This window comes from Enoplosus armatus, chromosome 5 (genome assembly GCF_043641665.1).
Source record: "Enoplosus armatus isolate fEnoArm2 chromosome 5, fEnoArm2.hap1, whole genome shotgun sequence".
Classification (NCBI taxonomy): domain Eukaryota; kingdom Metazoa; phylum Chordata; class Actinopteri; order Centrarchiformes; family Enoplosidae; genus Enoplosus; species Enoplosus armatus.
Window position 1 is genome coordinate 15,306,542 of NC_092184.1, and position 232,269 is coordinate 15,538,810.

Here is a 232,269-nt window from a genome sequence, read left to right on the forward strand (position 1 = left end):
GCTATTGTTCTCCTCATTCCTCTACAATCCAGTCTCTGCAGTGGGACTTTAAAGTTGTTGATTCTGATGCTCAGGAAGAATTATCACAGTGTTATATTGTCATGAGGTTTCTGTGCAATGTGTTAGTGTCATGAGGACTAAAAAATCTATAAATACTGCGGCAGAGGCCGGTCCAAATAGAGCATTTAACATTTATTTTTAAAGATTTGGTGCCATACAGACAGTGTATGAAGAACCAAACCTGCCTTCAACGAAATAGATAAAATGGTCAAGTAAATTGGTTGCGGGGATGTTTGGATTTCAGGCATGAGGGGAGGGAGGGAGTTTAAAGGCCGCTTGGGATAGAAAGAGTGAGAGAGAAGAGGAGATCTGGAGACTCCGATTAAGTTTCATGTCGACAAGTTAGAAGAAGAGTTGGTTTGCAACACACATAGATGGTGCGTTTAAGTTCTGTACCAGCACCGATTAGAAATTTATACATGTAATATTTATGCCTGAGGATACCAAGGTACTTCACAATTTATCTCCTCCTCCTCAATGCTCTCACTTCTCACTCCTTGCACCACTTGTTTACTCGTGTTTTTTCCTTCTTGGAATCACAGATTTTTACTAATTTGTCTCCCAAACATAACATAAGTTTTAAAGGGGTAGTATACATTTCAGGCAGTTCTGCTGCAGCACAGTAGCATACAGTAGTGCAGATCAATCTGTGTTTGTGTTTCTCAGATCAGAAACTGAACTCAAATTGATATCATAGATTCAGGAGGGCAATCATTCAACTCAATTTTCATTTTACCCCTGTATTGAGTGTATTGGAATTTGTATTCAACTCTGAAGAGCCATTAGTGTTACAGATTGCATTGACTACCAATCTAAAGTCTGCCAAGGCTTTTGTCTCTACTCAGTGGACTCACAGATTTAGCCTGTAAAGGCTGCTGCTACATATCTGAGCCACCATTGACATTGATTTGCCATGGTTGCTTTCAAGGGTATCGAATTGGATTTGTGTGTGTGTGTGTGGGGTTTTTTCTCTTCCACTTGCAGTAAAAGAAATGGTGTCCTGTTTGTAGAAGCTTTCAACTACAGTCTCAGAGATGTGCCAGCCGAGTCCATCAAACATGATGCAGTTCTGTGTGTTGGGAATCAAGCTAGTTTAAAGAAATCTCTTCTCGTTGAATCTTTCCTGTGCTGCTGTACAAAAACATGTACTCTGGGTTATCAGTTGTTTGTTCTATGAAAGCATTTTACGTGTTTAAAGGAGAGTTTTAAACAGAGTCAGGCTAATTGAACAATAAAGCACAGTAATCTCCCTGTGCGCATAACGATATAAGCTGCGAGGAATGTTCAGTACTCAATTAATTTCAGAACAGGCCTCTCATTTTATGCTGTTTTTCTGTTTTTCTCCTCTTCGCAGAACCTCGGGGGAAGACTTTTGACAGCTGTTATTTGCATAGCATTCCTAGGAATGATCTTGATGTGTTGACAGTCCTATCCAACTGTTCCCCAGGGCTCTCCAGAGCAATAACTCAGTAAGGTAGTCTTCGAACTCACAGGATCCGTCTTATTGCCCATCACAGGCAGTGAGCCGCTGCCTAAATACCAACAAAATAAACGATAGGCAGATGACATTGAAGTAGACCTGATGGAAGCTGGTTGGTTCTCAGGTGTTTCACATTGCAGAGGTTGGGGGAAACTGTCAAATATTTATCTGTAATACTGCTCTGCTATTAAAAAGGAATCTGCTTTATTTCATTCCTTTTAGTTAAAGAAGTTCAATAAAAACACCTGCAGTGGCAGCCTTAGTGAATCTTTTCAAGGTGTAAGGAGGGTTACAGACATCAAGACACACACCCACAGAGATTGTTTCACACTTACTTACAGACACTTTCCTGGGAGTTATTAAGAAAGAGAAGAGTGCTCTTCTTCACCTCGCCATCTAGATTTACGGATTTAAATTGGTAGTTGTTAACCAAAAGGTTAAGGTCTTGATGACGTTAACAAAATATACCATCCAAAGGAGCTATTCGTCATACACAGCTACAGTACACAGCAGACATTTTCTGGGTCTATCCGTCATGGGATGTTACTGTAGCTGTAGATCAGCATTTGGTCCATGTATTACATGGATTCTACCTTCAGTGGACTTGACTGACATTGAACATATTTTGCCCTGACAGACAAGTGATTCAAGAGACACAAAGAGATGCATGGTCATGTTGTTCATAGAGTAGTAACTTACATCAAAACAGAGATTCATCAGAATCAGAATCAGAATAAGAAATACTTTATTGATCCCCAGGGGGAAATTATACAATCATCAATCATGTAGAAAGAGAGAGAAAGACAGAGAGAGACCAAAAACAGTGTACATAGATCACACGCCAGCAGAAGTACCCAGTAAGACCTGTGAGGACATATAAGAATTAAATGAAACAAAACCATTTCTCACACAAAAAAATAGTGCAGATGGCCAGCTGAGACACTCCGGGTAAACACTTCCCCAACTCCAAAATCCACCTACCACCTCAAGAGACAAATGTGCCGAAATAACCAAACAGGTGCAAACACAAAAAACAGTGGACTTCCTCCTGATGAAAATGACATTGTGGCTACATTTGCACCTCTGCTGGCTTCGTGCCTGTACGAAAATAGAAGCCCTAGTTTATTCAGTCTGGCTGCGCTAATCTTGCTGTCTGCCATCTTCACAGGTGCACTGTCTGACATTTGGATGCTTTGTCCTCCATGCATCTAACAGATCAAAGGCACTCACTATATTTGAATGGATGAGTCTAAAGAGACTCTTTGTTTGTCCTGTCCAAAGTAAAATCCTTTATACAGTTCCAGTTTCATCCCAGTACAATATTGTCACTCTGGTTGCACTGACCTACAGTCACTGATCCCTGGCAATGTCTTTAAGAAACTGTCAATTCTCTGCAACATAAAGAGAAGACACTGCCCTCTGTCTCTGCATACCAGGACCAGTCACCCCTTCACTACCTTAATGGCAGATTAAATAACTAAGCCTAACCTTGATGAAAACAGATAACAGGACTTTCTTTTATCAAGCATCTAAGAATAATCTCAAGGAATCATGATGAGTTAAAATTGGACTAAAAATACCCTGAATGAGATCACTGTTTAACAATCGTGTTGTGACATTAACGATGATGTCCTGCGGTTTTTCTCAATGTTTCTGTTGTGCAATTCAATTTATTCAAAATACTGCCAGACTAAACCACACATAATTTGATGCAGTAAAAATGAAACAAAATACAGAAAGGTGTATCGGGCATTGTACTGTAATTACACACAGGTAAAAAGAGAATGTCTTTAATTAAACTCGTACACATGACAGTTTCTTAAATGTGCAATAATTGATTTTTTTTTTTTGCCACTTGGGGGGCAGCGTAGACAAATGGGGACCATGACATGGACATATCTTCAACTTTTAAGTTGATATGGCAATATATGTTGAGCCTTTTTTTCTTTTGTGTAATTCTTAATCAACCTTATTTTAGTGGTGGAAGAGCTATTGAACATGCATCTTAAAGGAGCTGCAATAAAAGCAATCAAGGCTGCTATGAAATCAGCGCTTTTTAACTCTATTTCCATGTTTTCAATTAAGCATGAAATTAAACTCAAAATAAGTTTCAGTCCAATCATTGTGTTTGGAGAAGCTAGTTCTTTTAAATGAAACGTTCATCATATTTCCACACCTGGAATGTGTGTGCATGTTTGTCCTATCATTGTCCACCTGCTGGGAACTCATAATAGCTCTGCGGGACTTCTAAATCCTGGAGGAGATGAGAGTATTTTCTCTCTTTGGTTCGGAGAGATGATAAAATACTTTTACTCCTAAACCTAAAAGTAAGATGGAATATATCCATCGCGGGTTGAATTGTGGGTCAATTAGGACTGATTTGCCACTCAGAAATCTTAGATAAATAGAGGCCCAGATTCTCTTGCATTCAAACTATTCCCATGACTAAGAACATAATGTACCCCCTCCAAAGGCCCTAGTATGTACCTCATTATCCTCACCGCTTTGGGTCTGTTGAAAGAGAACTATAACCAACTTCTCTCTGATTCATTATCTCTGAAACTACAGCTCTTTTTAGTTTTCCCCTCCCACTATTAATGTTTAAACACTGTTCTTAAACTCTGCACAGTATGACTGAAATGAATAAACAGAAGAAGAATCACTGACAGCAGACACAGGACGTATTATCAAGTGAATACTTTTTACATATTGTGCTTTTTGTGCATATTCCCGCATTTTAGGCCTTGGATACCTTCTTGAAAGAAGTGGGTTTTTTATGCTAACCCTCTTTGTTTTGTTCAGAGGAGCAAAGCAGCACATGATCTGATATGATTGTTAAATTTGGAAACAGAGCTCAACTGTAACAGTTGCCCTGGGCCTGCTGCCTTGGGCAACCAGGTTTGGACCGCTATCAAGCATCTGTGCAGTTTGTTTCTCCCTATTGGTCAACCGCTTAAAAAAAAAGATGGAAACAATGAAACAGGTGAAATGTGTGGAATAAAAAAACAAGCCAAACAATGACCCATCAACATCACTGAATAACCTGCAACAGACGAGCAGATACTAAGGCAGCCAGAGGAGGAGTATGTGCAGACACAGAGGGCACAGAGGACACCATGTTTTAGAGTATGAACTCAGTAAATCGAGCCAACTACAGCCTTTTTCATACATGACACATATGACAGGTCTTTAAAGGTCTTTTAAGCTGCAAGGTCCTTACAGCTTAAAAGCTTGCGAGAAGTGCATGTGCAACATGCATGGAAAGATTTTATTTTTCGACCTTGATACACACACTAAGGCAATGGAGGCCTTAAGGCTGGAGAAGCAGCTTGAGACTGGAAAGTTACCAATTTGATCCCTGTACTGCCAGCATAAATCTGGGTAGAGGAAGTGAAAGAGCAATGCTTGCCACTCCCAAAATTACCACCGCTGAGGTGCCCTAAAGCAAGGTGCCCGTCTTTCCATCTCTGACTCAAACAACAAAAGCCCAAGAAGCAAACTCACTCTTACCCAACAATACAGAAAAACCAGCAATGAGGGAAGAAAAGTCGTCAAAACTCCCTGTGGGCCTCAGAGTCACTTAGCAGCAGTTTCACACTCTCACTAACAGATTCCCAGCATGCAACAAGAGAGATAGAGAGAGAGAGCAAAAGAGAGAGAGAGAGAGTGAGAGAGTACTGTCTGTAGGTTTAACAGTATGCTGCACAGCTTTGGCTTGTATGTGTCCCTCTTGATGCTGGTTGATGTATTAATGGTGTGCGCTCCTCTGTATATTTTTCAGGTGGCTGTGACAGGGGCACCCCCGGGGCAGGACCCATGAGGAGTCATAGAAGATGCTCACAGCCTGGGCGCTTCTGCTCTTCTTAGCCATGTGGGTGAGAAGCACCTCTGGTGGCCCGCTCTCCTTCAGAATAGGTAAATTGTATGACAAAATTGCAATATTGTACGGCCTTGGAAAAACTGCTACCCACACATGGTGAGACTGGAAGTCTTTTTTTTATTGGTTTAGAGACATTACAAGTCACACTTGCAGAATATTCATATATTGCATGCATAAAAGGATTTTCTTTTTCATATTAATTGAAAAATCTGACTGAATTTCAATTTTTAATTATCGCATTTCAATGAAATTACTGTTACAATGTATGCTCAAATTGATAGTACAGTCTAACTTCACAGTCTCTAATGGGAATATTGGCTGAAGAAATTCAATCAAAAGTGTTGAGAAATACTCATGTTTCCCCAGTCACGCATGACTTCAGGTATCAACAGGCTAAAAACAATCATATGTGGATATTACACAGTCCAAATTGGCTCTGAAATACACAAGACCCAGCCTGGACATAAAAACGATCCACATTTGTTCTATGCAGTGTTGTAGAGAGAAATTCATCTGTGGAGTGAGTGGAAGAGTTTATTTTAAGCCACACCTCAATGCACCATAGACATCCATAACAACCGGCCAGTTTGGGTATTTTAAACAGTTACCTGTTTATTATAACTGAGAATATCTGGATAGAGAAGATCACTAATGTATATACGTTTTACTGTGTGTTTTATCATATACAACGGTACAGCTTTGACTGAAAATAAAAACATGATTAGCTGAAATTAGCTGTTATCTTATAAACAGTTACTGAACATAGAACTACAATCAAAATATATTAAAAAAGGCAAGTTTTATAACAACACTTCCTTTCCCAAAAGTCTAGTCTAAAGGTTTTTTACTAGTAGTGCAATCCAAGTGTATTGTAACTAGTCTGTTTGCTGCAATTCTATGGAATTTGTAACCGTTGCTAACCCTAACCGGTCCCTTTTTAAACCCTAATCTTATTCTTAATATTAACTTGATGTTAACATTGACTACAATGTTAAACCTGAACCTCAGGGCGACATTTCACTGACACAATAAAGCATATGTCACAATTGTAAGTCATCACCACTGGACCATTTTAATTTCTGGCAAAATCAATCATATTGTCACACCAGTAGCTTGAACAGTTTAAGACAATAGCACAAAAGGTCCAGCAGAAATCACTGTGATATTCTGCTTCTGGAAATAATGGCAGGTCGGTGGACCAAGGTTGAAACTGACTGGACTTTGCATCTGGCACCAGGGCATGGTTCAAAAGTCTCATAACCTGCCAGAGTCTGGCAACCAATGGGAGTTGTTCCTCCTTGTTATTATTCTCCGACAGTCAGCAGGTCTCTGACACCCTGTCACTAGCTCCCCATCTACCCAAAGTTTGACTGACCATCTCTTTATTTATGTATAGACTCCTTGTATTAGGTGGGGAACTGTGTGTGTGTGTGTGTGTATATAGAAACAGATGGGAAGTATAGATAAAGATAAATATAGAGAATGAGATTGATTCTACAGCTCACAGACTGAGCTCTCTCAGTGGCTGTTTTTAAATTTATAGCACGGTTGTCAACTTTCAGGAACAGCAGAGAGTGAGATCTGTTGTCAGGGGAGAAGGGTGGAAGTTAATAACACAAAATCAGTCTACAAATCCCCATGTGGTTATTGTAAGTCTATTAAAACATCAAGTCAACACAAACGGTGCATTAAAAATGTGAATGTTTCTTGAGACGGGGCAGAAATGCAGTTTTAGAACAATGAAGGGTAAAACTAATGAAAACCAACAGTTTGCCATTGTGAAAACTAGTCTCTTCTGGTGTCATGGATTTAGTTCCCAACACGATAAAACTACAGTGGATCTTTTTCAGTAAAGGTGAAAACATTGTTTAGTTTAACTGAAAGAAAGTCCCAGTCTCTCAGGCTCATAAATGCATATTGGAACTTTAATGCAGCCTCTTTCTGATCTTTCCCTCCTCCCTTCACTTCACTATTGTGTGAGAGAAATAAGTCTTTTTATCCTTCCAGTATTTTGAGCCTTGACAAAATGGAGTCAGTTCGACTGTCATCTTTGAACAGAACCAACATTTCTTATTTTTGAACAAGACATTTTTTGTATCACTCACTAGTTTTCTTTCCTGTCTTCTCCCTGTCTCACAGCTCTGCCACAGCACAGCTAAGGTTTGGCATATGATGCCCCAAACCTTCCTCTGCATTTTGAAAATAACACGGCTTCAAAGTTTAATGTATCAACAAGACCAAGAACAAATCGTTCCTTGTACGTGAATATTGTTGGATAAATGACTAGCAGCCCCATGCCTCTGCGTTCCCTCTGCATTCTCTTCCACCCTCCACCTAATTGTACAAAAGCACCTCTGCAGCGATGGTGGTTTGTGTTTATCTCAGTCATGTTGCATCGTTGATGGATAATTAGGCAGTTGGCCTGTTTTTCTTTTTCTTCTAATGTCATCTCTGCACTGCACCAGTCTCTTTGCCAGTGTACTGTCAGTATGTGTTTGTGTGTGCTCTGCCTGTGTGTCTATGCACAAGGCAATACAAGGCATAGATATGCACAAGCACAGACACACACAGCCATACACACATTTCAAAGCACACCAAGGCACACAAACAAACACATACCCCCAAACACCACCACAAACTCCCTGCCATTTGCGCTCCAGGAGATGGTATTTAACATGGCTGTCCCTCGAGTCCTGCCTGGCTGGCATAATGTCACTGTCTGGCCTTCTCTGAATGTATCAGGGCCAAAAACAACCTCCCGCCCCTGCCACATTCCCCACCAGGACCATCCAGCAGCCAGCAGCAAGCTGAGTGCAGGTGAACTGAGGAACTTATCTTTGTCTCTGCTGTGTAGTTAGAAAATCTGGGGATAAAATGGACTTTTGTTTGTAAATTAGTTGGTGTGTATGGTAGGTCTATATGAAAAGTCTTTCATAGCATTTTTTACTGCAGTAACTTGCAGGAAATTGTCGTAGAGTAAAGAAAGATTAATTACACCGATATTGACCTGAGAATGTATAAATAATTAAATTTGCTTTGGCATTACTGCTAATCAGAAACAAATCATGATTAGCATCATTTAATAGACAGTATACTGGGTAAAATCAATTCACCAAATGCTGTCATGAAAGAACATTCTGTTGAGAAGATCTCTTAATTCAGACATGGGACGACACAAGTTTAACCAGAACAGATACTGCATAATATTACATGAAACATGGAAAATCCCTGTTCACTACCATATGGTGCAGCTTGTTGTTGTGGGTGGTCTTCCCTCATTAGCTAAGTGAACGAGCGCCTGCCGTTTAATTTCATCCAGCCAATAAGCCGCTGCTTTCGCTAACTTGGAGAAATCATCTCCTACACACACATAATCACCGCTATGAGCTGATTATTACTGGGAGTGAAAATCTAGAAATATAGTCATGAGAACCACATGATCCTTCATTAGAGCTACATTCATCAACGCTGCCAACTTTGTCTTACACTGCAGAGCCCACACTCCACACACACACACACACACACACTGACCAGTTCGATGTCAGAATATGAAAGCCAATTATCTGCTATTCGTAAATCAAAGGCAGTTGTAGGTTTCATAGGAGATGGATAGCTTTTCCATCTTAAAGCCCCTATTGAAATTATTATTAAAAATAATTAATAAGAAAAGTAGTAGGAGCAAAGCAAAATGGTGTCACTAAGGTTTTTAAAATGTTTTTTATTTCACTATTGTTACATTTCAGTGCCTCCTCAGCATGATCATCTACTTAATCTTAAGAGTTTCCAAATACATGAATCTCAATAAACTGTATTAATCATTTTTGCTTTTGACAAACAGGTAAAAGATGTGACTGTTTATTAAAACACCCAGACAAGTGCTGACATCTCACACCAGGTTCTCTTATCTCTCTGAAGCCCACAGAATATTTCCTAGCACTGGGCTTCACCACAGGGAAGGCTTCCCCCCTCTGAGACCAATACTAAATTTAGCTGTTGACACCCACTGGGTGTCGGCTCACTCAAATGCTGTGAAATTCCAATCAGCAGATATCCCTTCGCTCACCTTAAATGTGCTGTCTGTGAGCAAGAGAGCAGGCCTTGGATTTCATTTTTCAGAGCATATTCAGTCTCTCTTTAACCAGAGTAAGGATTAATATTGATTGTTATGGAAAATCTGTTTTAAGCTACACACAGTATCTTCCCAGACCGACAATTTTTATTGTTCATAATGGATTTGTGGAGCCAAAATCCTACAAGGTCTTGTTTTGTATTGCGTTACAATGTCCTTAAATTGACAAATCAAACATGCTTTAAATGTTTTTCAGGTGGCTTCAAAATGTACAATCAGGTAGATAAGCCACTGCTGTATGGGTTGTTCCACAGCAAGAATAAAATTAAGGATTTCACACGGTCTGTCACTTGCCACATGAACATTAAAAATAGATATTCCTTCATCTATAAAACCTTTGAAGTTGCTAAACATTTATATATTGATCAATCAGTGTCTGTCTTAACTGTTGCTAGCTGTTGTTCCACTACTAAATCTATCAATATGTACTTTGTTTCATTGATTATCATTGAATCTAATTTCAAGGCGTGAATACATTGTCAATAAACTACTGTTTACTTGGAATGAGTTATGAGTAGGGTGGCAGGGGAATGTATAAAAAAAACAGATATTTTCCTGCCACTGACATTTCACGAATAATCACTTTTCTTATTATTTGGCCCTCGAGGATAGCTCACGCGCCAGGCTGTCTATGTTGTTTCTTTAGCCTCTCACTCTAGTCAGGGTCACAGTGGCAACAGGATGGGCAGAGAAACCCATGCATAATTTCCCCCAGCGACTTCCTCCAGCTCTCTGTCTGAACCCCGTGTGCTCACAGGCCAGCTGGGAGGTGTAATCCCTCCAGCATGTCCTGTGTCTGCCCCATCGTCTCCTCCTAGTTGTACGCCACCAGAGGGAGAGGCCTAGGGGTGTCCTTACCAGATGCCTGAAAGTCATCAACTTGCTTCTCTCTATGTAAAGAAGTTTCATATTGCGGTCGTCCCACATTGCTGAACTTCACACTGTACCACATAGAGTGAATTATATATTGGATTACTCTACTTTGGCCTTCTGTATCCATAATCTCTTTCTTGCAGTCACTCCCCAAACTTGTGGCCATAGTTACAGTGGAGTAGATCTTGCTTTACTACATGTGGTCCCATTTCTCAAGTGTATGCTCCATCAACTTTAAGCACCCTTCAGTAAAACAAAACAACAACTGACCATCCAGTTTCTTGTGTTGACTGTTAAGGTTGTTAAATCTCCTCTGACACAATGATACAGTATTGTTACCTTTACTGCTATATGCCGTTGTTAAACCATGGCCATAGCAACCTGAGCCATATGCTTTTGTTTTTGTGTGACATTATTTGTAAGGGCCCATGTGCAATATTAAACATAAATGTTACCTTTTGATGTATTGTACCAGAGTTAGTTTTTACATCTGCAGTCCCTTGAAAGGTCACAATTTAAACATACACACAGTGACAGAACACTACTGAACAAACCAAACAAACTAGACTAACAGGACACATGATACAAAATGACACACAGCAGTACATCCCACACAAACAATGTCAACAACTAGTGTATGTTAGATTAAAAGCAAGGATATTTGTACAAAGCAAAACCAATAAAATGCAGAGTCAGTGGTTAGTTGAATAGTTTTTTGTAGATTTTTCAATTTAGCTTAAAAAGTCTTGAAATGTTGCTCCAGTAATCACGTGACCTTGTGATTTTGTATGCAGATAAATAGTAAACATAAAAATGCCCTGCACCATCCTGACATTTAACGTTCATCAAATTTCCCGAACCTTTAAGTATACATGAAAATGTCAGCAGGCATTGCTCGATTTTTGATTGAGGTGTTTATAGTCTTTATTATCCGTCAATACGATACACAGCAGAGAAAAATACAGAAATACAGTTTTTTTTAAATCTTAGTGTCACCATTTCATTCACATCCATTGTTGTATATAATTTCTGTTTGTACAAAAGTGTAAAGTACATTGATTTCTTTCACATTTAATGTCAAATTAGGACACTTTCAACATTAGAATATAGTGTATGATTTATGATAATAGTATATTGTTTGGAATAAGTACATGGCTCAGCTCTAGTTTGCCATATCCAGATAAGAGGTAGTAGTAATTTTTTTTAATTTAGCATAATTTATAAATCAACATATGATTGTTTCTAAAGTTGTTAAATTATATTTAGTGGTTCTAACAACACAGTATTATCACAGCACTTCTGAGAAAACAGCTGGATCTTTTACGGTCAACATTGTTTCAGATGCTGCAACATCTGACAAATACCAGTGTGTTAATCAATTATGTACTTAATGAAGTTTGCATTAGTTCAGGCAGGACACGTAAGTTAGACGACAATCAAATGATTTATGTAAATAATGATTTATGTAATAAGTTTGACACCTTATTAAAACAACTCATAGTGACGTTCTAGCTTAAAATAAGACTTGTATTACAGCTAAATACTGGGACATGTAGCTGCTGCTGTACTGACAAACACACCGCAACAGATCCAGCCTGAGGCTTGTTAAACACAAAATTTTCATATTTCTTTACATTACTAAAAAAAAAAAAAAACACTTACAGAGCATCGCTGTGTACTGAGGGAGCAGCAACCAGACTGGCTCCACAGGAAAAAGTCAGACAAATCTTTCTTTGCCTCTTTGCTCCCTTTTCCACACTCAGTGGGAGAACATGATAGAGGATTCTCGGTGGGCTAAATTCAATTGGCTCCGCTTTTTGCAGCGGCAGAGGCTGAGCCTGCACCGTCTTTACCCAGCCTCCCAAGACTGGCATCACTGGAACTGTTAGTCAGGGTGGGATGCAGTTTGTCTTTAGATAGATGCAAAGAAGGCAAAACGTACCGAGTATGATGTAGTGATTCTCACTGGAGAGACCCCTTTGTTAAGTAGAACAGCTTAAACTAGCTCTCTGTCTTGAAGTTGTAGCCTCAGGAGAGGTCCTGATAAATATGCATTTGTGTGCTACCTAGAAACACAAAAACCTGTAACTGTATGTAACACACACAAATACCAAATTGGACTTGGTGGTTATGTGATTTTGTTATTTTACTTAGACTTGACACTCAATTTCACATTTAATGGCATTTTTTTATTATTATTTCCTACAATATTTGTGCATGTCAACTACATTATGGTTAAGGTAAACTCAGAAACATAGTGGTTATGGTTTTAAAAATAGTTTTATTGCTTCAAATTTTGGTTTTGGGCACGACATGCTACATGTTCTATTAGACTTCTTTCGTTTTACTTTGCTACATGAAGGGCACACTACTGCCTGCACTGGTACTGAATGTCGGCTGTGGACATTCATCATGTGCTCAAGTGTTTGTTCATGTATGTGCACACACACGCATGTACTGTATGTGTGTCCAGTCACTAAGGGTGACCAGTGAAACTTAAGCCCCCTGTGAAAATTAAGCCCACAGGTGGAGTCTAATAGCGTAATTAGTCCTGCTGAGCTAATACCCACAATTCAGCAGCACCACGCTGTCCATTTCCTCGGTTCAACCCCATGCACACTCACAGTGACTTATTAAGGCTGGCTAGAGCCACCGTGGCTGAGTCATTGTGCCCTTGCCTCCAGTCAGGTTCATTTTGCCCTCATACACTCTTGACTTCAGTTGGCATCTATGGACTCATTTAACTCACTGTCACTGAAGAGCAGGGAAGATGGCATGTTGGGAGGGAAGGAGAGTAAATAACTGTGAGAGAAGTATCCTGCGTCGCTTTGAAATATCCTCTGAATTGTAGCCTCAGATCCTCAGATGAAGTGAAACTTTCACTCGTTTCTTATGAACGGAGGCTAAAGCAGAGACTGATGTCCAGCGGAGGAGCCATGTGAGGAAACATCATGATTAATCTCCCTGCTTTTAATTACCCAGCCATGTGCTGTGCGAGTCATTAGGTTAATGACACTCCGACATGTGTACTCAGACCTGAAGCTACAGGGCACATCTGAGCTAAAACCCTTTCTAGGGTGACCACCTGTTGCAAGAGCCAACTGCCCAGTTGTCGCTGTTTCACTCAGATGCCAGTAAAGCTAATGAGCACATATCAGAAAGAAAAGGGAGCTTAATTACAGAACAGTGTGTGTGGGCCTGGAGGCAACAATGTTCTTTGTTACCAGATATGTTTCCTCAAAAGTCAGTCACCCGATTTGAAATTGTTTGTTCAGGAATTTTTGGGAGGAAATAATGTGAGTAGAACGCCGTCCATGTACATGCAGAGACAAATCTCAACCTCAGGTGTCGACTGAAAGAGGGAGAGTTTATGATTAATCTCTGAGGTTTTAATTACCAGGCCAGGTGCTGGGACCAATCGTTAAGTTAATGGCACAAATGGCAGACAGGAGTGATGTTATGCAATTATGCACACTACTTTGCTCCTGAGCTTACCACATAAATTATTCAATAAATCTGATAAAGTCAGATTTACTTTGCACAGGCATGTGTGTGTACACAGTGTTTCAATCACACACCCCAACACACACACACAAAAAACACACCCTCCTGAATTAATGTATCCTCACTGGGATTGATAAAGACAAATTCAAATGAATGTTTGCTCATTTGCCTATGCACATGTGCACATCCTCTATATGCACTCATAGAAAATGCTTCTCTATCCTCAGCTACACACAAACATGAAAATATTGGTACTTAAATTATTAACAAACTAATTACAAGCTGCAGGGTGGTGTTTGTGGATGTGTAATGGAGTTTGTCACATGCTGAGATGGAAGGCATGAGCTTAGTTCATATAAAATAGTGTGAGTGCTTGAACAGTATTAGTGTATGCTTTACAACCCTGTAGTGGTATAGAAAGAAGGCCATGACCAGGGCACTGTTACAGCAGAATCATAGAATGAGGTAAATGCTCTTATGGAGATATCACAATATTTATATCAGCCTATAGCCTATGGATCATCCTTTAAATATTACATTTGGCTGCGGATCAATTATTTACGCTGAATGGTTGGAGTAATGTGAAATGGAATGTACAAAAGAGCATTAACTCCCATTGCACAATGAAATTGTTTTATCAAATGTTACCATAATCAAATTTTAACATTTGTTTGCGTCTACAATATACTTAACCCGTGTGCAGTATTTTGAAGCTGCCACACCAGTTTGTAATAGGATCAGTGATACAAGCACAGTAGATATGATGGGATATGTGCATACTTAAATGCCATCATGGCACAATTAATACCACCTTTGTGAACGTTGGGATATGGTGAAGTCTGTGTCATTGATTTGCTGAATGTATGGCGTTGTCTACACTTGATTTGTCTAACTCACACTGCTGAGGCCTCAAGTTAACTTCAGATAAAATTTGGAATGTATTTTTGCACAGACCGAGAGCTGTGGATATTGTCCCCCATCCCTACATTGAAAGCCCATAAGGAGGAGATCTTCGAGGGTGAATGATTACAGTATTTTTGGACTTTAACTTTCCTTAACATCACGTTCCTGGATCGCTTACAAGTAGCTCTGTTCTGCTGCATGCTGGGTGTGTAATCTACAATACCTAGCACTTGATACTTTGCCCTGCATTTTCTACAGGAAGAAGCAGGGAAGGTTTACTACTGTTTATTTTTATTCATCCCACATTTGCACCTGACGACGCTGCATCTCCCAGACAAGGACATCAATTTTCTCTTAGCAGTAGCTGTTTTTGTGCAGCGAATCTTGACTCTCCTCATCCATTACAGTCAGTGCATTGTGGAGAGAGCACTGCTTTTAAAGGGAATTAGAGGAGATGATTTGATTAGCCACGATTGATGCCAACCAAACACTTATTGTAATTTATTCCCCCTCTTCTAAACCATTTTACACCTGCAGCACGTGTGCACCACTGCTGTGCTAATGCCTTTGGTCTCAAAATGAGCGAATATGTGTTGCCACGGCCAACCGTGCGCGCTCCGTGAACTTGTGCCAGTGCTTGCGCTTATGCCTGGATTCATGAAAGCATAGCTATAAATGCTGAAAATGCTCTGCTTTTCCTCATGTAGAGAGCTATTATCTCCTGGCAGCCAGCGGGGGGGAAACAGCTTTTGTTGACTGGTTTTTGATTAGGGCAGAGCAACAAAACATCAATGGTACACACGCTTGCATATACTTGCTCATGCATATACAGTACTTAAGCATAGGCACAGGCATTTCTCTTTCTCTCTCTCTCTGGCCCTCTCTATTGGGATTTTTTTAACTGACCCTTAACTTTCCTGATGTCCTCTCATTTCGCTGCTTGTTACTCTGTTGCAGATCTTTATACTCTACTACAGCTACAGCAGTGGTGGCTGTTATGTTCTGTGTCTACATCTCTTGAGCACAATGTTGCTTATCAAAAATATCTTATTATTGTCACTGCCTTAAAAAATCATCCTTCCTACAATAATATATAGTGTAGGTAGCAAGACAACATTTGTGAGTGAAATAGACGGTGAATACATGGATCCTACAGTGTGTTCTTATTTTCTATTTAGAAACCAGTGACCAGTGGAGAGTAGCTTTTACTACTTTTTTTAATGGAGAAAAGAGACATTTTTAAATGTTTTCCCCACATTAAATTTACCTTAAAATGTCAATGCCAGGTTTTTTCCTGGCCACCTACGATAAATAACCAAGTTGAAAGCAAAGAGTTTTGTTTTTTTACTGTACCTTTGCATCTAAGTAAGGACATCTATAAAATGGGAAGTAATGATTCTGGTGGTAATTTTGGAAAGATGAAAGTGTTGGAATTGGTCAAATCGGTCATAATTAAAGCACGAAAGGGCTTGGACTTCTTTAAATCTGTCATGACGACCCATCATGCATGTTAGTTGGCAGGTTTTGAAGGTTCAGTAGCTGGCAGGTTCATACATCAGTGCAGGCACACAAACAGCCAAGTCCATATATTATCTTTGTCCATTTTCTAGCAGTGGTTAGTAGGTGGTAAAGAAGATCACAAAAGGCTGCCATTACAGGGAACTGTCCCCAGCCAATTCATTCCTGATGAGAAGCTTCGCTCACATACACACTTGCAGCTCATTGTACTCATTGTCCTTGCAAGAGGGAAGCAAGTCCTTCTTACAGGCAGAGATGCATGTATGGCTCTATAGCTCAAATTGATGGCTGCCATGTTGAAGCTAACGGGCGTGGGCTTGGATCATCACAGGGATTTGCTCTATCACTGCAGAAAAACATTGCAGAAATGGCTGAGATTAGAACACTGATAAGATATAGCCCGGTGCTTTGACCAGGCAGCTTCATTGACTTATATCATAGCAGTTGTTTTTTCTCTCCTGTCTCACTTCAGCCTCTGAGGGCTGTGATATGTTGCAGCAGGGAATTTGTATTCCATATTTCCATGTGAAGTTAAATGCCTCCCCCCCCCCCTTTTTATACATTATTTTTTCTAATTTTCCCTTTTATCTCCCAAATTCGTATTTGCCAATTCCTCTTGTACTGTGCTTGTGATTGCAGAGGGTAAAGACAATCAAGTGTCTCCTCCAATACACTTGGAGTCACCAGCTGCTGCGTTTTATCTGACAGGAAGTGCCTTCTATACTGGCACCTTGACCAGCTAGTAGGAGTAGTAGGAACAGGGACATAATCCCTCTCTGGGTCTTGTGAAGGTGGGCGAGTGCTTTAATCCATGGGCCACCTGGGTGTCTGGGGTAGTGTAAAACCAATGCACAGTACTTACTGGCAGTGTTTCATTTCATTTCTAACTTAAATACCATGCTTTGATTAATCCTTAACATCATTTTGAATTCCACATCAGATGGTGAGACGAGATGACAAACACAAAATTGGGGGTCACATTTTTTATTGTTTTAAAAAGATAAACACAACAATGTAGAGAGAACTTCTTGCAGTATTACACTTGTTCAAAAACCTAAAATACAGAACTATTTCCGTCAACAGCTTTAATAAGCTATGGCTTCATATTTAAGAAATACAGGGTGCATTCAATTATTTAAATGCCAAGGCCAATTTGTAAATGTTTTACAGTAGCTGCAGGCTAGCTTGGAGCTTCAGAGATGGGTGTTGGCCCAACAACATGACACAAAGTAGCAAAACAGTCTTCTGTGCATTCTTTTTAATGCATTAGTGATGTTGAAAAGTCCCCATAAGTAACCTCTCAAGTAAGCCTGCCATTCCTTTGAGTGGTTTACTAAATTTGTTTATTAAGCTTGTAAATCTGATATGGATACAATCAATAGTGCAGTAGTTGATTATTGGAAGCAGTTATTTTTAAAAAAAAAAATCTAGAAACAGAAAATCTATATTTATATTTTTTATATTATTTTAACATTAGCTATTAGCTAGCTAAAGATATACACCTTACAGTGAATCAGTCCGAGTAGTCTGTTAATGTAGCAACCTCCCGTATAACCAGCTGGTGAATTTTGCACACTGATTTGGTGCCTGAGCCCTGGTGTCAAACGCCTTTCTTATCTCATCCATCCATTTTATACCTGCATGAGCAAATTATCCACACACACTCACACACGTGCACATATGGAGTCCCCTCTCCCACAGCAGATATACACACTCCTCCCTTGACACCCCATTCTGCCAGTCCCTCTCCATTATGCCACGTCTTTGATCATGGCTCACAGTGAAGAGTTTGGCGAGTCCTCAGAGCCCCCCCCCCCAGCTGTTGCCAGGCCCTCTGCCATTACAATCGGTTGGCACAGCCATCGGCAGCTGCCACCCTTGCCTTGAGCACCACCTCTGGCTATGCCAGATGCCTGATATGTTTATGTGTGCTTGTGCACCCACCTGTGACTGTGTGCTAACACGTATGTGTGCACTCACCTGCACACATGCCTCCATCCATCTTATCTTTGTGTACATCTGTGGCATTGCCTGCTGTCTTATTTGAAATTCATTGCCATGTGTTAATGGTTAATTTACCAGGCCCTTCTCCAGGAGGCAAGGGACGGCTGCTTGCTTAATGGCTAACTAACCCTGGGAGGGACTTGTAGTTGGCTTGTGCCCAGCTCCAGGTAGGCTTTTCACCAGATGTGTATCTGGCAGGCAACAGCAGAGCTCACCAGTTATGATGTGGCCACATTGCATTTCATTGTGATTCCACTCACGCAGGTCAGACTGATCAATGAGATGAAGGGACAGAATTCAGTCATTAGGGATGGTGGTAGTGAGATTTGAGAAACAAACTATGGTTGCTGTAAGGTAGCAATGTTTGTTTTTCTCAAACAAACCAAATCTTTAGCTACCATGTTGTACATGTCGTGTCAATGGACCTCAGTTAACAACGCCTCTGTGAATGTTGCCTAGATACAATATTCAGGTCTCTTCGAGTCTGTTTAGTGTTTATATTGTGCATTAACATGAAAAAGGTCAAATTTAAAACAGACTAACAAAAAAGACTGAATAAGGATGAAAGAACACGTTGAAGTTGAAATGAGAGTTGAAGGTTAAGGGAAAGGAAAGATGGAGATATGGATTATAAAAAAGGACTCACAAAAAGGAGTGGGAGCTGGTTTTACTTAAATCAGCCGTAACATTAAAATATAGCAAGAGCAAACACGAATTAGGGCATAGATGGTTTGATAGAAGCCAGAAAAAAAGAAAAACAATGTTTCTTTTAAGCAGAACTAGAAAGTGAGGATACATGAGGCAAAACAGTGTGTTGACAATATTTTCTTATTGTCTGAGAGACAAGTGCAATGGATTAAAAAACAGGAAAGGAAAAGGAAAGAAAAAAGAGTCAGACTAAAAAAAGACAGGCGGATAAATTGCAATGAAAATTGTTGGATGTGGACCATGGAGGGCAATATTCAAGTTGTGTGATTGTGTTTTCGGTTTCAGTGCTGTAATTGTTGATATTTTCAGCTAACGCACAGAAGTGCTTTCATGGGCACTGAAAAACAGTTCAAAGTCAATTTGCAATATCATCACATCTGATTATTTGGACTCAAAGCTGTAGCAACACCAAAGCGCACATTGCAACCATAGATTATGCAATGCCATATTAAAAGAATACATCTGAGGTCTTGTTACCATGGCAGCAAATCAAGTTAAGGTGACAATGAACATGAAAATAAAGATGAATTTTTTGATGACATTTTGTCTCTGCATTTTATTTTGCCATCTTTTAAGCCGAGCATTTCACAACAAAACCATATGAACACTGAAAATAGGACAGAGGCATAGTAGCAATGGTGTATATGTTGGTGTAACAGTACAGAGGAACACATTTATTCATGTCAATTTAGTTTTTGCTAAATCTGCAGATTTTAAATGGGCCATTGCATGGCACTTAAAGTGATAACATATTCCAGTCATCATACACCCAATTAGGAAAAAAGTGCAAGAGTTGGACCAGTAAACAGCAGAGAATCTGATGGATTAACAGGGTACAGAGAAATGACAAACTTCATGGCGGGACATCATGGACAACATTGATGCAAGATAAACACAAGCACTATTAAACACACACACGACTTGTACTCTAGGGCAGTGTGGCGGTCTATTAACTGTGTACAGACAGGTAGGCTATTTTCACTGTGCAGCCAGCTATGTTATTAACTCGCTTTGCACTGAATCAATTGACAGGTCTCCAGGTGTCAGTGTGTCTTAGCGTGTGCGTTTGTGTGGTTTTTCCCTTTTCTGTTTGTCCTCTCCATCACCGGCTCCCTGACTGTTCGGGGTCAGTGTATGATTGTCCCTCTTGTATTTCTCCTATCTCCTTACCTCAGATTACACAGAGTGCAGTCCTGTAGGGAAGCGCCGTGGATTACCGTCCACTCCCCCTCACCTGTATCCCGTCCTGTCCTGTCCCCGAATCCCTCACCTTATCAGCTGCATACACACTCCAGTAGGGACTCCCACAAAGACACTCCATCCACTGGTCCTGTTACAACCCCAAAGACAAAAGCATATTGCCCTCTTTGTTTCGTATTCACATACACTGAAGCAAAGGTACACGTAGATACATATACACACCCACTCACAAACAGAGGGTGTTTTCAGCACCAGGCTTATAAGCACAGTGTTTACCCTGGCAGATTCCTCGGGGTCTACCAGTTACATTGTTAACCCTCCTGTTCTGTTCACTGGGGAAACCTCTATAGTCCATGATAACATCCCACACCTATTCAACATTCAGGCCTCATTTATAGAGCCATGTGTGTGTGTTTGTGTGTGAGAACAATCGAAAGGTGCCGTAGTGGCGTTGGGTGGCCTCCAGGACCCCAACTAGCTATCTGGGTCCCATGCGCTGTTTAGGTGCTGGTATAATGAGGCAGAAGTGGCCATCAGTTGAAGCACTAGATAGTAGAAACAGCAAGGGAGGACAGAAACATAGCCTATGGGGTACTGTGGCTGTAGAAGCAAAGGGCATGAGTTCCCTGGAGGTACAGTGGTGGCTGTGAGAGGATGATGATGACACACATGTATGCAGGCACCAACAGACACACTGTACTTGTCACCGAGTTCATGTTTGTTTTCCCTTGAGTTTTATTAGGCTAGGCTATGGGAACTTTGGAAGCCCTCAGATACACCCTGCCCCTGCTCAGCTCCCCAACACTCACAAATGACTTGTCTTGCTCTTCCTCCCTCTGGACATCTCTCCATGCCTTTTCTCTATACATCTCCGTGTTCCCTTCCTCCTTCTTAAATTTGTAGTCTTTTCAAAAGTGTTTTAAGTCTCTCGAGGAGAGCCTCATTTCCCCGAAGCTCAGTTTGAATGTCTCACACCATCAACGTAGAGATAAACGCGGCCTCACTAGTATCTGTCTTTCAGACCACGCTTAATCCAATCTAACTGATACTTCTTAATGCTGAGTATAGATTTATAGTCAAACCTTAAATTATGCTGCAGTTCCCTCTACTTTTCGTCAATGCGACCCTGGCTTCTTCCAAATCTTTCATTTGAAGGTCTTAAAATATTGTGAACATCTGTCCCTTTTTCATCCAAGAACTTTCACTGTATACATGTTGGTTGGATCAGAGTAGGAGCTCCGAATGGCCATGAAGTATAGTTTTCTTTTCTTTTTTTGTCTCCTTGAACGTGTAAAAGGCAAAGGACAGCAAGAGAGAGGGAGAGGAGAAGATAAATTTGACCGTGAGCTTGTATCAGGGGGTATCCAGCACATATCAGTGCTGATACTGTTGAAGGTCCTAAGGAGCTTTTGGTTTTGTCCCTGCGGGTGATGGATACTCGCCGAGTCCACGACTTTAGCAGTGTCCCTGCCTGCCCTGTTGAAATGATGATAAAAAGTCGATACTTCATGTGCAGTGGTCATCACTCAGAGTGTGAGCATATGACTACATGCCAGTGTGCAAGAGACAAAGAAAGAAATAAAAATGAAGAGAATGAGGCAGAGCAAGAGGGAGAGAGAGATGAGTGATTGAGAGCAAGGTTACTAATGTCCTTTTCACGTGGTGGATTATACTGTAGCATTGCCCTGAAGCGACAGGATGAGCATTGACCCCCTCGGGTGCTCTCAACCCATTTGAGTGGCTGAATGTCTGGCCTTTTCCCCAGACTGTCACATCAAAGGCTGTCACAGATACAGGCAACAGCTATATGGTAATAACGGATAACAGGAGAACGGTCCAGTATAGCCATCTTCTTTCCCTTTGAAAGTTTTGATTCACCAGAGGTTGTGTGTGGCTGTATGCTTCAAATCTCTCCACTTTATAGAGAAGCACCGTTCTCCTCTCACAAGCCATTGTTGGCATGTTAGATATGGAGTGAATCTACAGCTTTGCAAACCCTTTTTTTCTTTTTTATAGCATCATTGTTGCCCATTTTCTCTTGAGTGTCCAAGTATCAGCAGTGGCATCCTTTGCTTGTGGATCTGTCTGCCACTGGGGACACTTCTGTCTGTCAGAACGTCTTCTGATCTCTGTCAAACTAGCTGAGCATGAGGATATGAATGCAGTGCAGCTCAACTATATGGCCCTATTGTTGTGCCCTCGTATAACTATAGCGCCATGCATACAGCAAGTTTCCAGTTGGAGAAATTTTGCCTCCCAATTACAATCCCCAGGCCAATTAGTGAATGTGTTTAATGAGACAAGGCTGAAATTTACCTTCAGTATTAGTTTATTGATCCAGCCAATCAGTAGGAAGGAAAATGCAACAAAGGGCAAAGATGTTTCATCCATTCATGGTGTCGAAAGTGGCATCAAGTACAAAACAGATGGACAGACGATGGGCGAAGTGTAGACTGTATAACATAATATATCGCAGATGATTGTCTTTAATCACTCACTCACTTTCAACAGTGAATAGTCTACTATCAAATTGTTCAATTTGAACAGCTGTTTACCTTCATGAATAGGAATAACAGCTGTTGACGTAGTGTGAAGGAAATGTAATCTTTTTGTCATTTAGCGTCCTCAAGCTCACTAACACATGCACAGGACTGCCATCTGCATTGACCTTTGCATGAGTGAGGTTTGTCTGAGGTCTGTCCATCAGACTGTTATGAAAGAAGTGCTCCTGTCATCCACTGTAAGGCATTGTCTTGAATAATAAAGGTAAGTTTACTGCAGGTTAAACCACCATGTCAAAATGCCAAAGGCTCTTCTCAGCCTGCACATGGCTCTTTTTGGTCAGCAGCCTGTTTGTTTTAGTGTGTCTCTGAGATTGCATCAGGTATTAAGCACCATTACAGAACGTATACTATAGGATACTACCTTACAGTGTATATACAGTCTCCATCGGTAGTTTCACAGGAGGTGACAAGCATTTACTTCCTCTCCCTCTCACTAGCTGGTGTCTGTTAAAAAAAGCTTTCTTCTTTCTTTCTTTCTTCTTTCTTCCTTTCTGTCATCAACATCGCTCTGTTCTGTCTTTCCTCCCTCTTAACCTTTCCTCCCTTTCCTCTCATCAAACCGTCTGCTGGTCTCCCTTGACCTTCCAGACAATTACATGCCAGTGGATCTATCTGTAGGCCAGGCCTGTTGAGGGAGATATGCTGACTGACAGGTAATGACACCCACTGAGAGCTGGAATTCCCCCAGGACTCTCTGTCTGCTTGCCTGCCAGCCTGCCTGCCTGTCTCCGGTCCCTTGGGTCCAGAAGTCAAACTACAACCGCCCCATAGTTGCTGTTTTCATCATAATAACCACCATCCTCCTCCTCATAATCATCATCATCGAGATTATCCTTGTGCAACAGACATCACACTCCAACAGCGTGTTAACCATCTTACTGTCTCTCTCTGTCACAGTCTTGTCAGTCTATTGCTCGTCGCAAGAGGTCTGCCCAGGGTTTCCCTCCCTCACCATCTCTTCCTGTCACTTTCTCTCTCTTTTTTTATTTCTTTCAGTCTGTAACTATCCCTTTAACTATCTTTCCTCCTCCCGCATCTGTCACTCTGACTCTCTCTGGCTCAGTCCAAACTATCATTCATTTTCACTCATTTACGCTGAAAGTCTGAGTGTATATGAACTTTTGGCATTTATTTCCAGTTATCCTCCTCCCATCCCTTTCATTTTAGTTTAAAGGGCCTATTACTTTGACTTTAATTCCTCCTTTGGCACCAAGACTGAGGAGGTGTTGGGGGTGTAAAGGAATAGAAAGTAAATGTCTGTGTGGATGTATGAGCATGTGTGTATGAGAGACGGGGAGGGAGGCTCTGTCATAATTCATTGAAGTTGTCCTGAGAATTGATGGGAAGTTGAACCACAGGCTGTGCACCAGGTGCGGCCATTTTCTCTCAAGTGATGGAGTTTAAGTTTTTCTCGACCACCTTCAGAGAGCCATACAGACACATAGCTATTCTGTTGTATGATACAAGCTGAAGCCGTGAAGGGACTAAGTATACGTCCAGATAAGGCTGATTAACACCCATGGGCACAAATACATACCCTTTTACAACTTTTGCTTCTTGTTTCACAAACAATGATTTCATTTTCTATCGTCTATCAAATGTAACCAGCACTGTCAGGGTTTTTGCCTGTGGCCCTATCGGTCCGTGACTTAAAATACTACTGCCCCCTTGACATTTTTTAATGGTTCCATTAAATTTTAATACCATATAATGAAAAGAAAACAAAAAATGCATTCATTTTTATTTATTGTCACATTTATTACTTTGATTTAAGTATCCAAACAGTACAAGAATTCATAAAGTGGTGATCAGTCTGTGCTGTCTGTCTGTCTGTGTTACCGACTCTTGTCATGGCCCTCCAGAGGCTTCACAGCCTTTAAAGAGTGATCTCTTCCGTCGTGTCCAGCTTTGACAGGAGCTGGCAACACACCACGCAATGCATATTTCTGTTTATGTCGTCATGTTTGACCCAGGGGGATTCATCCCTCCATGAAGGAATGAATGTTCTTTTCCCCTTTTTCTCATGGCTTTTTTTTTGCTGCTACCACTTCCATTTTGTCAAATCCCAAAATTTCCAGCTGTCAACCAGCTCTGTCGGGGGGACTCAGGTGTTGCGGGCAGGCTGGAGGCAGTAAAGGCTAACTACAGTATGTTTGTTTTCAGGACTGACCCAATCAAGATGGTGAGCTCTTAAATTTACTATCACAATGTGATTTTCTGGCAGCGCTTGGCCATCAGGCAGCTGTTACTGTTAATGTTCACAATCCTCTCACATCATCCCCAGTGAGTGATTGGCCATCATCTTGTCAATTAAAACTCTGCTGTGAATGTCACACTTACAGTTATCAGGACAGACACTAATTGTCATGAAGCAGAATAACTTTTAAGTGATTTTAGTGCACTTTTAAGGTTACCAACCGTACGTACTGAACTGCAATACCATGTTCAAACTGATATCAGCACTGCGTGAAAACACAGCCGTCTCATTCATTTCAATGAGACCACTGTGTTGGCACAGCGGGGGTTTTTGTCGTAACACAATGCTATGTCATTCGGCAAGGAACTGCGTTGGCCAGTCAAATATGGTGCAGCAGAAGATAAAACAATTGCCACTGTGAGAACTTTCCAGAGTTCAGTAAAAATTTCACCCATGAACTGCAGTGTTTTGGCATCTGATAAACTGTCAAACTCATTTATTTATTACTAAAATCTGCCTTGTATTTCATTGTCTCACTGGTACTTACATCACCAATCCCCCACCAACTCAGCCCCTTGTATATTTTTAACGCAGTGCTGTTTTCAGTCTAAATGCCTGGTTAGTTACTATCGTAAATTTTAACAGTGCACTGTCCCGTGGCATTCTGTAAACATGTAGTGCTATGTGGACCCAGTAGCTTAAATTTGTTCTGAATGACATGAAAGATATAGAGTGGCCTTTGTTTTCAATTAACACAAAAGGATGTACATAAGTTACAATTCTCCTCTTCTCTGCCAATCTTAAAACACTTGTGCAAATACCAAGAGTATGGCTGTGAGGCAGCAGCCACCCCTCACTGCAAAGCAAGCTTCATCCTGTGAACTTGAGGATTTGGGGCGAGGAATAGACACCCAGTAAGCCTACGTTGCTGGAGACAAGCCCACGCCAGTGTGGCCTGCGTACCATGAATCATACTCCCTGCTGTCTTTCCATGACAACCATTGCTCATTCTCTATCACCATGCTGTCAGAAATACCCCATTCTTTCTAAAGTTGAAATGTTTGCCAACAGCTACTGAGAATGGATGGCCATTAGTCGGCATGAAGACATCAGGATTTGAAGCGTTGGCTCAGCTGATTCAAGAGAAACACAAGTAGGCGGGTTACTTTGCACTGATGAATTGCTTTCAGACGTTTCCAACCCAGTGGGAGTGGAATTGAACAAATAGCAGCATCAGTCTGTCAGTGGATGAAATAAAAGATGAGACTGCACTGTACACACACAGGAGGATGAACTTATGGCCCAACATGTTAATGCAAAGCCAGCCATTCACACTGCTGGTTTTGTTGTTATCCAACATAATTTTTCTAATTTGGCAGGCACCACTCCCTAACCCACCTAGCCATGTCCGTTTTCATCAATCTGAGTGCTTCTGTGACAGGTTCTCCACTGACTCTATTTTATGCTTTGTGGTTGTCCTGTAATCATGCTGACATTGGCAGGGTCCCATAGGTGGAACCCATCTGTAAACAACTTCTGTGCTTTCTATTTATCTGATGTCGTTGTGCAGCCACTGCCAACAGTCTGGTGGTGCTAATGTATTAACAATAGCAGTCAGGAAATTATGTGGTGCATCCATTGGATCTTTATTACTTCATGTCAACATCTGCAGCATTTTGACCATCTGCAGTCCCCATGTGATTGTGCCAAAAACAATGTTTGCCAAATATTCTGATTTTCTTCTTCCACCTGTTAGTATACAAGCTCAAGCCTGTCACACGTGGCATCTTTGCATCTTTTTGCCAGTGAAATTAATTACTCTTACTACTTTTACAGCTGTTTTTGTGTTTTGACTTATATTGTGTCGGTAAAAGAGGCTGTTAAAAGTTACAGCTGCCATTCCTGAGTGTTTCTGCATAAACCTCAGCAGATTCTGCAGCTCCTAAAGCCTCTGTGGTACTGCATCAGCTAGTTGTGTATTTGCACTTGGCTAGCTGTTGTTTCAAAGCTACGTGGCTCTGCAGTGGTGCCAGGTAATAAGCTGAAGTGGAGCAGAAATTAAATAGAGAGTGGCACTACAGAATATAAACAATTATTCCCAAGACACAAATGCATACAATGCACACACACACACACACACACACACACACACACACACTTGAACACTAACGCACATGCACACACCTTCCCAAAAGTCCTGTCTCATAGACTTGCTGGATAAGACCTTCTGCTTATTGTTCCCCTGAGTGAAATGAGCCTCCAGTCATAACTCAGATCATAAATGTCTCCTGTATATAGATACATTTGATATACAAACACACAATGTGTGCACATGCAAGACGACATGCAAAGTGCACACAAGAGAATACATGATGCGGTAACACTTGCATATTAGACTTTCAAGCAGCGATTATTACCTGAGACAGCTGTCATCACCCTGTCTCTCTCATCCACAACCTCAGTGCAGTGTATTCTGGGACACAGACTTAAAGTACATGCTCTCGCTTTCCTTCCCTCTTTCATTTTCACTAACATAACCCTGTGTTTTGAGAAATTGTAAATACAGTAAAGGTTATAAGAGGCTACATTCCACAATGGAATATTTATGCTTTATTTTGCAGGTCATTTTACAGCCTCATTGATCAGTTCATAGGATGACATTGGAGCATAGGTATTTAAAAATCCATCTACTGTGATGTTTTATTAACCAAAACATTACCATGTTACTCATATTAGTGTAATTGTGTGAGTATGTGATAATTACTTGACCTGGCTGCTGTGAGAGCAGAACATCAGACGCTTTATTCTCTGATGTCCCAGTTGTCTCAGCCAATATGGCAGAGGGTGGTCTGCGGATGAAGTGCTGTCAGAAACCATCAACAAGAACTGTAAGATTACGGCTTTCTAATTATCGTCTCTTTATCTCAATGTCGCCATTCACTCTTTGTCATCAGCCCTCGCAGGTTCTTTGTACAAGGAGGTTGGAAGACAAAGGCAGTGCTCCCTCATGTGCTTCTCTGACGATGGCTTTCACGTTCACAGGCCCAGAGGGACTCTGTTAAAGACTTCCTTTTAATTACAAAAATGGTGATTTCAACGCCAATTATCATAGTTATTGACTGCGTCCCATTGAGATCTATGCTTATGGTTCCAACTTTTTCCCATTGACCACCGGTGACAACAGAAGAAGTATAAACTGCAGACTAAATATGCATTAACTGAAATGACTGTCAGAAGTTTTACAGGCCAGCGGAGTCAGCGTTAGCATTCAGCCTCAGATTAATGAGACTTAACACATCAGTCCACTCGCACACATTATGATATGTGTGTGTGGGCTATAATTACATTATGTGACACCAGGAAATCAGTTTCTTGTCGCCAGGTCTTCCGTGAGCGAGGTTTTCTAATTATGTAAGATAGCACCTCCGCTTCCTTCGGTAGTGCACACCACAGGGCTTGCGGATGAGATTGATTAAAGTGTGGAACTAGCAATTCCATTTGCCATGCAGTCAGACAAGCAGACAGATTGGCTGTGGTATAGTTCGCAGTCATGGTGCTCCAAGTGAATAAAACAGCTATTAGACAAGCATGACGCACAGCGTTTTCATCTGCTGACATACACAAGTGCATGGGCGTTTAGGCGCAGGTACATGCACACACACATTCACACACTCACAAATACGCAGAGAATATCCGACACTGACAAGGCCGTGATAGCTGTCTAGTGTCTGCTAATTAATACCAAAGCAACCATCAAATAAAGGAGAAATGTTGTTTATAAAACATTGAAAATGTCAAATGAGTTGAGTTTTGGATTTACAAGTGTTATTTACAGGGATAAAGTCAAAGAAAACCTCAATAGGAATCAAGTCCCACTAATGATGTCTTTGAAATGAAAGGAAGAAATAATGTGTGTTCGTATGCGCTTCTCTAACCCGCTTTGATGAAAGCGAGGACTGACCTTTTAGTTGAAAATAAAATGGACAATATGAAGTACAATTTACTGACATAACCTTGACATTACTTGCATGTCACTGCTGGAAGACAAAAAAAAAACAAGACTATCATTTGAATCGCCTTCCTCAGTCCCTCAGTGGAAAGAGGGGGTGAAATGTACAAACCCATTACACTAAAAGGCAGCTGAATGAGGTGCTGGGAGAGGACAACCCTTTGCATTTTCCAATTGCGAGGTCCTTGACCTTCACATTTACTGTGACTCTACGTCGCATATAAATTGAGCTCTTTATTTGAATTGCAGCCTTTGTTTGAGAGTAATGGTTTCAGTTCAAAATCAGACACAAGTATTATCTGTAAGATTTAGGTTTGAATTATCCAGCGGTTGATACATGAGCCTGTGAATCAAATCTGGCATATTAAAGCATAAAAAAAGAGAATTGATGGCGGTGACAATGATAAGGGGAGAGCAAACGTTATGAGTCAATGTCCCACAGGAGAGTTTGATTAGCTAATGAGCTGCTTTGTTATTTTGTGTTTTTTAAAGTCATCCAAGTGCACGGCCTGGTCCACAGTGGCTTCTTCGTTGATGCTGTCATTAAGCCCTCTACAAACCTGCATTAGTGCACAGCTCTGTTTCTGTGTGTTGGCATGTTTTCAGGAAAAACAAATGTGATCCCTCCTGAACACGATAGGGTGGACTAATCAGCCAGCTACAACAAAACAAGCAGACCTCTAATGAAGTTGCTGAAGTAGAAGTCGATGCCAGAATATGGGGAAAGGAGCGTTTGCAGTGATTAATCTAAAGGCCTGATATGGTAAAAAAAAAAAAAAGGAGTACTTGAGTACTTGAGGTGATCAATTTGTAAAGCGGACTGTGTCAGTCTTCACATCACTATTTCCAGATTCAAATTTGTTTGTCTACCCCCTTGTCCAGTGTTCCCTGCATTCCAGACAGATTCCAGACAAAACCAAACAACACCACATTAATTATACAGTGTCACTCCAAATAGAATACGTTTTTCATGGAAAGATGCTTTTAAACAGACTTAACTGTTTAGTCTCCTCATCACATGCTCGTTCACATTGGTGCATATTTTCACATCACACAAGGTGGGTTTATTTTTAAGGGATAAACAACAAAGAAGATACTAACAGGGTGTGAGAACCTTACCAAGAGATCTTAAAAATGTCTGACAAGCCACTTTTTTTTTTACTGCATCTTGGGCTTACATGTATATTGGGCGTCGGTAACAGAGTTGTACCATCTTTGAACATTGAAATATTTCCCTGAGTAATTCAAGGGTAAGGTACTTGATGTAATTTGAAAAAGAAAAAGTTGTGTGATCTGAACTTTGTGATTCCTCATTTTCCACTGCAGTTTTTGCTTGCAAGATATTATCTGAGCAAAATGACGCAACAAGTGAAAAATGGGAGTCTTGATTTTTCCACCATATAAAACAGAAAAACAAAGAGGCTAGTGTCTTGAATACAACATATGCTGAGTTTAGGGCAGGGCAGAAACCCTCAATGTATACTCTAAGTAGATAGCTGGATGAGTTATTTTACCAGAGGAAGTCGGAATAGAAGCAGGTGAAACATGCAGATGTCTGTCCCTGTAATGCCTTGCTATAAATGCCATAAGATAGCAGAAGTTTAACTCCATCAATTTCTTGACGTGCTTTTTTTATGTCAATACTTTCACATTTGGTTCTTCGAAAAGTGGTATGTTTTGCATCAGTGCGCTCATTCCTCACTCTGGATTGATTCTAGCTTCTCATTTACCTGAGGCGAGAGGATCAGTCACTCAAGGCAATAATGACTACTGAGAGCACATATATGCAAAGTGTATGATTTTGAATAGAAACCATTGAATTCCAGTTCAAATGACAGCCATGTTAAATCACTTTACAGCGTCCATATTCTTTAAAATCGTTTATTTGATCAAAGGCCAAGTCCCTCTGAACTCTTTCCTCCCTCTCCCTGTCAGGTAATGGCTTTTCCCCCAATCAAAGCCCAAGAGCTGGAGAGCACATTACCATTAATTACCTCGTACAGTTGGTGAAGAGCCAGTTCATTTGATCTGCATTTAGCACTTGGCCTGATGGAAAGAGAGATGCAGCCATTGAGTTAATAGAGAAGCCAGCAGATCCCTCAAAAGGATAATGAGTTTTTTACCCTTGACTGCCACTTTCCAGAGACACTTCGAGCTTCTGTATGCTTATATCACAAAAAATCTTAGGCAGTGCAAGCCTGTGTTCGGACCTTCCTTTTATGCACTACAATAGGGCCTTGTTACTAATTTCCACTTGAGGTCAAAAGGCCTTAATTCTGACTGCAGTTCTTCAGTTCTCTCCCATAACACACTTTTTACAGAACAACCTGTCTCCTGTGGTTTGACTTGTCAGAAGGAATACAGAGAAGAAAGAAAAGCAAACTGCAGGAAGTGAAGTTTTAAACTTTTAGTGTTGCTGCTTTGTTGTAAATATCATGTTCAGGATGGATACAGTCCCGGTTGTAAATACAGGACTCAAAGTGACAGAAACTTTAATGGCAGTGTGTGCACATGTGTGTTCAGTATAAGTGTATATGTGCATCTGAAAGAAGAGGTGTGTAATTGTGTTTCTTGTGTTTCTAACACAATCTTTTACCATTGTTGTGGTTAGCAGAGTTTATACAGTTTGTGCATAATGGTTTGGTGCTGTTTGTCTTTAGTGTTACGATTAAAATCACCCAGAGTTTGACATGTTACAAAAGCATCACATCTGTGAGAGATGCTAAAAGACCTCATGAGATCATTTTCTTGTGCTCCGCGCCTTTATCTCGGAGGAATTCTCATTTCATACCCACTTTTCACTGAGCCTCTCTTCCTCGCTACGCCTCAGTGTACCTCCGGGCTGCTCATTGATTGGTTTCGATGGATCAAGGGCCAGCTCGTGTTTTCCCTGTGTGAAAACAGCCCTGCTTGTTTGCCAGCCGTCATGCATTGACCACTCACAAATGTCAACTCTTGTGAGACCAAGACATGTCAGGATTATAAGTTTCATTCAGTGGGCGTACACTTACTGATGTGGATAGATTTGGATGACGGCATTTCACTTGATTCACTACATTTTATTGATATTTGTGTTTTTGATGCAGCCTTGGGAAGGGAGGTGATATTACACCATTTTCATGTCAAGGAAAACTGTCTCAAATGAAATGAATGAGAGAAACAGAAGATACATGACATGGCAGCACAAAAGTGAAAGACATTTGAAAGACAAAATGAAATTTTAAGAAAGAACTACTGCAGCATCGCTTGATAAATCTCTGCGGGTTTGTCACTACAAGCAACCCCTTTCGTATACACTACATGTAGTCATTTGATCCATATTAATGTAAAGATATCGATTATAGCAGGTTTATAGTCCAAGGATGTAACGCTGCTACATCTGGATGTAATGTCAATAGTCTAATTACACATCAGAGAAGCCCAATATTTTTAGTCATGATCTTGACAAGAAATCGTGTTGAAACCATTAATTTTAAACTGTGTCGACGTAAATCACAGGGTTTTTCCTCAGGATTTGAAGTGTTGATCCTTGGACAGCGAGAAGTCCAGGGAGCTGAGTGATGAATATTGATGACGCTGGCTTTTATATTTGAGTTTCTAAAGCGCCTTACATTTCCAGATGTAAGGCTGTGCCTTCTTTGAGGGATTTGAAAACTGTGGGAACCATGCTTAATGATGATTGTATTGAATGCTGAAGCCATTTATGGTATACGTTTGGTCAGATAGGATGACGAAGACATTTTTCCCACCCAACAAAGCCATTAAGAGCAGACTTCTATAATCTAAAAATGTCAGCCTGTAATGAATGATCATGCCTACCTTACCTTGAACATGCCTGCTTGTCCTCAAAAGGTTGTTTTACACTCTTAACAAATCACACTCTTTGCACAACACATTCACTTCAAGTTGATTGCTTAGTGCAGAGAAATATCCTTTGCCTCCCTACACATAAAAGTTTAATTGAATGTGCGCCTTAGATTTTATTAAACTATCTAAATAATATACCAGTGATTATATTAAGCTGTTGTCAGTTGTACGTGATCGAGAGGGAGTCATTTAAGTGCATGAAGAATTAAATATATTTGTCCACAGCTTTTCAATCAGACAGAGATAAGTACAACCTCGGATGACCTTTTCACTGCTACTCTCTGCATCTTAGCAAAGCATTTTAATTGGTCATAGATATTGGTTTGCGTTATGATATCTCATGACTGGATATGTCTCATCTTTGCACGCCAGAGTTCGTTGTTGTTTGTTCAACTGTGTGATCAGCAGGGAAAAGGTCACTTCAAACACGCTCCAGTTCTGTATGCAGTTCTGCACGTCTAATTCTGTTATGATTAGGCTTGAAGTTACAACACTCAACCTGCAGTTCTTTTCTCTTTAATGGCTAGTCTACAGTACATTTACCTTTCAGCAAAGTTGGGCTTAATTGTTTGGGGTTTTTTGTGCCTTATTAATTTCACACTTTTCCGGGTAGGTTACTTTTATCTCCCGCCTCTGCTTTAACTGTAAATGTAATCTATTTAACTTGAGAACCTTTACGCTAACCCGGTATAATTACATTAATTAAAAAGCCTGCTTTCAGACATCCGCTGCTCATTTTATTGTGTTTTCCTTTCTACCCTGAGCTCAGACCTTTCGAGGTATATTACAGTTCCTATAAATATTGGCTGTTCATGTGGCTGCTGATGTTGTTGGGCTGATGTGAAATGTTGAAACTGACGTCTTGAGACCAGGATGAGTATTGAGTTGTTGGGGTTAAGCGTCACACCTTCATGGAAAAAGGGAATTCGTGGTTAGACTGATAAACAAAAATGTAAGATAGGCCATTTATTCAGGACATATAAAAGCATATATGTCATTCCATTTCTTTCCTCTTTGATAACACAGTGAACAGACGATGTTTACTGTCCCCGCTTCATTGCCCACGATGGCAATTTGACATCTGTGCTGTTAAAGGTCACAGAATACATTTAGGATATCAAACTTAAATCCTTCAAAACAGAATACAATTACAGTGTACAATCCTCGAAAAACAAGCCGAATCTACTGTCTAAATGTCTTTTATTATTGCTACAGTGTATTCACAAAATGCATACAAATGTACCACTCCTTAGTTATCATGTAGTATGGATTGATTAAAATCCCTTTTAATCATCTCTACAGTCTTATTGTGGTGGAATCACATATTTTGTTTCTGCATAAAATATGAGAAGAGTGCATTATCTACATACAGTCCCTTTATAATTGGCTTAGCTAAGCCATATACAAGACAGGCATCACTTTTTCTGATAATTATACAACAAATACATTATCGCATACAGAATGCGTATAAATCAGATCTCAGTGTAACATGTTGTCTCATTATTCCTTGATGCCCCTGTGGCAAACTGATTTAATTTAATGTAATGTAGCATCTCTGAAAAGCTACTGCAGTGACGTCTCTGCTCTGCCTCTATGAAAGCTAAACAACCAACAGATGTTTTGAATGCTCTGCTGCAGTAATCGGTGTGTTATGAATTTATATTTTTGCAGTGTACTTGAAAACATCTTTGAACAGGTGCAAGACTTTAAAGCTTTTAAGCTTTCAAGCTTTTATCATACAGAGCAGATATTTACATTAAATAGCACTCACCCTTTTAGAGCGAAAGTAGATTCCACACACACTAAAAGCTGCTGCTCCCAAAAGTGTATGGATTTATTAAGAACAATGCTGTGCCACTGAAGGCACTCTAGATTAATGGAGAGCAGTGTGCACAAAATGTCACCTAAGTATTGGTCCTAATAAATCCATACACCTTGGGAGCAGCTTTCAGTGGATTGAACTTTTTATTGTAGATCTAAAAGGGAAAAAAGGCTTTAAATACATGATCTGTCTTCACAGGTTCTCAGATTGAATGATCACAGGCCGTATGAGCCGACTTGGTTCTCATTCAATATGGAAAAACAGCAATTACCAGTTGGGGGTAATTATTCCTTATCTTTTTTCTTCTCTCACCCTCACCACCCATCTCTCTCTTCCCTTCTTTTCTTCTCAGCTGCCATCCTTGATGACCCTATGGAGTGCAGCAGAGGAGAGCGTTTGGCCATCACGCTGGCCAAAGACAGCATCAACAGGAACAGTAACCGCTCAACCACTGGCAAGCTGGAAGTGGACATCTTCGAACTGCTGAGAGACAGTGAATATGAGATGGGGGAAACAAGTAGGTAACAGGGAAGAAATGCCAGTTAAGTGGTGAGCAAAAGGAAGCGTTGATGTGTGTGTTTGTTCATGTGTGTGTGAGTCTGTTGGTCCATATATGTGTATGTACGTGTTGAGTCAGACAAAAATAGGGAGAAAGTAATGAATGTGAGGCGCTGCTGGGTCCAGTCAGCAATCACACCATCACATGGTCTCTCATTTTGAAATCAGCAAGCCTGTCATTTCAATTCAGGCCTACCGTCTTCTTTTCACTCTGTCTCTCGCACTCTTCCCCCAAGTGCACAGAGATAAGTCTGTCTGGTTTAACAATATTTTGGTCAAACAGAAGCAAACAAATAATTGAAAATAGATGACAGACTGGTGTGATACAGGAAGGTAAAAATGAGCTGTCACATTTTGATCGCTGCAGGAGTCAAACGGTGTGTTTATGTCTGTCTGTTGTGTATTTTGTTCTCTTATATATTGGCAACCTTCATTCTGCAGTGGCAGCAGAGCAATGCAGCATTTTCTGTAAAAAGGAATAAGCAGTGTAATGTAAAAATAACTTCATCTGCAGTATGCCAAAACATGATGACCTTCAACACAAATGCTTATAGATCTTTGTAAATGGGCCATTATGAGATTTCCAGTAATTTGTCACACAGATGTGACAAATGCATCACTGAGGGTGACTCCATTAACACAAGCTGGAGTACCTATTTGTTATCAATTGTATCATTGTTTTTACTTCACAGCTACCCAGACCATCAGTGGTACTGCACGGTGACTTGTTGCCCCACACCTCAGTGTTCATTGGTTAGATTTTTTTAATTTTTAATGAAAACTATCCAAAATCAATGCGGCACAGTTTGTGTCTGCAGAAAACGACCAATATAAACAGCTATGACAAGAAGTGTGGGGATTGATTTTCAATAGGACACATTCCCACTTACACAAACCCAAGAGCTTCAGTGGCGCCGCTTAATCCATGGAAACACCGCTTCACTCACCACAACAAGAAGAAACTGTATTACTTTCTCTGCCTGGTTTACTACAGACCCTTCTTGTGTGTTTCTGTGTGTGTGTGTGTGTGTGTGTGTGTGTGTGTGTGTGTGAAGTAGCGTGTGTTGGTGTGTGCATGCTGGACTGTGTGTATATTGTGCAAATGTTTTGTCTGTGAAAGTGTGGGTGTGTGTGTGTGTGTGTGTGTGTGTGTGTGTGTGTGTGTGTGTGTGTAATTAGAGGCAGGAATTGGATTAGGGACGGATCAGTGGCCACAGTTAGATGGAAATATCACAGAGGGAGCGCTACCTGCCCAGAAAAGACCCACCCCCACCTTTCAAGCACCCACTCCTGCATGTGTCGCATGCAGCTCCTAAACGAATGCCTCCTTGGATTCGTTGCTGCTTTTAAAGGCAGAAAACACCACATGACAAGACTCCAGTTCACAAACAGCCATTCTTTCACAGATATATATTGCGTATAAAGCCACATAACACATATAAATGGTTTGCTTTAGTGCTGCCATGTGTGCACCTGAGGAAACTGAATGCCATATGAGGATGTTTTAATCCCACTACATTCGAATCTATTAAGATCTGAAAGGAAACTAAAACTATTTTTCAACATGCGAGCACCATCCCTGCAGCTGGATGGTCGTGGTGGTGGCATTTGGTGTGTGTTTGAGTGTACACATGGATGTTTTGTGGCTGTATTTTGGTGTTTCTGGTTCTTCTGTATCTATTTTCCCCCCTATATGTCTTTCCATCCGCTCTTCCTCTTGTAACCAGCAAAACTTGTCAATCATTTCTCCAGTCAAACTCATTACAGCCCTCTAATCATTCTTGGGGTCCAATAGCTTGTATTGATCAGTGAAAATCAATGTTAAGCGGGGAAAATTGACTTCAGCTGACCTAGTGACCTTCTGACCATAATTTGACCACCAGTGAGCGGCACAGTGCTATTCTGACAATTCACAGCAGTTATGGACACCTTGACACTGACGTCAATGTCCAGGGGGTGACGAATAAACTGTGGTGAGGAGGTAGAGTTTTGACACAGACTTTTCATGCACATTCTCTGTTTCTCTCTCTATCTCTCTCTCTCTCTCTCTCACACACACACACACACACACACACACACACACACACACACACACACGCACCACAATGCTAGCTGTGCAGAGAGGGAGCAAATCAAAGTGTCACAGGAGCCAGGAGCATGTTCACTGGCAGTCAAATCATTCAACTTTATAATTTGGTGAAGCCATGCAGACAGGTGCAAAAGTGTGTGTGTGTGTGTGTGTGTGTGTACTGTAAAAGTGTGCATACATGTGTATGTGGGTGTTTGTGTAAGGTGTCAGTGTGTTCATGTCTTACAGGCCCCGTGGGTGACCAAGGGATTACTTATTAATCATTCGATTCACTGCCTCTGGATTCACCACACAGCACCCAAAACGGTTCCCCCTTTGCCTCTTTCACACACGTTGCTGGTTAATGCCCTGCATTTGCCCCAATAACCGACACAAATTACCATCACACACACTTACTTTGTGCACACATGAACATACATAGTGTCTGCGCGTGTGTCGGCCTCACATCATTGACTGTAGTGGTTTGATTAGAAGCCAGGGATTATAAACTCACAAGAAATGGCGTTTTGTGTTCCAGTATGGGAGATTAAAGCATATGGCCTGTGTACCTGTGTATCAGAGAGGAGTAAAATTCCCATTCACTAAAATGTTTCTGTCTGAAGACATGTTTTCATCCCCAAAGGTAAAACCTTTAAATCAGTCCTTGTAAAATGTAGAATGTGAAAAACAAGATGAGATGTGTGTGTCACGTTTGGGGATATTATTGCATTCATGTGCAAATGTTCAAATACCAGATTTTATGTTTTAAGCCTCCAGATATCGCTGCCTGTCACTATTTCTGTCTCTCTGCCTTTCCTGCTGTCTGTCACTCTGTTTATCTGTCTGTGTCTCTTCCCATTTCTATATCTTTCTGTCTCCATGTTATATGAATATCAGTTTCTCCCACAAGCTAAACTGCCCATGAGAGTTTAGGGTCTGTAGGATTTTTCTGTATATGCACCACGTTAGGCATGTTAAGTGCATGTTTCACTAATACATGTAGGTTCAGATTCCCTTGAGACAGCAGAGGCGCTGGCTCAGGCCGCGATCTAGTTTAGAGGTTGAGATCGTCAGCATGTGCGTCCATTAACATCTGGCTGAAGACGGCCTTTTTTAAATGCCTTGACTCTGATTCTTCAAGAAAGCCTGTACTTTACTCTCCTGGTTTGCTCTGGCTGACTTACTTTCTCTCTCGCTGTCTCTGTCGCTTCTCCTCCCTCCCTCACCCCTTCCCTCCCTTTTTACTCAGTGTGCCAGATCATGTCTAAAGGGGTGGTGGCAGTCCTCGGTCCCTCTGCCAGTCCGGCCTCCAACTCCATCATCAGCAATATCTGTGGAGAGAAGGAGGTGAGTTAAAATGCACCCCACTGTAGCCGCAGAAGCATGTCAGGCAGCGTGCTCAAAGTACGACCAGAAATACAGAGTTTGAAACAATGATGCTCATTAGTGGCTGTGTGGTTTTTGTAGGAGATTGAGGGGGAATGAAATCCAACTTGTTAGTGAAAATGATGAATACCTCAACAGTGTCACAACTCTCCCTTCCAGTCCCACTCAAATCAAGGCACCGCTGGGCATGTTATTTCCTCCATTCTCCTCATTAGCTTCGAGCAGTTTGGCCCGCTGAGGCTTGCTAGCCACTGTTTTGAGATTTTTATAGAAAACACATATAAACAAAAGCACAAGTGTTGTTGTTTTGATCAGATTGACGTCAACCAACTTGTGCTGTCCCTACATCTGGTGTTTGAAAGTAGGATATTTACCTAGTAGACGATGTAACAAATGATAGTATCATTGATATTATTTTGACAAAACAAGTCAACAGACATATTTTCTTATCTGAACAGTGAAGAAAACATGTTTTCCACAGTTTAAACATGACTGAGTGGATTTGGCTACAGAGCCTGACTGCATGCAAACACATCCCAGTTGGATGCTAATTGGCTTGTCTGAACTCTGACATGGTGTGTTTTGCTGCTTGATGTCAAGAGACAGAGCTCCTTTGAAATTATACAAAACCATAAACTAGATCAAAGTCCATTATAAATAAGAAAAGACATGTATATGCAGAGCTTTATCTGTGATTTATCTGAGTTTTACTGACATGCTATCGCACGTTTGCTAAATTTGATACACTTTGTTTTACATTATTTGTAGAAGACAGTTTAGATTATGAAAGTGAATTCACCCATACTGATTGCATCTATACAGATTTTAAAAACTACGTGTCAGCTTTCTTTCAGTTCTTCAATCATTCGGTTTTCACTCATGTGTCCTGGCGTGCCCCCCACCATAATTGGTCCACAGAGAAGCCACCCTTTTTTACTGCATGAATTTGATCAGCGTGCCTGTTAAAAGACACCCCATTACCATCCCAGTCTCTATAATGTCCTCTGGTACAGTACAGCCTGTCTTTCTAATGAGACATCGGCCTGTTGTAGTGGCAGACAGACCAGGACTCCCTGCCGGTAAAAATCTCCGGTGGCATTGACTTGCGGGGCTGTCTGCTTTGAAACACTGGCTGTGATAATACCACTGTATGAATATTAAAGAGCCCATAAAGGAAAGAAATTACATTTTTGAGTTGTTAAGTGACACACACAGTATAGTCAAAGAAAAAGGTTTCCCCACACTGGCTCAAATCATTATTTATCCCTCCTTATTGCACATGTGTACAGGTAGTGTATTTATTGCGATGACCAGAATACTTTGAAGCTCTGCCAAACGTCCATGCTTGTTACAAAAAGTAGGATTATAAGATTTGCTGTCATCCTGTTGAATCAATCTTTGTCCTCGTAAGGGCGGCATGGTGGAAGTGTCCTTGAGCAAGACACTGAACCGTAAGTTGCTCCTGATGGAGACCAGCACCTTGCAGGGCAGCTCGGTCACTATTGGTGTGTGAATGGGTGAGTGAGACTTAGCTGTAAAGCGCTGTAGGAACCGTGAAGGTTGAGACGCGCTATATAAGTGAGATCATTTACCATTTCATTTCCATCAAGCCTTGGCCAGTACTGTCACCAATGCTGTAGTCTGAATTCTGTATAGTTGTTTAGCTTAACTCTTAATAATTCAGTGCTGCTACAGTGCCTGGGGACAAAATATGCAATGTGTTACAACATATAACTTGACAGCTTCATAAAACATTTGCACTGAGCTTTTGATATGCCAGTTGGGCGTCCATCTTCATCTGCCTTGTAAATGAAATGCTACATCCATATATCACTCTTGGCAACTCTTCTTCCAGTCGTTCTAGGTGGACTTGAGTTCAACACGTGGACTATTATTTATTCAGGGGTATTACACTTGAGTTTTGTGCTGAGAGCTGCACTCCATTGTCAAGTGTGGCAATGCTACTCTATCCCTGTACTTATTCTTATTCACTATTTTAATCCATGTTTTGTTAAACACTGAATTCAGTCTTTTTCAATGGTATTAAAGTATTATTTTGATTTTGAATAAGAATGTTATTGTGGTAGTAGTGCGTACCACAGTGGTGTACACCTCAAGGTCAAGTTTTCTTATAATTCCCTTTTTTTCAGAGCCACATAAAGTGTTGCAACTAGCTGACAGAATATTAGTTTTATTCCTGGTACCAGTGGTAGAAATATTCAGATCAAGTAGTTAAGTGAAAGTAGCCATATGCTACTCTTAACCCTAACCCTAACTACATAGTTTCATGTGCTTCTTATTTTTTTTTAGGATTGTTTTTTTATTCCAAGGGAGGGTTGGGTAGTGTACAATGTGTCTCAATAGTGACAGTATGCTTTGCAGATTTTCCAGAATTACAGAGTTTTGTGCAAAAACAAAATAGAGATAACAAAAATTGTAACATTAATATCAAAAATAATATTTAAGTATAATTTCGGGTACAAATATAGAGTGCAAAATAGATGAATAAATAAATGAATAAAAAATATCTAAACTAAATAAAATAAAAATAAAACAAGAGTAACTTAACACAATAACATTACTAACTCCCACATGTTAACACCCCCCCACCCCCCGGCACACACACGGACATCTTCTCCTAACTCCCCACTGTGGCTGACTGTGGCTGGGGTTTGATCACACACCTAAAATACAAACCGACTCAACAAGAGAAGAGAAGGAAAAACCGAACAGGAACACTTGCTTCTGCTTTCACCTCCAGTTAAACAAAAGGAGGAGAACATACTGAGCGTCTGAGCCTTTGGAAGTGGAGAGAACATGTAGTTCTGTTGGCACTGTTGTTTAAAATCTGACAACCAAATCCTCTCCAACGTACGTTGATGCTGCTAGTGTTATTTCACTAGATCTGCAGCTTTTATATATACTGAGAGTTGGTGGTGTTGCCCAACAAATGTATAATCACGTTATTAGATATAATTTTATGTCCACCCCCGGTGCAGGATGAGTCATGAAACATATTCTGTCAGTTTACAGGAAGAGATGAAGGATTTTGATATAAAAATACACACAATTGCATTTTGGACGCGTAGTTGTCATGACAATAGACAACAGATTAATACACCCGGGGATAACCTGTTTCCTCGGGAATACTTTGATCCTCTTATCTCATTCTGTGTTATATAAAATGCATTAATAAGTATTTTTAGGTTGTCGGGTAATTAATGGGATAATCAAGTCCAACGGTTCTCAGTTGTGGTCATGAGTGGTCCTCACCCGGATGCTATCAAGAGCCAAGAGCGTGCAGAATTTCATTCCAACCAAACACTACACCAGCTGATTTCACTGATTAGGTCCTCCATCTCAGGCTTGAGGTGTGCAAAGTGTGTGTGTGTGTGTGTGTGTGTGTTCTTTGTCTAGCAGAAAGGAGGTCGCATTTCTCTTGTCATGATCACTCTGACGGGGATGCCTTGCCTTATATCAGTGGTATGGTGTTACTAATAATACAGTACGCATTACCCACAATGACTGTGGTATTAAGATATGGGAGCTCCTGTCATACAGAAAACACAGTTAAGATGAAACACAATTATCTATGAAAACCTCTGTGAAGTGCTTGTAGCTGATCTAAACATGGTGGGTTATTAGCAGAGGAATTCCTACTTCACTGATTATGGACATGTCAAATTCTCACAAGATTAAGAACAAAGACAACCTCTGCTATTATGACCAATCACAGAAGACCCCGGGTAATACTACTATGACTGTATGAAGAGTTACTAAAGTAACTCAAATCCTTTCAGTTCTGAGCACATGAAAGGTCCATCACGGTGGGACATTATACTGCAAGAAAATGCTTCATGAGTCAGACTCACCCAGTGGCACAGCAGAGAAACCAGCAGTCCTTTGGGAAATAATATAAACCCCTATACTACACTTACTATACCAAATAGTCTGCAGCACAGCTCAGCAGGAGATGAGTAGATTGGCTACTGGATGCAGGTGCTCCTGCCTAATGTTACCTTTCATGTGTTATACAGAAATTTTGTCACATCCATAACTAATATCAGCAGGTCGTCTTACTTTTTGCGTGTGTGTTTTGCGATACTATATCTGTCTATATACAGTGAAAACAGGTCACCCTGAACCGCAGGAACTCAGAGGGAAGGATGTGTGTGTGTGTGTGTGTGTGTGTGTGTGTGTGTGTGTCTATGCCTGCCACTGTGCACACATTGCTGGGACCACCTAATCCCTCACTGTGACCGTAAGGCCACAGATGCTGGCACTGCGGCGGCAGGTTGCCTGGGACACTGGCAGCAATATTGCAGCTGACAGACCCCACTAGGTGATCAGCACGTCATCCACCCGTCCCTATCAATCACTCCCCGGGTTCCACTGCTGCTGCGGAGGTTACTTCCACCGGGCCGACAGAGGAGTGGGACTGAGCCCATCTGGGTTTCACGCTAATAATGACTAATAGAAAAACAGCTACTGCAGAGAAAGGGTTGACTGTGTGCGTCATGTCGCTAGTTTGTTTCCATTTTGTGCGGCGGGGCAAGCAGACCTCGGGGTCAGGATTTGGAGGAAGGGCAGATTAATATCGACTAATGAGAAACATTAACTGGGGCTTTCGATGAGGGTCTCCTGCTGCTTTGCAGGTGCTTATCTGCTGTAGCCAACCAGAATAGCATGAGTTCTTGTTGTTGCTTTGTTTTTCGTGTGAATCTCAAGGATACGAAATCTGATTCTTATTAAGTGGTGACTTGAGTATGAAGGACTTTCCACCCCCCATTCAGCCCTCCATTTGTAATCACCATCTTATTTCCATACAAATCCTTGGCCTAAGGTCATTTTGCCAATAGACATAGGAAGCTTTCAAACTAAATTAAGTTAATGTCAGTTATTTAATTTCCATGTGCCAAATATTGCATCTGAATTCAGTTTTTATCCCACTGCTCGTGGCCACCCCACAGCTCAGTTTAAATGCTCTTACTCCCCGTTTTTACCCCTAACTTCCTCTCCTCTACTACAAAGGATGAAATGTGCAATATCCCTGTGTCCACTAAAGAGATGAAACATATTCCTATATGATTCAAACATGTGTGAGAAGTAGTCATGAATATTAATGTCCAGTCTGATGTCCAGGGGTTGCTTTGGGCTTGCAAAGCCATCTGGTTGCAAGAGTACAGAGAGATTACACTACTGCATTTTGGTAGGGTGGTGCTCAGGTTGGATTCAGAGGTGAACCTGAGGTCCGCTGGGCAAACAAAGCACGCTGGATTGAGGTTAGGGGTCAGTGGTATAGCTCAAGCCCTGGAGATGGCAATAATGAGAGATTTGTGCTTTCATACACACGCAGACTCACACACACAGACACCCACAAACTTATTTCTGACTCACTTTTATGGAGCCACTGCAGAAAATGCTTTAAATAATCTGAAAATTGCTTGCAACTTGACTGTCATTTATGTGCAGATGTTCAAGAACTAGATTATTTTTGCTTTTAAGGCTCTCTGTGTCTTTCTCTCTCCTGCACGCTCTCCTTGTCTCATTTTCTGCCTCTTTCTCTCCTGTCTACTGTGATACAGTGTTTTGCTTCATTGTGAGCGCTGGTGGCAGCCCTGAAGAAACCCTTTCAGTCCCAGCAAAAAGGAATCTGTTGCTTTCTGAGTCTCATTTTAATTCCAGGATAGTTTGGAGTCAAACGTATTTCTTGAGATGACTTTATTAGTAGGCAAATGAGCTCTGTAGGATTCCTCCACATGACCAGATGGAGCAATTGTCGAACAGGACCATCAGACAAAGCTGAAGGCACAGTTGATTGCGTGTGAATGGATATTGAACGAATTTGAAAACCTTTCTGCATGCTTTTGGAGAGGGGGATTTTGCAGGTCCAGTGCTTCATTTGTGTCATTATTGTGAGGCATTCATAAGAAACTAAGTGAATATTTTCCACAGATCTGAATGTGTGTGTGTGTGTGTGTGTGTGTGTGTGTGTCTGTGTGTCTGTGTGTCTGTGTGTGTGTGTTCATTAACGTGTCCATTCTCATGTCCAGATACTCATCCTGCTGTGTTTGTGCTCAGTGTGTGCAGAGCTGTCCAAACTGATTTAAATGGGTGAGTTGTCCAGCTGCTCAGTGCTGCACACGGTGTGGAATTGCTTTTTGTGACTTGAAAAGCCAGCTAGCCAACCCAGCAAATCCTGTCTGGCCAGAGACCATTTACACGGTGGCTGTGCTCACTTTAGACCGTCTCTGTGCCAGACACTGCACCACGGTTGGTCATAGCAAAGCCAGCACACCACATCCTCCTGTTCGTGCACAGCCAGCTTCTGCTCGGCTTTGCTCTCACACATGTGGATACCAGAATCATCCAAATATTGTACCTGTTTTGTAATACCCAGCAGAGGGAGAGTACACAAAGCGTTTATTTTTACCTCAATGCTTTGCTCTCATTGTGATTTGCATTGTAGAAACTCCCCCTGCCTGGTTAGATCGAGTGAACTAATTTGATAGTCAAGATAGCGAAAAGATATTCTGGTTCACAGTTTTAAAGAAAACCAGTAAATTTAAACCTGTGATGCATTAATATGTAGTTTTCATGGTTATATAAATATATAAAGGTAAAACAAAACACTGCATCTTTATATTGTGATGAAAATAATTAAATAATAAAATCTGTGATCAGATAAATCCTTTAGAGTTTAGATCTGTTGATAATGTAATTAACTACAAATTTCATGCACTGTTACACATCATTGCATAATATAGTTTTATTTTAACCATAACAATGGTTGTGTTTAAAGATTTATCAGTTTTAGAGTTTTAGAGCAGCATTATTTTAGCTGGAGGCACTGCACTCTCCAACAGTTAGAGATAAAGTGACTGTGTTTAAAACAATCAGAATTATCCTTTAACACTGCCTGGTGCTGTGTCTACATGTATGAATCAGACAGATTGCTACACGGATTAGCAGGACTGCATCTTTTAAACCCACAGCCCAACTATTAGCTTTTTCTGCAGCATTTAACCTCATCTCACAGTCTTCATCAGCTGATTCAGTTTGCTCAGTTGTCATGGGTATAGCTCACCTGACCAAAGTACGGGTCTTAGGTCAACAGTGCAACCATGAGAAGTTTTTTTTCCCAAACTGTGTAGTGTTGTTTCTGCAAATGTCAGTATTGTTTTTGAAAAAACAATGAAGATTAAGCACCATTGTCTTTGTCTTTCTTTACATTCTACATGTTTTTAATTTGACATCATGTAAACACTTCACTTTGCCACAACGTGTAGCTGCACCACTTAGCTAGCTAGCTTGCCGCGTCAGAACGTGCACTAACTTTTTCCACCTGATTACATTGTCAGAAAGTCGTGTGGATTGGATTTGGTTCGACGGCTCTTGATGGGAGAGTTGAGAAGTCTTCCTGCAATTCAGCCAAGACCTGCCAGCACCGGCAAGATGGGCCTGTTGCCTGATTGCTTTGAATGCTGAAAATGCTACTTAGCCCATTTTTATTTCATAAAGCAACGGACACCGATTCAATGAGCGACCTTCATTCTTCTGTCCATATTACAAGCACTTCTGTCCTTTGCTGCTTTGATTTACACTATTCTCCTCTCACTCATTGCCCCATTTCACATTTATTTTTCTTCTTTCTTTTCATGCTACCATACTTTTACCCAATTTTCACCTCTCTACCTTTGTTCCTCCTCTATTATCTGCTATTACTGCCCTTACACAAGCCTCAACTTTCATCACTCTTGATGATGTGATGTGTCCTTATTCTCACCTCCTTTCTTTCTTTTTCTCTCCTGTCTCCTCTTGTTTCTTGTGTCTTTCATGCCATTTCCCTCCTATCTAACTGCCTCTCAGACACCAGCTATGACTACCAGGTCAAGCCACTCTTAAGAAAACTAATAGAAATAGGGGGGGATTGTATTCAAAAGCCTGCTCCCTCTCTCTCTGCCTCTCCCTAATCACCCTCCATCAGTCTCACACTGTATGTCTGAGTGCGTAGTGGTATTAGTTCTGCTGTGTCAGTCTTGTTCTGCTCGGGGGGTCAGCTTATGGTTCAGCTCTCCACTGTAATTGGGCTTTAAAACCACTATATGTAAAATCAAACGCTCTCCAAGCTAAAAGCAATGTTGTTTTGGCAGCAAGAGACACGTTTATGGTCACAAGCAGTAATCAGAACTGATTAGGCAGAGCTGCATCTGCATGTTTCTCAGTGCAGTATGACTCATGAGCTTTAGTAGGAGCCACATCGCTGTGATGTATGTCGTATGAATTGAAAAATTTAAGTTGCAGCTTGCTTATTCATAGCAGTGCAGGAGTAGTAAGGTGCCTGTTGAATCTCAATAGGATTTCTGCATTTCTTAGACCTTTACAGCTTTGTATTCTTTCACATTCCCCTCTCAAAAGAGACAAAATACATTGAAATGTAATGCAAATTAGCTTTCCATTTCTACTTTCAATACAATATGACAGCTGAAGTTTTCCTCCATTTTGTTTTGTTTTCTTTTTTTTTGGCTCTCCACTTGACATTCGTTATCATCAGTAGGATTCATAAGGATCCAAAGAAAGAAACTATCAAATTTGTTCTCCAGTGTTTTATAAAAGGTACTTTGAGAAGTGGAATATGAGAAATCCTACAAAGAGTTCCTCTGTTTAGATTAAATTGCTATTTTGTCTGTGTCTGTGTGTTGGAAAGTCTTAGGAATTCAAACTTAGACTCAGCAGTGAAAGGAAAAAAAAGGTTTAATGGCAGGTGCTCAGCTGAAGAAGGCTCAGAAGTGGAGCTGCATCATCCCTCACACATTTATTTCCCTTTTTGGAAGAGCTTTACTGTTTGCCTAGAGTTTGTAAACTTCTAGTGCTACTTAATAGCAGGTCAGTAGATGAAATACTGTAGGTGATTTTATTACTTTAATCATCCCAGAGCACCATCTGAGAATGAAACATATGGAGTGCAGAGTGAAGGTGTTGAGGACGCTTTGGATGATAAACTGATTCATGTTCATAGCAGTCGCTGCTTAGTGTGAAAAGAGTGGAGGACAGGGCTAGGTCATTTTATTTTTATTTTATATTCCGGCATATTTGTATTCATGGTCATAGTGAGAGACAATGACCACACCCTCCTACTTAGTTTATTCTGTACCCAAATATTTTGTTCATAGCATGCTTTGTGTACATGAACAGATGCTTTTGGATACATCGTCCATACGTTTCGCACTCTGCAAAGTGCTATTTCTGCACTCACTGGCTAACGTTAAACTTGTTAGTAGGTGTTCCGCATTCATTCAGAACTAGCCAAGAGGATCAAGCTAGCCTCAGCATTACTGTGTATGTTGTAGATGGTTTATGTATTGCATCCCATTGGTCACATTCTGTTTGTGCGTGCCTGTGTACACAAGTGCACAAATCTGTCAGTACCTTTGATTAAAAGATTGGGTTAATGTTACGCTGGGTGTCACTCTGTAGAGGATTCCTCTATTCAGTCTCCTTGCAAACAAAACGCAGGTGCTTCTTCTGTCTCTGCCTGATCATAATTAGAGGAGCACAGCTGTCGTCTGCACCTCCGCTGACCCTTTTCTCACAACACTATTGATCTGTCTTGTCAAGGCCGCACCAGCATAACCTGCCATGTGCATATCCAAATCCACTATCTTGTCATCAGGAAGCAGTCTCTTGATTTGATCCCTGAGATGAAAGCGAGGAAAAACAGAGTGACTCCCAGGTGAGCAGCAAGCAAAATGTATTTCAATTTAGCTGATTGTCGTCATCAAGGCTATGAAATGGGACTGCAGTCCATATTACAATGTTGCTTTTGTTTCATCTTAGTCAGCTGTGTCAAGTAGCAGAGTTTTGCCTTGTTCGGAAGGAGGCAATACTCAGCTGATATTGCTCAGCTTTCCGCCAGCTGCTCACTGAATTAATGCATTGCCGTTTTCACTCCGCGAACTGAAACTCATCAAGAACATTCAAGTCTTTTGTCTCTCCATCAATATGTTTGTGTTCTACTCAAAGGCCAGGTTCTCTAAGATTTGTTGGCTAACTGTTTGGAAATTCTGTTGTGAAAAGTTGAGTTTTGCTTTGTTTGGGTGGTGTAAGTCAAACATTTGGCCAGATTCCCAGAACTGGATTAAGCCCACTGTTAGATTAAAAAAAAAAACAGATTTTTTAATGCAACAATACAAACATGTTTTTTTCCATGCTTGATAAATACAGATAGAATTGCAGTGGGCATTTAAGACAATATTTACTGGTAAATGTTACTTAATTCAATCAGGTAGGAGGCTTGTGACAGCTCACCAAATCAAATTAGTGGTTTCATTTTTAACCTCACTCCTTACAGTAACACCACCAGGGGAGGTGTTTTTTCACAAAGACATTTGCTCTGAAATAGAGCAGTGGAGTGGGGAACAAGCCTCTCTGGAGGAAAGGAACTTTTTCTCTGAACTGGCTGATCAATGAGATAGAGATCTCGTGGTCAATGTTCCACTCTCCTAAAAGGCACCATGGGAACCGCAGCCCACTTCATCTTTATCACTGGTCTGCTGCTGCTCTGACCGCAGGGACCTGATGCAGGATCATTACTACCACAAATAGAGATCTGACTGAGACTGGGATGAGCTGCCGGTCGAGGATGGAGATTGGCGGTAGGGTGGCGTTGACACTCGGCCTCTCCTATCTCCAGTGTCTCATCTCCCTTTCTCACCCACGAGAGATAAAGGGCCTTTTCTGAATGCCAACAGCTGGTGTCCCAAATCCCCCATAAACCTTTTGGTTCGAAAGGGGATCAGGTAGACATAATAGACTACCACCTGCCCTCCTCCATCTCCTGCCACCCTGCAACACCATTGTTGCCAACTCCACTCTGGCAGTCCAGTCTTGGCATTACGCTTGCTGACTGATGGACAATGTCTCCAACAGCATCTGTTCTCTAATGCTCAGTGGCCAACATAATTCTCTGGCTTGCAGTAGGCTACATCCAGCCAGGCTTCATACTCTGTGTTCTGCTATTGGTTGGTTTTCTACAACTGATGATCTCCAAACTGATTAGCTACGTCCACTTTTTGACGGTAAATGAAGTGTTTCTCTGTCTGGCTTCAGCGAACCTTGTATTCAGCTCACTGAGACTGAATGGCTGCTGTCCACTTGGCTGCCGTGCTAAGTGTTTTCAAGGACAGTTCAGTCTTTCTGCCAAGCATGTGTTGTATGCTAATTGATAGCCAGGTCAACATGCGGTATTGTAAATGAGTCACTTCAAACACTGATGCACAGCGCTAATGCTAACCTTCCTACAGCCATGCCTGACACGTTCCAAGACCCGTAAAAGTGCGGTGATACTTTATTAAGCAGAGTTTTGTTCTGTTGCCCCTCTGAGTCCAAGCCAACAGATGTAGTTGCTCATTATGTCTCTGCTCTCCATATGGCACTACTGCACATCCACCTCCTCTTCACCTCCCCTCACTCGGACCCCCTCCTGGCAGGCTCCTGTTAGGTTCACAGCAGACAGGTAGCCGAACGACTTGGGCACTTGTCAGCTCAACAACTGAGGCAACCCACAGCTTGTTGGACTGGACGGAAGGGAAATTAGCTTTCACCTTCACTCCAGCTCAGAGCATCGGTCTCCTCACTAATGCCTGGTCAGATTTGAAACTACCCTTCTCGAATGTAACCTCCAATTTTCCATTGAAGAAGGGTTATCAGAGGTTATTGGTAAGCTTATACAAAGCAATGAAAAACCCCTCGCTGTTTCCAACAAGCGTTCAACAGCGCATCACTGGCTTGGCTGTGTGAAAATGTGCTGCTTCATTTTATTCCTTGTTCTAATAGCTAATCTGAGCAGATCAGAGTGCAATCTCAGTGTAATTAAGGGAAGTATATTGTAAGCACAGTGTAATTGGGTTGAGGTATTTTTGCTGCCAAACAAAGGTGCCTCCTTTTCCCCACTGCTCACTGTGTGTGCAAGAGTGTACGTGTGTGTGTGTTTGTGTGTGTTACTTGTGCAAAGTCTGTGTCCTGTGAGAGCTTCCTCATTAAACGCCTGTCAAACCTCTGTCTGCAGACCTGTCAGCCTTTCTGTCACACTGCAGGAAACACACACATACATACACATATATACAGACAAGAGCACACATTCAAGCCAGAGTGAGCAGGACTCAGTTCCTGTGTCATGCACACACTCTGAGGAATCAAGGGACACAGTTGTACCTTTTGTGGTTGGGCTGTGCGAAAAGGTACAACTCTGTCCCATGGCTCGTCATTACTAGGACTGGGTATCGTTTGAAAGACTAGCTTCCTGGGCTTCAATCGAGTGTTGTGGGGATGACGTATTTTTGTAGGCAAACCCAGAAGTTAGCATCGCCGTGGTTCCCTCGACAAAAAGCCAATGGGATTTTTCTATGGGATTTTGGATTATTGCAGAAAATAAGCTCTGTGGCAAACAAAAGTTTATGATACTCACACATTCAAATGAACACCACTTTTATGATTTTTGAAGCACAAATGGAATTGCCAGGAGTAAAAAGCTAATGTTACACCACGGTCGCATAACTTCAACGTCACCACCATTAACCTCAACTTTTAAGAGAATATAGATTAAGGTTGCAAGGGCGGACTAGTGAGTAGATGACTTTCCGTGTTCGGCATGAAGACATTAATGTCCGCGACAACCACTGTAGTCTCATTTAGTAACCGTCTTATTTAGGACATTTCCGGGTGTCAGGACTCATTCCTGCAGCACTCTATTCCAATACTAAAACAAACTTATTTTTCAATACCTGCCAATGAGGAATATTTGTACGACAAATACAAAAACAAATAAATACAACAAAATAACTTTGTCTTAACACAAAGCAACCTTACATTTGCCAAAGATGATTATTTAAATGAGGAAATATCATAATGACAAAATATCTAATCTAACCGAGTCAAATGCATGTTAGCACACATTCCTGATTATTATTTTGCAAAGTTAATGCCGGATTCCTACTCTTTGCCTCATGATCGTAGTGACAAAAGGTGAAATGATTGCTGCCTCGATAACTCTCCAGCTGTGAAGTGTTTTGGTAAGCTTTCAAACTCAAGCATCTTTTACTCAAACTGGACTTCCTGGATTATATTTCATTGTCTAACTGGTACCTGAAACAGTTTAACGCACGGCTGTTTTCCATTTGAACACCCACTAAGAATCTGACCAGGTATTCAATGGAAACTTTGCGTACTTCACAGATTTTGATACTTGACATATAATCCAAAAAAGTATTTTTGGAGTAGTTAAGTCCAATACTCAGCTCTAGTCATTACATAATGAACACAGCACTTTATGACTTCATGTTCTAATAGCAAATAAGTACTGCGTCTTCTAAATAATAAATGAGAGCCACAACACTCAGCTTCTTGAAATGTATTTGTAGCCCACAGAGACCAAACAATAACAAAGCTAAATGCTGATGTTGTTATTGAATCCCCTGAAACTGTATGTCTTGAGAAATGAACCAATAAAGGGGAGAACATGAGACAGATTGCCTTTGACAACAGAATCAAATTTTACACAGCTAAATTCAATGAGACCATTTAATGGCCGCTGATTGCAACCCCTTCGCCATTACTCACTCTCTGTTTATGCCTATTATGTGTGTTTACGTTTTCCTCTTTTCCTGTCCTGTACACCGTTTCCCCCGTCTCAGCCTCTACTGTATGTCGCTCACTTCATTGGTCTCTTCTTCTGTCAGTCGGACTGTCAGTTTCTTCCTATCCCTCTCTCCGTTCTCTCCCTTTTTCTGTCTCTGTGTCCCTCCCTTCACCCACCCTTCATTCCCCCCTGACACACGCTTGTCTTTCTCCACAGCCGTCACCATGGCATTTAGTTCTATTTACAGTGGAGCCACCAGATTATTAAAAGCAGAGCGGTTACCTTGGGCTTTATTGTTTGCCTGAGCTTTTCTTCCCCTCACAAAATTCAGATATAATTAGTTTCACTCCTACACCAATAGCGCCACAGCCCTGAGCAGATGCTTTTAAAAGACATATCCATCCAATTTTGAGTTACAGCTTGTATCTACAAGTTGTTTACTGCCTCTAATCATTTTCTGTGCCTTTAGATTAAGTGTAATAGATTAAAATTGGTAAAAACCTACTTGAATTTAATTGCTGTACTAATAATAAATTAATAATAATTTGTGTGTAGAATGTTTATAAACCACAGAATGAGGGAATATTTTCCACCAGATAATTAAATTTCTCTTTTTTAAAGTAACAAAACACAACCATGAACCACTGTGTTCCCACGAAAGATGACTGTAGTCAGAAAACTCAGTCACTTGCATGTAGAATAACACGCTTAATGTGTGAGATTGCCTTTTCATTATGTTGAAGATGAATGGCTTTAATCAGTCACTACAGATGGTAGAGAAATAAAGTGTGTAGTGCGCTGTGAGAATGCAAATTATATACAGACAGAACCTTGGAGCAGCATTAACTGTTCGTTTTTTTGGCCACTTGGGGGCAGTTAAAACAAGGCGTGAACACAACATTGACATATTATCACCGGAGTAGACACGGAGCAACATTCATTTGGAGTTGTGTGTCTGGCTTGATGAATATATTCACTCTCCTTTCAGCTGTTTTCTGTCACCAACTCTTGAGAAAAACATCTGTCTCGTTATCTACTAAATACGCTGTTATGTTCATCAGCAAGCCGCTAACATTGTCTGCCATTTTGTGCTGGACAGGCAACGTATGGTGGGTTTATCAGAGCATTTTTACTTATAACAGACGCCTGCTGTGGTTGGTCAGTTTGCAGGTTGTAAAACCAAAGCAATGAGCTGAAAGACACTGAGGTTTATCACTACAAGCAACCCATTCACATTACACACAGCATTTGATCCATTGTTAAAAAATTAAAAAATATTGATTAGCGCAGCTTTAACAATTAACACAAACAAAGAGTGGCATTGTCCATTACAGTAAATCAACAAGTCATAATTTGTGATGAGATGTGCCAGTTTGGCATTAAATTGACTCCAAGTAGATTAGTATTGCTGGCAGGGCAAACTTGTTTCCCGCAGAGCTACACTGAAAGTGATGCAGCTGTGAGGTTCAAGGAGTCTTTGAAGCTGTGCCCTGCAAAGACACATGTAGGAAAGATTTTTCTGTTTTTATTTTTGGGATTAATCGACCAGCAGAGTGAGTGATACTAGCTGTTGGTTGCAGATAAGAAGTCTGGCATGAGACTTTGATGTGGCTGACAACTTGCTGTTAGTAATGTGGAGATTGATTTTCTTTGCTTGGAGAACCCCTGTTTTAACTCAAGTCTTGAGTCAAAACACTTTGTCTCTCCACCACATGAGGAGGATAGTGACTGCCACTGCTTAACAACCAATTAATCATATTACTCCAACCAGGGGGAAATGTGTTAAGGCATGATGTATAGATACGGTCCTCTCTTGCCAGACCTTGCTGTAAACTACATTTAGCCTTCAGCTCCCTTGTGAACACTAAATTCAAAAAGAAGAAGGTGATAAATATCGCAGATTAAGAGAATTTTGACTAGAAAAAAATGCATGTAAGAAACAAATAAGTGGGAAAATGAACAGGATACCTATTTAGATATTTTCAGTGTGAATCAAGGCTGCATGCTGTGTAATTTGATGATGAATCGAGACTCCGAGCCAAGAAATTCCCCAGAGATGCCAGCGTTTCTAGCAATAGGGTCCAACGGGCCGATGGAATGGAGAAGGACAAAGTTTGTATCTGTGTGTGCTTGCGTGTGTGCATGTGAATATGTGTGTGTTTGTGTAAGCTGATAAGCCCCCTGCTGCCTCAGATACAGCCTATCGAAGCGTGTCAGGTTTCTAAGTGAAAGGGGTCGAGTAGCACCAGTCCGCAGTGCCGAAAAGGAAGGAGAGAACACATGGGAAAAGGGGACAAGTGGAAAAAAAAGAGCAAATAATCTGAGAAATGAGGAAAGGGTAGTGAGAAATTGTACAAATGCAACAGGGAAGATGAAAGACACACCTGAAGACGGGCGCATTTCCCCAGTGTGGTGTACGGCTATTACCCAGGTTTTAGGACTCTTTGAGGAATGAATGGCGTTCCAGCAGTGGCTGTCAGTAGCGGCCACACCTCCATCCATCCAGTCACCCAGGGACTCCATTACACCCTGATGGGCAGGAATGGAAAACCAATCGAGAGGATATGGGGACGAGGGGGAAAGCAATGTGTGGGGCACTGGGAACCACACAGACAGGCAATCTGCCATGATGAAGAGGCTCCCTTCCCTGTTCCTCCTCTCGGACCCAGCATGTCCTCCTCCTGCATCCCCTTCAAGCCCCACTGCGCTCTACTGCAATGCCTTGCCAGCTGACCGACCCAACACCTGCCACACTGTTTCGCACTCTCCCTCGCCCCACTTTTTTCCTCCCAGGCTTCACTGTAAGGCCTGGCAGCATGTATCCGTTCACATCATCACATGGAGAACTGAAGCAGAGATGGATGGATTTAATTGGAGAGAAATAGAAGGGAGACGTGTTGAAATTGAGGTGGCATTTAATTTATGATTTGCCTCAAGTTCAGCAGATATGTAGGTAGCTCCAGTCCGAATTTGTTGCTGTGCTGAGGGAACGTTGAAGGCTGTAGTGTACTTAACCTCCGTTCTGACAGCGGAGATGAGCCTGTGTTAGACATACCTGTTAGTACAGTGGGGGTGGTATGATAAATTCATTAGGGGCGGCTAAGGAATACAGATATTTATACAGCTACAACAAATCAACGCTGTGAAAACACGGCAATCAATCTCACTGAAGATTGTACGCCACACAATGGGGCTGGGATACAATAGTGTTTTTATTGATTCTCACTGAAGGTTTGGCTCGCTTTCTTTTACTTTGGGTTTGATCTTTGCTCTCACTACTGGCAAAACACACACACCTTATTACATATGTTTATACTCTTGAATGCGTTATTTTTCCCAGTAGATAATAGATACATTTTCTCTTGTTTTGACTAGTTAGCAGCACAGTACATTTGAACAGTGACTATGAGGTTAAGATGCTCACTTACAGCATCCATCTTGGATGAATGGTGCAGAAACAATTGGCATATTCTATACCCAGTTCCCAAATTTTAGGACAATGCAGCAGGACAGCAATCCTCCACATACGTACATTTTTATGGCCAAACAAAAGGAGTCTTGTTGACTGGTCAGGTTAGACACATGACCTCAGTCCAACTGAGCACATGCTTCAGTTGCTGATGGCTATTGGTTGAAGAGTTCAGTCTGTTAACAGAAATTATTAGATATGATACCTTTAATCTACTTATTTAAGTATATGTTTTATTACTTTTGTTCTTCTAAAATTTTGGGACTTTGTGTAAAAAGGACCACAACCCCTACACTGTTCATCTGATGTGGATGTAACTACCTTCAATTAACTTCAACCTCATTGTCCCCATTTTATTTCATGTGCTGGAGTACAAAGCCAATTCTCCCAACTAGCAGTCAAATACGGTGCTTAAGAAGGTATAGCTAACAGTTTTAGATGGTTTTGACTTTTCTAGCAGAGTGGAATGAACAGTTTTTGTTCATCATATTAACATCACCAATGATGACGTCTCCGATTTTTCTTGTGTTATAATCAGAAGATTATTAATAATAATACTCCTCTAACAGCACCAAAATGTCATTTCATTTCTCCAGATGTTTTGTGAAAAAGCATATTTTGTTTGTGTGCGTGTGTGCATGTGTGTGCTTTATAAAAGTGTCACCTGAAACACACCGTTGAGCTGCTCCACAGTGAGCCGGGTAAACAAATGTTTTGTAACAGACGTTGAGGGGGTGTTATACTGAAGATTTCTCTAACAAGGGCTTGTTCATGTTGGTGCAACAAAAACAAGTTTTTAGATCCCTACTTGTACCTTACATGAGCTTCAGTGCCTCAGTCATTGAAAGATGTGTATCGTGAATATGCACATTACCACAGACCCCTGAGTTACCCTTGTTCACAATTAATCATAACTGATTAAACTTATTTCTACAGAGCTAATCTTATGTCTGGCTGTCTGCTGGCATCATACTATTTTTACTCTGCAGTTCACACACACATTTTCACTTGTTTTTATCCCTTTTATGGTTGTCCTGTCTGCAGTCATCTGCTGCATCTTTGAACATAAACATGAATGCGAAATGTCAAAATCAACTGCAAATGATTCAAATGCAACAGATAGCCTGACATCAGCATCTCTGCGCAGGTGCCCTATGTCAAGGTGGCTCCAGAGGACATTCTGAAGGTCCAGTTCCCCCGGTTCACCACTCTGGACCTGAGGCCAACCAACACCGACATCAGCCTGGCTGTGGCCGGACTTCTCACCTTCTTTAACAGCACCACCTCCTGCCTCATCTGTGCACAGGCTGACTGTGAGTACAGCATTCACACCCTCACGACAAAACACACAATCATACACACCTGGGGAGGATGTTCACACGCCTTCCCTACATCTGTCAACAAAGTGCAAACATTTTTGTTTAATGTCTGGTATCCTTTAACACGTGTTAGCGCACACAAGCGTCTCGCACGCACACCGACTGTGTTCCGACAACAGATGCGGTGTTTATCAACATCTCACCCTGTGACACGCTCCCCTCTGAAGCAGCTGCTGCACTCTACAGCTAAAACTCCCTCACTGTAGCATGCCCGCTGTCTGCATCCCAAAATGAATTACATTTACTGCAGAGTCCTTTCTCTTTTTCAAAGTCATCATCATCCTTAAATTAAAATAATGACATAGCACGTTACACTGTGTCGCGTATAATCTGTCCTCAGCCTTCAATCTTGGTGTGATGTCTGCAACACTGCCTGCTGATGATCAAAACACATCTTTAAGACAGACAAAAGAGAATGAGGATGGAGTTTGCGGCTGTATCCACCAGTGATCTGACCGCCTCCTTGTCAAAGGCACTCGTTAGATTCTACAGATATAAACTGAATGACCTTAAAAAAGCTTGAAAATCTCCTCGAGGGAAGTTATTTTCGTAAATAGAGAGGAAGATTAAATCATGGCCTGTTCCCACCCTCTCGTAGTCCAGCAAGCAGTAATTACAACTCCCTAGACAAAGGCACCATGACCCTGAGTGGCACCCGCTAACCTTTTTCCTAATCAACGCAAGGCTTTGAAGAAAGGAAATAGGCTTGAGACATCAACCATGTGTCAGACAGCCCAGAGATGGCAATGAGCCGCTGTGAACTGCCCACCCCGCCTATACCAATTCTCAGTTCTTCTGCCTTTCAACTTCCTCTTTGGCTGTCTCTTGGTCTTTACTTTGGAGACTCCTTTCATTCATGACCTTTAAGACCTTAAAGCACCACATATTATGTATTAAACCAAAACTTGTGTATGCAAATTTAGTTTCAGTAAATAATAATAATAGATGCAAATGTGAGGGTACCTTTTTAAAACAAGGTTTCTTTTAAACAATTTGCCAAAGATGGAAATTGATTATGCAGAAATTGGAAAATGTTGCTGGGAAGAATTAATTAAACTTACTAAAAGTAAGAAATACTGTATATCTCATCAAAGTTTAACCCAACCCCACTACATAACACACTATACCTGCAAGGTTCAGAAACATATCAGTATTTGTTTTTTCCTTTTAGGTGTTCCCGTACCTGTCAGTCATTCTTCCAATTTGGGGCTCAGATACTGTTTCTGTGACATTTATTCCTCAGAGAGTTGATTAATACAGCTCTGGCGAGAAAATTGATAACAGGTGAACCTTTTAGGCACCCTCTGACTTTAATATTGGCAAGTTTAAAGAAAAGAAACTCATTTTAACATTACTTTTCTTCTTCCTTCTGGTTGTGTGTGGGTGTGCGGGTCGGTGGGGGGGTTCTTATTCTGTGTCAGTTTGCTAAGAGAGGACTGGAAAGGAAATTAAATGAAATGAAAAGAAATGAAATAAGGAGAGATGAGAGGTAGATAGAAGATACCAAAGGGAGTCCGAAAGGAGAGAAGAGAGGACAGGAGAGGACAGGAGGGGAGAGGATTATATTCAGCAGATGTGGGAGAGGTGAAATGTAGTGATTGGAGTGAGGGAAGGGGAGGAGGTAACCACACTGGAATTATACATTTGCTACAAGAGGGAGACAGTCCAGGAAATGACGTAGCTGTATTGATTGCACCCTCTCATGTGACCCTCATTCATTCAATAGAAAATGCATAAAATGGCAGCATGCCTGGATTTGTGTGTGTGTGTGTGTGTGAGTGTGTGTGTAAGGGTCTGTGTTCAGCAATAGCATCAGCTGAAACCCATTCGACTTGCCCAGCCTCATCCCTCCCCGTCAGTTGGTCGGTTGGCAGCCTGCTGTCGGTTGCTCGTCCACATGTGCCGGCCTCATTAATCACCCAAGCCAGTGACAGCCTAATAGAGCGTGGCCAATTCATGAATATTTTCCAGCCATGGCTGAAGAGGCAGGAGTGGAGGTGGAGCTGTGCCCAAATGCGTGGTGCACACCACGACGGACATTAATCTAGCTAACCTCCATGTCCATGTGGTCGAGTTTTTAGACCTGCTGTGTGGCCCTGCATGTGTCGCTGTGGCCTTTGGTAAATGAAAAGAGACACACGCATAAAAATGCATGCACAGAATTTGCCACACATACACATGCATGTTGTTCCCGCAGGCCCTGGCACTGTGCTACAGCGGTGCACTTTCATTAGTGAGGTGATTGGTGCAGCTGTCAGTAAACTGAAAGGGAACATCCAATAAGCTCTGAAATTTAACTGGAGCTGCACTGCAGGTACAGGATTTCTAAGTTCAACAAAACAGTGGGCCTCAAATGCTTGCAGAGCATTTTTCTCCACCTTTGATAGTCACAGCGGGAGAGCATGGTTTACCATTTTAGCTCACTGCATTGTTCCACTGTAGCTTCAGTAGAAAACAACACTTCCAGTACTTGTTGTATCAGGTTTCCACTGTAATATGCTCTTTTATTCAGTGTGATTTAAGCTACGTAATTTGTATTTTTTTTCTGGTGATGATTGCTCGCCTATGTCATCTAATAAATTGCAATTCTCCATTACACACGTTTCTGGGGCTGACCTGCTGTCTCTCCATGTTTTACACTCTTTGTGATGTTGCCATCACTAACCTGTAATCAGCGTTAGTCAGGTGAAAAGAGACGCCTCAATGACTTGTGAGCAGGAATGTATACAAAGGTGTAAGAATGACGGGAACATAGTAATTGCAGGGGATGGCCTAATTATACTGTGGCTACTAATGATCCTGAATTGGAAGGCAGTGATGATAGTAGTGAAGGTGATGGTGATGGTGGTGCCAGTAGTAGTTTTAAAAGCTTCTCAGTGAATAGATGGAAAGCAGTTGGCTTTGAACTCTCCTGCTGCTTTTTTGAAAAATAATTTGACTCTGAGTATAATGAGATTTTGGATTTGTGGAGAGTGGGTGGAGTTTGTGTGCATAGGTGCAAACATGCAGTATTTGACTTTGCTAAAGTAAAATGCAAAGACTTGGTCTTTCTACCTAATTTGGAAAAAGGTAAATGGGATTTAGGCTGATGTCTCACCATCAAACCATCAAAAAACACATCAAGAGACATCTTCTGATGGTGGTCTAGAGGGGTTTGTCATGTGACTGTGACATTCTCAGTTTAAATCCAGCTGGGTGGAACCTTTTGTGAATTTTATTCCTTCCTTTCTCCTCCCATAATTTATTTCACTGTTACCTGTCCTTTAAAGACAAAGTAAAAAGCCAGAGACCTTTCAAATAGAAGTATCCCTTGTGAATCACTCCATAGAGAGCATTTTTTCCAACAAAACTATGCAGTAATATCACACTCAAGCTGAGAAACTACAAATGACGGTTTCTGCAGGATGCGTCATGTGCGGCTTCCAGTGTGCCGTATGAAGAACAAATGTAAATGCTGTTTGCAGAGAGACAGGAATGATCAGCACCACCGCCATGTGACAGGTGGATTATAGTCGGTATTGATGGTTCTACTTTTATGGTTATTTGGGTTAATGGGAAGGGGAATATGCTCAGACATTGAATGTTTTGACACATGATCTTGTCTACAACATTTTAAAGTGATAGCCCCCAATGGTGGCAAAGTCATAAAACTAGGCCTTACTCTCTGCTCAAGGCTAAATGATGAGTCATCATTATGTGCAGCTGTCATCAGGGCTTTTGGCTCTGTGTGTCAAGCTTCGTCTGTGACCGAAGGTTTCATTATATATTATTCTCCTACACCTGTCAACGAGTTTATATTCAGCTGCTGTGTTATATTAACAGGTTAATGTTTTTACACTGCCGGTGCCTCCGTTTAGTGGCAGTATTTGCTTTGGGATCATTTGTGTCCGCAAATGGAGTGTGTGCATGTGTCTCTGTGTGCCCTCACCTTTATCAGTGTGCCTGAGAGAGAGTCGGAGCCATGTGCCATGTATGCCAATGGAGGAGCAAGTGTGTACTTGTGGGGACCCTCTTTAATATAATGCATGACCAAGATTCAAACCAGAACTTCAATTATTTCAACTACAACGCTAACAGCTGGCCTGATGGGTGTGGTCAGAAGTGTGCTTTGTTGCACCTGTAACTGCACCCAACAGTGATGTGACAGGGTCCTGGAGTACACCTGCAGCAAGGTGAGGAGTTAAATCACTGGAGATCAGCAGAAGCAAGATGGTGTTAAAGGTACCCTGTGGAGTTTTTGACTGCCAATAGTGCTGGTGATGGATGTGATGGAGCAGTTCTGTTGGAGTAGTCCACTTGTCTCATGCACTTGCCACTGCCAGCAAAGGTAGGGAGGAAGAAGACTCCAAGATAGTGAACATGAATGTAAACAATGCAGGATTTAAAATACTTTGCTAATAAAATTGGCTTTGCATGTTTTATGAGGAAGGAAGTGTATTCAACGTGTTTTTAGACCACAAGGATACACAATTCAATTTGGTGGATAACACTGAATGCAAATGTAGCGAGAGGGGGCAGAATAAGGGGTGAATGGAGTGAGGACAGACAACGCCACCTGGGGAATTGCACACCAGGAAATACTAACAAAACCCTTGAATCTTGCTTGGAAAGTTATAGTAAGGCACACAGGTTAGTTACCGACCAGGCAGAGACGTGTTTGTCAAAGTAAACCAAATGTTTTGATAAACATAGTCAAATAGGCAGGGACTGGAGGTGCTGAGGAGAAGAGAATATACAAAGAAAAATGTATTAAACCAATAAGGGTGATAAAATGAATACTTAATACTAAATTTAGCCAAAAAGGCCTTCATACAAAATCTAAAACAAGTGCAATCTAACTGCCAGTCCAACATAAACTAAGCAAACTGGGGAAAGTGAGCTGAGGCCACTTGTGGAGAGACAGACTACACTGAGGAGTGCCCAGGGGTGCTAACACTAATTCACCTCGGGTGCAACACAATCCTCACTGCAAAAATGATGAAATATACATATGTGTCCCAGTGCTTTGACTCACATGTATAAAGTGTCGGGACCTCACCCTGAGTGCCTATCCTCCCACAATATGGCGCTCTGCTTCACTGAAAGAAAGAAGTAAATACAAAAAGAATCAAACAACCCAGTTGGTTCTGACAGTAAATTCAGAAAGAAATCACTCAAAGGCAAAACTAAACAAACCAAAAGCAAGACCAAAACAGCAGCAGGTAAACCTGCAAAAAGGGAGAACAGAAATTAACCAGATTCACCATGCTGCATACTAAAGTTAACTAATAAAAGTAAAAACACTTGCGTCATGGCCCTACTCACCACCTCTGGCATGGAACATTAACACAGGACAACAATGGGGTTCCAACACAGAATAGCTCAGCCAACACGTCAGATGGGGCTAAAAACAGAAGGCAGTCAAATAAATGTGCATTTTAACTCTAAAATCACTTAACGTATCTGCGACACCAAACACCACCAGCCACAACAAGGCCAAGAGGTGCTTTAAATAATCTGGTCCTGAATAGGGGAGGAGTCAGGCCTGGGGCTGCATTCAAACACTACACGAGATGCTCAGTCATTTGTAATAGGGAAGCATTCCCCACCACATAAACATAACTACACAGAGCACCTGTAAGATGCTCTTTAAGATTTCAGTCCAGGTTGATTGTTGATGCCTGTGGTTACTGGTGGTTACAGCCACAGCTTTCACAGTAAAAGCCGTCCTGTGGTTCCACACGCTTTTAATATGAAGCAGCAGCAGTAAAAAAATTTTGGTTTGCATTTATCACGGCTCTGATGCAGCTATAGAGCAGTCATCAGTTTACACTGAGGCTGATATCAAGTAGATAAGATGACAAACAGTAATGCCAGAGTACATGCATGGATTGTTTCCTGTCAATCTGTTGTGTGTGTGAAGTAAATTGTAATCCTGCATAGGAATGGTGGACTACATTCGTAACAATGAAAAGTACTATATAAAGAGGTAAATACAGAATGTAAATACATTAAATGGGTATTGCTGAAAAATGCAGACCATAAATAAACAAAAAAACTGTGTTTGATTCAATTAATCTTAAGAATTACAACTTTAACCTAAATCTATGAAGTGAGGACTAGCCAAAATGTTCTCACTCTCAAGGTCTTGAACTTGGTCCTCATAAAGACACATTTTCAAGCGCACACACACATACTATTCCACAGAACTTGTTTTCTCTATACAAGTCTAACTAAAGGAGAGCAAATCTTTCATTCAGCTGAGTTTTTTTTTCATTTGATTGAAACTGGTTCACCAGAGCAAACAGTGCGGGACCAACATGCCTGCTGACACCCCAGTGAAAAAAATATTCTGACTCCCCTTTGAATCCTGTTCAGCCAGAACACTAAAGAGAATATGAGCGTTTCTTCTGTGTGTCACTCTATTTGTGTGTGAATGTGTGTTTGCTCTTTAGCCAGCCATATCTAGTACAGTGCACCGTCTAACGGCATGAACTTGACGTGAAATTGTATTTGATGCCCTGCGAGAAGCCACAGAGAGTGGATGCAGGAGGGCGGTTTAGCAGAAGCTATTTCAAGCTCATCAAATTTATTCTGCGTTATACTACAGAGGAAGCTGATCTGACAGGTTCGAGACACAGGCAGGTGAGTAAGCGGCAGCCAGGAGTGATGTCTCATGAGTGCACAGACACAGGTAGCGAGGTACAGGAAGACAAACACACACGGTGATATACTGCCGTACAGACAGGCTGAAAGACAGGCAGACACTGAGACATAATTGCAGAAGCTATTAGACATGATGCTGGTGACTGGGACTGTGAGTCTGAAGCTTTTGTTAATGTGCTGTGGAGAAGCTAAAGGACTCGGCTTGATAACTTAAAATTGCCACACCAAAATTGGTCTCCATGGGACAGATGAACTGCTCTGCTGTCGCCATGGCAAAAATCACATAAAATATCTGTTGAAGTCTGGAGTGCCATTTTATTATTACTTTGTAATGGAAATAGCAGGTGGAGGCTCAGCTAATGCAAGTCCTTCTCCACAAAGTTACGTCCTTCTCACATGACTCTCCTTGTCAATATCAAGAAATGTTATATGAGCATGATGGGATCTGCCAAATTGCCAAGGTGATACCAACATAACTGTCACATGAGGTTGTATTTTTCCCACTGTAACTCACCTCACAAATTAGTTTAAACTCATATATGGAGAATTAGCTCAGTAACCTCTCCAGGTCTGCTAATATATGGATGCAAAGTGACTGGTAAAATGCTGCCGAGAGCGTTTTGATTAAGTCGGCTATGCTTTAATTAGGGCAAATCCCACTTACCTCACTGGAGTCAAACGGTCTATTACCATGGGATAGAGTACAGGAGAAGTAGCTGAAACGTTCCTTTGTGTTTGATGGCTTCACAATAGTTCTAATTAAAGGTAATAGTCCACTTGTTCTGCATGGAAAGGTTTTGTTGTCAAATGTGGCAGAAAAACAAACAATAGGCACATTTGTTTGTACTTGAGGGCAGTGTATGCTTATTTGAGTTCATACTGCATTACAATTTCAACCATCGCTCTCTGAATGCTCTTGACTTTCCTTAACTTTGGTTATGTATTTTCTCAACTTTAAAAATAGACTATTACTGTAAAGCTCCATCTCCCAAGGAGAGTCTTCCCTTCATTACAAGTAACCCTCTCATGTGTTTTGTGTGTGTGTCTTACCGGCAGGCTTATTGAACCTGGAGCAGCTCCTCAGGCAGTTCCTCATCTCCAAGGAGACTCTGTCAGTGCGCATGCTTGATGACAGCCAGGACCCGACCCCGCTACTGAAGGAGATACGAGATGACAAGACTGCCACTATTATAGTCGATGCCAACGCCACCATGTCACACATCATTTTAGAGCGGGTTAGTATGGTTCACATGATAGCTGTGTTATTTATGCACTGATAACTTGTCTTTGTTCCATGTTGGCCACCTTAGCTTTACACTGATATACTGAATTCCCAAGATCCACATTTATATAATTCTCATACATCTCAAAAAGGAAAAGTAAGTGAAAAATGCCAGTGGCAAAAAGTGTTCCAGGCTAAAAGTAATTGTATGTGTGGTGAATGATTTACTTAAGAAGAAGAAGTTGGGTAGTCTAGTTTTGACCTGCAGAGATAAAGATGGAATTTCCTATACGGCACAACGAATAGTGTGCAGAACATATAAAAAGGGAAATATCTTTCTCACCGCTATGCTACATTTGCCATCTTGAATTACAAGTCAGATTGCGTGGATTTATGCACTTTTGGCAGTGGGCACAGCTTTTAAAAGACAGGGTTACAGAGCCTTGAGTCAAAAACATAATCTCAAAATAAAACTGAATTGAGGCAATCTTGTTTAACAAACCTGTTACATCAAATGATATGGATGAGAGCATTAAATCAGACACTTCAAACATGACAGTTACGACGGCATCACCTGAACGTGTCGATTAGCAGAACGAGACAAAACCAGACTGGAAGGTGAGTCCTTCTCCCCACAGCGTTCAGACAGCCTCTCACTGCACATTCAGACCGTGCCAAAGTAATAACTATTGCTACAGGAGTGTTCATCGCTGCAGATATGTGACCGTACTCCGTCGTAGAGAATACAGAATTTAAACATATGGTCAAAGTACTTGAGCCCCGCTAGAATGTTGTTGAGAGCATTAACTGTTAGGGTTACAGTAAGAGTTATGGCTAATGGGCCACTGTTGTTTTCAAATTAAAAGACAAATATGTTTTTTTCTCCCTGCTGTACCGAAAACGTACCAAACCGTGACCCCAAAACCGAGGTACATACCAAACCGTGAATTTTGTGTGCCGTTACACCACTAGTTATTAGATGCCTAAAAAAGAATGTCTTGTCATATTTAAAGTGTCAACGTTAACGTTACACATCTTTATCTTAACTCACGAGGGTAGTTGGACTGGCCAGGCTCGAGACCAAACTGTACACTCAGTACAAAGTGACATATCAATTAGCTAGCTAGCTAACTAACACCAGGAGTTGTTCATAAACCTTTGTTTGACTAGTAAATTCTCAACCTGTGGGAAACTTTGTATTCCTATGATTCATCTATGATTCATCTTCCATAAGCACAGTTAAGTGGAGTAGTTGTCTACTTCTAATACAGTGCATGTTATGTATTAAAACAAACTGTTCTGTAAGTCAGTGACGCAAACTAAGTGGACTGATTCTTTAATGTCCTTCTCATCTATTATCTCTCTGTTGCTTCCTTCTCTGAAAAACACCTTTTACATGACAATTTAACTAAAAATGTGGTATGAAAAGCCATAAAGTTCATCATGTGAGAAAAACTACCTTCTGACAACGTTAGCGAGCACTATTGCTATCAGTAGCACAACAGTACGATCTTTATGTGTTTTCTCAGCTAATGGCGCATACCAATAATTAACGTCTCAGAACATTATTTTAAGCCCTTGGACACTATGACCCCAACATAACGCTGAAGCTTCTCCTGATTGGGGACTTGTGTTTGTAAAGAGCCTTGATGGCATCAATAAAGGGGATTGTGGGAGCCGAGGAAGCAAGGGTGTTTGGCAGCAGCATATGGCCTCTTAGTAATTAATACACACCTCATTATTTCTAGAAGACGATGGATGGATGGCTAGAGTGGAGGTGACAATAACTGGAGACAGAAGGGGGTGGGGAGGAGAGGGATGCTTCTCTTGCTTTCCATCTCTTCCTCCCTCATTCTGCCCATTATAGTCTCTCTCTCTATCTCACAGTAGTCTTCAATCTCAATCTCTCACCTCAATCAAGTGTTCAAGCTGCCATCAGTGGTCATCCAGTCACCATGGCAACCCTGGCAACCCTGGGCCACAGAGCAGCGGGAGCCCACAGTGGGATGTCTCTCTTTCTCTCTCTTTCTATTTCTCGCCCTCGGTTCTGTGCGCAAATGCAGAGACGACAAATTCACTTTGTTTCTTCACACCTCCCTCCCCGTGTGGTCTTGTACACCCGTCCCTCTGTGTCTCACTCTTTTGTCTCATTCTTGTGTCACGCTGTCTGTCTCTCTGTCTGTCAAGAGACACTCCTGCAGCAGGGTGGTGGAAAGTTGGCAGTCCCGCCTCTCATGTGGAGTGCCTAGTTGCCAAACATATCAAAGCTGTGCGCCGGCATATTTGCCAGTCTCAGATGATGATAAGAGAGCCCAGCTTGTCTAAAGGGACAGAATTGTCCTTTGTTATGGACGACATTCCCCCTTATTTGTCTGTTTACATCTTACATCAAACCCTCGTCAGACAAAGGTCTCACTCTCTGAGGTTTTAGCATTCAGAGGGTTTTAGGTCAGCTGTGTTAGCATTCTGAATGTAATCTTGTTCAGTCAGGCCTCCACTGTTGTGCACAGCTGTACAGAACCAGAGTGGGATAGATAGTGAGCCCAGTATAGGGGGCAGTGCAAACCGTGTGCACTCTTACCAAAAGCTGCGTTAGAACAACAAAGAGATCAAAAAGTGTGGGAAAAAATGGCAGATAAGCTTATTTGAAATGCAGTGAAAGGAGACCAAAAGGATATTTTTTATCAGCTGCTTGTTTTGGTTGTGTTGTGTCTTCTGAATGGGACGTGGGCAGCAACCAAAGGCGATTTAGGTTATAATGTCAGTTTCTGTTTGGTATGGTGTTAAAGGCACGGGTCACCCAATGAAAAGATGCAGAGTTTTGAAATATTACTTGCCACATGAAGGTACTGTCAAAGGCCAATAGCTAGCTTTACTTACTGTGTAACTACAGGGCAGGTGCTCACAAACACCTTCCTTGAAGCATAATGATTACTGTACATAGTCATCATGCTTATAGTAGTTTCAGAGTAATAGCGCGCTAAATATACTCAAAGATTTATAAGCTTATAAAGACATCCTGTGAGGTCATTCAGAGTTTAATAATAAAAGTCGTATTTGGATGTTTTTGCTTAAATAATTGGAGCCTTTCTACTCTCACTCTTTTATTATTTATGCTCCTGCAGAACACTGAAGTTGAATATTCAACAACTGAGTGACATACACTCCAAATAGCACACAAACACCCACACAGAGGTTGCACTTTTTGCAGATGTGACAGCTAAATATCTGTTATTAAACTCTTTCTGATGATACACCACCTTTAGAATAAAGCTGTTTGGAAGCTATAAATTATGGAAATATGATAATTTCAGTACAGCCAGGTGTGGAAAAGCTACTCTGTGAGTAGCTTCTCAGAAGGGATACAAGGGTTATTTCATGCTCAGGAAGAATTTCAGTCACGCTTAAACAATGATTTTATAAAGTTCTTGAAAAAAGAGGATGTTCTTTGAAACTCTTTGGTTTGATATATATATCTACTTGATATTTATTGATTTTAATCATAATGTGCATTGCAGCGTGATTAAACAGAAGCCTATAGCTCGATGATTTTCTTTTTTGCTAACGACTTTAATGAAATGAAACTATGGAAAGTTCACCCTGTCCTTCACAACTGCTTGTCACTGTGACTTTGATTTAATCAAATTGTACGACAGAGTGTGGAGCAGCATACTAATGCACCTCAGGAATTAATTGCTCCATTGAGAGCCATCGTCAGATAAGAATGTGTCTGGTCTTATCAAGATGTGGATTTGATCTGTCTGCTGCAGAGTGGAGCTTGAGTTACACTGAATCACTGACCTCTTAACTTCTCTCCCCAACCTTTTATTCCTGACTCTCTCTGCTTCCTGTTTTGTTCTCCCCCTCTCTCCTGTTTCTCTGACCTCCATCTTAACATGTTTTTGTTCAAACTCCAATCCTCGAATCTCTGTTCTTTACCTTCCTTCTCTTACGTTTTTCTTTATCTTTCCCCTCCTGCCCCTCTTGTCTTTTGATCTGCAGGCATCAGAGCTGGGAATGCTGTCAGTCTACTACACGTACATCTTCACCTCTCTGGTAAGGAAATGGGAGATGGTGTGGGCATTTCGTGGCAATGTAGATTTCACACCTACAGGAGCACATCACTTCTCTAATGCTGTGCTCCTGTAGTGTGTTAAAGTAGTAAACTTTAACTTGAATGAATGATTGGATGGAAGGAGTTAAGCAGACAGGAGCTAAGACAGAGGAATTATATCACAGCTTCATTATAGCATAGTGCATTTTCTCTCTCACTGTATGTGACTGCAGATCACAGACGAGTGTAGTGGCTTTAGTGGCTCCAGTCGCTGCTCATTTGCCCTCGTTGGTTGAAGTGCACTTCTGGACCAAACAAATAAATTATAATGATTATTATAATTGCTACTAGTACTGTTGTTGTTGTTGTTGTTGTTGTTGTTGCTGCTGTTGTGGCTGCTGCAGTTTCTCTCATAATTATGATTGTGGAAAGCCTGCCAAGCTCCCGTCAAATGAGCAATGAAGTCATCGTCTTCAGAGTCAACATTCATTTCTGTCAGTGAATGAGTTGAGGGGGAGCTCCACACATCCTCCCTCTTTCTTTCTCTCTTTCTTTCTGTCCGTCTGTCTCTTTCTGTTTGAATGAACTCAGAGTACATCTTTTATTTTGCAGGTGTTTTACTCATCTTATACTGTAAAACGTTTCGTTCTTAATGACTTCTGAGTTGCTCAGTTAATCAGCATAGACTGCAGCACATGGTGTTTAGATGTGTGATCATGTCTTTTCAACTATTTATGCCCATAAACTGTTTGATACTGATTTCAACACATTGCATTACATATTGTGGAGTGCACAGTTGCTCAAAGCTACTTGTTAACTGCAGTTAGTCACACTTCATGTGGCTTTGTAAATGGTGCTTCATGCTGGATGTTGCATATTGTTTACAATGACAATGTCCTCAAAAGAGGTGGCAGAGGCAGATAGAGAAAGAGCTGACAGATGCAGCTAAAGGAAGTGATGCTTTGCGAAGTTGCTTTCAAAGCAATAGCAGGCCAACAGCTGAATCATTATGACATTATGAAATATCTAACAGCCACTTCTTAAAGGCTTTATCTCCAGTAGGTGTACACAAAGGTTACCTCTCAACTTTTGTTGAAAGTTTTTTATGGGCAGTAAAGCTATCATTTGATTTAATAAATGCTACATTAATAGTATATTTTAACAGCTCGCGAGGGGCTGTTCCCTTTATATGAAATTAGTCACTGCCCCTCAAAATGTCCGTGCACATCCCTGCTGGAAATTAAAATGATTGACCCCAAACTTGAGCATAATGGTGTTTAGGCACATAGAGGCTGAGGGATCTGTGAGAGTTATTGTAAGATCATAAAGATAGCAGCTTGGAGAAAATCTGATGCCATAGTAAACTTACCAGATAGCTGCTCCCTAATGGAAATTAATGAGGTTCGAAACACTTTGCTCTAATAGTGCTGTAGAGATGATTCATATCAAGCTGATTTATGACTCATTAAGAGTTGGCTGCTGCCATCTTCATGTTTTCTTCAGCAGCCCTTGACATAGTCACGTCTCCTATTGTAGCTATCTTCTCCCGTCCTTTAACCTGCTTGTCTTTGCTTTCCTGTGTGTCTACACCTAAATAAGCTCCCTCATCACTCTCCTCTGGTGTTGCTCAGCAGGTCTGCTGGAGGGCGCAGCATAGCAGACAGATTCATGGTAGATACTGGATGATGACCCCACATCCCCCCTCCCGCTACCATCACCACCATTTTCTTAAAATCCAGCCATTGCTCAGTGACGGCATCGTTAATAGCTTCAGCTACCATCATTAAAATAGTCAGCAGTGTGCCCCCGGCAGCCTGGGACATAATGCAGAAGCTGTGAGTGGAAAAATAGAAGCACTGTTGCCTCCTTAGTTGTCGTAATAAGTGATTCATCCTATTTATTGTGTTTTTAAATGGCTCTGCTGCTTGTGCATCACGCTCACCACACACACACATGCATGAATAAACCCTGACACAAAATAGGATAGGAACAAGTTTCATTATGTTCTCTCACAGTTCATTGTTCGCCCATTTTCTAAACTCACTGTGGTAGTCTCTGAAAATGGCAATAATACATTGAGTGCTTGGGTCACTTTTTGATCCTCTCCTTAAAGTACACTATGTCATTTCATAAGACTGTCCTGACCAGAAAAATGACAGCCTCTGTCATTTGTTCAAAGAGCTTAAAACAAGGTAGAACATTCGGTGCCGAAGCAAGACGTAATGTGACGGTCTCATAGCGCAGTTTCAGGGTCAGGATGGTGAGTGGGCGTGCAGAGAGAAGAGAAAAGGCTTTAAGGGATGAGGACTAACCAATGTTCAATGAATGTAACACCATCTCAGCTCTAATTCAGAGCCGGACACAGCCACTAACATTAGTCTATACTCTGATATAGTAGCATCTAGGACTGGCTTCCAGACAGTGGGGAAATACCACACAGTGGATGTGCTTTCATGAAGAGGGCTTTTTCTTTTACTTTTTCAACCTGTAACTCCACAAAATAATGTCGTATGAAATGCTCCATTGGCATTGGCGGTATCACTTTGGTACTTCTGTAGGTAGTAAGCTAGTTAGCCGGACATGCTGTGGTTTCCACGCTGTAAAGATGATGGTACGGTCACTAATCTTTCTATGCGTGTGTGTTGGTTCATGTGTGTGTGCATATGTGTGCACTCTTAATGGTAGCAGGTGTTCCAGTCCAGATATTTCCTTTATCTCAGGGAGCAAATAACATTTCTGAAGTCTATTTAAAGGTTACGCTTATCACTTACTCCCTCACCTTTCGCCCTGAAAAAGCTTTTACATTAAACGACCTGCGACTGGATACATTTTCTTCTTTCTAACAGTGTTTTTAATGAACACGATTACTTGAACTTGAAAGGAAAAATACTGTGAGGGGAAAAAGAATTCTGCACCATTTAAAGAAATGAGATTTAAATATTTCCGTGATGTTCAGAAGAAAGCAGATGAGCAACTAACTGCATGTGTTTGTCTGACTCTAAAAATACGACAAGGTTATATAGATTAAAGAAAGGCAGCAATAATTTAATGTAATTGTCTGATGTGTTTTATCAGCGTGGTGTCTGTTGGTACCAGTGCTGAAGGATCTTCTGGAAGATGATTGTTGGTGCCTTGACATCAGTTTGACTTTATTAAACCTCACAGAGTTTCTGTACGGAGGCAGCTTCTCATTGCCATGGAGAATTAAAGTGGTTTGCAGGCAGCAAATTTACTATTTACTAAACTAACTATTTTCACGATAGTAATCATTAGGTTTCCTCCCACAAACTTACCTAAGTTCTTTGTTCTTTTTCTAAGGCAGTTTAACTAGATTTGGTTTGGTTATAGGCAGTATTCATAATTCCTATGTTATTATATTATATTATATATATATATTGACATTGTGAAAATTGAGGGGGAGCACATAAAGGTCAGAGTTGTGAGTCTTTTCTCTGCTCTCTCATGGAACATTTTTCAGAGATTTATTTCCCAGTGCCACAAAGTTCATGGCTTATGATGTTTTCTTGTTAGCTTACATAAATTTGAATTCTGCTGTCTGTAATTTATACTTGTTTTTGTGGAAGTTTGCCTACCGCAGCTTCTCATTACCTAGAATAGATACAGAATTGGTACTTACTTACACTTACACTTCTCCTTATGTCTGTTATCATTAAAAAACTGTTAATAGTACCAATTTAACTATGTCTGTGTGAGCAGGAGGTTTGACTTTCTGATGGCACGTAATTAAACTTAATAAAAACCACATTTTGAGGTTCATATTAGACTCGCTGACCATCTAAAACTATGTATCTTTGACGGGAACATTCACAGTGTATTCTGATCAAAAGAGCATCTAACCCAACTAAATTGGTGTCAAGAATTTTTTAATTTGGCTATGGTTGTAATTATATGATGGCACAAATGAGCGTTAACCAGAGGGTTTGCAGTTTTGTGTTAATTTAGGGAAAAGTAGAAAGTGTGGTTGATGGTGATTTGGGATCAGCTTCTACTAGCATACATGAAAGTGGCTAAACTGACCTCACAACCTTGTTCGTGAGTTTTTTTGAGAGGGACTGAATTATGTTAAATAGATTCAAAATGTCAAATGTTCTACCAGAAGAAGCAAAATATAAGTTACTGAGATTAGTCACCTCCCACTAGCTGAAAATAACGCTGCCAAAAATGGTTTGATCAATTACTTTACATTCAAGTGTTGCTTCATGTATTTATAAAACAGGCAGTGGTGAAACTATATGCCAACAACTCACACGATTCAGCTCAGACAGTCAAGATTAGTCTCAAGATGAGACATTAGCTGGCTAATTCAACCAGGCTGACCATTGAGTTGGACGCTTTGTGAATAGTTTGACCTCCAGCTCCACTCATATTGTCACTTTTGTTTTTTGTTGCAAAGCAGGCTGTGTGTCTCTCACTTTCCATTATTGGGATGTACTCTTTGAGTGTGGCATTAATAAAATATCTGAAGAAAACACATTATTGTCACTGTTTTGAAACAACTGTACTGATTGAAACAACTAAAGTACCATCTTCCGAGAAGGATTTTGTTTTTTAAATTACAGTATATACAATATAAACACAATGACATGCCATCCCTCTCTCTCAGTGTCTTTCCCAGCTCTCCTGGCCAATGAAGGAAAGAAATGTCTAACTATAATTACAGCACTTTTACAAAAGATTAGAAATGCTTCTGACAGGGGAAAACATGTCAGACCCCTGTTTGACACACAGTTGTACTAAATACACATTTTCTGTTCCCACCGAAACCCTTCAGAAACACTTTAGAAATTCAAACAGACTTTCTGTTGTGTTTATAACACATCTAAATGACATACTTTGTACCTTTTTAGATAATTTCTGAAGAATTTAAGCTGCAACTGGTAATAATCAATAATGCAGTTTTATTAAAATTGATGATAAGTATATGGGTTTCTTAAGAGGGGCATGTAAAGATGAATTATGCATGTGTTAACATTAGATAACGTACTTGTGACTTATGAATCAAAAAGAAACTTGTAGCTAATGTGATTGGTAGTAATGTACAACTCCATTGCAATTCGTAATGTGAATGTATTGCTATGAAATTCCACAAAAACCTTACAATCCTTTAAGGCTTATAAACATTAATTTATGGATTATATAAGTTATTCCATACTTTCTGCATCTGCTCTCTCCTCCCTCACTGTCACTTTCTTGTCTCCCCTTATTTTTCCCAACCAATCCCTCCTTCTGTCTCCCTCCTCTGCTGACACTTCATTTATCTCTGGTCCTGACATCCCTGACTAACGATCTGCCAGACTGCTCCCCTGCCTAATCTGTTTCCCCTGAATCATCTCAAGACGCTCATCAACGTCCTCACGCAGCTACCCGTCCCGAGTCAGGGTTTTTTGTCATGGCCACTTATGGATTTGACTGCTTTCAGTCTTCATTTTGGTTCTGTTTGTTTATTCTGTTATTTGTTTGGTGTTATTAATCTGGTGTAGTAATTAGGGGGAGACTAAGAGATGAAGATGCCCCTTTTTTCCTATCGTATCCAAGCAGAATTACTGCATTCTACTGAATAAACTGTGTAAAATGAGATTTGTGTACATCAGTTGTTTGCATCCTCTAATGCTCCCCCTCATTTATACACGTTGTGTGCGTGTGTGTGTCCTCGTCAGTTTGTTACTTATATATGGCAACAGTCCATTTATTATTAAGGTCTCTTTGGAGAAGATAGATGTGAAAGAACGGCCATTCATTTACCATCATTAGAGCTAATGATCTTCAGTGGACGCTGCCTGGGGGTGAAGAGAGACGATTTTGTTTGCCTGTCCCTTCGTTAAATGTCTCACGATTCAGATAGTTGCTCCTCGCAACGGTCTCTGAAATCTGCTATGTGTTCCCCGCTTCATTAAATCTGCTCTGTGATTTCCGAGGCACTGGTCCTGGGTAATGTGACACTTAATCTAGAAACAAGTGTTCCCTTTAGTTGATGGTGCTGATCAGAATAAGACAGGCTGGTGATGGGAAGGAAAAGTAGCACACAGGCATCGCTCAGATTGTATCAAACATTCTTTTATTACATGTGATAAAGCTCCCAGCGCTGGTTTATTTTCCTCTCTCCCCATTAAGTCCACTTAATACCAGCCGTTAATATCCTGGGCTTTAATTGTAAGATCTAATAGAAATCTTGGCCCTTGGGTCACAGCGAACAGAGAGATTAAAACAAAAACATGGAAGAGCAGAGAAACTGAACAGCTCCACGGGGCTTTTACAGCTTCTCTCTGTAAACTTTGTTTGTGGGAACGTGAGTAGCTGACATCATGCGGCTTCCTCAGCTTTAACTTAATGCAACACTCGCACGAGAGCCATGCACACACGCACGCCTGTCTGATGGATGCACACAAACAATCAAAACAAACAGGGCACACACACACACACACGCACTCGGTCCCTGCACCATGGCTGCCATCTAAGTGATTTGTATCCCGCGATCCGAGCTACTCGGCAGGATTGAATAAATCACATCAGGTTGGCAGTGACTCATCATATGTTGACGGGATGCCTAATGTCATTTGAAGGTTAGGTGAGCACGGGATTGGGCCTAGCAGCGCCTCGCTTTGTGATGTCATTTTGAGTCTTGATGAAAGCGTGTAGACTCTCTCTTTCTCGCTTTCACACACACACACACACACACACACACACACACACTCGTATCCACACAAAACAGCCAAAAACACGCTTTGACACACAGAGCTGGCTGACATATTATCCCTCTCTGCAAAGCGGGGGCCATCAGTTCAAACCCCCCACACACCCCTCCGCCTGTTTGTTTTGTTCTTCATGTTCCATTTCCCCTCCACACACCCGTGATCCCTCTTGTCACTGCAGTCATTGTCATGCATCCATGCCTGTAGAGCTGCCAGCACTTCCTGACTGTCCCACATACACACACACACACACACACACACACGAATGATAAAATTCAAATAAATAACATCATGTACATGTTCACCCACACAACATCCCGCCCCTCCCACCCACGCATACATACAGTTGTAACATCTTGGCCTGCTTATCTACCTGCCTGTCTGTCTGCTTCCTGGAAATAAGCTGTGTAATTTTTGTCTTCTGGTGTCATAAACCAGTAACGTTGATACAGAAACAGGCTGCACACTGTATTTCAATACAACTCCTCATGCAAACACACACAAAACACATTCATTCAAACTCTTCTTTCTTTTTCTCTGTTCATATTAGTTAGAGCTGATTGGCAGGTTTGTATAAAAGGGTGATGAGGGGAGTTAAGTTTTACTTCTGAAGCATGGCTGATGCTGTTATTCACTAGTTAATCCCTATTCTCTCCCAGACACTGCCGTGCTCCCCGCCATTTGTTCTTGGCCAGTTGGGGTTCTGGGCTCGACATGCTCCATGCTTCTAATTATTCCTCCCAACACTGTCAAATGATAAAATGCTTTATAATTGAATGTGCCACTGAAGAACAGATGAAATGTACGCCTGTTTCCTCAACCTGCACAAGCATCATTTTCAAATTTTCTGTCTCTTATTATATATTATATATTTTTTTCTTCTTTCACACATTTCGTGGAGGTTGCTTCGCCCTCTGTCACTCTGTGCTAGTAAAGAATGGATAATAGTTGAGGTCTGCCCTTGTCCTTGTCATTTCACCTCTTCCTTCCTTACTGCTACTTCTTTCTTTACTCCACAAACCTGCATCCCGCCTCTCTCTCTCTCTCTCTCTCTATGTCCCTCTCTCACGCTGTATTTCTCTCTGGGTGTGTCTGGCATTGATAACAATATTGTCTAGGTGATACAGAATTCAATTTCACAAGTTTATTGTTCTGGTAAAATTTCTTGTCCCATATCTGTGAATGTGAATGAATGGAAGGAACATCCCTTTAAAAAAAAAAAAAACTTTACATCAACCTCCATCTCCGGTGTGCACTGTGGTACAGAAGATTTATGAATCCCCCCCAAAAAAGTCTTGTCAGTCAAACTGCTTTAGAGGGCAGCCACTGTGACTGTGAAAATGATTGGGATTTAATTAATTCCCCTCCACGGCTTATGTAAAGTTCATATTTCCCTGTTTAGACACAGAGTTTGAGAATCAATCAACTGAGTAATAGAAAAGGTAATAAGCTACGTGGACGGTGACAACAGAGAGCTGCATCCAGCCAGAATATAAACTATGTCATTTTTATGTCACAACAAGTGTGTTTCGCCTAATAATGTCTGCTTGCTGCTCATTTGTAATGCAAAGATGCCAACTTAGTTCGCTAGGAATTACATTTATTGTGTTGGTGCTGGAGAGAGCAGTTTAAATACTTGTTGCCATAAACACAGCTAGTCTCTAGATAGAAGGACAAATCCTTTTGAGGCTGTAAATTGATGAATTGCCACTATACACCAAAGTATTTTTGAGACCAAAATTCGGCTACTGCAGGTTGAAAGAAACTTTGGCATTGTTGTCATTTGATTTATCGCAAATGTGGATTCATACTTACCAGGAGTTTGAGTTGATTTTTCATGTGACTATTCAGTAATGTTGCAGTTTCCATGTGTGAAAAGAAAACTGATGGGGGGGAATATGCATACTTCTCTGACATGGAGGCTGAGTAAAATGCTTCATTGACACTTCAAATCAGTTCATTATGCTCCATATCAGATTGCACAGACGATTAATAATCTGAGTCTCATTCATGTCTTAATCATTTATTTATTGCCTTATTTTGACGACAGTCTAGTTTATTAAAACATCATCTCTCTGTTGTGGGCTCACATGTGTCCCAGTTTATTACTGCAAATAAGCAACTATTGAATGTGAAAAGCTTATGTAAGGGCTTGCAATTATGATGCATGATGATGCATTATCGTTGGTTTTGTAATGTGCAGAGGGGCCAGCCACGCAGACATCTGCTTCAGCCACCTTTTCATCACTGACTGACAATATTGTCTTTTATTCCAGGTCAGAAAAAAGCATTAGAGTCTCTACAACTCAATTCTAAGCCTGTAGTTCCCTGCATGTGTTTCTCCTTAAAGCAAACTTAAATGAAAATAAATTCTTTCAAAAAGGCACATGCAGAATACTTTGGTCACCTACCTGGTCATCAATCTCACAAAAAGGGAAATGTCTCTTTTAAGTCTTCCACTCTGACTTTCCCATTTTCTCACACAAAGAGAGAAGAGTGACAAACGCATTGACATGCATATCAGTATTCACGAAGGGCATTCATTAATCATTTATGGCTAATTTTGAGGGTTAATAGGTTGGGACGTGAGGTCTGGTCATGTTCAAAAAATTATATATTGATCGGGATTCATAAAGAGAACGTGTGTGTGATAGGAAAAATTCTGATTTTTAACGAGCTCTGACATTAATGGAAACCAAAGCCAGCATACAAAGAAGGAAAATGCCTTTTAAAAAAGGGTGTGCAATGAAATTGTTTTTGAGTGCCTTATGATAGCGGAGATAGTGGAGTCTGTGTGAGAGACTTATCACCCTAAACATAACTTTCCAATGAAATGAAAAAACACTCTGAGAAGGCTTGTTTACCATAAAATTATAAGACTTGAAGTTCCCCAGTCTCTTTTTATCTTTACAGATTAGCCAGATGGCGGCTGAATGTTTGTGTAAATGAAGGTAAACCATTTAGTGTAGTGTTCCACCTCTCAGACTCACACCGTTGTATGTGTGAGGAGTTCTGGCGTATTGATTACTCTGTGTCAGCCCTATTACCACCAGCTCTCTCCCTCTGAGCCCCATGTCTGGATGACTCAGTGTTGACAATTGTATTACAGCCTATTATCTTCCAAATCCCAGGGCTTGAGTCACAGCTTACTGTAGGGTCTTCTTTGGAAAGTTGAAATTGCTTGCTGACTTCATACCTGACTTCCTTTCTACGCTCTGTAACTTTCTTCCCGCCATCATCCCACAATCCCACATCCACCCAGCTACCATTCCTTTACTTCTTCCCTTCCATTTCTTAATTTCCCCTTTCCTTTCCTCAATCTCTGGTCGGTGACCCCATTTGTCACGCCTCTGTAACTAACCGTCAAACTGAGCTCAATTCAAGTGTTTATGTTCATGTGTTTTTAAATTATCACGCGACTTTGGTTGTGCCAGTGCTTTTGTATTCTAACACATTTAGCAACTACCAGAAAGTGATTAGTGATATTTGGAGCAAATATCATGTCCAGCTCTTTGCTGTTTTAATCAGCCTGATGGAGCTTTCATTTTGATGAAGGGCATAACTGTTATTGTATTTTGATTATCACTCGGCCCGACAAAGAAATCCAGACAGGAGGTTCAATACAATACTAAGCTTGATCTTGATCGTGTCCAATCAGGATTAGCGAGGGACTGCGAAACAAGTTATTTGCCTCTATGCAATTTCTTTTTGATGTTGTCATACAGGCAGGTGAGGTCTGTTATAAAGTCATAATAGTTTAATTAGATCATTAAGAATCCTTTGACACTGAGACCTCCATTAACTTTGCATTAGGTTAATGAAGATGCACCTAAACGTGACTCTTCTGAGGTGAAGTTCTTCTTCTTAAGGTTCTGTGCCACAGTTGATTTGGGAATTTAACTTAATTTATCTGTATTTCTATCACAATATAAATGAAACCAGATGGCTTTAATTTCAGTTTTTAGAGCTGTTTACTCTGCCTGTGTATACTGTATGTTTAACAGCATTCATTCCCATCACAATGCAGAACACCCTGCTGATCCAATTAAATTGGTTGGAGAATTGGCCACATTTTTGACTTAGCTGAGGGGAGCACAAAGAATTTACAGGAAAACACTCACACTGACATTCCCTCCAAAACAAAATGGGGTAAATGGAGATAAAGAGGAAAGCTGAATCAAAAGTATTTGAGGATACCCTGAATTAAAGCCTGGGAATGCTATGTAATATGACGAAGCAGAAAACAGAAACAAAAAGCTTATTCAAAACAAAATCTCCCAAATCTCCCCTTTCTGGTACAAAAGACCACAGTGAGCCCCTGTCACCATCAATTCACCAACTACAGAGCTGAGCCAGCAAGGCTCAAATCACCTTAGCTAGTCAGCATAGATTAAATTTAGTTTGTTTCAATCAGGGAACACGAAGTCTGCTTTCCCTTTGCATCCATCTCACACCAAACTCGCACTGCCTCAAAAATAAAAGCAAAGGAAATGTGTGATATTAGATAATCGCAAATAATGTTAAACAAATCTCAGCAAGGCCGTAAGAAGCCATACATGACCATTAAGCCATACAGACATTTCCTGTATATAGTGTATATTTTTCCTAGAGAACGTCTGGTCTCAAGGCTGAGGGGTTACTTGGTCTTGATGAGAAACACTCAGGTGATCGATGTTAAACCCTCGGGGCTTGACTGAGATGAGCAGAGTTTAGATGGAGTCTCCTCTCCATTATCTGCTGCTGCTCCTTCAGTATTTCAGCCACCCACTCCTCCACCCCACTGCCGACTCTGCAGCCTTAGAGGTCCACGTTTTCTGTTTCCCGACAAAAGAATCTGCTCTGTGGATGCAAAGCATTTCAATTAAAAGAGGCATTCCCAAGTAATTTGACTTTGAAGGCATTTCTCCTTCAAAATTTCATTTGCTTTTTGTGCCTTCAGCCGTTTGAGAGATTCTGCTGGGATTTGAATGAATGGCTTACTGGAAAAGATAGACTGTTTCAGATTCCAAACATATGCTAGTGTCTGCAATATTCATGGTGTTTCTGGCCTCCACCAGACTAAGCATTATTCTGGGCATAAGGTCTCTGGCTCACAAATAGGCTGTTACTGTTGCAGGTCAGACGTAATTCTATGAATAATGGAATAAAATTGGTCATTTGTTTCCAACACTCAGCAGGAATGCTGCCAGATTGTTTTGATGTATGCAGCTATTAAATTCTTTCAAACAAAGCTAATGGATCAACCCCAGCATGCTTTGCTAAGATATATGGGATGTTAATTTCATGGTCACCTCGCAGTGAATGAAACTAGCTGGCGACTGGTAATGATGTAAGTGACAAGTTAGTGACCTACACAAGAGGGATGACTTGGGAACAATCCATGCAAATGGAGTACGGTGACGTGTCCAGACAGCAACTGTATGACCACTGCCAGGGCGAAATTAGAGGGGCTGCAATTACTGTTTTCAAGTCCAGCTGCAGTAGACTATTGTGTTGAATTTCATGAACAGAAAATTTAGTAAATCATTTATCCAATTTTGCTATTACATCCCAGGTTCATAATAAGTCTGTAGGCATGACATTTGGTAATGCTCCCGCTCTCCTCCTCCTCTCCTCCCGTCCCACGCTCGCTGAGAACATCGTAATTAAGAGGCTGCAGGAGGCTTTAGAGCTCAGCCTGAATTTACGTGGCAATTGATACGAGCATGAAATGACTTATTGCCAAAAACACTGCATGAGTATTCCAGCTATTAGAGATACATCAGTGTGCCACTAGAAGTGGATTTCATTACAGAGGGAAGACCGGACTGAGGCCTGAAGGTTTTAGCCTGTTCCCTTTCCCCAGTATAACAGGAGGGACGTTAAAATTAGTACTTTCTCATTAGGAAAATCAATATGCAATTTACAGATATGTTACTCAATCATAGGCTAGTGGAGTCTGTCCGTTCTTTCACATGGCTACCACACAAGGTAAAGAGTGGAGATGATTTTTCTTTCTTTTTTCAAATTGTCAATTATGATTATCACCAATGACAGCTCTGTCTTTATCTGGAGCACGTTTTACAGAACCGAAAATAATGATGTTACCACTTGAGGATACAGCAACCCGAGGAAATGCCACAACCACATCTCTTTAAAGCTTCACTAATCAACATTTTTATATTAACAATGATAGAACTGGGTGCTACCTGCTCAGCACCAAACAGCCAACCGGCAAAGTTAGCTACTAGCTGGTGAACATCGTGGAAGATTTAGAAGCTAAAGAGCCAGATGTATCCCTCAGGAGTTAGTGGGGACCAAAACAAAGCTAGAAGTAGTGGGAAAAATTTGACTTACATCAGGTGGACACAAACATGTCTTTAAATGAATACTAATTCTGCTCCTCATCTGTGTAAAAGGTAATTGTTTGCTCACACTTTTGGCACAACAACTTTGGAAGGTAATAATATGTTAAGAGTAGTGGGTACAGCCTGTTGCGCTGACCCCAAGTGGCCAAAAATTAATTATTGCTGCTTAAACTGTACTTCTACTTATGATACTTATTACCAGAAAACACAAAACATTACATTTACTTGTGAGACAGACTTTAATTCTACTTTAAAATGATGCCCATGAGTCATTGAATTGTGCAACTTCAATTCATTGTTCTGACTCATTTGACAACTCCAAACTCCATTGATTTTAATGCCACTGTAACAAAGTTCTTCAAACAGACAAAATGTTCAGATGACTCAAACTCATTGTTATACAGAGACTTTCCATATTCGCATTATGAAAAAAGTGACAGTACGAAGCAGCGCTCTCACATTCCCTGCACAGCATGCATACATATTATAGAACTCCCTATACAGTCTAACTTGTGTTTGAAAGGCTTATCTATCACCAGAACATTTCGGGTGAAGATATCAGAGTTTCAGTCGCAGGATGTTGTACCATGCATGCAGCCGAGGTGCAGCCTGATTCGGTGGATGTTCTTGGAGCCTAGAGAATCACTATAATCTCAGCATTTCTATCCTATTTAGGGAGATGAGATCAATGGACAAAGAGAAGAGCTGAAAGAGGCTGGTTGATCTAAAGAGGTTTTTGCTTCATTTTGGATATCCTGTTTAGGATGGTAGATTTATAGAGGTTTTCACAATGCCAAAGAAATGTGTGTGTGTGTGTGTGTGTGTGTGTGTGTGTGTGTGTGTGTGTGTGTGTGTGTGTGTGAATGGGTAAGGGGTGTGTAGGGGGTGGTGGGTTGGGTTCATGACCGGGTATCCCACTATCAGCAGCATCAGTCCTCCTGGGATCTCATTATTCACCGCTCGAGCTGACTACATCATAACAAACACCAAGTGGTCACACATTTGGACATTTCTGTTGGTGAGTGTACATGTGTGCATGTGTGAAAGGGCCATTATGTGAAAAGTAAGAGACACCACTGAAAGCTAACGGATATAAGAATCCATACAAAATGATAAAAGAAATGCTGAGAGAATGAAAAAGGGGACAGAAATAAGGAATAGATAAGACAGGGATGTCCAGATTGTGAGGCTTTCAGAGGGAAAAGGGCGAGAATTGAGGAGGTGAAGCAACAGTTTTTGGTTGGTTGGCTTGAGTTCGGGCTGCTGATTGATCTCCAGGTGACAGCCGGTGTCGGGGGCCCTCGGCCAGGCTGTCATTCCCTCGCGCTCTCCCACCCTCCCGCCCCCCCTCATCTTCGCTCTGTCACTCTCTCTCTTTCTCCCCCACTGCTTTTTACGCTCTCAGTTGTGCCAACTAATCTCTCACCTTCTTCTCTCTTCTCATTGATTCAACTTCTTCCTCTCTCTCTCTCTCTCTCTCTCTCTCTCTCTCTCTCTCTGTACTCCTCATCATCATTCTGCCCTACCACCCTTTTCACCCCTTCACTAGTGACAGTTGGTCCTCCACTGCTCTGTTCTACCCTCCAACTCTGCCTTTTTGTTCCCCTACTGCTGGGAACCAACTGTCCTCTGCTGAGCACTGTCCGTTTCACACCACCTATTTAGTATGCAAGAGAGCATAATTGCTCATGTGGAGGGTTTTGGTCTGTGTTTCTGTCTGACCGTGTGTGTGTGTGCGTGTTTATTTGAATTTGAATGTGCATGTGTGTCAGTGTCTGTGCCCTGGAAGCCTACGAATGCTGCACATTAGTTTTCTTCAGACATAGCCTAAGGATATTTTGGTGACCTTGGTCTTCAGTGAGTATGTGCATGTGTTGCTCAATTATAGTGATTTCATTTTCCTGTGTGGGTGTGTGTATATGCACTCTCCAGCTTGTGTTTGTGCACGTGCTCTCGTGCATGTGCACATGCATACATACAGGCACCCTTGAGGGGCATGCTTAATGATAGGCTCGTTTGCAGAGCTCTGCCTCTAATGATCTATTAAAGTACACTTAGCCAGTAATTATATGGCCAGTCCCAAAAGGCTTAAGAGGCCCCACAAGGAATAGCTAAAGATACAAGAAGACTATAGAAAAACCAATGTGTTTTATGTAATGCACAGGAATCAGTAATATTATGGCCTTCAACTTTGCTCTAGGTTAATGATAAAAAATAAACAAATAAAGGATATTGTTAAGATATACTTTGAAGTGTTCTTCAAGCTTTGCTGAGAGAGGTGTAATCTCTGTTTTAGTTCTCTTCTTCTTCTAAACTTCTTCGTCTTTAAATTGTCTAAATTCAAAAGTAAAACACAAAATCAAGAGAGCCAGGCTCTCAATTTCACCCAATCAAATTCAGAAGAATAGTTACAAAGATCAGACGGCCTCATCTCAGACAAGACCATTAGACCTTTAGACCATTTATCCTTGTCAGGATTGTCTCCTGAAGTGCAAGAGCAGCAGGAGCTAGCATGGCTAGCCTGGTAACAACAGCAGTCCACAAACGTATGCATTTTTATAAAACACTCAGCTGTCATTAACTTGTCACACTACAGCCAAGCAGTATCCCTCCGTCTCTGCTGCTTGTAATAACTCACCATCCAGTTATATAAACAAGGATTTAAATAATCAGTATTTCTTGAACGAGAAGTCAGAGTATGTCTGTTGTGGAGCCTTGCTGTTCGATTCCTTTTGAATAACCTGATGGGGTTAGGGTTAGGGTTGGGGTCATCTAGTGTTTTTTGTTGCTCCTCTGAAATGGCGGGAAGATTCAGATTTGCTGAAAAGGAGTTAATTTCCTAATTTCCAACCTCAAGCTCATATGAGAATAAATCCATATAAAAAGATTTAAACGTATTGTTAATAGCCAAGGTGTCAAAGTGAAGCTGACCGGAGTCCCTGATAGCTGGGATGACACATGCAAGCCCCTTGATTTTAATGTATCTGGGCAGCATCTTTCCAGCCTTATCCCTTTCTTCAAATTGTTTTTGACAGGCTCTAAAAAGTGCAAATTCTCCTTAGATTCAATCTAATTGTATTCATATTTATTAAGTTAGAAGAGGACATATTCAACTCAAAGTGTTCCTTTGAATCTTTCCTCAAGGGCATCAAGCTCATTTCTTCAGGGATGTGTGTTGTATGATGTGACCCCCCCCAGGAAATGCTTTAAGAGCCTTCCACAGTATTCCTGCTAATGGGAAGCTTGAGGAGTTATTTTCTATAAAGTGATTAATCTCATCCCTGAGTGACTTCTTAAAGCTGGACTCTAATAAACTAGTAAACTGGAATTAAGTCTCCATCTCAGAGCTCTGTGTGTTCTGGTGAAAGGCGTTAAGGCAATGTGAGCATGGTCAGATATTAAGATGCTCCCTATAGTACATGAAACAGTAGATGAGACAAGGCTGTGTGATACAAAGAAATAATAAATTCTGGAAAATACGTATACCAAATTTATATAATTTATTCTCAATACTGGACAGAAGTCTTGGTCACTGACACAAGGTGCATACAGTACATACCTGTACACACAGGCGAGAATCACTGTTTGTCCCTGAATTGCAGCTTATCAGTTATTTAATTCACTGACCTATTTACTCATTATCTGATTTGTTCCCCCCTCGTCCATTTTCCTCTTACAGATGAAAAAGGCAATTTTTCAGTTTTTCATTTTTCTGTTGCTGCATGACGGTGCCTTAGACTCTGTAAGCTAAAAAATACGAATTTGACCTAATCTTCAAAGCTAGTACCACACATGAAGTGGGTTCACCTCTGCTACATGGCAGGGGGTCGAAAGGAAGTTAGCAGCTTTGGTCATTGTTTTGAATTGAAAGATAAGCATGATCAATCTGCTGACCGTTGTAACCAGTATGCATGCACATATGTAGGGTTCTCGTTTGTTCTCCCTATGCTCTCTGCTCTGCGTACTGGCCTTACAACAACCCAGTGTCACCTGCCGCCTCTTTCCTCCCACACCACGCCTTTTTATTTTCTACCTCAGTCTCCCCTCTACCACTCACCACCCCCTCCAGCCCCCCTTATCTTCTGAGTCCCTGGCCTTGGTGACAGACAGACAGGTAGACTGGGCTTGGTCAGGCTGTCATAAGCTAGATGGCATGGCGGACTGCTAGGCGAAGGCTGCCACCTGAGGGGGGACTAGGTTCTGACACCTCTATTAACCTTCAGGAGACGTCCATCCCCCGTCCCACCCTGCCTCCTCTCCTCCCTGCTCTTCCTCACCTCTATCGCCGTCTGTCCCTAGTCTGCTGCTCCCCAGGCGGAGGCAAACCTGCTTGTCCCTCGGGCAAAAGAGCCAAATAACAAATACCTTTATTTTCCTCTCCTTCCAACCTGGAGCATTTCAATATGCCATGGATTTCTATCTTACTTTCTCAATTACCCATCGGTCTCAGTGCCCTCATTTTTTTCCCTGTCTCCAGTCTGTCTAAGGCTCTTTTTGTTGGCCTCTCTCTAATTCTAGCCCCTTAGCATTGCAATCCAGGACTCATACAATGACCTGTATGTCAGGAAATGCATATGGCCGGTGCAAAATGCATGGTTTTGTGCAGTGATGCATGGCTAAATGATGGGAATGAACAAATTGCTGCAGCTTTCTCATGTCAATCAACCAGAATAATGGGAGTTAATGAATACTAAGTGAGACAGATTAAATCGGATGTAAACATGATTTGATTAACACATGCCCTTTTCACCTTGGCAATAATTCAATATATCATTTGGTGTTATTTAAAATAGATTATGGTACATCGTGGCAGAAAATGACAGTTCCCATCTCAGTCAGCTGCGTTCAACCAATAATCTCTTTGTACCTTTCTGCCTGTGTCTCTCTCATTTTGCCCTGCAGGAATTCTCTTTGCTCCGACTGGACGATGTGGTGGACCAACGAGTCAACATAGTCGGTTTTTCTGTCTTCAACAAAACTCATCCCTTTTTCCAGGATTTCGTTCTAAGCCTCAACCGCTCCTGGCAAGAGAACTGTGACCATGCACCCTTCGCTGGCACCCCAGTTAGTACACACAACACACACAATCTCACATACATGATCTCACACACAGTGAAGACCAAGGTTACTCATGTAAGACTAATGGATTAACCCTTTGTATTTATTGCCTAACCAAGTCCAAACAGGGCCTTCCAAGGCATTACCCTTCCAGTATCCTGCTGTATCTCTAACTCACCAACTAAAACACTGAAGTCACTTAGACATAAAAATGGCTCTGAAATATACAGGGATGACATTTATCCAGTTAGCTGTTGTAATTGCAGGTGTTGCTCTAAGCAGTTGTTGTTTCCCAGACAGCTCATTAGCAGCGTTTGGCACCCTCCTTATTACATTTATAATGGCGTCTTCCTTGTTAATTTTGCTTCAGAGGAAATGCAAAGCAAAAGAGCGGCTTACGTTAACAGCATCACCCCCCCCCCCAAATCATCTACTGTTCTCATCTAAACATTATCTGCAGCTCCAAATTTAACATACTGTGTGCTGCATATCTGAATGAATGACTTCAAAACAGCCTCAAATCACCAAGCTGCTGTTTATACATGAGGTTTGTTGTTAAGAAACTTAAATAAGGAGAAAGATCATTTGTTTCATGGTGACTCAACAGTTTGTTTGTTTTTTACGTATGAGCCAACCACACTAGACAGAAAAAATGTCCCTCATGCTTGAACATTTTGTATTCACAGCACAACACTCATATTTATTTTATGAGATCGGCTTATCTGAGTTTTCAACGTCAGATTCAGCAAATAAAGTGTCGTAAATGACCTGCATAAACATGATGAGTGCCACCTATTTGTAAATGACCGCTTGTTTATGAGACCAAAATTTATGAGTATTATCTGACTCACATAATCCCTCTCAAGGCTAAGCTCTCCCACCCATTTGTCCAGAAGTGTCACTCATAAAAAGAGCATCCGAGAGCAACAAGAAGAACTTCGCCTGCTATTGGATTGAATCCCTGATCTCAGACACCCATAAAGAAAAGCTTGCTGTATTATTTGTGTTTATTAGTATTTATGTGTCAATAGTTAAATTAACTTTCTCTTCACACATACCATATTAAAATGTTGTTTTTCACCATTTATTAGTTGAAACTGACCAGGCTCAGTTAAATGTATATATCTGAGCTCAACTTCTTCAAAGTAATTAAAATAGAAATTTCCTTTATTTTTCTTTATTTTTTCAAAACATGTTGTGAATAATTAAAAATAGCTGCTAACAAATACAACAAGGACAACACATCTGGGTGCAAGAAAATAAATAAAACACAGTGTTCTCAAATCTTCATTATCTTAAGGGCTTCATTAGGAAGCAGAAATGCAGTAGTCAGTTAATGAATGAATCCCTCTCTCTGTTTGAAGTTAAGAGAAAGTACAAAAATGAAACAAATGCGCTCGTTCACGCGCCCATCACCCCCCTTCTGTTTCACACAAACTGGGTGGTGAAGCAGGTTAAGAATAGTTTGAACACAGCATGAAAAAATGTTGTGTTCTGTGCACAGCAGGTCACTTGGATACTTCAGAGCCTGCGGCAATTAGGACTTGTGACTAATTAGCTAATAACTAGAGAGAATAAAGGCTGATGAAGGCAGAGCAAGAAAGTGATTAACTCATTTAGACATGCACATAGATAATATGCTGTCTTTTCATTAACAGTAATTAGGTCTGGAGGAAATGTAACTGTGGCACTCGTACATTAAAAAAATGCATACAAGTGACCTCTTTACATGTGTAGATCTGAGACATTTAATGCTTTTAAGGATGAAGACTTGTACCATGCCAACTGGTCATAAAAGTTCATCTGAGAAAATGCAGGCAGCTGCATTTTAGGAGGATTTTACAGGACACACATTAATGTAAAATTATGCTGCCTTTGAATATCCTCCAATTGTGTATATATATATATTCTCAAATTAGCATCAAGCAAAGTAACCTGAGACTAAAGGATTAGTAGGTACACAAGACTTGCCTGTATTTGTGTTAGAGAGCATCAAACAAAACCAAAGGATGGAAATTTTTAGATACAATATCATTTTTTATAACACAGGCCTGAAATAGTGAAAGTAGCTCATGTTGGCACACAAATGGAGTGACGGAGGAGCAGCTATGCCGAGTCACTTACAGTATGTACAGTATGTAAAAATAGCATCTGTGAGGTAGACTTTAAGACCACAAAAAGCTTATGAGAACTGACACAGTAGCTTGTCGCTTTTTAGTCTGGAATTGCCATTTGCTCATGTACAATGGCTTCAGAAGCATACAAATCTTAGTGGTGTTTTTTTGTTTTCAGGATATATTCAACTGTAACTGTATTTCTACATATCATCAGCTGAGACAACGGGTCTCATGCAAAAACCACTGATTTCTGCAACAAAGTTTCCTCCTATCCAGAATCGTCTCCTTATTATACTGAGAGACACGAACATTTACATTTATGAAAGGTCCAGACCTGTAATATTATTTTTCTGAGCCTAGCTACTCTATATGCTGCACAGAAAGAGAGCAAAGAAAGAGATAGCAAGAAAGACAGACTTCCAGAGTGAAACGAAGATGAGTAAATGCCACAAAGTTGTTAGCTTCACGTTGGCAATAATATTATGTGTGTAATTTCCCCTCCGGTAAAGTATTTCTGATTCTGATTCTGATTAGATACAAGTGAAAATAATCAGAAGTAGTGTTGCAACATCGTGCCAGTCACTTTTTATTGCTGACCTAACGATTTGACTTTATCTGTTCCCACCACCGCAAGACATTATTCCTATATGTCAAACCTAAAGTGCATCAACTCGTGGTTGAAATGTTTTCACGGGCTGTTTGTGTACACTATATTGCTCTTAATGTGCAATCCGCCAATTATGTTAGCCAATTCAAGGTTGTAATACATCACAGTTTTGCAGTTTAACGGCCTATTGTAGTTCTCTTTGGTCTCCAAAATTTATTATGCATCACAATATCTCTCAGCCCTGTATCAATATCCACCAAACATCAGGGCCATTTCATCTCTACTTCCATTACACAGATGTACAGCAGTGAAGCCCAGACTCTCCCCAAGCTTCTAATGCAGGGCAGCATGCATTTTAATCAAATGTACATAGCAGGATGCAGTGGTAGTGACGATGAGGTTGTTTGTACAGGGGAGATGAGAGGAAAAGCTGCCTCTCCCACTGTTTTCTGGCCCTCGCTGAGAGAGGCAGGCGGTAATTGGAATGGTCAGGGTGTGCCAGCTTCATTGGGGATAAGAGTAGGAAGGACAGAGTCTCTCTGAGAGACTGAGAGAGAGAGAGAGAGAGAGAGAGAGAGAGAGAGATGGTTTCAACGCTGTCAGCAGATCAGAGTCTTTCTAATGATCTAATGGAATAATCTCACTACCACTCCAGGGATGGGTTAACCCCTCACTGACCGCTAACCACTGACATGTTACACTTGCAGTTTGTGTGCTTCGGGTTTTTGCAGCTGTGTGTGTGTGAGAGAGTGTGTGAATGCATAATGTATTCACCTTCTTCCCTCCTTCTCCCTCTGCAGCTCTCCTCAGCTCTGCTCTTTGATGCGGTATATGCGGTAGTGGCGGCGGTCCAGGAGTTGAACCGTAGCCAGAATGTTGGCGCCACTCAGCTCTCCTGCAAGTCCTCCAAGATCTGGGAGCACGGCACCAGCCTCATGAATTACCTGAGGATGGTAAGATTGCCTCTGCTGGACGTGATGAAAATGGACGACACTGACCACTGCTTACCTTGAAAGAATAGTTTGACATTTTGGGAAACATGGTTATTTGCTTTCTTGAGTTAGATGAGAACATCGATACCACTCTTATGTCTGTACAGTAAATATGAAGCTGCAGCCAGCAGTCATTTAGCTTAGCTTAGCATAAAGGCTAGGAAAAGGGGGAAACGGCTAGCCTGGCTCTGTCTAAAGGGAACAAAATCCACCTACCAGCACCTGTGAAAATATCTAGACTCTAAAATATACAATTAACTTGTAGAAAGTAAAGCAGTAATGAACATCTCCATGAGCTTGAGGGTCTAAGGGTGTTGTATGCTAAAGCCCCTTGAGGCAAATTTGTGATTTGTGATATTGGGCTGTATAAATAATATTGACTTGGCTTGACTGTCTGACATCACCTAATTAATCTTGCCTTCCTGCCCTTCTTGTTGTTGTACATTGGAGAGTCAGAAACAGAATAAACAAAAAACACATAAAAACGTGGAAATACTGGGAATCAGCTAGTTAAGTAATTATAAAGCTATGAAGCCCACACATTAACTGTACTGTTAAATTATCTGTACAAGACACTATTTCTTGGCTGGGTGCAGTAACCTCCTGGTCTCCAGGAAGTCACTGCATCCTGCCAAAATAATAGTCTGGCACATAACCCCCAGTAAGACCACAGATTGTCATTTTTACACTTTGTTTTTTGTACAGATTAAACAAACATGATATAACGTGAGCTTTGGAGGAGCTGGTAGGCAGATTGTATGACCTTTGGACAGAGCCACGCTAGCTGTTTCACCTGTTCCCAGCTTTTAAGCTAATATAACCAGTTGCTTCATATGTACCGCACATAAATTACAGTGGTAATGATCTTTATATCTAATTTGTGTATATCCCATTATGTCGAACTTGATCTTTTGACTGTTCTTGCAATTTTTTTTTTTATTCTGTCTCTCTCACTTGCAACAACAAGAAGGGCAGGAAGTAGCATTAATTGGATAATGCCAGATAACCAAGCTTGTTGAGATCTTCATTATTTCTCCACTTTCTAAGTGTTAATTGGTTATTTTAGAGCCTATATATTTTCACTGACAGCAGATGATAATGTGTAGTCTGTGCTCTCATGTTCTTTAAAGATATACTCCCTGACCACTAGGTCAGTTTATCTCGTCTCTCTTATGATACTGAGAGACAACAGAGGAGGAGAGATAAAGATGAACTGTCAATCAATAAAATATGTTTTCCTATTAGGGAGACATGGCTGTGGAAGTGATTGGGCTATCGAAATACTTAAATGTGACGTGTGTTCGATATCAGACTATTTGTCTTTCTTTCCGGGAAAGAAGACGTGACTAATGGCTCTTCTATTTTGCTGTAAATTGGAGATATTACAGCCTCGTCTTCATATTATTATTCTAAATTTGATATTGTTCAAAAGTCTGATACTGAGCCAGTAGTGCTAATGTAGCCTCCAGTCATATCCATAATGTGCTCAGGTGCTGCTGAGAGGGAAGTAGGTAGGATTTCTTGGTGAGGTCTTTAATGTGTTGCTGTCTCTGTGTTGGATAGGTAGAATTGGATGGTCTAACAGGCCACATTGAATTCAACAGCAAAGGCCAGCGGTCTAACTACGCTCTGAGGATCATGCAGAACAGCAAGGATGGCCTAAGGCAGGTAAAGTGACTCCCAGTCTTACAAATCTGATCCTAGTGTTATCTGTCTTCAAAGTAATCACATGCTATTCACTCAGACAACATAAGCGCAACCTTGCTATAGCATAAAGTTAATGTGATATGTGTTATTGCTGAACACTGAGCTCTTCAGCACAGTCCTGGTCTCAGTAAAGCACTACTTCTGGCAAATGTTACAGTTGTCTCGATGGCAGTGATGTAACTCAAGCTGGATCGTACAGCAGGGAGCCATGAAAACACTTGCTCAACTGACATTTTTTGGTGCAAGCAATCCCCATTACCCCGCTACTGTAGCAGAAGTGTCAAGGTGCCAGAGGACAAAATTAAATATTAGCGCTGCCTCTTTGAAGGTGCAAAAAACATAAACATTTTGGTTAAAACAGAAGTCAATATGTGTTGGCTTTACTCCTATTATTGGTTTTACGGATATGTCTGTAACTTATAGATATTAGATACATATTTGAGGTTGTGATTCTTCATGGAGTAAAAGAACAAATAGTGATATTTTACTGTCTTGCCTCACAAAATGACAATAAGATATCAGTAGGGATTTGTGGGTGGTGTTGATCAACACCAGTCACTTCAGTATTGCCTCAGTGGATGCTGGGATTTTAAGCTTCCTACACAAGCCGTCTCGTTGTGCTCTTTAGTTTAGTGAAAACATTTTAGTCTATGCCCTGAACCACCCTGCACAATCTCTGAAACTGGTCTCCCCTGACATCTCTTTGCCTCAGTTAGTTTCACACTCGGGAACACTTTTTCAAATACTTTACAATTTCTTCTAGATTGAACACATTTACCAGGATTACAAAGGCTGAAAGTAGTCTGTAATGAAATGTAAGTGACGAGAGGCTTTGAGCAGCTTCAAGTACTGTCTGTTAATGAATGGATGGCAGAACTGCTGGTGCTCTTGTGCGATGTACTATATCGATTGCTCCGGGGTTGATAATTTATAACAGGGGTTTCCAATGCTTCATGTCAAGGACCATAGATTGTATATAAAGATGGACGACACATCTCCACTTCCTCCCACTTAACAAAAATGAAGCCAAAATACTCCGGATACGGCCGCTGCCATCTTGCGTTGGTGATGTCATTCGGAGCCAGAGTCTGCGCAGTGGTGATCGGCAAGTGGAGCCGCGCTGCGAGGTCCCGTCCGAGCCAATCGTTAGCACACCACAGTCCATCACAGCTGTCAATCATGATGTTTCACCCTGTTTTTATAGCATAAAATAACGAATTAACACCAAACTTATCAGAAAAATTAACACTTGAACAAACATCAGCGTGATAAGAGCTACCTAGAAACCATCTTTGGGCACCAGGAGTTTAGCAAGTCACGTAGAGACAAGGACATTGCTTCAAGTCCAAGAGGCTGAGGAAAATGTGTATGTGCAAAGTGATTGCCCAATACTCTCCCATCCATCAACAGCATCTCCAAATGCTCCAGTGGAGCTGAGCCGTCACCAGCAGTAAAAATCTGTGGTCGATCTCTCAGGTAAAAAATATAGGTTGTATGTGAGTAATGGATGGGGAAAAAGGGATCAAAGGTAAACGTCAGCACAAAAGCAGCTGCAGCCTTGAATAGCTCAGTGATAGAAGTGTGGATCAAGATGAAGAATCTGGCTGTGATCGTGTTTGCTTTTATGGTAAAAAGCCGGGTAACCCTAGGTTTCAGAATATTTATAAAGATAGCCTCTTTCATATGAGTCACAAAACAGCTTAAGTTTCCATTTTGTACGTTTATGTGTTCTGACAGATATTGCAGTGTGCGGGGATAAATAAGGCTATATTTGTCAACCAAGTCATGGGACAAATACACAAAATAAAGTAAAAAAGGAGGGAATGTATATGGATGAGTTACAGTGTATAAGTAATAATATATTTTCAATTTCTTCTGCCAGCCCTGTTTACAGAAGTAGCAGTTTTTCCATGCCAACAAAGTATCCAGTCACACCGTGCAACCGTACTTGATATTGTCTGTGGCATTAGGAAATCCTACATGTACGTAACAGTGACAGTTGTGCCCCACAACATGTTTTTCAAAACAAAATGGCTCATTTTTGCCAAAAGACAACTGTTGACAGTCTTGAAAATGATGGCATTCAGAATAGTTTGTGTTATTCACTCATAATAGGACACAGATAACAAGTAAAGGTGCAAGCCGATAGTCAGGTGTAATCCTTTTAATTGTGTGGACTGAATGGGAGAGGGGGGAGGCAGAGATAATGGGAGGGACTGAGAAACAGAGGACAGAGACCAAGCATAAGTTAAGCTTTAGTGGGGCCTTGAGCCTTAGACAAGAAACATCCAGAACCATGTGCCAGTGCAGACATACGTATTAATTTCAAATACAGACCATGAATGTATAGTATATACTCTATGTATATGCTTTAATTTGTAATGGGTAGCCTGTAAAGTTCACCCAGGTTTACCCAGTTTAATGAAAAATCACCACTTTTATTTTGCAAAAAGCAAGTGATGACCAAAAACCAGAACATCCTTTAGTTTCCTGTAGCATTTCATGACAAATGCACAATTTGTCACTCCAGTTATGGACGTCAAAGTGAAGGGAGACACATGAAGCAAGCTCTCTGCACCTGGGATTTGTGGCCAGTAGATGCTCGTCTGGAAACACACACATAGACACTCAACCAAGCAAACATCTGCTCCTTTGCTTTTGTCCAACTAAACTGAATACAGTAGTTCTCTGTCCTCTTTTTCTCAGCCCCTCTCATTGTCTCTGCCTCTAGCTCTCTCCCATTCAGTCCGCACAATGAAAGGATTACACCTGACTATCGTCTTGCATCTTTACTTGTTATGTGTGTCCTATTATGAGTGAATAGCACAAACTATTCTGAATGCCATCATTTTTACATGCCGTAGCTGATAGCGTGTGCTAGTTTTATACAGCTTGCTCTTAAAACCCCGTTTTCTATAAATGTCAGGACTCAGTATTTCACATTTCATCTTAAGGCCTGATGCTTGATGCAAAGCGATAACTGTAATCCCTTAAATTTATGCTTTTCCATGGTGCTGTACCAAACTATGCATAGTATTTCCCCTGGAAATACCTGTCTCTCACCCTGACAGATATAGTGTGCTTTTCTTTCCTGCCCAGACTATTGTGTTTTTCTGTCAATGCTGCATTGTGTATGATGGTTATTAACTTAACCATAATCTAACAAACTGTCACCACTCTGCTGCAGCAGATAGCTGTATTTGGGCTTTCTTATCTACAGCATTTTAAGTAGTTGTTGTTGTCCTATTGTGACACAAACAAGACAGATAGTTTGACAGCACAGAGAGGAATAACTGAGTTTCACACTTCTGTTTTAAAACATTTGACCCGTTTAGTCAGGATGATCTCCATGAAAGAGAGGAGTGAGTTCCTGCCCGAGTGTGAGAACAATCTTACCTAAGCAACCTGTAAAAGAGTCAGACAGCGGCCCATCTGCCTTTATTAACCTTGTCTGTGTCTTCCCATGTCCCCTCTTTATACTGGCACTGGGCCAGTCAAGCAGAAGGATAATGCTATCAGGCCTAATGTGATGATTTCAACCAGAAGTATTATAAAGCAGCCCTGCCAGTTATGTTAATGGGGAGAGGCAAGGTGTTATAGACGGGGGACAGGGTGGGGGTGTTGTTTGTTTTGTTGACCAACACCTCCTGTTGTGTTGGGGCTGCTTCAGCCAGGCAGACACTGGAAGTGCAAGGGCCTTGGCAGAGATAAGGAAGGTGGCTCACTGCCACACACACACACACACACACACACACACACACACACACACACACACACAGTTTAAGCATAATATTTGCAAATGACAAAAATTGACACATGACAAGTTGATATTTCAGGTCTTTTGTTCAGTTAAAATAAAGTAGTAGCATCATCGTCAACAAGGCCCACAACCTGTCTAGCCAGTAAATACACAAAACAAGAAGGTTTTTATTCAAAATCCAACCTGAAAAGAGAAAAGAACACCTTCCATCAACTTCCATCCCACACTTTCTTGAGATAGAGAGCAATGAGACGTGTCGTACACAGCCACCGACCTCCATTTCTCTACCTCACTTCCTCTGCCCCCCCCTTATCCCCTCTTCCAGAGCCCTGTGGTTGCGCTATATATCGCCTCACATGTGTGACCATCAGCTCCTCGGGGGTTCAACACTCTACAGCCAATCACCATCACAAATTGAATTTCTCTGGCAGGCATTTTCACACATTAGAACAGTTTCCTGCTGCTCTGTCTGCTCCGCCTTTCTCTGTTTTATCTATCTGTCTATCGGCCTGTTTGTCTGCCCGTCTGTCCGTCTGTTTATTCACCATCACGCGTCGTTTCCTGCATTACTTTATAACCTAATGAAAAATGAGCACCAGTCATTAGATGTGCTATGCAACCATCAGCTCTGACTAGGGCATTAATCATTGGTTGTGCTTGAATGTTAAAGATTTGGAGAAAGTCATTCATGCTTTATTTTCGCAACAGACCTCCACATAACAATGAGTCTGGACTGGTTCTGTTTCTGCTACTTCAGGACTCTGCAAACAAAACAAAGGACCCATATCACACATGTTCTAGATCAACTTTAGGATTGATTAAGTGTAAAATTTCACTTTTGACACAGAAGGTGTTAACCTGGTAATTTTGCCATTGTGGCTTCTCAAATTTATTATTAATGCTTCTCATTCCGAACTAAACCAGAAAACTAGATAATGGTCTTTTATTTCTTCTGTTTGAATTATTCATTATTGAATTATTGAAAAGTTCGTTTTGACCAAGTGTGGTCTGATGCAAAATTCATCACAGCTTTAATATCATCTAAAAAATGACCCATCTAGAGCACCAAAACCACATGAGCATAATATAAAAGCAAGATTCCAGTAATCACTTTAAGCTTGAAAACAACCATTTCAGATGACAGTTCAGTTAGTCTACCTTATTTCCAGAATATGATGTGGCTACTTCACATAATATTCTTTATTTGTACAGTTTTGGCAGGCGAAGTAAACTTCCCAGCTGCTCCTCTCCTGGCAGCAAGGTAGGCCAATGATGATGGTGTAAGAAGCTGGCATGGCATCGTCCGTGCTCTGGCCGAGGCACCACTGGCACCTGTAACCAACAACAATCCACAGAGGAGGCAAGAGAGGCAGGTGGAGGTAGAGAGAGAGGGAGAGAGGGAAAAGAGAGATGAGGGAAGAGGACAAGAGGATGACAGGCGGAAAGTAAATGAGACAGAAAGGGCGAGCGAGAGAAAAATAGGACAGAAAGAGAAGGGGCAAAGACGAAGCTATAAAACTAGAAACAGAAACGATATTTCTGCATGTCAAATAACAGCTAGGGCTTTATTTTCTTACTGCACATGCATTAGCTGTCACCTCACCTAATACTAAAGGCAACAACAGTGACCTTGTTGGAAGGACTAATCGTATTATATTAAAGGAATAGGCTGTAATCCTCTATATCCTTTTGCTACGTCTATTCACAAACCAGTGTAATGAGCTAGATAAAGGAGTCTAATACGAAGAACTGTCTTGGCTTGAGTATGCGAGGGTGACCGTGTGACGAGTGTATATTCTCCAGATGGTGTGAACACCAGGGGTACGCTGTAAAACCGTATCATTCTGGATATATACAAATGGCTAATATAACTCAACCTGTTCCTCTGAACGCACAGACTGCTTTCTCCTCTCCAGGAACATCAAAAGATGGAGCAGTTTCCTAACTCACACTCTTGTTGCTAGAATGGATTACAGAATTTTCTATTTGGGGGATCAGAAGTATGAAAGTAGTTGTCACTTTATTGTGATACTGGGCTGTGGCAGCTGTAGGACAGCTGACTGATCTATCTGACATCAGCTCACAGAGTGTATGTGATGTTGTGCGCCTTTTTATGTGTATACTTGTGTGTGTCAGCGCTTATGTGTGAGCACTGATGGGGTTGGTGCCAGCCCCCGCTGCCTGCTTCTTGGCTCTGCACACAGTCACACACACACACACCGCCATCTATGCATGTTTAGGAGAGGCACAAATCTTTTTCCAAAACAAACACTCTGTTTGCTGCCAGCCAGCCACACCACAGCACACACCATACTGACAGAGCGGCCCAGCCTCTCTGCAGCCCCCTGGCCCCCGTAGACTGGTCCTCATTTTCTGCATGGAGCTCATTGACAGCAGCACGCCTGTTAATTGGAGGAAGCTGTAAAATTAGTAATTATTGCAGTTTGTGGTAGGCAAGCTGTTGCCTGTTACAGCACAAGGCTCTGTTGTGTGAGAGTGCCGAGGAGAGGGTGCTGTACAAGCTGCATCAGTGTGTTTCTATGTTTATGTATATTTGTTTGTGTGTGTTTGCACCTAGTACATGCACACGTGTGCATCTCTGTGCATTGTAGGGGGTTGGTGAGCTGCAAACACTCCTCGTGGCCTATTCCTGGAGAGGAAAGCATCACTAATTAAGTTTTATAATGGAGGCACTTAATCACAGGTTCGGTATAGAAGCTACCTGACAGAGAGACAAGAAAGAGAAACCACAGGGAGAGAGAGAAGTATTTTGAGTCAGAGTCAGTTGGAGAGACTGGAAGAGGCTCCAGAGCAGGGAGGAGGTTGTGAGAGTGTTACAGCAGGACATGCTGTCCAGAAGTGGAAAAGGCCAAAGGCCGACTTCAGCATGACTCAAAGCAAATTGTTCTCATTATCGAGTTCACAGGTGCGTGCGCAATATTCAATGCTCAAGAATAGATTTGGCTCTGACATTCTAGCACAGGCATAATGTGTTTTGATGAAGCTTGCGAGGTTGATGGCTCACAGCCTTCAAACTGAGCTGGGCTGAGCTTAGGAACTTACCGTGGTTTGTACCAGTTGTCCCTGAAGCTGCACATTTTTTCTCACTTTATTTTATGGCATCTTCAAATTGTGCTTACCTGATTTGAAAATTGTAAACCCATTAGCATAACTCCAGTTTTTCCATTACTTTCACTGAAGTAATGGAAATCCCTCCCTGGGCGAATGCACAAGCTGCCCAAACAACCCCTGACAGATTTACTGAAATAGAAAGCAAGTGTCCTAACTCATTCCTTTTCATCAGGGTAGATTACATTTGCCGCAGCATTACGAGTGAATTGCCTAAATACAAAGAACTGATTAAGTTTCTAGCTCAAGTAGAGAATACTCTGGCCATCTTCGACACCATAATCAAATTCATTTAGATTATTTTGCCTACTGAATAGATTTTACATCTGTTCAGCAGCAGCAGCAACCAAAGCTCAAACCATTTGTTCATCTGATATAAGTAAACAGGATCCTAGGTTGCAGTACACTCTCTTTAACCTTGGATATTGATTTTTTGATGGTGTCCTCCTCCCACACATTTTAGTCCCGTGTTCTCATTTCTGTGCATTTGTTTGTCCCCATAGTGAGTCGTTGTGAAGAGATCATCAATAAACTGTTAAATCATCCAGACCTGCACTTTTACATCCTTTCCAGTTTCCTGAATTATCATTTTAGCATTTACAGCCAGATTGCTTTTTTTAATAAACTTCAGTCCCCAGGTGTCCTTGTGTCAAGGTCTTTAGAGGTGGAGCCAAGGAACGGAGGTGGTGAAGTTAGAGGAGACCCTTTTTATCCGCATCTGCTTCCCTGTGTCTGAGGGAACGCTGAGTGCCTGGAATATCTTAGACACACACACACATTCATACTCGCACATTCTCGGACACACACACACACACACACACACACACACTGCATGGGCACCACTTCAATTTGCAAGAAATGATTTGAGCTGTGTTATTTACACAAGACTTCCTCCAGTTAAAGGGTGAATGTGCTCGTTCAATTTCTTTCTCTTTTCTATTGGATTTATTTATTTCCTGTCAGCGCTGCTCCTATGTTTATTACAGCAATCTGCTTTTTTCCTCCCCTCCCCTTTTCTTTGCTTCCACCCCATCTCTGAGAACACTATTACTCTAGCTGCCCCCGCTGCTGCGGATGCAGATGCACTCAATTCAATTTCTCTGCGCTGCTGCAACGTGAGGGAAGGAGGGAGTGGGCAGGGACAGGTGCAGCGAGGTAGAGGGGGGAGAGGGGGGGGGGGGGGTGTAAGGCGATGAGAGGTGTGGGTGGTGCACAGCAGGTTGACAGATTCAAGACTGCCTCCACCCATTTTCTTTCCTTGAAGGACATTATCATAGGAGCCCGGTGTAGCTCAGCACACCACGACATGGCTTGGATCTCTTTCTCTGCCTCAGGCTCCAGCAGAGATGAGTACATCTTAACCAGGTCTGATAGACATAGAGGCTCTAATACGGAAGCGCTGGTGCTTGAGCTATTGCCACTAAGGTTAGAGACTGAGGTGACCCTCTGATCTCCTCCAGCAGTGCAGTTTAAACATATTTCAATCTTTGTCTCTTGTCTGTGTGTGTGTGTGTGTGTGTGAGCGAGAGAGCCAAACAGAAAGAGAGTCTGTGTTAGAGAGAGCGAGTAAGTCTGCGTCTGTGTTACAGCTGTGTAATTGGAAACAATAGTTATAGCAAGTTTTACATCGCAAGATGTGGCAGTTTTAATCAGATGAGAAAGCGCTCCAGATGGCCTCCTAAAACAAGGTGTTCTGGTGTTACACATAAATTCCTGGTCTGCAAATTAAGTTTTGCCATGAATCATTTTATTTGTGTTTTTATCAGGGTCAGGATTTAATAGAGGCTTGTGGCAAAATTGTCCTGGACGATTCATAAAATGCCAGTGAAATTTTAAATCTGTGAGGAAAACTCCCCTGATGAAGTCAACAAAAGAAGTATACAATATTGACAATTTGAGGACAAAGAATAGAATGGAGAACTGCTGTTTGCCAGCAGGAGGAAATAAATAGTAGTGATATAAATTCAGTGTTTTTTTGCCAGGATGCAATGCAGCTGTATTGTTTCACTGTTTAATAACATTGTCTCTGAAAAGCAAAGTTGCACAGCATCTCTGAGGATCAAATCAAGCGACTGTAAAGCTGCTGCTTCTCTTGCCTGGGTCTTCATATAGCATTTTATTTTATTCAGTGCTGTATGTATTGCTAGCCATATCCCGACAACAATAATTAAAAGCTCGTCAGGACAGAGCACTATAGTGTGGTTTTGTTGTCATGATCATACTACTGGAGTGTATTTGAGTGTTTATGTTCATTTGTGTGTGTAGTTCATGTTTCCAGCCACTGGAACTGCAGCATGTTGCTGCAGCGTGTCAGACCGCATTAACTTCTGAGGCTCATCCATTAAACACGGTTTCTCTTTCACCTTGTTTATGTGCCGTCTTTTCCCCCTATTTCTGATCATTTCATTGAGGAGACTGAAGGTGCTCTGTGCTTTTCCAGCAGGGAATTTAGACTTTGGAATCATTTGCCTGGAAGCTCAAATTAAAAGTGTGAATTCAGTATCGTCTTCCTCAAACAACCTTTTGCATGCTTGCTTCATTTTTTTTATGTTCAGTCCTCCCTCGGGTAGCTCCTTCTTTTATGTTGCTTTAATCTCTCTGGTGTTAGTGGTGCTCTCTGTTCGGTGTACACTGATTTTACTTTTTATCACATCACCATGTAAACCTTGCTTAGAAAAAGTCTTCTGATGTAGAAAACTGTTATATAAAGTTTAGTTACGTTGTAAAAAAAGCCACATGCCCTCTTGCTAATGTCAGTTATTCTCAGTCACAAAGCCGTGCATCAGTTTATGAGCGGCTTTGTCTCCTCCAGTTTATTGCACACAAAGCTGTCTCTGTTATGAGTTAAATGTCCTGAGTGCTGCAGACAGACCTGGAGGTCAGAGAAGCTAGGAATTTTGAAAAGAAACAACTTTGTCTGCGAGCAAAAGACTAACTTTTATTAGATTTCCTCTCATTTCATTTTCATGCGGATTAACTCTAATCACAAGTCATACATGTAATTTAAGGTATTGCTTTTGAAGATTAATTAAACTGCACGACATCGACATGAATGGATGAATTGATTCTGATTGTAAGACCTTGTACAACATGTGCACACATATACTGTATGAGCTAATGGTGGTTTTATCCCTCAGACTTACACTCACAGTCATTTTCAGCAGGTATATAACAGTGGTGGAGACTGTGTCAGCTGCACGATACGGCTGTTGATTTAAATGTATGGGACTGGGGGAAAGCTGTCGTTTACAAGTCATATTAGTCGTCTTTTCTTCCCTCAAGACCTCTCCATGTTTCACTTTTTTTGTTGCGTCTTGAACAAGATTCAATCAAAACCTTGTAGGAAATCTTAAGCTGGCCGAAGACAAGGTGCTGCCTTCTCCTGAGTGTAAACATAAAACCATCAGTGTTACACGTATTAGAGGCAGTATGGATATGTCACACACATTTCTGGTACCAGTCAAAGCAAAGCATATTGAATTGTAACTAATAACAATCTTATACAATAATGTATGAGATCAAATAAGAAATTAATGCACTGAATCATCAATCTGCCCAAAGTTGTCTGAGACTACGTATCGAAATTCATATTGAATTTGTCGAAGCAGAGACTCACATCACTAGTCTACACACACCGGCATCCTCTGTGTGTCTCTAGTTCTCTCCTTTGTTTGGTCTCTCAGAGACATACAGCAGTCCCCTTTCCTCTTTTGTTTTTCTCAGTTTGCACATTGCAGGCTGGAGATGGGGAATAGATCAAAAGCAGAATGGATGAGCTGTTTTGCAAGATCCCCCAGTCTTAACGGATTTCAAGGCTGGGTGAGACTGTGTATGTGTTGCTTGGCTGGGTGTGTGTGCGAGTGTTTGAGCGTGTGTATGTGTGTAATATGCATGTACATGCAAATTTGTGTGTATGTGCCTGAGTGCCTGCAAGTTTTCCTCTGTGTCTCTGTTTTTATGTGCACCCTTGAATCCCTACCAAGACTCCCGATATAATGTAGCTACAGAACAAGATGCATTGTAACCCTATAGATATTTTTTCGTTTGTTCTCTCTTCTGGGTTCAGACAGGTTCGTACTCACACTCTGTTCTCCCAGTAGTCTTGTTAGATGCCTTAAAGGATTCCCATTTGATATCACATTCATTGTTATTTCATAACTTAACAAGGGTCAACAAAACACTTCTATTTTATCTGCCATACACACTGTGCAGTAGCATTAGCTTGCCTCAAACCTATGCAGGGGAGTAATGTAACAAAAAACATATGTATAAACAAATGACAAAAGATATAAAAGATAAAGAAGCAGAATTTCAACAAATAAGCACATGCAACTTGATTAATGCAGCCTTGCAGGATGCAGGATCACTTGAGGTCACTCATCTTCATACTACACTTTCAGAAGAGTGAAGAGCTGGAATACAGTAGGATTGGTTGGGGTTGGAACACACCCCTAAAAGTGTTGCTGTGGCTCCACCAAAGTGGTTGCTAGTGATGAGGACATTTGGACAGTCATTAGTGTCGTGGTGCACAGGCTGATTAGGGACTGTGGCTGCGAGGGCACCCATTGTTCACTGTCTGCTCTACACGGGATGCAGCACTTGGAGAACATGCAGCGCTGCTTTGAAGATCTGCTCTGACAGCTGAAAGACCTTCCCTTCAACCCCCAGCTTGTGTCTCATTACGGCGATTGAACAAGCAATGCCATTATTCACCATAATGCCAAATAATGTGTGAGTGTGCTGACTAGCCTTGGAATGAATTGCCAGATCTAAAATAACATCATGCGTTTGTGTGTGTTCGGAAGTAAGAAACACAGTTGAGACTGTTATGAAACAACAGATTTTCAAAGTGTAACCAGGTCAACTTTTTCTGCGCTTGCTTTTCTCCACTGGGCGGGATTCGAGGCTTCTTGACCAGCTGGGAATAATAGAAAGAATATTGCAAGAATACCAGTCTGCTCCTTTTCTTCAATCAGCTCCAGAGTCACGATTGTGTGCTTTGCCCAATCCTCTCTTCACTGTATGGCAGTGCCAACCTCCTACACCACCACCTGTGTCTGTCTAGCCCCTGAAGTTTGCCTACGGCGTCACCCCGATTAGTCTCATTCCTGTTGATGATGAGTCATACCAGAGAGAGCTTTCTGTGAAAAGATTGCCCATTTTTCCCACTCACTATCCCATAGAGAAAACATGCACAACAGTTTCACACAAACACACACTAACACAGTGCCTTTGCTTGTCATTTGAACAATGTGATCATTGTGAGGCAGAGTGTGTGCGCTCTAAATATAACTGTCCTCTGTTTTGTTTTAACCGGGCGCGATAGCTGCTGATTCAACCGGTGGTAATGTCCGCCAATGGGTAGAAACTGCATCTACTTCAGCATGTTTTCATCACGCTGAGATAGCATAATGTTGCTATAAGAGCAATAAAAGTCCCATGTGGATGTTATGCTTCTGCAATACACACAGCCACAAACAGGCATGCACACATGCAAGCAGACAGCAGAAAAACACACACACACACACATTTCCGTCCTCGACTCAGACTCATTTGCTCCGCCGTGACACCTGAATGCTTTAGCCTCGGTGTAAGTGGGCTGTATGACATTATGCTTGATAATGGTAGCTATTGCTTCTCTCATATATGATGGATGCGTCTGTCACAGCGCAGTTTCGCCACACCCTATTGGATACGGCATTTTTCTGACAGGAAAATCAGCCAATCCTGACGCTTCAGCGAGTAGCCACCCTAATCTTTTCCTCGTGCTGTAATTCCAGGTTGCAGAATGAACCCTGGGTAATCCCTCGCAGCATGCGTCGTTCCACTTGTTGTCACTTTCTCCGTCTCGCTCTCTCTCTCTCTCTCTCTCTCTCTCTCTCTCTCTCTCTCTCTCTCTCTCTCTTTTCCATGCTCTCTCGCTCTTCCTCTTTATTTTGCACTCGCATAAACTCTCTCTCTCTGTGTGTCTCTCTTTTTCTGTCTCTCAGTCGCTGTCTCTTTCTCTTGTTCTCTCCACCTTATGTTCTGGCTCCCTGGCTGGCTGCTCCTCATACTTTCTCATTGATTTTCTTTCCATTCGCCAGCCTCACCGCACCTATTCAGTAAGTGATTGACATTCCCCTGCATCTTTCTATTTCTCTCTGTCTTTTCCTTTTGCTCCTCTCCTATTCCCCTATCTCTTATTATAACCTATTCTTCCTCCTGCCTCCCTGGTTCTCAGGAAAATAAATAGTGCACAGTGTTCGTCAACAGCCTGAACTTTGTCTGAATTTGTTTCCTAGATTCACTGGTTGTACCGCACAGTAGTTATTTGGTGTAAATACCAAATTAATGACACTGCAAATGAGAAACATCAAGTTACAGCTATTTATATAGTTGTACACAAACACAGTCTAGTATATGGCAATATGCAGCTTCCTCTCTCTATGATAAAAGCTTGAGTCTAATAGATTCTCGGGTTGTGCTGCGTGTATAATGAGGTTTTATGCAATGGTTCAGCGCCGTTGCTTCACCAGGATTAATACGATGCTTAGAGTTCCCCTCCCTTTAGAGTTTACACAACCTAAAAAATTACATGTGAGATAGCTGATGTTCTTTCCTGGCCGTCAGATTAATGGCAACTGTTGCACTCTGATTAATATTTCATCAATTTAATTAGTTGGTGTATTGGTGTCTCTCCAACTTTTTGACACTCTGTTGTCATCTTTTCATCCTATTTGTGCTATATAATGAGTAGCCTCCCATTTTTATTGTGCAAATCAATAATAAAAAGTGTAATGGATTGCTTAAAGTCGTAGAAAGAATAATTAGAACATTAAAGGTTTTCAGTCTATTTGATAAATGTCACGGTGTGTTTTGCTCCCCAGCTTGCATTCCTGCCTACATTAGCTGATGTATACATCTTCCTTCCTGTTAGTCGAAGTGACTCACAGACAGTGCAGCTCTATTTTCTCCCCCATCCAGCTCAAAAAGAGTTGACGGCAGGGCCACCAAAGGGCCAGTTCCTCCCCCGCCAGCATATGCTTCTTCTCCCTTCCTGCTCACAGCTCCCTCAGCTCCCTCTCCCTCCACCTCCTCTTCCTGGGTAGAAGTCACGGTGCCACCCCATCCCATTACCCTCTCAGTCACCCCCATGCTCAGACCTTTGGTGACACCTGCTGAGCCCAGCCAAGCCACAGACTGCCACCTCCCACCAACTCCACAGGCTCTGACAGCTGATTGTATACGCTGATTGCTGGACACCGTATTTCACAGGTCCCTCTTTGGTCATGCTACAGTGTGTTCACATTTTCTCCCTCTCTGTTTCTTGAGGCCATCATCAGCAGAGTGTGTTGTGCAGGGGGGTTGGTGGAACGCTAGTCTATTTGTGTGAGCAAGGTGCTGTTTCTCCAAACAAGTACACCAGAGGAAATAGAAGGAAAGATCTTTTTGATCATAAACTCTCAAAGGAAATCTTTGATTCCGGGAGCTCTCTCTCCCTCTTTTTTTTTATCTCACATCAGGATTCATCATCAGTGTTAGGAGGCTTCCAAATGCAGGCACTGATCAACATGAATGGGTTGAAATCTCTTGAGAATTTTGGCAATTTAGCCTTGAAACACACTATGACCAAGCTTAGAGAGCTTTGTTTACTGTAGCTTTTTTTTTAATCAGACTTCAATCACCGATCCTCTAACAGTTCATCCTCTCCGGTCTGACTCCAACCAACAAGAATATTCCCAAAGGTTTTCTAACATGTAATCAGAGAACTCATTCGAGTGACATGGATTGAATCGTACCAACGATGTATCATGGCTAAATTAGATGCCATATTTTCTCATTTACTCCTCCTATATAATATTCATAATGGAAGAAGGTTGATTATTGTGATAAGAGGTATTATTTCTCAGTCTGGCAATTTTTACATAATGAGTTACAGAGTTTGAATGTAAATGAGTAAAAACAGTGTTTTGAATTGTCATCATTTTATTTCTCAATGAGCCTCACAGGTTGTTTTTAGGAATGTTTAATGAAATGCTGAAATTGCTGCCTTTGTTTCAATAACAATAAGACACACTGTAGTCTTAGTATGAACACAGTGGACAAGGTGCCCTCATAAGTCCTTAAAATACTGCTCATATATTAAACCTAAACAGGAGATAAGTCACATCAATGAAGGTTACACAAACTAATAAAAAGACATATTTTGCATGTTATCTTGATCTTGATTCATCTTGAGGTTATCTTCTGTGCCGACACTTACAGCAACTGCTCCTTTTGTTATTGACACTGAGAGAGCGGGTTTCTGCGTCAGCCACATAAATGAAACTAGAGACCATCTTGCGATGGGATCACACCAGCCGCGACGCCCGTCAACATGCTGGCTTTCCGACCCATGAGTAGTCATTACTACATTATTACATGCATACTGATGAGTCGGACCACACACACATACTAACATATTGGGATGCAGTTATCCATGACTTCAAATTAATGTGGGCCAGAGGCGTAAAATGGCTCCTACACTACTAAGTTTTGTGACTGCATCTTGCACAGTTGTGATGCTATCGCGTTGACACAGTCTTTCCACGGACAGACAGGCATATAAACACCACACGCAGACTCACAAGGTGAAAACATACACGACACACGCTGTCGCAGCTGGTAATGATAGCTTGTGAAGCTGCCATGATGAGGAAAGGAAAATTGTTTTGCTGATAGTTCTGCCCTTGATGTGTCCACAGTGTCACGTAACTCTTCCCATATAATGTATGATGTATTGCAATTTTGAATGTGAATAATAAAGATCTCTTACCGCACACCGCAGCATAGGTAGAAAGTAAATTGTTGCTGGAAAAGTCAAAACTGTGTTGTCATGTCAAAACTAAGGAAAACACTCTTCACTGGACAACTTAGCATTTTTCACTTTATCCAGTATTGGGACAGCTTTTAATAAGCTCCAGGGTTGCAGAATTTTCCCAACCATTAGACGAGCCATGTAAATCTTTCAAGGTCTGAGCGTACAAATAACAGAGGTTTTCTCCTGTCAATGCCACTATGGTAAAATGGAGGTGAGTAAGAAGAATGTGCACCTGAAGGCAACAAAAGGCAAAGTAGATTTACAAAATGCTCATTTTGGCAGAGTCTGTCATCGTGGTGTTGGGGATTGACAAACTTGGGTCGAGCAAATAAATGGACAGAACAGGAGGAGATGTCAGAGACAGACTGAAAAGAGATGGGAGGAAAGGCACCATGTGAGGTGGAGGTATGAATCCCTACTCGAGCTGTAATGAAAATGAGAGTGTGGCTCTGCGCCACAGGGTTTGCCGGTAATTGGTTTAATGAATGCATTCTGTTGCCTCTGATTGAACACATGCCCTGTGTTCGCTCCTCAAGGAGCTACACACATGTTGTCTTTGTTTCCTCCTGCAGTTTCACTAACTTTGGCCATCACCTTGTCTCACGACATGGTGATCTGTCCACTGCTCCCTCTCTGTCCTCTGTCCTTTTGTGAAGGCCATACGGATTCACCTTTAGAGAAGAGGGAGGCAATTAAGCTCATATTGTTTCTATTGGCCTTTTCCAGCTGATGGGCTTAGTGACTGATCTGTGTGTGTGTGTGTGTGTGTGTGTGTGTGTGTGTGTGTGTGTGTGTGTGTGTGTGTGCGTGCTCTCTTTGCAGATTGGCCTGTGGCACTCTGAAGATGGACTGTCCATGGAAAGAAAGCTTCCATCAATCAATGTGACAGACACCCTCTTCAACACTACTCTTACCATCACGACAATATTAGTGAGTACCACTGTATGCACACTGATTCGTCACCCATGTCATTTTATTAGCTCCACTCCTGGGCTGATCTACATGTGGCTGACATTCTGTGGTTGACAGACAATTACCATATCAAAAGCCCATTTTGTATTTTCAGATCCAAACTCAGTCCTCTTGGGATCAGAGGAACTGATGCTGCGCGATTGTTTTGCCCTGAGTACTTCAGACGAAGCTACATCACAGTGCATCAGCAGGCGCTAATAATTCACCATGTCAGCCATTCTCAGCCTCTGTTGTAAATATAGATCCTGAGAGTTCCCACTACCTCACTGCGCTACCTGTTACAAGGGATGCAGTTTTTAAGCAATTTCCTTAATCGCCTGCCATGTTAATCTGTGAATCCTTAAAAGCTTATGAAATACAAAATGCTTTTCCTAAATGAAGGCTTTATATAAATAGTTGACAGACATTGGCTATTTTTTTTCAACACAACCCAAGTAAATTGGGTATTTGAGCCATAAATTAAATAAACACAAGTAAATTATTTAGATAAGCTCCTGCTCTGCTTGTCATTATTGTGTTATAAGTGTCAAAACTAAATTCAAATGAGTAAGCATAATAACTCAGCTCAGTTCGTAGCCTTACTGGAGGAAACATTGGATGTCACTAAACACACAGGCCACCTAAAATATCTAAAACTTGTATTAATAAAAAGGGCTATAGAATTTCAATGTGGCTGCCTCCTGCTGCCTCGCGTCTCTCTCTAAGAGTTCTGTTCCTTTTGCAGATTTTTCATAGTCTTGACGCTTTGGATTGTCAATACAGTATGGAGATAACAAGGTGAACACTTTTGGACAGTCTCTCCTCAAACTTTATGACGTTGCACCATCTTTTTTTGGTGCAAGATGGTGGTAGTTGTGTAAAGAATCAAAGAGAGCTTGAGAGTGAAGTTCAGATATTGCATGTTGTCTCACCTGCAGGCACCAAGCTAATCGCTGCATGAAGTAGGCGTGCTTGACGGATTGTCGCTTCCAGAAAACGCATCGTATGCAGACGACCAAATTTCGACATCGGACAGGGGTGCTGGGAGGTGGCTTCAGATGCTGTTTTATAATCTGGTTTCAAGCATATTGACCCTTATAGCCTAGAAATGCCTACAGATATATCAACTAGAACTCCTGAACTCCTCCTATAAACATAGTCAGTGGTGAGTCCTTCTTAATACAAACTGTATAGAAATTCAGCACAAGTCCAGCCACTGAAATACATATTGAACTAATGTCTAAGCGATGCACAAATGTCGCTGCAACTTTGCACAGTTAATGTATTCTTGACTGATCCCAAACAATGATTAATTGCTCTATGAATCACCTACCTGGTTTAATGAGGAGAGCAGATGTGTTAGGAATTTCCAAACCTTGTGGGAGGAAATCCTTTGTCTGTTTTACAGTAGCTTCGATATGCCCTCTGTATGTTGATGTGCTGCTGTAAAAACATCAAAGGTGACAAATGGACTCATGTTAGAACTGCATAAACACGTAGACAGTCGCACACACAAACCCGTCACTCGCCCAGCTCCTCCTCCTCCTCGCTGATGAGTCAGACGATAAGACACAAAGTAGCTTGTAAGCAGAGGCAATTGGCCCGATGTGTTATTCTGAGTGGCTGGCTTATCAGCTGCGGAGCCGAGGGAATGAGGCAAGGACATATTGCCATATTTCGCCACTGAACAACTCAGTGGTCTCATTGAGACTGATTGGGATTCAGATGGAATGGTTCATTTCACACAGGAGGGGAAGGGCTTAGGGGGAGGATGAGGGTGTGTGTGTGTGTGTGTGTGTGTGTGTGTTTGAGTTGAGGGGGAGTACAAATGAGACAATGTTTTCACAACAGAAAGAGGGTGTGAAAGAAAGAATTGGCCGAGCACAGAGCTTTGATTTCACTTTGGAGATATAGAGTCCCTGGACCAAACTTCAGAAGCCACCAAGGAGCAATTTTCAGTGCCTATCACAGCTCATTCATCATGGTGTGATTGCTGTGTCGCTGTTATCTCGCTTGTGGGCGGCAGACGAGCCACAGCTGAAAGCCTCCGTAAGAATTACTTACCTGTATTACTGGCCTGGGAGACAGTGTGTGTTTGTGTGCCCCAGCACTTACAGTATTTATGAACGCTCTCTTCCAAGCGTTTCTGTGCGTATGTTCAGTATTTGTTTGCACTCTTGACATGTCCACCTGGCCTTTACAGGGCATTTTCATTACACCTACACATTGCCGTCACCCTCCCACTTCAATTTCACAAAAAAAAAAAAACACAGTCACAGAATTGATTATCACTTCACTGCTGAGCCACAAGCCATGTTTTTGTAATCATTGATTGAGTTTGTTACTGTTGCACTGTTCACACATGTAATAGAAAAAGCCCATTTTATCCTTGAGATAAAAGTTTCTTGGTTGTGTTGTTCTAAATCGTGTGTGGTGTTGTGGTTTTTCTTTATGTTCGGAAATACAGTCCTTTCTGAAGCAGAAGAAAGTCTAATCTGTTTTCATTTCTTTATTTTCAGTATTTTCTAAACTCAGGTGATTTTGCATTGCGATTTGGGTTTTCATATCTACAAGTTATCGTCTTTTCAAGTGGAGCTGCTGGATTTTTCTCCCATTACTTTTTGAGGAGACCTCTCAGACAATTCCCAAGGTTATACTGGAAACATGATGCATCAATGATAATAGCTAGACTTTCATGCAAGTATACCGCCATCCATGCAACCCAGAACCGAAGGCTCTGAAGCACAAAGCATCACGGAGCGGGCCTCAATCAGGCGGTGTAACCTGTCCATTTTGAAATCAACATTAAAGTTTGAAAAATTATTTTAACATTAGTCAAATATTTGTTTTCTAAAGCTACAACAGCACAGAGGTGGATAGTGATGAAACACTCATCTGAGTGTAAAGCCATTGATATGTGTAGAGCATCTTTCAAACCCCCCACACCCCCACCCATTCCACACACACTCACAGCCTATGTCACACATACAAATGAGAGATTTTTCATTTCACTTTTTTCACTGGCTTCATGTAAACACGTGGTTATTATGCCACCAGCTAATTATTAAACTGCCTTGGGTGTGAAGATATCACTCATTTAATTAGGTTCTTCAACACTACTCATGCTCAGTGCTCACAGAATTCAGGACTCCGTGTTATTCCTCGTTTCTAGAAGAAATCAAATGGAGCAGAGCTTTACCTGTAGGGACATCTCTCTTTGGTGCCAGCTTGCTGCCGTTGTTAGGGAATCACACCGTCTTAATATTTAAATCCCAACGTCTTGTTAATGCCTGAAACCTACTTGATGTCCCTCCTGTAAGAGCCATTTTCTGCCTTTGTCAACTACAGCACTCTCGGTCATTCTCTCAGTTTTCCTGCAGACTATTCTTGTGTCACTGAGTGCTCTTATATCTACTCACATACATATTGGTAAGAATTCAACAGTGCACATACTGCCAGCTGATAAAGGCAGACACAGATTGTTGGCGCTCAGCGGCACTGAGGCATGTGCACATGAATTTGTACACGCTAGATTTGTCCCCATTTCTTGAGGTTTGTGTTGCCCTGCGTGTGTCCCGTCCCACTCAGACAAAAATGACTCCCGTCCCATCCCGTTCCTGTGTTTTTTTTATTTAGGGGGGGTAGTCTTTAGACAATGCAATGATTTTGATTTGATGTTCACGTCTTACAAACAGCGTACAGAGTTTTAACACCGTCACTCTCGACTCTTAGAAACTTGTTTAAAACGTCAGACTTGCCCGAGAGCCCTGTCAGTGTGAAACACGCATCATTGTCCTTTACTCTGCGTTGCAACGCTGTCTTCCCCGAATCTGACTCCCGACTCCATTGTTGGCATTTTAATTTGGTGGCGCATGGTGCATGTGTCATCAATCCATAGTCCGCACGCGTCATACACTGGTCAGATGGCTGCAACCAACCAGCCACCAGAGCTGACAGGAGAGTATATAAAGAATAAAAAAAGACAACAGAAGGACTAGCATTATGTTCCAAATAAAGAAAATATATATAAAAACTGACCTATTGTTATTATGATCACATGATGAATAGTGAAATTGACTCCCATCCCGTGGGAATCCCACAGGAATCCCAAAAAATGTCAGCCTCTAGTTTGTGTGTCCTTGTTCTCTCTCCTCCTCTCATTTGTATTTTCTGCCATTTATTTACTGTCGAGCACGAAACTGTTTGTTGAAGTTTGCTTCATAAAAAATTAACATGACCTGGCCCTTTTTCTAATGCCCTAGTATTTTTCCAGTATAGTTGGAGCTTCTGTGGCTCTTCTTCAAACAGGACTATAGAATCCTGTGAGAGAATTATATCTCAGCTGCCAGTCTGCTGGGCTCTGGAGAGCAAGTTTTTAAGGATAAGAAAACAGTTGGGGAAAGCGACGAGGGTTGTGTGAAGACATCTTGAACACCCTGAGGTTTTAAAAGGGGAAACTCCACTGTGGTGTGTGAAGTTGAATGTGAACAACACCCACCGGTGCACCTGGCGCTCTGCGTCTCTATGTGTGTGTGTGTGTGTGTGTGTGTGTGTGTGTACTTGCTTGTGCATATATAAGAGTGTTCTTCCTCCAAAGTTATCAGCCCGCAACCAGACTCCTCATGGCCTGGGAATAAGAGGCTGCTTTAAAAGTCTGCATTTCTTTATAGCTTTAAACTCATAGCTTTATTGCTGTTTTGCTGTGGTGTGCAAAAGAAGGTAGATGGAATTTCCTTGTGATTTGCCTTCTTAGAAGACAACACTTTCATACGTTTTTATATAGTTATTTTTATATGATTTTGTTCTCAACTTCACAGAGGCTTCTAGTGGAAGTGGTTCTTTCAGTCATTTCTTTGTCAGTGTTCCGTGGAAGTTTTTGGATGAGTGTGAACTTCAGCAGATATATCAACTTTTAATAGCAGTTATGTTTCCATTTCTGCAACCCAGCACGGATCTGGTTAAAATCATTTTTGTAGAGCCACTGGAGCTCAGAGAAAGAGAGACCAATTGAAACTAAGGAGAAATGACAAAGAAAAAAGCAGAGGAGTAAAAGGGGGAAAGAAAACATTTTGGCTTGATAACAGTCAGACAGCCCTTGTGTTATTGATTGCTGTTGGGTTTTTACTGTTGTGATTGATGGATGTTTGCCAGGTCTGGTTTTATTAGTCTGTACTTAACCAGGTCAACACACAAGGATGGAGGGAACACAAAATACAAAGGCAATATTTTCTAGCCTTACTACAAGAGATTGAGCTTCCTAATTAGTTGTAAATATAGAGTGGTTTTACTGTTTTTCACACACACAAATCAACAAGAAGCTGGAAAGGGGATTACAGTTTTTGCTTAATTAAGTGTTGTGGTAGTACACAAACATGCATTCATCCAGGCACATTATTGGCCCTCAGTTCTGCTGGTGTGAAGAGGTGTTAAGTGACTGTAGCAGGTTTGTGTGTTTCTTCATTTCTTCCCTGTCCCCGCAGTCCGCCTCGCGTTGTGTACAAAATGTCATGAAAACCTCTGTAATAATGTTGCGGAAATTGGAAGGAGAGTGAAAAACGTCTGACTCGGTTTGAAGGCTGCTTGAAAAGCTTCAACAGTCTGTGAGCTGTGAAATTAGCATTTACATGTATATTGTGCCTCATGCATGCTGAAACATGAGCATGCATACAAGTGAGGTGACGTGTTAAGGAGTTAATGAACAGACGGACAGATTTACTTTTATAGTTTGGAACATACTCGCTAAAAAGGTGACTGACTTTTTGTTTTCTCTTTTACTTCTTAAAGGTCAAGCCTGATTATATGCTGTTATTTTGTTATTGTCAATAAATCCCATGAAAAGACTAAAACTTTGACTCCATATTTCAGTGTTTTTTCTGGCTTCTCCAGCGTTTCTGTGGCCCTCAACTCTAAGTCCAGTCGTTCCTACTGAAGAAATAAATATTTTTAAAGCCCTTCCCACTGTAGTTTTTAGCACAAACAGGGGTAAACAGTGAATTATGTGCTAGTGAGTATTTACAGCAGCAGGACTCTGTATGTGCCCTCAACTCAAAATAAACTACAGTGCCTATGTTCATGGTGAAGAGGGAGCATGTCCTCCAGTGCATTGTGTGGCTCATTGATGGGGTTTTAATGTTTTTTACACAACAATGGAGGTGTATGGCACAGAGGAATGAGCTATATCGGGCTTTGGCTACACAGTTTTGATTTTTTCATGGGATTTGTTGACAATTAACATACACATGTGCAGCTCACTTACTTCACTCTCACGTTACTATATGTTGTATAGAGTCTTTGACAGCGCAGGTTATTGTTGCCGTACGGCATGTCTGTTAAATCAAGCTATGAGCCTGGTTGGATAAATTGAATCCATACGCAGATTCTAGGTTACGCAGACAGAGAGAGTCGATCATTTCATTCTCATTCTTATCACAGCAGAACAGGAGGCTGCAGGTTCTACTGTCCAGTGATGCAGCGAGAAAGAGGCAAAGCCGCCCAATCCAGTGTCAGAGTGATCTGAACCCCCCTCTGTACGCAGCTACAGGTGGAACCCAGTGGTTGCTATGACAACAGGGCACGTCACAGTAACAGTTGTGCCACCTGATGTGCACAAAGTTCTCAAATGTTCCAATTTCAGTAACTACTATTTTTGTGGCTTTCACTGTGAGGCAAATCAATCACCAGTCAACCAGCTACAGCACAAATAAGTATTTCCAGCTGGGGCGATGACAAAACAATTTCATTTCTATTCCACTTCTCAAAATACAGCACCACAACACCACTGCTCATGCTTTACCCTCCCAAAAGCTGTCACAGTGGCTTTGAATGGCTGTGGTGAAATACACACAAAATTACTAAATGAAACTTCTATCCGCAACAATAAAGAAAACAGAACTTTGTATTCCCTTTGTTTTGTTTTGATTACTTTAAAACAGAGAGTGTCAACACGAGAAAATGCTTAGACTTGTTAATCATTGTTATTTGATGTCATGTTGCCAAAGTAAGTTAGTTTTAGCTGGATTCACGAGCTGAGTGCAGGGATAGAGCAACAGCAAAGTGGTACATAACACTGTCTTTTTTATGATGTAGTGGAGCCTGAGCACACCAGTTTGACAGTTGCATTATTTGAAAAATAGCACAATAAGGGTGGCTCCAAAATACATCACTGCGGGGCTCTTTAAATCTTCCTACAACATCAACTAAATGACAAAACAAGACATAAATAAACAGACAGCCGAACAGAGGGTTGGTTCTCTAAAAGACAGGTTGTAAATAGGTGTGTGTTTGGGCGTGTGAGTGTGTGTGTGTGGTGAGAGGAAAACTGCTTTTGTTTCTTATCCACTTTTTGCAGGGTATAACAGATTAGCATTCGCCTGTCTTCCCCTGATTTTAGTGCCTGGCTCTGCTTCAAATCCACAAATCTCTGTTTTCATTGAAGGTAGTAAACTTGATGTGAACTATGACCTCCAGAAGGACATATGGGATGCTTCCACCATTCTTCCTGACTGTAAAACCTTTAGTTAGGTTCTGTAAAGCAATCACATTAAACATTAAAGAGGCACTCCAGCCATTTAGTAGTACATTTACATAAAGTGGTGGGGCCTTTCAAGAGATAGAAATTGAGGCAACAGATTCCAAGATTCCCTGACTTTTAGTCTCAAGTTTAGGTCAAACCCCCAAAAACACAGTGTCCCACATTTCCCATAATGCAACTCAATAGTGTATTTAGTTCTCTCCCTGTCTAGTAAACGTCCACGTCTTTCAAACTCCACACCCTCAGTTGGTAATGCAAACTTTCTGCTAAAACGAGAGATTTGATTTTCAGACTTTGAAAGCTTCCTCCGCAGCCACAGAAGACATTTATTTTATTTTCTCAGACTGAAAAGGTCTCCCTGTGACAAGTAAACTGAATTTGGTGTGTAAAAATAGTATGGTTTGCCTTTAACATGCAGTACAAAGTAGAGTATTGATCCAGTATGAATGGTGTTCCCTGTGCAGTATGTCAGCATCTTGTCTATGCTCCGTCAGTTGGAGATGTATTGTCTACAATGCAAACCATGTTTGGTTTTTGCAGGAAAATCCATATGTGATGCTGCGGCCGAACCACCAAGAACTGGAGGGAAATGACCGCTACGAAGGATTCTGTGTGGACATGCTGAAGGAGCTGGCAGATATTCTCAAGTTCAAGTATCGCATCCGTCTGGTGGGGGACAGACTGTACGGGGTGCCTGGTGCCAATGGAACGTGGACCGGCATGGTCGGGGAGCTCATCTCAAGGGTATGTAGATATATACACATGCACAGAGGCTGAGGTGTAGCCTGCAAACAAGCCCTACACCCATAGATTAGGATATTTATCACATTGCAAGCACACCAATGTCCAAGGCCTGTCCTAGAGGCACTCATGCACAAACATAAAAGTGTATCGCTCAGCTTTCATACAGTTCACAGCTAGCAGCTCTCCTTCATGTCATACACTCATACATATACATTTTTCATTCGGCAGTTGGCCTTTTCAGCCTAAGCATTGTATTTTCCGGAACAGTCACGGCTTGTTGGTGGCTCATTCCCTGTCAGCTCCTTTCCGTAAGCCTTCTGAACTGACCTTAACAGACTTTCCTCCTGAATCAGTCCATGTTGTTGATGTTAAATCTCTAAGTGAGGCCTTACACTCTTCCAGCCACGCTGTATGTCACTGTTATCGGGCAGATAAGGTTATATAAGGGAGCTGAGGGGGGAAGAGGGGGAGGAAAAAAAGTGAAACAGGGTAAAAAAAAAAAAAAAGTGAGGAGGAAGGCTGGGGTGAGAAAGAGAAAAAGAGGAATGAAGTAGAGAGCGACTGAGCTGATCCTAAGAAGTGATCTGTCTTAATTCTGTGGGCTAATGGAGGGCAAAGCCATTAAGTATGTAAAGCAAGGAGTGCCTGCTCTTGTTATTGTCACAGCCTGCCACTGCCTTCATCCCCTGTAAATTGCCTGTGGAAGGCTGACCTTCAGAAGGGCCGTGGTTGAAGTTAACATGTGTCTCTGACAGCAGCTTGAGTTGTGGAGTGGCATGGCGGGGGGGGGACAAAAAGTCGAGACGTGCTTGAGAGGGATTTGTGATGGGATGGGGGACATCTGGAGGGATGTTCCACAGTGGACAGAAAGGCTTGAGCTTGTTTGGTTAAAGGCTTAGAAAGGAATGGGAAAGATGGTCGAGTAAAAAGATGATGTGAAAGAAAACAAAGGAACAGCCACGGTTGCAAGTTTAACGGATAAGTTGAAAGGATATGAAATATACACTCGGTAGCAGCAGAGGAGGACAGCCTGAGGTTATTCCGGACAACAGATACCTGTGTCCCTGCCTGTACCATTCAGACTGAACAATATTTCACTGTGTGAGGGTGATTAGTTTGACGGGTGTCAGACAGCCTGAGCTAACAATGAGACATGCCAGGAGGAATCCAGACCAAAGTCTAAGTACAGTATGTCCTGGTTCCTTAATCCACAGTGCTGCAGTTAGAAAACACAGGCATACAGCATCTCCAAAGACTAAACTCTTGAAGTCAAATGCTATATCCTAGAGGGTAATGTTTTATTCATCCCTCACATTCACAAGTTTTATTTTGTCCTTTTTCATCAGGTTAGGACAAAATGATTAAATGCAAGTTGAAACAGGTATGATGCAATATGGAACAGCCAACATTACATTGTTTTTCTTTTTCAGTTATACTAGAAGGCATATCAGCAGGCAGGCAGAGGAAACCAGTAATCAATATTAATATTCTATCTTCACATAAATATTTCAGTGGCTTTTACGACATACGTGTGTGTTCATTTTTCAAAGGATCAGTGACTTTCTTTGTTGAAATTGCCTGGATGGTCGTTCCCTGCGTGTGGCTTCCTTCCGGCAAGGCGGGCAGACTTTCAAACGGCGGAGAGAGAGAGAGAGAGAGAAAAGACGAGGCGGAGGCTAGACTCGGCCGATGATGGAGGGTCAAAGCCTGTGGGCTGAGGATAGGGCAGCAGGAGACATTAGGCTTCATTGTGGAGAGCAGGCTGGGGCGAGGTTAAAGAGGTGGAAATTTTTTGTGTAATGCACTAATTGAAGCACAGACAGAGCGGAACTGGGCTTTTAGCTCTGAATGTCTTCTGGCAGCGTTTTAAACCTGTTCTAAAGGTTAGAATAATTATGGAAAGAAAACAGATTCCATTTTCACATCACGTCCAAATGGCATTTTGTGGCAAAAATGCTCTTTCGTGTATGTCAGATGCCCCTCTCCCTGTCTCTCTTCCCTGAGTGTTGAGGATTTTGAGTGGTGTCTGCAGTGCTGCAGCAGAGCTCCTTCCTCCTCACTCTCATCCTCCCATTCCTCTCCCGTCTCCCCAATCCTCTTAGTTCTCCTGCAGCGGACAAAGAGCAATGCGTTGCTGCTTTCACTCTTTGCTCCTCAGGGAGATGAAAAATCCCTTGCAGTTGCACTTTGCTGGCCTGTATTATTAGTAGGGAGCCATCCAGTATTCAGCGTACGTTGACCGTTTCTATATGTGCGTGTGTGTCTGTGTGTTGCTAAGTGTGTGTTTTACCAGCCGCTGCTTTGTCAAGTGATTTGTCTTGACAGTGTTCCCGTGGCCGGCCACAATGGTTATCCTGAGCTCTCTTGTGCCCTACACACACACACACACACACACACACAGTGCCAATGCTGGATTATCCTCACCACAGATAGCACTATTGGCCGACAAAGAGGCTATGGGATACAAAAGGGCATTATTAGGGAATTAGCATCTAGCAGCCCACTTCTTATGTCATCCTCGTCTTCTTTTCAAGCGCTTAAATCTTTGGTTATGTCATAAACTTATGCTACGTCCTCACGGCTGTGTTCAGTGTGTTTGGCTGTGTGTTTACATGATGTGATTCTGCTCGCCCTCTGTGTTTCAGAAAGCTGACCTGGCAGTTGCGGGCCTCACTATCACAGCAGAGCGTGAAAAGGTCATCGACTTCTCCAAGCCCTTCATGACCCTCGGCATCAGCATCATGTACCGTGTCCACCTGGTGAGTTACCTCCCACCAGCCCCCCACACACACCCACTCTAACCGATCGAACTGGCTCTAGTACAGCTTGCGGACGTACCACAGCAGGCTGTCAGCCTTTTCTAATGGCTGGAGAAGAACCACTGTCCCTTTTGACCTGTCGAGTCTCTCTTAGTTTGTCTAAATCCTTCCACAAACTCTCCTCTTTTGCACTGTATCGCCTCTTTTGCCTCTCTGCTTCTCCGTTTCTCCTTTATCTGTGTGTTTTCACCTTCTTTCCTCTCTCTTCCAACCCTTAGTCTCGCTTTCTTGCTTCTCCTTTATCTTCCTAACATCCTTTCCCTTCTGTCCCTGCAGTCTCAACTTTTTTAATAGCGTCCACTTCGCCCATTTCCTCCATCTGTTGCTGTGGCCCCCCATCCTGTCAGCACCAGATGGCCTGTTTAACTGTGTGAACTTCCTGATGAACGTAGCACTTTCACAGTTGTTTTCTGCTTGCCCTCTGATTGGGTTTGGCCATCTTCTTCACACAAGCAACGCCCTCCATGCTCCGCAGAGAGCAAGAAACAGTGAAGCAACAGCAGCGCAGGTGGAAATGAGCCAGTGTGTGCAGAGTCAGTGGTCCATTAATCATCGGTCCCCCCCCAAAACCCAAGGTGACACAGCGGGGCCCAGTATGGCACTGGCCACAGTCCTCACTGAGGTGCTCTGGCACGTGCGCTAGCTAACATTAGTGTGGTATCCCAGGGGGGCGTTTACTCACATTCCGTCTCGCTCCTGTCTCCCCTTCTTGGAAACCTCCCTCCTTCTCACCTTCCCGTAGTCACAGCACTAATAGGTGTAGCAGTGAGGGACTCAATTGAGCGCCAACAGTTGGGGAGAATCAATCGATGTTCGCAGCAGGTGCAGTGTTAAATGGGCTGCTGGGTCGCGTATCACCTCTGAAGTGGGAGACAGGCAGGCGGGTGGCAACATGAGGAGTTGATATGGAGCTAATGTCCCTCAGGGCTGGCACACACACACACACACAGCCACAGACTTGAATTAGCACAGACTTGACCCAGTTGACGCCAGAGTCCTGAGTAAGAGGTCAATAAGAGAGAAATAAAGAAAGCAGTTATTATTAAGATAAAATGCTGGTGTATGGAGTTTTTGGAAAGATAAAGAGAGAAAAGAGAAAGGTACAAGATAAGAGGGTAAGTGAAGACAGGTGTCCCTTGTCTTTGTCTCTCTCTCTCTCTCCCACCATCATTTCCTCATGCCCTCTTTACTCTCCCCATTGCCCCTTGGCACTTTCTCAGATCTGATTCAGGGCGTCCCTCAGCATGGCTCTAAAATTCGATATTTGAATTTCTGTGACTGCACTTGTTTAGTTCTAATCCGCTGACTATTGATCTGAGGCACAGTGATTTCTACAAGGGGGTTGCTGCTTATTTCAAACTTTAAATGAAAATTTCAGTCTGATCAATAAGAATGGCGAATGCAATAAAATAAAGGCGCCAGTTGGGTATTAATTACCCTCAGACTATCAGCCATTTAATCTCCATCTCTCCTCTTTGTCAGTATGTATGTATTGTCTGTCTCACACACACACACACACACACACACACACACAGTTTTTTCTCATTTATTGTGCGTCTTTGTGTCTTTATTATTAAGGCTGCAGCACTTATTCACGTTCAGAATCAATCAATATGGACAATATTTTTCTCAACAACAATATAGTAAAAGGCACAATCCATAAAAGGTTTTGGGAAAATTAATCAAGTGTATTACAAAGCTATCTCATGCTGTTTCCCGAAAATCACTGCCTTTAAGCACAATTCAGACTAAATGCAGCAAAACTAAATCAATTCATTTCCTGTATGAGACAGCAGAAAGCAGCAACAAACCTGGACTGAAACTCCACCGGCTCCTCCACTCTAAAAACTGTCAACTGTCCGTGGAGCATTCAGAACAGCGACAAATCACAACGCTTGATTACCTGTCACATGATTTTGTGTTTTACGTTACACAAAAAGACAGGGGATCTGATTCTCTGCAGCCGGCTGCTTGTCTGCAGAAGACAAGCTCTACCTGTCCAGGTTCTCCAGCTGTCTTGCCTGACTATTTTGTGGCCTGTTGGGGATTTGTAGTTGGTCTATATACAGTCATGTAGTACTGTATATTACATGGTGTGTGTCCTTGGAGACATGCAAGTGGTTTGAGGCTGTATAAATAAATCTGATTTGCTTCCACACACAAATCAAAGACCACACCGTCACCTCAGAAGCCAGTACAATGTGTGAATCGGACGTCAGAGTTATGAACCCAGACGTAACCTAGAGCTACTGTCAGCCTCTTCTCATAAAAACCATCCCTCCCATTACATTCATCATCTGTACAACAAAAAGCCATGTGCTGTAACCCCAAGATCCCAACACTCCTTTATATCGGTGCCAGTTCCACCACTTAAACATTTCCTTCATTTTGGGAACTGTGCAACAAAGTAAGTGTGTGTGTGTGTGTGTGTGTGTGTGTGTGTGTGTGTGTGTGTGTGTGTGTGTGTGTGTGTGTGTAAGAGCGGTGCTTAATTAGACATAGGAGTTAATTAGGGGTGTGTGAAGCTGTGTCAGAATCAACAGCTGCCCCGAGGGTAGAGCGCAGCTTACAGAGATTTATTGACTCTCTGGCCACACACAGCCTCAGACAAAATTACACTGTCATAAACACATGTAGCCCTGCGCATATAAACACACACATATAGTTTCACACATGTGCATACACACATGAGAGTACAAAGACATGCACAGTCACACGCCTGTACAAAACAAACAGACATGAGGTGAGCCCAGGAGGCAGCAGGATGTTGTTGTGAATATGACCCTGTGACCTCTCTGCCAAATCAACTGCTCTCCGCAGATTGCCCCTGTGGCTATCTCAACAACCATAACAGCTGACAGGGTCTGCTCTGACACAATTAGAAATGCACACACTATCAAAGAGCCCAGAAAGAAGACAGAAGGTGGGTGAGTGGGAGGAGGGGGCACAGGGAGGGAGAGGAAGAAAGACAACATAAAAGAGAATGAGCAGAAAGAGATGCAGAAGGGGTGGTGAGAAGACGAAGAAATGAGAGCAGAGAAGCGAGCAGGAGGGAGTGAGAGTTGAAATGACAATAGGAAGTCTCCTTCAGTAAGTCGGTATTCAGGCAGGCAACCTCAGGGGGCAACACTGTGGTATGAATACCAAGAGGCAGGATGACTAGGTGAAATCCTTGACTGGATAACCTCACCAGCTCCTTCAGCCACCCTGGCATGCAGGCAATCCCTCGAGAGAGACAGAAGAGGGAGGGGGGTTGAAGGAGGGACAGTGGGAAGTTGAGAGAAAACAAGGACAGTGCAAGGTAAAATGAATGAGCTCTTCATCTGCGTGTTAAGAGGAAGAAGGGACATACACATACTGTAATAGGCAGCAATTCCTCGCTATTCTATTTGCTGAGATGTACTCATAAAAACAGGTCGTAAAGGATGTTTCGCCCTCTGTACCTGGTTCTGCTTTCTCTTCCGTCCTTTGATTTGCCTTATGCCCTCTTATCATCTTAACGTGACGATAAACCTCTATAAAATGATTCCCCTGCCTCTAATAAAAATAATTTAAACACGGCAGCAAATGTTTATGTGTGGAGAGCTAGGGCAACTTGTGGCTTTAGCGTTTACTCATATACTCACATTTGGTGCTCGTTCTATTTTGAGTTTATTGCAGCTATTTACTATAAATATCTAACTCATGCACCAAGGTAACTACTACTAGTTTGTTAGGTCATTCTGTCAAAGTTTTGGAGTCTTCTGTGTCCTTCAAGTGTATGTCCCCCATTAGACAGTAACTACCAGATTAGCCATGGTTGCTGTGTTTTCCCCAGCCGGAAGTCAGCTACCTGCTGCCTCTGTGTGCAGCACCGGTGCTCCCTGTGCACTGGGTTGCCCAAGCACGTACTGTATCTGCCCGGCTGCGGATGACTGACAGCATAGACAGCTGCTGACAAGCTTTGAAACACAAGCGCACACACACACAAACACACAGCTGCTGACGGTCTGTCTTGCACACACAGACTAACCTTCCAAAACGAAGAGAGAGCAGACCACCTATATGAGCTCGCTGTTTAAACAATAATTCTAGGCCTTTTTGGATGGACTGGGAGGTACTTGTGGTTTATTTAATTGCTCTCTCAAGTCAATGTATCACTGATAATTTATGAATTCCTAAATACACTCAATATTTGCACACATAAGTTATACACCGAGCCCTCAATTGCAGAGATGAATCAGAGGCAAGCCGCTGTGAAGGACAGATGCAGTGTTTCATAATTTCCTTACATCAAAGGAAACAGGAGTCAGCCAGCCTGTCCTGTGGGCCACCTCCGCTCAAACAAGGATTCAGTAGTGAATTTACTGTTCTGTGAACTTAGAAAGCTGTGGCAAAGTGAAGTGAAACCTGCATTAACAGATTTTTTGGGCGCATCACAAGCTGTAAACACAACGTTGGCACATTATCACCTTTTATAAAGCTATTATTATTAAAAGTGGCTTACAGTATTTACACATTCAGCAGACAAGGAGCAGTGTTAGCATTCATTTGGACTTGTGTTTCCAGCAAGTCCACACATAGTCATGTGATCCATTGTTAACATGAAATTATTGAGCACATACATTATGGCAGACATCATAGTAACTACGATCACGTTCTTTGTTGTCACAAGATGATCATTAAAGGGAGATTAATTAAGCCTGTTCTTTGCAGACCTAAAATGTTTGTAAAATGTAAAACAAATTCCAGAGAAAACACATTTTGGAAACATACACAAAGATTTTGAATACGCTCCTCTTAAGCCTATCTGAATCTCTGTGTGCTCATTAGTGTGTCTCACCATGGGTAATTTCCCCTCCAACTCCTGAAAACATTACTGAGTCTGAGTCTTAAAGCACACATATTACAGCACCAGAGTCAAGACTTCTCAGCAGCGCGCAACTCCTACTGTTTTCCTGTTGTCCCTGTGATCTCTGTCTCTTCCCACCTTTCTCTCTGTCTCTATTTCTGAGCTGCTCCTCTGCACCTTCACTTCCCCACCATCTGTTAGCATGGGAGTCCCGTGTCTCCGCAGCTCGCTTCATCTTAATAATAGCACCTTGGTGGGAGCTTAAGATGTGGACAAGCGGGGCAAGCAGTTAACTAAATGCTGGTTCAGCATGCACCAAACTGGGACAGCAAACAGGAGGACTCATGTCAGCATATACTGCTGTTACCCCAATAATGCCAGTGCCAACAACAGGCAGCTTGGCAGAGATACTCACTTTACAACAGTAGTATCTCAATACGTCAGTGATGGCCATTGTGTGTTTCACTACTCCACTGTTCTATTTCCAGACAGCCATCATCATCATCATCTTGAGCATTGCACTCTATAGATAGACAGACATTAAGACTGGCAGGCTGATTTGAATCATGCTAAAAATGATACTGAATCTCACTCTCTTCTCCTGCTTTCTGCACCACTCCTATTTTACTCGCTCAGGCTGATATGCAAGTGATTACACACGCATTAATGAGTTTTCATCTCTGCGCAAGTCTAAATGGGGGTTCGTTTATCATAACAAATGCCCACCAAAATAATTTTACTCTCTTGCTGCAAATTTAATTTTGGAAGGCCTCAGAAATGTATTACTGCGTTGTTTTGGCCGGCATGATGTCCCCTAGGAGGACCTAATTGAGTATTTTTTGTTTAAAAGTGATGTGGGCTTGTTCAGGCGGGCTCCAGGCGCTGCCTGCTGACACAGTAATGGAAGATAAGGAACTTCTACATGATTGAGTGCGTCACTCTCACAACAACACTTGGACAGTTGGTTGTTTGATCACCTCCACTATTTAACAGTCTCGCTGGCCCTGACAACCACCTCCATTTCATACTCATTAACAGATGGTGGACGTGTGATCTGTGTGTAAATGGCTAATATTCCCTCGCTGATGTTCGGCCAGCCAGGCTATACGCTGAACACGCACATGAGAAATATGAGCACGCACATAAATAAGCACACACAATCATTCTGATATTTGGCGCTGGTTCACCAGTAATTGGTTTCATTTAGAGGACAATAGCTGCTGGTGTTGGATAATAAAGCATAGGAATTAGCCCCTGTATTCCCATCGGTGTACACGCTGCCAACCCTATTTTCAGCCAGTTTATCTCCTCTACCATTGGTTACCAGTACAAACCAATACCTACAGTAAGAGCCCATAGTTGCTTTGGCACAGCTAGCCTTTCTGTCCAAGCCAAAGCTATTAATGTCTTTTCCTTTTTTCCCCTCCAAGCTGGGACACTGCGCTCCCAGTCATACAGAAAGTCAACTATAGGTCACAGAAATTTGTTTCTGTTTAATGTAGCTGTAATGGTTCAGTTGATTATTTGACCTTTCTCTATCTACTGCATGCAACCTTGTGGAGAGCACTAATAGTGGCTGTTGTCTTTGTCTCTGTTAATAATTATGACGTCTAATTGTTCTTTATGATTGGACATAGTACTTTATGTAATGTAATTCCGTGTGAAAGCATACTATATACGAGTCAACAGAAAGTAGTCAGTTAATTTAGTCAGTTGTTTCTATTTTTTCTGTGCCAGAATCCGGGAAATAAAACCTCTTATCTGTGATGTTGTATCAATATACAGCCCTGTGCCACTCTGTTGACAATTCATGGGAGACTGAGTTTGTGCTTTCATACAATGTTGATCTGAATGTTTACATGCAAATGAGATTCATATAATTATAGTGCTATCAGTTTAGGACAGGAAAATCTAGGCTTATCACATCAAAATCCCTTTATTTACTGTCCCAGTCACCTTTTTCATCTTTTCCAAATTACACAGGCTGCACTAAATGTTGTTTAACACTGACCAAATTGGGCCTGGGGCAAAAGAATCAACAGTGAAATTCAGCAACATTTCTTTTTAATTAATCCCCGGCACTCACTGTATGGAGGTGATGTTAGAGACTTAGATGTTTTCTCACACACTAATTGGTTAATCTTCACCTTTACAAGTAAGTATTTAACCTCTCACCTCCTCGTTCAACAAAAGCCCTCGTTGGGTTGGCTTGTGTGATTTGAACATGGGATCACAGTGTTACATGATCTGTGCAGGCTTTAATGATTTTAACCCTGTACTGTGTGTGTGTGTGTGTGTGTGTGTGCTTCAGGGACGTAGGCCAGGCTACTTCTCCTTCCTGGATCCCTTCTCCCCTGGAGTCTGGCTCTTCATGCTTCTGGCCTACTTGGCTGTCAGCTGCGTCCTCTTTCTGGTGGCCAGGTAAGGAGCTCACCAGTGAAATACACTCTGTACAGATGAGAGAGAGAGAGAGAGAGAACAATGTGAGACAAACAAAGGGGTAAGAGTACAGAGAGTGAAAACACAAACAGGTTTGTTTGGGGGTTATACGGAGGAGGAAACGGGGGTCTCTTCCTCATCTCTGCGAGAGAGACGTTCTCCTCCCAGTGGTGGGTCTCCAGCGTCACACTGACACCTGTTGGTCAGGGAGGGAACTGGCACAACTGCAGCTGCAAGTTATTATTGCTTATACAACAATTAAATTGCACTGTCTTAAGAAGAAACTCTATCAAAAGTGCAAATGTTATGTCTTATGTAATGCCATCTGGAATCAAATTATCAGGTAGATGTATTACTTCTCTAAAGAGAGTTCTGCAGGTGGTGTAGTGTAATTGCTATATATATATATATATTTGATCATGACAATTTAGTGAATAATGTGCACTCTGACGTTTGTCAAGAACAATATTTCCTCTACAATCATACTGGGCATTAGATGCGCGTTAAAGGATAGGTTCATGTTTCTTCAGGTCAATACTCACACGTACTTAGACAAATTTAGCAGTAGCTGTAATTGTTTCTTCTGCCCTTACTGGCCACAAAGAGATCCCTTCCTAATGCAATTCCAATCTAAGTGACAGGGGACAAATTCCAGTCCTCTTTCTGTGCAAACACAGAGAAGCTAATGTGAGGCTTCAGCAGTCTGAATTAGACAAATCGAGTGGGTACCTCCCAAAGTTACAGTCTTTGTTGTATGACATTCCTTCTTTGTGTTACTATCCCTTCACCACAGCTCAGCAAGCAAACACAGTCAGGGGAAACATAAAGAGGGAATTTATCCACTTGATTTACGAATGGATGCTTTTCACAGACAGTATGAACAGTAGGAATGATTACAGGGACCAATTACTCTTTCAATTTACATTTAGGTACATGTGGGTATTATATTAAGGTAGACTTAAAAAATGTGAAATTCCTTTAAATGTCTTTGCCTTTATGACCCTTAAATGCTTTCTCTTCTTCTTTGTAACTATTTTGTTAATTTCGGCAGAGCAGGAGGAGTTTAAACACTGTAGTCTCAATCTATCACATACCAGAGTTGTCACATAACTTTGGCTTCATGCAGCACCATTTGAACATACCAATTACATTTCCTTCACCCCCACTGCTTAAGTAGGCAGCACGTGGGGAATGAAAAGCAGGTTGGTTCACTCTCTAGAGAGCCAAGGTGGCTTTGTGCTCAGTTGACTGTTTGAGTTGTTTTGCTCCTTGTCTATCTCTCCCTTTCTTTCTCCATTTCGCTCGCTCCCCGTCTCTTGAGTTTTGCTCTCGTCAGAATACTTAATCCAGCTTCCAGTCCCACTCTTGTTGGCTGTATTCCTTCGCTGACTCTCTCCGTTGTCTTATCTCATTGTCTCGTTCCCCCCAGACTGACACCTTATGAGTGGTACAACCCCCACCCGTGTCTGAAAGGTCGCTGTAACCTGCTGATCAACCAGTACTCACTTGGCAACAGTTTCTGGTTCCCTGTTGGTGGCTTCATGCAGCAAGGATCCACCATTGCTCCCAGAGCTCTGTCCACACGTTGTGTCAGCGGAGTGTGGTTAGTATTGGCTACAGAGACACACAAACATGAGTGCATTTGCATGTTTTCAGCTTTTCAAATCCACATTCAATTCTGTTTTAATTTTGTGCGTATTGCTTCATCACGGAATACATTTCATCTTTGATGTGATCTTGAAGCTTCGTTCCAGATTTCCGGGACATCAGGGTCCGAGATGAGGTAGTGATGGCAGTTGTGCATGCGCATACGTGAGAGATTGTCTGTGTATGTCTGCCTTTGCTGCTAAAACGTCACTTCCTTTCATCCAAATCGAGCATTGTCACCTTTATCTATACACCACCCATCCATTTATACATCCACCCCGTCATCCACTGAAAATCCTGCAGTGTCTTCTGCTCTCAGGTGCGCAGTTATTTCAATCCTCCTACACTTTCACCCAGACAATCTATCTTCATAAACCAGCGTGCCCATGTACATAATTTTATTGTTGAATACATATGTTCGTGTCCCCTGCCTTTCCTCCACAGGTGGGCCTTCACATTAATCATCATCTCATCCTACACCGCCAACCTGGCTGCCTTCCTAACGGTCCAGAGGATGGAGGTGCCGATAGAGTCAGTAGATGACCTGGCAGATCAGACGGCGATAGAGTACGGCACCATGCACGGAGGATCCACAATGACCTTCTTCCAGGTCAGAGGTTACACACATCATTACATATGATAGATTATTTAGACTCTGAAATCACAGCCTCACAGCCACACATATACACACAGACTCACCTAAGAGCCTGCAGTGATCAATGGGCCATCAGTGATGTTATCCTTCTCATCACCTACCTGTCCGTCCTGTCCTCCTCCTCTAGCCAAAGGTTTTATCTGTTTCCTGTCTGCTCCTCACCACAACCATTCAATATCCTTCTCCTCTGGGAGATGGGGCACTGTCCAGGGCCGTAAGAGAGGCACACACTATCCTCCTTCATCCTCTCAAGATTTGACCTCAGAGAGAGAGAAAAAGAATGAGAGTTTGAGAAACAGAGTGTGTTACAGGGAGAGAGACAGTGAAGTATGATATGGAGGGAAGGAATGGGAGACATTAGCCTTGTCTTTCTTTGCACTTTCATGTCCGCTGGACCTTGAATAACTCAGGGAGGACAGGCCAAGAGAAAGCAGAGGACAGGTGAGGATGTTAAGTGAAGCTTCTGTTATAAACTCTGAAGCTACTCAAGTGGAAAGAGATCTGCTGAAGAAAAAAAGATTCACATTTAACTGCAGCACACCTTTTGGAGAATCAGAGAGTTTGAATAAATCCAACAGTCAAGAAAATGAAAAAGAAAAACAAATGAAAACCAATCTCGACCTCTGTGAAACTGAAGAAATATGTATCTGCGACTGATAAACTTTAGTTTACTGTCACCCACATCTGACAGTGTCTGTTTCTCCTGCTCCTCTCGCCTCTCTGCAGAACTCTCGCTACCAGACCTACCAGCGTATGTGGAACTTCATGCACTCAAAACAGCCCAGTGTGTTCGTGAAGAGCACGGAGGAGGGCATCGCCCGTGTCCTCAACTCCAACTATGCTTACTTGTTAGAGAGCACCATGAACGAGTACTACCGCCAGAGGAACTGCAACCTGACTCAGATTGGAGGACTGCTGGATACCAAGGGCTACGGCATCGGCATGCCACTGGGTGAGTGGAGACGATGGGGTGGAGATGAGGGGGATGGGGGAAGAAGAATTAAACGTAAGGGAAAGAAAAGGAGAACTTAACAGTTAACTCACACAGGTGGGAGACCTGATGGAGATCAGCGGCTGAGACAGAAGACGGTCTGTTGGTGAAGTGGAGGGGATTGGAAGTTCAGTGTGAAATGAAGGCTGCAGGGTTTTGCTTAAATACACTGTATAATTCATATAGAAGCTAAGAAGAGGGAATGAAGAGCAGGGGCATTAGTTGGAGGATACACCATAAACGTCAAACTGGAGAGTGTAATTGAAAGTAAAGCCTCAGAAAAGCCAAACCATTAGCTGCTATCATGGGGGAAAATGATGCAAAAAGTGAGAAACTAAAAGAGACTTACTGCTAGACTTTAATGGAGCGGCTGTTTCCACGCTGTGATGGGAGAAGTGAGGGGGAGAGAAAGGGAATTTGCTCCTGTTGCATGTGGAACTGTTGCTGTATGCCTCGCTTGCTGCTCTGAGAGTATAAACACAGGGTTTACTTACACTTTGATCTCAGGTTTCAAACTGCAGACAGCGAGTGGGGGGGGAAACACACCTTAAAGTAAACAAGATTAATTTAAATTCCTTTGATCTTTAAAGGAAAAATAAACCCACTCTTTAGTGGATGATGTTCTATACCGCATACTGCGATGTGACCTGTAGAACACTGCAAAATCATAGTCAGCCCTTTTATCTTGTAAAAATTATTTTTAGTTTAGTTTTCTAATGGAATCACATAATTTCCCATTTACCTCGGCGAATCAGAAGAAAAAGTGATTAAAATGTAATTTGATTTAACAAAATGGATGCGGTTTTTAGTTGGACTACTTTCTTGGGATATGTTTTGCCGTGTGCAGTTGTGAGTTTTGCCCCTCTCTTCCCTGCAGGGTCGGTGTACCGTGATGAGTTCGACCTGGCCATCCTCAAAATGCAGGAGGACAATCGTCTGGAGATCCTCAAGAGGAAGTGGTGGGATGGTGGCAAGTGTCCAAAGGAGGAGGACCACCGTGCCAAAGGTTTGTCTCCGGTTAATCCTCATCTGCTTGTTCTTCAGCTCTAATTCAAGCTGGTCAGGCTGTGTGTTTGGAACAACACTTTGTCCATCTCTGTTTTTGTTTTTCCTTTTTCTCCTTCTACAAATCCCTCATTATCTCTCTCCGTCTCACTCTCACTTCTCCCACCGCATCCTGTCGTCTCCAGGTCTGGGCATGGAGAACATTGGCGGCATCTTCGTGGTGCTGGTGTGTGGCCTGCTGGTGGCTATCTTCATGGCAGTGCTGGAGTTTGTCTGGATGTTAAGGCAGACGCCAGGAAATGAGGTGAGAGAGGGCTATCTAACCTGCATCTGCTTTGTCTCCCTCTCCCCTCCCTGGTACCCTCCCCCCCGCGGAGCTGCTAGGCTTTCCAGCTTCCAACTTTGACAGGAAGTGTAGCAGGCGTTCTTCTTCTTCCTCTGGGTTCCACTTGACACCCAGCCTCCCTTCATCCAGCCTATGAGACATAAGCAGCACAAAACCAAAGATATACCTCACTTATACCTCACTCAGAGTACATGCATATATGTATTATTTTCTATTTATAGCAATAGAAGATTCATACATATATATATATATATTACATAGAATATCGTACATAACATAGAATATTGAATGTAATTGGAGCTTATTGGTGGTGAATACATGCTTACAAGGTGCTGCCATTGAGAGTTTACTCAAGATAACTGTGGCTGTTTTATCTTAGCCTTAATCCAACCATCTTATTACTTAAGACGCCTGGCATTGTGTGCACATCTTCACTCAAAATCCAATTGTGAGAGACCAGAAAGAAGTCATTCATTCCATTTGGTGAATGACGGACAATAATGGACTAGTTGTGGCCGTCAACCAGAACTTTGCTTTAATATATGTTGTTGTCAGTACAACCAGATGTGGATAGAAGAAGAAGGGAGGATCGTTTTTTAAATGACAGATTTCTACCTTACATAGAGAAAAAAGCAACTATAAGTATTTTTCATTGTGAAAAGTTTAAAGTGGTTTGCACAGATAGCGTGTGATTATTATAATCCCCAAAACGTAATATATATCCATCAAAATAATATATTTATAATCATGTAAATTTTAATGTAGCTTCGTCTGGAGTGAGGACTAGAAAGCAATATGAGGAGTGTGTCCAGTCTTGTGAACGTCCTGCTGTTTGGAGAGGCTTTTTCATCAAGACAAAGACCAGTTTAAATTGTCTGTTCTGTTAGCGAAGGAGCTCTGCTGCGCTATTCTTGGCAGGGACGCCATGAACAATGACAAAATGGTCGAGCAATACATCAGAGAAAGATGTGCACGCAGTGATATAATTATTTCTGATGTGATTCCTTTAAAAGGTACTTGACAATTGTCTTTTCAAATGGACTCCGCACTGTGATTTTAATTCAATAAACATTCAGAATGTGAAAGTCAAAAACCACCTCATGTGATTTCTTCTTTTTGAGCAGCACAGATCGATGTTTCACTCTAACTCGTAAACTGTGTGTGTGTGTGTGTGTGTGTGTGTGGGTTTATACCTGTGTGCATCTGTTGTTACTGTGCTCATGTGCAGCATGTGTGGATTGATAAGAAGCCTCTCCTGTCTTGCACTTGAGCTGCAGTATCATGTCTGTCATTGTTTGAGTTTACATACTGTCGATTCCCAGTGGATCACTCGATCATCAGTCCAGGAGATAAAATGTGTGTTACGTGTCTGTATTTGTCTAAAAAGTAAGTTTAACATTTCATATGTACTATATGTGTTTTTAAAGCTATACCAGCCACCTATACACTGACTATAACGATAACCATGAAATGTATGTGTTATGTGTCTGTGATGTCCGTCAGTCTGTCCTGATCAAGTCAGTCAGTCAGTGAGTTGTCTGGCCTCTCTCCCTCTCTCTCCCTCTCTTATCCCCCTCTCCCCTATCTTTTTCTCCCTGTGTGTGTGCTTGCAGCAGTCAGTGTGTGAGGAGATGCTGCGGGAGCTCCAGGGGATCGTCCTGTGTCGCGACAGCCTGCAGGTGAGGCGCCGGCGGACGGCTTCAATAATGCGGCCACGGCCTTTACCCCTGGAGGAGCGTCGGGCGCGAGCTGCCGCCGTTAGCCTCAGCAACGGCAAGCTGTGCGGGGGCACCGGGCTGCCCGAACCCCTCTCCCACAGACTGGCACAGGAGGCTGCCCTGGTTGCGAGAGGGTGTAGCCACATCCGCATTTGCCCCGAGTGCCGGCGTTTCCAGGGACTGAGGATGCGTCCTGCAGGGGCCACTGGGGCCCTCCCATCTCCCACGCACAGTGAGGAGAGCATAGAGTGGGACAAGACCACAAATAGCAGTGAACCTGAATAACGTCCGCCGATTCCAACAGGACTGACTTTCCCAGCAGCCACCTCTCCACCTTCCAGGGATCAAAGATCACGTGGTATTTTGAACCAGCCATTCGGAGTTTGATCTTAAAGGGCAGGACAATGCTGTGAACTTTGTTTTGCCCTAGAGGCAACAGCCAGTAGGCAGTTTTTGAATCTCCTTGGGTGAATTTTTTCCTTGGTCATAGGAGAAACTGATGAGTCTGTCTCGTTGTGGTCTGTCCCTGTTGGCCCTTTGTACCGTGTGAAACAGGACGGACAAAAACAGCTACGGGGCATTTGTACTATGCAGTATTTTCAGTCATTTATCATTGTGCTGTTTCTTTTTCTTTCCTTTTTAAATTATTTCTGTCCTCTGTTGGATTATCAGTACTGAATATTGTTATTCTATTCTTAAAAACAAAAAAAACTTTAAACAAGTTCCTTTTTTTTATCTGACAATTTACTGTATGAACGTATATTGCCTCTGAAGAGCTGCGAAGATGAACAGACTAATGCAAGGTCATCCTTCAAATCCTTTTATTTTGAAAGTGCCAAAAACCATAAGTATTATCTTGTGGCTGAAGAAAGCACCACAGCCTTGAGAAGACAACAGACTCGACTGAACCTAGAAAACAAACAGAGACACGCAGACACACAGACTTCTTTTATAGTAGTGATATTCTATTAAAAAATGTTTTAACTGTTGGTATCTCTGAAAGACAGCGATGCATGTCCAGAGGTGTTGGCAGGTGCTCATTGAACGATTAATTGCTGAAAGTGGTGGCTGAGTAGCTGAAAGAATGATTTCCTGTTTTGAATACCTACTTAAAAACATGATGGCCACACACACAAACACACATACACCAAGACATCCGTTTATTTCCTTCTTCCTCTGTGTGTTGACGGGACTTTCTCCTCCATCTGTCCTCCATCTTTGACACCATGACAGATTTATTGTCTCATCACCTGTCCTCTTTATGATCGCTCACTTTAAAATATTTACACCGTCTCCTGCACAGTATACACTCTCAGTTAGAGATTAAGAGGTCATTTTCTTCCATTTCTTCGTTTCATGAGGACAAGAAACCCGGCATATATCAGAACCAACCAAAAACATGATAAGAGGGGTTTTATATCAGCAGTTGAGTTGAGTTCTTTTAAATGTCAAGGCAGTTAAACTTTTATTGAATGTGATGTTTTACACACTGCTTTTGATGAGTATTTCAGTTCAGATCAGCCCAGACACTCTCTGACATTTTCATACTTTTTTGCAAAAACCCAAACCAAACTTAGAATATATTAATCGGGTCTTTGAGAGCCTGATTTTCATTGCAAACTGATAAAGAAGATAACTGAAAGATGATTCAGTCAACTGTAATATCAAATTGATTGAAGTCAAACCAAAATGATTCAATTATTCTAATTTTCAGTCACTTTTTGAAATGTATCAATTCAGTTTTAGTTGACAACCATACCTCCAGACGTGAAACAATGAGAACAAACCACCAGCAACAGGATTCTTAGGATTCTTAGGTTACTTTCTGCGTACTCTACTGTGACACACATGACTGAACCGACCGGTTTGAAGGTGTTACTGTATGATAGCCAGACTGTTGCACAGTGGGAATCAGCGGTCATCCACCTGTCTTCACCACTTCTTGCTTATCTCTGATGTGTCCATCATTTTTAAATCTGCCCATCAGATTCTGTCAATCATCATCCCTAAAAACTAGGCCACCAACTCAACACAGCTTCAAGGTACCGCTGCAGTATCTCTCTTGTACTTTTATTAGCCACGTTCACTTTCTATCTCCGTCATGTTTCACCTGCAGGTTGTCATGGTTAGAAACTCTCTGTATATGCTCTTTTAAAGTAGCAACCGGGAAAAGGAGTGAATGAGGTGTCATTTACCATGTTTTGGGGATGTGGGTTGTTTTTTTTGTTTTTTGTTTTTTATTGTCAGTAGGTGACACCTCATTCTTCACGTCACAAAATCAAAATAGATCACAGTACAGATCAAAACCTCCATTCCAATCCAAACCCGCCCCCACCCTCCACCCACATACAAAACAAGGCTCTCTCTTTCACACATAAGGAGGCCAACATAAATCTTGCCAAGTTCCTGAATGACCCAGCAACACTCAGAATCTAATCATACAAAGTTCCTTCAAAAGACAAAAGGAAGAAGAAACTAGTAACAATAACAATAATAAGGGAAAACAAACGAGAACTGAGACAGTAGGTTGTCACTTTAAGAGTAAAACCCCTTAAAAGAAAAAACATAAAGTAGTTATCTCAGTTTCAGCTTCCCCTCCGCATCGTCAAGTCCTCATAAATGAAGATTTTCCAAATATGAAAGACAAAATACTTTTTTAATCATAATTACTTTCCTTTTTTGAGTCCATTCACCATGTTTGAATGTGTTTATGTTCACGTAGAATCATGATAAGAACACGTAGTGTGGATCTGAGACACACACATGTGAGTGGTCACCCTGTTCATCTACACAGTAACAGCTCCCAGATATGAGTTCACCCAAACTGCCTCTATATTTTTATTGCATTAATGGCCATGATTGGTAAGCTGTTTCAGAAGCTGGTGAACATGTGATGCTGTGGCGGATCGACCACTGACAGACCTGGAGTGAACTGCAGTATTAGCACAATTGTACTAATACAGAGTTTTCAGTGAATTGATGGTTCTGAACATTTGTGTGACTGGAATCACAAATGAGTGGAATTTCTATTTGAGGGGGCTTCCCCCCCCCACTTTTTCAATGTCAGTTCAATCAGTGGCTGAAAAGTGTTTCAGGGCTTCAGATGGCATTTCGACTCAGGTCTGCAGTGTGTCTGAACTCCCACAACAGCACATCAGCGTTGCATCTGCTTGATTCGGCACCCCATAGAAATGAATGGGAATCGCAGAGGCATCATATCATCTGCTCAAGCGCCAACAGTGCCAATGCACCTAATCCTCAAGTAATTAACTATTATTGTCCCACAGACAGTGTGTAAATACAGCATGATCAACAGGGTTCCCCAGTAATGGTCCAAAGTGTTTTCACCAGTCATTTGAAGTTGGTCATATTAATAGAATAGAGCGTTACAGACATACATGTGTGTAATGTTTATATGGACACATTATGCCATTTAGACACACATATGGACACACACACACAGATTGTGAGTATAATGGTTAGATAAAAACTCTTCACCTATAATTAATGTTAACTTTCTATATTTCTTTATATAATAACTTGTTAAAGCAAACAGCGAAGAAGAAAAAAGACCCACATTTCATTACCAGTTTTATAAAAGAAGTTTCTATCCATTTGCCGAATGTCACTAAGAAACTCATGAGAGTAAGAAGGCTCTCGCTGCACCCGATGCTAACTTCTTAAGCACTAAAAACATTTACAGGGGTGCTAAATCAAGCGTAGTTGGAATGAGATTGCCAATTACCTTGAAGGCACGAGGAGCAGTGGCGTAAGAATTAAAACAAATCCCACTGAAACACTGGGCGACCTTCGCTGGGAGACCACTGAGAGAGATGGCAGGGTTTGGCTGCTATATTTTATATGCTTTATTTTCTTATGTTGACATTTTTATTCCATTATAAATACATTTCTTAAAACAACCTCCATTCTGCGGGGTTCTGGTTTTGTCTCTTCTTGACTCTGATGTATTTGACCTTCTGAGCTGTTTAGATCTGTCATGCTAAATAGCATCTGAGTGCACTTTTGTTTTTCCAAGTTTTATTATTCAACCGGGAGAAATATTCAGACAGTGCACCTGTTTCTGCTGTGACATATCCGCATGCAGAGAAGCAGTACGAGGATGTTTGGGTTTCTAGCTGAGTAAACATGATGATTGTTGAGTGAACCAGAAGGAGCCGATGCATCTACCTCTCGCTTCCCTCCCATAACTGAATTAACGTCTGCACACGTGTGAATCAGTGGAACAGCTGAGAATGTGTGTGGGTGGGAAGTCTTAACGGAGGCTAATGAGTTTAACAACTCACTCGTGTGCTATATACGCATCCACTCACCCGTAGTCCATCTATCACTGTGATTTTCAGTGGATATTTCTCTCTCAGGATAGTGAGTGAACGCCACGCAACACCCTGCATCTGATTTACTGTTTAATTCAGACTGCCTCTCTCTCTCTCCTCTCTTGAGTGCCTGTCTCACAATCTTCCCACCGCAGCTTTAGAGATGACAAGTTTTTTCAGTACATCACCAACCTGCATGTCACACACACATAACTCTTACAAGAGTGACACACACACTCTCACCGCCACCTGTATGTCACTGCTGTGTCAAGTTTATTTCATCGCGCTCATGCTTCTCCTTCTGCCTCTGGTGCTCCAGGTCCATAAATTCAGCGCATCTCTACCCACCACTGCCTAGCTGCTGTTTGGATTTATGGAGCCCATGATGAGCAATGAGTGCCTGCAGAAATGTTAGGAAATCCACTTCACTCCTCAAGTTTACCCAGTTGTACCACATAGAAATATCAATTTCCCTGTAGTTGATTATTATTCTGCAAGGATTTGGGAGTTATAGTGCACTGAATCTGATGCATTTTGCCTCGCTAACAGCTCACATCCCATATACTTGAAGAGTGACTTCCTTATCAGCCCATTCCTTGAAAATAAATGTGTGCTTTTTTTTGGCATTTCGCTCACATAAAATTCAGATTTTCTAAGCCTCACTAGCTCTGTGTCCAGAAACCAAAACATGAAACCTGAGGTATTTAGAGGTGTTTAGAATACTGTGGGTCTATAACTCTGCATTCAGTAAAATCTATTCTTCCCATTTCTACTGCCAAGTTTGCATCCTTTTTTAAACAATTGCTTTCTCTTCTCTGACAGCAGATTTCCCAAGGTTAACAGCATGCATGCATACATCCGCCCATAACAGCCACTAATGAGCACTGGATCCGAAGATACCTATTGAAAGGCATAACAGACTATAAGTGGAGACCACCCAATTCACAGAGAGACTGGGGCACATTTTTTAAGTGAGAGCTTTCCTATTGATTTGCTGGCAATTGATTGCAAAAGGCTTGCTGTTGTTGTTGTCGTTGTGTGTTCAAAGAAAAGGTATTCAGAGTGCAAGAATTCTCCAAGGTGAGATGCCTGTCAAGGCTGTTATACAGCCTTTTGTTCACTGACAGTTGTTGTTGAACATATTGACCAAAACATCTCTTGGCATTGTTTGTCTTTCAGAGAAATAAAATGGAGCTTCATTTACTTTGTGTTTTGTTCACTCACTATTCATTCCTGCCGTCATCGGTGGCTCACAGATGGGGGAGCATTGATTACCTAGTTGTGTGTGTGTGTGGGTGTGGGTGTGGGTGTATTTGTATGTGATTTCTCTTGCCTCCACGGGAAATCAGTGCAGGCATCCAGATTGATCAGCTGGAGGCCACCTTGTTGCATCATTACCCAAAAGCTGAACAGTAGACAGCCAAGTCACATTCCAGCGGAAGTACAGCAGCCAGCAGTCGTTGTCAGGTATTCATCAGAAACATGAAACATGACCGCAGGCAGCTTTTGTTGTGGAAACCGGTCAGTTGAGTACCGCACAACAAAACTTCTTCAGTTTTGTTACAGATACAACTCACAAAACTCGGTTGTGTTGAATGAAATGTGTTGAAAAGTCTTTGTTGACCTTGGATGAAAGGTGGATTGAAGTACACATCAGTCACTTCCCATAATGACTCCGCTCTTTCACAGAGCGTCATTTATCTGAGCAAATGCATTGATGACAGCAGACAAACGTTAGCAGGGCTCAAATTAGAATCAGTTCATTAATCATGTGCAGCATGGACAAAACCTGTAGAAAAAGTGTAGGTATACCTCAATTATATACTTACTAGGTATTCAAGTATTGTGTTTAAGTACCATTTCATGCTACTTTATACTTCTACTGCACTGCATTTCAAAGGGAAATACTGGGCATTTTACAACATTACATTTATTTGACAGCTATACAGGTACTAGTCACTTTTAAGATTCATATTTTACATAAAAACATATGACCAGTGGTTCCTTTTGGCTTGTTACCCGTTACAAAAAAAGCAGTATTTAGTTGTTCGTAACGCCACCTAAGTGACATTTCTCCTCTAAACCCACCAGATGGGTTCATTTAGACAACAGTTGGAGCCCCAAACAGGTAAGATTGTCCAATATTTCACAAAAAGTAAAGATTAGAGAAAAAATAATGACAGTGGCTGTAGTTCCTGTCTTTTCTCTCCCTAATCATCTCACAACCCCTCAGATTTGTATACATTTGGCTGATAATACCTCTGTACTTTTAGTTAATCTTTAACTTTAACTTGTAAAGGAGTATTTTTACATTGCTGTATTGTTACTTTTACTTTCTGAGTACTTCTTTTATATGGTATTTTTATAGTTACATTTCCAAGGGGGAATATTACAATAAGGCACACTGCAAATACGCAATTATTTTTCCCCCATTAACAGGTGCACTGTGCTGATCTCATATTGTGCACTGGGATGACAGCAGTCGCCCCTATTAAACCCTAAACAAACAGAAACACATACCCTCTGAAGGCAACAACTCCTTGTGGTTTGAGGAAAAAATATTGGTTTTCAGATAAAGGCCTCTTGAGCTCCTGTGTTAATTGGTCGTTAGAGCACAGAATTATCTTAATCCCCGAGTAAATGATTCATTACCTCACAGATGAGAGGCTAAAAACATTGCACTGGGCCATGAAAAAGATGCACAAATGACAGCCTTGGAAGTAAAATCTGTTTATCTGGCTCCCTGCAGGGGAAGTCGGGTTTTATCGATGCTGGGCAGCTAAATCATATTTCCTGCATCATTAACTGTTATTTTGCCTTTCTCTTGTTATTGTCTGTTGTTAGTCTATTTCATATTGAACATTACTTTTTGTTGACTTTTTATATATTTTCTGTTTTGTCATAGTTGTGGGTAGAATAAAAACACTGCAGAGTAGTAGCACAATATTACAGTTCAGCAGTGGTGGTAATGTAATCTCTTATGTGTCTGTGGTTCATCTGGCCAGTTTCACCTTACGCTCTCTTGCCCGTTACCATATTTGCCCTCCGGTCCACTGACTCAGCATAAAACACAGCCTCTACATTGCAGTCTTTGCTAACAGGCCTACCTGTTGTAAGATCATGATCATCTTTACTGTTGATTATGCACAGTACAGTATACTAACACCCAGTATCATTCATTTCATACCATGGTAGTGTAGTCCTCACAAACTTTCATTTGACTTGTCTCAAAAAAGAACAAAGTAGACCATGTATTTATTCATATAAAACACAGAATACATATTATAATACATAATACATAGAAATGTCTGGGTGTCTAAGATATTCTGGTCACCATCTCCCCCGACCATAAACAGTCATTTGCTACATCTAGTGGGCATTACACAACATTACAGACGCTGCATGCTGAACTACTGAATACTTGCATAGATAACACTTTTGTACTCGGATGGTAAAATATTATATAATAGCAACATCAATCCGTGTGTTAGGCATACTAAACTGCGAGTTGCAAATTGATGCTGTCGCGGACGTCACTTTCATTTGAACCAAACACAGACGCAGCAGTCTGATCAAACAGAAGCAAGTTGAAGATTCAACATTAAACAAATGTGTCTCGCTGAGAGGAGCAGCTGCTTTCATTTGTCAGGAGCCTGTCTCTTAGATGTCCAGTGCTTTCAGGCCAAATTCAGAGAGCAGTTCCTTGTAATTTTGATGAAGGCTTGTGCTCTTGTCCTCCCATCCCTGTCGAGTCACAGACAGCTGGGAAGTCAGGCTGTCTAGAGTCTCCTGCGGATAAACATCAGTGAAAATGAGAGATGCAAGCTAAAATTTTCCCTTTAAATCACCCACTTGTATAACCTGAAATACCCCCCTTTAACCACCTTTGACTCTGATGAGTTTCAGGAGCGAGCTGATGGAGAAGAGGCATAATTAGATTCTGTGTCATACTGGGAGAGAGAGAAATAATGATAATTACATATTAAAATCCCTCTAACAGGGCTTCAGGCTGGACCACTTGTCTTCGAAGATCTGCATACTGAAAATGTGCATTGCCTCTCTGTGTACCTATAAAAGGTCAATACTGGCCCCATTCCTCATCCATTACGTCTTAATGGAAAAGTCTTACTGTCCTGGTTGGAATTAATATACTGTACCTACAGGTTAGCATAACATTGTTCATCATTATAGTGTATAGTGTAAACTTGAGCACTTGTGCGCACCACTTGAAACTGAGTCCAGTAGGACCACAGAAATATGATCCTGAAACCAACAACAAAAGACCTTCCTGTGCTTCATTTTGAGCTCAGTTGTGCTGGCCGGATAAACAAAACAGAGCTGTACATCCAGATCAACCTGCAGATTGATTGATGTCCTGCGGCACTGTAACGCCAGAAAGTCCTAACAATATTGCGGAGCACTAACTTTTAATGTTCACCTTTGCTTAGGTGTCCAAATATCTGCTTTTGACAGCTGAGTGAAGGCTGAACTGTTTGTTAACTGTCTGTAAAGCTTTTTCCAGCAGAGTGTTGTCTGTCATCTGTAAAGTGATGGTGGTGAGTGCAATGTTATGTTAAACTACGATGACACTGAGACCCAGGTTGTAAAACAATACAAAAGATTCCCCTTCGTGTGAGTAGTGGAGCAGCAGGAAAGCTGATTACAGCGCTTCACCAGTGTTTGTTATGACAGTTACAATACGTAGTTATTTTTCTGTTTGACACGAGCTTTGCCTTCTAAAGGAGCTTAAGAGCAAAACCTGATTACCCCCTGCTGTGCCCTTAAAGACCCTGTATGTAGGATTGGTCGTGGTGTCAAAAAATACTTAGACAGCAACACACTTTCATCAGGATTGTCCCATTAGTCTACAAACTAAAGGTCTTGCCTTCACAATAATTTGAAAGTCGATACAATCAGAAACAATTCTACACATAGTGGCTTTAACTTAACATCTTTAAGTCCCATTGTGTAATTGGTCCTCCATTTTAGACCAAGTCATCTGCTCAGCATGGTGCTACAGAGCAGACACAAGCCTGACACTGTCACTGAAGAGAAACCTCACCCCACCTGACCTGCCATTCAGATATGTCCGCAGAGCGCCACACACACACCCAGACACAGTCCTGACCTCTATGGAGAAGTGCTACTCCCTGCCCATCATTTCTGCTGAGCAAACACAAAGATTTCACACAAGGCTGATCTTACTGCACAGACAAGGGGAAACACCAAACCACAGTAAGACACTATAGAAAAGTGGATGAGAAATGGGACAATGCTGCCTTTTAACAGGGACAGCTCCACAGACTCCACAGCCAACAGAGGCCTGTTAGTGGCTCCCTCTTCTGCGCTTTATTTAAATCAATTTGTATCAGCTTTAATGTTGCAACTCACATGCAGGATCTTCTCATAGTCTGTTTCCATGTTGTCCAGCTTGTGTTGGAGGTCAGCTATGGTGGCGTCCTTCTCCTGTTCCACCTGCTCACGCTCTCTTTTCTCCTTCCTCAGTTCCTCCTGACACAGGACTAGACAGACAAATGCATACTGGCATGCTGTCACTTTTAATTTGTGAACTAGCAGGCACTCCTATGTCTTTATTCATTTAAGTATAGACGTTAAAATTAGATGTGTTCATACCAAGTTCTCCCGTCAGCTGGCTGACCTCCTTCTCCAGCCTCTTTAACTTGTTGGTCACCTCGTGCTGCATGGTTTTGTACTGGCGACTGAGGTCTAGAATGACATTTGTGTCAACAATGTCAGACTTAGCCTTCATTGCTGATTCACTTTGAAAGTCTAATGCAGCAATCAGCTTAGGCACCCAGCTAATTAGAGTTTTTGTTCCTCAAAAATTACCCTAACCTTGGCAAACACGCCCCTTGTCCTCACTCCCAAAGGGACCCGCGCTTTATCTCAGGCTATTAAAAGAGAGACTAATTGTTGATTCATGCCCCGTCTGTACCGTACCAGCGTTGACGTCCCTGTGGTCTTGTCTCTCGTGCTGCAGCTTCTGCTCCATGTCTCTCATGCGTCTCCTCAGGTCAGCTCTATCAGACTGGACCCTTATTACAGACTCACACTGTAAAGCTGCAGTAATCACACAAACACATGCATGAATGTACAGACCAGAGGTAGAATGAGATGGCAATATCCCTCCAATTACAGTTCTGTTGTCAATATTTTAATAAGGTAAACTAAAGCCTTATTAGTAAAACATGCTCAAGTATCCAATTATGCTTGTAATGCATGTAAGCTGTAATTTCCTGCTGTAGGTGGTACAGATGGTGCAAGTCTAGCTGAAGTAGGATCTGAAGTGTTCTTCAGTAAAAGTGAAACTACAACAATGTAAAATACTCCATTCAAAGTAAACATGAAGAAACATGGCCGCTTTCTGCATTACTGGATTATTATCACTGAATCAATACATGTGTGAGTAGCTGGGCAAGGTGGAGCTGATTTTAACTGTTTAATACCGTTCCATAAAAATACTCTGTTACAAGTAAAAGTCCTGCATTCAAGATTTCACTCAAGTGAAAGTGCACAAGTATTAACAACAGAATGTACTTAACGTATTAAAGTAAAAGTACTTCTTGAGCAGAATGATTCCTTTAAGAGAGTTATATTATATATATTATTGGAATATTATTACTGATGCTTTAACATGTAAACAACACTTTACTGTTACAGTTGGTGGAGGTGGAGCTCATTTTAACTGCTTTATATACTGCTGGATAGCGGATCTATAGCACAGTGTCGTATTTTATAAATCACATGTTCGTAACTCCAGTGGTCAGATTAATGAAGTGGAGTAAATATCTAATATTTCCCTTTGAAATGTATTGGATTAGAAGTATAAAACTGCATAAAATTGATCTACTCTAGTAAAATGAAAGAACCTCAAAATTGTACTTCAGTACAGTACTTGACTAAATGTACTTAGTTACTTAGAGTAGTATAACAAGCAAAAAGGCCAAAAGTATCAAATTCAATTTTGGGTTTTGGACTGGGCTCTGAGAAATTGTAATGGGCCTTTTCCACCATTTTCTGACATTGAATAGACTAAGTAATTCATCAATTAACTGAAAAAAGAATCAACTAATTAATCAGTAATGGAAATAATAATTTGTCGCAGCCCTAAAACATGGTATCAGACATTAGCAGGGCACAATGTAAGACCTAATAGAGTATAGATTTGTGCTGCTGAAACTTTTAATAGAAGTGTTATTTATTGCCCCTGGATGTAGTACAGTTAGTACTTTAATTAATCTGTGACAAATATATTGGTAGTTTGGCCTAAACACAGCCTACATTACATATAGCAACTTAAATTTGCTGCTCACCGATGTGATCCTGTAGGACGGCTATATCCAGAATACTGCGCTTATACTTCACTTCCAAGTCATTTTCACCTGCAACAAGACAAGAATATGGATAATTCAGCATCACAAAAGAAAAGCAAAGGATAATCATCTCATACACAAAGTTACTTTTTTCTGGATTCTTCTTTGTGGTCTTTTTTGTTTTTTTCTTTGGAGGCATGTTTGCTTGCAGTGAGGCCGCCTGCTCAGACCTAAACACTCACTGGGCATACACTCACTACATACAGGGATGAGCCTTTTGTTGCTGGGCACTGGTTGCTGAGTGAGTTGCCATGGCCACCAACTGTCCAGCTTGATTGATAGTTGATTGACTTTAATAAAAGCCAATCACAACTTGACTGGGGCACCGTTGCCTTTTTAGCTCATGCACACAGGCCATGTAATTGGATCCTTTCTTTTATTGAGACATGTCAAAGCGTCCTTTGTTGTCATGGGTGACCAAGGCCAGCGCTGCGAGAATTCAAGGCTGCATTCAGCATCCCTTCAACGTTTTATGAATGCTGTACAGACAGAGGCGCGCACCCGACTACATTCATGGCTCGTGAACGCGCACAGGGAAGGCGTGGAGTTAAGGTTTTGGGGGGGGGGGGTGAACGGAAGGGGACGTACAGGAAAGGAAAGGGCCGCACATACACGTCACGGGGGGGGGGGCGAAAAATAATGAGCAATGTTTAATTCCCACAATTATTTATTCACCCATATTATCGCGTATGTCCGTGAAGCTTTCGCACTTGTAAGTGCAAATTCCTCTCCTCAGTCATCGCTGAGTGCGCTCCGTCGTCAGCCTCCCAGCCCGCAGAGGAGGGCTGACACTGTCACACAGACACTGAACTTCCCGTCAAGACACGGCTCAGGCGAAAAGAGCTGCTGCTGCTGCTGCTGCTGCTGCCAAAAAAAGGAGAACGACATCGGGGGTTGTCAAGAGGAGAGGACGCACTCCAGTCCGCAAGGCTTCTGGGCAGAGAAACGGTGCCATTGTCCTCCAGCTGAGGGCGAGCAGGGACAGGTCTGGTGCTCTGCTAATTAGCTTGCTTGGGTCCCTGCAGAGAGAGACAGAGAGCAGCGCAGCTAGCTGCAGCACAGAGCGGCTTGCACAGGGTGTGAGTGACTGAGGGACTTGTTTTAGCCGTAACTGGGACATTTATCTGACAAACAGATGTTAGGTTTACTGATGGGAGCCTTTATCCGATAGTCATCCCTCCCTCCCTCTACCCCCAGTCGGACCCTGGCTCGGATTCGCCACTCGGGCGCTGTCCTCGCCGGGGGGTGCGGATCACCATCTCCCGGTCCAGCTAACTCCAGGCGGCGGTTCGGTCCCCCTGACCCCTGCCCTGCCTCGTCTGTCTGCCGCTCTGGCCGACCCTAGCCGAGCCCAAACATGGCAGGGAACCTGAAGAAAGGCGGGGGGCTCATCGGAATGATGAAGGATGCCTTCCAGCCACACCATCACCACCTCCACTCCCATCACCAGCCCGGGGCCGTGGACAAAAAGACGGTGGAGAAATGCTGGAAACTGATGGACAAGGTTCGTGAGTTAATGATCAACGTTAACTAGCCGTTAACGTTAGCTAGCGCGTTGAATGCCTAGGGCGACTGCTAGCTAACCGCAGCTAACTAGCGATAAGCTAGCTAATCTTCGCCTGCTGCAGGTCTAGCGTCGCTAACGCTAAGTTAGCTAGTCAGCTGGGAGAAGACATGGTTAGCTAACGTTAGCTAATTTGATAAACTAAACTGTAATGTTTTGTACCTATATGTGCCAGGCTCCCTCGCACCACTTTAAAAAACAGACTTTTAAAGCAGCCTTACATTAATGTTAGTCCACGGACACAGCAAGGGTTTCTCTAACACATCTGTTGTTAGTGTTGTGCCACTCTCTGAATAACGTTAACTAGTTGTCATACCATGATACACGTAGTTTATATTACCACGTTTACATACTAAGGTGTATCGTAAACATTAGCATTAACAAAGAAGGCAGAGTGGGCCTAAAGACATGCCAAACAGGAATTGAATTTAAGTTATGGCAGTTTACTGAAATTACAGGGGCTGCTAGCACAGTAACAGTTTCCCCTGTACATTGTTTCTGAAATGTCTTCAGTCAACTGTCTGTCAGCCCTTGGAAACTGTAACAAAGCATTTAACTAGGCCAATTATGCTCTTTCACAGGGGAGACTCATTTCACAGCTTCACTTCTCGGAAAAGTCTGTAGCAGTTTGACCCCCAGTTTCCTGTGAGATTCACATAGCAACATTAGAGTGAATAGGAAGACAAGACACTCTTTTGTGTCTCCTCTTCCTCTTTGAGGCTTTAGTTTAGAGCTCTGATGTTAAGAGACCTAGTCCTTTTACAAAGCTATTATTAAAAAAACACATTCCAGTTGATTTTGCTCCATTAACATCTGTGGTAGATTGTCTGGCTGGACTGTTCTCCACATTTGAGAGGGTACTGTTGCTACCTCAAATAAGGAAACAGAAGCAACACTGCAATGTCACTCTTTCATTTAGTTTTTGTTCTCAGTGAATGTTCAACACTCTTCTAGATTTTTTTGTGCGTCTTTCTGAACATTCTGAAGTGCAAACCATACAAGATGACTGGACAGCTGACCACTAAAACCAGGCCAGTTAGCTTTTGCAGTTTACAGTGTGAGAATAATTTACCATATTCATCTGTTCATCTGATCATTCATCAACAGTTGAGGGGCTGCACCAGCAAGGTGAAGGAAAGAGCATCTTACCTTTTGAAAAGGCTATAAGACCTGAAGTATTTTTACTCCACCAGATTGTTTAAAATAGCAGCGGAAATATACGGTCAGCGCTGTCAAAGGGAAAACCACAGCCCAACAGATACGATAGACCAACACCTGCAGAAACATTTCAGTTTCTCTGAAAATACCTCCTGCGTAGGACCAAGTTAAATTTTATCAAAAGCTTGAGGCTAATTTCCCTCTTCAGAGATGCCCACATTACCTGTTCTTAAAGTGTACACCATAAAACACCATTATTATCAAATCCTTGTGTTTAAGCTTTTGAGTTGAGCGCTACTTTTCTGAAGGTGTGTTCTTGGTGTAGCTACCTGCATCAAGTTTAAACTTAAAATGAAAGTTTAAAGCGTTAGGTGTTGCATTACTGTCTCTGCTGCTGCAATGCTACGTGCGTCAGGAAAATTAGCGATTCATTACCTGAAGTTATACGTGGAAAATCATCCAATCCACCAGCCATACTAGCAATGATTAGTTTGCTTATTTAATCACACACTTTGGCAGTTAACCACCAGTGAGTTTCAGGTCATATGCTACTCAAAGATGATACGGGTATCATGATATCAATTCTGTTCTGTAGTACAGGCTAGTGACAGACATTTCTGAGCTTGTCTGACCGTTCATATTAACATTTTATTAATCTCACCAATAGTCTTAATGTCACATTGTTTTCATGTAAATATGGAGGTGTATGGTTGTATGTGCAATATAGTTTATTCTGTCACTATTGCTTCTAGCAGCTAGTTAAAGTTTCCATTTAATTTTGTGTTTTTCAGTGTGTTGTAGACAAAAAGGATATTTTGCCCTTTTGTGTAGCACATTTATTTCTGTGTAGTAAGACGATACTGATGTGTCCACTGAGTTGGGCTTTTTTTGAGAGTACACACCAAATACAACTTTGATGGTCTCAAACAGTTATGAAGTTGCGGGAAGATAAATATATAATTCAGTTGCACAACATAGTTTGTCATCAGACTTTCTTGCAAAATCATTATCCATATTGTGAAATTGAAAACTTTCAGGGAATTAACAAATAGTCCTTTTGCTTGGATTTGCTTGACCGGGGGCAAAATATGTTTTCCAGGAACGGGTCTCTGAGCTCTGCAGAACAAAAATTCAACCACGGCCAACTTTCCTTCAAGCTGGTTAAAGTTTAAACTGCGTGAAATTGATATACAAAAACTACCAGGTCTGTGCCAGGTGTAGAATCAGCCAGGAGAGACTGAGACAGAGAGAAACAGCTGAGTGGAATGCAGTTTAGCTTGGAGGCAGTCAACATTTTACTTCAAGACAGTAGCCTTGATTGACGTTGACGTCAGTCAGATGTTGTGGCCTTGTACGTGTGCATGCATGCACATGTGTTTGGCTGAGTTTTCGGGTACATGTGTTAGCATGGTAGATGATAACATTAGTGGTGTAACCTTGTCTTATCTGGTCTCAGACATGACCTGTGTCGAGAAGGGTTAAGGAATGAGGGCACAGTGTTGGTAATGATACTGAAGGCATATTAGCTTTCAGTTCAGTTGCCCATGTAGTCAAATGAAAAATTGGCTCTTGTCCAGATACCAACCACAAGCAAATTATCCAAAATACACACAGCATCCAAAAACTGTAGAATAACTATTCTTATAGTGTGCTACATACCATTCTGCAGAAGTTGATTGAAGAACTTCTTTCTTCGCCAGTTGCGTCTCAGTTTGGAAATTGAAATTATTTAAATAGATGAAATCATCAGGGCATTTATCTGGTCGGTCTAATGCTGAATATAGATAATCTTCATGACTAATCTTAATAAAAACTATTGTGCTAGCTGCATTTCCTAGTGCTTAAAACATCATATACACATATAGATCTTGTAGTAACAAACCTATCAACACTTAATGCACCCTGGTGATCCTTGATGTCTGTTGAAAACCACTTTGTATTTTTAATTAAAAATAGTTGATATGCACATGATGTTACTGCACTGAAATATTTCACCTGTGGTCTATTTACACTCCACATCTGTAGGAAGCTAACCTTAACAGGTCACACGGTGTCTGAACATGTTCAGGTGTTCAAAATGTTCAGATAACATTTTGTACTTTGTGAAATCAGTACTGCTTAAAATATCCTACCGGTCAAGTGCAACCTCATTCTTTTTGAGAGGCATTTGATACAGTGATGATGAACCGACTGGTCTGACCGCAGTGGCCCATTTACAAACTGAGATCAAATATTCCTAATGTGTTCTCAATATATGAAGCATGGCTCATTTGGGCTGTGGATTTATTAGATGTACCATTTTTAAGTGAGATACCTCAGATGTGGAAGGGAAGAGAATGCGCTGAATGATAGTAATGACCAATAATTAGATATTAATCCATGGCTGGCCAAGAAGAAATTTAGAGGAACTGATTAATCGTATCAAATAAATACAATCGAATGCAGAATCTGTTTTACCAAAGGGTTAAACAAAAAGCTCTGTTTTTGTTTTGGCATCGAAACACATCTTAATATCTTAAAACATACACCATGGCACGGATTCGGCGGAATATTTATTCATGCCTTAAAAAGCAAGTTGTTGTACTACTGATTATAACTGATAAATGTATGTAGTTCCAGGCTGACTTCGATTATAAGCTGATTAATTGTAAGATGTCCAGCTGTCCTCCTTTTCCCATAATGACAAACCAATGGCTTCCAAAAAGAAGAAGCAAAGAAATTCAAACCGACATTCTTGTAATGCTATTCCTGCCATATTTCTTTCGAACACTCACTCATGATTAGTAGACAATAATTTGGCCTGGTCTACAAAAGAATGAGCCATGTCCTGTTGTTGACGTGCAATTGTTCGGCCACGGTTGAAGCTGACAGCCCGGCTCTACATCAGCCCAGGTTCAAATCAGGACATGAGACCCTGCATTTTTGAATGCAAGTAGTTTTAGTTTTGTGCCTCTGTGCAGCACACAAGTAAGTTAGACCTGAACGCAGGGGTAAATATGACCACAACCATGTCCATGCAGAGATTAATGTCAGTGTGAATGTTCTAGGCTGTCCGCCAGTGTCTTTTGTAATGGTCAACGAAGTGACTCAGACACAGTGCGGCAGCAGTACAGTGAGATGGGTGAGGAGGTTGAACATTACTGAGGATGTAGTTGATTCCCTAAATTTCCATGTTTTATGAAACAATCTAATAGAAGATTATCTCCCTGCTCACTCATTACAAAATTCACCCTCTGTTGTGTCGATGATTTATGTTAGTAAAGCCGTTTGACTTGTGTCAGTAAAAACAGGCTCTTTTTGTATTTTAGCCTTTTGTACTAGAAAAGTTTATTTCATGACGTGTCACTGTAGTTGAAGCTCGTCAGGACCACAGTTGTTGCTTCAGCTGTTCAAATTTGCAAGGAAACCATGCTCAAACGTTGTGCAAAGAGAAATTGTCTTTTTGAGGCAGAAGTCGTATAGGGTGTACAAATGGAAATGAGGAAGTGTAAATATCAACAGCTTCTCTAAACAAGCTGAAGAAGTGGAGAATCAGACTGTGGTGACTTATGATTATTGACATGGTAGTCATAATAATGAGGCACGAGCATTGCTGTGCATGTCTACAAAAAGACGTCTGTATGGTAAACGAATAAGAAATGGGGATAATTATCTTCACAGTGAGACTGACACTGAATGCAGATATGCCTTTGTCCTGTTCCACCTTCATCTCTTTTTGTGTAGACACAAGAGGAAGTGGTGTGACAGTGGTGAAATAACTCATGGTGGCATAAGGGATTAAATCGGTGATACCCGGTGTATTCCATCATATAATATGTGGACTTGCCACACTCTGAAAGCTCAAAGCTTGACTCTGACACGGCTTTTAAGGGCCTTTTGACTTTGTTGGCAATTTCCATTCTGCATGTCTTCTATCTGGGCTCACTGACAATATTCTGCACTAAAGATAAGTGCTCAAATACAGAAAAGAGCTATATTATGCAAGACTCTGTCTATATGATATAAATAATTTCTTACTGATGTACAGAATGAAAATGCATTGTGGAACTTTAGACAACTCTTCAGATTTTCCTTCTCACTCTCCTTTAACCTCTTTCTCGCCACACTCTTTCTAACGCATCTTCTGTCTTGCTTTTTTGTCATCTACCTTCGTTCATGCACCCACTTCTTGTCTCTAACTGTATCTTATCTTCCCCCTCACATCCTCCCTTTATGCAGGTGGTGCGCCTGTGCCAAAACCCCAAATTGGCTCTGAAGAACAGCCCCCCTTACATCCTGGACCTGCTGCCAGACACCTACCAGCACCTGCGCACCATCTTGTCTCGCTACGAGGGTAAAATGGAGACTCTGGGGGACAACGAGTACTTCCGGGTCTTCATGGAGAACCTAACCAAGAAGACCAAGCAGACCATCAGCTTGTTTAAGGAGGGCAAGGAGCGCATGTACGAGGAGAACTCACAACCCAGGTGAGTAAAGTGGATAAAAATATGTCACCTAGCTTAATATTAATTGAGTGGATATGATTCTAAAAGTGAATGGTGTGAAAATGTCTGTTTGGTGTCTCCGTTCTCTTCTCAAACCGTATTGCTGAGCCATTGTGTTGATTTTATTTAATGAACCCGCCTGAAACTGGTGATTTTGAGGTGTGAAGGCTTCGTGATACAGCAGCTATCACCAAGACTTCACACCTCCAAATTCATTCACTCTTTCTGAATAATTACGACTGCGCAGGCACAGAGTGAATAATTGCACCCATCCCCAGGCCCCAGGGTGGTTGTAGCTCAAGATATATCAAAACAACAGGAGAGAGGTGTTGTGGTTTGAGCATGTGAGCATCTGTGGTCACAATGGCGCTTAATCTACAGCTGCCTGCCTGCCTGTCACTTTGTTTTTGTGCCTCTTTATCTCTACCATCTACTTGAACATTTTCTCTTCATGTAGCTGTCTTACTGTAATGCTTTCTTTTTTTTTTGAGATCACACAGTGCCTGCCGTCTCTTTCTTTCCTCTTAGATTCAGTAATCTTTCTCTGTCCCTCTGAAAACAGACACAAAAGTGTACAGTACAGAAATAAGCAGTTGTCCTGTTTTTATGTGCGGAGGGACTTGTAGAAGTGAGATATTCCTCTTGTGTCCCTTGTTTAAAAAAAACAAAAAACAAATGAGAGAGGGCATTCTTTTGAAGACAAAAAATACCACAGAAGACCTCAAGACAAAATGGAGCTTCTTATAAGCACACAGTTATTGTGGTAATGAGTAGGCTCAGTAGGGAGGTGCAGACTAGCTGCTGGATGGAGCCGTTCTTACCTCTTTGCGTGTATCTGATACCTTTTGGTTCACTGCATGCTTTGGGAAAATGCTGTCAGCATTTAACAGGCTAGTTGTAACAGGCATCATGTATAGTATGCAATGAAATAGTAAGATAGCCTTCGTTAGGTTTCACTAGGGAGTCTGTCTTACTAGATGTGAGCAAGTATCAAATATCCCAGTAAAGGCTCTCTCCAGAACTGCCTCTGGGCAGGTTGCTTCTCTTGCTGGAATTGAAAAAGATGACAAGATTTTTTAAAAACCCTTTGTGTTGTCCAGGCGTCTTTTTATGTTGGCTTGCTGTCGTGAGCAGCTTTTGGATTGGTCTGTCGAACAATGACACTAAGTAGATGTGGAAATGGTTGGACATAAACCATTGCCTGAGGGGAGTACTTACTAGCAAAATACGGACCTGAAATTGGGTTAATTCGTGTGCCAACTGTAGTTTATTTATTTATTTTACATAGCCTCTATTCTAAATAGCCTGGGAAAACAAAAATGAAGTTTCATTTCAATTTTCAGCATATTAAAATAACTTTTATTTAACTTTATTTAACTTTTAATAATTTGTTACTGTTGTTTGAGCTGCCATGTGGTCTTTTGAAAGGGACAGTCGATGTCCTTCATGGATAAATCAGTGTTGTTGCATAATGAGTTGGGAGTTGATAAATGTTTATTGCATTTAATGTTAGGATTTAACAGGTGATCCACTTGAGAGTTGATGCATTGCAGTGAAGGTACAGACTAGCAGCAGCCTTTTCCTGCCTCCTCTGTCTCTTCAGTGTATTCTAGATATTTCCATGTAATCACCAGAAACTTTAGTCATCTTAAGGCCTGTATGTCTTGTGTGCCTCAGTAAATAGTAATAATTAGATATCTTTGTTGAGACAGAAAAGGGTAGCTGTTACAGCACCAGTAAGAGTGAAGACGCTATTAATTATGACCAGGGAGACCTGTGAGAGCAAATCATTTAAGGAGACAAAAGTGGACATGTAGTTTAGAAAGCTCGCTGTGTGCAATGTGCAGCAGATTGGCCCACAGAACAGCCCTCAGTGGATCACTTTGTGTCCTGACTTGGAGATGTATCTTAATTCTTTGCAAGAAAACATCTAAATGCCTGCAGACTTGAGGGGGTTATACAGATGTCTGCAAAGTATCGTTTGAGAGTTTTTTGGTTTGACCTGAAGGACAGTGAGGGGAAAGGTGACCTTGAAATGAGAAGATAGATAGGTCATCACTGTACACACCATTGTACAAAGCTTTGAGATTGTTAAGTGAATGTCCTGTGAGGCAGTGACCCCTTTTTAAATCATATTGCACCTTACCTTTTATAGTTATATATAACTATAAAAGGTATATATAATATTTATAATATAGTATATATAATATTTGAATGTCACATAATCTTTTTTAAAGGCCACTAACAACTTGTTGCCACTAAAAACCTGTTGCTTTCTCTAAGTTTCTCCTGGATGTCGCCTGACTTGGCTTGAATCAGAAATATGTATATGTTAACCCAACTTGCAGTCTCTTGTTCAAACTGTTTCTTGTTTTGACAAAATTAGGTAATAGTTTTATCTAACCAGTGATACATCCTCATATTGTTGCTCAGTTCCTCAGTGAGACTGTTCTTTCTGAAAGATTACCGTCATGGTAGACGGTAATCTTTCAGACAGAAAAACCCCACGAAGGCAACCAGAGAGAAGAGGAAGCCTGTATCACAACCACCCCTGTATTTAACATGAGCTGATAGAGTTAGCCTTTTGAACCATTTCTCTGTGAAATTCATTTTCATCATCATTTCATTGCACTGCGAGAGGCCGCTTAAAAATAAATTCCTGGTTAAAGCAGAGGAAACACACACACACACACACACACACACACTCACACACACACAGTAGCCAGGCATTATACACAAAGACTGCTATTGTCTGTGTGCACAAGGCAGTGGCAGTGACACTAACCAATGGATATCAGCCCACTTAAGAATGCTATAGAATCAACCAATGACGTCGAGCCGCTAGAGAGACTCGTATGTGGTTAGGCTGCAGCTGAGCTCTGCACATGGCTTAGACTTAAAAGTGGTACTGTGAGGATAAAGATAAGCTCACTGCCTGAATGCAGAAAGAATAGTTTGATAATAATGCTTTCACTGTGTTCAGCCATAATTAAAAATATGAGAACATTGGCACTTATTATTTCCACCACCGTGACTTCAGTCAGCATCAGAACTTGATAGCTATTGACTTAAATGAGGATGAACGGGACTCTACCATGGCTTAAAAGCTTTTTTCAAGACGGAGTGAAGGACCCGAGCGTTTCGTGAGAGCCCTGAATGCAGCGTGGGTGGACATGCTACGTTCGTATGTCTTCCCCAGAGATTTAGACCCTCTATTTATCTACCCCCCCACACCCCATATGTCCCACACAGATTGTTTAGCTTTAGAGATGAAGTAGAGTTGAGGTAGCGCCGTAAAACCTTGGTTTCGTTTTTTTGTTGAGCTAAGCTAAGTGTGGTTTTGACCTGCGTAGAAATGAGTTGCGTGAGTAAAAGGTGACGTGTATTTACAGTGTTTTTATATAATCTCCATGTTGTACACAGTAGAAGAATGAGGATGAAAGTGAGTATACTGTGGGAGAGACTTAATTATTAACACTGACAGCCCATATTCAGTCCGAATCGACACAACACAGTCAACACTTCCTCCTTGTTTGCCTCACTTACTTCCTCTTCTGGCTTTACACCGTACAGTCGAGACACTTTCTGGTCTCAGAGTTGACACAAGACCCATGCAGACATTAGTTGCTTTTAATCATCTAAAAGGATAGTGACTAGAAGAATAGAATGCTATAAACACAACCAGATTACACTGTAAAATGTCTAATTTTTGTTGGGCCAGAACTAGAGCTGAAAAAGTCGATTAGTTGATCAACATAAAATTTATCTTTAACTATTTTGGTAATCAGTTAACCATTGAGAGCAAAAATGCCAAACATTTTATGGTGCCAGCTTCTTGAATGGGAGTATTTTCTGCTCTTCTGTTTCATATCATTGTGATATGAATATCTTTAGGTTTTGAACTGTTGGTTGGACAAAAAGTGCAATTTGATGACCTTAGCTTGGACTCTGGACATTTGTAAGGCTTCAGCGAACAATTATTTTCATTATTGCATAATCTTCCAATTATTTGTCTAGATTCATCGATTAATTGTTACAGGCCCAACCGAATTATGTTTCATAGACTATTATTAATGTGGTCTATAAAATGTCATAAAATACTGGCGATTGCCCACTACAATTTTCCAGAGTCCAAGGTGACATCATCACTTCCCTTGTTTTTATACAACTAGCAGTGTAAATCCAAAGATGCAATGATTTTTCCAAGCATTCGAAAAATGACTGAAATGACTGTTTATCAAAGTTGTTGCAAAATTAATTTTCTATAAACTAATCATTTCAGCTCTAGACAAACCAAAAGCGACTAGTGAGGTGTAACTGTGGTCTCTTGATAAAAAGGTTTGCTAATTGAGTTTGGTTAAGTGTCCTGTGTTGTCCTGTTCTGAGTGTCTTCTTGGTTTTAACACTGCTGCTTTGTCTGTAGCCAGCGTGTCCCTTCAATTATGGTCAGATATTAAACCTATATGATAAATATGACGCATTCTACAGTCCCTGAACTGAGTAATACAGTAAGAAGGGTTGATCAAAAGCCCTTTAACCCCCCTCCTCCATGGGTCTGACCGGATACTGCTTTGACCTCTCTCTGTGAGTCTGTTAGATCTTCTTCCTGGGCTAAGCTGCCATTGCATCCTGACCACTGTTGATAGGTCCAGCTGGTCACAGGAAGTGGTGGGCTTATAGGCTGCAGGGTGATGCAACTGTCCTGTGAGACAGTCTACACTGCAGAAAGTGACAGACCTGGAGCCTAATAATGTGTCGTTTATTTGTAGTATGAGTGTATGTCTTATGGTCTTATCTTTACACACCTAATCTGTTGCTGGTGAAAGGCATTATGGCTGTTGGCTTTGTTTTAAAGCCCTGTAATCACTCCCCACTAGAGCTGAATGGTGTCAACATTTTCACATCCTGAATTTGTTCTATGCTAATTTAAAACCATTTTTAACATTTAATATTGCCGTTACTGCCAAACAAGTCTAAAAAAAAAAAACAAAGAAGCCTGTTTTTTTCATTTCTTTCCCCAAAAAAGTCTGTATTTTGACTTTGCAGCAGCCATTATTAATGTGGTTTTAAAAAAAGGTCAGCAAATATATTGATAACCAATTAGTCCTTTATTCATTTTTCTAATTATTGCCTCTCAACTGTGAATATTTACAGATTTTCTGTGTTTTATATCATTGCAAACTGAATATCTTTGGCTTTTGGGCCTTGTATCATTGTGATACATTGTGTTGGAAATTGTCATTATTTTCTGGCATTTTAAAGCCTAAACAATTGTTTAATCGATTAATCAAGATAATGAGAATAATTGTTAATTGTAGTTATGACACACACGGTTAATTCACAGTGTAATCCACACATTTTTTAGCCCTACACTTCACTGCTACCTCTCTTTCTTTACTTGCTTCAATCATCCCTACCTTCCTTTACTGACAGAACATTGCTCCAATCCTTTGCACAATAGAAAAATGCATTCCACACATGCTTCAGTGATATCTTTACAATGGTCGGTAGGAACAACTTCCTCAACCCTCTACTCATTTAGCCTTCCATGCAGCTGAACTTCTGTTCAGGCTTCAGTGGCAGGTGCCATGAAGAGACTTTCACTTGGCAATGATTTGGATCCATTTTCTTTTACTCATCATGAACATTTACTTGTTTTATAAATGTTTCAGTAGTTACTGCTGTATAAAATGTGCATACATGTAAAGTTAAGAGATTTTAGTGCACAACAAAAATACTAACTACTAAAATGATCATTAGGTGTTTTACTTTATTTCCTGCACAAATTAATTATTAGAGGAAACATTCCGAAATACTTTTGGAATATGATACTCATCAAACATCATTATTGATAATTGCTTTCTTTACACACCACTTTTCATTTTATTCCTGTTTTAGAAATTACCAAAGAAATGTGTTAGTGGTTTTATCTGAAACATAGCGGTGGTAGTAGTGAAACGTGCACGCTTTTAGTGGGTCGGGACAGGTGCTTGGCGCTGTTGTGGCTAATGCCACTACACAGATACTGGCTGCTGTTGCTACTTGTCACAGCACCTGGCTGTCTGTACATTTGTGTTTTGGATATAATTCTCAGTTTTAAAGTTTATTTTATTTGTTGCTCGGGTCCCTTGCTAATGCTATCAAACCTAGACAGAAAGAGCAGAGCATGGAATTCACTCTGCAGCTGTTTACAGTAAAGTGCTTCTGTGCCATCAATGATTGATGTAGTTGAGCCTTTGTGGACAGAGAAAAACATGTCATTGTATGGTACAGTACCTCTGGTATTTGCAAATGTCATTTGCACCCATTCCTATTTTGGTTCACCAAGAGAGCCCTGTCCTAAAATATGACTTCCTATTTTCTCTAAACGTACTTGACATCCATGTGAAACAAAGGTCTGTCTCTGAGAGCACAGCTCTTGACTTTGCCTATCTGAAAACCCATCTTATCACTGCAGCTTTATTACTGTAGGAAAGGTCTTTGTTTGTACTATTGAATGGAGCCATGAGGAAATGCAGCACTGCATAACATGATGTCAGAACAAATTGATTGCAGGAGAAAGTTTGCATGAATATCATTCATTCCTGTTTTATCAGTAAAACTGCTGGGCTAAGTTTAGGTTAATGATTTAGCTACTCCCACTCATGTTTTAAAAACAGAAAAATTAAGTCATCAGTTGTTTGATATTAAAGATTAAACTTCAATTAGTTAAAATAGAAACACGCTGCACTGAACTGAGTCCTGTATTGTTGAGGTTTTAAGATTGTGCCCAGAGAGTGAGTGGTCTGCTGTATGTGTTTCCCTGCTGGTGTAGGATTGGATTTTACCAGAACTAGATTGTTCTTGTTTCCCTACAGATTTTTTCCCCTGCTATTAAACTGTCTAAATAAAGAATGTTGAAAGTGATAATAGAAGAAACTTTTAATGTGTTTCCCACAGAAGTGAAACACTCTGTTTTGCTAGATAACTCTTTGTTGGTAAGTCACTTATCTGTTGTTTTTTGGTGAACTTTACTAGTAAGGAAATGAGTAAGAATCAAACCCAAGTCGACTTGAACGAGGTTTAGACGTTGTGCATTCATGTACCTGAACTGAATTTTTGCTGCAGTGTCTCATTCTCAAGGTGATTTACTGTCACCTCTCATACTGAAGACAGCCACCGTGCTGTTTCACACCATGGCTGTTCTCTGCTTTATTCACTCTTCGATATGAATCAAACTGAATGTGGTGCCCTTTTGGCTCATCTCTCTGCACAAACCCAGACGAATTAAAAAAAAGAGTTGCCTCTCTCTGCGTTGCCACAGCAGGGAGTCTTAGCAGTTAGCTAGTTGGTTGTGATGGAGTTGGGCGTGAAGTAAGGGAAGCTTTTAGTGGTTAGCCCAGCAGCCAAAGGGCTATCAGCACTGGGAATGGAAAACACAGTTCACACTCCAGAGGCTGCGGGTGTATCAGCCTCAATTACATTTGCCTGCACTTGTAGCTTGGGGCTCCTTGAGCAGATATATGCATACACACAAATAGCAGAGCATCATGGTTATTTATGTCACTGCGGTATCAGTGAGCAGCCGACTCATGTAGTCCTCACACTATTAGATTATGGTGATTAGCATGACGCAACCCACTAGCTTCTCTGCCCTGCAGGGTACAACAAGCACTTGCTGTTTATGCACATAGAGATAAATGAGCTCAGATATGCACTTTGATATGGCTATTCAACTGTGTAGAGAGGATTGACCTAAAACACTGCTGTTTTCTTTATTTTCTTCTCCACAATGAGGTTTGAAAGAGAGATTGCATTAAAATAAAAATGCACATTTGGAGAAGTTGGTCTGGATGTTGCACAGATGCACAACTGTGTTTTTATTTTATTTAAGGTGTTATTATTCAGGAGTTTGAGTAAGGAAGCAGTTAAGTGTGTTTGCATCATTGCTTAAGTGCAGTATATGCAGTGTGTGTTGTGTGCTGTCATGGCTGTTTCCTGATGGAGATCTGGAATGAAGCCAGTTCCGGAGAGTTAAATTTATAAAGTGATGACTAGAGGAAAGTGGTGAGCCAGTATTTCAAGCACATAATCCCCTGTGTTTCCCAGCCCAACAACTACATTTATTTTGAATTCTTGAGGATATTCTTTTGTGTTTTTGTGTTCACATTAAATTCAGCGTCCAGCGGGTATAGTATTTACCCTGACCCTACAAAGCAGGTGCGTCCTTTCCCCTTTGCATATGTGTCGCGATATAAACAGATGCATCCAACTGCAACTCCATTTCACATGTTTCCATATCAACGGATTATCAAGAATGTGCCTAAATGTGATCTGACAGACACTGAAAAGGACATGATCTTGGGAGCCAGGAGGATTGGTTTGAGGCTCACAAAGTATGGGTGTGACAGTGTTTTTCTTTTCTTCACACTGTAGTGATAGGACAGTTCATCGTGGTTAACCACTATTTTAGTGTTCTATGTGTTTGTTTTTTAAACAATTCCCACCACTGAATAATTTCTGGAACTGAACAAGAACTTTGGGAATTAATTTGCTTTGGGGTGAAATACTGGTAGTTAATTATTTCTCTTTGTAATGTGAATCCGTATAGCCCACCATGAGCAATTGTGATCAGAGCCTATGATCAGAGTGCGGGCACATTGTGAGTGCTTTGCATATGACCGGAACAGCACAGTAAAAAGTGACTTGCTGTGTGTGAAGTGTCATCATGTTACCTGAAGTAAATGCCCTTTCACATGCACCTCTTGATCTAATCAGCGTACTGTGACTGTTTGGTGTCTTACCGTTCCTCAATGTTCTACAATGATCCACTGACAAAAAAGTGATGACAAATTCCGATATGTTTTAGAAGACATCTCAATGATAGACTCAGGGTGTTGTGTGATGTAAATATGATATTTGGTTACGCTGGTGTCCATGTTTATTCCAAGAAGTTAAAACGGAGTTGAGCAATATATTGCAATTCATTCAGTGACTTTGTATAAATCCTCGGATTATATTCAAATGAAGTCATTGGGGCCATAGTGGTCCAAAAGGGTAAAGAACATGGGTTTGTATTTTGCTGGCCTCTAAGCGTAGTTGTCCTCAAGGAACTTAGTCCTGATCTAGCTTAGTCCATCTTATAAATTGTTGAAAGTAACTTTTGGTAGCTTTGTTGCAGAGCTCAGCTCGTGTTTGATGTGCATTTCCCTTTTAGCCTTGAGCAGAAAAGATAATACAGCTGCATGATGATATTACAGCTACTTGTGACTCTTGCCAATCCAGACAAGCTCTCATTCTGTAAGGTTGACCCTTGCTGGCTGTGCTGCGGTGTATTAGCGCAGTGCGGTGCTGGCTGGCTAGCTGTGCTACTTTATCACAGCCAGCAGGAAACAGGAAGGGAGCAGCCAGCTGCAAGGTCAGAGGTCAATCTATAGCATGAGGGGGATGGTGGACAAAAACCTAGTGTTCAGAAAAAAGGTTTGGCTGGTTGCTGTGGTTAAGAGTGAATGAGAGATGGAAAAAGAAAACACTACGGACATATGACAATCAAGAGTAGGTCAGCAAACCTTCTCTGTACGTGTGTAGCCAACTGACTCTGCATTGTCCGTGTTGGCACAGCAGCTTAAATAGCAGCAACAGTTGTAGGAGCGCTCTGGCTACTGCCCACTACACACACACACACACACACACACACACACACACACACACACACACACACACACACACACACACAGTACAGAGCTGGTATTGTAGGATAGAGAGGGACACAGACAGAGAGAGACGGAGAGAGATGCTAAAACAGATATCAGCTTGCTACCTATGAGATGAGATTTGAACCTGTATCTTAATGTAGAGCTTCAAAATAATATTCAGCCTGCCTCTGGTAAAGCTCTCTCTATCATACAGAAACAAAGATACAACAAAGTCTCTTTCACTGTGCAGATCTCGTGCCAGAGACAGCTGTGCCACCCTGTGAGCTTGATGCCAGTCAGACCAGTGTTCGTTCTCAGATTCATTCTTTCTCTCTGTCTCTGAGTCACACATGATATAGATGTTGGCTGTCACACACATGCACACACACACCAAATCTATGTGAACTCACATTATGTGTAGAAAAGCCTAGACCGGTACATACCAGACTGTTTGGTTGTGAATTATCTTGACCTTAGGCTTGTTTTAACAGCATACACGTACTGAACAAGCAAGTGCACAGTCACATGTTTGGGGATTTTTTGACTGAGAAATTGCCTCTTCTTAGGAAGCTTCCTGTGCTTTTGCAGGTATGGTAGCTTGGCTGTGTGCTTTTGCCTACATAGCTCCTCCTCCATGTGTCACACTACACAGGTTTATCACTGTGGTTTTTATTTGTCTCTGTTCTTGCTTTAAAAGCTGTGAAAACCGATTTTCTCAATTGGCTTCTTATTATGAGTGATGGGGTCCTGCAAGAACACACAGTTTCCTGTTAAAGTTGGAACAGTTTCAGTTATGTCACACGAGAGATTTCTGTTTTGTTTTTTTGTTTTTGTCCTTTCTTATCTTACTGATTTGAAGTGTGCAGGGCCCAATTTGAAAAAAGGGATGTCACGTATTTCCATTCACCAATGTTTTGCAGCATTTGAATCAAAATGTGATGACAGTTGAGGGGTTGTTTGCTTATGTTGTCACTTTTGATCAAACCATACCCACACAATCCAGATGAAGCAGATGAAGCTTTGAGTATTAAACTCTAAATAAATAATCACCGTATTCACCCAAACTTTAACTTGTGTTGCTTTTGGAGCTATTTTTGCCTCTTTCAGCTCATTGTTTGTTTATATGAGCTAAAAGACAAGAAATGTAAATATAATTTAAATGTTGGACTTACCGGTGACCAAAACTAATTTTGCTCTGTGCAATGTTTTGCTAACAAATTAGCCAAACCAAGCTTGAATGTGTCAGCTTGGTGTTTTTCTGCTGCCTAGTATACAGAAATTGATTATTGTAGTTAGAGCTGAAACAATTAGTCGATTCATCGATTAGTCAATTGATGGGAAATTAGTCGGAAAATTAATCGACAACTATTTTAATAATCAGTTAATCGTTTTAGTCCTTTTTCAAGCAATCATTCACTAATTTCTGCTTTTCCATTGTGATGAATTGCTACTTGGTGACATTTTTTACAATTATTTTGACATTTTGTACCTTAAACAATTCGAGAATCGAGAATAAAATTTGATTGCAAATTAATCAATAATAAAAATAATTATTTGCTGCTAATTGAATCAGAATCAGAATCATTGCAGATTCTGATTTTTTGTTTTGTTTTGTGTTCAATAATTTCACAGCATTGATACATGGCTCCAACATTTTTAACATGCCAGCTGAAGCCATTTTGTAAAAACTCTTGCTGGATCATTGAGCACAGGGTGAACAAACAGGTTTTTTGAGATGCCACCATTTCATGTTGTTGTGGCAGTGGCTAGCTAGCTAAATAACAGCTCACGGATTTGTGTGTTGCTGTGTTAATCAGGGTGGCCCTGCTAGTCATACGCACTGCTTCCTCTCTTTGCCCTTGTATCTATACATTATGCAGTCGTACAACAATCGCACATTTTTCATTTGAAAAAAGAAAACAAACACTTGAACTCAACTTCAGTTTGCCCAGAGTAGAAAGACTGCCTGTCTGTTTGATTGGCTGAGCTGGTTGGAATTGGTTGCTTCTTGTTTCTACTTGCAGAGCTATAGCTTACTGAATGTTGCCTGTAGAAATTTTCAGACAGATCTGAATCGATTGCCCTTTGGTTTGTTGAATACATGCAAAATCCAGCCAAGCTTTAGTCTCTTCAGATCACAACATTTCAATGAGAGTCTTCAAACATAACATTAGCATTTACTGCTGAATTAGAAATGAAATTTAATGGTGAGCTTGAAGAGAGGAATTTATAAACTTGAATTCTTAAGTAGTTCTCCATGAATGTTTCAAGTTCAGAGATGATGGGAGTGGATAAGTGGATTCATAAGACGGTAAACTAACTTAGATGTGGAAATGAAATGTTTCAGTGAGGAGAGATTAATTCCACGCATAAAGTTGAGAGAGATGATAAATGTCTTCATATGATTACGTTGTGGATGAAAGTACAGCAGGAGTGGGGCTGTTGTAACTTTGATGAAAGCAAGAGTAAGGAGAGGTTGACAGGAGAATGGATGAGAGAGCAGCTTTGAGGCTCAGTAGGCCAGTAGGGCTAGGAAGCAGAAGAAACAGAGGAAGACCTCCCACTGAGATGATAGCTGCTGAAGAAAACACACAGGGATGCAGTGTGACAAACGCCGGCCTTCCCTGAGATGACACTGGAAAGGGAAGATGTTCACGACTTAGGCTGCTTGAGCTCCTCAGGGACATGCAGAGAGTAGTTGAAGGTCTCATTTTTCACATTGCATCACTGATGAGGGGTAGCCCTGGCTTCAAAGACATACAGTCTGCATCTAGCTTCGAGTCTTATGCTGTAGATTTTAAGTGGGCAGAGCAGTTCGACAGATTAGACATCCAACTACAAGAGTGTTCGCTGTTTGAGGATCATTTACAGCTGAGAGGGTATAAATAAAACGCTTTATTGCAGTTTGCAAGCATTGCATTTCTCTTTCAGATTCTTGTCTGCTCCCTCTGAGGTAAACTATAGTCCTAACAAGCGCTGGTCTATTTTGGCAGGTTCTCAACATACACTAATCTTATTCATCCATCTTCAGTCACTGTCCTCCTTCCTCATTCACTCTTTCCACCACCCTCCCTCCCGCCTCCACTCATAGGGTGCGTAGTGTAGTGTGGGGCAGCTGCAGTGTAGCCATGCTTTCATTGCTGTCTCTCTTGTGCATGTCAATTCACGCTGCCAGACAGCCAAGCACAATCTCCCTCTGTGCTGCCTCGTAAATCATGGCTTTCTCAGCATAACACTTCTAATGCTGCGATGGGGTGCAGGGGTATGGTGACTTTGTTCTCTCATTTCCTAGTCTCCTCTTTTTAGTACCTTCCCCTCTCACTTGTGCCTTCCTCAATTATACTCTTCACCTCATCTTCCTTATTCTTTTATTCTGTCTCTCCTCTGTGCTTGTCGGCCACCCTTTTGCAACTGGAATCAGAGCTGTATACTAGGATGTCTTAGCCATGTGTAGCTGTGTGGTCTCCCTGGACATGTGACTATTTCTGTAATGTGGAAGCAGCTAAAGACAATTATCAGTGGGCCCAGCAGAAACCCGGCCTTGAGTAAAATGTCTTTATTTCTTACTACCTTCTGTGTTACTCCATATTTTAGAGACTGCTGTTATTCTTATGGAAGTGCTCAGTCTACATTTGAATCTCATGTTTTTTTTAAGAGGTGAGGCAAAGCATTCACGTTGCCTCCTCACGTGTGTGACAGAACTAAATTGAAGAGTCACTGAGCTTGCCTTGTGGAAAAACGTGGAGAAACAAATTTAGTGTTGCCGTCAAGCTTGTCACATGTTTCATTTTTTTCTAGGAAGTTGACCACTATAACAAATATGAAACCCAATCACTTGCACGTTGAAAATGTGCAACAATTATCTACGCCAAGGCTAGGATAATACCATCCAGAAGATCATTAACATCTACAACCACCACCCATCATTTTACACAACAATGGTGGCTGCAGATCTACATGCATTGTTCTCAACTGTCTGTTTTATCCTCTTTAAGAAAATGATTATGGGAAACCTGAATTTATGGATCATAATTTTATTTGCAATTTCTTGATGTGGCATGTTTGTGGCCAGTGGCTGCCAACAGTTAAGCTTTGGTCAACTGTTCAGACCACAAGCTAATGACAGCCAGACACTTGCCTGTCTTTGTCGTGTTGATCACCACGATACAGGTAGAATAAACTGGTGGCCTGTAGTTGGTGGAGTGGATGGCAATCTGAACTCACAGCTTGATCGTTTTCCCAAAACTACATGAGTAAAGTGATATATCTCAGAGAACTGCAAATGAAGAAATGAGCTAACAAACATGTAAGAATTCCACGTTTAACTAGAGTCAACTTTCTATTTGCTGAGGAGCTTCTTCTACACATTTAGCTTCACTTATCTTCATCACTCATCATTGGTGAGAGGAGGGGGGGTTGTTTATTGGCAAATTAACTGTTTTCTGATTTGATCTCACGTCACCTCCACTTCATATGATATGTTTTGGAAAGCAAGTGTAAAAGTGAAAAAAAAGAAATCCAAATGTAACAAAATACATATTTGCATAAAGCATTTTTAGGAAGTTAATTTCTGCATAATTGTCAGCTACATCGCATCACTGCATTATTTTGCATTGCCACAGATGGCTAAGCCAAGAAGAATGCTAAACAGGTTACTATTTATAGTTGACTGAGGAAATTGCATGTTTGGTGCACATTTTAATATTTCACTTTATTTTTGTCAGTATTTCATACAAAAGAAAAAGTTGGTTCTTATCATCATATAAACTAACCAGAACTCTTTATATTGTCACTTTCCCTTGTATCGACAAGCTTAATGGTTTATGGCACTAATCAATTATCAATTAGTAATTCATCATCACTCTTGGCACAAAATATTAAAAGTACAGTCTTCATTTTGTGCTCTTTATGCTTGTGTACTTGGTAACATTTGAAATTCCAAAGAACTGCATTTTGTTTTTTGTTTTTGCTGCAAATGCCATCCTTGGTGTTTTCAGTGAACGCTTTTAATAACTCTAACGCTTTGCACCATTCTTAAACATGATCAGGATTAGTTCACCCGACCAGTAATACACACAGTGTTGTATATTCTGTGCTATCTGATTAAAATCAACGCATGAAATGCTAATAGATAAGATTAATGTTAGCATTTCTCTCTTAAAGCTGTTATATGGGCTGAAGACACGGCGACCACAGTGCAATAAAGACGTGATATCTCACACCTCTTCTCTTGACTCCCACAGGCGGAATCTCACCAAGCTGTCGTTGATCTTCAGCCACATGCTGGCTGAGCTGAAGGCCATCTTCCCCAATGGTCTGTTTCAGGGTGACAACTTCCGCATCACCAAGGCCGATGCTGCAGAGTTCTGGAGGCGCGCCTTCGGGGACAAGTGAGCCCAATACTATATTACTTTATATAAAAGTGGGAACCCACGTTCTATAAGATAACACACATTTCAGTTACTCAACCCCCAAGTGCACACAGCTAAGTCACATTGCAAGCGAGTTTAGTCATACAAAAATATTCCAGCCACATGGAACTACAACAACATTTTAATAGCTGGGGTTTCCCAGTACTACGCAATGATACATTAATTTCCCCAATTCATCAAATAGCTGTGTGGTTTATATATCTTACATCATCGGGAGGACCTGACCGACAATATGGCTGCTGTGTGGGAAAGTACTGTATGTGTATGTAATGCAGCATTTGCAAAATACATGCTGCAAAAGTGCATTGAAATTTATCAGTTTGTATATATGGTAGCTGTCTTTTAAAGAGATCGCACCAGGTTAGCATCATGACCAATGATCCTCAAAGCTTTATTTAGGAGTGCTAAAATAGTGCTTACACAAAAAAATAGTTAACTTTTTATCACGTATGAGTCATTGTAATTTAGTTCTTCTGGAAATGCAGTTCATATCTGTCTTTAGACATTTTGGTGGTGTATTAGATGCAGGCACCAGTGAATTAACTGCTCATGGTGCACTGAAGAAGCATTCAAAAATAACCCAAAGTTATAATCAAAACTGTTTTGCACCTTTACTGCACCTAGGCAGCATGCAGGTAGTCCACATTAAGCACTCATTATTTATGATGTTTTGATGTTCGATTTCAGTCATTGCGAGGGTATGTCGTCATCTGTTTTGTTTTGTTTTGTTTTGTGTGCTACAGGACCATTGTGCCTTGGAAGGTGTTCCGTCAGTCTCTCCATGAGTTTCATCCCATCAGCTCTGGACTGGAGGCCATGGCCCTCAAGTCCACCATAGACCTCACCTGCAACGACTACATCTCTGTCTTTGAGTTTGACATCTTCACAAGGCTATTCCAGGTAGTGAACACACACACACACACACACACGCACACGCACACGCACTCTGCACCTTTCTCCTTGGGTTATCATTGTGTTGTGAGTTAATGAAAAGAGAAATGTACAATGGAAGAGAGTGATAGAGAAAACAGAGATAGAGAGTAATTCATAGCAGTCTGTTAGGCTTGGTGTAGGAAACAAATTTCATTTGAGCAGCACTTAATGAACTTAAACTAATCAGCCACGTCTTTTTTCAGCTTCTACTTGTTAGCAGGATGCGTGCTGACAGTCAGACAGGACTGATGTAGAAACTTTCCTCCGCTCTGCTCACCCAGTACAGACAGAAGAGTTTGGCAATGATTTTGTCCTCTTTATGGGTGTCTGTTCATAAGGCCCAGACAGGTCTGTGTTTTTTTTCCACCTAGAGAGTCACAGAGATCCTTCTCAAGGACAGTTATCATTATATGTGCTTCCGTAAGGTTGTGCTCTCTTACTGCTAGGTTAATAATAAACGACAAGGATGAAAATGTGGGAATAATACCATAGACAGGAATCCAACTAAGCATGCACTATGGAGCTGTAGAGCGTTTGTTTATGATTTGTTTTACTTTGCCAAGCCTTGACTCAGCTACTGACTACATTACTGACATACTTCTCATGCACATTTATAATTTGCAATTATATACACAAGGCAGCAGGAAACGACCCATTTGTTGAGTATTTTAGTGTATATTTATGGTGGTGCAAGACACGTTCTGCACAGCACTTCAGGAGCTCTTTTTCTTCATCAGCATAGACTGAAGCAGCAGGAGATAGGCTGCTGAAAAGAAAAAAAATAGAAAGGATAGAGGAAGGGGAGGCAGAGGTCGGGTTTATCAGGCCTCATCTTCAGAGCTTATCTATAGTATGTGGCACTGTATCAGTATTGTAGTTAACACAGTACCAAATGAAAACCATTGACATTTTATACCGTCTCATATGTAAACCTAACCCACTGCATTTTAATTTAGATGATTTAAAACCTCTTGCATCATATCTTGTAAGCAGTAGTGTACGTTGTTTATTCGTCTCAGTGACATTATCCCGGCTACTTGTGTACAGGGCATGGATAGGCTTAATGAAGCCTAAACAGATTACAGACATTTCCTATGACACTCCCTCATACAGAAAAAGCCCTGCTCTAAATGTCCTCAAACTCAGAAGAGGAAGTGAGCCTGTGGCCATTTTGAGCTCTGTCCTTGATATGCAGTAGTCTGGGGGTGATATGATTTTTTTATTACTATCGGAAGCCCTTCAAATGTTTCATGCGGTATCTTTAGGTTGAATGATGTGGTGGTTATTATAAAATATATTGTGAAAAGTTTACCTGCTCTGTTCAGTTAAGTGTAAGTTGAGCAGTTGAGTTGATGTCCAAATGGGAAATAAGAGGCAGCAGAAAAATAAATGTACAATTACTAGATGCTACATTACCTGGCAATGGAACATGAAGTCAGTAAACTGCACGCTTTTGTTTTCTCACACGGCCAGCCTGCGTTCACATTGCACTAAAGAGAGATGAGATAAAGTAGATCTAACAGGAGTCCAGCAGAGGAGACAGTTTTCAACTTGTCACTTCCTGTATGCAAAAACTATAAATAACCAACATCAGATTTTAATTTGGACAAATATGGTGACGCGATAGGGAGACAGGACAGTCCCTCTTTGTGACTTAGCCTAATAAAAAAAAAAAGGTGAGTTTGCAGATTGAACCATAGCCACGACTTTTGCAGCCCATTTTTCAGTGTTGTATGTGTTAGTTCTACTTCCTTTCACACACCAGACTGGTGAGAGCAATTGCGGAACCACCTACTCACTACTGCTATGGAGTAGTATGAATTATTTTACATAGTAGTCTTCACCCCTTATTGTTAAGGTGGCCTGACTTGATTTGGGTCATGTACTCTTTAAAGAAAGCACTTGTAAAGTTGACTTCTGCCTGCTTTGTATACAGTATGGGAAGCAGCCTTCTAGTGTCCATTTAATCTCCCTCATTCTGTGCTTCCAGATGGTACCAAATGAGTTGCATGCTGTTTTTAAGTGTTGCAAATTCAGCTTAAAGGACCTTTTACTTGTCCCAGGTTAAAATGGCCATTGTAAATCACACTGAAGTTCAATAAACAGTTGTTTTAGCGTCATCCATGAGGCAGTATATTTCTCCATTACTCTGCTCATAATGTTATTGCTGTGTCCATTCTCTCACACATCAGATGAGTCACTCTCTCGTTCTCATGTGTGCCTGTGTGTGTCTGTAGCCTTGGTCGTCCCTGCTGCGGAACTGGAACAGCTTGGCAGTTACTCACCCGGGGTACATGGCCTTCCTCACCTACGATGAGGTCAAAGCGCGGCTGCAGAAGTTCATTCACAAGCCTGGCAGGTGAGACATAAAGAGATAGAGTCACATGCACACAGACACACGCACCTTGTAACACCTCAAACTCAGAAGAGGAAGAGAGCCTGTGGCCACTTTGAGCTCTGTCCTTGATATGCAGTAGACTGGGGATGATGTGCTTTTTTTATTACTGTGGGAAGCCCTTCAAATGTTTCATGCGGTATCTTTAGGTTGAATGATGTGGTGGTTATTATAGAATATATTGTGAAAAGTTTACCTGCTCTGTTAAGTCGAGCAGGTGAGTTGATGAGTCCAAATGGGAAATAAGAGGCAGCTGAAGAATTACTAGATGCTACATCACCCGGCAACAATGTAACATGAAGTCGGAGTCACAGACACACAGACACACAGACACACAGACACACACACAGACACACACACACAGAGACACACACACAGAGACACACACACAGAGACACACACACAGAGACACACACACACACACACACACACACACACACACACACACACACACACACCTTGTAATGCAATCTAAACACAGTCTGGCACATGTGGTGTCATTTGCTTCTTGGTGTGAGTGCTGCAATACAGGCACACTTCTGAACACAGTGCATATCTGACTCAGCTGTGCCCTCACAGTCACCTCCCATCGACTTGGAATAAGTAGTTTAATGTCCATCATCAGCTTCTATTAGCACATGTTTGGGCAGTGTGAGCAACACACTTTTCCATTATTGGAACTTAACGAGACACATCATGTAACCATGTTCATGTGTTTCCATGGGCAATAGCATGGTTGCAGGTTTACTGTAGCTCTCAGGGCCTATTTTTGTCCCCGCTCAGGCGGTGATATGTGTGTATGTTCATGTGTATTATCATTGTTACCTACAGTAAGTGACTAGTGCTGCCACTCTGCAGGCAAACAAACACATATAAATGCAAATGATCAGTGTTTGGCTTTGTATCAATACAAAGACAGACAGGGCACAAGTTCAGTCTTGATGCCAGTTTCACATACCAGTTATGCTATGGTGTGTGTGTGTGTGTGTGTGTGTGTGTGTGTGTGTGTGTGTGTGTGTGTGTGTGTGTGTGTGTGTGTGTGATCCAGGGCAGCATGGCACTGGTACCTAGCATCAATGGCCTGATTGTACACTGAAAGCTGATGTCACTGCTTAGGCCTGGCTTGTGTTGGGCCACATTGACATCAGAGCAGTTATTGGTCAGTGAGTGCAGCATTTTGACACTATAAATTACAGCTTACTGTCAGGAGCGTTCTGTTTGTATTATGGGTACAGCAGTTGTTCCACTTCTAAACTAAACATCAAGGCCATCACCAAGACTACAGTATCCGCAAACTCAATCCTTAGACGTTAGTGACTAATGAGCAAATCCTAATACATGAATCCTAGGATGGATTAATGTAATGCCCTTTTTCTGGCCTACCTCAGTCACATAGCAGCAGCCTCCAGCTTTCCCTGAATGCTGCGGCTAGAGTACTAACAAAGACAGGCTTCTTTGCACGGGTATTCAATACCCCTGATTTTTAATTTGGTAATTTCCTGATACAAATTTGTCCGCTTGTACATAGAAACAAGCAGGCAGGAAATGTTAAGTTCTAGGAAGAGTGTCTGCATGTCTTTCCAGACTCATGCGGCCTCTTGTAGCCACCGTTACTTTTCCAGCCTAGAATAGGTTTAAAGCACAGCTGCTCTTGCCCATGAGACGAACCAGTTTACCCGCCTATGAACAGTTGCACCAGCTGGCATCGCGGGGGGCAACAAGTCCCCTCTTCTCCTCCAGCTGGGGATCAAGGCAGGCCGACCCATGCCACAGCATCGTCATACTTAAAGGTGCTCTGTGGAGCTTTTTTGAAAACAAAAAAAAGTGTTATTTACCAAAACACATTGTACGTATCATTGAGGTCTAACAGGTGTTGAATGTATTTTATGTAATTTGGTTTTATGCGTTGTTTGAGTGGGATCTCTATGTGAAGCATGTTCCCTTATTGCCATGGGGATATTTCCATGCATAGTTCAGGCTACATATTTGCTTGGACTTCAGGCATATGCACACTTGAAGAACATGTTTCTTAGTGTTCAAACTAACCACCCTCCTGTATTTAATCTTTTGTTTTCCCAGTGTAACACAACTGTGTAACACAACTGTGTGACACAACTAGTGTGACACAACTCCAGCGTGTCTTACTTCTCACGTCTCTCTCCTCAGTTACATCTTCCGACTGAGCTGCACACGACTAGGCCAGTGGGCCATCGGCTACGTGACAGCTGATGGAAACATACTCCAGACCATTCCCCACAATAAACCCCTCTTCCAGGCCCTCATAGATGGCTTCAGGGAAGGATTGTAAGTCCACTGGCATTTTGTTTGGCATACTTATATCACTCATGTCATTTTCTTAGGGGTTTTTCATCTGGACCTCTGCTCTGTGTGTCTGTGGCTGGGTCTTGGTTTTCATTTGATGCAGTTTTAATAAATGATCCATAAGTCAAGCTTTCTGTCATATGCAGGGCTTCTCTTTTTCTGCCTTTTCTGCCCACAAAGCAGGCATCTGTGTTTAAACTATGCAGCTCTATTCTCCATGATTGAATCTGCCTTTCAGCTCTAAACCAATCCAGCCATATCATATTGCCTGTTCCCGTCATTCCTGTGTTATCATAACCAGAATAGGACTGTTGGTTTCTAATGTGCAGCTCACTCAGTGGTTTAGCTGGCTGGCGTGAAGCTCATCTTTTTATGCCAGCGTTGATTCCTTTGTTTAATGAAAGCCACGGTTGGCCTGTCTCAACCTGTAATCAAAACCTGATTTAAACTGGGAAAGCCTTTACAGTACATCGCCTGCATCTACAAAACATTTATCAAATGGTAATTACAGCATCTGACCATTTTGTAAAACAGTCTCGTACTGTACATGCATCAACTCTGTGATGATATTAAAAGACGTTGCCAGATTATATGAATGGACTGAACAGATGTTTTCATTACCGCAGCCTGTTAGGTGTACATGCAGTATAATCATACTAACTAATAGATGATGATGACTTTTAAATGAAAATGCCTGTCGAGATACCAAAGGATACTTTTAAGGGGAGTTCTGTGCGTACCTTCTAATTTTATGTGCCTCTGCTTCTCTAGCTATTTATTCCCTGATGGCCGGACCCAAAACCCAGACCTGACAGGACTGTGTGAGCCTTCGCCTCAAGACCACATCAAAGTCACACAGGTCAGAGCAGCGTGCTTCTCAGACTGCATCCTCTGTGATATCTTATACATTATACATTCTTTCTGGTCTTTTAACATTTTATTGTAAAATGTCAAGAAGCTTTCTTTTTTTTGGTGGACACACAGATCAGTAAAGATCTAAGTTGAATAAAATGATGCAACAGTGCAGTGCATGACCAAAAGAAAGTATAAGAGATGACACTACACAGGAACTGAGTTAGTCAAGGTTAAGTAACTGACCAACCAAAAGATTGAAACATTTATATTTATATTTAATAAGTAAGGTAAACTTGAAGTAAAATAAACTGAATTAAAAAAGAAAGAGGTATATTTAGATATCAGTATTTTAAACCAGATATTTTGGCTTTAATGTTGAGTCTTCTTCTTTGATTGTCAGATTGATTGCGTTGAAAATGGCTTTGAGCTACGTGTAAATAAAGTTAAAAATAAATGGTGCATTTCAGAATTTCGATAGTTTCATAGTTAAAGCAAACTTTCTCAGTTGTTGAGCATTATAGGAAAGCCCATCTGTCATCACATTGAAGGACACAACATGTTACATAACTGTAAATTATGAAATATTGAATATCCACCCTGGTGTATGGTAACCAGTCTGCATCTTGTTGTGCTTAGAGATCTTCTCAGAGTTTTGTAAAGGTCTTTATGAACGCACTTATTTTGCTCGAGCACAGGACTGAAACTAAAAATACGCCCCCACATTTTAACTTGGCTCCAGATGGTTTTAGGCTCTTTTCAAAACGATCTCAGGTGGTGTTAACACCGTATGATGTTACTCCGCACTGAAAGCTCATAGTTGTCTCATTTCTTCCCCTCAGGAGCAATACGAGCTGTACTGTGAGATGGGCTCCACTTTCCAGCTGTGTAAGATCTGTGCCGAGAATGACAAGGATGTGAAGATTGAACCCTGTGGTCATCTCATGTGCACCTCCTGTCTCACTGCCTGGCAGGTACGAGAGTGGGTGGGTGGAAGGGGTTTGTGTGGGTTGGTTGCTCCAAGTTAAGTGTCATAACTCATAGCTGTTGAGAGGAGAACTCGCTGTTCAAGTGCTCTTCTCTGCAGACGTAACTGACATATAAAAGCACATCACCTCCTTTCATCACTGCGTGCTGTCACATCTGCCTACGTTACAGGAGTCGGAAGGTCAGGGAACGGGATGTCCCTTCTGCCGCTGTGAGATTAAGGGTACAGAGCCCATCGTCGTGGATCCTTTTGACCCCAAGGACAACAGCGGGGGCTCCTGCAGGGGCACATATGGGGCTGAGGGTGCTCCATCACCCAGCTATGACGACGATGATGACGACAGACTTGAAGACCCCCACCTCATGATGAGCAAACTTGCCTGTACAAAGGTAAGATTGTGGAAAGACCTTGACTTACTTGTGACAAAAGTTATCTCAGTTTGCTCAAAGTTTCATGACACTGGGCAAACTGTTCTGGTATTTTCCGTTGATAAACCGTTGAGGCACTTGCTTTAGGTGGTTTGACGCCCTGGGTGCACCTCATGGTTTGCTACTGTCCTCTTCTCTGTTTTTATGAGAGACCCATCTCTGCAGATGAAACACTCCCTGCCTTGCCCTTTTCACTTTTTGTGAGCTTCAAGCTCACGGCTCATATCTCAAGTCTTTCATCTCCATCTTTCATGGTGCCAAGGTAGCAGCTTTTTTTTTATGCCCCTCGGTATTTGATATGTGGAGCATTCTCCTGTCCTCCATCTTTTATGTGCCTCTGAGAAACTCTGTGCATTAGTCTGCTTATAGCGGAGGTGAATACATGAGATGACGCACACTTTGATGTGGGCCCTGGAATTTTTTTGGCTTTGATTGCTGACCCTGCCTATTTCTCATCTTTAACCATTTCTTTAAATGTACTTGTACTGGGATGTACTTCGTACAAACAAAATGAGTCTTGGATTAATTATTTTGAGTAACTACACAAAATAAAGCTCTGTCATTGGACAGTACAGTAAAGTTTAAAGATAGAGTTATTGCATAAAATTTCAGTGAAAAACAATATATTGTATATGTTTTTGCATATGTAATTAGTTTTGGACAATGCAAACAGTGAGGACAGAAAACATTACATCTAGCTGATTTCTTCAACGGAGCAAGTTCTTCTATTCATCTATTTAAATGCTAACAGTACATTTTATTTATTTGTATTTATTAATTCATTTATCTATTTTCAGTCATGTCATCCAGCCCTAGATAATGATAACTTTAGACCATTTGAGGAGAAATAAGATGAACTGTAGTATATTCCTCTTAATCCATTATTAAATATTAAAAAAGCAGGTGGTTGGAGTTTGGCAGACATTAGATTGACAGTTTGTGCAGTTTGTGGATCAAATGTATCATGAAAAGTTGCCATGAGGAAAAAACCTGATTGTGTTCAAATGTAGCTGATCAGATGTGATCGTTGTGTGTTGTGATCCAGGTGGAGCGGCCCCCGTCACCCATGTCCATGGCTCCTCAGTCCTCTCTTCCCCCTGTCCCACCCAGACTAGACCTGCTACCACACAGACCTCCCAACCCCCCTGGTGCTTCCAGCCCTGGGGTCTCCACTAAGGTAACTGAACATACACAACCAACGTAACTCCTTGTTTGGGAATATCAAAAATAAAAGTTTGGTCAATGCTTTTACATATTTCACAGTTTTGATTTTCCAGTTTATGTCTTGAAGGTTGTGTCATAGTCTACAGGTCAACAGGGACGAGTGCCGGCATAGATGAGGGGACATTGTTGATGTTTATTTCAGTGTAGATTGAATTTACACATCATTTTAAAGCAAGCTCAATTACTTCCATGTTTGTAACATAAAAGCCATTTCAGTGTTTTCCCAAAATTCGGTTATTTATTTTTATTTTTAGTACCTTTAGCTGAACTATTCAAACATTGTGCTTTGCAGCTGGGTCGTAGCTTGACTTTTATGATGCATCCACAGAGTCGAAGCAGAGAGCAAAATCAGACTGAAATTTAAGAATAATTCCACTTGTAGCCCATCTCTGTCAGTGAATTATTCCACCTTGACGCATGTAAGGTGTTGAAATGACAGCTACAATGATCAGTGTTTTTTTATATTCAGCATGTAACTAATTTTAGAGTGTATTACCACTGACTCACACATTCATATTACCATATATTTCTGCATAAATGAAGATAAATGGAAACTGTAGGAAGAAGCTGGAATTGTCTGCAGATGATACATATTTTTTTTCCTTGGTGTTATTCATCAAAGTTATGAATATTGTTGATTATGATGACAAATGATTACACAGTGGTCTTTTTGCTAAATTAATTATTTCCCGCGCTGAAGATAACAGCACTGAGTTTTCTTGGATTTCACATCAATATTGTATGTAGTCTAAATGAGCTCCCTCTATCTCTGTTTCTCCCCTCCAGGCAGCAACTCACCACAAAGACAAGCCTCTCCCCCTCCCCCCAGCACTGAGGGATCTCCCCCCTCCTCCTCCCCCAGACCGCCCCCACACAGCCGGGACAGCCTCTGATGGACGTCTGCCGAGGCGGCCCTTACCCTGCACTCCCGGGGAGCCCCCTCGAGATAAGCTCCCTCCTGCGCCCCCAAACCGGCCCCTGGCTGACTGGAACTCCCGGCCTGTTCCCAAGGCCCCCACCTCCTCTTCCTCCTCCTCCTCCTCATCTTCCTCATCCACCCAAGTTTCCAGTCTGGGAGGGGACTTTCGAGCAGGTGTCAGAGAACTCTCCAACCGACACTCCCTCCCCTTGGCGCTGCCCTCGGCTCTGGACACACGCTCAGACTCACAGAAGAACAACAGCTCCCTCAGTCTGGACCACCAGCTGGTCAGAGGAACCACAAAACACCACACACTAAACTACCATTTGATTGGATGTGAATTAATTGGCTACAATCGCAAGCACACAACCTTTTAGTTGTAACTGTAACTGTATTTGTTTTCTTGCAGAGTTAAATAGAACGTTAAATATAAAGCTACAACTAACAGGCCATTTAGCTAAACTAAATCCACCTACCAGCAACTCTCTAATTAACGGTACAGACACGAATGTCATCACTCTTCTCATCTAACTCCAAGTATAACTAAGACCGACTAGAGTGTTTTTCCCGAAATTACTATTCCTTTAATGTGATTAGTATTTAGTTCCTAGATTTTGATTGTGAAAATATTCTTCACTTTAAAGTTTCTGAGATTTCTGCTTCTGCTTCCTTTCCAGAATTTTGCAGCGATAGCCGGTCAAGATTATGACAACCCCAAGGTCAAGCCCTCATCCTCAGCCAACGCCATCTATTCCCTGGCAATTAGGTACGTTGCACTGGCACTGTAATGACATTAGATGAGTGGAACATCTCTTCTTTGAATGACATGATTCTTACTCTCGTGCAGATCACAAAACATATTTTAGGAAGCTTGTTTCCTCTCAAAAAAACATTTAGCCTTCTTGTGTTTACATTTCATGAATCCATATTTACAGTTGTAGTGTAAATATTAGTGGGATTGTTTGTTCGCAGACCCTCTCCAGCGCAGAGGCCGGTGGCAGGAGAGGAGGCACGTGACAGTGAGGAGGAGTCCGAGTACATGATCCCCTCCTCTCGTCCGGTCCTGCCCCCCATCACAGCACCACTTGTAGGGGAGATCCAACCAGTCCCGAGGCCTCCACAGCCTCAGACCCAAGCCTCCACACTCAACTCAAGGTATTCAAAACACTCAATGAATCACATCTAGATGAAATTACTTTGATAATTACAGTACTGTGTCTGTTATCGTCATATTATTATTATTGTTGTTGTTGTAGGCTGACACTGGCTGAACTAGAGGATGGACCTCAAATGTATGAAGCCATGTACCACATCCAGGTCAGGTCACAACAAGCCAGAGATTCAGGTATTTGAATTCACTAATCTTTGTACACACTACAATTAGGTAAACACGCAGCTGAGTCACTTTGACTCAGCTGCGTGTAGATCTTTCTGTCTACGATCCTGCAGAGATGTATTTGTGTTGTTTCTGCTTTAAAATGAACCACACTCTAACCACTCAGTCTGAATTTCTGACACCATGTGGAAAAACACCTACTCTCTGTGTTGGCATGAATGTAAATTATATTTTTGGTTACAGTTGTGACTCATCTGAAGCTGTTTTCGAGGATATAATTATCTGTGTATATGAATGAAACCAGGCATATGCTAAATCTGTATTTAACTTGATGTAGTTCTGTCTATCAGATACTGTAGAGCTAATACATTGTTTTTAATCCATCCCAGACTATTCAGAGTTGCCCCCTATGGCGATGACCAATGGTCCCAGAGACCATGCAGACGAGGACAGGGAAGAGGAGGAAAATGGCTACGACTTCCCCAAACCCCGGCTGCCAATGCCCACTGCCCGACGGACCCTTTCAGAACTTGGGGGGTCATCTTCCTCGTCTTCATCTTCCTCGTCAAGCTCATCCTCCACAGCTGCTTTCAGCCGCCTTTCTCTAGATTCGGACGCTGGAGCTTCAGCATGTAAGTATACTTACCTCTATTGAGCCAGAGCTTGTTTTTAATAGATAATATAACTTCACAAAATGATAAATAAACAGCACGTCGTATTTGTGAGCATTCTATTGTTAAAGGTGAAGTAATGTAAATTATGGGGTAATTAACAAGCCATGTTGTGAAAGGTTATTTTTACTGTTGCATAAATTTATCCAAGGTCACAAGTGACTGTTATTTTTTTTTGCCTCAACTTGCACATGTGCTATAAAAAGGATATCACCTCTGGCCATCAGAAAGAATGAAATAAAAAATGAAACTACCTAAATAGCTAGATATCATTAGCATAAGTGGGAACTCCTTTCTGTGATTAGCGTGAACTGACCCTTTTTTTTAAAACGTGGGCTTTTATTTAGAGACTTGACACTTGGCACATACACTGGAGGCGTGTACGGTAACTGGTTGGCACGAATGGAAAATGGTGCGTGTGTTTCATGAAATCACTTGGATGTAAAAATGTATAACGGCAGCCTCTTTGTTCCGGGCCTTGCTGGCCAAAAAGCAATTAAAAGTGCTGATGAATCAATATCTTGAAGTAGCACAGAAGTCCTGTGACCCGGAGTGCAGCCTAAAAAGTCGACCAACGCGCTTTGCTTCTACTTGGTATGAGGCCAGTCGTCATACAGATTTTCCAGAAGCTCTCTGAAGTTGATGTTAGACTCAAATCTGGACTTTGATGGATTTGAATCGATTGCAGTACATCATCTGCTCCAGTCTGTGCAATCACAGAGTGCAAAGAAGGGTAAAGACCAATAATTACAGAGAGCTGTTCAGTCACATCAGTGACCTTTTTAAGAAAAACAGTAAGTGCTGCCTCCAGGATTTTGAACATACCTGACAGTGTATCATCAGGAGTCTCATATTGACCACTGAGATGTCACCGATGGCAACTAACGCAACATTAGTGGCCTCAGCAGACCTGTCGCATTTTGTAGAAGAAGGTAGAAAAGCAGGTGCAGGAGGGACGGACCATGGGGGGCTGGACCAGAGCGTCCTTTAAAGTAGACACTGACAAGCTTGATGAACAAATGACAGCATGATATTTCCTGTCCAACGGTGCTAATGTGAAGCCTTTTGATTACGAAAGCCACACTGCTAAACGTTTTTTAGCTGTTTCTTTATGAGACAGCCTTTTTATTTCTCAGAGTAATCTCCTTGTCTCTGCAGTGAGCTGACATTTACTACCTACGCTGATTGCTGGGTGTCTGAGTGTTCCTCTAAAGACTTAAATCTTTGTACCTTAGGGCCAATTAAGTGGCTCTCAGACAAGCTGACAAGCTCTGAGATCATAATTAGACTCTTTATGAGTGCTTTATTAAAGGTCGCTGCAGTGGAAAGGTTAGCCAGTTCAGCTTATATACAGTGTGATAAAAACACGTCAGACAAATTAGATCTAAATTATTCCCAGTAAAGTAAATCTTCAATCACATTAACCTATATTGACCTTTAGGGTATTTAAAAAGAATTTATGTTGTTTCAGATTTAACGAAACCTTAAAATTACAGACCGTTTCGGCTTTAAAGGTGTATACACTCACTTTCCCTGTTTGTTCAGCCTTCTCAGAGCCGGTGGAAGCTCCAGAGAGACCTCCAAAGCCCCTGCCCAGACGAATCAACTCGGATCGTCGACCCAGTCCTGTCCCGCCCGTCCCTGCTCCACCCTGTAGTGGGGCAATAGGAGGAGAAGCCAACACTCAAATCAGTAGCGAGATCGAGCACCTCATGAGTCAGGGATACTCTTACCAGGACATCCAGAAAGCACTGATGATTGCACAGAACAATATCGAAATGGCCAAGAATATCCTACGCGAGTTTGTCTCCATTCCCTCCACCGCGCATGTTCTTACATAGCACACTCCTCGTGCCTCTCTCTTGTGTTTGCTCTCTCGCCCTAGCTTGGCCCAGCCTGGTTGGCTTTAGGTTGGCACGGCCCAGCCCAAAGCCCAAAGCCCATTGCCTGCAGCACTACCTCCGGTGCTGGCTGACGCCCTACGCCCCTGTGGATTTTTAACTGGCTGTTCCTCCAGCGAGCTCACGGCATCTCTGGGTCTCCGCGCCCTGCACTCCATGCGCTTTCAACAGTGTCTGGCCGCCTTTAAACTGCTACAGCGGGGGCCTCTTCGTTTTCAAGGACACATCCACGGGACTGACTGAGCGCGTGTGGAACAATGACGGGACGCCACGTGGCACGAGACTTTCATAGGAATCCTGGGAAGACAGATTCTTATCTTTCATGTCGAAGCCTCTTGCTGAAAATGTAACCAACACCTCACAAATAAAACTAAAAATGTATGTCTATATGAAAATTTAATATATGAGTAAATATATATTAAATGTGTGTAATATATACAGTACGTGCATCTTCAGTATGTAAAAATGATTTCAGCTTTGAGGGTCGCTGTTGGTACAAGCGATATGGGTAGACGGGGACCAGATTAAAGGGGCCCTCTCTGGCGGACTGAGGGATGTGAGAGTGTGGAGAAACACATGTGAGGAAGAGGTGTCTTCCTCACCAGGATGTGTTGTTCAGCAGCAGCTTAGAAGACGTGCAGCAGAGCTTTTTCACAATGAATTCAGTCTGTTATGGCCTTTTGATTAACAATGTTACTTTGGTACCTTTTCTTTTTTTTTCTTTTTTTTTTTTAGAAAAACATGCTTGTTTTGTCGTGTTGTATTTTTCAAAGCATGACGATGGTTTGAGGTCTGGACTGTTGTCTGGCAGTGTGTCTATATATATATATATATATATATATATATATATGTGTGTGTGTGTGTGTGTGTTTTTTGTGTATGTCAGCGTGTGTGCGTGTCTGCCAGACCTACTCCTCATGACCTGCTCTTCAATGAACCCCTGTTCCTGTACAACATGAATGTGGAATTACAGTCAGTATACTCAGACTCGTGCTCTGTAAACGTACTACTGCTCTAACTCTGGCGGGGCCTAGTGTAGATGTAGAGCCTGGCAGTGAGATTATTAGAGGACGTACTAATGTCGACGACCCTGCAGTACCAGACTAGGCTCGTGTTGTGTGATCCGTGGTGGCTGAAACGTTTTTTTGTTTTGTCTTCGTCTAACTTCATTGGCTGGCTGGTTCAGACTTCATGTCTCCAGCTCAGTCCAGTGTTATGAAACAAAAAAAAAATGTCATTGATTTACTTTGGTAATATATTATTGTAATATGATCATAAATGTTATTATAATTATTTCAGAAGTGCTTCACTGCTGCTACTATTGTTAGTGCTAAACAATTACGCCTTAAATGTACATTTGTGAATATTGTGTTTAACCGTCAACCTGTTTCTTTAAAGTGACAGTATCACCCGTGTTTCTCCAGTCCGTAATGTAGCATACTTGAAAGTACAAGCGGCTTGTGAGCCTGCAGCCCTCTCAAGCTGTCGACTCTTCGGTGTTTTAACCTTTTTTTTTATATATATTTATATATATTCTCTATGATTCTCTACAGGTGGACTCTGTATAGCAACAGTAATTAAGCAGACAAAATGCTTTCGGTATGGAAACCAGCCATCTTGTAATAGATTCTCTTTCACATCAGTTTCCTTTCTCACCCTACAGAAAGGGAGTGATTGCTGAGGCTTTTTAGAAAAGTAGGCTCATGGGTTTGCTGGCCCACCCCCAAGTCTACATTCAAATCAGTATTTGGGCCAACTGTAAGAACTAACTCAGGAATGATGTTTCACACGTGGCGCTCACCCTGGCTGTCAGAAGACCAGAGGAAGACTCATTGGCAGAACAGACAGCAGCTCACCTGCCGTCTGTTCATCCAGGTGACATGTAGCCAAAAGTATCCGTTTAATGAAGTCACGCAAGTAGCCTATTACTCTTTTTGTCACATTATAACTTGCACATTTTTTGTATTATTTCCAATGTTCGCAGGACTAGAGACAGCAGCTTCATCTCCAGGTACTATGAATGAATAAGATAAATAAATGCAAGGAGCTTTTAGGTACATTGACTTGAACCTCTCCCAGCATATGAAGAAGAATGTTTTTTTTTGTTTTTTGGGAGGGTGTAAATCATATCATTTGCTAATCAGCCCCTAGCTTATTCTGAGTAATGCTGTCTGTTGACTGGAAGCTATCTCTGTCTGGCCATCCTCTAGTTCTTTTCTGTTCCTAGTTGCCTTGAGAAACTTCTTGAATGATGGGTAATAGACGAGCAGGTCCCCAACGCTCAATACTGTACCAATGTTTTGTTGATGTTTCGAGGACAGCATGTCATTGTGTGTTTTGTTTTTCTCACAGGATACCAATTTGTGCTTTGATACTGTCACTCTAAAGAAAAGCAAATTGTATAAAGTTAGTGATATGACAAAAAAAAATGGCTGTTCATAGTTCATTTTGCATTCCTGTACATGTATTTTGTTCCAAAGGTTTCGTTTACTTATGTGAGTAATTCTGTGAGCAGTGCCATATATTTAGAGATCCTCACCATGTGTAGAATAAGGCCTTGTTTCTGAGGAGAGTTTGTAGGTATCGATCTGTATCTGTTGATCTCTGAAGGCGAGATTGTGCATTTTTGCTTGTATTAATCTGTCCTCTCTGCCTTGTCGGCCGCAGCAGGCCTCATCTGTGAGGAGGGTGTGGGTGGGGGGGTTGGAGGTCTTGGCTTCCTTTTTTGTTTTTCTTTCTTACCTGAAAGAGAAATTAGGTCCCAGATCAGTGCTCGGCCTCACGAGCCCATTACCCTCAGTCCCTATGTTGGGGTACTTTCAACTTCTTGCCAGAAGAGGGAGCTGTTGTTCCATGTAGCTGTGTCGCTTCTCGTCAGTAAAAGGCGTTCATTAACTTTTTTGATGGATTTTAAAGCTCATATCACTTTGGAAGTCTGCACAGTGCTGTTAATAAAATGATAAGCAAAAGCCATCACGTGTCTCTTCTCTACGGATGTTAAGCTTATAGATGCCATTACTATCAAATGCAGGCAAAGACTTAAAAAGCAACACTTATAAACTCATTTAAGAGTGCCAGATGTCTTTGTCACAGTAAAAACAAAATTTCCTATGCATGTCATAAACTCAGGATGCACAAGCCATTTGAGATTATCTATTGAACAGTGAATTGGTTCATTATAGTCCAGACAGGTATAAAATAACAACACTGAAGAACTGAGACTTTAAGTAATGATGTAAATTGAAAAGAAACATTGCAACGACTATGCTAAAGTAGAGTTTTGATTGCAGGAGTTTATTCAGTTGTGTGTAGTCTTTTCACAGGAGACATTTTGACTTGTCGAAGCAGGAAAAGCACAGCTGTAAATAATAAGATTAAGGACGGCTCCGTTCCATTAAGTGTCCCAATAAGCCAAGTCGTCGAGTGAGCATGCACAATACCAGAGCCCTGGAGCCGGCTCACCTAAATGGAATGCAGCCATCACTAATGCTATTAGTAACACCTGTGCTTTTCCTGCTGTGACAAGTCAAAATGCCTTCTGTGGAAAAAGGTCTATTGAAGTCGTGCAGAAGAGGAGAGGACCTGAACAGGATTAGACATGAAGGAACAGATCTGCTGAAACTCTCAGGGTATTTCAAGATGATGCTTAAAACAGTATGTATTCAGAAAACAAAGAGCCCTGCAGAAACAAGTGAGCAGAACTGCAGACAGGTTCAATACTTCAGTGCCATTTGTATTTTGTAGCTGAGAGTCTCGAAAGTTCAGTAATGCATTTGGTAACTGCATTAAAAACCAAAATCTGATTTGACCGCCCGGCCAGTGTATCAAATCAGCATCATATTTGAGCCATTTTTAAAACTCTTATGTAACTTAATAAAGCCCTCTGTGTACCAACAGACTGCTGAAGCTTAACATGTAGTTTATGTCTGCAGGAGCGAGACAATAAGATCATGCTTCGGTTGTCTGCATGTTACAATTATAGAATAAGTGACGCTTTAATTACAGGCCCATCATTTCCTGGAAGGAACTACGTGATTTTGTACTAATTATAAGAAAAATAGGTATTTCTTTGAAAGAACTACTTAATTGAAACACAAGTGAATACTCGTACATTACTTATTTAACATTGGAAACTTAATTCTACATACATTTTCAATTGCTTGTCTGTAGACACATTTCAAGAGTCACAATAGGTTAAGCTGACAATTATCAGGATTAAATAAAAGTGTTTCAACTGAACACTGTTTCTATTTGTCCTATAATTAGTACCAAATTACACAATAATTACACATGTACAGTAGCTCTTTCTGGGGAAACTTACTAGGAACATATGAAGAAATATTTCATAAAATAAAATCTGATATTAAAATGTCTGTTTTGGGAAAAACTGGCAGGGAAAAAACTTTTACACAAAGTCATTTTAACATGCACACATTTCCAGTTCTTTTCATTTAACATCTTTATTTGCTATAATTTTCAAAAACTACAAACAATGAAATTTGTTGGTAAATTGGTTTCAACGTCATCAGTGACATTAATTTTACAACCCCAAGGCATTAAAAGGCATTTTACAGATTTCAGACATCCCTAACCATTTAACTGTGGTAGTTCTTATAAACAGCAGAAAAAACAGAGTAACAGAGGGTAGGAAGGTAAGTGTGGATGATACCTGCAGATAATGGAGCACAGAGCGTCTTGATTGTTGATTGTCTACAAACTTTGCATAATGTGGAGTCACAGTCATTCCCCCCTACTCAGTAGTCATGTCATATACTGTAGTTAGCATGTCCCTAGTCATCATGTCTGAGGGGGATTCTGTGTCTCTCTGGGATCCAACAGATTATTATTATTACTAAGTTTCAGTCAACACATGAATTGATTCAGTCGTTTTCTTAGGAGGGCAACTTCATGCCATGAACCATATTTACCATGGACAAACAATCTGTTCTACCCTCATACTTCCTCTTAGAAAAGAAATAAAAATAGCTGCTGAACTACATTTTATTCACATACAGTCACATTAAACAAAACAACTGTTTCACATTAGAGAAACATAACTGCACGAAGAAGACAGAAATCAGTGCACTGGACATTAAATATGAACAACAATACAAATATGGGGGTTGCTGATATTTCTATAGGCTTTCATTGGATTTCTAAGGCATCTGTAAGTTTTTAACTTGACTGTCGGCAAAACTTGAACTCAAACACACAAAGTATCAAAACTAGACTGTGAAGGAAAGAAACGACAAAGTAAAGAGACTATTAGACACTATTATTCACCCGTCTCACAAAACCATCTTTTAATACACACAAACTGGGGAGGGTAAAGATGAGAGTGTTAGCTGTAGAGAAGAGGAAACTACAAATATGACTGCTGTGTGATTAAATGACCTACACGTTTGTTTTCAGCATTTTTGGTGAGGCTGTAACTGGCTGTAGGGGGAAGAATCGTTGCATCCACAAAGATTTCAGTGTGCAGACTTCAGCAAAACTGGAAACATGAACAAAAGAAAAAATAAAATAAAATAAAAACAAGGGCTGTGGTCGAATAGTCTTTTTTTGCTGAGGAAGGTTCCTAACTAGAATTCTCCTTCACATGTTTGCTTGACCTCATGACGTTTTCCATCGAGAGGAAAATACGTTATGTATTTGATTATTTGACCGCAGCCAAGACCTCTACCTAAACTCTTCATGCTCTCCATAAAGAGCAAAGAAACAAAATAAAACACTATCTGGTCATTTATTTTTGGTTGTTTTTTTTCTGTGGTGTTATTTTAAATAAAGAAATATATACATTATAATATGTACACTTGATAAAGAGCTGTTTCAGGCTGCTATTCAGTGACTGCTTTGCCTGAGGTGATGCTTAGTCTGGTATAAAAACAGTCCCTGTCAATGTTGTGCTCTAATTATCTTTCTATGGACAATCAGCAGTATACAAGGCTCATGGTAATGAGAACTATATGCTAACTGGGTTTGAAGGTGGAACATTTATTATCAGAGTTATGTCATGGAGAGCTCAAAGCACGTCTCATTAAAGCTCAAGTTGCATTCCAACAGAAATGTGCTGGGATGTAAAGGACGGCAAGCAAAAGCTGCAGCTTGGAATAATTTGAGTGTCGGTCATCCATCATGATATTAACGGACAGGCGGCTGAGTTTTTCCATGACGTAAGGAGCTGTGGTGGAAGCTTGAAGGCATCGGCGGGTCTGAGCCTGAGAGGGAAGAACAGGAGCAGCTGTTGGTGCGTCTGCAGTCGCCTCCTCACTTCTGCACGTCCAGGTACTCACCGCCCTTTACTCCAGAGGGCAAACACAGACGCAAAAAAAGAGGGCGTGGTAAAGAGGTGGGGTGTAGGAGTGCAGAACAACAGCATCATCTTTCAGTTAAACGGTAGATATCTACCTGGTTGCTGGGAGGCTGCTTCTCTCCGTTGACGCCCAGGAGCACGGCTTCCTCCGTGTTGTCACTCTTCATCTCCACCACGATGTTATCTTTGTTGGACTTCTCTTTGGTGCTGCAAGACCAAACAACTCCTTTACAGTCAGGAAACATACAGATTGCAATAGACTGTTCTTTTAACCAACCATAACGATGATGTTGACTTTTTGGCAACTTGGAGACAGTGGAAACTAGCTGTAATCACCTCATTATCACCTTTTTAGATATGACCAGTAGACATGGAGCAACATTAGCGTTCATTTGGAGTCTAATATTTACTCTCCTTTTAGCTCTATTTCTGGTCTTCACCAACTCCTGAGGGAAATATCTGGCTCTTTAGCAGCTCCACTATGCTGGTGATAATTATCTGTGGGTTCATCACTACGAGCGGTGCCTTTCACATAACACAGTTGTTTATATGGAAAATATTGATTGACAGCAGCTTTAACTGTGTGTGCTTGTAATTATGTTAAATTATGTCATTTTAATTTTTTTTAGCAGTTTTGTTTTTGTGTATTTGTATTTTATTCTACGGCTGATTTTAAGGTCAACTAGGGTTCTGATATCTTCCAAGCAGAACACAAATGAATATAAATACAAACTGTCAACATCTCAGTTATCATTCACATGGGTTCAGAGGTTGATCTGGAGACATCTCAAATGTAGTGTGCATGGTGGTAATGACCATTCATTTTATCAATATTCATTTATTTCAATATTAACTTGATATCATCTAAAATGACTATTTGTGTCGTCTGATTAAATTGACTGCACCAACTTTATAAACCATCATCTCCAGGTCTGATGTTCATTATGGACACTTTCCACTTTCCTCATAGAAGAAAATTAATTTTCTATATGATGAATTTAGTATGTTAATATTATACACAGTTCAAGGAAGTGAAGTCTGCATGTACTGTATGTGCATTAATATCTAAAAAAGTGAAAATGTTTCTTACACCACTTCCTGTTTCGTCTGGCCTTAAAGTCTATTTAGATACTAGGACGAAGTACATTTTTCAAAAAGTAATTGAGGCTGGGTCTAAAGGGGTTAAGACACATCACATCACATCACCCTACCCTACTCACAGGTCTTGCTTGCCGGATCGGCCACAGATTTTGCCCTTTTTGTAGAGGAAGTAGAGCACACTCCCCAAGATGGCCAGCAGCAGGATGCAGATAATGATGACTGCAATGATTACACCACTGCCCTCTGGTGGAGGAGAAGCACAAGAACAGCCACAGGGTTACTCGCCGTCACCGGATTATGAATGAGATGACGGTACGAGGCAGTAGAGTCTGATACGGGATCGCATCAGGCAGGCTGTGCAGCATTCCACAGTGTGATGGTACAGAAGAAAGCATTTTACTGTGCGTCTAAAGAGAGTGCAGCACTAGCATCATTCAGGTGAACCTAAACCTGGCAACCTACAGAAAGGAAGGTGCAAAGTAATTCAGGAGTATAGGAGGAGAGGTGCGCTCATACAACAGCATGACAACATGCACAGGAAGAGGTGAAGATGACGGTTTGAGGTTTGGCTCATCAGGAGAGAGGAGGGTCTGATGAATGCTGGGAGGTGAGAGAGGGAGGTGCTGTGGAGGAGAAGTGGAAGGAAGCTTTTTGCCTTTTGAAGGAGAGAAGTGAAGGAGAGTCTTCAGCAGCGCAACATACAAACCTTTCTTGATTTTCTTTGGTGGGATAGCTGTTTCTGCTTTGACTGAGAAAAACCACATGAGCATAATTATCAGTGGGTGGCTGGATGTATTAAATAACTCATATCAGCAGGCCTGACTCTCTCTCACACACACACACACACACACACACACACACACACAGGCAGTTTAGACCTGCAGCAGAGGCCTGACCTGAACACATTAATTGTTTAATTTGAGAGGATCTTATCCGTCATTTGAAGCTAAACATCTAGCCTGATAGTCCGACTGTGGTCAGTAGCACGACAGTCATTTCCTCTTCTGAGGGCCTGGAAATTTCCTGGCATGACGTACAAGAGAGCGGGGAGACAGGAGGAGAGAGAAAACACAAGGCAGTGCCCGTAATGGGAGTCAGGAGACTCGCTCTGAGTGCATTCAAAGCATCAGCTGCTTTCAAGAGTCACACTGATGCATGTGTGTGTTTGTGGTTGTGTACTGTGTGTGTGTGTGTGTGTGTGTGTGTGTGTGTGTGTGTGTGTGTGTGTGTGTGTATCCGCACGCCATAATGCTAACAGGGATGCAACACTCGTTTCTTAAAGACACTGTATACAGAGGGTAAACCACATCACTCATTTTTATCTGATTACTTTTCTTGAATGTAAATCTCCTCTAGTGTTTTCATTTTTTCACATAATTTGTAAAAAGACCACTTATAAACAAATAAAGTTTAATTACATAATAACTTAATGAGCAGAATATAAGAGCTGTGCCAACAAATTAGTGAATAAGACACCTCGCAGCGAAAACAGACCTCAAACTATAAATACCTTGTAGAAACCACAGTTTTTAATCAGAGCGATCACTACCCAACACGGCTGTAATGACCTTTCAGTCATGCCAGCGTGGTAATTGCTGCAGCCTTCAGGTGCTTTCTAGTTTTCCTTTCTCGCTCTCATTCTTTCTGTCTGACTCACAGAAAAAAACGGCACAGCCAGGCGGTGAGTGAAAGGAAGTCTGAAACCACCTGAACATGCAGATAATAACCTTTACTCGACAACTGACGAATCGCTCTCGCTCTCGGTCAAGTCCTTGTCATGGGGTTTAATATAGTAGGCGGTACAGAGTGACTGTGGTCTTACCTGTGGCAGAGAAAATGGTAGTGGTAGTTGTAGTGGTAGTGCTAGTAGTAGTAGTGGTGGTGGTGGCTGGTGTGGTGGTGTTTATAGCTGAAAACAGGTAGAGGCACAAAAGGGAGGACATTCCCTGTTAACACACTAGGGGGAAGCACATTTAACGGCCGCACAACTTCACAGCGTCTCGTCCGAAAACAACAACAACACTGATTGAAATGTCCAGACAGGCAACACGTTACAGAGCAGAGCTCGAGCCCTTCAGACAAAGTAACGATAAACAACGAAGTGACACAGACACGATGAGGGAGGAACAGAAGGACGGGGGGGGGAAGCGAGGAGGACAACAGATAGAGACGTACACGTATATAAACACAAAGAGCAGAGACAGGAAATGCAAGCAGCAGGCGGAGGAGGAGGAACCCACTGGCTTTGATGTTGAAGGTCACCGTGTCAGTGCCGTACTCGTTGGAGGCATTGCAGAAAGCAGTGATGTCAGAGGTGACCTTGACCCTGACCACGCTCTGAATGCCCTCCTCAGTCTCTGTCTGGGATGCTGTCTTGAGGACCTGGCACAAAAACACACAGTTAAAGACACAGAGAAAAGCAGAAGTCACCCTTTCTTCTGCATAGGTCAGATCTGAAGAGTTGACTGCAACTGTGACACATCCTGTCACACACTGAAGAAAGGGTGCATCATCGGTCTGAAATGCAACTAACCTGACCGTTAGTGGCAGCTGATGGCACCTCTCTTTCTTCCAATGCAGAAACACACTAACAAAATCCATTTGATCAAAATCAGACCAGCGCTATTGAAGATGTCACGCTCTGTGAGGCTGTACTCATGCACAGCTGTGCTTTGAGCTAAATGCTAACATCAGCACGCTAACATGCTCACAATGACAAAGTTAACAGATATAGTGTTTACCAGCATGTTAGCATGCTAACATTTACTAAATAGGATTAAACACACAGTTGAAGCTGATGGGAAAGTCATTGGTTTTGCAGGTATTTAGTCATACGCCAAAGTAATGGACAAATTAAAAGTCTTCAGGATTGAAGAGATTAAGAAAAATGTGGCATTTCTGTTGCAGTTGCAGTTAATCTGCTGTACCTTTCCGTCAGAGGTGGTCCAGGTAACGGTGGGAGCGGGGAAACCTCTGACTTGGCAGCTCAGGTCGACTGTCGTCTCAAAATTCTCCTCCATCTCCGTGTACTCCGGCTTCATGATCTCTGGTGGGCCTGAAGAGAGAGGAGCAAGAAATAATAACCAGGTTCCTCCATAAACATGATTACTATAACTACTGACAGTACATGTTGCTAATGCACAAGTGCAATATGCTTTCCTTTTAAAATAAAAGAATACAACTGAAACTACACAGAAATGTGGAAGAAACTGAACATAAAACATAAACCCACACTGAAAATTAACATTAAACTATACATTATATTATGGTATTTCTGAATGAATAATAGATTGATTATTGACCAGAAAGCAATTAAATATTCAGTATACAGTATTTGTCATCAGATTTACCCTGGACATTAACAAGAAGCATCCCGCTGGTTTCCATTCCCTCAATCTCAGGAACTGTCACCACACACACAAACGTCCCTGCTGTGTCAAACGTGGCGTCCTTCAGGATCAAAGTGTGGCCCTTTGAAACCTCCCCTCCGTTCTACACACACCAGGACACAAAAAGCAGATTTAACATACACACACACACACACACACGCTGACATGAAGCAGGGGTTACCAGTCTACTAGTTTTTAGTAGACCAGACGGCTGCTTCAGCAAAGTTTTTACACAATGTTTACGTCAACTGATCTGCCACCAATCATTGTGATAAATATTAAGAACATAGTAATATTTTTTTGTCTTTTGGGTGTTTAAACTGCCAACAAAAACAAATCTTATCTAGTCAACAACCATTTTCAAAGACTTCCTCTACACAAATGTTAAACATGAGATTCACTAACATCTGCATGGTAAACTCCCATGCAGATGATTGAAATTAGAAACACTAGACTGCACCTCTGCAGACCTCTGAGTCTATGATAAGATGGTATCAGCCTGATGATGTCTCGACCGGACAGATGTGGGGCGTCAGAAAATGAGTGTCGTAGTTAAAGACGCCTGATTTTTGCCCTTTCTTGCCCTTTCTTGCCTAGTTTAGCCACTTCTACGACATGTTTTGATCATGATTTATTTATTTCCAGTGAACCTGTAACCATTTGACTATCACCCTCGGGTCAGCAGCTTTATACCAAATTAATCAGGTCTGTAGGTGCAACGTCATCCTCTGCACAATATATATGTATGCTGTCAGTCAAAGTGACTCTGTGATCGCCTAATCTGACACTAAATGCGAGTGAGTATGTGACCTTAAACCAGACTGTGTGTGTCTGGAGAGAAGAGAGGGCGTTGCAGGTGGCCTTCAGCTCCCCTCCTTGGGCCACCACAATAGTGTCTTCAGGCATCACCACGGCAGGTTTGAGATCTACACATAGCAGGGAGAAAGAGAGAAAACAAAACTCAAACTGGGCATGTACAGTCGTGTACTGCTGATAAAATGTATTTGTTGTCATGGTCACAAATCGTATCAGTGCAGATTCCTTACAGTTGACGAACACAGTGGTATTTCCTGAGATCTCCTCAAAGCTATCCGTGTCCGTAGAGGTACAATGGTAGACTCCACTGTGTAGACGGGTCACATTATTCAGCACCACCTTATCGGTGTCCCAAGTGTTACCATCCTACAAAAAGCCAAGTAATCGGATCAACACATGAACATGTAACTTCTGACTCAACATGGGTGAGGAGTCCTTAAAGTTCATCAGAGAAAAATGGAAATTCTGATCAGATAGATTGTAATCAGACAAAATGGAACTTTGCTGCTGCCTTCGGTGCATGAACAATGAGCGCAGAAAGGTTGATTTTCTTACGTGCGTGATTGAAATAAGTGAGGATGGAGTATTCCCGTTGCCATGGCAGTGAAGCTCAACCGAGTCTCCTTCCTTGATTTTGCCCTTCGGTGACTCCACCCAAACACTTACAGCTGTGGAGGGGTCTGAAACAGAGAGAGGCATTCAAGGTCCAACTACACACCTGAACTTTAACCATCCCTGCATCAGACTACGCTAAATCTCCTCCTCATCTGAACCTCATGCCCTCCTGATGAAACTTTGCTGAAAGGTTCAAAGAGGCGACTCCAAGTCTATCAGGGCACACACAAGGCCAAGGCCAACATCATTTTCAAGTTGAAGTAGCCGTTAACGTAACATTTTTCACTGCGACTGAAGAAATATGCTGATTTGAGAGTTAGTTATTTCTCTAAGTCCACATTAAACAGCCTGTTCTCCTGTGCGTCTTTCTGGCTCTGGCACAGAAAGATGACGTTGAGATTCTCGATCCTGACTACAAAGCTCTGGTGCGTCGACAGCTGTCAATGAGCACCACTCCAGATCTATTTAAATTGCTCTCTGATAATACAGGTTTCCCACTTGTAAATAATGTTCACCTCAACATCCAAGTAGTAATTATGACTGGGAAAGTTTGACCTTTCTGGAAGCTCCAATATATCCAACAAGAGTTTAATAATATGATAAAAACCAAACAAACGCGGATGCCTAAAGTCATTTAATTTAATTTAATTTAAATACACCAAAATTTAATGGATTATTGTAATTTGGTCAATGCATAGTATTTTAACCCTCACACAGCCAACTCTGTGATCATAAAAGTTTTCACATAACATGAATGCTCGCAAGCTGTTAACATGGGAATCTTTCCCTTTTCTAGCGTCCATGCCATTTAACATGAACTCGGCATGAGCACCGTTAGTTCCAGTTAAGAGAAATCTTAATGGTTTAACATACAATAATATTTTAATTATAGGGTGCTTCCAACTTTGTGAACTTTGTGGCAGCAGTTTTCCTGTGGAGATGTAATATTCTGGTGTCTGCATAGATTGTTTGGACGTCCACATACTGGTATGATAATACTGTATCAAAGCAGTGGTCAATATGGGGCAGTTGGTGTCACTTTTTAAAACCGTGATTATCTCATTTTGAAAATAAACTTGTTAGGTAGTCTCAGTGTGTGCCATGATGCTGGTGTTGGACTGTGTGAAACTCACAGTATACAGTCACATTAATACGGTTGGTCTCGGTCATCCTGAGTCCTCCAGGAACAAAGTAGGTGACCTCGCAGTAGAATTGATCATCTTTGTCCTCCTTCACCACCTTCATGCTCAGCTCACTCTTAACTGAGAACAGACCACTGGATTCACTAGTGATGCTGGGCACAACTTTCACCACTGGAAGACACATTCGCAAACACACAAGGGGAAGGGAAATGGAGAAAAAAGATTAAACCACATTAAGTACAAACTAAAACAGTGAAGATTGTATTGCAGATGTCTATGTTGATCCGTCTCACCATCCTGATCACTGCGTAGCGGCGTGTCGTTTCTGTACCAAGTGATGTTCGGCTTGGGGAAGCCATTTTTGACCTCACAGGTCCCAATCTACAGGAGAGAAGAGAGAATGAGGGAAGACCAAATTCAAACAGTTTAACTGTAGCCTGATAGTCATTTCATCTTTATACTCTGATGCTCATGATTCAAAGCTTGTTTACCTTGGATGGGCTTTCTTCGTTGACTGAGATCCCTGTTTGCACACCCTCAATGGTGGGACGGTTTGGTGTTTCTGAACAGGAATTAAGAAATGAATGAAAAACTAGAAACGACTAAATAGTCTAAAGAAAATGTGTTCTGGCAGCTGATAATTTGCAGTTTGAAACAGTTTCAATGTCTTTGCATGTTGCATATATAAAAATATTAACAATTTAAAATGCTTTAAAATGTATTTTTTGCTTATGAGGAGTTAAAGTGTCATTTGAAGCACTGAAAGGGTTTGAAGTATTATTGTGAGCAGTGAAAGGAGTTGAAGTGCTGAAAAATGTTGAAATGTTTCACTGGCAGCATTAAAGAATACATGATGAAAGAAGTTGAAATGTCAGTTGAAGAGACAGACACGAATGAAATGTCAGTCAATGTGCAGTTCAAGTGTTGTAAACATTGTAAGCAGTTGAAGTGCAAGATCTGAAAGTAGTTGGACTGTCAATGAAAAAAAATAGCAATAATGAAAAAAATCAGTTCAAGTGTTAATTGACATGTAATGGGTGAACGCAGTTGGTGTGTAAGCAAGGAAAGCACAAGAAACTTTGGTTAATTTGTAAGTTGATGAGACAGTTGAGTGGATCTCCGGTTGCTTTGAAGGCCAGAATTCAAAAAGTCACATTGCTCACAAAGTGACATTGTGTGAGAGACGATGAGTTTGAGAACGATGTGATGCATAAATTATGCATGAAGTGTAGAAAGTAAAGCTGAAGTTTTGAAGAAATCTGAAATGAGCACATTTAAACTAAGATTAGCTAAAACTTTACAAAGCCCACAAGCTGCATCAGCATGTGGGCTTTCTCAGATTGAATCTTACCGAACACCTTCAGCTTTGTACGGCCCTCCCCAACTCCGTCTGTTAGACTTTTGATGAGACAGATAAATTCCAGTTCGTCTTCCAGCTGCACATCGCTGATAGTCAACACCACCTCTCCGGTGGCTCCGGTGCCATTCACACTAATCCGTTCTGTGAACGGCGTGCCTCGGTCTGCAAACTTCATGGTGGCGTCCTGATAGTAGATTTTCTGCTTCTCACCTGACCGCGTCACCTAAAGTATAAATAAACACATGAAACATCACATGCATGGACACATCATACCGCTTCTCGTCTGTGTGCATCAGGCTGGATGAAACTCACATAGAACCACTGTATGATCATTGCACCGACGCCGTCAGCCGATGTGAACATGCAGGTGATCTGAGCTGTTTCTCCCCTGAACACCTCCACTCTGTCCTCCATGTTCACCTCCACATCAGCCCACGCTGAAAGAGAGAAAGACAATATGGTTGTTGTTGAATATGTCTGTTCAAATTTGTGCTACTTTCCTCCTTTCTTTTTCTTACTCTGAGTAGATCTCACTTCATTTTTTTTCAGCTGCAAACACAGTTAGTCATTGCTTTTAGCAGTCAGAAATCATGTCAAAGTGAGTTTAAAATGTATTCTTAATATTTTTCATCAAGGATCTTTGATGAAAGATCTTTTGGTGGTATCAAAAAATGCTGCTTTAGCCTTCAAGCCTCTGAGTGGGCAGGCTGACGTATGTGTTCGATTGATAGCTGAGCCGGCAACTGTCAATACTCAAGTTTCCATCCGACGAAATGACGCACTTAATAGAGTGCCAGTCAAACAAATGAAAACGAGGTGGAAAATGTGATGGAAATAAGGCATTTATGTGTGTTTCATGTACTAATTTGAGGGAGGTTACAGCGCAAACTAACAGTTTTGATAAGATTCCTTGAACCACCTCAAACTTTTCTGTGCAGAACTGTTCTTCTCATTTATCCACTGAAAACCACACCAATACCAATACATCTGTGATAAGCTAATATTGGCCTACATACAGTATATCCACCTGGCCGTAATGCCGATAACGCTTCATTGAACTGAACCCAAGATGGACGGGATGGTGATAAGACAGAATCTCGAGGTTAATAGACAAGAACCTGAATTATAAGAAGCACACCACTTCTGCATCCACTCCCTGTTGACACAAACTCAAAGGAGGCATGGAGGCAAAAGGAGAAGAGAGAAGAAACTCATGGCGGGTCAAAGGGAAGAGAGAGATGCTATGACAGGAATGAGAAGCCCACCCATGTCCACATTAATGTGCTGCATTCCACCATGTCACCCTCTCACAGGAAGAAAGGCTCAATTTACAGGCAGCATAGTGGACCCACTGTTCCTTCACGATCTGCCTCTGAAGAACGACTGGTTTTCCCCTTCCAGGGTCTCTCGCTGTGGCGCATCCCACTAAGCTATAGGAGGGACCCCCAATTACACTTTACATCGCAGTGTTTCACAGTAGATGAACGAGATGCCAACGAGAGCTGTAGCCTGGAGGTAACGAGGCTGCCAGGTTTGATTTAGACTTTTCTGAGTGTCTGTTCATTGTGTTGGTGAATGTAGCTTCTCTGTGATGGCGGGAAATAGTTGATGTCAAGAACTGCTCAGAAGAATGTAAATGTGGTCCGTCTGTGTCCTGCACTGACCTTTTTTTTTACTCATTCATTTTAGCCTCAAGAAGCACAGCAGACAATACACAATAAAACACACAGTAGCACCATTTAGACTCATATTCCATAAACATGCAGATTACATCGTATATTATTTTATCATAAAAACATAATTTTTGTGGAGCATTAAAGTTCATTCTTGACCAGTAATATGACAAAGAAATCTTCAGCCAAGATCCACTCCCTAACTTTTGCCAGCGCTTTCTACTGCATCTCATGGACTTCCTCAGCAAATCCAGTTTGCTTAGTTGTCATCACGTGACCCAAGTACGGAGCTTCGTCACGATAGCGGTTGTCATGTGACCAAAGTTACTTACCTGGGCAACTCCTGCTACTGAAGAAGACCATGAGATTTGGTAGACAGCGCTGGAAAAAAGTGCGTGAGTGGGCCCTGAGTTAAAGCGAGACTTTGAAAGAAGAAAGACCACGTCCTCTGACACATGACACGTTGAATTTATAAGAAATGCACTCAATGGTTTTACAGCCTTACTGGGTTTGGTATGACCGGTAGCTTACGGTGGCTAATGTTAGCTAAAGTTAGCAAATTTTAGGTACATCTGACCTCTCTACCTGTGCTCCTGTTACACTGTCTAAGCATTCAACATTATTACATGATTGTAAACCGCAGTTCAGCAAAAGTTACATCTCACTTTCAGAAGTTTTTTCTTTTTGTCAAAATCATTGTTTAAAGTTAGATAGCAGAGGATTACTGGCTCAATCCTCTGAGCTGAGAAATAAATGAGGCATCCTTGAGCAAGGCACCTCTCCAATAGAGCTGCTAACTGGCCAACAGAGACAACTGTTGACATACTGAGTGATTTCCAGCTAAAAGTGTGAAGCACAGCGTTGCTGAAAAAGAGCTCTGCAAACCAACGGATTCTTAGAAACGAGTGACATAAATTCTATAAAAAGATTAATTGTTTTTACATTTCATTTGTTTAAAAAATGGGAGAACTGTTAGTCAAAGTTTTCAGACGTAACAGCTCAACAGAATCAGGCCACTATCGTACTGTATCTGGTATAGAGAGACACTTCATCCAGGAAAAATGATCAGCTGCGTAGTCTTGCAGGTTAAGTGAATTACCATTACCCAACACCAGGGCTGCCTGCTGATGAGCTTATTACACATCCCTGCTTCACTCCTGGCATTTCAGTCCATCATCATCATCAGTACGGACGACAAACATTTATTGCCCCCCAAACTGAACCTCTGACTGTTCCTTGACCTGCATCAACAACAAACATGCCTCCCCCTTCTCTTCCTCACCTCCTTGACTCTTCCTCCCTCGGTCCACCTCTCAAACTCCCTCCCTTGAATTTTTAAAACCCCACCACCACCACCACCACCACTTTTCTCTCCCACCTGCCTCTCCCTCTGCTGTGTGTTGTTGTGTTTACCACTGGCTAATGGAGCTGGACGGATGCTTTCCTGTTAAAGAAATCCAATTAGTCTTTCCAACATAGACATTTCCTGGCCATTAGCAGTGTAAGGACAACGCTGACTCACTCGCAGCATCCCATCCCCCACCTGAGAACGTACCTACAGTAAGAGGTGGGACTGGGACAGCTGATCTAAATCTAAATGGAAACACTGAACACAAAAATGTGAAGAAACGAGAGAGGAACGAATTAGGAACGACCTGATAATTAATAAATGAATAACTTCGAATTGAGGACTGTATAGTAGATAAAGATGAGTTACTAGAGAAAAGACTGGGAGATACTATACTGAGAGACTTTCATAGTTTTGTAAAGTCCAATCAAAACTTCCATAAAGTAATGGTCACATAACCACTCACATTACACCATCTCATTAGTAATTTGACCAGTATTCATCTCCACGGTGCATCATTCAGAGAGGCCGGCACTCCAAGGCCTCAGATCGATCTCTTCTGAAGACGAGAGAGCAGATATTCCATACACATTGAATAATAGTCTTAAATCAGTATGACAGAATAAAGCGGAGCATCCCCCCCTCAGGGAGAGCAGCACGCTGGCAAAGCTGGGCTTCTCCAGTTTTATGAGCTCCCCTCAGCAAACAATATTCTTTCCCCTGAAGAGTGTGTGTGTGTTTGACCCTGAGACAACAATTTCACATGCTGACTATGTGATTTCCACAAGAAAGGGGAATGTGCTCTGTCCACTGTAGGAAATATCTGCTGCTGACCCCGACCCTGAGAAGAGGAGAGGAATTCAGAACATATGGAAAGGGCAATACTGTGGAAACCTACAAAGTGGAGTCACTTACATATGGAGGTAAAACAGGACCTCCAGCATGTATATGTGTGTGTGACATCTAACAAATACAGGTGAATACAGATAAAAAAAAAAGGAACAAAAACTCCTTTTTCCAAACAAATATGTTGAAATCAACAGCTGAAACTACTGGCTATTTTCTTTATCGATTCACCTGCCGTTCTTTCTATTAATCAGTAAATCTTGGTCTATAAAATGTCAGAAAATAGCATCTTCAAATTACTTGTTTCGTCCGACCAACAGTACAAAACCCAAAGATGTTCAGTTTACCATCACATACACTATAGCAAACTGTGAACAATTAAGAAGCTGGAATATGTGAATGCTTAGCAAAATAGTTGCTTCAATCAAAAGAAAAATACCACAACTTGTTGTTTTTATGCTTCTGATTTTGGATGAATTTAACAAACAAGATAAATGTTGATAAGTAAGATTTTAGAAGTGCTGGTACGTGTTTACCCCTGTTTCCAGTCTTTATGCTAAGCTAAGCTAAGCGAATGGCCTGCTAGCTGTAGCTTCACACTGTATTTGCCTTACGGACATGAGAGTGGTATCGATCTTGGACGCTTGGCAAGAAAACAAATATGTGCATTTCCCAAAATGTTGAGCTGTTCCTTTAAACTGTTTCAGTAAAAGCACTGACTGAAGAAAACCTTAAAGCGACTCAAGAAATCAATTGAATTAAAATGAAGGCTCACCTTAACAAGAATGTAGAATTCAGATTAAAATTATTTCCACGCCACAGAAAGAGGAAAACCCCTTACAAGAACAGCACAGTTCATATTCCCACAGATACGCAGAAACATTGCACTTAAAAGGGATATTTTGCTTTGATTTATGAAGCTAACTGAGTCTGGGTCACACTCGTACACACACACACCTCAATAAGAGCTTCAAAGAGCTCCAGTCGAGGCTGCAGGTGATCTCTCAATCTCTCAACAGAAACAAACTTCTTGGTCCAGATGCCCCCCCCCACCCCCAAACACAGCTCATCCCACAGAGAGGGTGGATTGTATTCAAAGGCACTGCTAAATTAGGGCCACTTAAAGATAAGACATTAAAAAAGGTGGCCCACAACACCCCCCTTGTAAAGGGGCGCAGAGGCAGAAAGGATAAGATAATCTCCAGGGGGAAGTCATATCAAAGACATTGATATGTCTACAATGAAGTCAAAGCCTTTTGTCAGGATACACAATCAGCTTCTGTCTGTGGAGAGTGATGATAACAAAACTTCCTGACAGGCTCTGAGCTTCTGTATCCACAGCTGTTCAATCTCTTCTCCATTTAGTCCTCTTACTATAAGACCATGTACAGAAAACCTCCTATAAACACTATAAAACTATTGTCAGATGACCAGCATCTTAAATCAGGATGACTTATTTATAAACGCTCATGAGCGTGTATTTTAAACACAGGCTCCAGTCCGCCCTCTGACAGGTACAGTAGACAGATGAGATGTGGCATGTGGTTGTTCAAAGGCTGGAATCTGTTCTGACTTTCTGACCATGAAGGTTTAGCTGACAGGCTGCAGTCGACCTGCCCTCCCTCCCTGTCTGCCTGTCTGCTTTGGCAACCGGCCCACACCACAGATGGTCATTGATGAGGGAAAGGAGTGGACGTCCACCCTCAGCACATCAACTGGCATTCAAACCAGATTACTATCCTGGACTCTTTTTGACAGGATGTGACGCAGGTGCAGAACATGGAAACTCAATTTCCCTTTTTTCTCTGTCTATATGTATTCCACCTACAGGTGCATTTATACTACAATCAACTGAAACCCAATGACTACACACATGTGATCTCTAACTAATTATGTGACTTCTAAAACCAACTGGCTGCAGTAGTGATGAGTAGCAGTGATATGTTTTTTAAATTTATTTAGTCACTTTGAGCTGTTCTTCTCTGATTCAATGATGTAAAACAATAAAACATGAAAACCTCCAAGGGGGGCAAACACTTTACGTAGCTACCGCATGTGTTGAATATGAGTATTAATACAGCGCTGATGAGTTGGTGCTTTCTTCTTTCTACTACTGAATCTACTACCACATTCTGTCTCTCACTGTTGTAGGGAACTCAAATAAAGACAAAAAAAGACGGTATTAAATAATTTAGATTCACTAACAGTGTTTTAGGGTGATTTCAACTTATGTTGCACAGGGCCAAACAAGATAACCCAGTCTCCTAGAAATTACATTTATATAGAACTAATTTGTTTTGCCAATTGTGTTTTGATGGGAAACAAAGTGCAGGACACCGGAGGCCGAGGTCTGTGGTTAGGTTTAGGCAACAAAAGCACAGCTCCAGGGAAAGACTGTGGTTTCGGTTAGACGCCCTGTCTTTCCCTTTGTCTTAACCAAGTGCTGTGAGTGTGAGAACAATTTTCATCATGCTTTATTTGAGCAGATATTGTATTGAAACAGCACATGTTGTAGGGAAACAAAAATATGTTGTCAGTGAATATCTTGCTGGTACGTTCAGTAACAACATTTTCTGACCGGGCAGAGGAGTCAATTAACAGTGTTTCCTCACTATGTTACTACTAGTGGCAAATTAGTATAGAAATGTCATTTCTAAGAGGCGGGGTTACAACAAGTAGGAAAGCTTAATGCCAGACCAGCAGCCTCAAGAGAGTATAATGTTCTATACACCTCACAATGTGAAAGTGCCTGACAGAATCAACAAGATACAGACTGGGTGGTGCAACAGGAAAGGTAATTCAAATCTCCTTAGGAGCACAAACATGATCAGCAAATTTCACAGCAGTTTAAGAAACATCTTGCCTGCAAACAGACATTTTGACCCGAGGAGGACGATAGGAAAGAGTGTGTAAAATGATGACATGTCATCCTCTGAGGACCATGAATGTACTGTATAAATGTCATGACAATCTGTTGATTAGATTCTGGTGTAAAAGTGGAAAATGTAGCCTGATGGTGGTGATGATGGTGACAGTCAAATTTCAAGATAGACAATGTCAAGATATCTTTCATATGGATGGACACACTGACACCGAGGCCCTGCTGTCTGTGGAGAAAAAAACATGAGAGCTCTTCCTCAAATCTGGGAAAAAAGAATCAGATCAAAGCAGCAGCGGCGACTGACAGGATGATCGCTGAGGTCAAAGGAAAGCAGACACACACACACACACCCTGAGATCTTTCAACTTGTCTGTCTGGGAGTTGTGAGGCTGGACGAGCCCAACAAGATCTGGTACACACACACACACACACACACACACAGACAGGCTGAGGTCTCTAAACTGTATCTGACTGCTGACCTGAACTTGAGACTCGACTCCAGCACTTAACACATTATTTCATGGTTTGTAAATGTCTCAGAGCACCACCAGCACATGACACACATTCTACTCTGCTATGTTTCATTCACTCGTTTCCAACCACCTATTTTAGCGGCTTTTCTGCTCTCTCTAAAAACTATGTAGTCCAGAATCCATTAATCTAAAAAAGAGAGCATGCAGTTTTGTTTTCATTACAGAGTTGTTATATAACACAAGGTTAGATTTTATGGTACTGTATTAATATTTACATACCGAGGATTCTCCCGCTTAGACTCTAATTCATGTTTAATTTACAGTACTTCTGGCATGTCCTCCAAAGAAAAGGCTGAGGCTCCACTGAACTAAGACATGAAAGGACGTCTATGAATGTTATATTAAAAGGGATATCGAGACTGCAGAGCTTCCCTGTGTGTGTGTGTGTGTGTGAGTTCGGTCATGAAACTAGTTTTAATTGCTTGCCATCTCCCACTAGCTTATCCTGTCAGGTGATAGCACTGCTGAGAAACAGTATGAACATAAAGGCAACAAAAAACAGACAACACGTAAATAAAATCATCTTCAAAATAACGAGGGCTGTGTTACATTTAGTTATACTTATATCTTATCTATATTACTTGGAAACAAATATTTCCCATCAAAACACGGCGGTAAAATGAAGTGACAGCTCGGGGACATGTTTCCAGCCCTGTCACATCTAAGAATAACAATGGCCTATCAAGTTTGTTTGCTTACATGATACAGCAGAATTACAGTGCACTGACCCGGCTGGCACCAGAAATAGCAGCCCTACTTCAGCACAGGGTGAGACAGAGAGGGGGAGCATGGGAAAACAGTGCCTCAGTCAGGCTGCTCTTTGTACGGATGTAAATAGGCCTGAGAAGAGTGAATAGAGTGTAGAGTTAACATGAGAAAACAGATAAAAGACGAGCGAAAGAGGATAGAAAAAGAAAAGACAGGGGTAGGGCGGGAGGAGGAATCAAGGTGGCAGACTGAGATGTGTGAAGAAAGAGTGTTTGGTTCCCTGCGAGTTGCTGTGGCCTCTGACATTTATCACACTAATCCCTCAATGGCACACTTACAGTATCTTGCAGGGAGAAGCAAATGTTATCAAGCTGAAGATAAGAAGAACTCTCACTCAACGTGGTGAGGACTAATACTCCTCGGCCTTCCACTTTCATTTCTCCTGACAAGCTGCAGGATGTGGAGTTTATTAACGCCACGTCACACAAAGGCACCTTTTACTTAAAGGGCGCATTCACTCCACTCAGCAGCTCTCTGATTCATGCCAAAGATATGCTAGAAATCTGATAATAAGCGGCATTATCATTCTGACTGCCAGTGTAGCAGTTACGGCCTTGCAAATGTTGAATTGTCTTTTAAATGTTCCTTTTCAAGCCAGTTAGTGTTTTTTCCTACAAAAAAGGTGTTTGGTGTCTACATTATTATGCTTTGACTTAAAATGTTTAGCGTTTGGTGAAATGACAAAGAATGAGGACTTGTAGGCATCCTACCTAGATAGACAAAAGACCACAAACAGCTGTGTGCAAGATATGAAAATACGTAATGCATGAAACATTACATCAAATGCGCAAGTCCGCTTAGTAAAGATCATGTCGGCATATCTCTGATGACACACGAGTGTCTGCATATTCAAAAACATATTTCCCTCTTTCACAATATAAATAAAAAACAAACTAACTGGAGGATAGCTGGACTGTAGATGGTGGTTGCGTGTACCTTTCCCTTTCTCTTCATCTCCCTCTTCTTCTCCTCCCCTTCCACAACTGGAGCTTAAAGCACATCTGTCCACTATAAGCCATGTGCTAATTAATCAGTGATATCTGATATCTGTGTATGAAACTGCACCTACAGTAAACCGAAAGAAGTACCAAGTTGATTCCCGATTTTGACTTGACGTGCAAATACAACACCAGAGTTTTCACTTAGTGTAAAGGAGTTTGAATATTTCGAGCTTCAACCTGTCCCAGTTATAGAGGCACTACTAATGTCACACATTAGGGTCAGTTTACCCATCTTGGGCAGCACTGCTCAGTCTGTGAAAACAGTTGTGTAATGTCTCTGGTGGCAACTGGAGAGCTCTGAGAAAATGACCCTGATGATGTCACCAGGGTTACCTGATCTTGTGGGGAGCCTCTGTTACAAACTGTGTACCTGGCGAGGGCGGTCTAACAAAAAGATGCTATCGAGTTGCAGTGGAGCAATTATAGGATCCAGTGATTTTGGAGCTTGAGCCAAGCAAGGGACTAAAAGTCAGGATATATCAGTTTTTGCTTAATCAGTTTTTAATTCTCTGTTATTCTCAAATCTGTCTCTAAACTGCATGGTAGTTGGCAGTATATATATATATATATATATATATATAACATATTACATTAATGGCAGTATTCTTCATTACAAATAAAAATGTTTTGTTCTTTTCAACATACAAAGCTAGTGAAGGGGAAAAACAGAGTGCAAGTTAGCCAGAATGCAGTCATGAAAATCTGGTCTTGAAATGCAGATCATAGACATATTTGAGGGATCGGCAGAGACAGCCAAATTCTTGTCCCCGCTTCATGGATCCATTACCAGAACAGTAGCCCCACTTAATTTGGGTCAACTCTGCTTTGCTAAATGGTGCAAAGGAATGTTATGAGAGACTCTTGAAAACGTATATACACTAAAGGACTTGTCACATGTTCATCAATCACATCAGTCCTGTGACGCACCACACGGCATTTTAACACACAGACAGACACACACACACACACACACACACACACACAGGTCTCTTGGCTTTAATCAGGCATTCAGAACGAAAAGGACTCTCACTGACTCATGAATCCCCCACACAGCTCCTGGCACAGCAGACACATTTCCCCATAAACTCTTCATGCAGCAGGGTTTATAATGCAATGAATGAGCCACTCAAATAAAAGAATGACTGATTTTTCTACAGCAGAGACTAATAAATATACATGATATGTGTCGCCATTATTTTGCAACACTAAAGATTTTGTTACGCCATTTCTGAGATCCAGCTAACAATCCTGTGAGCTGTAATTCTGCAGAGAATTCATGACTTATTTGACCCACAGCACACGATGGTGCTTGTTAAAGCGCCCCGACACCAGGCTCTTTGACCCAAGTGTGTTTTACTATTTCTTCATAAATATACATGCTTCTTTTTATCCTGTTTGCTTGCATTAGCTGCTACCAGTTAGCAAGGCTTTCATTTATTAACGAGGACTCTAGTGACCTTATTAAGGGTACATCAAGAGGAGACATTTCTAAAACTAGTCTTGTTGCTGCAACCTTGGGCCGGGTGGATGGCTTTATTCCCGCTATGTTGGCAGCGTGCAGTAACTCTGCTGAAGTAGAGAGGACTGGCCAACAGCACCAAACAGAAATAGCAGCTAGAAACTGGACTCCGGAGGAATTACAGGAGTTTTAAGTGTGAATGGATCAAGATAGAGTGAGTGCGGATTAGTAAACCAGATGTGGTTGATCAGTATCAACTGAAATGTATTTATGCCTCATTTACATTGTAAACAATTATGAGAAATCTTTTGTTGTAAACTTAAACTTTTGTTTGTTTACAAAGAAACTCCACAAGGCAGCTTTATAGATTTGCTCAGTCTCTCAGTTTTATCTCTTTGGGCTATAGGATTCAGACCAGGAGGCTGTGTCGTGCTGTACAGTGACACAGTAACATATGATCCAGAGCGTTCAGTTGGAGTTACAGAGTAATGTGTTTAAAACATAGACTTTATAAAAGAAGTGCCACCGTGACGTCACCCATTGGTTTGTGGACTGCCGTTCTGAAGCCTCGAGTTTGGCATTTTGGCCGTCGCCATCTTGGTTGTTTGGAGCCAGAAGTGACTATTTTGGACGAGAGGGATCTGAATCACTTGGGCCACCAGGATGCCGCCTTTTACCACTTTCTGCTGTCTTGTAGACTGACAATGAATCAACAGAACAGTGAAAAAAACTGCCAGTTTAATGAACAATACAAATAATCATTAGATACATTGTACAGTTGGAAAGCACAGAGTGCTCCTCTGTGTGGGGTTCAGGTGATGTTTTAATTGCTGTGTGCAGAGACAATGAGATGGACAGTGGCAGCTGCAGCAACCAAACTGCACATTCCCACGATGCCTGAGAGAAAACAAGGTCAACTTGTCACACTGACCTGCCAGACACTTTCCCTCACACACACACACACACTGATCCCCAGGGTGCTGGAGCCGAATGCAGGCAGTATCCACTCAACATGCCATCAGAATTAATGATTTCCAAAAGGCAGAGGAGACGAAGGATACAAAGAATGTAAATACAGTGAAGAGGATCAGAGCGGACCACACAACAGGGGAGATAGGGAGGGAGTCACATCGCTCTCTGATTTCTCCTGGTGATCTGGCGCTATATTCCATTTCAACAGACCACCTGTTGTACAGATCAGTTCGGGCTAGACCTGGCTCTGTTCTCAGCACGCCAAACTCCAGTCCATCTTTCAGGGGAGACTCTGCTGGCTCACAACTGTTACAACAGTACGGTATTAAAGCTTTGGATGGGTCTCTAATAAGGTCACTTCTAACAGCGGCAGTGGTGGTACACTTAAGGTCCGGACTGGACTGCTGGACAAGCATCAAAATCATTTCTGAGCTGTCTCAGACCACAGCTGCGAAGATCCAACCGCTGCGAGGAGCGGCACAGGTTCACTGACCTGAGGCTAATCCCTCTTTAGTAAGCAGCTCTTTGGTCTTCCCTCAGCAGTTACTCTCCTAAGAGAGTTCACTCTGTTCCCCTGCCTTTGATAACTACTTGGCAACAAGACAAGATCTTCTCCCCTTCTACTCAAAGTTTCCACACTCAGCTATTTTGATATGCCCACACACACACACACATAGGCACATTTTAAATATGTGTTGAATACACGACTTCTGACATCATGTGGGATGCGGTCATCTTCCCATGTCCAAATCCACGACTCCCATAATATAAAAAAAACAGTAAAATTACTCTCCCATAATCTCACAGATCTATGCCTACTTGCATTTGTACGTCCATGTGTGTGTGTGTGTGTGTGTGTGTGTGTGTGTGTGTGTGTGTGTGTGTGTGTGTGTGTGTGTGCGCGTGCGTGTGTGTGCGTGTGTGTGAATATCAGTGGGCCATTTCCTCACGCCTGCTCCCATGGTGGTACAAACGCCCCCTCCATCCTCTTTCCCACGTCCCAGACGACAACATGGTCTTCATATCAGCCACTCTGTGAGCAGGCAGAAATAAAATAACACAAGCTGCCTGGAGGGATGGGAAAGGCCAACAGGGACAGTATTTTTGTACGATGCTGATTGTGACTGTACAGAAGCAGAGAGAGAGAGAGAGAGAGAGAGAGAGGTCCCATGACATGGCTTCACAAGTATGAGATGTGCGTTGCTTGCTGCTGGCATATTATGGCTAAAGATAGATTGCAGATACACAAACACACACACTGAAAGCTTTTTACCCATTGACTCACAGGATAAGGTACTCAGCAGCAGCGCTCTCCTTTTTTGGTCGATGCTGCAAGAGGCAATAATGAATCGCAAAATCGTTTTTTGTGAACATGTACAGGTGTGAGTTTGTGAATGTGTGTGTGTTTATGTGATAAATAAGTATCTGCACCAAAATCTAAAATGAGCCTTGTTAAAGTTCCCAATGTTACCAAGACAACTGTCTGATGGCTAAAGGGCAACACACGCCGTCGTTTAGTTTCTTTTTATATAGGCGTGTCTCAAGGCCACCGCTGCTGTGAGCTTCCATAAAAAACAATAGGCATGAGTGTATTTACACACGTCATACACCATCAGTACATGTTGCCTTTCAGTGTCTCTCATATGCAACATGGCAATCTGGCATTTTGAAATAAAAACCCTGAAAAAATCTAATGCATTCCTATGTATGGCATATGTCATCGGCGGTCATGCCATATGGGACGGATGGGAAAGAGTCCCATGTTTACGACTTGCAAACATTCACATAACATGGCGGTTTAATCACCTTGATCAGCGGCATCAGGTGATGTGAGGCGTCCCTTTATTGCATATTATTAAGCACCAAGTCAGCTATATCAGTGCTTTCATCAAAGATCTGAGATACTATAATATATTACATTAAAAAAGCATTGATACCACTTCATGGAACCAGTAAAGGCCTCATTAAATTGGTGCTTCAACGTCATGGAAAACTGTAACTGTCAGTATATTTATACGTAACCTCAAGCTGCACTAATAATTACAAAATCCCCTAAAATCATCACACAGTTTTAGATGTATACGTCCTCTACCCATCACCATATTCTCCCTAGCTGATATCCCATTGGTTTGTACTTGAATGGATGTGAATCTCTCACTGTGTCCAGCCATAACATCCTGTTTTAATGAGTAGTGAATCACATAAAAGACACCATTTAAGGCTGCTTTAGACACTGACTGCACAAGTTCAAATCCACTGTACAGTGGAAGAGGATTCACGGGTAAAAAGTAAAATGGTAACTTGTGTAAACTGCCCAAAGAAATTTGTTCTTAATCACACTAACGTCATCTCAAGTTTTTGCAAAAAGCAGCATTAGTGTCATCATCTCTTGCTCATATGATCTACTTGCCAAAAGCTTTGCCTATTAATTTATCACAGGACATCTAAAAAGATCAATTTAAAATATCTCACATGTTGTGATCTGAGGTCCCGGGTGACGGAGCGATGAAAACAATGATCTCTTTTGATTGCATCAGCTGTTTCTACTTGGAGAGGGTGGATTAACATGAAATGAATGAAACTGAATCAAATCATATCAGACCACTTTCTACTGAATGTCTGGAATGACCTAGATAAAAAAAATATCTCAGAAATCACAGTTTCATTAGAGGAGAAAAAGCTTGAAGAAAAGATAATTCAGTGGAAAAATAAAACTGATGCATAACTGAAGCTTTAAGATACACTTTAAGATACACTCCTCGATATGACAGAAAGAGACTATAAATATAGGCCATAATAATCCCATAGACAAACACTGAAGCCAGAGAGAAGAGCAAACCATAAAAGTTAACTACCAGCAGTGATCTACTGTAACTAAACACTGTGAAGCCACAGCAAACACATCTGCTCTGCGGAGTCAGCGGCACAGCGGTCCGACGGGCTGCATTAGGTTAAAAGGATCCTAATGTCCATTAGATCAGTGCAGAGCATTGTTTCAGGAAAACAACATCCATTATTAAGCAGAGTGTTGAACTATCAGAGAATAGACAGAGATCCTGACAGGTCTCCACTTGTGCCAGTGCAGCTCCCAGAGGACAACTTCAGATCCAAGGATCAGAGTCCGAGCAGCTCACGCTTTGTACTTCTAGAGCTCAAATCTCCGATAGTTTGATAGTTCTCTTTCTAGCACCCATCTACGGTGGCCCTGAGAGCTCAACACACTGCTGCAACTTAAGAAAACATCTTCAACAATTTGAGTCATCACATAGGCAGCATAATGAAATGTGCTGCAGATTTAGACAACACAACCAAATACAGAAATGCACTTCAGCTGAGAACCCGTCGTCTCAAACAGCTTCTGACGTTGAGTGATGGGCTCCTACATGAACACATGATTCTCCGGCAAACAGTTTTGGTTCATTTTGTTTTTTTCACAAGAGATTTCTTTTTTATCTGTGCTTTTCTCAGTAGTTTGAAGTGGGCGGGACTCAGTTGGACAGAGATGAGTCACGTACCTCTGAGCACTAATCAGGGTTTTAGCAAAACCTGATGACAGTTGTGGGGTTGTTTGCTTATGTTGCCAGAAACTATCAATCAAACCACACCCACATGCTCATGATGCAGCAGATCAGCTTAATGTTTTCACTGTTCATCTCTGAATAAATAATACCTGAGGATGTAGACCTGAGCCTGTATCATGTCAAGTAAGTAGGCTAACTTCATGAGCCACAAACGGTGACAACTTGTATGTGCAGGCATGTTCATCAGTCTTTAGTGTCCCCTGGAAACGTTTTGAAACTCCACTTTGGTTGTGTTGTGTGAATTTGCAGTGCATTTTGTTGTGTTGGATAAATGCTGTCAAATTGTCTGTGTTTTATGTCTTTGTGTTTTATTTCTAAATGTTGCTTGAGCTGCTTGTATTCTCGTTGATCCTGGGATCTGAAGTTGTCCAAAGCAGATATCCACAAAATAAAGTCCACATTTAAGGTCATGTCTTGGACCTGCCAACCCACCACAGACTAAATCATCCCACCTTAACTGCACCCTCTAGCCATATTTCTTTGGTCACATCCCACAAAAGGAGGCACAGGAGGACAGATGATGGGTTTATTAGTAATATCACTTGACAATAGGCCAGCAGCTAGCCCTGTGCAGTAATTAGCCACGGTTCCTGGTAAACGAGCAGCACTGGAGTCTCATCTCTGTCACACTAAAAAGCAAAAGAGACTGGAGGGCAAAAGGAAGAGGCCCCCTCGGCCGAGCGGCAAGAGCTTTTTCTCACATTGGTAATACTTAACAGCGGGACAGAGAGGGCTCTGTGTGTGTTTGACCTCAGAGCAGAGACAAGAGGCGAAGACGCACATAAGTCACAACGTCCGAATGAAAAAGAGACAACCTCTCCACCAGAAATCCAAGTGTGGCAGTCAGTGATGGATGAGACGATTCTGCATTCCTCTGCTGCCACTGCTGCTAATCAATGATCTTTATTCACACCAACGAAATCAGCTTTTATAGGACCTCTACATTATATAATAATTCTTATAATATTATCTAACAGCACTTCAAATGTCTATGTAGTGTTTTGACCACCAAAGTAAGTTTGAAGTTGCCCTCTCTGCTCTGGTTTCAAACCAACCTTCAGTTTCCCGTCACAAATCTAAAGCACATGCCTGGTTTTTCTCAATGCTATAAACTGTTCTCACTAGACTGTATATCACGCTGGATAAAATCAATCACACAGCGAGGTTCTCACTACTTTACTCCTGCAACAGCTTTGCAGGTATGCCTCATGCCAAAGTCTGGAAACCACATCTCCCACATCTCTGTGTTTGGAAAATTCAAGCCTGTCTTCTTCTTACCATCTTATCAGTGTCAGATACCATTTCGTCAGGTACCTGCTTTGTTCTAACATCTTGTATTCTGCTGCATTAATGTCTTATTGATGCTTTCCAGGATCACAGATTTGCAGGCTGGATGTCCTGCAGCTCTGCGGATGCTCATGTTAAAAGCTTCTTTCCTTTGACAAAATTTTAAGAGATAAAAATCTGAGAGACTTCTTCATTTCTTTTAAGCCGTCTTAGTGGCCGGCGACTCTGTCACATAAATTCCCGCATCCTCAATCTTTCGTGTCTCTCTTGCTCTACATGTCTGCCTACTTTTGGACCTTTTTCTATCAAATATAAAAAGACGAAAATAATGTAGGTATGTATCAATTATTACGTGGTAGAAGAGCTACTGGAGTTAATAGTCTTTAAGAGTTCATAGTCATTCTGGTACATTAAGAGCAAAGAGGTATTGACTGTGCAACGCTCAGTATTATTAGAGCTAAATTTAATAGTCTGAGGCAAACAATGCCAGCTCTCATCATCCTCGTCTATGAAGACAGATCCGGAGAGGAGACACTGTACGTACAACCACATTTGTATTTAAGGCATTAAAGCTGTTTTCAGGATGATTTATGCACAAATTTAAACCATTTCCTTCTCAGGTTTCAGGTTATTCACGGTGGAGTAGTAACTTAAGACAGAAATATGAGTCACACACTCTCCAGTGGTCAAACTTGTTAAATAAATGTAGTTTTTACTAACAAAACAAGCTCATTATAAACACTTTATTTAGTCAAATGGAGACACAACAGAGTGGTGTTTGTTTGTTTGTTTGTTTGTCATGAGTTTTGTGGTTTCAATGAACATAAATTACTTGATTTACTTACAAATTAAGCAAAGTGGGAGTTTTGCAAGGTCAGTGAAGTTAATGAATATTTGCCTGGATGTATTTTATAACAAACATATGGCCCATATATCACACACCCCATATCCCATCTGACAGTGTGAATGGTGTCGATTTCAACATTTTGGTAAAACTCCACGCCCCTGCGACGCCTAAGAATGATCACTATTTCTTAAAGCCAAACCACCATGTAGAAACCATCATTTTGACATCGGAGTCAGTGTGACTGACAGGAAGGAACAGCTGGCTCATCTGGGGGCCACTAAACAACAATTGAACCAGAGTGAGGGGGAGGAAAAAAAAGTGATCGGAGCATTTCCAAGAAAAAAATACCAGATCTCAAACGTTTGTCCCTTATAGACTGAATCTTACGATCTAAATGTTAACTAATCCGTCGTAGCTGTAACTGTACATAGATTCATGTACCGTAGAAATTCACTTGTGACATTGTAATTTGATATGCAGTCAGAAGAAATGCCACTTATATGGTTTGTGCTCTTGGTTGCTCTTGGTGGTAAACGGCCAACCAGCATAATTTTACAAAATTGCAGCTTTAACACGCAGTGAGGCTTTAGGCTGCCTGTTTATCTGAGTATCTCTATCTACCTAAGTGAAACTGTACGTTTATCTGTATGCTATATGATTTTGACAGCCCAGTGTATCTAGGAATTACTGTACAACCATATTGGACCCCACAATTCACGTCCAATGCCAACGTTCAGTGCAAATGCAGGAAGTACTATTGATTTGGATAAAACGTAAGTGAAACAACACAGAAAGATCAGAGGAGTCATTGAATATCTGCTCAGGTAACCTGAAAAGTTACTTTTCTGTAACTACAACTGTTAAAGCTTCTGATTATATTCTTGTAACACAACCGGACTGAGTGAAAACGAAGGCAGTTAATTTCATTTCATTTAAAAAGTCGCGACAAAAAGCTGCTCCCTCCTGTGGGCTGACCCATTAACACCAGTAACAGAGTAGCTGTCTCAACACTTAATTAACAACTTAATCCTCTATACGCTTAATTATTGATAGAATAGAACAATCACCGCCCTTCCCCTGTGATCAGAACTGCAACTTCCTCTTCTTCACATCTATTCTTGGACAAACAGCTGATCTGTCCAGTTTCAGAGGTTATAAAAAAGTGATACAAACCTCTGAGGCCAAACACAAACTGCCATTATTACTTTTGTGTATCAAAGTGAGCCAGAAAGACATACCAAAAATCCAGACGGCATACTTGTGGGGAAGAAAAACACAAAGTTGCAAGCATATTTTTCCACAGTTTGCACTGCTGTAAGATTTCAACGAGAAATTAAATATTGGCACAAATCATGTCATTTTAAGACTTATTCATTTAGTTTTCGACCTGACACTAGCACACTGGTTGCCTGCACCTCTTCATCACGTCTTACATAATCACATAAGTCTCCTCAGTGGCCTTCTATGTAATATTGATGTTTTTGGCTGATGAGAGTTTTCTTAATTTGTCTAACCAAAAAAAGCCCACAGGAGGTGTAGAGTTTATTTCAGGGCTGATACAACATTGTGCAGTTTGGTTTGTTGTTTCAACAGTGACCCAAGTTTAACTTAGCAAGCCGTCCCACAGAGTAGAGTTACATTTATTACAGTGACCTCGCTGCACTCTTGTGTGCAGATGATCAGGAAGGATGAAAGAACAACTATTCATATTAGATTTACAACAGGACAAGAAGTGATGATAAAGCTAAGTATAAGGCAAGTTGGATGATGATGAAATACATTAATTCAGTTCAATCCATATTCAGAGGTGTGGCATCACACAGTGTTGAACCATGAGCACTTTGTGGTTTAGTTCCTTGCTCAAGCAGTTTGATAGAGACAGCATATCAGCTTTCTACCACTTGCCAGCTTCATAAAACCACCTTTCCGTGACTTTTAAATGATTTCCAAATGGGGGGATCACATAAAAACCTGTGAATTGTGCTCTTAATACAACATGTCAGAGAGAGAAGAGGCCTACATCCTGCTTTCCTACAGAGTGCACAAGGTTCAAACCTGAGCACCCGTAGATGCAACAAAACCCTTCATCCGTTTTTTTTTTCATTGTCTTTGACCCGAGTGGCTTTGAAAGCACCACACTGACCTCTTGACCTCTCGCACTGCAATAAAAAAAAGGTCTGAGGTCACTAGAAGAAGTTAACAGGATAGCTGGTCATTCTGGGGAATTTTCCTGCTTTCCCAGATAAACAAGAGAGGCTTTTAATGTGATTTATGCCCCAGTTCACACATTGGTTTAACAGTGAGCTTGTCCTTTTTTGGCTCAATTTCTGGTTGTCTAAGGTATCAGGCAGCAGCTCCTGTCAAAGTCAAGTCAAATCCTATAAATGACATCATATCAATTACATAATTTTTCAGGAAAATGCATATTTGTAGATGTACTAATCTGCCATGACTGTGGCTGCGGCCAACAGGACGTAGATAAAAATAGATAACATCTCATTTATTTATTATTAATGAAACTAGCGACTTCATAAATACTTACAGCTTGCCCACAGAGATTACTTGTCGCAGGTCGTGCATTAAAGATAACATACTGTAGCAGCCTCACCACGATCCAAATTACTACTCAAAACTACTCGTTTCAGCAGTTAACAGTCAAGGGTGTCTCCGACTTGTTGGAGAAGTAAAGTGACATTTATTCTAAGGTTTCCATTTAAAGAGTCTAATATTCCAAAAAATGTCTTGGCCTCATGGAAAACACACCATTCCTCGTAAAACAATAATAGGAGTTTAATGTGTGTTACCATACCAATAATACCAATTAATGTGAGGTCAGGAGCGGGATCCTCCTAAACCTTGAAGACAAACATTTTGGTGATTTAATCACTTCAATATAACCTTTTCTCACACCTTATTCACATTTTGTGGGCAACTGAATTTGGGCTACTCAGGTCTGCAGCTGGGATGGTGTTATGTTTATAGAGGTGTGAGCTACCATAATGATGGCAGAACAGTAACACCGACTGCATATCAACATTCCTCTCACAAATAAATACGCCGTTAATTAAATACTTGCACACATGTAATGTATAAGTTAAAGTGAATTGAGACAGTCAGGCACGACACTTTGTTGCTGTCACCAGCAGTGAAACAGTAACCCTGCTTTAACAAAAATAACACATGATGACAACTGGTCATTAAGTAGAGGCTGACCTGAGTGGGCTCGTGTTTTGTGTTTGTGTTTATATGAGCCTTTGAGTCTGGAGGTCCCTGAGAGTGTGAGGGTAGCAGGTACATGCAGCTGTCCGTCTGATCAGGGAACTTCAAAGCAGCAGTGAGGGGTAACAGTCAGAGGACAACTGGCTCTTCAGATGCTGTGTTAACTAAAGGTGATCTCTAAACTGCCTGATATGAATGGACTATCCGCGCAAATATAGAGCACTACATCAAGAGCACACTAAAGCTGTCCAATGTGTGTTGAGGCCCTTCAATATGACTTACAGATGAAATGCCTCACTGCACATCTGCAGACAAGGCCGATACTGTGTCTGTTGGGCATCACTGATGGTGTGTTTCTTATAAAACGGTGTTGAAAAATGTTGCAAGAAGCATTGAAACTGGACAAATCAGGACAATCTGTATTTTCTGAAGGCAGTTATTTAGTGGCAATTGCAAAAAATCACTTTCATTGCACATGCTTTCCCCTTTAAAGCCAACATGTCCACAACAAAAGATTTTCTTTGGATGAAAAACGTGGACAAAAGTGTTTTATTTTCTCCTGTTCTGATAGGAATATTAACTTCCTTCCTTCCTTTTACACAGTAAACAAGTGTTAGGCCACTCGCTTTGGCAACAAAAAGTGTTGATATTAAGATATCATTCAACAAGGCTCGGCTGCAGATTGTTTCTTTGCTTGAGCTACATTATACAAACAATCATTTGCTGCTACTCAGTGGACGCACACAAAATGGCCCCGATGATAACAGCACCAAGTCCTGGGAGTTTTCTCCACCAGTAACAGCCCCCCACACCGTCTCTCTCATCACTGGTCTGCTATATTGACCCAGGTAATGGTGATAATGGATGTTATTCACATCAATAGGAAGATCAAACAGTAAAAGGAAACCTTTTGCTTCTACAATCCATGCTCCCAAGTGCAAAGCTTCAACCCATTATATGGCTCAGCAGGGAGACGGCGGATCAAAATGCTTCTGTTTCCATAAAAAAAACACCTGAAAACAAATGCAGCTTTTCTTCTGCTTTCATGGTCTAACATGCAGAAATCCATTGACTAATTAGTAAAGTGTGTGTTGTCATTTTCCTCAAATTACACACAAAACCTCACAGTACCAACAACAAAAGGTATTGAGGATTCATTCAAGCCCAAGAGCTCTTACCGGACAACGACGGGAAATTAGCACGTGAGCCAGAGAGAGAGAAGAGCAGCACAGTCGACCTACAGCAGATAAGCAGGTTGCGACAGGAGAGCGGGGTCAAAAAAGAAAAACACACCACAAACACTAACAAATCGATTACAGACACATGTTATCGTGTACTCTTATCAACAAATCAGTCAGGAAATATCTCCTCCATGGCACCTTCATACACAAAACTATTTATGACATGAAAAATGAACTGAGTCTGGTGTGACTTTTTACACCTGATATTTAATGGTGAATTGTTAAATATCTTTGTGACAGATGATAATGATTCTAATTCTGAGGGCTAGACATCGCTGCCAATATCTAATATGAGTTTACGGCACTACTACAGAATCACAGTAATAATCTCACAGTAATCTTTTAAAGCCAGCCTATGGAAGTTTTGCAGAACAGCAACAGCTGTGGCCACAAGTGGAAATTACTGTACTGATTACTGGATAATGACACACTTAATGTCTGTAGCTTATTCTAAGACAGTCACTTGATGTCATCTTTGGCCAGCCTGACTGAGAGCAGGTCAAACCAGACCATAAGCAGGAAACAACTATGTCTTTTAGTGAGGCTCCATTTACATATTTACATCATTTAGTGACTTGTGTTACCGTAACCCTTTTAATGCTATAACAGAGACAGGTTTCAACACCAGTGTTGACTAATTCACACCAGCAGCATGTTTGCTTTGGTTTCACAGGGTTTTACTACTTCCAGCAGTCTGAGGCCTTTAAAAGTAAAACGGACAAAGATACACTCAAAACCTCACTGCCGTGTTTAAGAACAATTGTCAAGATTTATGTAAAGGATATCCTGTTGTTTTCAGATCTATTGTCCTTCACCTTGCTATTAAATTCCACTCTGCTTTAACTTTCTGTGGCACAAGACTGATATTCTCTAGCCTCAGTACGGTTTCCTCTCCAGGTTTCACTGGTGATCTGGATTATGTTTCACTAATCCTAACAACCGTAAATTCACCAAAACAATTTTAGACATCTCCAGACCGATGTTGCGCCGTCACGGCCCATATCAAAAACAGTGGTGGACAGGTCCTTTTCTGTGTGGTGTCCTCAGGAGTCTGTTGCATGGGAACACATAAACACAGTGCTTGAGCAGCTCAAGGCTTTATTTCAGGAGAGAGATAAGACACCATGTGCCTGTAACAAACTTTCTCCACACAAGGACCTGAAAGTGAGTGCAAAATGACTCTCTACAATTGAAGAAATGTTGGTATAGACATTAGTAAAATAGTTGAAGAAGATCCAAGACCTCCAAACTCCACCATTTTCTAACAATGTCCAACGTGCTCCACAAACAGCTGCTCATATGTGTGGAAATGAAACAGCCACAGTCCTGCTGTGGTTATGTGCTGGAAGAGAGGTCTGAATTTAGGGACTTCCATTTCAAACCCGCTCTGCTCTGCTGATCCTCAGCCAGATTACTGGGCCTCAATTTTCTATGCTGCGGTCGAGACACAACAAGGACATTTATTGTCTGTCACCAGCTCACTTCTTCTGAAGAGCAGCAGTTGTTTTGAGCACATGAAACCGAAGCTCAGCGCCTCGGCCACAGCAGAAAGTGATGACCTTTTAAATGAGGTCCAATGTGGCTGCTCTTTGGCCCGGCTTGATTAGCAGATGTCACAGGAAGTGAATAGTATCCTTATCAAGGGTCACCACTACCGTCCGCCAGCATGTCTGTCTTTCCTCTGATGTCATCGGGGAGCTGGAGCTGGAGATCTGGCGCAGACACATTTGCACTAATTCGTGCTCCATGTTCACATACATGTGAACGTATTCAAGCAGAGCGTCTCTGCAGATCCAGCAGGCCTGAGTGGGTGTTACCCAACATCATCAAATAACCATTAAAGACTGACCACAACCTCACTGCAACAGCTATTTTCTAACAGTGAACTAGTGATCTGGTGTGACGTTTGCCTAAAACAAATTACATCTATTCAATTAAGCATTTTTTAATTGACAAAAAGTGTCTCTGTGTCACTTTTGATCCTTGGTTAAGTAATTTTTCATTCATTTTTTTGTCTTATATGACAGTAAACTAATGCTGGTCGAGCAAAAGAAATATATATACATAAATTTGACTGTGGGCAATTGTGATTTGTGTATTTCTTGGCATTATACTTAGACTGAACTACTCTCAAATTAATAGTCAAAATAATCATTATTTGCAACACTAAAATTGATTGGCTGTCGCTCTGTCTGTATTGTTGACAGGTGGAAAAGATTCACTTGATTGACAGAAATCCAACACAGCTCCACAGAGAAGATCTAATGCCACATAAATATCTTCAAACAGCTCTGTGTTAAGACAATGTAATACAAGGAATGGCAGGGTTGATATGAATTGGAGGTGAAAGGGACCAGCACAAACGTGAAGAAAGCCAGAGAAGGAGAAGTACAGGAAGTGGACTCGATAAGAGCAGAGAGATCACGGACAATGATCAGGCTGAACTTAAACAGGGGATCAGCACAACACAGGGACGAGGGAGGGAAAGGTTCATGTGGTCGAGGACAAACGATAAGGAAAGGTGAAGACGTGGGGAGAGTCAGAGGGCAAGAGAGGAGGGAAGTCAGGCTCACAAAGAGGAAGGGTTGGGGAGGAGGCTGGGGGGGTACACATTGACCTGCCTTGTTTAAACAAACAAGTAAAAGGCACACCACCACAAAATGAAAAGTCCTTTTAAAATGAAGTTGTGATGTGGATCGCTGAGGTAGCGCGCCCTTCTCACCCACATTAACACCACATATAAATCTACACTCACACGCTCTCTTCTAAAAATAAACATTCATCTGCACCTCAGCGGGCATCTCACCAGTTGCCATCCAACTTCTTTTATTATAGTCTCACACGGCTGATTTAGAGAAGCAGTCTGATTGACAATAAACAAGGTGAACAGCACTTTATCATCTTTCCTCTCGCTTCACAGAGAAAAGGCCCCGCAAAGATCTGAACCTGTGCAGTGAGAGCTGCATCTCACTGCACCGTGTTTGAGTTTCTGTGTGTGACAGAAACACAGTTGAGCTTTTCACCGAACAGCCGGAGAGCTGACAGAAAGCAGACGGAGAGCTCCCCGACTACAACCGGACCTCTGTGGATGTCAGAGGCTAAAAATATATGCAGCAAACTATTCAACTAACTTCATGTGGAAATTAGCAAACGTGTCACGTCTCATTATGGTCACTTTTATAGTAAAGGTGTCCAACTATCCTGACGTGTTTACTCACAACATGTACAACAAAGCAGCAATCTGTTTGCCATGAATCTTTTACACTGGTAAGAGTTTACATTCCTCCATTTTCATGCACAACACACCCACTGTGGAAAGGAAATGCATTCAAATGAAGAAGGGGTGAAAATGGCACGTCCACTTCAAAACCACCTGAATATTGTATAATATATGATGCATTTTCAGTTAGTGTTGCTAAGCCACAGCCTTCAGGATGTTGTGTACTGCTTTCTTCACGTTACAACAACATAGGGCTGCAGTGGCTGGATGGTTTACTACCCTGAGTATATTTTTACTGTAAAGTAATATAAGCAAGAGGGGGCTGTGCAGTATCACATCTATGCAGTGTACACATGAGCTGCACCTAGGACAGGGCGGTACGAGCACGCTGCAAGGAGGTAAAGTTTCTCTGCAGGCAACAGTTGACCTGGGACCTCTTCAGTCCCCTAAAGTCTATTGAATGGCTGCTCTACCCACATACATGATGTCACTTTTCATATACATAGTTTGAAACACCTTGATCCCTCCATCAGCAGTCCAAAACATCGAGTAGCACGGATCGGGTACCAAATATTTCTCGGCACTCACCTCCCCAGGTGTGAAAGAGGACCAGAAGTCCGACGAGAAGAGAGGCAGCGTCCCGTACAGCCATGGTTGTAGGTCGGTACTGCAGCTGTCCGTGCTGGGGTGTGTGTGGAGGGAGTCTGACAAGGACTGGTCCTCCTGGAAAACCGTATGAGAGAGGGGGGGGGGGGCGGTGGGGCAGCGCGTGGAGGCAGATGATGCAGGAGGGGCAGAGACGGGAGGTCCTGCGCTGTAAAAAATGTCCGTCTGCACGAGTCATTCAGGCGCACAGTTGATCTGAAATGCGACAGGTTTTCTCGACACACCATTTGCGTTAAACAACTCCGTCTCAGCACATTTATTGCTTATTTATTTAGATGGATAGACTAACAGAAATTCAGAGCCAAAATTCACATTGATTATTGGGGGCGATATTTCTTTCAGTGTGCAAAAAAAGGAGGAACTTGAGTTGGAGCAGCAGGAGGGCGGAGGTCTGTCGAAATACAGTGTGAAGTTAAAATTTACAGCTTTCAAAGACTCTAACATGATACATTTCCCCACCAACAGTACTATCACTGATGTTTTCTCAACAGGAAAACATGACTGGGTTTAAGTGAAGAGTGGGCGTGAAAAGGTGTGGCCCCTCTTTTGCATAAACTCCAACATTTAGCATTCAGGACACATGGTATGTATTAACTCTGTGTGGGTGGGTGTGTGCTTGGTGACCTCTGTGTGTTAATGATGATAACAGGACTGCTGTTTGCAGTGGTGTGTTGGGGAGGCGGTGGCTGCAGGCAGCACGAGAAAAGATATATGGTGGAGCTGAGCCTGGAGGATGAGGAGTACATTTGACTCCATCCTGGACCAAACTTCCACCTGCTCCATGGTGAACTGATGCAACTGCAGAGCATCTTTAGCCTCCTCCTAAACTCTCTACACACTGCTTTGGATGTGTTTACTGTGTGTTTGGGGCCAACCGATACAGAATTTCCTGAGTTTATATCTAAGAATATATTCATTTTATATACACTCATCTGGTCCAAATAGTGAATACATATAAGGATTTTTTTTATGCAGTAGTATGTAGTAAGACACATTACTTCCTTAAATCAGCTCAGGGTCCTACAATAACGCATTATTTTCTGGCAAAGTTTTGGTTATTTCAAATTCACAGGGGATGGGTTGGATTAGGGTGATGTCACATATTTTGGTGCACCAATCAGAGTTTAAATCAAAACGCGATGACAGTTGTGGGGTTGTTTTTGACTTGTTTTGAGTTTTTAATGAATTATATCTTAGTGGGGGGGGGGCTTATTTGGTCATGAATATGTGATCTTACAAAGGAATATTTAAGGTTTGAAACAAAGTTTTCAGGGACTTTAAGACAGTTTTAAGAAGAACAAATCAGCTCACTCACATTAAAACAGCACACCATTCAGTTGAATTTTGTTCTCCATCAATGACTGTTACAAAGATAATCTTTATCTGCACCCAGCCCCTCGTAAAAACGGTTAATATGACTCCCTCTCTGTGCTAGATGCCAAGCTTAATATGGACATAATAAGGGAGTCGATTCAGACTGACTCCCTAAACGAACTATGTAAAAACATGGTGCCTGCCAGAGGACATCATATCATTTACAGGATGCTGACCTCCTGCACTTTGGTTGCAGTCTCTGACAGGTAAAGCACTTTAACTGTATACATGCAGGTTTTGACTGCAGCGTTTGCCAAAGTGTAAGAAACTGTATTACTGGGATGTGTGCAATAAAAACAAATTCTCCAGAAGGCTGCAGGAAAATTATACACAATACTGTGCTGTTGACACTCTGGTCAGATACCAGGCCGTTGTGGCTTGTTTGAACCAAGTCAACATAATTTAAATATTTAGTCTGCCCAGACTGGAGAGGAGCACAGTACATAAACACAGGAGCTGTAGCCTCTCAGTAAATACATTAGAGTAGATTTTAGATGAGTAAAACTTTCTCAACCAGGGACTAATGGGTTAATGATAGCTAAAGTTAAGAGAGTAACAAAATCTGATGACAATATATCAACCAATATTTGGTTTTTAACATAATAGCTCAAACAAAAAGAAATTGATTAGGATCCCATACATTTTGTTATTTAAGAATTGTGACCAAATTATGTACTGAATGGGACGATTTATGTTTGAAAAAAAATTGTAACAAATGCTGTATCTGAATAACCTCACATCTTCTGTTCTGCAATTTCTTGTTATTGGCCGAGATTTAGACATCTACATCTGCTATAAGCTAAACTTGTCCTATAGTATTGGGCTCAAATGATAATGAATATTGTGTGTGTGGCCAAATTTAAATTGATTTAATTCACTTTTACTTTTACAAGGTAAAATCTGCTTTGAAATGATGACTTTATTTTAAAATCATCAGGCTGCACCCACACATGGACACAAACAGAACCAGAGGCAATTTAAACAGACACAACAAACAAAGATATTGCAAACCAAAGTGTCTTTAACTAGTTTTTGATGATTCTGAAATGGCGATGAACTGTGCTGATCAAACATATTCCACTGTCTGGAGCTGCAGTAGTAAAAGTACTCTTGTCCGATCGCCTAATCAGAAGACCTGAGGGACCGATGTATGTTACAGACAATACAACATTTCCCTACACTTTGCACAGGCAGTGATGAAACCTCCAACTGTCTGTGCTGTTACAACAATCGTTTAAACCTTAGTATTATTTGATCCCGTGTGAACTATCAAAGCCTGTGCAGCTGGAAACAGATCAAAGAATGTTGGGATGTGTCGTGAACACTGATCTCTGTAGACTTCGCAGAAAACACCGTTTTGTCTGCCATCTGTGCCTGCCAAGTGGATTGCCTCTGAGTGCAGGTCAGAGCCTCATAGGAAGGAGCAGACAATGACACCAAACTCACTACTGCAAAAAGAGTCCACCGTGGAGACGAGGTCTGTTTCTGACAGCGGTGCACAAACAGCTGGACAGTGAAAGTCCTCAGAGGAGCAGTTGTGGTTGGTTTTGTTTGAGCCTTTTCCACATTGTTGTGGTTTTATATGCCTGCAAAAGAGGAGGTGAGGACGCTGACCAGCCCAGAAAGGCTATTTTGGGCTTTACTTAATTCTGGTTGGACCAGGACATTTGGTGAAGGTCATTATCATGTTTCTAGAACATTAGTTTTAGGTTTTCTCAGCCATTTTACTGATCTATTTCAAGCTGTGTTTTTTAGATATGTTTTTTTATTTGTTTGCAGTCAGTGGCAACCAAATAAAGAGGCCGTGAGAGAGCTTCAGCTGACTTTTTTTCTCCATATTTCTCTGCCAAACTCTTGCGTAGTGAATATGAAAGTACTCTGTGTGAGGTAGATAAGTTTGGGGTGTCTCAGGCAAGCTTTTAGTTAAAGCAATAGAAAACACACTGACAGCCCCCTTCTAAAATTATTAAGCAGGCCTGTCAAGCTCGACATTTCCATCTTCGAACACAGATAGGCTAGACTTTATGCTAAGCTAAGCTAATTGGCTGCTGGTGGTAGCTTCCAGCGTGGTATCCATCTTCTTATCTTGCTCTCTGCATTTCCCAAAATGTAGACCTATTCCTTTAACGACTAACTGTTTTCTTATAATAATCTAAACATTAGAAATAATTACGCCTGTGTTCTCTCTGCGGTTCTTTTTGGGGCTCTGCTGTTTCCAAATGTTCAAAGCAGGTGAACAGCAGAAATAAAACAGAGAGGCAGAAAGAAAGTGCGCCTGCTTTTATGAATCCTCTAGTGTTCACCAGATATACAGGCGCTCTGTTTTTCTTTCCGTCCTAATGCCTTCAGAGGGAATCTGTCGGTGGGGATACGAGCACTGTTGCTTTGTTTTGATGGAAGTATGAGGCCAATACTGATAACACATGCTAACATCTCGCTCCCCCCTGCTGTGATGTAGTGCTAATTGGGTCTTGTGTGGTAGGAAAATCAACACAACATCCTCTCTGGATGGCTGTATCGCTGCCACAGAGAAGGTAACAATTGTAATTGTTTGACCCCTCACAATGTGCTTTACACACGAGAAGTTTCATGTTGCTCAATGAAATTCCTGTGAAATATGCATTATAAGTTTCTGTCTAGATTACAGTATGTATCAAAACAACCTACAGAAAACAACAATGGATTTCGTGCTTTTTATTATAGATTATAATATATATATATGAATGTAAATAAGGGTGTAAACCACTGTGTTGATGCTTTCATTTCCTTTGGGGTGAAGGACAGTCCTTATGGTTTGTAGCGATAGCGGAGTACTAGCTGTTCTCAAAACAACTACATTGTTCAGCAACTCAAGGTCAGTAAATTATGAGCAAATCTTCAAGGCTGCCATGTGAAAGGGGCGTGGCACAAGGTTTATAGGTCTATAATATAACATGAATGCATGAAACCATTTGTTCAAGAGCCTTCTTAATATTCCTTGCGGACAAATTGCAAGAATGTCCCCCTTTCACCCTTTATTTAATATGATACATCCTGGACAGGGCGTTTGGGAATATCAGGGGGCAATGGTTTTGGGAATGAGACTGAAAAAGGAAAACAGAAGCAGGAAAAGCACAATCCCCTCCCCCACACAGTTCCCAGGGACTTGAGACCCCTGAAACATGTTATAAAAGCATGTTTCACAACCTGCTGACAGGAGAAAACCTCCAGCACAACAAACCCAATTAATCCCTAACAAAATCTCTAACCTATTTTTCTTGTAGTAGTTAAATTAGATTCGTAGTTGCACACATAAACAAGTTTTTCCTTTATCTGTACTTGGAGTATTCACACATTATTGTACTGTTGCACTTGGCCCCTTTTAAAGGAATAGTTCAACATTTTGGGAAATACGCTTATTTGCTTTCTGGGCGAGAGTTACATGAGAAGATAGACACCGCTCTCATTAGCTTAGCTAGCTCCGTCCAAAGGTAACAAAATCCGCCTACTAGCATCTCTAAAGCTCACTAATTAACAAATTATATCTTTTCATCTAATCTGTACAAAAACAGCAGGACAGAGCCTGGCTAGCTGTTTCCGTCTGCTTCCAGTCTTTATGCTAGGCTAAGCTAACTGGCTGTAGCTGTATACTATACTACCTACAGACAAGAGAGTGGTATTCATCGTCTCATCCACCTCTTAGCAAAATGTCGAACCATTTCTTTAAATACAATTTGCAGTTGCACACAAATCGTGTAATTCACCAACAAGTATTTTATTTAAGTATTAGCCTCTGCACCATTAGATAAACACCTCTATCTCTACTGGGCGTGTTCACACTCGATGTTACCCTTTAGCTTGGCTCCTTTAAGATTTCCACTCCTGATGTACTGACTAGAGTGTCCTGACCATGCACCCCTGTGTGTGCCATTCCTTTGTGATTGATGATTACACACAACTTCTGTTTATCTCACCAGGGCTCACAGTGCTGTGCTCATGGGCTAAGGAAAGCCTGAAGGAAGGAAAGAGAGGAAAAGAAGTCATTCTTTCCGAGCCACTGAGGCCAGACCCAAGAGCAAGTTGTTTTGGGGGGTAGTCTGCCCGGCATGAGAGACGGCTATTGTCCGAGTTGCTACAGAGGACGGGGGGCTTTTGAGCGTGCACTGGTATGGTGAGGGGGTGAGGGGGAAGAGTGGGAGAGAAATTTGAATTTCTGCTAAACCACGTCACAACAACAGGGATTGTGACAAAGAGACACTTTGATAACTACATGGGCCAAGAATTGAACACCGCTTCTCCATGGTGATTATATGTAATAGGGGCATTAATCATAATAAATCCACCCACTGACATGTTTCTTCAGTGTCTCACTCTGGGAAGATTTTGGTATTAAGAAGAAGAGAAAAGGAAGATGAATACAAAAGGTTAATGAGTTTAGTTTAGTAATGCAACTTGTCATCTCTGCTTGGGGCAATTATAACTAAAGGAAAATGAGGATTCAAGTAAACTTACAGTGCAAAAAATCCCTGTCTTATCCTTTCCGTCTAAAATGTAGTTCTAAAAATCTTAAAACAAGTGAAAGTACAGGGAGATAGGTTCAACCTGTTTCCAATAGAAATTAACTTCTTTCAAAAACTATCAAAGAATGAGGTGGGGTACTTCCTATAGGCAACAAGCTAGAGCTGATATATGTGTTGATTAGCTCTTGTTCTTGTTTGTAATAAATACATGTGCAGTACTTTTACTGTAGAACTGTTTAATAAATACATTTGATTGGTGGCAGAGGTGATTCAGCTGCTCAAGTGTGAGAATTTACTGCTTTTCTTTCTTAAAATAACTGAATATTTTGGGGTATTAGATTGTTGGTTTGAAAAAAAAAAGCAATTTGAAGACGTGACCATTGGGGTCTGGGAAAGTTTTCACTATTTTTTTTATATTTTAAAGACAAAATGAATGATGAATTGAGAAAAAAGCGGCAGATTTACTGATAATGAAAAGCCCTACTTGAAACCATTATAAATTCAGTTTGGGGATTTTATTTTTGGCTGATGGACAAAGTGTTAGCTGTTATTGAAGTTAGCAATTTTAGACATCACTGTTAGCTTTGGTAATTGAAAAAGAAATCCCTATTTATGAGTTAACAAAGGATCTCACTGAGTTTTTTGTATGGACAGATGCAGAATAATGAGTCATGATGCAGGAAGCTGCTACTACCGCCTGCAAACTCATGAACATCCTGCAGATGCACAGACAAGGTCCTGAGAAGACAACTCAAAGAGCAGGAATGTCACGCTGTCTTAGTCATCCCATTCATATCTCTCTGAGGCACATCAGTAAAATCTTCACTGTGTCTTTATCTGCAATGAATCTTTTATCCTGTTCCTCATTTTCCCACCTTTTTTCTCAGTTTTCCATCCCACCCTCTCTCTTGTGGAGGCAGCGGGCTCGAGGCGGAGGGTTTCTGTGGAATGCAGGGTCCTGCTCTGGTCCTGCTCTGGGTCTCGTCCAGTCTGCACTCCAGTGATTTCTACTGTTTGGAGTTTGTGTTTTCCCAGAGAAGCTTCTGGTCTGTCGCCTACCCCCTGTCCTCTTTCTAAAACACACACATACACACAGATGTATTCTGAATGTAAATGTATGTGAGTCCAGTGTACTGGCTGGAAGCCAAAGTCATCATTGAATCAGAAGATATCTGAACTCTAAATCCCAAAATAAACCACAAAATCTGGGAACACGGCACAAAACTTAAAGTCACGGCCACAATGACAGATTTTCAAGAATGTGGGGAGACTGGTCTGGGCAAAAATGGTTAGGTCACTATGGACAGCCAACAAACTATCTTGTAGTGTGTTTGTATTTGAAGACAACCTGTTCTGTCAAACATTATTGATTCTGCAAGTCACGATTTATGTCCCGAACCAATTTAGTAAGAAGTAAGTAGTGTGCCCTCTATGTAGTGAGGCAGAAAGTAAGGTGGAGGTTGGGATGCTGGTTGGCAAGTAGCATGTATGACTGTCATGCAGACGACCAGAAGCAACATTTTTATTTTGTGGTTTTATTCACCATAACTACAATCTTTCCCTAACTTAAAGGAGTAGTTTTATTTTTTTAATTTGGAGATACCCTGTCTGTCTGCCTCAAGTCAATAGCTACTATTGAGGACTATGAGGTAATTGAAAACTGATTGTGCTAATTTTCATACAAAATTACTTTAAATTTGATATCAAACTACTATAGGACACAAGAGGTCTACCATACCAGTGTGGAGTGTAAATGAATAATTTTACATTTTTGGGAAATGTTCTTATTCACTTTCCTGCCAATAGTTAGATGAGGAGATACTACTCTCGTGTCTGTACTGTAAATATGAACCTATAGCGAGCAGCCAGTAAGCTTAGCTTAGCACAAAGACTTGAACCAGGGGGAAACAGCTAGCCTGGCTCTGTCCGAGGATAACAAAATCTGTCTGCCAGCATCTCTAAAGCTCACTAATTAACACTTTATATCTTCTTTGTTTATTCTGTACATAAACCAAAGTGTAAAAATTACAATTTGTATTTTACAGGGCGTTATGCGTCTGACTACTTCTTGGCTGGGACCAGTAACTTCTTGGAGTATCCACTGGTTACCTGCATGCAGAATATCAGAGCTCTTGTCTGGTTTTAGGGTTTTATTATTGCAAAAGTGAGTCTTTTAAAAATCTGATATTTCTGACCACAAGCCAGTTAGATTTAAGACTTTATAGTTTACATTTATCTCTACATTAGAGATATTCAAGTGGCTGTGAGTACACTGCTCCCCACAGGGCAGATGCACACAGAGCAGTAAAGAGATGTTTCTGAGGAGTGGAAGAGCAGACAAAGAGGTGGAAGGGCGGGTCAGATGCTCACATTTCTTTAAAGGGGGGAAATGACCCAGCGGGTGATAAGCCCAATTGCTGCAAATCAGTCATCCTTGGGCCTCGGCTCCTTGTAGGAAGCACGTCAAGTGGTTGGTTTGTCCTGCTGTCTCTGTTTCATCCTGTGCAAGCTTCTCGTGTTTCCCCTGTTGGTGCCCCTGTATGATTTTTTCCTGCCCTTTATTTTTGAGATTGTTGTGCTTATTTTAAGTAAACAGATGTGAAGAGGCAGCTTCCAGGTCTGAGTTTGAGATGGATTGCAGGACTTGTCATCATTGACAAATGGCCAATCTCTGTCTCAGCTGGAATGGGGCTCTCAGGTTGCTGTGTTGGGAACTTCTGCTGACTGTGGAGTGGATATGAAGCAAGCAACATCAAGACACTAAACACTTTGGGGCAGCCGTGGATGTGGCAAAAAAGCTAAAAGGAAACAGTTCTCTTGGTTCTACTGAATAGCCTCCACTTCTTTGCGAGAGGCCACATTCATAAAAATGGATGTGAATTAATTTTGATACCTCTGAGCTGATTTCTCCTGAGTCCTATAGAAAAGAAACTCCTGAGCTAAAGTAGACACATAATTGTTTTGTATCCATTAAGGACACTGCAGGAGGTTTCAGATGAAAGCAAGCCTTTCATAACCTCTCGTCATTTAGAGAGGAAGGATTTCGTTGACCAGAACACAAACAAAGGAAGCTGACTACTGGCCTGCTGTGGACCAGAGGGAAGGTAGCTACCATAAAAGGAGCAGGTCTAGAAGCTCACTGCCAGAGACAAAGTAATGCACAAGACCTTTTATAGCTTCTTGCAGTGCTCCTACGTATCCCTGTTGTATCATAAAATGCTTAAACAAATGCTGTTTGTCAAGTGCCAAAAGGTTCGGAACAGGATTTCCCATGATCGTATCAGACAGTTTCCCTTTGCGAGAAAGAGAAAAAAAAGCTCAGTGCTGAACAGCTCAGATGGGGAGGATGAGGCACAAGGCACGGAAGGAAATACTGTTGATATTGTTCAGGATTGCAAAGCTTTTGTGTTTCATTGTCACTAAAGTGGCTGAGGTAATGGGAGAGTATGGCTCAACAAGTGAGATCGCGTTAATGTAAATGGAATGAGTTCAGGAATTTGGAAAACCCTGGTGATGGCATTAAAGGCCATGAAGCTGAAAACGTATGGCAATAATTTTCTCTCTTTTACACACACACACACACACACACACACACACAGCGTTTCTAAGAACAAAGAAACTAACCCAAATTTCAAAATACTTGAAACAAACAAAAAAAGAGAAAGAATAATTAGCTCATTTGAAATGAAGTGAACATAACTAAACTGATCTGCAGCAGAGAGAGAGACTTCAGCCCATTTCGTGATCATTACCATTTTTTCTGGGATATTTCTAATTCTTTTTTCCTCTTTTTATCCCCTCAAAGTCATTAACAACAACAGAGGCCAGGGGCTGTCTTAAAACCTATACAAAAAAAGATTGTGACAATGTATTCATTAATGAGTAATATGAATAACAAATTGTGATTAGTAGATGTGGAAGTAAATTAGTGGATAGGGTATATTGCCAATAAAATGGTTAAAATAATACATACATTTCTGCTTATTTTTCACCAAAATTATAGAACCCAAAAAGCAGATTTTGCTAAA

At 41.5% G+C, this 232,269-nt stretch overlaps 4 protein-coding genes across 4 annotated transcripts; 2 read left to right on the top strand and 2 right to left on the bottom strand.

Annotated features, from left to right (window-relative positions):
- The first annotated feature begins 5,373 nt into the window (after positions 1–5,373).
- On the top strand, positions 5,374–134,366 carry grik4 (glutamate receptor, ionotropic, kainate 4). The gene is made up of 19 exons (XM_070905266.1): positions 5,374–5,455; positions 35,071–35,235; positions 38,594–38,691; positions 56,983–57,148; positions 64,916–65,094; positions 69,084–69,137; positions 87,095–87,256; positions 90,775–90,927; positions 92,530–92,634; positions 109,227–109,334; positions 117,427–117,630; positions 120,276–120,389; positions 127,592–127,701; positions 129,149–129,322; positions 129,811–129,976; positions 130,748–130,973; positions 131,890–132,018; positions 132,203–132,321; positions 133,977–134,366. The coding sequence occupies exons 1-19, from the start codon at positions 5,374–5,376 to the stop codon at positions 134,364–134,366; spliced, it is 2,904 nt and encodes a 967-aa protein (XP_070761367.1).
- A 7,709-nt stretch (positions 134,367–142,075) lies between these two features.
- drc12 (dynein regulatory complex subunit 12 homolog) lies at positions 142,076–146,083 on the bottom strand. The gene is made up of 6 exons (XM_070906575.1): positions 145,897–146,083; positions 145,750–145,818; positions 144,377–144,496; positions 144,050–144,142; positions 143,807–143,937; positions 142,076–142,204 (listed from the first exon to the last, which is right to left on the bottom strand). Exons 1-6 carry the CDS (start codon positions 145,946–145,948, stop codon positions 142,076–142,078), a joined length of 594 nt encoding a protein of 197 aa, XP_070762676.1. The 5' UTR covers positions 145,949–146,083.
- Positions 146,084–147,166: 1,083 nt separating this feature from the next.
- cbl (Cbl proto-oncogene, E3 ubiquitin protein ligase) lies at positions 147,167–182,459 on the top strand. Its single transcript, XM_070905649.1, has 16 exons — positions 147,167–147,313; positions 152,750–152,997; positions 167,933–168,079; positions 168,865–169,021; positions 171,292–171,413; positions 173,616–173,753; positions 174,543–174,630; positions 175,466–175,597; positions 175,782–176,000; positions 177,085–177,216; positions 178,050–178,469; positions 178,860–178,948; positions 179,155–179,337; positions 179,439–179,527; positions 179,908–180,150; positions 181,735–182,459. Exons 1-16 carry the CDS (start codon positions 147,167–147,169, stop codon positions 182,028–182,030), a joined length of 2,850 nt encoding a protein of 949 aa, XP_070761750.1. The 3' UTR covers positions 182,031–182,459.
- A 4,072-nt stretch (positions 182,460–186,531) lies between these two features.
- mcamb (melanoma cell adhesion molecule b) lies at positions 186,532–222,389 on the bottom strand. Its single transcript, XM_070905516.1, has 17 exons — positions 222,291–222,389; positions 197,139–197,263; positions 196,818–197,049; positions 195,958–196,028; positions 195,760–195,847; positions 195,458–195,637; positions 194,265–194,389; positions 193,940–194,075; positions 193,704–193,819; positions 192,855–192,996; positions 192,432–192,559; positions 191,745–191,886; positions 191,327–191,413; positions 190,211–190,252; positions 189,624–189,747; positions 188,499–188,610; positions 186,532–188,387 (listed from the first exon to the last, which is right to left on the bottom strand). Exons 1-17 carry the CDS (start codon positions 222,352–222,354, stop codon positions 188,358–188,360), a joined length of 1,944 nt encoding a protein of 647 aa, XP_070761617.1. The 5' UTR covers positions 222,355–222,389; the 3' UTR covers positions 186,532–188,357.
- Between the last annotated feature and the right edge of the window lie 9,880 nt (positions 222,390–232,269).

Excerpts from the sequence above, each read along its gene's own strand:
- cbl (XM_070905649.1), top strand. The coding sequence starts at position 147,167 with ATGGCAGGGAACCTGAAGAAAGGCGGGGGGCTCATCGGAATGATGAAG. Across the intron at positions 171,414-173,615 it reads TTCATTCACAAGCCTGGCAG|TTACATCTTCCGACTGAGCT; the intron begins GTGAGACATAAA and ends CTCTCTCCTCAG. Across the intron at positions 173,754-174,542 it reads GATGGCTTCAGGGAAGGATT|CTATTTATTCCCTGATGGCC; the intron begins GTAAGTCCACTG and ends CTGCTTCTCTAG.
- mcamb (XM_070905516.1), bottom strand. The coding sequence starts at position 222,354 with ATGGCTGTACGGGACGCTGCCTCTCTTCTCGTCGGACTTCTGGTCCTC. Across the intron at positions 195,848-195,957 it reads ACGAAGAAAGCCCATCCAAG|ATTGGGACCTGTGAGGTCAA; the intron begins GTAAACAAGCTT and ends TCTCTCCTGTAG. Across the intron at positions 192,997-193,703 it reads CACACACAGTCTGGTTTAAG|AACGGAGGGGAGGTTTCAAA; the intron begins GTCACATACTCA and ends TGGTGTGTGTAG.
- drc12 (XM_070906575.1), bottom strand. The coding sequence starts at position 145,948 with ATGCCTCCAAAGAAAAAAACAAAAAAGACCACAAAGAAGAATCCAGAA. Across the intron at positions 145,819-145,896 it reads AAAGAAGAATCCAGAAAAAA|GTGAAAATGACTTGGAAGTG; the intron begins GTAACTTTGTGT and ends GTCTTGTTGCAG. Across the intron at positions 143,938-144,049 it reads CCAGCTGACGGGAGAACTTG|TCCTGTGTCAGGAGGAACTG; the intron begins GTATGAACACAT and ends TTGTCTGTCTAG.
- grik4 (XM_070905266.1), top strand. The coding sequence starts at position 5,374 with ATGCTCACAGCCTGGGCGCTTCTGCTCTTCTTAGCCATGTGGGTGAGA. Across the intron at positions 35,236-38,593 it reads ATATGAGATGGGGGAAACAA|TGTGCCAGATCATGTCTAAA; the intron begins GTAGGTAACAGG and ends CTTTTTACTCAG. Across the intron at positions 130,974-131,889 it reads CGGCATCGGCATGCCACTGG|GGTCGGTGTACCGTGATGAG; the intron begins GTGAGTGGAGAC and ends TCTTCCCTGCAG.